At 39.0% G+C, this 288,358-nt stretch overlaps 1 protein-coding gene across 1 annotated transcript; it reads right to left on the bottom strand.

The window, feature by feature from the left end:
• Positions 1-67,599: 67,599 nt before the first annotated feature.
• On the bottom strand, positions 67,600-211,519 carry TDRD15 (tudor domain containing 15). Its single transcript, XM_061210861.1, is given in 5 exon segments — positions 67,600-67,719; positions 70,250-70,497; positions 205,276-209,887; positions 209,889-210,433; positions 210,436-211,519. Coding segments are annotated over 5 exon segments (6,609 nt in total).
• Positions 211,520-288,358: the final 76,839 nt, after the last annotated feature.

Below are 288,358 nucleotides of genomic sequence, written 5' to 3'. Positions count from 1 at the left end.
TCATTGCTGCATGCGGGCTTTCTCCAGTTGCTGCGAGCCGGGGCTACTCTTCGTGGTGGTGTGTGGGCTTCTCATTGCAGTGGCTTCTCTTGTTGCGGAGCGCAGGCTCTAGGTGCACGGGCTTCAGTAGTTGTGGCACGCGGGCTCAGTAGTTGTGGCTCGTGGGTTCTAGAGTGCAGGCTCAGTAGTGGCACATGGGCTTAGTTGCTCCATGGCATGTGGGATCTTCCCGGACCAGGGCTCGAACCTGTGTCCCCTGCATTGGCAGACGGATTCTTAACCACTGCGCCACCAGGGAAGTCCTGTTAACACCTTTATGTTGTACATTCCATGCACCCCATCAGCTAGATTTTGTTTTCAGATCAAGAATCAAGTGTTAATGTTTGCATGTTAATAAAAAAGAATTGCATTTGCTTAGCACTTTAGCTTTCACAATGCACTATGGCATACATCCCCTCATTGGATCCCCACAGTGAGTACAGTTAACACCTGTAGATACAATACAATGGCCACAGTATATAACCAAGCTATACTTTCAAAAGTATTCATCTTATTCCATCGCTTATCGTCATGAGTAATTTGAACAGTCATGAACAAAGTAATGTTACTAACAAACATTACTAATTAACAAATGGGCTGGTTATTAACTAATAAATGCAGATGATTCAGCCAATACCTAATTTGGCCCATGAAGTTAGCATTCATCCAGATTTTAGAAGGAAACAAATAATAAAAGGGTGTGGTAGAGAACACTTGGTGGAAGGATACTGCTAAATTGCCATGTGACCTGCACTTGTTAGAGGAAAAATTCTGGTGAGCTGCAGAGTGGAGCACTGTCTTCTACTTTCTATGTTATCAAGTCCGCTCATTGACCCAGTATCTGCTACCAACTACTGAAATCAGCATAGACTTTTCAATAAAGGCAATATTGTCATTCCAAAGCAGAGATGCTAACTCTTCTGGGGAATAGGCCCCTTTACAATGTCAAAAATGTCACTGAATTTTTATATTCGTTGATTTATGCATTCTGTTTTAAAAGATTCTATGAATTGCACAATTCTTTTAAAATAATTTGGATTTTAGTAATCACAAATTTATCAACATTCATTTCAAAAATCATAGTATAGTCAGCTCTCCATATCTGCGGGTTCTGCATCCACAGATTCAACCAACTGTGGATAGGAAGGGCTGACTGTACCATCATTTTTTATATAAGGGACTTACGCATCTGCAGATTTTGATATCTGTGGGAGTCCTGGAACCAATGTTCTGCAGATACTGAGGGATGACTATATGTGGATATAAAAGAGAATTTTTTCCCATCTATAGAAAATGCCAGAAGGGCATATGGATTTACAGACTCTTTGCTAAATTTTCCATGTCCTTCTGGGGCCCTCAGCACACTCATTGGAAACCAGTGCTCCAAAGCAAATTACCCTGACCTGAGGTTACTAAAAGGGAATGATTGGAAATACATTTTTAAAGCCACTTAGAAGTGTTTACATCAAAGGCCATTCAAAATGGGTTAACCCCGGATTTGAAAGAATTGTTTGTCGGGGATCAAGAACTGGTTTTAAGACTGAAACAGAGTAGGGATAGATGGGCGATTCTCTCTGCAAGTAGGTATAAAGAGTTACATAGCTGAGACATCTGTACTAAGTACAAATCTTATTTAGCGTGTTATGAATGGTAATGAAAAAAGAAATTCAGTGAGACCCTCACTATTTCAATTGACTATAACTTTTTGGTATTAAAGCTAAATTGACAGAAAGTATTTGGAGGCTTCAGGAGTAGACAGTGTGTGGACAGATAAATTCAGTGTGAAAAGTATTATGTAATACAGCAGGAGAAATTATCCTAATTTGTCTTAAAGAGTGATGAACTCTGAAACATCAACTATGTTATGTCTCATAACAAGAACCAGAGAGTTTCCAAAGAGCATTTCCTAAAATTCATTAGCCTACAGACAGCTCCAGGAAAAATGGTTGATTAAATATTGGGCACTGTCATAAAAGGGCCTGGATTCAAAACAGAATATAGATACCTACCAAATCTGATGTGTCCAAGGCATTCACACCTAGATACTGTTGGTGTTTGCTGTCACCACATCCAAAAACTAAAAATTCTAGAACTACAGGTCAGAGAAAGGAGCCTAAAAGTTTCAGTTAGCCAAAAAAAATGGATATATATGCTAGTCCCTTCCCTCACTGGTATAATACATTCACATGGTTTCATTATCATATTAATATGTATGAAATAAAGATCCAAACAAGGATGCATTCATCAAATAGTGGCTGGGCTTTGAAGAAATGATTTGCATTTGGGCATTCCTATTTGTCATACAGGATTGATTTTTATCCCCCTGAGAAGACCAGACTTTTCACCAAACCTCAAATTAAGAAGGTAGATCTCAATTCTCTCCCAGAGAAAGATCTGCATTAGGAAGCTTATTTATAATTCCCCTGAGTCTTAACTTTTTCTTTGATAAACACCCTTCATCACAGGCCATTGTTTGCATGGGAAGTACATTGTGTCTCATGGCAGACAGAGAAAAAGGCCTATTCAGATATGGAAAACAATGTGTATTCAAATTCCCACTGAATATAATCAAGAGGACTTGTTTCATACTACAGAGTGATGATTCTGAAACAATTCTAAGATCTCTGGAGCATCTTCCCAGGCCTTCTCAAGACATGTGTGGTCTTTGGAGAGCTCATTAGATTACCCAACTTGACCTCTCAACTTTCTCAGTGAGTATCGAAGTATAACCCAATATCACTTCACTTTAACAGCTGCTGTTCTCTGACTGGTCCAAGATACTCACTGGGACTTTGACACGTGTGCTAGTGACAAGTTTGGCTGTTCAAATCTCACACTGTGGCAAAAAATACATTAATAGACAAAGAAGTTGGGAGCTGACATCACTCAGCCCCAGTCTGTGTATTTAGAACTATGCCAGGGATTAGAAGGTTGAGAAAGGAAGCAGGGTGCAAGAAGGTAAACACAAGACAATAACACATAAACTCCATGTCTCTATGCCTGTGAGCACAAAGTTCCTCTAACTATAACGTCCTCTTCCCAGATTTCTGGAAATCCTGAGTGTTATCCAGGACTCTAAAAGTCTTCTTACCTAGCTCTCTAAGCATTTTCATCATCATCAACTGTTAGTCACTTGAATGCAAAGTTCAGGGCCAGAGCCCATCAGTGGAGGGGCATGCCATCTAAGCCTTGCTCAAAGAGGGAGTGACTATAAGGACACCACCCAGCAGAAGCAGAGCTCAGGGAGGCCTGGTGGTAGCAGTTCAAGAGGGTGGCTGCAAACAGTTTGATGGGTCTTGTTGAGACCTGTGTTTTCTTTTGGACAGAACTTCCAAGGAGCAAATAAAAGGGAGGGTAACACATTCAACAAGCACACTTGCCCCATGAAGTGATTTCAGGATAATGAAGTCTTGAAGGGAAAAAGAGGTCAATAAAGCATGGCAAGAAATAGCAAAGGATGGGCAAAGTGTACAGTCTCCCCTGTTTTACACTGGTAGTAGTGAAAAGAAGCAGGAATGTGTATTTTTCAGGTTCTCACCCAGCAATAATTGACACTCTCAAATTGAGTAATTAAAGGACAGATTAATAAAGGAACCATCAACAAGAGTGCAGGCAAAGTGTAGGGAAAACACATAGGATGGTGCAGTATACCAGGGCTAATGAGAATGAGTCTTCCCAGTCCAGAAGCTGCAGTCCTAGTCTTAAAGCAGCAAGGGAAAGGAATAGGTTCTGTAACCTGCAGAAAGAGAGGCTATGTGGAAAGAATTGTCAGATACGAGCTGTGACCTTCCCTCCCAAGACCAAAGAATCTAAAATGATGCTACAGGGAAATAACACCCACACCACACACTCTCCTTCCTCAGAGAGCTCATTCCAAGCTGCCCACTAGTTGAACACAACCCAAAGCCAGAGACCATGGGAGTCGGTGGAGGGAATCCATTCAAGCCAGCCTCCAGGAGCACAGAGCAGGAGTGAAGAGAGTACAGAATACATCTCGAGGGTTAAATGAAAGCTATTTGGCCTAGAGATCAGGGAAAGACCATTTGTAAAAAATCCTCAGATAATGATAATCATCATATGGTGACATCATATGGTAATGATAACTTGAGACTTATGCTAAAGCACTGTACATGTATTAGCTCATTGAATCAAAACTTTTTTTTTTGTTAAGCTCAGCTGGCTGAGTTGCCATCTTTTCTCTAGCTGACTGATTCCTTCCCTGAAGTAGCTTAGAGCGGTCAATGCATGGGACCACGAATTTATCAGAGAGAGGAACTGCAGCTACAAATCAGATGTGAGCATCACACATCCAGGAATGCCTGCAGGAAATCAGTCCACAGCAACTATAGTCCAAAGCATCAGTTCTAATGCAGAGAGACAGCTCTATAAGGGAGCAGCAGTTTAAAACCTCCAAACAGCTACTGCCACGGTGAAGAATGTATTTGCTCACTTTGGCATAAGAAAGCTCTTCTAAACTGGTTCTTTGTCACACTCACCACTTTAAACAGTATATTCTGGGCTGCAAAGCCCCAGAGAGCAGTGACAGGTTGGTTGACTATGTTGTGTAGCTTGGGGCCTGTATAGGACACAACAGTAGTGGAGTAGTGTACTGCACTGCACTGTTGGGAAGTTAATCTCAGGACCAGATTGTACGTCCCTAGCAATGGAACCCTGACAATTTATAGTGAGGGCTGGGATGAAGTTCCAGCCTCTTTTCAAATCCTTGCACAGTACCTAGGAAACCTCAAGGAAGGCAAGAATGACAACTTAGACTCACCTCTAGAGCACAATTAGAGACTCGTCTGAGCAAAGCAATAAATTTCACTTTTTATGTAATCTGAAAAGGATGACCTTGTAGTGATGTAAGTGAGATTGTAGAGGAAATCAAAGAAACGGGTCACATGAAATCAAGATGGACTTTTTATCCCCTTATTTCATGAACACTTTTGGGGCTCCTACAATGGGCCAGGAATGATACCTGTTATCATGAACAGAGATATAAAAAATACATCCTATCCGTAGTATAACCTGTGAGATGCAGTTTTCATTTTCCCCCAAAACCCTGGGCCATATTTGCGTTTACGTTCACAATTGTAATGGCCTGCATACTCGCTGAACTACAGAATATCATAAATTTCTTTTCAAATGACAAAGATTATAATTGTTCTCAAAAGCAAATATTCAATTCTGAAATTGGACTTGCTTGATAGTTTAGATGGATTTTTTTCATTGCCTTATGCTTTTGGTTTCCATGAAACACTTTCTTAGTCAATTTCCAGAGATTCCAAGATTTCACCATATTGCCCCCCAAATTACTAACATTTTAATTTTACTTTAATTAACTCTTAGTCCAATGGGATAAAACTGACAGGATCCGAGTTTGCAAACCAGAAGCTGAAAATCTGGTGTACTTGATTAGCAGCTCAAAACAACTGGGGAGACCAAGGTAAATCTCCAAGCAAATATAACCACAGTGGGAGGAGATGTATAAAAACTCTGTCAGTTCTCCTCCCATCATATCCCTACAACACCTCCCCAAGCCATGTCCATCACCATTATATATTTGAAGTGAGCCAGGTCCCCAGAATCTGAAATCAAGAGACTTTCACCTGACAGGGGAGGACATTATGATGTCATCTATCATTCAGAAGACGCTAACATTGTTCTTCAAAAAATGTGAAGTATTAAAAGAACTGACACTCCATCCTCCACTTAGCTTTCAGGACACAACATACTCTCTTTTCTCTTACTTCACTGGTTTATCCCTCTTCATCTCCTTTGCTGGTTCCTCCAATTCTACCTGGAGTCTTAATTCTTTTTTTTTAAATTTTTTTAAATTGAAGTATAGTTGATTCTTAATTGTTAATGCTTGTGTGTCTTAGGGTTCATTCCTTGGTTTTCTCATCTTCTCTCCATATAAGGTAACTCCCTTGATGACCTCATTAGCCTCGTGGCTTTAAACAGCATCTTTATATCAATGACTCCCAAATTTACATCTTCGGCATAGACATTTCTCCTGAACTTCAGACTCATATATCAAACTATCTACTCAATAACTACACTTGAACATCTAATAGACATCTCACATTCCACATGTTGAAAACCAAACTCTTGACCTCCCACCTCTTCCATCATGCTCCACCTGTGGTCTTTCCAGTTGACTCTTCTGGGTGCTCAGACCTAAGAACTTTGAAGTCATCATCATCATCTCATTTTCTCTCAATGTGAATTGTACATTTAACTTTGGCTGTAAAATATATCCAGAATCTGACTACTTCTTACTAACTTCACTGCTACCAAGTGGCCCAAGCCATTATCATTTTTTGCCTAGATTGAGTCACCTCCTAACTGGTCTCCCTCCTTCCTACCTTGCTCCCCTGCTACCTATTCTTCAACCATCAACCAAAGTGATTCTTTTGAAAAGTAACTTGCATCATGTCTTTCCTCTGCTTAAAATCCCTTCGTGGATCCCCATTTTACTTAGCCAAGGCTCTTACAGTGGCTTCCAATACCATATTTAATTTGGCCCTGCATTCATCACCTTTCTGACCTCTTTTTCTCTGCTCTGTCACTCACTCCATTCCAGCTACACTCCTGCTTCAGGTTCTTTCCACTGACTGCTTCCTCTACCTGGAACACTTCCCCCACATATAGCTGCCTAGGTGGCTCCTTAATTTCCTTTAATTTTTTTTTTTTTTCCAAATGCCACTTCTTTATTGAAACCTACCCTGACAACATAATTTAAAATTGAATTCTCTTGCACTCCCCCAGAGATCAGAAATAAGACAAAGATGTTCAATATCACCACTTCTATTCAAAATTGTCCTGCATATTCTAGCAGGAAAACAAAATAAAAGGCATCCATATTGGAGAAGAAAAAGCAAAATTATCTCTACTTCCAGGTGACATGATTTTGTATACAGAAAATCCTAAGTAGTTCACCAAACAATAAAAAATATTTTAGAGCTAAAAAAATGAGGTCAATTTTATTTCTATACTCAAACAATGATGATCCAAAAATGAAATTAAGAAAATAATTCCAATTATAATAGCATGAAAAAGAGTAAAATACTTAGCACTAAATTTGAGTTTAAAAGAAATACAAGACTTGTACACTGAAAACTACAAAATGTCATTGAGAAAATAAAGAAGACCTAAATAAATGGCAAAATATCTCATGTTCCTAGATCGGGAAACTTAATATTGTTAAGGATGGCAATTCTCCCCAAATGAATGTACAGATTGAACTTCATCTCTATCAAAATCCAAGCTGCCTGTTTTGCAAGAACACTCTATGACATAAATCACAGCAAGATCCTTTTTGACCCAGCTCCTAGAGAAATGGAAATAAAAACACAAATAAACAAATGGGACCTAATGAAACTTAAAAGCTTTTGCACAGCAAAGGAAACCATAAACAAGACCAAAAGACAACCCTCAGAATGGGAGAAAATATTTGCAAATGAAGCAACTGACAAAGGATTAATCTCCAAGATTTACAAGCAGCTCATGCAGCTCAATAACAAAAAAACAAACAACCCAATCCAAAAATGGGCAGAAGACCTAAATAGACATTTCTCCAAAGAAGATATACAGATTGCCAACAGACACATGAAAGAATGCTCAACATCATTAATCATTAGAGAAATGCAAATCAAAACTACAATGAGGTATCATCTCACACCGGTCAGAATGGCCATCATCAAAAAATCTAGAAACAATAAATGCTGGAGAGGGTGTGGAGAAAAGGGAACCCTCTTGCACTGTTGGTGGGAATGTAAATTGATACAGCCACTATGGAGAACAGTATGGAGGTTCCTTAAAAAACTAAAAATAGAACTACCATATGACCCAGCAATCCCACTACTGGGCATATACCCTGAGAAAACCATAATTCAGAAAGAGTCATGTACCAAAATATTCATTGCAGCTCTGTTTACAATAGCCAGGACATGGAAGCAACCTAGATGTCCATCATCGGATGAATGGATAAAGAAGATGTGGCACATATATACAATGGAATATTACTCAGCCATAAAAAGAAATGAAATGGAGGTGTTTGTAATGAGGTGGATGGAGTTAGAGTCTGTCATACAGAGTGAAGTAAGTCAGAAAGAGAAAAAGAAATACAGTATGCTAACACATATATATGGAATCTAAGGGAAAAAAAAAAAAAAGGTCATGAAGAACCTAGTGGCAAGACGGGAATAAAGACACAGACCTACTAGAGAATGGACTTGAGGATATGGGGAGGGGGAGGGGTGAGATGTGACAGGGTGAGAGAGTGTCATGGACATATATACACTACCAAATGTAAAATAGATAGCTAGTGGGAAGCAGCCGCATAGGACAGGGAGATCAGCTCGGTGCTGTGTGACCACCTAGAGGGGTGGGATAGGGAGGGTGGGAGGGAGGGAGATGCAAAAGGAAAGAGATATGGGAACATATGTATATGTATAACTGATTCACTTTGTTATAAAGCAGAAACTAACACACCATTGTAAAGCAATTATACTTCAATAAAGATGTTTAAAAAAAAAAAAAAATCCAAGCTGCCTGTTTTGCAGATATTGACAAGCTGATCCTAAAACTCATATGTATATGCAAGGAAACCAGAATAGTCAAAATAATCTAGAAAATAAGAACACTTCCCAATGTCAAAATTTACTGCAAAACTAAGTATCAAAACAGTGTAGTATGGTACAAGGACAGACATATAGTTCAATTAAATGGAACTAAAAGTCTAGAAATAAACCCACATACCTAATGCCATCAGATTTTCAACAAGAGTGGCAAGACAACTAAATGGGGAAATAACAGTCCTTCAACAAGTGGTACTGGGACAACAGGATTCCAAAAGCACAAAAATTTACTCAAAATGAATCAAAGACCTAAATATAAGGGCTAAAACTATAAAACTCTTTGAGGAAAACACAGGTGTAAATATTCATGATCTTGGATTAGAGAATGGTTTCCTAGATATGACACCAAAAACATAAGCAAAGATTAAAGACTTAAATGTAAGGCCAGACACTATAAAACTCTTAGAGGAAAACACAGGCAGAACACTCTATGACATAAATCACAGCAAGATCCTTTTTGACCCACCTCCTAGAGAAATGGAAATAAAAACAAAAATAAACAAATGGGACCTAATGAAACTTAAAAGCTTTTTGCACAGCAAAGGAAACCATAAACAAGATGAAAAGACAACCCTCAGAATGGGAGAAAATATTTGCAAATGAAGCAACTGACAAAGGATTAATCTCCAAAATATACAAGCAGCTCATGCAGCTCAATAACAAAAAAAACAAACAACCCAATCCAAAAATGGGCATATAAGACCTAAATAGACATTTCTCCAAAGAAGATATATAGACTGCCAGCAAACACATGAAAGGATGCTCAACATCACTAATCATTAGAAAAATGCAAATGAAAACCACAATGAGGTATCACCTGACACTGGTCAGAATGGCCATCATCAAAAAATCTACAAACAATAAATGCTGGAGAGGGTGTGGAGAAAAGGGAACCCTCTTGCACTGTTGGTGGGAATGTAAATTGATACAGCCACTATGGAGAACAGTATGGAGGTTCCTTAAAAAACTGAAAATAGAACGACCATATGACCCAGCAATCCCACTACTGGGCATATACCCTGAGAAAACCATAATTCAAAAAGAGTCCTGTACCACAATGTTCATTGCAGCACTATTTACAATAGCCAGGACATGGAAGCAACCTAAGTGTCCATCGACAGATGAACGGATAAAGAAGATGTGGCACATATATACAATGGAATATTACTCAGCCATAAAAAGAAACAAAATTGAGTTATTTGTAGTGAGGTGGATGGACCTAGAGTCTGTCATACAGAGTGAAGCAAGTCAGAAAGAACAAAACAAATACTGTATGCTAACAAATATATATGGAACCTAAAAAAAAAAAAAAGGTTCTAATGAACCTAGGGACAGAACAAGAATAAAGACACAGACGTAGAGAATGGACTTGAGGACAGGGGGAGGGGGAAGGGTAACCTGGGACAAAGTGAGAGTAGCATTGACATATATACACTACCAAATGTAAAACAGATAGCTAGTGGGAAGCAGCGGCATAGCGCAGGGAGATCAGCTCGGTGCTTTGTGACCACCTAGAGGGGTGGGATTGGGAGGGTGGGAGGGAGGGACAAGAGGGAGGGGATATGGGGATATATGTATATATATAGCTGATTGACTTTGTTATACAGCAGAAACTAACACAACATTGTAAAGCAATTATACTCCAATAAAGATGTTAATAAAATAAAATAAAATAAAATGTAAAACAAAGGAAAAAAGCAAAAAAAGAAAAAATAGATAAATCGGACAATAAAATTAGAAAGTTCTGTGTTTCAAAAGACACTACCAAGAAAGTGAAAATATAATCCACAGAGTGGGAAAGAATATTTATGAGCTATATTATAATCTGACAAGAATACATATAGAACATATACGTATAAAATACATAAAGAACTCTTACAAATCAACAGTAGAAACACAAACAGTAAAAGACAACCATATTTTTTAATGGGCAAAGGAGTTGAAAAGACATCTCTCCAAAAAAGATATACAAATGATCAACATGAAAAGATGTTCACCATTATTAGTCCTAAGGGAAACACAAATCACAGCCACAGTTAAGATACCACTAGGATGGCTATAATAAAGAAAGATGGACAACAACAAGCGTGGATGAGAATATGGAGAAACTGAAATACTCATTGCTGCTGGGAATGTAAAATGGTGCAGTCGCTTTGGAAAATAGTTTGAAAGTTCCACAAAAAAGTTAAGCATAGAGTTACCACTGCACCCAGCAATTCCACTCTTAGGTATATACCCAAGAAAATTGAAAATATACGGCCATATAAAAACTCGCACATGAATGTTCATACAGTCTTATCAACAATAGTCAAAAGGTGAACTTCTGTTCAACTCAGTCCATCAGTTGACGAATGGATTAACAAATGTGGTACATAAATTGACTATTACACTGCCATAAAAAGCTACAACATGGAGGAACCTTGAAAGCATTATGATAAGTGAAAGAAGCCAGACACAATTGGCAACATATTGTATGATTCCATTAATATGAAACGTCCAGATTTGGCAAATCCATAGAAACACAGAAAATATAGGAGTGGTTTCAAGGAGCTAGAGGAAAGAGGTGGGGGGAGGTAGGTAGTGACCACTTATGGATACAGGGTTTTTTTGGGGAGATGATAAAAATGTTCTGTAATTAGACAGTGAGAATGAATTATACAGTTTAAAAGGGTAAATTTTATGGCAGGTAAATACCTCAATAAAAAATTATATGATAAAAATATAAAACGCATCAGTGAAAAACTTGATTCCCCCACCTTAGTACATCTACCTATTCCCTTAACCTGCTTATGGTTTTTTGGTATCACATCACCTTCTAACATGTTACATAAATTACTTATTAATTATATTAAAATGTAGCTTTCCCCACAGACACTAGAAAATAAGCTGTATCAAGACAGAAATTTTTGTCTGTTTCTTTCACTGTTGTATATTCAGGTGCCTAGGACAGTGCTTGGAATATAAGAGAGCTTCAGAAATATTTACTGAATGAGTGACTCGGCTGAACTTTGTTAAGTTCTTAAAAAATATACTTGGGCTCACTCAAAAGAAAACTACAGTGATCATGTCCCTTCATAAAAACAAGTTGTTCTCAGCTACAGAAACATGTTAGTTGGGCTCTTAAAGAGTCATTTATTTGTCTGTGCTTTTTTTTTTGGTCCTTGTTTGCTGGGAGTTCTGAGAAATCTAGGACACACTGTCCACTATCCCCTGGCTATGCAAGGCCCAACAAAAAGTTAACCTAATATTTAATCAGCTTTGTGGTCTGCCATATGCTAATTTTTAGGGATGTAGAGATAACTTCCAAACTGGAATTCCAGTGGACATTCCAACTTAAAGCACTAGTCCAAATTGTTTTCTCAGTTTTAAGTTGCTCTCTACTTCCCTCTCCGCCTATCCTATTATTCTATGCCTAGTCCCACTGCTACCTCTTCCAAGAAGCCTTCCCAGCTACTGAAGTCCGCACTGATCTATCTCCCTCTTATCTGATGACTAGGTGGTGTTAATGTGACTTATAGTCCCTGACATCAGTGTGTGTGTGCATGTGCATGCGTGTGTGTGTGTGTGTTAACACCATGGCTCTCTGTTATTTAAAAACACCCTGTAACCAGCAGTGAGCTGGCATGTAGTAGGTCCCTAAATGAGGTGGATGGGTGAAAAGGAAGTTGAAGATGGTGATTTGTAAATTTTGTGTTCAGATAATGTAGGAAATCAGTCTTTTGACAGCAAAAGAAAAGAAAAGGAAGAACTTCATGGTCTGCATAAAAGTGTGACTGTTACAGGTGGCCCAATTCCCAGTTACTTTGTTCCTGACACCAGAGACCTGTTTTTCAATCAAAATTGCAGCAGCTGTGGAGCTGTAAGGCTGGGCTGGCACCTGGGTCAGAGGTTCCCCATTAGTGCTGGCAGATTTTTCATAATCAAGACACTTCTGAAATACTGAACCCTACTCAGTGCCAAAGGTTAACGATTCAGTGTGCAGGGACTGAAGCACAAAGCAGGGCAGCAGACAGCTCAGAGAGAGACGCCACCAGTGGACCCGCTCTGGCTGCTCTCGTTACATCCTTGAATCTATTGGACATTTGCCTTCTTGCCAAGGAGTCATTCAGCAGAGAACATTCATTAAGCAGACTACATTAATCCTGTTTTTCTAACCCTGGTTCATGTTTTTGCATTTGACAGCCAATGTTTTTGAGCAATCCCTCTCTCCACCATTGAGAATGGTTATGCACAAGCAAAAAGAATTGGAGATTGAAGGGGTCACCTGCTGAGTTCAGTGTAGACAGGCAATCTGGATAATTTTGCGTGACAATTACAACTTGCTTTCAGTTGCAAAACATTAGTAATATATGAGAGACTTCTTCATTCCACAGCACTCCCACTAGTGTGGGCTGTTTCAGATCATGAATACTGTGCAAAATAAACTAAAATTAATTTTGATTAAAATTAATTTGCTGACATTTCTTAAGAAAACTGATGATAACCTTTAGTGTCAGAGATGGAGATTATTGTTTTAAACAACCAACTTATTTAGAATTCATTAGACTTTTATATCATACTGATTTTCTTGTTAAAGAAACATTACTGAGGGTCTTTTATAGGTCCACTCCCCAGCTCCTTTTGTATATCTTGCTGTTGTTCCAACTCAACATATTTCAAAGAGGACTGGCCAATTCCCTCCTTCCTTTGCCCCATATCATTCCTGGCCTTCTATATTTTCCCATTTTAATCAATAATTCTTTTAGCTTAAAAACCTCCATTTCCTTCATCCATCATACCAGCTTAGTCTTTTAAGTCTAATCAAAGTCTAGACATTTTTCCTATTGTGTGTATATTAGTCTTGTGTGTATATGCACCCAGAGAGAGGGAGAATGAAAGAGAGAGAGAGAGAGAGAGAGAAAGGGAGAGGAAGAAGGGAGGGCCAGGGGTGGGTGGCGGGGGGGGGGGGGGGGGGGAGACTGATTGAAATCGACTGATTTATTATGAAGAATTAGCTCATGCAATTACAGAGGCTAAGTCCAAATATCTGCAGAGGTGACAACCCAGTTTGAGTCTAAAGGCTGGAAGTAGCCATAGGACCAGGAAAAGCCAATGTCCTAGCTTGAAGTCAGAAGAATTCTCTCTTAGGAAGGGTCAGCCTTTTGTTCCATTCAGGCCTTCAATGGATTGGATGAAGCCCACCCACACTATGGAGGGCAATCTGTTTTATTCAGTCTACCGATTTAAATGTTAATATCATCCAAAAACACCATCACAGAGACACTCAGAATAATGTTTGGCCAAATATCTGGGCACCCTGTGGCCCAGTCAAGTTGATATATAAAATTAACCATCACAGCATGTCTCTAAAGACTGATCTTTCCATCCTGTCATTTTGGCTGCCATCAGAATCTCTCCTACACTATTGTAAGAACTCTGGCTATTCTCCTTGTCTCTAGCCTTCTTTCCTCTCTCTACTCCACACAGCACTTCCAGACTACACCCAGTCAATCCATCTAAGGAACCTTTGCAGGATCCCATGGCCCAACAGATACATCACACTGACCTCAGATGTCCTGCCTCCATCTGGCTTCTTTTCCTCAGTGCCCTCCCTGATTCCAGTCTATCTGTGTTTTTCTTCTTCCCTGAAGTTTTATAACTTCTTGGAACTTTGCTGGGAGTAAGGCCTCCCTTAAATTCCAGTATGACCAACCTGTGCTTTTATCTTTCTAAGATAAAAGCAATTTATACTTATTGCAATTACTATATGCATTTCTACAGATAAAGAATATTTCTCCATTCATTGTATATACTCCTCTGTATATAGTCATACTCATATAGGGAGATAGATAAATAGAAAGTATAGAAACAAACAGAGAACACCCAAGTGAAAACAAGCAAAGAGTATTCCAAGCTTGCTATAGCAAGAGAGTCAGCCACTATCACCTGAATTTCACAGAAACTCAAAGGCAGACAGGGGGGTGTAAAAGCTGTATACTGAAATAAAGGGAAGTCTTAGGCATGCTCTTCTTGGAGGTTGTTGGCATCGGGGAAGCCAGAGGCAGGATAATCAAAAGCAGAGCATCCTATGTGATTGGTTAGGGGAGCATATTTGGCTCTCTCTGGTTGGTCACAAATTGGAAGCAGAGGCAAAAATTAGGGTAGCTTTCAGTTATTGGTTAAATCCTGACTGTTTTGAGCCAATTACTATAGAGGTTACAGTTTGTCTTCCCAGACTGACTGCTACTGTGAGTCAGAGTTCTACTTTTTAGATATAATACTGGTAGTTTGTAAAATTAGTTTCTCAAGATAGAGACAGAGAGAGAGACATTCTCATGAGTTTAAGATGGTATTAGATCAAGACCTAAAATCACCCAATACTGTATTAGACCAGTTCAATGTGAAAAGTCTCCAAGTGAATAAAACACATCCAGAGGACAAGATGTATGCCAGATAATGTTTTTAGCTGATGTTTGGTCTCAATCCCTAATCTATGACTCTGATAAGCTAGAGGAGGATTGTTTCTTCTTACTATTCTGGGGAGGCCTGAGTTGCAGGCCTCTCTGTTTCCCCTAAACCCAAAGGGGATCTTGCCTCATACCACTGTAATACAAGGAGGGGGACCCAATACCCTCCACTCTAGCAGCATCAGGGGAAAGGACTAAGAGAAAAAGAAAGTAGGAGAGAATATTTGCCCCAATGACTGTAGCCTCTGCCCCCTCTTCCATGCCCACTTACTCGGCTCTCCCCACCTCTAAGAAGAGACAAAGGAGGTCAGCCAAACGTAAAAATTACTATTATAATTCTGGCATGACAAAAGGAAGAGAATAGTCACTCCCATCTGAACATGACCTTATAATTATACAAAGTTATTCTACCTGCTAAAATACTACTCAATAAAATATTCCCAGATTTAACTATTATATTCATCATTCTGCCAGAAGGTGTAGGGTAGATTTAAACTTCCTCCCCAGAAGCCAATATTCAGATTACTTTAGTGGTCTTTTCTGTCCTTTATTAACAGCACATACTTTCTCTATCTCATTTTTCTTCAAAAAAGGTGGTTTATTAAGGTTTTACAGAACTACAGTATAGGGCTAAACCAAAATTTATTTTAGCAATCCCTTATTATGGGCATTTATATTGCTTCTAATTTTCACTATAAAAGATGATGCTGTGTTGAGCATCCTTATACAATAATCATTACACAAATCTCTGATTATGTCCTAAAGAAAATTTCCTAGAAGTGAAATTACTTATTGAAAGGTTCTGGACATTTAAAAAATACATATCTTTAAGACTGTTAATACATGTTTCCAAATTGCTCTGCAAAATGATTACATCAGTTGACATCCTCAACAGCAGAGCAGAAGAGAGGTCAATTTACCACGACCTCTCCATAATTTTTCTCTTTGCAAAATAAATAAATGAAAAATACATTGTTCTTAATTTTTTGTTTGATATTTGGTAAAGTTGAACATTTTTCACATTCTTACTGTTCATTTACATTTCTTCTTTTACTAATGGTTCATAAATTTTCTACTAAGGTACTCACCTTTTCCTATTGATTTATAAGAGGACATTTAATTTAATTGAAATGGAATTCATTTGTTAAGGTACATGAGGTAAACATTTAACTTTGTATTTTTCCAAAGTTTAATCAATTGTTCTGATTCTAACTGTTGAATAATTTTCCCCAGGGATGTGAAATATTATCAATATCATATCATTAATTTAAATGTATTCTAAGGAGGTTTTACTTTTGTTTTTGTTTTTTTCATTTGTTTTTCTATTCTGTCATGCATGTCTCTTCTTGAAAGGTTCTCTCTGCACTTTTTTTTTTTGGTTTTGTACATTTTTATAAATGGTAAGGCAAGTCACACATGTCTTTTTTACAATTTTATTAAATAATCTTCCTTACCTGTTCTGCTAGGTAGACTTTAGAATAATCTTATCTATTTTTAAAAAATAAACTTTTGGGAAACTGTATTAGAACTATAAATTAATTTGCAGAAAATTGACATCATTACAGATCAGTCTTTCCTATCTATGAATAAGGCGACTCCATTTATACAAGATACCTTTTATGTTGTTCATTCATGTTTTGTGATTTTCTTATAGATCTGATTTATTAAGATTTCTTTTAATTGCTAATGTGAACATCATCTTCTATTTTCCTAATGTTTGATGTTAAAATATGGGAAAGGTTGTGCTTTTTTAAATTTTTGCTTTATATCTAACCAACTTACTAAGCATTCTTATTATGTAGTTATATATGAGGTTCACTAGACAAAGACTGTATCATCAGAACATAACGATAAATTTGCTAGCCGGTTTCACTAGTTCTGCCTCTAATTTTTTGTCTTGCCTTATTTCATTAAAAATTCCAGAACACATTTTAATGATAGTAAACATGCTTGTCATATTCCTGTTGTAAAAGAAATGCATCTAGTGTTTAATCCTCAGGGATGACAGTAAAGATCGGTTTGCCATAGATTTGCAGAACTTCCCACTGTTCCATATTCATCTCGTCTGTTTAATAATCTCAGGATTGGAAATGTGTAACCAGTAAGCACAGACTGTCCATATAGTTGCTGTAGGAATTTTCCTCTCATATTTTAAGCTTGTTGGTTTATTAACATATATAACCTCTAGTTCACTGGTTCTTTATCCTAGCAGTACATTGGATTCACTGGGGAGCTTTTAAACCTGCTGATCCCTGAGGCCTTTGCCTGACCAATTAATAAACATAAAAATCTCTAGGAGGAGGGGATCCAGATAACCAAGATTTTTTAAAAGCTCTCCAGGTGACTCTAATATGTAGTCAGCATTGCAATCCTCTGGCATTCAATTTCAGACGTAAGTGAGCATAAGAGGCAGCTGGTTAAAAATGCAGATTCCCAAGACCCAACTCCCACCCCCTTCCCAGAGATCCCGACTTGGTATATGTTGGGTGAGGGTCCATTATCTGTATATTTAACAAGTATTTTAAAAAACACTGCTTTCCCGGACTGCAAAATGATTTGATTCTACTTCTAGCCTAAAGGAAAATGTACTCCTAGATAATCTGCAACAGGATTGCAACCCGAGCTCCATACTGTACTCACCTGCAGAGCTTTGAAACCATCCTGCTGCCTGAGCCCCCGCTTCCAGACATCTGCATGTGCCAGCAGATCAAAAACTCCAGCTCCTGAAGTGCACGCTCTTTACCACAACCCCTTCCTTCAACTTGTACTGGTTACAAAGCTCCTCCCTCGGCCCGCTTCTGCGACTGAACCATATAGTAAAATAGGGATTTATATGGTCTGAGCATATGGAGAAAACGAGATACTAATCAGGAGAAATGAACCATTCTTAGTCCTTTAGAAGGCAGTTTTTGCTATGGGCTTTCCATTTGGTGTGGTCTTCTTCCTCATCATGTGCTTCTCCTAACCCTTCCTCGGGGCTACAGGTGTCCGGGCTGTCCTTCCAAGGGCAAAGGCATCAGCTCCAGTTGATGATCTGGATTTCCATTCAGATATATACCTTCTCATAATTAATGCAAATCCATCTTTGATGCCAGCATAGCACTTTTAGGCTACTAGAACTTTTCAACGTTTTCTCTGAATGCACAGATATTTTACTGTGCACCCTGAGGCTGAATCACTGACTTTTGCCCAACACCATCTTAAGGGGAAATCACAATTTATTTCTGTAACCAACATTTATTTAGAGCTACTCTGTGCCAGATACTGTGTTGTTTCATTATAAATGTTATTTCTCACCAAAGAAGTCCTGTATTTTTACGGATGGGTAAATTAGAAACCCAGGACTCGGGCCAAGGTCCTCCTATTTCAGTACAATTGTCACATGCCTCTGTGACTTAGGGTACGGGGTACAAATGGACCAGGGTCCCTCATCCTGTGGTTCAACTGCACATGTAAAATCTTACCTGCCTGCTGCGCTAAATGGAGCGGAGAGGAAACCTATCTGAGCAATTCAGACAAAGTGGAATTTGTTTTTCTGCAAATGATGCAAATCATTAAATTCAACAAATACCCATTAAGCCTCTATTATGTGTAAGGCTTCACAACCCTTTGCAAGTGCCAACTATAAATTAGATTTGGTTTATGTGAAATCCTCCCCTGTTATTTCTAGGCTGCCGTGCCATATTTTCATGTGTGCTCCACTTATTCAATCTTTTAAAAAAGAGATATACATTTCCAACCTGTGTCAAGACTGGACATCCCTGATGAACCAACTGCTATTTCAGGAAGAAAGAATAAGGGCAATGTGCTGGTTTTGTAAAGCAGCCAAAAGCTCCGCAGTGATGATTCTTCAGTGCCTCCCTCATCCTCCTCTAAACTCTCCCAAGCTGGCTGGATCGGGTCCCTCCAGAGCTCTTTGCTATCTGGAAATGCTGATTTCTCATTAGCCCACAGTGGAGTAGCCACAGCCCCAACTGTTCAACTTTAGTGCTCTCCATTCCCAGCTCGATTTAAAGATTTACAAATTCAGAAAACGGCCTCTCCCACCTGTGAGGCCAGTACAGGACCTCCTGGGTCACTGTGTCCTGCCTACCAGACCAAGCCACATAAGCAGCTCCATGAAAAAGGCCCAACCATTGGTCCTGGTCAGCGCTTTCCTTCCAATACGGTAATAAGGAGATTAGGGTTTAATCAGATCTGATCCAAATTCCTCTCTTGATCTCCCTTTTGAATATGCCCCATTGAGACCTTGGTTTTGCCACTTAATATGCAGAAAGACAATAAGGAGCTTAAGATAGACGCATATCTAAGGCCCCTCTGAACTTGGGAAATCAAAATTGCAACATGCCTCCCGACTGACCCTCAGGAGCCTGAGGCATCAGCGGAGCCAGACTGGGGAAGATGATTTGTTTCCTGTCCTCTCACACGCCCTGTGGAGGCTATCAATAACGAGAGCCTGCACTTTGGCCCCCTTCCATGTCCCTGAGATCAGGAAGCCAAACCGGAGAAGGTGCCCAGGACAGTAGATTGACACCTTGATCTCAGCTCATTTTATCCAGGCATCAAGAGCCTCATACATGAAATTTCACTCAGAACAGTCAATTTTCAGGGAAGAAAATAGCAGTCTTTGACACTGCCCATTTATTTACCTAATAGTTATTTCTTGAATGCCTACCTTCTGCCCCACCCTATGCTAAGTCAGACTGCCTTCCTGAATATAGACAGAAACATCAGGGACCAAACGTGCCCACCCAGCACTTCTCATCATAGTGAGTGGTAACTGAATGCAAGGCCATCTGTGTCAGAAGGCATATGAATAGAATCCCAAAATAGGGCTGAAGGAATGTGAGGTGAGAGAGACCTCAATATGCTGGCAGATCAGAAAAAAGCTTGCTAGTAAAGAGGGTATGAACTGGTGGAGAAGGATGGATGGGAGAGCTGAATGCAGAGAATAGAGCCTCTGGATGGTTAATTTGTCCAGCAATATGGCACCCAGATTGAACTACCTGCTGCAAACATCTAAAAAGGTTGACTTTAACTCATTTAACTTCTTGATTAAGCAAGAATAGTCAAAGTAAATAATTCCAAACCAGAGAATAAATGAATAAGAAACCTTTAGATTTAAAATAATCACTGAAGCCAACTTTAGCTTTAAAAGCATTTACCAAACCTGGTAAACATGAATATCAGGTATATCAATACAATGGAATATTATTTGCCCATAAAAAGAAATAAAGTACTGATATATGCTACGATATTGATGGATCTTGAAAACACTACGATAAATGAAAGAAGCTAGTCACAAAAGACAAAATATTGTATAGGTCATTTATATGAAATGTCCAGAATAGGCAAATCCATAGAGACAGAAAATAAATTAGTAGTTGACAGGAGCTGGGGGGTCAGGGGGGGAATTGGGAGTGACTGCTAATGAGTATGGGTCTTTTTTTTAAGAGGGTGAGGGAAATATTCTAAAATTAGATAGTGATGATGGTTGCACAACCCTGTGAATACACTAAAAATCACTGAATTGTCCAGTTTAAATGGGCGAATTGTAGGCTATGCAAATTATATCTCAAAGCTGTTAAAAAAAGAGAAAGCAAAACAGGAGAGGGACATAGGAGTGACTTATGGGATCACTGTTGAGGAAAAAGGTCAAAATATTGATTAACCCTAGACTTCAAGTTACATATGCATATTAAAAACCTCTGGTAATCACTAAAAGAAGAAAAATAGCCTGTATAATTTCTAAAGTAAGACAGAAAATGTAATAACAAAATATAAAATCACTCAAATGTAAGGTAAAAAAGGAGAAAAAGAAATAGAGAATAAAAATAGAAAAATAAGATGCTATAATTAGAAAACACAAAAGTAATATATTGTATATATATGAATATATATGAATAAATACATAGAAATATAGTGTGCATAAATATCAGCAATTATCATAAATATTGATGCATAAACAGTTATAGTTAAAAGATAAATATTGAAGATAAAAATAAATTCAGCTCTATGTTGTTTATAAGAGATAAATCTAAGACATAGAACATAAAAAGATTGAAAGTAAAAGAATGAAAAGATATTCTAGGTAAATAGTAAAGAAGGGAAGCTACTATATCAACATCAGATTAAATTGACTTTAAGGAAAAACATAAGTAGCAAATAAAAAAATAACTAGACATGTTAAGCTTTTCCTAGTTGTCTTTTATAAAGGGTCACTATATAATTTTAAAGTTTCAACTTATCAAAGTCATAATCATTCATAATATGCATGTATCTAATAACATATTGTGACAATATTTAAAGCAAAAAATTGTTATAACTATGGAGGAAAACAGACAAACTACTATGTTAATGGAAAAGATTTTAACATAGCTATCTTAGTAACTGTTAACCCAAGCAGGGGAAAAAAAAAATTAAGAATACCTATTGAAATCACACTATTAACTGCATAACCTAATGGGCATTCATAGAACATTCCACCCAACAATAAGAGGCAACAAAATTATTTCAACCAAAATCGACAATATATTGGACCATAAAGAAAGTCTCAACAAATTTCAAAGGATTTGGTGTTACGGTAAGTTCACTAAGCATAAAGCAGTTAGGCAAGAAATAGTAGCTAAAAGATTAACTAGGAAAAGCTTAACATATTTGGAAATTTAAACATGTTAAGCTTTTCCTAAAGCTTACTCCTAAATAAATCACTCACACATCAAAGAATAAATCATATTATAAATTAGAAAACATCTAGAGTTAAACAATAATGCTATGTGAGAATTCCCTGCATTTTGAAATGCAAGTAACGCAGTACTGATAGTGAAAACTATAACCTCAAATGCTTATGTCTGAAAAAGAAAAAAGGCTGAAAATTATTAAACTAAGCATCTGTCTTAGTTTAAAAAAAAAGAGAGAGAGAAAGAGAAAACAGCAAATTAAACCCAAAGAAAGTAGAAGGGGGAAATAATAAAGACAAGAGAAGTTAATAAAATAGAAAACCAACATACAATAGAGAGGATAAAACAAAAGCCAACAGTTGATTCTTTGCAAAGAGTAATAAAATTAACCTCTAGCAAGGTTGATTAAGATAAAAGGTAGAGAAAATATGAATAAACAAGAATAGGAATGAAAAGGGGGACTTAATTACAGATGCCACAAACATTAATAAGATGAGATCATGAAGAGTTTCGTGCTGATGAATGGGAAATCTTAGATGAAAGTTAAATTTGACTCAACAAAATTAGCAAACACTTTAAAGTGAACAGAAGAGAGCATTCCAAGTAGAGAGCATTATGTGAGAGACGAGCGAATGGTAGGAATCGCAATGACTTTGGGGGGCACACTCACTGACCTGCTCCACAAACATTTACTGGAAAGGAGTCTGTGTTGCACTCTGGGCTAGCTGCTGTGTGGGAGACCTCATGAATTGGCATGAATATTACCCCTAAAGAGCTCACAGCATAGTAGGAGGTTTTAGGGATGTACATACATGTGTAATGGAAGGAAATTAAAGTTCTCTGGAGGTTCACTGAGGAAATTAGTGAAGATGGGACCTAGATTTTGTGTTGGACTGCATTAGGAGGAGGATGAAGAACTGGAGGAGGCTGGAAGGAAGATGAATGTGAGACTGAGGAATTCAGACTTTATTCTGGACCAATAGAAAACACTAAAGTTCTTGAATAAGGGAAAATTATGAATGGGATTTAAGATTTATGAAGCTAATATAAATACACGTGTATGAAGAATGCGATTTTGGAATGTTGCAAGATGAAGCATGGCGACAAGTTCAGAAGATACTGCAGTAGGCAAGATAAGCTGTGATACACTCCTAAATTAGGATGGTGGAGGTAGACACAGAGAGGAAGAACATTATGCAGAAGCACTGATAGGCTTAGTTATTGATTAGATGTTAGGCCTAAGGTAGAGGGGAGACATGGGGCATCCTAAGATGTCCAGCCTGAACAAATAAAAATTAAATAAATTAGTGACCATTCAGTCATTGCTTTGTTTCAAAGACATGGTTGGGAATCAAATAAATAAAATCTTTAATGAGTTCTAATTTCTCAATTCAGGTAGTATGTGTCCTATGAGAGAACAGAAAGGCTAGTTCAGATGTGAAGACTTGGCAATAATGTCAACTGGATCTTGGCTAAGAAATCTTTGAAACTGCTGCCCATCAGCCAACAAGCAGCATGACGGATACACTCAAGGTCAAAGAGAAATGACAATGGACATGGCTTCTTAATGCCTCCCTTTGATCTTCACCAAAGTCTACTGCACAGAGTGTGGGAACCATAGCGTCAGAGACACAGAACTCGGGGGTCACTGCTTTTCATGCTGTTTTAAGCTGTGGACGTTGGGTACACAGGAGTTTCAGCAAGCAAGGGGTCTACCGTATGACCATATATAAAGCTTTGTGCTGTGTATTTACTGCTTCATTGGGCTTAACACAGATGCCAGTGAAACAGACAGAGCTGTGGACTACAATAGCACAGCGAGAGGAAATGGCCAGGAAGAACCTTGCTTGCAGAAAGTGTGATTTCAGCCTTCTTGTTTTTCAGATGGGGAAACTGAGATCCCAAAAGGGAGTATCTCACCCAAAGCCTGTAGCTTTGGAGGCATGAATGACAGCCAGGCCATCCCCTACCAGTTGAGCTCTCTCCACACCGCATGCTGCCTCCCGTCTGGTAAAGATTCTCCTTGGAGCATCATGAATTGATGCGGGACCTGGGAGACAATGCTCTTGATGTAACCTTTCTAACTAGGTTGCGCGGGGGTGATTCTGATACCCCTTCCAATCCCTTCTCTGGGTCCCAGGGTGGACTTCATTTTTTACAGCTCTGAGAATCAGAATCATGGACATTTGCCTTGTGGTAGAATGGCCCCAGATGGCAGAGCAGTCAATCCTTTGAGTGAAGAACAAGGCAAGAGTCACTAAAAGGCCCATGAAGGCTCCTGGAGAAACAATCAATACGCATCTTCTGTGCATGTAATTTTCACTTATGTAATGCACTAAAAACTGCAAGCACCTTGGGAACAGGTACTATGTCTTAATGTCTCTATGGGCCTGACACAGAAGAAGTAAGCAGCAGATGTTCAATTAACTTAATTCTTAATTGATATTCTCTAGGAATGCAGCATTCCACATAAGTTTACCATCATAAAGTAAAATTGCACCTCCATTTTGTAACTACTTTAAATGGAAAATTTTTCACAATGTGTGACACCCTCACTTCCTTCTCTACTAAAATAATCCAACCTTTCTTTGATGATCTGTAATCACCAAATTGAGTATTTTTTTAATGAGCCCCGTTATAATGTAGGAGGAAGACTGAAAGGTTTCAGACTGTTTGTTTATGCAATAAATAGCCACAGACTGCTGCTCTTTTTGGGTTTTATGTCTACATTTGATGATCCCTGTTTCTCTTTGCAATATGGCTTTCAGCTGTCACTTCTTGGTGCTCTCTTCTTCCTTACCCAAGCATCCCAGAGACGCCAAGCCCCAGAAACTGGAAGGAACATCTCACCTGCATATTGTAAGAGACAGTGGAATTCTCCAAAAGATAGAATAACTAGGACCATCTGTATGGGTCAGAGTAGGGTTACACCCTATTACAGGTAGTTGTGCCTCGGGGCCAGAGTGGCCCAATGCAGCAGGAGGCCAACAGAACACAATGGGGAAGTTGAACTTAGCACAGAGACATTCTCCCTGGAGAACACAGAACCATGGGTTTTTTGTTTGGTTTTTGTCGGCGTTTTTGTGCTTTTTTTTTTTGTTGTTGTTGTTTCATTTTTTTTCAAGGTACCGAACTGCATTGTTTCCTTACACTTGAGAGACACAGGCCAGACAAGCATTGTTTTCTTCCAGTGCAGCCAGTATTCTCCTTCCATACACTGTCATATTAACCCTGCCATGTTGTAGCTTGATACTATGGCAGTAGATCAACAGTCTGTGTACCTCACTCATCCAGAACACAATTTTTTTAAAAGAAGCAGAAAGCTGTCTGTAGCCCGGATTTGGAAAGACCTAGGATTCGTTTCACTGTTTTCAGCCAGAAAACTATATATAATAAGACATCCATTTGCCATAGATATTTATTAAGCTCCTACTATGCATCAGGTGCAGCACTGTGTACAAAGATGCTGCCATCTAAGAGGCAAAACACGCAGAGTTGGCCAGTAAGTGTTGTGCTTCCAGGTGCCATAGGCTGAGGGAATTGGATGTGATTTTTTTTTTTAATCCATTTGGTTTGAATTATGCCAGCTCTTCCTTCTTTCCTATTCCACATTCTAGTGGCACAAAGAAGATGATTCTTCTCCCTGAGGTTAAAAAGAATAACTGAGCAGAGGGCTATGAGGAGACCTCACAGAAGGAAAATTCAGAAGGAATAGACAACGGAGTAAGCATTCTGCGAGCGGCACTGGGACCAGGGCAGTAGGCAGATTCTCAGAAAGAGGCAGGCATTTGAAGATAGGAGAAGCTTGGGCTGAGGAGCTCAGAGACAGGCAGCAAGAAGACAAAGTATACTTTTGGGTAGTTTGAATCACTTCTATAGAGAATTAGCTGCCAGGACTTATTTTCAAACTTAATCATGTTCATCTTTGTTGTCTGACTTCATCTGGCATGCAGAAAGCTGGATAAGGAAATTGCACGGCATGCCACCATCACCCTGTAGAAATAATACATTCTCTGCAGACAGGGACAATGTCGTATTTATTTTTACATCCTCTAAACATCTGGCATAGGACCTTCTTGGCACTGAATAGATGCTTACTAGGTGTTTTTTGTTTTATTTTTTCAGTTATATCTATATGCATATAAATATATAAGCAATATTGCAAAATACCTGTAACATTTTACAATATTCAAAGAGCTCTCCCACCCATTAGCTTGTTTGACTCCTGCAACATTACAAGGGTAACTGGTTTTGTGACCTGGCAGCAAGCAAGCCAAAAGTAACTTTATTCTGTCTCAATGCCATCCCTTTAAACCTAACACTGTAGAATCAATCTTCTCTGTCGCTGGATAAAACCCCAGAGAGTTCCTGTAGCTTTTCCTGCTACTTCAAGATTTTGAAAGCCCCAGTCCAGTCTAATATTAAAGTTTCAAATCCTCATTCAATGTCAAATTTCTCCCCTCCCTGAGCTTGGGTTTGTGCCAGGCTCAAAAACCTACATCAGGGAGTTGGAGGAGCACGGACAATTCAGCTCTGGTTTTGCTTTGCCTCCTCCTGCACTGACCATTTTTGGCCTCTCCAAAGTCAGGTAAAGGGAAGGAAGAAAAGATAAGAAGGGCAAGGAAAGGTCTCTCTTGTTAGGCACAGGTGTAATTTGGTGTTATTGCCCCTCCCTGGGTGTGGCAGCTGTCCAAATGTGGACTTGATCCTTTCTTTCCTGTGCCGCTTTTGTGGGCATTTGGAGATTCCCCGCCCTGTCCTCACGCTGTGACTGCAGTTCTCTGGTGCCATCCCCAGACAATCCCCGCCAGGATCCTCCACAGCTTCTACAGCTAATGGTGCACTTTCTGCAGAGCTCATCTCATGCCACAACATGATGCCCTAGTGGCCCTCCCAAAGCTCAGTAGACATACAGCAAGCTTCCTGGATCATTCTCTGAAGCCCCTGCCCACTTGACTTTGAGGAGAGGAGAAGAAATGCATAGCACACTAACAGTCTTTCTCCAAAGAACTCCTCACTTTCCATTTTCTCCTAATTCTTTCATACATATATGCATATATATATCACCTTTGAGGAAGGTGATGACCAAGAGTGACCCACTTATCATGGAGTTGATCTTTGGTGTGGTCTTTCTCTTTAGGGCAGGGGTCCCCAACCCAGTCCGCAGCCTGTTAGGAACAAGGCTGCACAGCAGGAGGTGAGCGGCGGGGACGGGGCGAAGCTTCATCTGCCGCTCCCCATCACTCGCATTACCGCCTGACCCATCCCCATCCCACCCCCCCACCTCACCCCAACCCCGGTCGGTGGAAGAATTTCTTCCACGAAACTGGTCCCTGGTGCCAAAAAGGTTAGGGGCTGCTGTTTTAGGGTATGAGGTCCCCAAATCCAGTCAACAGCAAAAGCCCTATTTTAACAATCTGTTTCAAAAGCTATGCCCGAAAAGGTGAACAGAGTAGATGTTAATTTTCTTACTTCCGTATCACAGGTGAGGGAATTAGGCTCCTGCCTCAGGTCACATGGCCATTCAGAGGCAGTACTGGGACTCAAACTGATGATGGCCTCAAGCACCACACTCCTTCTACTGCCCTGTGCTCTCTCAGCCCCCAGCCTCCCAATGGGGCCCCTGATCATGTTAACTCAGTCAAGCACAAGAGAGGAGAACTTGCCTCGTGATACCCTGCTTAGTCTTCAAACTGGGAATATTGGTTTTCCACAGGGAAACTCTTACAAGCTGAATCTCCTGCTACGACCACTACTACTATGAACAGTGCTAATAATAATAATACAAAACAGCTACATAGCACTTCCTAAGCACTAGTCTAAGCAATTGTCATATATTAATTACCTATATTAATTCATATGATCCCTGCAACTACGCCATGAGGTAGCTACTATATCATCAGATGACATTTTACAGATGAGGAAATAGAGGTACTGAGAGGTTAGGTTGTCCAAGGTCATGCTATTAAGTTAGGGAGGCAGGACTCTAGCCACAATTTCTGATGCAGTAATTCTCACACTTTAGTTTCCGTAAGAATCACCTAGGGAACTTGTTAAAACACACATTCCAAGCCTTCTATTTAGATACTGACTGTGTATCTGGCTTGGACCCTGAATCTGCATTTTAGTGCATTCCCAAGTCATTCAGGTGAAAGCCTGTATACACTAGGCCTGGTGCATCATTTACAAAGGAATAAACATAGAACTGTGAGACATTATGGTAACTCAGCCAAGGATGGACCCTTCTCCAGTTATGTGCCTAAGAGAGTCAGTGTGAAAGGGCAGCTGGAAACTTCCTCAATTTGCTCTCTTCCTCTACATTCATAGTACTGTTTGGTGAATAAGTGTAATGTTTGTTGAATAAATAAACTTGTTCCCAGGATCCTGAAGACTGTGAAAAGAAGTTTACTTTTAATACACTTCAAAAACACATAATCTAAAAAATAGCTCACACTATTGAACAACTTCAGCAAATCCCCTGCACTACCTGCCAAGGTCATAGTTTCAATCTCATCTTCAATTATTGATAGATAGCCTGATAATTTGAGAAGAGAGAAACAGACTTTTTTCAAGCTTTGGAAAAGGAAAGTCCTTTTAATAAGAGATTCCATCCTGATTACATAGTTCTTATCAGGAAATCCCTTGAAAGCTGAATTCCAGAAGGCAACTATTAAAAATGCCATTGAAAAACTGGAAATCATCTGCTTACACAGCTTAGAACAGACCAGGAGGGATTACATATTTGGTGCAGAACAAGAACTAAAAATCATTCTTGTGGCCAGAACTGGACTGAATTTTTGAACTACCTTTGCCTCCACAAGTAAACCTCCTTTCAAATTTAACTAGAAAATGCTACAGCAAGCAGACAAGAAGGAAGGAACCCAGCCATTTTTGACTAAGGTAGTCAGTGTACCATTAGTGACACCACCAGTCAAGATCTCCAACAAGAGTAGATCAAACTGTACTACAAAGGAAAAGGGGGCTCGAGCCCAGGAGCACTTCAATGGGCAGGGCTTGGCCAAAGGACAAGGAAGAGATGTAACAAAGCAGGAGCCCACAGACACTAGACAAGGAGTTAATCCCTTTAATAAAGACTCAGTCATGAAAGTCCCAAGGCTCTAGAAGGACCAAGTCCAGGCTAGGACTCAAGAGTTTGAGCAGGACTCCAAAGCAGGACTCAAGAGTTTGAGCAAGAGAAGCCACATGCTAAATGTACAATTACTTATTCATGATATGGGGACCAAAGATACTGGTAGACTTCTGTCAACAAGATTTCAACTGTAGCTCAGCTCTGGCCATAATACCCTTGAACATGGCCCAAAATTCACCTGATTTAGGACTAATTATTTTTAAAACTTCTTAAGCTCACTCTGAATTAAAATGTTTTATGGAACTCTTCTAAATGCAAGACCAACCATGGAAAATCAACAAAGATCTGCCTGTGCTCCTCCATCTTCCCACCTTCTGCCATCACTTTACCAAGTGTTGGACTTTAACTCCCTTCATAAGTACTTCTGACTACATGATGGGTGCACACACTTCCAGGTTTTCAAGCTGACCTTGGAGAAGTTACTGTCTCATTGGAGCATACAACAGACACTGACAGAACAAGTGTCGGCGAAGCAGAGAAAGAACCTTGTTACTTTCTCTTATCTACCTGCACTGTCACTCAACCACTGAAACAGGGGAAAGGGGCCCCAGCAGAACCTGTTAGTGATAGAGTCATGCTGGTTCTACCTGGTGTTTTGGGATTTCTGGGTGATCGAAAATTGATGAATGATTTGTCTACTATCTTTTCCAAGCACTGAGATTAAGCTACAAATCAGGACTTATTATAATCTCTTATTTCTCACTATGAAATACATAAACTGTTATTTTAATATCTTGCTAAGAACCATTTCAGCTAAATATGAATATTGATTTTATCTAGGATTAATAAAGTGAATATTTTAAACTATCCTGTCAGGAAAAATTTTGTCTTTGGGGCACTAAAACAAAGCAGTCAGGTTCTGGATCTTTTCTGTTGTTGGATCAACAGCTCAGTGAAAGGAAACTCTATACAAATATATATGCATTAATATTTTCTTTCTACTGAAATATATATTTATCATATATGTATTCATCAGCTTTCATGCATGCTGTCAGACATGGAAAATTATCTTTTTTGTTTACTAACTCCTTCATGGGAAAGAGGTCCCTCATGTGTTAAACAAAAGGGAGCTTTATTATTTATGAGATTGAAAAATAAAGGTTGCCATGGCTTTAAGATCTAGTGATTGGTAATCAGTTTTTATAAATGACCATGAATCACTTTTGTGCTGGCTGGGCTTTGTTTGGAATGTGAGATGGCTGTTCTGCCTTACAAGAATGGAATTATTAATGTACCCTCCCTGGAGGGTTTCAATTTCACCCGTACAAGTAGCTGTATATCTACCAAGTGTATGTTCGGTGTGCCTATCTATGAAATTTAAAATTATATGCTTTGTGTAAAACAGAATATATAATAGACTCTGAAATTGAATAAAACTTATTGGACTCATTTTTTATCCTTTGTGACATTTTTCTAGTAAGAGAGTTCAGACAAAAGCCATTGCCACCAAGGAGCCAGGAATGCAAAGTCTTGTCCAATTTAAATAATCACTCCTTTCTGTCATGTTTTACAAAGAAATGTATTCAAACATGCTCTTTGAGCATTTCTATGTTCTCGTCTTAGCTTTTACAAATATGGGCAGGCAAAGACACCCCACCCCCATTTGTGTGTTTTTGTTACTTGAAAAAAAAAATAAGCTTGGCAAGTGTCTCATTATAATAATGAGAGGGCTTTCTTCTATGATAAATAGGACAGAGGCCTGGCTCACACATTTAGCTCAGAACTTCACATTCCTCCTCTTTTCATCAAACAAGGTAAGAAGTAAAGTCCAAGATAATAAGAAGTTCATGGCAAATCTGATGATGTCACTTGCCTTGTTAAAACCCTTTGCTGGTTGCCCATATCCATATGGCCAAAACTTCTTAGTATGGCTAACAAAGGCTTTTCATGACTTAACTCCTTGATGACCTCTCCAATTTCATCTCCCAACTCCCTTTTTCCAACTCCTTCTCTGGTTCTCCAGGCATTCATATGAACTCCCTTCAGTTCTGGGAATGCAGAATTCTCAATATTTCTCTTCCTTTCCCTGCCTCCCCCTTCCTCCCCCTCTTCCCCTCTCCCTCTGTCTCTCTGTCTCTCTCTCTCTGATATAAGATTACATAAACCCATGAGTAGTGGGGCTGGCTGAAGCCCTGCAGGCAGACAGGGTATACCTAAACAAGTTATATGTGCCTATTCCTGTGAAAGTGAACTAGCCTCTTAGAATGAAAGGGGCGCAATGTTGTCATATTGATCAAATGGCCACTTGATATTTTCAAGGAACAGTGCTCATTTGGATGCTCACTCAGCATTGGTCTCTGTTGCTGGCAGGACGGACAGCTGGCAGCAGCAACAGACAGATCAGTCTTGGAAAATCTGAACTCATGCTGTTGAACCCATGCGTATGCGCCATCAGAGCGGCTACTCTGTTCATGTGTCTACCATGCCAATATTCAGGTGGCTGATGACAGAAGCTGGCCGACATCAACTGGATCAGTAATTTTGCCCACTTGGTTGTTTAGTGTCTCTTCTGTGGTGCATGCTCTCTGGTGGGCATTAATGTGCAGTATAAAAATCTCCACACATCATGACAACTCCCATTTGTCTATCTATATGCCATTAACCCAGACTTCTTTGTTCCTAACCTTTCCATCTGTTTCTATTCACCACTGCCCAGTTATAGTTTGTTATAAAATAGTATGAAAAATCTAAAAAAAGATATTTTATAAAAAGTGACAGATCCTCAATTAAGCAAACAATTATCATTAGAATAATAAACTTTCCCAACAGTATCAAAAATCAGTTGATCCAAAATTTGAAAAATTCAAGTACTTTTCATTAGCTTTAGATAGGCCATGCAATATTAAGAGATACTGCCCAATCAATACTTCAGTGTATTTTCTCTCAATTCTCCTTCTAAATTTATAAACACATATCAATTTGCAACCTAAAATATCAGACTCATGGCATAGATATTTCTAAATGTTTTACATCTCTCAAAGAAAGTTTTTATCTAGACATGAAAAATTAGTTTCTAAGACTATGAATGGCGCTCCAACTATATTAAGTCAAAATTGGATTTACTAGAATTTGGAAACAAGACACTGATATTTCCCTGTAGATTTATCCCACTGTATGACACATATTGGAGATATCTGTGTTTAGTTTTCTGAAACAAACTCTATGAAAAGTACCACTAACACAGTTGTTAAAATTATGCACCATATATATATATATATATATATATATATACAAAAATCAATACCAGTTTATCAAACTTTTGAAAAAAATATACAATAAATTTAATGATCTTATTCTCATTGGTTAAGTCATGGAAGAATTGTACAAAGATTTCCAGAACTATAACTTCCAATACTAATAAACTATAAACCCCTTGAGACAAAAGGCATGCTTGCCAAATATTCAATAATCAAAGGCAAAAATTAGCAGTGAAACTTACACTTTCTCATTGATATGGTACTGCATATGAATAAACTAACTTTGAAGCTCCGAGGAAAAGAAAAGTTTATTTGTGACCTAGCTGGACTTGTATGCAAATTTATGTTGAAACTGAAAATTTTTGTAATATAAATCAATAAAAATGATTTTACATATTTTTCCAACATTAACCAATACTGAAATTTTAATTGTAATTGACAGTGTATGTAAATTGTTTGCAAAACTATAAAAAACTTTGAAGAACACTTTTTGATAGTAATAAATTTATAGTTGCTTTTCAATTTGTGTACTATACTTTTGAATTAAGTTTTAATAATAATGAGTTGACAAAATAATTTACTTCATTTTAAGAATCGTAGTTTTGAAACTGATACACATTTGCTTCAAAGTCAATTCTTTAAAAATGATAAACCGGTTTTGTCGATGTGGATAAAGGTATTAAAGGAAAATTACTCTTTTTGATAGTTGATTCAGTTATTGGCCAACTTTTAAGGATGTTTAGAAGAACTTATGCATGTGAATCTGCGTTTTCAACTATAAATTTTATGTTAAGTATATCCCATGAAAATTTAACATCTGAATTGAGATATGCTGTGAGTACAGAACACATCAGAAGTACAGAAAACTTCTTACAAATAAATCTCACTAATAATTTTTATACTGATTACATGACGGAATGATAATATTTTGGAAATCTTGGGTTAAATAAAATATATTATTAAAATTAATTCACCTGTTTCCTTTTTTTTTTTAATTAATTTATTTAATTTATTTATTTTTGGCTGCGTTGGGTCCTCGTTGCTGCGTGCGGGCTCTCTCTAGTTGCAGCGAGCGGGGGCTACTCCCCATTGCGGTGCGCGGGCCTCTCATTGTGGTGGCCTCTCTCGTTGCGGCGCACGGGCTCCAGGCGCGCGGGCTTCAGTAGTTGTGGCTCGCAGGCTCTAGAGCACAGGCTCAGTAGTTGTGGTGCATGCGCTTAGCTGCTCTGAGGCACGTGGGATCTTCCCGGACCAGGGCTCGAACCCGTGTCCCCTGCATTGGCAGGCGGATTCTCAACCACTGTGCCACCAGGGAAGCCCCCACCTGTTTCCTTTTTACCTTTTTACTGTGGCTATTAGAAAATTTAAATTAAATGTGTGACTCACATTTTATTTATATTGGATAGCACTGGTCTAGAGCTCCTCAGCCTATATTGTGATAAAGAGCAGGAAAAGTTGGCACAGCCCTGGAGCAAAATTATAAATGCATGCAGCTATCCCTTCCCTATCATGCGAATGTGAGCTGTTTCTAAACCTTCTTAGTGATAGTGATAGAAGAGAGCCAGTCACCAAATCAACAGCTGCATACCAAGAACCTAAGTCTATATTAATCTGCTCTAGCAAAGATAACACATCTGGGAAGGCAGCTGTGATTGTGGCTACTGCTTTGTTGAGCTTGCAGTAATCCACCATCATTCTCCAAGCTCCATACAGTTTTTGCAGCTAGACTCATGAACTAAATGGAAATACAATGAGGACCACCACCTGCACCCCTTGGATGCTTTAAGTATGACAGTAATCTCAACCATCCCCTCTAGAATGTAATATTGGGTTTGATTCACTATCTTGGCTACAGGGGCATAGTGGGGTGAGGGGTAGGTCAGAGGTTTTCTCTATGGTAGCTTTGACCCCACAGACTAATGACTCAACATGCTGGCTACACCAACTGCCAACTATGTCAAAACAACTGTATATTCGAGGATGGGAAAATGAACACCAGACCTTGTATAGGACCCCACAGGCCCCTCTTCTAACAGGAGGACCATATAATTTGGGTCTCTGGGAATCAATATCAATTCAAATCCTGTGCCCAACAGTACTTGGAATGTCTTGGTATTCCTCTTTCCCCAGAGCATAGTTACCCATGTAAATGACCTTAGATCTCTTTGGAGAAGGACTGGGGAAACAGTTACTGTATATGTATGTCATGGGGCTACATGGTCCTTCTTCCTAGAGACTTAACCACATCTTCAGGCAATAATCATGGTTCTGGGTGGACTTTAACATAACAGACCTGCCATGTTTGGGCACTTAACAGTCTTTGAAGTTCAGCCACTATCACTGTTAAGTCCTAGCTCAGTTCTTGGTTTTGAAAATAAGAGCTTCTCTGTATGCAATCAAAGATGCCCTCTGGCTTTCATACTTGGCTTTATATTGCCTTTACTCACCTTCAGCAGATCATTATCTTTCTGTAAAGCATCAGTGATATTTGACAATAGCCATCTAATCCTATCACCCTAATAGAGACTATTTATACATCTCATACATTGATCTCAAAAGCCTGTTATATCTTGCATGCTAGTACATTCCCTTCCACCAGTTCACCATCTCATTTCAACACTAGTGAAAATTTTAACAAGTGGAGTGATACCTTTGGCCAAGGGCTATCTGTGCACTTGTGACTGGGTCTTTATTGCAGCCTGGTAGCTAGTGATCTAAAACTTCATCTTATCATCTGCTTTCCTGGATCACTCCCAGTACCAACATTCATAGGTTGGATTCTTTGGAGCAGATGCCAAGATGGAGAGATGGAGTTTTGGGTGGAAATTTTTGCTTCCTACAGGAGGTGGAAATGGAGCTGGTCCTTAGAATGTAGGACTGAGACAGTAGAGAGAGATACAGAGACTATTCCATGGATATCTTTTAATAGAGTAGGGACAAAATCAATGCTTTGAGAAGACTGGCATTTGAGATCAGGATAGATTTGCAGGTGAGGAAAAGGAATTAGGGACTGGTCACATGGCAGTGGAATCAAAAGAGAAAGAGTGGAAGGAGCAAAACAAAGAATTGTAAAAAAAGAATTGGTGTGACCTAGAAACAGTTTGAATGACATAGAGAAAGATTTGGGACCTGGATGTCCAGGATGATAATAGCACCCCTGAAAGAGAATAAGAATTTGGGAAGACAGATAATGAGTTGAGATTCCAAATGAGTTTGATGAGAAGACAATAACTGTACATTCCAGGAAAGGTGTTCTGTAGGTATGCCTCTGGTAGTAAGAGTCTGGATTCTGGGTCAGAGAAAGGAATGGGCTATATAGGTTTGGAAATAAATAGTGAAAGCCTGAAAGACAAACCTTTGAAAGAACTTACAAGCTTGAGAGTTAAGGTTTGGGGAACACTCACTCAGGGACCAGAGGAGGAAAACAGAAGGAGCTACCGAGACAGGGGGAACCTAAGCAGTGCCTGGAGGGTGCCATGTGAGGAGGGTTTCATACAGATAGCTCACCAGTGAGACAAACCTACTACAACTCCCATGAGCCAATCTGCACAAGTACTACACTGATACTTAAGTTTTCCCAATTATTTTTTTAATGTTTTTTCATTCATTATTTATGATGAATGTTGCCAGATCTTTGATTCTATCTTCCCTCAAGGTTAGAGCTTATTCCTTTAAATACATGAAAAGAGAAAATGTGTCTTTGCTGAGGAAGTCTCTGAAAAAGATTTGGAGATAGAAATCTTTTCAGGGTGAGTTTTCCTGGCGACTGCAACATCATATCTAGACCTATCATCATTATGCACCAATTAGAGGGGTCAGTAATACAGCCAACAGCTTGTGCCCAGGACACAGATCTAGAGGTGCTCTATGGGTTGCGTCTTGATCTTTGATAAGGCCAGCTGGCAGCACCACAAAGCCATGGCTCCAGCTCTAAATATACAAAGTCCACTTAGGGAAACTGGTAGCCTCTTATTTTCACATTTAATAAAAGTATGCATAGCTAATCCTCTCTAAAAGTTTGAGCAACCCTCTTCTTCTAGCAGTTTTAGAAACCTTACAGTCATCAAACCCCACATTCCTCATATCCCAGTTAACTTTAGTTACCCAGCCTGCAGCTCCTCCTTTCTTTCCTAAATCTGTGTTCTCCAGAACCCCAATCCACGTCCACATGGTCTAGGTCTTTTCAACAACAGCTCCTTTCACCTTCTGGCCTTATGGAAAATGTGGCTTTCTCCTGAGGAATCACTCCAATTTGAGACAAATCATTCTTGCACATGCTCTGCTAGCTGCTCAATTCTATTTCTGGACCATTTCTCCACCGTTTTCTCGCAAAAGCCCTCTGCTCCTTCTAGGTTCATGTCATTCTGTTTAAGGACCATTTTCTGCCCCTCATCATCATCTCTCCACTCCCATATCATGTCTTAGTCAACAGAGACTGTAGCAGCTGGCCCTCAAGTTCTCTTCTCTACCTAGAACTCTCCCAGGCCCAGGTGGATGGCCTTCCAACCGTGCACTCACTCAGCACATGTCCCCTCCACTGGGCTCCTTCTCCTCCATTTCTCTTCCCCACATCATGGACAATTTATTATTGCCAAGAATACGGCAGCACAGAGAATGTCGAGCTCTTGGGTAAGGCTGGGACTTCCACTTCACCCCTGTGGGGTAGAAGATCTCACTAGCACAGCTACAAATGGAAAGTCAGTATCCCATCTTTATCATTCCCTAGAAGTGAGAGTCTACAGAGCTGACCCCTCAAGTTCTCCTATAGTTCAACAACTCGGGGAAACTGCCAGCTGCATTCATAATTGGATTACCCCAAACAGCCCAAATGTGTTTTTCCTACATTTTACTGAATTTACACTCACATTTGATTTCCCCAAAACAAAGATGACTTGGAATCCTAAAAAGGATCCATTTTCTGAGCAAATATCTGAAAAACCTGTCAGTAGTATGATACATTTTAGAATCTCCAAAGCAGCTAAGCCCTCAGTATAACGCTGTTCTATATCAGATTTGTAGTTTCTAGACTTTATTTGGCAAAAGGATCTGTGTCTTTGCCAAATCATTTAGCAAGTGTTCACAGCACTTCAATCTGTCATGGGTTATGTTTAATAAGGCGTGTGCTTCCACAGCTACCCCCTCTAGGCTGAATGGAGCTTGTCACCTGCTCGGTGGTTGCCATCACTCTTTTCCAATGAAAGAGATATGTGTGTATAATGAAGGGGGAGATAGGAAGTGTTCTGCATCAGCAGTGAGTTCCTGCTTCTTTTGGGGGAATTCCAAAGAGGACAATCCAAAAACTTGGTTGAATGGTGTAGAAAATGGACCATACCCCAAATGCTCTGAGAGTTCTTCCTTATTTGCAAGCCCAGTGAAAATTAAAGAGCCAAGAGCTCAGAGATGTTCAAGAGATCATTTGGTTCAGCCTGAAGCATCCAAACAAATAAAACTTTATTTCAGCTTTATAGGTGCAGTGCAGGTAAAGAGAGGATAGGTGTATTGCTCAGAGTCAGACAGCAAATCAACAAAATGTTTGAGTCTAGAAACCAAGCCTCTTACCTGCAAATGGTCTTTGCCAGAGCTCTCAAACTTCTCCAACTAAATCTCTTTAATTACAGAAGAAGGTATACACGTACCCCAAGGGAAGAGGTTATAACCCATGCAGGTGACTTCAAGCATGGAATTTCCTTGAACTTACATGTAGGAATTTTTTTTTAATTTTTGTGAATTTTATATTCTACTCAGTGAAGTGTCTGTTTGAATTAATATAAAATCATTTTTGCTTCAAAAAGATGCCATGTTTGTTCTGTATTTTTGCGTATCTTCAGGGCAATGGGCACCCAAGTTCAAGAAACATGCCCTGCTTCATGAAAATACAGTTGTTGGTTCTCTGGCTACCTTTACTCCATCCTAGCAGAGTCTTGTTATACATATGCCATTTTCCCACCCAAGCCATCTAAACCCATCTCCCAAGATGCATTCATGGTGTGACAGACAAAAAAAAAGCCACTCTTTTCACATAGTTCTTGCTTTTTAAGCTCAGTCCTCCAATCTGTAAGGTTCTCTAGGTCTAGGCCATGATACCTCTGGCCTGCAGATGAGGATACTGAAAGAGTCACTATTCCTTTCAAATTCTATCCAAATAAATTGGCTCTTCACCTTCCAAATTTGTATATACTAAGTACAGTAGCATGGAAGGCTCATGGTAACTCTATGAGTTGTGAGAAACATAGAATCAAGGGGGTTATTAGGGATTCTGGTTCCATTTGCTAACTCTGAGTCTATTCTGCTGGAAAAAGCAACATTCTACAGTAGGAATCAAATTCTTTCTTCCAATATCAATTCATCTGTTTTTTAAAATGTATTTTTAATACAAATTATACCCAGACATCTAGAAGAATTACTTAGGTGCAAAATATTGGATAGAAGAAAAATGCATACTGATAAGTTAAGCCATGAATGCCACGTGCATACCTTATGTTCAGCCCCAAGAATTGTTTTTGAATGTTATGGTATTGTACAGACACCACATACCCACCCCTGTAAAATCAGGAGTTCTTCCTGCCCTGGAGCATTCCAGGACACAGCACCTGTAATGGTTAATTTTATGTGGCAACTTAGACTGAGTCAGAGGGTGCCCAGATATTTGGTTAAACATTACTTCTAGGTGTGTCTATGAGGGTGTTTCTGGGTAAGATTAACATTTGAATGAGTAGACTGAGTAAAGCAGATTGCCCTTCCCAATGTGGTAGACTTCATCTAAACTGTCGAAGGCCTGAATGCAATAAAAAGACGGAGTAAGAAAGAATTCTCTCCCTCTGCCTGACTGTCTTCAAGCTGGGACATCAGTCTCCTGCCTTCAAACTCGGACTCAGACTTGGACTGGAACTTACACCATTGGCTCTCCTAGGTCTCCAACCTGTCAACTGCAGATCCTGGGACTTCTCAGCCTCCATAATCATGTTAGCCAATTCAATATATATACAATAAATATATATATATTTATTATACATACACCTTTATATATATTTATATATATACTATATATCCTATATCATTTCTATGTATATACACACACATATGTATATACATATATACACATCTATGATGAGATACAGATATAGATACAGATACAGATATATAGATATATAGATGTAGACACAGATCATTGGTTCTGTTTCTCTTGAAAACCCTGAGGAACAGAGCTCCCCACTGTTGCCATTAGATCTGGAGCTGCCCAGAAATGACTTGTGGCTACTGATTACATCACTGTCATTTTCCCAGTTGCAATTATATAGTAAATGTCTTTTTTCTCTCGTTTTGAAATGTTTCCTTTAAAATGGCAGCATTTTCTTGGTCTGTGCTGTCTCTTAGGACTATCGAGTAACTGAGTTTTATGGTATGTCTATTACTAATATACTTGGATCCCACAGAGGAATTTATGTGTGTTTCTTAAGTTTAATAAAATATTATACATATGCATTTTTATGTTTTTGGCAAGATTTCCATCACATTGGCTTGGTGCAGTTTATACATTTTTTATTTTCCATTTTAATATAGGCTTTACTCCTTGGGATTTCTATTAGTAATGCTGGAGGACTTGGAAAAGGCTTTTAGAAGTAAAAGTTGTTATTTAAACCCTTCCACAATGCATAAGTAAATGCACGGCAGTGAAGGATGATACAGTACGTTTAATAGATGAGGCCAATTACTGTGGCAACTTTAAGGAAAAGACCTGGCATTCTAACCCTGGCACTGGGGCCTTAGAAGGTCAGCTAGTTACCCATCATTCCACATTTATATCAATGCCCAGGAGGCCACATGATCTAATAAAGGAGGCAATGACTACTGGGCTATCTCTCTAAAGGGACCCATTCCAACATTAAGAATAAAAGGATGCCCCCAAATAACTTGGGGAGTCAGCAAAACTCTTGCAGATTACAAAGGGGCCACCAATGTCACCAAGCATACCCTATGAGCAGCAGCTGTTTGATCGCTGAGGAAAGGGTCTTTGTCTAGGATTCCTGACACCAGTCTGCCTTCCCCTTACCCCATCTAGGAGACCTTCCTGCTTCCATAAGCCCAGTGCACACCTCTGCTGGCACTACAACTGCCCCCCACCCCCCAGCAAAGCTAATGCAGCAGGCTAGGCCCACGTCCCAAAATAGCAGCTCCCTCTTTTTTTTGTATTCCTTATCAAAACCCCAGAAGGAAACTATCACTTGAGAAAAATCCTTCACCCTCTGCCCCATGTAGTCTATGACGATGAAAACTTTACTGTGGTTCTGCTGAGAGGGCTCTCCTGGATGCCAATCCCTAAGCCCATATCAGATTCCATACTTATTAAGTACCCACAGGACCAGGCCCTGTGCCGTGTGTCAGGGATACACAGGGTAATAAGACAGTCCCTGCCTTGGAAAGGAAATTGGACATAAGCATCTCATTTCAATGCAATGTCATGGGTGCTAGAAGGCATATGGTGCTGAGGGTCACTAATTCAGCCTAGAATTCAAAAATGACTTTTGGGACAGCAGAAAACCTGAACTGTATCTAGAAGGAAGTTGGAAATGTTGAGACAAATGGAAAGCTTCCTTAACTCTCTCACATAGTACCATCTCCAACTTGTAATTTGCTTTTCCAAAAATAGCCCAATGATGTAAAATCCAGGTCCCAAAGCCACAGGGCACAGCATGCTAGCTCCTGGAATCCTCAGTGGTGAGGACCACTCCAGGATACAACCCATGAAATCACCTGCTTGATGAAGTTTACACCCACACTGTCCTCCCCTGCTCTCCATCCACGTGTCCCCAAGACTCAGCCTCCGGCACCTCATAAGGGCACTGTGTTCCCTCAACCCCCCAAGTGATAAAGCTTAAAAATGGCTTCTTCTTCTGTGGATGAGGCAGGGATATTGGGCAAACATCTAGTCACCTCAGAGGTATTTCTAGAAAGACAAAATAAATAATGCTCAAGTACCCTGATTGTTAGGGGGATATTTTCCACTCTTTAGGGAATGGTTACAGCATCCAATTTAGATTTTCAATCCCACAGCCTTCCCTGCGTGGGAAGACAGAGAAAGAGCCTCAATTTCCAGGTTTATAAGTGTCGAAAATGGGATATTCTCACTAAAATTGTGGTGCACATTTGTGTTCATTAAATGTGATTGCTGCAATAATGATATACACCTAAAACTCCTTTAACCATTTAAGAGAAAACAGGCTCCAAGAAAACCCCACAGCACAGTATTAAGACCCAGGGTTGTTTTTTTTTCCCTTTTCCTTTTTAGCAAACCAATTACAGTGCTGGAGTGGGTGAAATACCCCAAGGAATAGTCTATAAGATCATATAATAATCGGGCCAATTTATAGTGGGTAACTGAGAAATGCTTGAAATTGTCATTTCTCCTGGTTAGGGCTGAATAGGAAAGAATATGATTAATAAATAGCTTAAGCAGCAAACAGAAGGTCCTTACAATGTATGAATGCTCTGGGGAGATGAGGTATTGAGAAAATCATTACAATCAAGTACAGGCAGGCATTAAGCTTAAAGAGGCTGAAACAACTTCTCAAAACATCACATTAGGGGGATATTTGGGCTGGAATTGCTTATTAAGATTTTCTTTAAGTGGCCATTCAATTATAAGGTCAAACTTTAGATATGTAAAGGTGAACTGAAATCAAGGAGGATTTTTCAGGGTGTTTAAAAATCCAAGGTCCCAGAGACAGGACCAGATGATAGCCTCTCTTCCCAGCTTCCGTCTAGAAGACAGTGCTGGACATCATCTCAGTAGCCTGTTGACATACTCCCTACTCTGTGGGAAGAATGGGAATCATCTGAGTGATGGTGGACACAGCCAAAGTGTCCCATTATCTAACCTGGACATAACCTCAGGCTCCCAGGAGCCTGCTTTTATACAAGCTGTTCCAGGAAACACACCCCAGTTTGGGTGTGTTGTATGGATGGATGGATGGATGGATGGATGGATGCCATTCTTGAAGCAGGAGAGTAAAAGTTTTAAAGGGGCAGACCTCTGGCATTTAAAACTAGGCTCTTCCAATGGCTCTGGCTAAACTGTGAAGTTTAAGAATAAGTTTATCTGGCATTCCCTTCAGTCACTCTCTCCACCTCTGTTTCTTCCTCAATCTCTGTAGGGAACATCAATCGATTTTAATGACCAGGCATCCTTTCCCCCTTCTCCTGGAAACCGCTCCTCTTACTTTGGAGGACGCCTTTCCCCTACTTCAGACCACAGTGTTTCCCCCGCTCCCCACCTACAGGAAAGTCTGACAATACAGGTGTCACCCAATGTGATACCCCATCCCTCTAGTCACAGTGATAGGCTCAGGGATGATGTCATAACCCAAGTCACATCCATCAAAAGCTTTCCTTCGGGTTTTATATTTGAGTGCCTCTTACCAAATGAGTTATCCGTGCAAAGCTGGAATGATGGCAGCCTGCAGTTGGCTACGGTCTTGCTCCCTCCCCACACTGCTACATTGCAGAAGCCTGTCTGCAGTGTAAGAGAGAGACCTGAATGTTAACCCATCCTCCCTGTCTCCTTTTCTTATCCTGTGCTTCTTTCCCTCAGAGCTTTGCCCCTCAGATCACTGGCAGATGATGTCCACCAGGTTTATCGAATTATTTATAAGAATGCTAATTGCCCCATCTAGATGGGCCCACACTAAAAAGAAGTATATCAAAGAAAAGTGAAAATGGTAGAGAGATTAGAAACCACATAATTTGGGAAATAATCCCAGGTATGGAGGATGCCTACTCTCAGGAAGAGAAGACTCGGCAAAACATGAAGGTTGACAATGAATATGCTCAGTTCTGTCGTGTTCTAGTAGGTTCAGAAAATAGAATAAAATTCAATGTATGCAAAGTACAAAGATGTAGATTTTTTAACAGTGTAAGTAGAGACAGATTATCCTAATGTAGTTCTAATTGTTTAGAACTACATTTAAAGTTCTTCCTTTAAAGATAGTAAGTTCCCTGTTGATGGACATTTTCAAGCATATGCTGGGCATTAGCAAGGATATTCTTGGAGAGATTTTCATATTTAGGTATAAGAAGAAATCACTGGTCATAGATTCTAAAATTTTAGGAAGAATCAAAGTAATAGCTCTAAACATGGGGTTACCTGACAAGCAAATTTTACAAATGTCTCCAACGCTTGCTGGTGGAAGCAGAGAACAACAATGGGCATCCATTTCTCACAAGGAGCATTTTGGACTAGATTCTAGCAGCTCCTTGTAGCCTCTCCATGTGCTGTAGGTATAGCTGGAGATGTCAGACATGCTGGGTGAGCAGCTCAGGATGAAGCAGAGAGATATAGAGTAACTACAGATCAGGTCCTGAAAGTAACCCTGGATCAGAGCCATGAAAGGTCTTATGAACAAATAACCAGGACAACCAACAACACAGTATGATGTTAGGGACCCTAAAAGGCCTGCGTTCTCCTGAAACTACTGCTCCACTCATTACTGATTCCTGACATTTTAATATTGAGGTTGACCTTTTATCACAAAGCTTTGATCACTGTTTGGGCAGGGAGGGAGATAGCCTGCAATGGAATCACAAACACCTCAGTAGAAATGAAGAACTACAGAGCACAAGAACCGAATGGGAGAATGGGAGTAGCATCTCTTCCTCTCCATCCCATTGCTCTAGCTCAGGCCTCAGTGTCTCTTTTTTTTTTTTTTACCATAAAATGTTTTAATAGCATTCAGAAGGTTGAAATTTTATAGAGTATTTCTCTGATCACAAAGGAATTAAATTAGAAACCAATAAACAATGAGACATCTAGGGGAAAAAACAAATAATCAGAAATTAAATAATATACTTTTATATAACCCATGGGTCAAAGAAAAAAATCACAAGAGAAATAAGAAACTATTTTGAACTGACTGCTAATGAAAACACAACATATCAAAATTTGTACTATGCAGATAAAACAGTGTTTAGAGGGAAATGTACCACTTTAAATGCCTATATTATAAAAGAATCAGTTATCTAGGTTTCCACATTAAGAAGCTAGAAAAAGAAGTAAATAGAAGAAATTCAACCCTAAGTAAACAGAAGATAAAATAATAATTAAGGGCAGAATTCAATGAAATTGAAAGAGATAAAGGAGAAAGTAAAGACAAAAGTCTGTTCTTTGGAAAGATTAATAAAGTTGATAAACCCCTAGCTAGACTTATCAAGAAGAAAGAGAAAGTACAAAATACCAGTATCAGGAATGAAATGGGTGGTATCACTACAGATCCTACAGACTTTAAAAGAATAATGAGAAAATATTGTGAACAAATTTTAAAAATGAAATAATATCAATCTTAAACACTCTTTTGGAAAATAGAAGAGGAGGGAGCACTTCTGTATCATTCAGGGTCCAATCAGGAGACAGAAACTACATGGTGATTCAAATGGTAATTTGAAGTTTAATATAAAGAAGTATTAACAGGAGATTGGGGAAAAAAGGGGAAATTGTCTAGTAAGAGTGAAAGAGAACCCTAAAGAATACTGGAATAGCAAACATAATGAGTAGCCGCTATTCCTAGGGGCTGAGCTAGGGCAATCATAAATACCCCCCTCCCTGGGCTGAGATCCAGACTTCACTGAAGAGGACACGGCATGGCACGTTGGATGGTGGAGAGGGCTAAGGTGCCTGAGGTACCATGTGACTTGATGGAAACCTGTCCTCTGAGACGCAGAGGGAAGTCATCCACAGGGGGCCTCAGCGTCTCTTAATGACCTTTCTGCATCAGCTTCCTAATTCCTCAGACTCTTGCTTTCAATTCCATCCTCCACATTGCAGCCAGAGTGAGTGACCTTTCAAAAATGAAGACCTGACCATATTACACAGCACCACTTAAAACCCTCCAATATCTCCTCATTAACTTCAGAACAAAGTCTATGATCTTTAGCACCACCTAGCAGGTCCCCAATAATTCAGTCATAATTCTGTATCCTCAATTCTATCCACTCCTGCCTCCCACTTATTTCAAGGAAATTCTCCATATATTCCTTATTATTTCTCATCTCCTTGCCTTGGGTTAAGTTGTTGCTTCTATCCAAAACATCTTTCTAATCTTATTTGTATAAAGAATTCTTATTCACTCTTCAAGTTCAGCTCAGACATCACACTTGTAGACTCTTTTTGGTTCCTTGCTTCCCCCAACCCTCCAACCAAAAGCCAGGTGGCATCACCAAGAGGATAAAAGTAGCATGGATCCAGAAGCAGAGTGGAAGAATGGTAGGAAAGGTATGGAAAATTATTGTGTGGTCTCATGCACATGCTGGGGCCTGTTTGTTTAACCCTTTCAGATCACATAGCCACAATCTAAGCCAGTTGGTACCAGGCCCTCTCAGAGCCCATGTTGCAATTTGAGAGCCCTTATAAATGTATTCTTTTAGGAGACAGAATCTCATCTGAGATTCTAGAAGCTACCTTGTTCTCCAGGGTGCCTAGCTTTTGCAGAAGACTAAGAGCCACCCCAACACGATGACAGAAACTCTGCTACCACAGACTGATGAGCAGCCACTGAGGGAGCTACTGCTCTAAGAACGAAGGCCAGAGCACACAGAACGCACACGCTTTGGCAGAGCCCATCCTGCCCTGATGACTCCAGCAAAGTACAGCAATGCCCTGAGTAGGACAGACCCAGTGGAGAAATGCACCACAGGTTGGTCCTTATCTGCATCAGTCTTGAATTGACAGCATAACTAGTGGATTACAGAAGTCAACAAATCAAAAAATAGAATAAATAAAAGCATTTTTTACTCATGCCATAAGAGTTATTGAGCATTCATTTTGTGTTTAGAGCTGGGGGCTAAAGGCTGGGGTAAGGAGCTTACTGCAAGCTTACTGTACCCAACACTGTCCCAGCCCCTTAGGAGCCAACACCAGAAATGGAGGTGATGCTGTATTTGCAGTTTTCACTTGAGTCCACACGGCCAGGGATCAGTGAGACTCAAAACAGTCATAAGAACAAGCCCATGTCCTTAACCAGGGCTCTTCTTGGGTTTATGGGTGCTGGCTTCACCTGTAAAGCAGAATGATTAAGGAGGGGCCCACTGTTGCCCAGCAACTTCTCCAGAGTTACCAGAATAGAAAAATGAGGTTCTGGCAAGAGATACTGGGGCCACAGGAGCATAAAACAGAAGACAAAAAAAGCAAAATTACTAAAGTGAAATCTGAAGATTAATTATTTTGTTTTATAGAGAAAAATGCATTGATATCAGATTTTTGAAAATGAGAATCCATTGCATGCCAGCATCAACAGATGCTGATGTTGACCCAGGTATTGAATATGGATTTATTATTGAGGCATTTTTATTATGCTTTAACTGTATATATTTTAGGACAAGCTTTCTTTTAAATTCAATAAATGTAATCCTTAAAAATGAAAGACCTTTCATAAAATGAACTCAGGTTAAACCAGGTTCTTAGAGTCATTACAATCACTGTCATAAGGATGAATTAAGAAGGTTGTTCTGGTCTCCAGTTTAATAACACTTTTGACTGCCTCGTAAATTGTGTGATATATGATAATTTGGCAACCAGTATTTGATTGGCTTGCTCCTCCAACCCTTCTTCATAAATTAATGTCATGATGAACACAGAAATGTTCTTTCCTACTTTCTCTGGGTCCTTTTTAAATAGCTATTAACCCTTGCTTGCCACCAAGACAGTATTAATTTAACAAAAACCAACCAAAAACTATGGCAATTAAGACTGAAGAATATCTCTAATAATCTGTGTGACTGGTTGCAAGCATTTAAGATTGGAAATACCTGCTTTCTTTTCAAATAAGCAAAAGGACAATTTTTTAGTATGCCTTCCATGCACTGGGCTCCATGGAGGATCATAATTACTTGAAGGCCCAAACACCATGCAGGAAAGAATTCCATGGACATCTAGGCTTTAATGGATACATTCTAATCAGTACAGTGAGGGAGACAGGCTACTAAAGCAGAAATTCTAACACTTTGCTGTGAAGGGGGAGCAGAGAGAGTTAAAGAGGACCTTGAAGAGCACCAAGTCCAGTCTTTGTGAGGTCAGAGAAAGTTTCTCAGAAGTTTTATCTAAACCGAGTTACGGCAGAGGAGTGATCAGGCAAAAATGTACGCACTGGGGAAGGGGCAGATGCAGTGCCCACAATACGTGGGAATGAGCATTGCTTATCTAAATAACTGAATGGGGGGGCTTCCCTGGTGGCGCAGTGGTTGAGAATCTGCCTGCCAATGCAGGGGACAGGGGTTCGAGCCCTGGTCTGGGAAGATCCCCCATGCCGCGGAGCAACTGGGCCCGTGAGCCACAATTACTGAGCCTGCGCGTCTGGAGCCTGTGCTCCGCAACAAGAGAGGCCGAGATAGTGAGAGGCCCGCGCACCGCGATGAAGAGTGGCCCCCGCTTGCCGCAACTAGAGGAAGCCCTCGCACAGAAACGAAGACCCAACACAGCCAAAAATAAAGAAAGAAAGAAAGAAAGAAAAGTGATGTGCTTAAATAAATACACTTAAAAAAAAAAAAAAATAACTGAATGGGGTTTAGAATAGCCAAAGCGTAAAGGGTAAGAGGGAGAAACTGTGAAAGATATGGCTAGAGAGGTATAAAAGAGTCACCCAAAGAAAAGGCATGTAAACCACTTGTTTAGATTTTATCCTAAAGGCAATTTCTGAGCTTGAGAGTTTTCTGAGCAGGAGACTGACATGTCAGATTTGCAATTTTTGCATTGCTCCCTCTGATTCTAGTAGTGAGGATCAATTTAGATGAGGCAAACCTGGAAGTCTGGAGGTCAGTCAGAAGGAAGGCTGCCATGGTAATCTGGGTGGCAAATGATGGTCACCTGGACTTGGGACATTACAACAGAAATGGAGGCCAAGTATTAGATTTGAGAAGTATTCAAGCAATAGACACAAAAGGATTAAATGACTGGATGTAACAAATGATGGAGCAAAAGGGGTCTGGAATTCCCAATGGGAGATATTTAGTAGGCAGCAGGATATATGGATCCAAAGCACATGAAGATCTGGGCTTCTGGAACAACTTTCTTTTCATAAGCACATAGTCTATAAGAAGGTAGGTGCACTAAGGCAGTGTGCAATCAGGGCCTTAAAGCATAGAATAGAACTGTCATGTCAAAAAAAGAGAAAGTTCACATTCAGTTGTGGGATCAGGAATGGCTTCACAGAGGTAATATTTCATTTAAGATCTTTAAAGGTGGGTGGGATTTTAAGAAAAAGTGGACTGTTTGAATCTGGGGGCACCTGATTGAAAGCACAGAGTGAGAAAAATTGATAACACTACAGGGAATTATTAATATTTACATTTGGCTAAGGTTTAAGGTCTGTTTATGGGTAAATAGTAGGTAAGGTAGCTAGAAAGAGGAATTGACTGAAAGGCAGGAAGGCTAGACTATATTCTGTAAGTGATATAGATTCTTCAGAGGTGTTTGAAGTACAGAATGACAGTCTTTATGAATTTCACAGACCACATCTCATCTTGCCGAGCCTTTATGACGAAAGTAGGATTAGAGAGGTACCAGAACAAGAAGGAAACATTTTAAACTCAGACAGCTCTGGGTTTGGTACTCAGCTCCTAGCTTGGGTACTCAGAAGTGATGAGTCCTGCTGAGTTTGTTCCTCTCTCCTTGGGTACAGAGTGAGCAGTATGATACCCACTTCTCATGGTTGCTATGAACTTAAAGATCATAGATTTAAGGTACCCAGTACATAGGAGTCAATTACCATATGAGGAACTGCTGTTGGTGATGGTTTAGATAGTTGTAGCTGTGTTTGCAAGGCTGGCCCCTCAGAAGCAGGACATAATAACACCAGCAACCATTTCAGCTGGAGAAGGGGTATTCCCAGCTGGAGAGGAACCATATTCCTTCTCAAAACAAACATGACTATTTCCTGCTGGAAAAGAACTGGGAGGGAGAGAGGCAATGGCTCCTCAGCTCATCCCTATGTGTGTCCACATGTACCTGTACAACAACAGCAATGCCTACAAATCAGTGTCTGGTGCCCCGCCATCAAAGTAACTTCCAAAGACACAGCTTCCAGAGTAACCCGAATCTGAATTTGAGGACAGGGCCCAGAAGTACGTACTTAATAATATACTTGAACTTCTCCTCCCCAATGCGTGATTTCAAAAAATTCAACATGTGAGACCCAGGCAGCAAGCATTAGCCACACATCAGATTCTTTCTACCCTGCCAGCAAGGGGTGAATAAGTCAAGACTTATCAAGTACACCCATGACAGAGAAGACCTGGCACAATAGGGATTTATGCATGGCATTTTATTTCTTAGAGGCCAATAACAGACTATGCTTCTTGAGATCTTTAGAAAGAAGGCTTCTACTCAGGTTTTGGCCTACATGTGAGGATGGTATACAGTAGAATAGGATATTCCAACAAGAAGAACTACATCTTCAGAATAGACAGGGGAAGGAAAAGGCAACCACAGCATTACACATTAACTGTCAGGGTGTGCAAAGGGTCTGAGATGTTACCCTATCTGCAAGCTAACAATTTAACTTGCCACAATTTCATGAATGCTTTCTTGAGTCAGAGACAAAAGACTCTGTTACTCACAACAAAAGCAGTAGCCAGAGGGTGAGCATGGATCACAGAGCCTCAGTTCCCTCAGGGGCAGCACAGGTGGACCTAGACGGATGCACAGGAAGTGGGTTGCATTACAAGAGAGGAATACTGAGCCGGAAGAACCCATCTCTTTATAGAAACGTGTAAGAAAACCTGCTCTCTATCTTGGAGGAGACATTACCTCGTCCCTCAAGGTTACATGCTGCAAACAAACCTTGAAAAATGGCCCAGATAAAGAATGTTCAAGACCTCGCAATCTTGGCACACCCGGCAAGATGTATAGGAGCAGAAGAGACCCATAAATGAGTGTCTCCCCACACTAAACCTTATGCTACTGGGGCCGGCCTCTAGCTGTATAATTCAGCATCCCAATGCATTCTCTCTGCTTTGAGACAGGAGTTTTGTTCTAAAGACTAAGTGTGTGTGGGGGGTGGGGGGATATGGGCGGTGCTTAAGGCTCCCTAGGACGATGCCCCCATAAAGGTGGCTTTATTTAATCAGTCTCCTTAATGACTCCTTAGTGACTAGGACATGATAACCAAGGGTCAAACCTACACACACATACAGACACAGACACAGACACAGACACAGACACAGACACACACACACACACACACACACACACACGGTGTAGGGGAAGGGGGAGAAAAAGAGAGAAAAATGATTTAGCTCCCTTTCTAAACTGTCCCTGGCTCTATAATTCTGAAATCAGAATATTCCAGCCCTGGGGAAGAAACTTCTGTTAATTCTCGAGTTCACAATCTGCCACATAAATCAAAGTAATACGGTAAGCTGTGATAAGCACGGTGACACATGTGGAGTTCGATTAAGTCTTTTGTTCTCCCTGGGGAAAGGAAGAAAGGCTTCTTTCCATGATATAGCAATATCAAATTATCTGCTATTTTTTTTAATATTGGACATCTTAAAGTCATATCTGGGGTTGTTTTGTGAAAAGTGAACTGATGAATAATTTAGAATGGTATCTTAGCACCTCTCCCTGCATATAAAAAATGTAATCTGACTTAATTGTATGTTGCCATGATAACATTAAGAAAGTCCCCAAGGGGTAACTGGGACATGCCCAGCTTAATGAAAAGTCAAAGGACATTACTTAAATTTATATGAACTCTGTTTTCATGCTTGCACTGCATGTTTTTCAGGATGTGGTGCTGGCCTCCCTTCTCCTGAGAGCTTGGAGTGCACAGCAGTGTCTGTGGTGGCTCGCCTTTCCTTAAAGAGCTAATTAACTGCTTATCATGATTTTCTCATTTGGAAATCAAGAGGCTTATGGAAATCCTTTGGAACCACGAGCTGGAGTTCATGCAACTTCATTACTCATTGAAGTTGGAACTCTTGATTGTGACAGTTTTTGTGTTGTGTTTTTTTCCTGGTGCATCCATAACACTGAAAACCGTCCCAGGCATTGAAACTGTGTGCCTGCATAACAACAAAGTAAGTGCCTGGAGAGAAAAACATGCAGTAGAAGCAAGAATTTCCAAGGCAAAATATGTCTCTATTTATATGAAGACAAACTCCACTCAGGGCTGGCCAGAGCATAGAAGAATTAGGTCACCACTTACATGGCAGAGAACTAGATGCTGTAAAACTAATCAGAGTCAACAACCTAGACAAGAATTGGGGACTAGGAAGGGTCAGATGGTTCACATCATCAGGGTTCAATGAATGAAGAAAAGACTGAGGCTGAGCATTCAGAATCCCAGGAGAAAGATAGATGATCAGAAAGAACTCAAACAATAAAAAACCCACAGGCATGGACAGCTCTGGGTCCACTCACAGCTCTGAAAGCAGCCTTTTAATTTGTGTGGCTTCTACTTCCTGGCCACAAAAGGATACCTTCCGTATCCCTCCTTCCTTTCTCAAAGGCTAACCCTGTGCTTTGCACAAATGTTGGCATTTATTGAACATTAAACTTGAGGCCTATTCAACCTCCCTTTGATGCTGCACCTTCAGTCTCCCCTCCCACCCCAGACATCTAGACTCCACATTCTTGTTTTGCCGCCGGTCTGACCATAGCCTTTTTCTCACACTGTTCCCTCCCCATCTAATCCCTCTCCTATCTCTACTCTCTCCTCATCTCTGCCCATCTAGATATATCTGTTCTTCAAGGCACAGCTCAAATGCCAGTTCCTCTAAGACGTTTTCCTCAATCTTTGCCTGCCTATTTCTTCGCCAGAATTCCTTATTCCTTCATCTGTGTTCTCATGAGTTTTGGTTATTATTTGTAGTATAATACATATTACACTTGTCACTATCTATAGGCATGTGTACATTACTCTCTAGGTCACTAGTTTAAGTTATTTCTTGAGGACAGTATCCATGTCTTTTTTGGTTCTGTATATACGTGCCTAAGCACAGTGGTTTAAATTTAACACATGCTTCATAAATGTGAGCTAAATATTAAGTTGAATTTAAGCGAACACTGACCATCTTGGAATGGCGGGATCATTCTAAATTTCCCAGAAGACTATGGTATGAGAATCCACAAGAAAAGTTGTGCCCTGCAGGCTGGGAGCTCACTGGGGTTCCTGAAAGAGCTGAGGACACCTCCAAAGTAGACCCACTATCCTGTGGGCTACACTGTGAAGACTGTGTTACATGCAATGCAGGAGGAAGGAATTACATATAACGTATGAGAAACTCAAGTACCAGGCTCCAAAGGCACAGGTCTGCAGACTCAAAGCCAGCTCTGTCACTGGCTGCAGCTCATCACCTGGGACTTCACAGTGGGCACGGAGCAGTCCATTATGGTGATATGCAGTGACACATCCAACCCAAAGTAAATGCTCTTTTTGCTTCTTAAATGTCACAATGTTTATTTCACTTGAGCTGCCTCTTTGTGAGTTGGGGCACTTAAATCTCTCAACCTTTCCAGGTGGCAGTCACAGTAAATCCCTGCTTAGAGTCTCCTCAAGTGACAGAGGTGTCTTGGATTGGATAGATGAAAAGACACAACACTCCGACAGGTGGGATCATGACATCCAATTGGTCAAAAGATCCATAGCTCCCCCAAATCCAGGCTTTCCTTGAGATGCAGGTCTGCTTGGTTCATTGACCTTCTTTAGTCATCCTTATAATGATGGTACTCTTTGAGGAAGAAGATGGCATGGCAGACTCTGAGGAAGATAAGGGCATATGGAGTCTTGTACACTGATTTGAGAATCTTTGACACAAATGGTGATGAAATTCAGGCAATGCGAAGATTCAGATAAATTCAAAGTGGATTCAATTCAATTTGAAGAGTAGAAGCTATTGGCGAGCCCAGTTAAGACAGAGGAAAGTTCAGTTGGGTATGGAAGTGGGGAAGAAGGGATGTATGTAGGTTGTGGCTGGAAAATCCTAATTCAGGTTCAAGGTTTTAGGTTTGTCTAGTGATAGTGAAAATTTGGATACTGTGGTACCTATGGGTAGATTTTAGGGACTGGAAACAAAAGAAACCATTCTGACACCGGGATACCAAATAGCTGTCGAAACCAAAGAGGAGATAAAGAGCAAGGACAAAAAAATTGATTCAGAAGATGAATTAATAGTTGAAGAAGTGGCAATCAGTTTGGGGGGCAGTAGAGGAGAGAGGTGTGGTTGTAGAAATAAAGGGGTAAACAGAAAGCATGAATAAGGAGGTACAGAAAAGAGTAAAGACGCATTGGTCTGTTAGGGACACTGCCACCCTGTTCAATTGCAAATATCCTCGAGAAAAGGTCATGCTTTTAAATGATGTCAGTCATTTACCTTCACGAGGAAGGCTTTCATATTGACTTTTGACAGCAAGACTGGGTAGAATATTGATAAACAGGGGCTGGGGATGGACTCTAAAAATCTGAGGTAAAAAAAGGAGAGCTGGGGTGAGGAGGTAGGCTAGAAAGAACCTGAATTCACACCTTTCACCAGGGTATGTAAAGAAGGGAGATGGGACTGAGCAGACAGGATATATCTGAAGGTCATGACCCACGATGGAATGAACAGGGAGACAGGCATCTTCCTTGGGTCTCTTTGTATTATGTAACACTTACAGAGGAATGGAGAATTGGTTTCCTGAACTCAGCATGTCACCTAGGAGTCAAGTGGTGCCTACAGATGCCTCATGACAGAGGCAGAGCCTGAAGCAAAAGGCACAGCATAAAATGTAAGATGACTCACTTTGTTGTTGGAGCTCCACCAGTTTTAGGACATGACCAAAAGCCGAGAACCACTGCTATATTCTGACCAGTGACAGAGTGCTTCTCTATTACTGGGTTAGTCGCCTCAAGGAAAGATCCAGAATGGTGGTCCAGCCATTGGGCACCACTGTCCCTCCAATAACATTTGAATCATGACAAACCTTTTGAAAAACCTGTGGGCCCTTTAGGGACAGTCCATCTTCCTCAGACGACTCCAGACAGCAGGATGCCTCATAGCCCCCTGTCGGCTGCTGCCGCCCATGCCCAGGCTGTCTGACAGGCTACCCAGACCCAAACAAGGGCAAACCCTAACTTGGAGCCTCATTCTGACTTGTGGTCTATTGTCTCTCTCAGAGTTAACGCAGCTCAGGAATTCCCCACCTTAAACACTGACTTCTGACTTGTTTTCCTCAAATACTAGTAAATTTCTTCCCGATGGTGATCCTTTTGCACAAGTGACTGGTCTGAGATGACATAACTCTCCAGCCATCCCCTCTGGTTTCACGTGGAACCAGCAACAGAGAGAACTGGGGACAGGCGGGACCCTGTGGAAACTCCAAGCTGGGGACCTGGGCTTTTATCGGCTCTCACTGATCAGTTAAAGCCTTTTGTTCCTTCTTTCATCCATTTCTATCCACCTCTGGCTGATTTCTCCAGAGGCACTTCTCTGAGGCTTTACAAAGCAGAGTGGCTGCTCATGTTGCTCATGGTGCTCTCCTACATGTTGGGAGACATTCTCAGCGGTGTTGTCATCAATTCAAAGGTATTTGGCAGCACGTTTCTGAAAAAGCCATTTGCCTTTTCTCCCATTCTGCCAGAGTTCTCCCTCTGCTTCTGAACTTTCTTTCCTACTAATATGGGTCTCATTATTGAGTCAAAAGCCACAATGTGCCTCTTCTCTTAGATAAGAGGGGCAGAGAGAAGAGTGCAGCAAATTGAAATTTCTAAATGGTTTGAGTTCAGGGCATGACCTAATTTCTCCTCAAGGCCTCACTGTTTTCAAAGTAGACCCCTATTGGGACTTCCCTGGTGGTCCAGTGGTTAAGACTTTGCCTTCCAATGCAGGGGCTGCGGTTTCGATCCCTGGTCGGGGAGCTAAGATCCCACATGCCTTGCAGCCAAAAAAGCAAAACAGAAAACAGAAGCAATATTGTAACAAATTCAATAAAGACTTTAAAAATGGTCCACATCAAAAAAAAAAAAAAATCTTAAAAAAACCCCACAAAAAACAAAGTAGACCCCTATTTAGTAACATAAAACATTGAATAATCAGGTACCTTTGGATAGGCAAATGGGGATCTTGTGGGTTCCTGGCAGGCAATGATGAAAAATAAATAGCCCTCTCTGGTGGCGGGTACAAAAGTTTCATTTCTACCAGCACCAGAAATGGGACATGAATGCAAGTGCTGAGTATTGAAGACAGCAAAGCTGAGTGATTTGGGTGACAAATAATAATGGTGATAAAATCTAATAATATTACTATGTGCTTTACTTATATAATTCTCATACAACAATTCCATAAATAGATATATTAATTTACCAGATGAGGAAACAGGCCCAGGGGATTAAGTATCTTTTGCAAATTTGCACAGCAGCCCAAGAGGCCATTCTATGTTGGAATCCACAGCTCTTGGTGTCCAGAGCCAGCCCCCTCCTCCCACGACACCATCCTGTTTCTTATTTGGTATCCCTTGACCAACAATCAAATCCTCCAGCCAAACAGCCCCCAGCAATGTCTCAGTCTCTTGGCAGGTCAATGTAGGTTGCTCTTTGGAAGAGCAGAGTATTTTTGAAGCCAAGTGTATATGACCATTCATAGGTTTTTGTGTTTGAAAAATCCTGACAGCATCACTGGTTTGACTACAAATTCAACTTGTGTACTAAGTAAGGGCCAGAAACAGGGTCTTTTGCCCAGGAAATGTTTAACGATGGAGTCAAATCCCTGTTTCAATAACTTCTAGGATATCTCTGAATACAGAAGCAACCAAATGACCTCTTAGAGAAATGTCTGTCGTCAGTGCTTGCCAACCGAATGAAGCTGGAGTTCAGTGGAGGCTTATACGGAACGCAGCAGAGCACAGGTGAAAGAGCACCTGCTTTATGGTGAAGCAGATGCACACAGGAATGAATCTTGGCTCCCCCACTGATGAGTTGCATGGAGTTAGTTATGTCACTTAAACTCCTCTGCACCTCAGTTTCCTTATCTATAGAATGATGATAATATCTTCCTTTCAGGGTGATCCTAAGGATTAAGTAAGTTAACTTGTATAATATACTGGCACATATAGGCCTCGATAAATGTTAACACCCTTTACTACTGTTCCCTTTTCAAAATAAATTTAAAGAAAATGATTAGTTTTTTTTACCGCATTAATATAATACTAATATTAAAGTTCACTTCAAATAACTTGTGTTTGATTCAATCTAATAGGCTAAAGCAAAATGATGATCCACCAAATTTTTTAAATGGACGGTGTTTTTACAGTATTTGTCAGATGTCATTTACACAGGAGCTGCCACATGAAGCTGTCCTCTTCCAGGCCTGCAGGTAGAATGACAACTCAGAGGCCCCAGGAGTCAAACCTTCCTCAATAACTAGAAGGTTAGAGCTTTGAGGATGGTCTGGATAGAGCCTCCAGGCAGCACTTTGTGTATATTTGTTTCAGGCACAAGAATTGGGTTCAGCGTGTTACCCATGATGGCATGATGTCATTTTTAACTTTGATCAAACAGCTGGCTGACTCAGTGACAAAAATCTATGATTAAAGGATGGATAAATGAAGCTGTCAGAGCATTGATAGTATAACTCTGTTTGCAAACAGCTGAACTGTAGGTTTAGCCTTTGTTACCTTTTCAAGCACTTCTGCTCATTGTATTTTGGAGAACTCTGTCATGAATTCCAACAAATACATGTCTCTCCATGGATTCCCAGACAGAGCTGGGGAAGAGAGAAGATAAGGAGGAGGTTTTCTTTTTGGAGTAAACGCTGGTCTTTTGGGATTATTTGTTTCACTTAATCAAATAATAGTCTACTATCTTTCTTTTATTTCCTGTACTTTTCCCATAAAGGAAATGGGTCAAATTGCATTTTACTTTCGAATACTCATCAATAATCATATTTTCTTTTAATAGTTCTTGTTTCTTTTCAGTTCCCGTTTGTCATCTTCTACCACTTCTCACCTCAAAAATCTAGTGCTGAACCATGATATCTGTGATTTACCTTTAAATTTAGTTCCAGAAATAATATGAATGCATACATTTTTCCCTAAAGGGTGTATTTATTTCTTGATCTCAATATAATTTGATTGGCTTTGGTTACAGTTGTAAGAAGAACATTTCAAAGAGAGACAATCAGATCAGACAGAGAATGTGTTAATATAATCAGGGCTTCTAAGCAAAAGCAATTTGGACAGATCAGAAATTGTATCTTTGTGTGGATACTGCCCAAGTTGTCAAGCCCTCTTCCCATGGTGACAGCAGCTACCTCAAACTTCTGGGATGCCCTGTCTTCTCATCACATTATGGAAAGCCAGCCTGGAGCTATATTTGGACCTTTCTGTCAAAGACTAAGAAACAGGAAGTAAAGCTCCCTACTTGAAGTTTCCAGTAGCTGTTGCTGATGCCTCTAGATGGTACCGCATAAGTTCCATGCGGAAGTTGAGGTATAAAGAGGAAAAGTAACTTAACCTACTCTTCTGAAGAAGGGGTCTCCGTTCTCCTTCATATGAAATCTGGCAATGTTTCCGTGACCAATTTTGTCTCAATTTGGAAAACCTAGCAGCAACAAACAAAATTTTTACATTAGCTTGGAAGTTACCAGTGAGTAAATCTATCAGAGCAGACTGGGAGCCCAGCTCACACCTGAGGAAGATGTGGGAAGGCAGATACATTTAGCCTTTACCTCTCTCTCTACACAGCCATTAGGGACCCTTGTGAGAAACTAGCCACCAGCCCAGGGAGAAAGGGCAGAGCAGTGTTGAGTGAGCAAAGCAGATATTTAGTGCTTATTGATAATATCCAACTCTGGCATCTGCGGAGAGCATGGCCGGTGGGGGCATCTCCTAGGAAACCATCAGATAACACTGGAAGAGACAGGTTTTAACATAAAAAGAGCTTCAGGGGAAACAATGCATGTTAGCTAGAAATGAGCCATATTTCATAATGCCACAGTCACTTCTTGTACAACAACTAGGCCTGCACTGCTCATGTGGATATATCAAGGTTCAGAGCAGGGAATCCTGTGCTCCCGACTCTCTGGAGGTCAGCATCTCACCTACGAGGTAGGAGAAGCAGAGCCTAACTTGACAGAGTGCTAACAATCCACCTTCCCAGGAAGCCCCAGGCACTGGAGGGATCAGCAGTGATCATGTGAACTGCAGAGAAAGCAGGATGCTGGGGTGGAGGATGGCTAGGCTCCTGACCTGCAGAGTGACCTGCATGGAGGCATATGTGGTTGACAGGATGGCAAACAGAACCCACAAGCCCTCAAACCTTTCTCTTTCTCCCCTTCCCATGACTTCATCTTTCCCCTCCCTCTCCTCCTTCACACACACACACACACACACACACACACACACACACACTCCTTTCAAAAGCTTGCTCCCCTCTTTCCTTTTTAAAAACCACTTCCAAGATTCATTGGGAGGTTAGCTTAAAAAAAGTCAGATGCTTTTAGGACAATCCTTCCTTCACTCATCTGAGTATTTGGTCATGAAGGCATGTGTGTAAGTGACTACTGTTTGCTAAGTAACTTTCTGGGATGAAGCAGAGGCCAGGTGAGTATCTCCTGTCCAGTGCCAAGCCACACACTGATGCCAGCTGAGCCAGACAGAGGACCTGGAAATGTTGGTCCTCGCACTGATGACTGTTCAAACTCTTGGTTGCCAAGCAACAGGTGGTGCTAGAGCAACAATAAACATACTTCATAATAATCTTCTGAATCTTGTCATTTAGCCATTTAAAAAAATTCTTCCTTGGAGAACTGCAGAATTAAGAGGATGTATATTGTTTCCACACTGCAGTTGTTTCCTGGCTGAATGTGTTGTTCCTGCCTGGTTAGGGACGTGTTTCTATCCAAATGCTTCTCTTGCCTAGAAGTTTCCCACTGAGATTGTCAGGATATATACTAAAATTATTTCAGGTAGTATGCACTGGTTACTGAAGACATTAAGCTTTCACAGAACCAACCAACCCACACAGGTGCTTTGATTCAGAGTTTCAGCTCTGATCTGATGAAGAAATCTTCCTGAAACTTATTCGAACCCCTTTCAAGACAGACATGGTTTGCTAAATTAAGCAATAGTGTAAACAAAATCGCCAGAGAATTAAAAGGACAAATCACTGTCATATACATTAAAAAGAAGGTAAAAAAATGTTACCTTTATGAAGAAAGAGGTTAGCGCCATAGACTACTATTCTGGTGGGAGGGGTTTCATAGTATTCACATTCATTTATTACAGGAGTGCAAAAAGCATTTTATGATCAGACAAATCTAGCCCAATCCTAGACCAGTCACTTAAAGTCTGCAAGTTGAGCTTCACCTTAATCCATTAATTCAAAAAAGAAAACTATCCTGAAAGCTATCATACCCAACTGTTGTAAGATTAAATGAGTTAAGTAATGAATCGTGCAAATTCCAGTCCTGGCTCATAATAGGTGCTTAATAAGTACTCCCTCCACTGACTTGCCTTCTACTGAACAGAAATGTCATCGGCCCGTTTCAGTTACAGTAGCTCTGACTGCTTAAGCAGCCTGGTGCTGCACTAAAACAGAGCTCTAATTCAGCCTCCTCACAAATGTAAACTGACCGCTCCCATTAGCACACATTAGTAGTGCTCCTGGTACTAACAGTGAAAGATGCACATACTACATTTTTACAAACTCCTTAAAAGCCTCTCCTCTCTCTCAATCTGTACTGGCTACTCTGACTTGAGGGCCCTCCCCTCACTCACTCTTCTCTTTCTCACTGCCCCTGCTTGTCCACTGTCTCTTTTATTCTGTGTCCACCTTCAGCCCTCACCCTGGACACGCTGACCTCCCCCTCCCCTCCTCCTGCTAAATTTAGAGGCTGAGCTGTCTCCCTGGTGTGAGAGGTTGGAGAGCGGTGGCAGCGGGCTAGAGAGCCGGTCTTGAGTTGGCTGTCGGCAGTGAGGGAAGGAAAAATGTCAGGGAGACCTACTCCCCGCAGCCCTCCCCCAGTCCCAGCATTCACTCCTCCGCAGCCTCTCTTGACAGGCAGGGTAAAAGGAGAAGGGCACCAAGGGCCTTTGAAGTCTGGCTGCCTGTCACCGGAGCTCAAAGAGACCAAGGGCTTGTCAGAGCACAAGTCACTGGGGCTCTCTCCCTTTCCCAAATTCATTCAGTTGGCTCCGGAAGGAAAGCGGCCGTGATATGCCCAGAACTGAGTCAAAAGCACAACTTAGTGGTACAGTGCTGCAGCATCTAAAATCTTTTCTGAGCACCTGCACCCAGGCATGGTAGGAGAACTTTGTTCACTCCTCCAAGAGTAGCAGCCCCTAGGCAATGGATCCAGAGGTGGGAATCCAAAGATTCTTTCTACCTGACCCTGCCCTTGGCCTCACATGCTGGTCAACATCAAGAATCCTGTCACCAGAACTTTCTCTCTTTATTTGGGTTTTATTTCTTTCCACCCCCCCCAACTCTACCTGAAAACCAGCCCGAGTCATTTACAAGAATCGATGAATCTCTGGGCTTTTTTGAGAGTATGTTTGGAAAAGGAAAAGCACAAATCCTCCGAAAGTGGGTGCCAGGAGCATTGGACGTGTAGCTAGAAAAGAGAGACAAGAGACCCCAAAAACAAATGCCTTAGCTCACCATATAGCCCATTGTTCACCTTATAGCACTGTTCTGTTTCTAAAGTTTTAATTGAACTAATGTTTATTTAGTCCCTGCTGTGTGCCCAGCCTTGCACAGGTGCATTCACCCATGTTCTGTCTTATAATCCCCTCACCAAAGAGGAGCCAGACAGGACAGCCCACACACTCACTGCCCAGGCCTTGATATGTCCAGGATCCTCTCAAAGGACACATGGAGGAGCAGAGAGCAGAGGAAGGGATCAGGAATAATCTCATCCGCAGGGCTGGAATGGCACCCAGAAAGGCTGGAAAGGAGAGTGTTGAGGGACAAAACCAGCATTTACTTCAGAAGTTTTGAAGATTATGATTGAAAGGATTTGCTAAGGTCAAGCACCATTAGGGAAAACTTGATGTTCCTTTTCACAAAGACAGTTTTTGGGTTAGGATGGCAGCATGCTGGGCAGTATAGATGACACTGCATTAGAACTCAGAAGTCCAGATTCTGGTGCCAGTCCTGTCCCCAATCAGCTGGGTGATTCTGAATAGGTCACATGACCACTTTGAGCATTAGTTTCTAGATCTGTCTGTATAAACACAGGAGGATAACAGTCACCTGGTCCCCCTCACAGGTGTGGTGTGAGAAGCAAGGTCACTGTTGGACAGGGAAGTGCTTTGTAACGCAATGTAGGAGTTTTGGTCATGCAGCTGGTATCAACACTGAGAACAGAAGAAAGCACAGAAGATGTGGGAGGACAAGTAATCCCTTAAGCTATATGTTGAGACACAAAGTGAAGTTGAGGTGCTTTGACGGCTATAATATGACTCTTCACATTTCACAGGAAATGGCTGGATGTGGGGTGACTTGATCACATCCCTGACTACCATTCTATGTCATTTTGTTACAATTAAACCCAGCAGTAGTGCTGGGGTGAGGAGAATTTGTCTGTCCAGTGTCCAGCTCTTATAAAGAAATAGAATATATACAGGAGAGTCTAAATGCCTGTGAAATGCTGGGATGGACAGGTGTTTTATCACCATGTCTAATAATAATACATTTCAACATCCTATGGCCCCAAATCTGAGCCTCTTTCTCATTCAGTCATTACCTTTACTAATTTGACCTCAGATGACCTGTGCAGGGATGTCACTCTAATAAGATTAAACAAGGAGATATAAAACGGTTAAGTGTTTATGGTGAGATGCTGAGGGTGCTGCCCCAGATCCAGACTCCCTGATCACTCCAGAACTGACACCCTTCCCAGTAAAGGTGATTGGGTACATACAGGAAATGATTCAACTTGATCAGCAATTCCATAACGTGTCCAAGTACCAAGAAACTTCAGAATTTGGGGGTACTCCCTAGGGGAAAAAAACCTGCATTCAGCTTATGTCACTCTGTTATAAATTACAAGCAGTTTCAGTAGCAAAGTAATTCTCTTCAGACAAAAGAGTCACTGCTAGCTGAGGACCACACACTGAAGAGGATCTTTAAGTGTGACTGAAGATCAATTATCTATCTGCTCCTGGCTTGGCTGGTGCTATGGGGAGACTGGGTGCCATGCCCCCTAATCGCAGGCCTCACCTCCAGCAAGTGAGCCAGGATCTGGACTGCAAGATGGGGAAGACACGAACGAGTAACTTTGTCATTTCATCTGACAGCGTGGCCTCAGTACTTGGTCTTTCCACAGCATATTTTATTTACAGCCCAGTGTTAACTCACTTGTGAAAGCCAGAGCCAGTGAAGAAGCAGCTCTTACATGGGAGAATCCTTCATTAGTTCAGCGAATGGGTATTGACCATCCGTAAGTTTCAGGAGCTGTGGCAGGCCCTGGGTTAAAGGGAGAGGTGAGTACAACCTCCCCGGTGTGTTACCCACCGACACGTACGTGTAATGCAGTAACCAGGTCTGACACCAGAAAAAGAGAAAGAGAGGAGAAAAGAGTGCGCTGAGGTGACCGTGGGCAGCGGACACCAGGGACACTGACTGCAGGCCAGCTCTTTTGGCCTGGCGCTGTCACCCTTGTCGGTCGGTCGGTCAGGGGAGGAGGTGACTCTCCTCTCCCAAGGGAGCCGCTGTTAGGACTGCAGGGATCGGCACCCACCAGGGCTCGTGGAAACACAAGCTGACTTTATGTCCTCATGTAGAGCGATGGAAATGAATATTTAAAGGTATGGGATCATAACACTGGAGGATATGAGAAAACAGCCGCCGTGGAGGCCTGGCAGCAACATACTGCTCCGTAACATGCACGTTTATGGCTCCCCAACTGCTTTTGGCTCATCCACAGAAATGCCACACCTGAAAACTGGCATCGTGCCCTTCACCCTGGGAGTTTCAAAGTCACAAAGAGCAGTTCTTTTGACTGAAGAACCCAGTAGAGCAAAGGCACATCTACCACCCCCTGGACCCGAGTGAGCCCCAGAGCCAGCCCTGCTCATCCTGCCTGTGTTCGTGGCTCCGTGCATATGAATGTCGGTGCCCAGGATGGTGAGACAGGACAGGCAGGAAGCAGACTTTGTGGCAAGTCAAAGTACTGGTCAAAGGGAAACTGATTTGATTTTACGATTTATTGTCCTGTTTAAATGATCTTCTCATTAAGGTTAGTTAAGAAAATATTTTCAACTATAGGTGCACAAGAAGTAGCTCAGTGTTTTCTTCTAGATTTATATGTAGCTAATCTCCCAGCTACGTTGTTTTGTATGTTTTAATACAGATCCATACATGCATGGGTCTTGTGCACACAGACACACACATGCACACATACATGCACATTTCTTCCCAAAACACTGGCACATGCCACATTTATTTCCATAGATATGTTAAAATAAAGTTTTAGTTTCATCCTAACTTCTCCCGTGCTGCCTGGATCATTACATCCCTGACATTTCAATATGATAAAACTCGGAGAATGAAAACCCTCGGTCTACTTCAGCATTGCCAGGGCCACGGTTTTATCAGGAATATCAGTGATACCCACTGTGCCAGCAGCAGTGGCCGCAGGACTCCCTCTGGGCACAGACCCCATGGAGCTGAGTCAAAAGGACACCAGCAGTCTGAATTTAGACCAAAGTGACCAAGGTATAAAAATTCCAGAGGTACAGGCTGAAGCTGAGAACTTCATTTCCAGGAAACATCATTTCCTCTCTGGAGCAATCAGGCTGAGAATACAGCTCCTGGAACAGGAAGACCATTCTCCTAAAGTGCAAAGGACCTATGTTAAAGCCCTTGCAGAACACAGGATTCCCAGAGGGGAAATGTGGGCCCTGTGTGCCTCCAGGTGAGAGAAACAAGGATGCCCAAAGGCACGGATAAAAGGGCACTGAGAGTGTTATGGACTACATGTTTGTGTCCCTCCAAAATCCATATGTTGAAGCCCTAATCTTCAATGAGATGACAGTCCAAGATGGGGTCTTTGGGAGGTAATTAGGTCATGAGGGTAGAGATCACTCGATGGGATTAGTGTCCTTATAAGATACACAAGAGAGCCAGCTAACTCTCCATCTTTCCACTATAGGAGGACACAGCAAGAAGACTTCAGTCTGCAAACTATGAAAAGTGCCCTCATCAGGAACTGAAATGGCTGACACCTTGATCTTAGACTTTCAAAACTATGAGAAAATAAATTTCTGTTGTTTAAATATGTATAAAATGGATAACTAATAAGAACCTGCTGTATAAAAAAATAAGTAAAATAAAATTCAAAAAAAAAAAATTTCTGTTGTTTAAGCCACCCTGTCATGGTATTTTGTATGGCAACCAGGGCTAAGACAAAAAGGGAAGGCCAAAGCTGCCAGCCCCAAAATTCTGCTCAGGGTACCGTGAACACCAGTGGCTGCTAATTTCAAGCTGCCTGGTGGAGAGAGAGGAAATCCCTCTAAAGTAGGTTCTGTGTCTTTTGTTTAATTCAGACAAGGTGGGTTGGGACCTGCTGAGTACTCAGACTCATTCTCCGCTCTCTGAACTCCAGAACCCTGCATTCCATCAGGCCAGACACCCTGACTACAAGATTAAAGAAGAACACAGAGAGATGTTAAAGTTCTCAAATGCGTGGTCTGAGCGGAAAATTGAGACCGTCTTCAAAAATGCCAATTCTAGCCTACATGCACATTGCTCTTAACTCTACGTGAGTTCTCAGAATAAAATTATTTCAGCAGAATAAAAGTGAGTGCAATTTCCCCCCACTCTTGAGTTCTCTGTCCTTTCCCATCAGGATGCCACAGCCCACAACTGACTCTGCAGACAGGATCACAAGACCACAGTGTCACCAGCAGCTGTGGCGAGTTCTAGGCAGAGTCAGCCTTCTCCTTAAAGGTTGCAAATTTCCTAAATCATACGAGACTCTGCTCTAATAGTAGTAGTAGTCATAGTAATAATAATAATAACAATAAAAATCATCATTAGCCCTGGCCAGAGAAAGATTCTTGAGAACAGACACTGGGTCTTTTTCTTCACTGTATCCTTGACAGAGCCCAAAATACTGTTCAACAAGAATATAAATGCATAAAGTGCTAAATGAAGGAATATATAGGTAAATGCAAGAATTCCTAATTTCCCATCTTTCAGGGTCACCAGAAAGACCATATCTCTTAGCAGGTCCCTTCTCTTAGTAGTGCTGTGAAGCCCAGGAAAAACGGGCAGCCAAGTACCCCCGGGGCTGCTCCTCACTGCTCGGTCCACAGATGCTCTGAGCTCCTTCCTGCTGACTTTTCCCTTTGGGGCCCCTCCCTGGGCTTCCTGCTTTGCTTCTCCCACATGTGGGCACCCTCTCTCCTGTCACTCCCCATACCAAGGCTGACACTCCGCTCTAGAATTTCAGAACTCAGTGCATTCTGAGGAGGTGCCAGTGCTGAAAAGGAAAGCCTCAAAGTTGAATATCAGAACCCACAGCTTCTAGTGCCTGTCAACAATGCAAGTCCGTGGTGGAAGGCAGATTCCTGTTTAGGCAACAAAGACCCTCACAAACAAGTCACACATACACCCACACACTCCACTGGATGCTGGGGACACTTCCAGATGGCAGTTCTCTGAGGTTCTCTCCTTGCTCTCCAAATCAGGAGTCCCACATCCTGCTTTCCTCAACTCCGCTGGTCCAAACAAGCTAGTTCTCCCGCAGCTCTTGCCCTGACCGTAGCCAGGGTACAGCCCTTACATCATCAAGCAGAGCAGCTACAGGGCCTCCTTTGTCACCCTCTTCCTCCCAGGTCGGGCCCTGGCCTTGCTTTTGCGTCACCAAAGAACTCACTAAAATGTTCCCCAGGCCACAGAACACGGTTCCTTCAAAGACAGATTCTGCAGCCATTCCTAGATTACAGATTAGTTGTGCCTATGCATACTTTTTAGCCACATAATTGTCGGGGATCTGCCCCGTGAGGTGGGAGAAGAAACCTTGAAGGGCCTCCAGCCCCGGTGGCCGGGGCCCCCCACTAAGCACTGTCGGGCCTGGCCTGAGTGAGTGCTCCTTGCCACCCACCACCCCTTAGCGTCCCTTGTCCTTTCTCTGCCCTGCTCTGTGGAGAGGACTGAGGAGGAGGACTGTCAGAGCAGACAGGGCCAGGCAGCAGGAAGGCAGCAGCAAACTCTTTCTACCACTGACATCTTAATAATCACCAAGTTTTCAAAGAAACTTCCAACCACAGGGAAACTTCCAGTGAAATGCATTTACCTCTCAGGTCTTCTCCACATGTACTTTATGACAGCATCATGAGTCTCCTGCTTTGGGTTGAAATCTTGTCAGCTTGTAAGAGCAAAGCAGGATGGAAATGAGTTAGTGTTGAGAAAAAAATGTCAGTCAGACTCCTAATTGCCTCAGAAGCTGCTAAGGAGGTGCAGGGTCCCCAGCCTGCTCTTGTGCTGCCCACGGTGGGCCCACTGACCTCTCGGAATGGCTGAGGCAGTGGCCTCTGTGGCCAGAGGTGACAGGCTGCACAAGGGAAGTGAGCAGGTGGCTGGCAGCACTGAGCCCCTGCACTAGGCCCACCCCCCTCTGCGGCCCGCCCAGGGCCAGGCGTGTTCTCTGTAGGGGAGCCCCATCAGCTCCCTCTTTCAGGGAGAGGTCTGATGTCATTTATACCCTCACATCCTCTCGCCTAGGGGACCTGCTTTCTCAGCTTGAACTCTCACTGGCAGCAGCAAGAAGATGGGAGAGGGATTTGAGAGAGAGACAGAGAACCACTCTTTCCCACCACTGAAACTCTTCTTCACTGCAGCCTCCCTCTCCCAAGTATCCTATCTCTGCCTTCCACACAAAATATTGACTGTTTATTAAAGCTCTGCTCACACTTCTCCTTACCCAGAAAATTATCCTTGATTTTTCCAGCCAACCAAAATTTCTCCCTTCCCTGAACTGAATCCTGTTACTCAGATTCAGCCTCAGATTCTGGGCCTGGGAAGGCCTCTGGCTTCACCTCACAGTGTAACTGAGCACAGGACTAACTGCTCATACACATCAGGCAGGGTGTGTAATCCAGACCCACAAAGTACAGAAAGATTTGAAATATCATTCCTTTATCTTAGAAAGACCACCCCACATGGAGAAAGACGTCCTCCGACCAAGGTAAAAACCCAAAGCCTTGCTCCAGCTGCTGATGGAGGCCGGTGGCCTGTCAGCGCTGGTTATGACAACCCCGCTTCCTGACCTGCTCTTGTTCTTAAAGTTCACAGCTTTTCTGGAAGCCACAGGGGACAGGACCACGGTATTTGTCAAGAAAATCACATCTGTACCAAGGGGCTGAAAGAAGGCTGAGCAAAATGTGCCACCATGCAGTACCAGACGCTCCAGAATGACAACTCTCAAGGCTTCTCCGCCCATCACTGAAGTGACCCTAACACTCCGAGGAGGGCCTGGGAGTCACTGTAGGGCCAGAGGTTGGGCTGTGGGTGGAAGAGCTGAGGAGACGGAGATTTTAGTTGAACCTGGGCCTCTAGGAGTAACGGAAAATGGGAAGCTACACAGGAAAAGGCGCTGGTCCTGAGAATCAAGAAACCTGGGTTCTAGTCACAACTTGGATATATACTGTAGGACCTCCAACAAGTCAATGAACATCCCAGAGCCTCTGTTTTCTCAGTTTTATTGTTAAATGAGGTAACAGCTGGACACTCCTGAGCTTTAACATATAATGAGAAAAGAGAACACTGTCCAGACTTGGGGTTAGGAGTGGGGGTGCTATGATGAATCTGAAGGCCATGAGCCAGAGCCAGAAAGCACCACGGAGGAGGAAAGGCCAGGAATGATCTTGCCTTAAGAAGTGAGAGATGAAGGAGGGGATCTGGCAGGACAACCGCAAAGGCAGAAGCAGAGGAAGCTTTCTTCTGCAGTAGCTATGTGGTGCTGGATCTGGGGAGGGACATGAAGGCAGGAATATACATTGGGGTTCTTCACATGAACATGAGAGTTACAGCTGGGAGAAGAGAGCAGTAACTGAGGTGGGGAGTAAGTGTAGAAAAGCAAAGAGGACCCTGAAGATCACCACGTGGTACTGAAGCTGGCTGGAGCAACTGTGTACATCTTCCCAACTCTGCTCAGTGACTTCGTGTTGAAAAGTAGTTTAAAATTGGGGGATTGGGGGGTGGGCACAGCATATATACTGCAGAAAACTGCAAACTGACTGGAGCTTGTTTTCCAAGAGCTGGTTGTTAGACATTTACCACTGACCAAAGGCATCTAATTTTAAGGAAGGAGATGAAAGGCCAGTAAAAGCACAAAACAGCTTCAGAGATGTAGGAGCAGAACCAGAAGGGAACAGTGCCCTGAGTCCAAGGCAGGAGAGAGGGCCCAGAGGAAAGGGTCTTCATAGGCACGGGGCCAGTCCAGCTGAGCCACCCACACTCTGGTTAGTGTGCCCTGAGACTTTGGTCACGTGCTGCTGGCCCCATGCTGCAGGGGAGGCGACCCTGGTGTGGGCTTCTGTGCCTGCACCACCTGGGCAGGAATCACCCATGGCCTCATCAGGCTAGTGACAGCTCAGACTTTTTCCTGACATTTCCTCTATACCCTTGGCACTTCAGGAAAATGAAGGCATCATCAGGAAGCTATTTTCACAATATATGAATCCTCCTCTGACAGACAACATTTAGCCAGAAATGGTAAAAAAACTTCATCCTTCCTAAAGTGTAGACATGAGAGCAACATGGAGAATTAACAGCCTCATTTCATAGCCAGATTGCACTCAGACCCCGCCCATGCACCCACCACTCCAGACTCATGACTCTCCTGGTTCTGGGAGCTTCTTGACTGTTCCCTGATGGCGGGGCCCATTCTCTGCAGAATGCTGGCAGGCAGCAGTTACATTATGTATCTGCTCAGTGCTCAGGCAAGAAACCATTATGTTCACGGATCATTATTGACATCCTGACATTTGTCACTTTCTTTCATAGCAGTTAAATCTTGCTTTATCTGTAAATGTCACCATGTCATTTATTCATGAAAGGGGTCACATTCCCGAAATAGCATACTTCAGTTTAAAAGGGGAGCTTGCCTTTCTTCCCAGTAGGTAATCCTCAAACAAACTTTACTGCTGATAAGTGCTTTTTTATTGGAGTTTCTTGGCCTTAAATGACATCCTCAAATGTAGAATGCAGTTCTGTGTTTGTGGAAATAAAATCTGAATGTTGAACAAGAGAGAAGATTGCTGAGATTAGGAAAAAAATGAAGGTTTTCTGTTGCTACCATATGTAGTAAGTTGGATGTAAACAGATTTGAATTTATTGAGAGTAAGCCATGATTTTAATAAGACTGTTATGCTTCTGGAAACACGCCTCTGGCCTTTTTGAATCATTTATGCCTCAGATACCTCAATGAGATCAGGGGCTTTTTAACCTTCTTAGGGTGATCCCTTAGCTGGGGACACTGGAGGGGAGAGCTCAGCACATGTGATGTGCTCATTCCTCCTGCCCCCAGATTCCAAGGACACTGGCTGGAGAGATGATTAACTCATCTCCAGAACTTATGTTGGCAGGAAGAAATGTCTCTTTCTTTTACAAAGCTTGTTCAAAATTCACTTTAAATTAGGGAAACTATATAATTTATCGTCCAAACCCAGACACTCTTCTGAGAGGGAGAAGAAGCACTAAAAATAATTAACAGGTATTAATTGATCTACAACAACCGTGAAATCAGACAAAACAGGACATATGGCCAACCAAACTTTAAGGCTTCATCAACTGTCTTGTTGAAGAGGTTTACATCCACCACCTGCTAATTAACTATTACCCAGGAAAAGCTGTTCTCTCCGTGCATGGGGTCCTGCAGATATCTGCTTCTAATTCATTTTTCTAACCCAGTGGTTCTAAAAGTGTGGTCCACGAATGGAAATGGCCTGAAGAAGTTGTTCAAAATGCGGGTGCCTAGTCTCAACTTCACAGCTACTAAATCAGAATCTCCAAGGATGCGCATCACACACGTGGATTTTAACAACACCTCTCAGGTACTGGAGGTGTAACACACACTGAACTTGGAGAGCCAACTGCTCTGAACCAAATCTTTTGTTCTGCCTACCTACCTCTGTGTTCTGGTCACACTGTGGTAATAGGAAGTGGGTGGGTAAATTCTGCTCTTTTTGCCTAGAAAAGTAACTTGCAGATGGGGTGGGAGCTGAAAATAGATTCTCCATTGTGCACAAATACGGAGGCTGTGGCACTTCCCGCGTAATGTCATTAAACATGAATCTACTCTCCCGCGCAGTCATGTGTGTAACCATCTCACACCGACTAGGTGCAGACGACACGCACAAATACTGTCGCAGAGCAGCTGGAAGATAAGAAAGTAGTTAGAGACATCAAGGTCATCAAATAAGGTGATCGAATGCAATTAAAACTGCTCACCGCTAGAAGAGAAAAGGGCCAGGGAGGAAGATTTCCCCAGGCGCTAATGAGATCCTTTTCAAGTGTGATAGAGACTATAGCAACAAGTGTCACAGACCACAGCTGAACCTGAGTTCCTGTCTGTAAGCCCAGGCCAGGGTCATGGTCAGATGGCTATCACTGCCTCAGATAACATCCTCATTAGTTCACTACAGTCATTACTGCTGTGGCAACAGTAGGATGCCTTCATCCTGCTGATGGCCCCTGAGAGAGACCAGGTGGGTGGCTGGCAAATCAAAGCAGCAAGGCAGACAAAGAATTAGAGCACAGACTATTCATGGGTGCTTTCATGTGCATTTTCTCATAGCAGGTGAGTCATCTGTGGGGCTGAGCCTAGAGCCCACATATGACCCACAGTCCCAGGTGCAGCCTCTACCTGTCCTCTCTGCCCCCTGGAGAAGCACCTGGCACCTGGAGCTACAGAGAACACGTGTTAGGGCAACATCTTCCACGGTGTCTTGGACTCTCATAAAGCTGAAACCCTCCCACCACAAAGGGGCATGGGGATTGGCCATCCTGCTGGGCTCCAGCCTAGGCTAGTAGCCATCATTGACCAGTGGTGAGAGCCCAAGGAAGAAACTGTCATAGGCCCAGGAGATGCTGACTGAGTGCCTACTCTGAGTCCATCTTAAAATTGGTGAAATCTCAGAACCTTTCCATTTATAATTCTGTACCCCATCAACTGAGGTCCCTTGTCTGACCTTCAAATGTCTCTGTTCTCAATCTCCCATTCTCATTTAACTGCACAAATTCACCCTCAGTTTCTCTCCATCTACCCAGAGACTGGCTTTTCACTGAGTCTTAAGGTAAGGAGAAACAGTTCTAGTTAAAGTTCCAGACCAGTTTCAAAGCATAATAGGCCAGATCTACCCAGCACCCCAGAACTCTCCTTGTGGGTTCCTACCAACTCACCTACTCTCAGCCACCTCAAGAGCCCTGCCCTGACCTGGGTACTGAGTGGGAGGGGAGTCAGGACACAGTTCCTGGTCTAGTGGAGGTTCCAGCCTAGCTGAGAAGACAGAAGAGATGCCTGTGGGGTTAAGAAGGGAGCAGACCTACACGTCAGACCACCTGACACCAGTTCTTCTCAGCTCCGGGCCTCTTACCCTCTTAAGGACTATGTGGTTTATTTGGAGAAATGCCCTTACCTCCCTGAGCCCTAGTTTTTCGTTTGTTTGTCTTTTTTTCTGCTGCACTGTGAGGCATGTGGGATCTTATTTCCCTGACCAGGGATCGGACCTGCACCCCCTGCGTTGGAAGCGCGGAGTCTTAACCACTGGACCGCCAGGGAAGTCCCTTAGTTTCCTAATAGATGGAGAGAATTTTGATCCATCAGATTCACTGTAAAATTGAGTGAGAAGATGTATGTCAAGCCCTTCGCATAAGGACACCCAGTAGGGATACTTTAATTCCCTTCCTTCTTGAATCAAAGTTAAATGTAAGTGTGGTCATCGGCTCCCAACTGGGAGTAGGACTTTACCAACTGCAAACAGGCTCACCCGCTGACTTGTCCAGCGCCCGTGAGAGAGCAGATTAACCTGCAAATGCCTCAGGTTCCTCATCTGTGAACAGTAACTGCTGTCCCTCTAGCTACCCAGCTCCAGTCATCATGGAAAGAAAAGCACAAGGCATGGTTTAGAATGTCTGGGAGCTGGCTGGGAGACAGTTTTCAGAGAGGTGCAGGGTGGGGTTCTATTATGACCACTGGGATTGAAAAGACAGCTCTATTTTCTACTCTTTCTGTTAAATTGAACTTCAGCCCTGGAAATTAATATCCCCACTGCATTTTAGTGAGGTGGCTCTATTTTTACAAGCGCCGCAGAATCAAGCCCTGATCTGTTATGCTGTGACCTTTCTCTGGGCTCTGCGTCAGGGAATCATAATTCAGGGCCAGCCTCGGCTTTGGAAACATCCATAGGCCTTTTATGACCAGAGTGCTATTGAATATTCTATAAAATCTCCTTGGAAAACTGGCCCACATTTCTTTATAATCTCCCCAGACTGTTTCTGAAGTCCCTCTATAGATTTTTTACTCTAAAAATCCATAGTGTTTCTTAATAAGGATCTGGGCCTCTCATAAAGGGTTGTGGAGAGGATAAGGCTGGATTGGGTCCCCAGGGGAGGCCAAGGTGGAGCCACAGAAGCTATTCTGTTACTGTTAAGCCCCTGGATGAGGATTCTGAGCTTAAGAGCCTGTCAGCAGGATACAGCCATTTCCAGTAGATGGAGATGAAGGAAAGAATTGGGACGCTGAGTCATATCCACCCCCTCACTCCACTGGATTCCATGTTCTCCTAAGCTTAAGGAGGAGCGGTTGTATACAGGGCTCAAAGCCCCTACACCTTCTCAGATACCCTCAACTGTCTCTTTCTTTCTCTTGGTTGAACCCCACCTGTGCCAAGTTGTCCCCTCACTTTCGCATCTGTATTAAGTACGATGTCATGGGGCATGGGATCTGGCTTTCTGAGCATCTTCTAGGGGCTAGATGACACAACCTAAAAGTGCAATTTGGTCAACTCCCTCTGGATGTAACCTTGACCAAAGAGAAATAAAAAAGGAAGGAAACTGGGCACACAAATGCCCTCTTTTCTCCTCAATGTTAATTGCTTCAAAGTGTGTTTTTTTCCCTTGCAAACCTTCTCAAGAAGTCCAGGGTGCCAAGGAAACATGCCTGTGAGGACCCAAAGCAGCTTTAACACGCTTATCATAAGCTTCCCGCCAGCACAGTGACACACGGCATGGCACTGCTTTGCATCTCTCCTTGCCTCACTTCCCCCTTTCTGCCTGCACTCTCATCACCTTCGGCTTGCACCTCCCAAACAAAGTGTTAGTACTTTATTTTTATTTATTTATTTTTGTTTGGTGTTGTTTTTTTTTTTAACATCTTTATTGGAGTATAATTGCTTTACAATGGTGTGTTAGTTTCTGCTTTATAACAAAGTGAATCAGCTATACATATACATATAGCCCCATATCTCCACCCTCTTGCATCTCCCTCCCACCCTCCCTATCCCACCCCTCTAGGTGGTCACAAACCACTGAGCTGATCTCCCTGTGCTATGCGGCTGCTTCCCACTAGCTATCTATTTTCCATTTGGTAGTATATATAAGTCCATGCCAGTCTCTCACAAAGTGTTAGTACTTTAATTCTTCCACAAGGAGCTGGGCTAAAGTACATGTGGCCTTGCCAAATGTGAAGGTCAAGTAAGTTGTGATAGGCCCCATCAGAGCCAGAATGTGACCCTGGGGGACAGAACTTCTATATGACTTATCTCTGTACCACATTACATTGCCTTTGCTTAGCACAGGATTTGGCACATGGCAGGTATTCCACAAGTAGCTGAAATATATTGCACTGAATTAAGTATATTAGAACCAGAAATAAACCTGAACCCCCTCCCCCCCCCAAAAATGTTTTCTACTTAGAGGAATGAGTTATGAGATTCTGAGCTGCTACCAGCACTGGCTGTTAGGGTAACTGCACTTCTAAGAACCCCTGGAAAGGGTCAAGCATCATATACTCACCTGGATTAGTCAGGGTTTTCAAGAGAAACAGAACCAAGAGGAACTCAGAGCAAGAGAGAAGAGAGGAGAGAGAGACAGAGAGAGAGAGAGAGAGAGAAAGAGAGAGAGAGAGAGATTGATTTACTCTGAGGAACTGCGTCTCATGATTATGGAGGCTGAGAAGTCCTACAGTCTGCTGTCTGCAAGCTGGAGACCCAGGAAAGCCAGTGGTGTAATTCAGTCTGAGTCTGCATGTCTGAGAACCAGGGGAGCTGATGGCATAAATCCCAGTCTGAGGGTAGGAGAAGACCGATGTCCCGGTTCATGCAGTCAGGGAAGAAGGGGGATGAATCCTCCCTTCCTCTACATTGTCTTTTGCTGACTCAGTGACATTCTAAAAAATCCACTCCACTTGGAGAGTAGATGGAAACCCAGAGACATTAAAAAGGCCTCTGGATCTAAAAACAGCCATCAAAAAGCCTGACTCTAAAGAAGAGGTAGTACCACCTTCACGTAATTCCCTGTGGACTAAAAAGTAGGTTTTAAAATAAAGACGCCTCAGTCAGTTTTCCTGATCCCAGGGTTAAAGAGGGCAGTGACAAGGGGTATCACTAAAAGGAACAGCATTTAGAAATTAGAGCCAACAGGGACAGTTTAGGATAGAAACTGACTGGTACAGCTTCGTACCAAAATGTGTCACTATATTACACCCCTAGTTGATAATTGAGAGGTATGGAGGGACCAAGCCACTTAACAGCTTCATTTTACAGATAGGAAAACTGAGGCTCAGGGAAGCTGGAAAACTAGGGATAGAGCCAAAGTGTTCTCATTCAAAGCCCACCATGCCTACTTCTTCCCCAAGATGAGTCACCCAAGCTGAAATGGTGACTGCTGCCTTAAGGAAGAAGGGCAGGGAGCAATCTATCTCTTCCAAAGAGTTTCAGAAAGCATGTGCATCTAACCAAGGAGACTTCTGAGGTCTGGGAAACACTTTTGTAGGGCGGCTCCTTCCCCAAGGACACAAGACAAGCAGGGGTGCTGGTGCCTGTAGGAGAGGGGGCAGAACTCCAGCTGTGCGAAAGGCAGATAGCCGCCCCAGCACTGTGAGTCAACTCGGCCTGAAGCAGCAGATCTGTCTGCCTAAGATCTGGCCTCCGTCTCTGCAGACCTAAAGAACTGAAAGTCGCGTATGGCCAGAGGCAGGGAAATCACCCAGCAAGCCTTGGGCATGCTACCGGATTTGGGAAGCTTCTCTGTTGAATTTTAATGAAGTAATTAAGAGCTAGATAATAGAGATGGGGCTCTGCAGAGCAACACTCCTGGACCTAACCTCTTTGATGCATTCTTGCATCAGGAAGCAACTCTATCACTAAACAGCTTCATTAATATTCCAGCCAGTTCTCTGGCTCTTAAAGTGATCTACGCCAAAGTTTGTTAGTCTTTTAAATTACCTGATGAAGTCCCTTGAAAAAAAAAAAAAAAAGAATGAATGCATTCTGGGGAAAGAACAACATCACAGGGGGTGCTAGAAGAAGCAGATTCATTGGGCTTGTTCAAATTTCCTTTTCAAAAACTAGTCTGGGTTATAAAGAATGGGACCACTTCATTCAGACTGATGGGGAACATGGACTAGGGCATGGCAGCCAGAAGAGAAAGAAGCCTGTCTTCACCTGGGACGCCTCTTTAAGTGTCGGCCACTTGACAGATACCTTGACTATTGGACAACACAGCTGTTAACTCCTTGACCCAAAATAAAGATAAAGAAGCTGAATGCTTAGTCTCTATGTGGCCCACAGAGCTCTCCGTCACCCAGGGTGAGGGAACAGAGAAAAGCTGGGTCTCCTTTGGCTCACCTCGTGTGTTCTCCCCTCCCCCCTTTGCCTTCCTGTTCCTCAAGGCCCATGTAAAACCTCACCTCCTTGAGAGTCCCTTGCTGTATAATCCTAGAAGCTTAGAGTTGGGACCTCAGAGTTCAATTTACCCCAATCCCTTTCCTGTATTACCACATTAAAGAATCCCTGATAAGGAGGAGCCAGCTTCTATTTGAATGCTTCCAAAGACAAGGAGCTTACTATTCCACAAGTTCAGTGCCAGGCATTTCTTGCTATAAAAAACATACTTCCACTGGGAAGAATTCTCTGTCCTGACTACTTCAATGAATTAGAAATACTTGTCTTGTGTGGCTAAAAGGAGGCAGCAAGAGGGGACTTATGATGACTGTACAATTCTGTATCTTGACTGTGGTGATGGTTACATGAAGCTATGCCATGGACCCCCCCCCCACACACACACACACACAAACAGGTGCACGTAAAACTGGTGAAATCTGAACCAGCTCTTTAGATTGTACCAGTGTCAATTTCCTGATATTGAACCACAGTTATGCAGGATGCCAACTCTTGGGGAGGCTGGGTGAAGAGTACACAAGACCTCCCTATACATTTCTTTCCAACCTCCTGCGAATCTATGGTTATTTCAAAATAAGAAGTTTTTAAAAACTTCTTGAAAGATTACTGTCTGCCACGCACTGCTTAAATACTTTTTTGTATTAATGCTCAGGTATTTGTTTTAGGTATCAACTCACTTAAATCTGACAACTGCCATGGAGAAAAGGTAGGTGGTGACAGTGGGATTAGAACCCAGGCTGTCGGGTACCAGAGCATTCCTGCTTGACCACTACTTTGCCTCATGATGCTACATGCGGCAAGGTGAAGTAAACTGCATCAGCCTCAATACACTATATTAATCTCTATAGTTGCTCTATTAACAGCTAACATTTATACAGAATTTTGTCCCTCAGAGGGCTTTCACATGCTATATCTAATTTGATCTTCCCAGAAACCCTGTGAGATAAGCTATTCTTTCCTAAAATTCCCAGATGAGAACACTGAGCTTCCAGCCTTCAGACCCTAAATCTAAGGCTCCTACTCCCTTATGTTCCCACTCTTCCACTGTTCTCCTGAACTATCAGAAGGTAACACAGTTGCTTTTAAATGCTAACCCTTCATTAATTCTAGTCAGTCTTTACCTGGAAACAATGACCTAAATGTCCAATTCCTCCGAGGGGCTGGCCAGAGGAAGAGGATAGGGTGATGGCATCTAGGCATCAGGACTGGCTGCTTAATGAAGTAGAAGGATGCAGTCTTCAGGTCTCCTCTCCCAGAGAAGACCCAGGGCATCCTCTTACCTTCCAATAGCAGTGTCAGCACAACCAGACACTCTTTAACACATGTATACCCTGAGATCCCCCTAGTAATTTTAAATAGAACCAGCCTGTGCAAGCCATTGTCTGCCTGTCTCATTCCAAACACAGAAGAAAAAAAACTGAAGTCACAGAAGCAGATGAGCAAGTCTCATCCTAATACAGGAGGATTTAGAGAATCTATATAGAGGGGCTAGGGTGGAGGGGTAGGGGGAGCACATAGAACTTTCCATCCAGAAAGACTGACAGGGGGACCTTCAAGATGGCAGAGTTGTAAGACATGGAGATCACCTTCCTACTCACAAATACATCAGAAATACATCTACATGTGGAACAACTCCTACAGAACACCTACTGAACGCTGGCAGAAGAACTCAGACTTCCCAAAAGGCAAGAAACTCCCCATGTACCTGGGTAGGGCAAAAGAAAAAAGAAAAAACAGAGACAAAAGAATAGGGACGGGACCTGCACCTCTGGGAGGGAGCTGTGAAGGAGGAAAAGTTTCCACACACTAGGAAGCCCCTTCACTGGTGGAGACCGGGGGTGGGCTGGGGGGAAGCTACAGAGCCACGGAGGAGAGCGCAGCAACAGGGGTGCGGAGGGCAAAACGTAGAGATTCCTACACAGAGGATCACTGCCGACCAGCACTCACCAGCCCAAGAGACTTGTCTGCTCACCCGCTGGGGCGGGCGGGGCGTGGGAGCTGAGGCTCCGGCTTCGGAGGTCACACCCGAGGGAGAGGACTGGGGTTGGCTGCGTGAACACAGCCTGAAGGGGCTAGTGCACCACAGCTAGCCGGGAGGGAGTCTGGGAAAATGTCTGGAACTACCTAAGAGGCAAGAGACCATTGTTTCGGGGTGTGTGAGGAGAAGGGGTTCAGAGCACCGCCTTAACGAGCTCCAGAGACGGGCACGAGCTGCACTGATAACCAGAGACGGGCATGAGTTGCTAAGGCTGCTGCTGCCGCAACCAAGAATCCTGTGTGCAAGCACAGGTCACTATCCACACCTCCCCTCCCGGGAGCCTGTGCAGCCCGCCACTGCCAGGGTCCTGTGATCCAGGGACAACTTCCCCGGGAGAACGCACGGCGAGCCTCAGGCTGGTGCAACGTCATGCTGGCCTCTGACGCCGCAGGCTCGCCCCACATCCGTACCCCTCCCTCCCCGAGGCCTGAGTGAGCCAGAGCCCCCGAATCCGCTGCTCCTTTAACCCTGTCCTGTCTGAGCAAAGAACAGACGCCCTCAGGTGACCTACATGCAGAGGCGGGGCCAAATCCAAAGCTGAACCCCAGGAGCTGTGCGAACAAAAAAGAGAAAGGGAAATCTCTCTCAGCAGCCTCAGGAGCAGCGGATTAAATCTCCACAATCAACTTGATGTACCCTGCATCTGTGGAATACCTGAATAGACAACGAATCATCCCAAAATTGAGGCGGTGGACTTTAGGAGCAACTGTAGACTTGAGGTTTGCTTTCTGCATCTAATTTGTTTCTGGTTTTATATTTATCTTACTTTAGTATTTAGAGCTTATTATCATTGGTAGATTTGTTTATTGATTTGGTTGCTCTCTTCCTTTTTTTGAAACATATATATATATATTTTTTTTTTCTTTTTCTCTTTTTGTGAGTGTGTATGTGTATGCTTCTTTGTGTGATTTTGCCTGTATGGGTTGGCTTTTACCATTTATCCTAGGGTTCTGTTTGTCCATTTTTTTTTTTTTTTTAGTATAGTTTTTAGAGCTTGTTATCATTGGTGGATTTGTTATTGGTTTGGTTGCTCTCTTCTTTATTACTTTTTAACACTTTTTATTTTAATAATATATTTCTTTATTTTTTATTTTAATAACTTTATTTTATTTTACTTTTTATTTTTATTTATTTATTTTTTTTCTCCCTTTTCTTCTGAGCCTTGTGGCTGACAGGGTCTTGGTGCTCTGGCCGGGTGTCAGGCCTGTGCCTCTGGGGTGGGAGAGCCAAGTTCAGGACATTGGACCAGCAGAGACCTCCTGGCCCCACATAATATCAATCAGCAAGAGCTCTCCCAGAGATCTTCATCCCAACGTTAAGACCCAGCTCCACTCAACGACCAGCAAGCTCCAGTGCTGGACACCCAAAGCCAAACAACTAGCAAGACAGGAACACAGCTCCATCCATTAGCAGAGAGGCTGCCTAAAATCATAATAAGTTCACAGACACCCCAAAACACCCCACCAGACGCAGTGCTGCCCACCAGAAAGACAAGATCCAGTCTCATCCACCAGAACACAGGCACCAGTCCCCTCCACCAGGAAGCCTACACAACCCACTGAACCCACCTTACCCACTGGGGGCAGACACCAAAAACAACGGGAACTACGAACCTGAAGCCTGCAAAAAGGAGACCCCAAACACAGTAAGTTAAACAAAATGAGAAGACAGAGAAATATGCAGCAGATGAAGGAGCAAGGCAAAAACCCACTGGACCAAACAAATGAAGAGGAAATAAGCAGTCTACCTGAAAATGAATTCAGAGTAATGATAGTAAAGATGATCCAAAATCCTGGAAATAGAATGGAGAGAATACAAAAAACGTTTAACAAGGACCTAGAATAAATAAAGAGCAAACAAACAACGATGAACAACACAATAAATGAAATTAAAAATTCTCTAGAAGGAATCAATAGCAGAATAACTGAGGCAGAAGAACGGATAAGTGACCTGGAAGATAAAATAGTGGCAATAACTATCACAGAGCAAAATAAAGAAAAAAGAATGAAAAGAATTGAGGACAGTCTCAGAGATCTCTGGGACAATATTAAATGCACCAACATTCGAATTATAGGGGTCCCAGAAGAAGAAGAGAAAAAGGGACTGAGAAAATATTTGAAGAGATTATAGTTGAAAACTCCCCTAATATGGGAAAGGAAATAGTCAATCAAGTCCAAGAAGAAGATATAACAATTGTAAATATTTACGTACCCAACATAGGAGCACCTCAATACATAAGGCAAATGCTAACAGCCATAAAGGGGGAAATAAACAGTAACACAATAATAGTAGGGGACTTTAACACCTCACAATCACCAATGGACAGATAATCCCAAATGAAAATAAATAAGGAAACAAGCTTTAAATGATACATTAAACAAGATGGACTTAATTGATATTTATAGGACATTCCATCCAAAAACAACAGAATACACTTTCTTCTCAAGTGCTCATGGAACATTCTCCAGGATAGATCATATCTTGGGTTACAAATGAAGCCTCGGTAAATCTAAGAAAATTGAAATTGCATCAAGTATCTTTTCCGACCACAATGCTATGAAACTAGATATCAATTACAGGAAAAAATCTGTAAAAAATAGAAACACATGGACGCTAAACAATACGCTGCTAAATAACCAAGAGATCACTGAAGATATCAAAGAGGCAATCAAAAAATACCTAGAAACAAATGACAATGAAAACACGACGACCCACACCTATGGGATGCAGCAAAAGCAGTTCTAAGAGGGAAGTTTATAGCAATACAATCCTACCTCAAGAAACAAGAAAAATCTCAAATAAACAACCTAACCTTATTCCTAAAGCAATTAGAGAGAGAAGAAGAAAAAAAAAAAAACCCCAAAGTTAGCAGAAGGAAAGAAATCATAAAGATCAGATAAGAAATAAATGAAAAAGAAATGAAGAAAACAATAGCAAAGATCAATAAAACTAAAAGCTGGTTCCTTGAAAAGATACACAAAATTGATAAACCATTAGCCAGACTCATCAAGTAAAAAAGGGAGAAGACTCAAATCAATAGAATTAGAAATGAAAAAGAAGTAACAAATGACACTGCAGAAATACAAAAGATCATGAGAGACTTCTACTAGCAACTATATGCCAATAAAATGGACAACCTGGAAGAAATGGACAAATTCTTAGAAAAGCACAACCTTCCGAGACTGAACCAGGAGGAAACAGAAAATATAAACAGACCAATTGCAAGCACTGAAATTGAGACTGTGATAAAAAATCTTCCAATAAACAAAAGCCCAGGACCAGATGGCTTCACAGGTGAATTCTATCAAACATTTAGAGAAGCGCTAACACCTATCCTTCTCAAACTCTTCCAAAATATTGCAGAGGGAGGAACACTCCCAAACTCATTCTACAAGGCCACCATCACCCTGATACCAAAACCAGACAAAGATGTCACAAAAAAAGAAAACTACAGGCCAATATCACTGATGAACATAGATGCAAAAATCCTCAACAAAATACTAGCAAACATAATCCAACAGCACATTAAAAGGATAATACACCATGATCAAGTGGGGTTTATCCCAGGAATGCAAGGGTTCTTCAATATATGCAAATCAATCAATGTGATAAACCATATTAACAAATTAAAGAATAAAAACCATATGATCATCTCAGTAGCTGCAGAAAAAGCTTTTGACAAAATTCAACACCCATTTATGATAAAAACTCTCCAGAAAGTAGGCATAGAGGGAACTTACCTCAACATAATAAAGGCCATATATGACAAACTCACAGACGACATTGTTCTCAAAGGTGAAAAACTGGGACCATTTCCACTAAGGACAGAAACAAGACAAGGTTGCCGACTCTCACCACTATTATTCAACATAGTTTTGGAAGTTTTAGCCACAGCAATCAGAGAAGAAGAAGAAATAAAAGGAATCCAAATCAGAAAAGAAGAATTAAAAATGTCACTGTTTTCAGATAACATGATACTATACATAGAGAATCCTAAAGATGCTACCAGAAAACTACTAGAGCTAATCAATGAATTTCATAAAGTAGCAGGATACAAAATTAATGCACAGAAATCTCCTACGGGACTTCCCTGGTGGCACAGAGGTTAAGAATCTGCCTGCCAATGCAAGGGACACGGGTTCGAGCCCTGGTTCGGGAAGATCCCACATGCCGTGGAGCAACTAAGCCCGTGTGCCACAACTACAGAGCCTGTGCTCTAGAGCCCATGAGCCACAACTACTGAGCCCACATTCCACAACTAGTGAAGCCCGTGCCCCTAGAGCCCGTGCTCCACCACAAGAGAAGCCACTGCAATGAGAAGCCCACGCACCACAACGAAGAGTAGCCCCCACTCACCACAACTAGAGAAAGCCCGCGCACAGCAACGAAGACCCAACGCAGACAAAAATAAATTAATTAATTAATTTTAGAAAAATAATAATTACCTTAAAAAAAAAAAAGAATCTCTTGCATTCCTGTACACTAATGATGAAAAATCTGAAGGAGAAATTAAGGAAACACTCCCATTTACCACTGCAATGAAAATAATAAAATACCTAGGAATAAACCTACCTAAGGAGACAAATGACCTGTATGCAGAAAACTATCTGACATTGATGAAAAAAATTAAAGATGATACAAACAGATGGAGAGATATACCATGTTCTTGGATTGGAAGAATCAACATTGTGAAAATGACTATACTACCCAAAGCAGTCTACAGATTCACTGCAATCCCTATCAAACTACCAATGCATTTTTCACAGAACTAGAACAAAAAATTTCACAATTTGTATGGAAACACAAAAGACCCCGAATAGCCAAAGCAATCTTGAGAAAAAAAACGGAGCTGGAGGAATCAGACTCCCTGACTTCAGACTATACTACAAAGCTACAGTAATCAAGACAATATGGTACTGGCACAAAAACTGAAATATGGAACAGGATAGAAAGCCCAGAGATAAACCCACACACATATGTTCACCTTATCTTTGATAAAGGAGGCAAGAATATACAATGGAGAAAAGACAGCCTCTTCAATAAGTGGTGCTGGGAAAACTGGACAGCTACATGTAAAAGAATGAAATTAGAACACTCCCTAACACCATATACAAAAATAAACTCAAAATGGATTGAACATGTAAATGTAAGGCCAGACATTATAAAACTCTTAGAGGAAAACATAGGCAGAACACTCTATGACATATATCACAGCAAGACACTTTTTGGCCCACCTCCTAGAGAAATCAAAATAAAAACAAAAATAAACAAATGGGACCTAATGAAACTTAAAAGCTTTTGCACAGCAAAGGAAACCATAAACAAGATGAAAAGACAACCTTCAGAATAGGAGAAAATATTTGCAAATGAAACAATGGACAAAGGATTAATCTCCAAAATATACAAGCAGCTCATGCAGCTCAATATCCAAAAAATAAATAACCCAATCCAAAAATGGGCAGAAGACCTAAACAGATATTTCTCCAAAGAAGATATACAGATTGCCAAGAAACACATGAAAGGATGCTCAACATCACTAATCATTAGAGAAATGCAAATCAAAACTACAATGAGGTACCACCTCACACCAGTCAGAATGGCCATCATCAAAAAATCTACAAACAATAAATGCTGGAGAGGGTGTGGAGAAAAGGGAACCCTCTTGCACTGTTGGTGGGAACATAAATTGATACAGCCACTATGGAGAACAGTAAGGAACCTCCGTTCCTTAAAAAACTAAAACTAGAACTACCATATGACTCAGCAATTCCACTACTGGGCATATACCCTGAGAAAACCATAATTCAAAGAGTCATGTACCACAATGTTCATTGCAGCTCTATGTACAATAGCCAGGACATGGAAGCAACCTAGGTGTCCACTGACATGTGAATGGATAAAGAAGATGTGGCACATATATACAATGGAATATTACTCAGCCATAAAAAGAAACAAAATTGAGTTATTTGTAGTGAGGTGGATGTACCTAGAGTCTGTCATACAGAGTGAAGTAAGTCAGAAAGAGAAAAACAAATATCGTATGCTGACACATATATATGGAATCTAAAAAAAAAAAAAAAAAGGTTCTGAAGAACCTAGGGGCAGGACTGGAATAAAGATGCAGATTTAGAGAATGGACTTGAGGACACACAGAGAGGGAAGGGTAAGCTGGGGCGAAGTGAGAGAGTAGCATGGACAATATATACACTACCAAATGTAAAATAGATAGCTAGTGGGAAGCAGTCGCATAGCACTGGGAGATCAGCTCGGTGCTTTGTGCCCACCTAGAGTGGCAGAAGAGGGAGGGTGGGAGGGAGACGCAAGAGGGAGGGGATATGGGGATATATGTATACGTACAGCTGATTGACTTTGTTATACAGAAGAAAGTAACACACAATTGTAAAGCAATTATACTCCAATAAAGATGTTAAAAAAAAAAAAAAAAGACTGACAGCTTAATACAGTTTTTGGTATTTTATCACTGGTGATTCATTTCTTTGCCTAGAGAAGTCATTTGCAACTCCTCGAATTCCCTTTAAAAATACAAATATCTCTGTGAAGGATTATTTCTCATGTCTATATGGAATCAGGTTAGTGGGAACCAGCTGACAGCCAGCCTTTGCCGGGATAAAACATCATAGTAGTGCCTGACTGATTGATTGATTGATTGATTTGGCGAGGGGAGATAGGGAGAGAGCTCAGAAAAAGGAGGGAGCAGGGCATTTAATTACACAGTCAAGAGTTGTTTCTAGAAGGGGAAATATTATAGATTCAATGTTTGTGTCCCCCCAGAATTCAAATGTTGAAAAAACCCTCATCTCCAATTTTATTGTATCTGCAGGTGGAGTCTTTGGTATGCATGTAATTAGGTCATGAGGATGGAACCCCTGATGGAATTAGTGCCCTTATTAGAAGACACAGGAGAGAGCTCTCTCTCCCTCTCTCTCTCCCTCTCTCTCTCTCTCTCTCTCTCTCTCTCTGCTCTTAGCCATGTGAGGACATCAAGAAGACATTCATCTGCAAATCTGGAAGAGAGTTCTCACCAAAATCCGACCATGTTGGCACCCTGATCTCAGATTTTCCAGGCTCCAGAACTGTGAGAAAATAATTCCTGTTGTTTAAGCTACCCTGTTTATGATATTCTACTATAGCAGCTGGGACTAACTGAGACAGAACACAATACATTTCTAAGTGTATTCTCTAGCAACCTTCAGAGAACAAAAGTTACCAACATTCTTCAAAGCCTCAGGGCATTTCTAAAATTTCTGTTGGATTTGGCCTTGCCCTGGATGGCCTAGGTCTGCACTTCTCATGGCCTTTTCTCTGATTTGCATCTTGGATGCTCCTCCAGAAAGCCTTGTTTTCAGAAATAAGCCCTCCCTAGCCTGGCTATGCTTCAATTCATTCCAATAAGATCTAACATGTATTTATCAACTCTCTACTCTGAAGAGGGCACCAAGTAAGGATTGGGAGCGGAAAGGGGACAAACCATGCCCAACCTGTGTTCTCTACAGTCTCCTCCAGGAGAAAAGATAATTGAGCATTCTAGTTCAGAAAAGTCTGAGTCTTTCTTCAAGGGACTTAAATCAACCAGTCTGTAGCCATCAGATTCTCCTGCTGATCATTTCTTTACTAAAGAATCCATGTGTCAGTGCATTAATCAGCTATTGTTTCAAAACAATGCTGCATGACAATCTTCAAATCTCATTGGCTTATAACAACAAACATTAATTTTTCTCCTTCACTGGTTTGCGGGTAGGCTGGGATTCAACTGATCTCAACTAGGCTCTGCTAGACTTGGATCTGGACTAAGGATAGAGTTCAGGTATGTTCCATGTATTTCATCATTCTCTATGAACCAGAGCTATCCAGAACATGTTATTCCATGGCAGGTACCAGAAATACAGGAGGCCAAGCCAAAAACCCAAGCACATTCATAGCCTCTGCTCACATCATATATACTAGTTCTACTGGTTAAAGCCGTGCTTAATGTCAATGGGGCACATATTCCTACTCTAATGGGAGGTACACCGAAGTCATTATAGAGGAGGAGAAAAGAGTTAAGATCAATACTCCATCTACAAGTCAGTAATAACTAATTTACTGTTTGTGACAACTTCCCAAAACCTCAGATGCCCCTGACAGAGCAGGGCCTCCAGGGCCCAAGACATGAGACAGAATCAACTGGCCCATCAGTTACACTTCCCTTCCATTATGGCCTAGCACAACGACTGCCCATTGTAACCAGGAAGCAGCTGGAGACACGAAGGGAAACATCCTTCATTGTGTCTCCCTGGCTTTGTTCCAGTTCCCAGTAGAATACAAACCAGAATCCCAGGCAGCCTTAGCACTGGACAAAGGTGAATTATCTCTGTAGCAAGTCTGGAAACCAGAGAGAACAGAGTAATAGGGTCAAATATCATGGGGCCAGACCTCCTTGTCAACCACCACCACTATCCTCAGAGGTTGTGGTGTCCTGGCCCTCAGGAGCAGCTGTGGTCACCAGTCTTCACGATCAAAGCCTTATATTAATAACTGCCATTTTCAGAGGAGCTTACTACATGCCAGGCACTATGTGCAAGCTTTTGTTTTGACATACTCTTCTGAAGACCCTGTGGGATGGGTATTAATCACCCCTCTTTACAGATGAGGTTCAAAAAGGTAAGATAATTTTCTCAAGGCTACATAGCACAAGGCCTGACATGGCAGAAGCATAAAGATAAATGAGACCGAGGCCATGTGGCTGGACCCCAGCTCTTCTGTTAAACAACATCCAAGGGATTATTTCTAATTCTAGGGTCTCAGTTCTACCATCTGTAAGTTACCACCATGAAACTGTAAGAGGGATACAGTGAATCGGGGAAGAGCTTTGTACAGAACTCTGTGTCCCTAGGAGAACACACAGGAGTCTTTCGCCTATGACTTCAAATCCTACCTTATCTCTGATGGTCTATCTTCAGAACAGCATCTCTGAGCTACAGCAGAGCTCAGTGGCAAGAAGTCTAGGGAGAAAAGCCTGGAGCAGAAGGGGAGAAATGCTCTCTTGGGTCTGACTGTAAGTTTCCTATCCTTAGTGGCTCAGTGTGGCTTCCCCAGACTCCTTCCCACCAGGCTGTTCTATGGCAGTCTGTTCTAGGAGGAAGAAGACTGCCCACCCTCTGCTGACTGATTTGTAAGAGTGCCTCTGGCCCACGTGTGAGTAATGCAGCAGGAGTTGCCTCAGTCACACTGCCACTGAGGGAGAAATACACTGCCACTTTTCTCAGTTATACCAGACAGAGCTCCCCAGCCAGGTTGTCCCTGCCCCTCAGAGCTCAGGGAGCCAACTCCTGTAAGAATAGGGGACTTAGAAGAGACAAGGGTTTGAATGGCTAGACCAGATAGAGCCCTGATCCTCTCTAAGGGCCTCCCTGCCAGTCCTGTTGGATTACTCAGAGGGAGGCCCCACATCCATCACATTCGGAATCCCTGTCTTCCTTTGGTAGACAACCTCCAAGGGTACCTGAAGCAATAAAGCTATCATGAAACCACTCTCTCTGCCCTCTGATGTTAATCCTGCTGATACCACGTTTTTAGCCAATGCTGGAGAATGGAGCTGGTAGTTGATGAAAGTGAGAGGACAAGTCTTCCTGAGAAGGACCCAGAAGGTCCTCAGTAGACAAGGAGAACAAAAAGGTGAGCCAGATCCCAGGCCAGGTCAGGCCTGTATCCAGAGAATGGCTCCCTTCTCTGAGCTCATTCCGTATTCTGTGCACCATGTAGTAGGACAGACACGTGTAAGAGGAAGGAAGGGAGCTATGGGCGCATCTAGGAGGCGTCCTCCTTGGTAAAGGGCTGCAACCACAGCTGCCAGCATCCATGTAATTGAGGAAGATATTGGGGGCAGCCTAGGCTCCTGTGCAACTCCTCCTTCAGTGTACTTTCTGTGATAAAATGGGATTTAGGCCAGAGAGAGCCCCAGAAGTTTCCTTCTTCACCAAGTCCTCATAATAGGTTATTTGACTTTGGAAAACAAACAAAAAAAGAGATGAAAACACTTGACCCAAACTTTCTGGAACAGTGAACAGTTCTTTCTGTCAGCACTCTGGCTGATATTCTTCTTAATGAGTTTGAAAAAAAGGCATTTTGGCGGTCTTTTTCATGCCTTCTGCTTCTTCAGCTCCAGGAGGCCTCGGCTGGTGAAGTGTCCTGCCTGGGGTTCGCGCAGCTCCCACACTCTCCACAGCACAGCTCATGTCACACCATATTGTTATCGCCCCTTGTTTCCTCCCCCTCAAGGAAAGAACGTTTTCAGTTTTGTATATTCGGGCCGATGAGAGTTCATTAGGTTTACTGAATAATAAATACATAAAGTTCCACTTTCTCTGATGCTCCTACATGTCTCCCTACCCTACTACATGCCTCAGAGATCTCCTCCTCTTCTTTGCATTTTGGGGCCCAGAAGATATGTAGCCTGGCATTGGGCTCAGATTTAGTCCTCCCAGATGAAGGGTTCAGCAACTCAAAGGCAGGGGGCATACTGGACAAGTCTCTGTACCCCAAACCCCAGCACCTCCAACAAAACAGGACTCAAAGCATGTGCTCAGACAGCCTTGCCTCACTGATGTGCAGCTGGTGGTGACATCATGGCTGCATGCACACCAGTTCTCCAGCTCACCTGAGAATATTGAGCACCAAGGTCAGGATCACAAATACTGTCTCCTGCTCTGAATCAAAGCAACACAAGTTCCCTACAAATGCTCTAATCCTACCTTTTCCATCTCTTTGCAGGTGACTCCAGGGGAAGGCCAGAGTGCCCCTCATGCAGGGAGAGCAGGGAGGAGGATTGGTGAGTGTTCATGGTAGAGTCAATCCCTGCTCTCCAGGGAAGGAAGCCGCGGTGCCTAGGAAACCAGTGAGCTCAGCATGGACCATGAGGCTCAGCATCTGGACTACGAGGCACAGCTGCCTCCACTCTACCCCACCCCCACCTCCCAGATCACGCAGTACCTTGAGCTGCTGGCCTCACTGACATCTCCCCAGAATGCACTAAGGCCCAGAGGGAACTGGAGGGAAAGAGGAGATAAGAAGTTCCTCATGCTATTATCTAACTAACATTCTAAGGGTCCTAATGTCAGGAATCCATAAAAGTACCTACCCTTGCACACACAAGGCTTCCTCTTTTTGGAATCAATTCATCAGCAGGCGTTCTCTGTCAACTAAATGAAGCAGATGGAGCCCTTTGAGCCACAGTCCCAGCCTTCACAAAGTGCCCTATTTGGATGGGGAGGCAAGACTCAGAAGCAGCTAAGAACCGTACTGTGGACGAATAGACTGTACACGTAACACAGGCCTTCAGAGCAGCAGGAATTCACATGAAGGAGAGAGCTCACCTGCGACTATAAGTTCCTAAAGGTGACAAAGGCTGAGCTGGCTCCCAAATGAGAGAGACATCAATTTAAGCAGAGAGAAGGCTCAGAGAATTTTAAGTTGAAACACCACATAAGCATGGATTTCATGGTAAGATATGCAAACTGTAAATTTTCAGCAATGGCAGAATGGGCCATTCAATCCCATTGTATAAAATGATGCTGTCTCCTTAGGCTTGATATTAGTTTAAAATAAAATAAAACCATTTCCCGCTTGATTACAGTTAGAATCAGAGAAGGATTTTCAGTCTGACCCTCAGTAGTGTTTAAAATAGTGGAAAAGAGCAGATAAGGCATTGAATAAAATAAATGTTTCCAATCTCAATCCAGTTACTGCTGAATGCTGCAGCGGATTGGAAAGGTAGGTCGCCTCCGGCATTCTCAGCCATAAGAAATGTAACGATAGATGAAAATGGATAAAATCAAGATGCTCTGATAGAACAGGGAGGCTTCAGTATCTCAGAAAATTAGGATCCTTGTAACCAATTTTACAATGGCTGGATTATAGCTAAATAGGATTTTAAGTCTATTGTAAATGAAAGAAAATCTAATTTAACTGGGCCACATCATTTTTACTGAAATGCTCATTTCCTTGCCGGGCACCAGTGACTTGGTTTGTGATAGCTGTTTGCAAGGTGCTCAAGTCTGACCAATCTCAAATTGGCCTTTTCCAGTCTTAAGGTTGAGCCAGGAATCCACGTGTTCAGGATGGGGTGGGCAATTAAGGGAAACAAAGTTTTACCTACTTTGCTCCAGGGCCTCATCACTATGTGCCCAAGGTCATCTGGCCACTTTTAAGAACCACCTCTCTTTACCAACGTTAGCCTGACCAGAGCTGCAGGATAGTATGCCAAACACCTGATTTTAACAATTTCCCCTCTTTGCTTTTTTAATTATCCCTGTCTATGTTCTAAGCAAAGTAAAAAACATCCCCCAAAATATCCAAAGGCGTTGTTTTCATATACGCAAAAGCCAAGAGACAGAAAAGGACAGGCCAGCATGGCAGACAGTGAGCAGTGAGCATGGCTGGCGCACAAGATACCAGATGAAAAGCAATAGCATGTGTGTATATTACTGAAGTGTCCCCAACATTTCAATTCTTGAGTCATTCTTTCCTTTAATATTCAAATAAAATCATTAGAGTCCCTGTTTTGTTTCCTGAACGTACAATTCCCTGGGAATGGAAACACATGGTTGCTGTTTGTCCCCAAGGCAACTGCAAACCATGATTGACAATAGATTGTAGTACTTAACGAACTTTCCTGAACACTTGAGGATGTCAGAATAAATTACAACACTGAAAAAGAAAACTTAAAACTTAACTTACTTAAAACTTAAGTACTCCTAAAACCTACTAGCTATAACACATTCCAAACCTTTACTGACTCTTTCCCTCCTTGGCCCTGGCCCTGTTAGTGCGGTCTACCCTTGCTCATAGCAGTTCCTTCCACTGACTTGTCTGCGCCAATTTCCTGGGCCCCCAGTGCCTGACCCCCAAACCATCTAATAATGATAATCATGTTCATAACTATAGCTAATTTTTACTGAGCACTTCCATATGACACTGTTTTAGGCCCTTTATCTGCATTAATTCATTCAATTCTCCTAATAGCCTTATGAGACGGGTTATATTATATTCATATTTTATAGATAAGGAAGCTAAAGCACACATAGATTACTTATCCAAAGTTTAGAGAACTGGTACATGGTGGAGGTTATAATTCCAACCCAGAAGTCTGACTCTAGAGAGAATGATCTGAACTTTCACATACTGCATATCCAAAGAATAACCTCTATACCCAAGGAAGACCTGGTTCATCTGAATATACAAGGCAGTTCAGTGAGCACCCTGTGATGGTCAGCCTTATGTGTCAACTTAGCTAGGCTATGGTGGCCAGTTGTTTGGGTAAACAGCAGTCTAGACGTCTCTGTAAAGACACTATTTTAGATATAGACTGTAAGAAAATCATTAAATCAGTGAATGAATAAATAATAAGTAAATAACTAAATAACAAGTAAATAATTAAATTGGTAAAATCAATAAATAACTAACTCAGTAGACTTTGAGTAAATGAAGCACCAAACTGCCCTTTATAACATGGGGGGGCCTCATCTAAGCACAGAAGGCCTTAAGAACAAAGACTGAGGTTCCCTGAAATAGAAGAAATTCTACCCAAAACTGCAACACAGACTGCATCACATACTTAAAATTTGCTGAGAAAGTAGATCCTAAGTATTCTCACCACGGAGAAAGAAAAAAAAAGGGGGTATCCATTGAGGTGACGGATGTGTTAAGTTGATCGTGATATTTCACAATGTATACATATGTCAAATCATCACATTGTACATTTTAAATGTCACAATTTGTCAATTATACCTCAGTAAAGCTGGAAAAAGTAAATATAGGTGTGTGTGTGTGTGTGTGAGAGAGAAAGAGAAAATTTTTTTAAAAAGAGGACTGCAACATAGAAACCCTGCCTGAGTTTCCAGCCTGCTATCCTGTGGAATTAGGACTCAAGACTTGCAACATCAACTCTTAGCTGAATTTCCAGCCCACCAACCTGCCCCACAAATTTCAGACTTGCCAGCCTCTACAATTGAATGAGTCAATTCCTAGGCGGCTAGGCGTAGATCTATAGCTTCTAATTGGCTTAGGTCTTTCAAGACTAAAATCTTGCTTCTATGGGATGCCAATCCAAGCATAATTTTCACATTTGATTGTACTGAAAGAAACCCTCCCCAGACAGGATAGAGGCAGGAATAAAAGGGGTGAGGGAGAAATGAAGCCCAACCTTCCACACCCTTCCCCAGTGGAACTTTCACCCAGGGGAAGATGACCCATACTCCTTCCATCCAGAGAGAATCCTGGGCAACACTGATTCACAAATGAGGCAACCTCTGTTACCTCCAGAGTGGTTTTCTCAAGGCATATCCAGCTCACACAGTGCCCACTGTGAGGACCTGTTACTTGCTTCTCTATTTTGAACACTGCTATGACCTACCTGAATGTTTGTGTCCCCCCCAAATTCATATGTTGAAACCCTAACCCCCTAAGGTGATGGTAATAGTAGGTGAGACCTTTGAGAGGTGATTAGGTCCTAAGAGTGGAGCCCTTATGAATGAGATTAGCACTCTTATGAGAGATCCCACAGAGCTCCCTAGCCCCTTCCCCCATGTGAGGATACAATGAGAAGCCTGTGACCCCAAAAAGGGCTTTCACAAAACTCTGCTAGCACCCTGTTCTCGGATTTCTACTTCCAGAATTGTGAGAGATTTCTGTTGTTTATAAGCCACCCAGTCTGTGGTATTTTGTCATAACGGCCCAAAGACAGTCACCAAGATCTCCTTATGCTTGGTGGCAATCACCACATCCTGCCCAATGCCATTAGCCACATCATTCAGCTTAGAGTCTGAGGCATGGGAACTGACATCTGCTGAGTAGAGTCCAGTGGCCTACCCATAAGGGGTTAAATATGCCACTCACATTTGGAAAAACCTATGTCTCCACTCCCAGATTTTGTTAGTCCCTCACCTTTTTCCAGCTCACTCTCCAATTCCCACTCTCAGCCATCAAGGACAAAGACATACACCCCCTCCCCCACTCTCTGAATACACTCCCACTCACTCATTCCGCTCCAGCCCACTGGCCTTGCTGGTGTTCTTCAAAGAGCCAAGAAAGCTGCTTTCTGCCTGAGGACCTTTGTGGTCACTTGTTTCCTCCACCCAGAATGATTTTCTCAGGGTGTTTCATGCCACACTTCCTTTTGCTAAAACTTCAGCCCAATTGTCACCTTCTAAGATAGGCCTTCCCTATCTAAAAGAACATCTCCCCCTATTCTCTTAGCCTGCTTTTGTTTTCTTTACAGCACTTTGACTAGGGAAAACTGAAATAGAATGCGTGTTTGTATATAAATATATATGTATATGTGTATGTTTTATTGTCCACAGAACCCCACTAGGATGAAAGCTTCAGGAGACCAGCAGCTCATTGTCTCTTCTGCTCTCTTTTTCCTCCAAATCTAAAAAAGGGCTTGCCATATAGTAGTATATTCAGTTAAATACCTTAAATAATACATTTTATATGATTTAATTAAAGGGTTCAGCTTTTTTCCCTTCCAAATAAGTGAACCAGTATTCCTATTATTTGCTACAAAATGAACCATCACTTACCTATTGGTTTTGTACTGCTGACTTTGTCATATGCCAAGTTCCCATATTTAAGGTACTAGATTTTGAAAAGGTAGGTTGAAATTATCACTGGAAATATAAATAATCTGAATAAAAATCTTTAAATCTAGTACCTTAACAATTAAGGTACTTTCTGAGGTGTATTTTTTAAAAGTTCCCTATGTGATTCCCATGTGTCCTCTTACCTCTACCCCACATGAAGAACTATTGCTCTAGCTATTTAGCACCTCATGTAGGCTCAGTACTGGAAGATAAAGAAATGGTGTAAGGCATAGATTTTGCCCTTGAATCACTTACTGTCTCAGTGGGGAGACAAAACATGTACTGGAGACCATCAGAATATTAAGTACTAAATTTTCCAGGAAATTATACACATGGAAGAGTATTAAGATAAACGTGGTAGGAGACAATCAGAAACAAAGAATAGCTTGGTCGTGTGTGAAGGATTCATTGTGACTATTAGACCTGATTTTTATAGTAGACAATAAATAAATGGAATTCTGCCCTGTCCCTTTGGGAAGAAGGTTTAAACTGGCAGTTTCCTCCACTTACCACACAGTTTTTTGGGTTTTTTTTTTTCTAGTTAGGTATCTGCAAGTGAAAAATGAACCACATTGATGGGACAAGCAAAAATTATGTAAGAGCTTCTAATTACTCATTTACTTAAAATTAAATGGCTATGACACAACTGCCTGAAGTGAAGCACGTGGTGGATCTGGTACTCAATCCATCCCACATGTGTGTGCCTATGTGTGTGTGCACGAGCCTGTATGTGTTTTATCTTCTTAAAATATATTACAATGAAGCACCAGACTCCCCCCTCCCCAGGCTGGCCATGCAAACTCTGTCCCAAACAGAAGCTCTGAATAGTGTAGTGGTTCTTTTCCAGGTGCTTTAGGTGATTTCTGTTTTAAAATCATGCAGCATTTCTGGCAGCAGAGACTTTCAAAAAACTTAGCACTATATTTGTACCCACCCCCGTCCCTCAGCAACTGTATGAGATCCTTGAATTTGCATTTTTGTATTAGACTCATTTCTGGTTCCATGTCTTTCTTCTTTTTTCTCCTTTAAAAATATATTACCTACTTTAAGTCCATACTGCAACAAGGCAGGAGCAAATAAATATATATTAATTTCTAGCATCTTCCAAGTGGTTCTGTGTGTGGGCTCGGGAACAGCAGCAGCAGCATCACCTGAGGACTTGCTAAAATTGCAAAAACTCAAGCTCCACCTCAGACATACTGAATTAGCAACTCTGAAAACAGGGCTCAATAATCTATATTATAATTAGGCTTTCCATTGATTCTGATGCAAGCTAAATGTGAGAGCCACTGTCCTAAAAGATGATAAACTTACCAGTGCTGCTGGAGTCATGAGAGAGGATCTGAAAATGAGAGTACCCAGGGCTTAAAGGGTGGGTTAACCTTGGATTAGAAGATTTGGTCATCTGAACACTTCTGAAAATTTCACCCTACCACGTGACTTCCAATGATTATACTGCAAACCATTCCCCAGATATCCCTCAAGCTCTGTTGAAATGTCAGCTTTTAACTGAGGCCATTGGTGTAAGTTATTTTCACTGAGAACAACTTCGACAACATTTCCAGAACTGCAGCAAAGCGTCCAAGTTTTCCATGGTTAATAGATAGAAAACCTGACAATCTAGATGAGCAGTTTTCAATCTTATCAGACCTAATGCCCCTTTTACTATCCTGAAATGAAATTCAAAGACAATATACCTCTCCTGTGCACAATTTTAAAATAATAAAGTGTCTTATTGGTAATATAAAAGAGAAATAAAAAGAAAGCAGTTTATAATAAAATAACATGTATTTTAGTAAGTGAATGCTTGGGCATGCTTACCACAAAATACAAAAAACATTCAGATGGTTGTCCCATGAATGAAACCTCTACAAATACAAATCTGTGCAGGAGTACTATATTGACAATTCAATTATTATAAGCAGCACAGCTGTCAGTGATGGGATTTTCCAAAATGGTGAACCAACAACTCGGTAAAATTCCAAACAAAAAAGAATACAATTTTTTCTCAATTTACACAGTGGTTACATCCCTGGAGAATTCAGTACAGAGAAAAATGGTACAAAAATAAACTTTGTTTTTATACAAAGAGTGGAGTTTGCTTCTAGGCTCAAATGATTATGAACATGTCTTCCATTTACCTGAATATCTGGTGGATTACTCAAAACTCACATAAGACAGAGGATTATTCATTGTGAAGGACTGTACTACATATTGCAGGACATCTAGTATAACTGGTTCATGTCTAGAAAGCGTCAGTGATTCTGCCCAATCATTATGATAACCAAAAGTGCCCCCCATTAATTTCCGAAACACCCCTTAGCAGGTAGTAATGCAACCACTGATCTAGACAAAAATCTGTCTGAATATTCATTCACCTAGCACTTACTCAACAAATTACATAGTTAATGTGTTTCCAGCATGGTGCCTGCTAAGTGATAGGACTACATAGCTTACATTCTATTAGGAGACATGGAGTATATACAATCATCAAGAGACCACAAGGCAGTGCATAATCAATGTTATACTTAAAAGAGGTATAAAAAGCTGCAGGAGCTAATGGAATGAGCACATCACTTCTGTGGGGAATCAAGGAAGACATCACAAAAAAAATACGCTTTGATTGGACATTGAAGAATGAGCAGATATAATAAGCAAACAGAGGCAGTGAAGGGCATTCTAGGAAGAGATGATGGTTTGAGAAAAAATATTTGAAGCATGTGTGGGAAAAATTCAATCAGAATCTCAGATTTCTCAAGCAAGGACTCTGTTGTTTCTGACTTCCTGTTGAAGGTTCCTTAAAGTCCTATGGCCTTCTCTTTTCTTATTGACAAAGAGGCATCATAAACCTACCTATCTTTCAGACCCCAGTGATGTATATTTCTCGGGTTCCATATACCCCCTTTCATGTTCCTCTGCCCAAAGAAGGCTTAACAGAACAATCATGTTTTCAGGTACCTTCTAGTGACACATAAATTTCAAGTACCCCAAGGATGCAGACCTTGCATCCCAGAGGCCACCTAGCCCCTACAGGAATATGTGTGTTGGGGATCATTTCTTCACATTTTCCCTATCACTTCAATTCGTTGAAATCTTACATATCCTGTATGATACCTTTTCCTTTAAGCATCCTATGCCTCTAAGGGAATGTAACTCTCCTTACTCTAATCTTCCATAGCCCCCTGCTTGCTCTTCACATTCTGTACCACACACTTGGTTATCTGTGTGAAGGGCTTACTCCCTACTCTCTCCTTATAGGGAGACCCAAAAGAACAGAGCCCATGTGTAATCATGTCTAAGTTGACACATTTGTATTCTCACTTATGTGAGTTTTAACAAGTAGTGTCAGGGCTCTATCTTAGACCACAGCAAACTGGCATGAAAGACTCTACTTATCACAGGAAGCCAGATGAACTTTACAGTATCCAATAAAGGAAGAAGCCAGGAGAGTTTCTGAACCCAAGGGAATCACAAGTGGGGTTGGTAGCATGGGTTCGAGAACCAGAATTCTGTCAATCTACTCAGGAGCAAAGCTAGCCCATCCCTGTAAGAAACTGCTGCTCAGATAAATTTTCCACTTTCCTATGGGCCAAAAGAATAGGTCTGTCATTTTCCAGGGTTTCTAAAGCAACTTTTAATTTTTTTTAAAGGACAGGGGAGCCAAAAAATGAGGTGATACCAGAAGTGGGAATTTAAGGGCTCATCTGAACATACAAACCCAAAAGGGCCACTAGGCAATCAGTGTGTTCAGGGAAATGCCACCTGACTCTGGTCCACTCTGTGAAAGGAGGGCATGTGTCTAAACCAGGGTGGCCAAAGATAAGCAGTAGGCTGAACTCATAAGCCACTGTTGTGAATCTTTTTATTATGAACCTTTAGGATGCCTCAAATACACTGAAGGACTCCATAGGTGCTACTGCTGGTGAACTGACCAGCCTCTTCCAGCTAAAAGCTCATCTTACTAAATCAAACTGACCACATATAAGATGTCAAGCTCTTCAGGGTAAGACATCATGCCCTAGTCATCTTTGTGACTCTCCATATCTGGCCCTAAAGAAATGCTCACCAAAATGATTGCTGAGAACCGACAAAGCAAATTTCTCAATGCAACAACAAGCTGCACTAAGATTCTATAAATCTTCGTGGCAAATATATGCAGAAGAGGGTTGTGACCTTAAAATAATTTTTATGGATTATTTTTATGGTTTTATGATTTAATTTTTTCAAATGAGAATATACCCCCCTTTTTAACTAAAGCAATGGATATTTTTTATTTTAATAAATCCAAAAGATACTGATATATATAGAGAAGGAAATACAAATCCCCAGAAATCCCATACCTCAGATATAATGATCATTAACACTTTTATGCTACTTCTATGCATTACTATGTATCTATATATTTTTTCATACCTATACATATATACTTTACAAATGGAGTCATTCTCTACATTCTATAAAACTGACTTTCTTAATATAACAATATATTACAGGCATGTTTCCATGTAGTTACACAAATAATTAACTTATTTTGGGACAGTTTCACAGAATTTCATTGTATGGATATAACACAATTCATTTAACCAATCCCTGTGGATAGATGTTTAGGTAATTTTCACTTTTAGTTAGTATAAGTATTGCTGCAAATGAAGTCTTTTGCATAAATCTCTGCACACTTGTGCAGTTATTTCTTTAGGATTCATTTCCAGAAATAGATTGCTGGGTAAAAAGTTATGGACATTTTAAATATTATTGCACAGTGCCAAATTGCCCTCCAAAAACTGTACAATTTATATTTTCACAAGAAAAGCTGAGATGCCTACTTGCTTATAACTTTACCAACAGTGGATATTATCAAGCCTTTAAATCTTTATTAATGAAAGAAAAAAGTTATATCTCGTTGTTTTAAAGTACATCTTTGATTATGGAGCTTTTTATTTTTTCATTTGTTTATTGGCTTTTTGTACTATAGTAAATTACGTTTACATGTACTTTGCCCATTTTTTCTCAAATTGTTCATCTTCTTTCTATTGATTTATAAGAATTCTTTACACATTTAAAATACTAACTCATTGCATGCCATATTAACTCCATGGTGTTCCCACTCCTTCCTTGCATGTAGCAAATATTGGTTGATTGAATGAATGAATGTTACAATGTGTCAGACAGAAATTCTAAACCTCATGAAGTCAAATTTGTGTTTTCCTTTGTAGTTTCTGGCCCTGGCGCCTTTTCCACTGACTAGAAGGAAATTTTCTCTTAATAATATATTATATTAAAAATATATATTTAATCTTTAATTCAGCTGGGCTTTCTTATGTGTAAAATATAAGACAGAGATCCAACTTAAATTTCTTGCTAATACATACAGGCCGATTGCTCCAGGATCTTTGACTGAATAATCAAGATTTTCTCCATTGATTAGAAGTGCTGACTCCATCATACATAAAATTCTAACATAAACTAGACTCTGCTTATGAATTTTCTCTTCTCTTCCATTTATCTACCTATTTCTTTGCCAGTACCACATTATTCCCATTACATTTACCTCATAGCATACTTTGATATCTATTAATAGTAGGGCATATCCCCCCAGTCTTTTCCCCCCAATTTCCTGACCATCATTATTTACTTTTTTTCTTCCCGATGAAAGCATGAATCAGTTTGTCAATATTTTCAAATTTGCAATTTGGATTGAATTCAGCATTAAATTTATGGACTATTTTGGCCAAAACTGACATTTTACAGTAGTCTTCTACTGTAGAGCATACATAAATCAAAAAGCAACTCCCAAAATTACTTTATACAGCTCTGAGTGTATTCTTCATTTTAAAGCTAATTACAATAGACTCTAATTACTATTATCACTAAATTATTACATTCATTTGATACCAAAGATTGAATATTAATTATAAAATAAATTAATTCTGCATTGACATTTGTTTCAAGTTATTGGATGACAGCTTTGTTAAAATATGACATCTGGTTGAAGACAAATCCTCTAATAATTAAAATATTTGTGATCCCCATAGTAGATAGACTTCTTCCCCACCAAAGTGGGGTCATGATGGGATCTACACTTTCAAGTACAGATGATCGTAGTAATGGTGATGATAGTTAATATTATAGAGTTCTTGCAGATTTACAGGAGGCAAAAGTTAGAGTGTTATCTGATTAGCTCGCTCAGTCTTTCTAGAAAAAATGAGGCTTATAGGAAATGTTGCCAATATCTAGGGGAACAATGTTGGGGTTTTTGGCATTTCTATATGGTCCAAAGTGAGACCCACCCTGAAATCCTTTTATTCCTCTCCTGTCTAATAAGCATCCAGATATTGAGAAAAATGAAAGTCTCTAAAATATAAATTGAAACCTACCACATAAAAATCTGTACCCTATGTAGTTAAAAATCCTACTGGAGAGACAAGTCTTGGGCACTAGAATTGAGAGACTTGTGACATTTCTCACTTTAAGATTCTGCTGAATTATCCAATAACCTCTCCATTGCCAGTTTTTTATCTGCAACAAACAGGGGAAAGTATATGACCAAGTGACAAGTTTTATGGCACAGTCTTCAAGCTCTGCATAGCTTTAGGAAAGGATAAGTAGGGGCACAGACATGCAAAGTTCTAGCAGCAAAAATAAATAAGGTAAACATGTGATAAGTGGCTTATGGTTGGGGAGTAATGGAAGGTAAAAATTAATATGCAGGATGATGTCAGATCATAGATGAAACTGAATCTCAGTCAAAAAAATAAGGGAGGAAACAGTCTCTCAAGCAAAGAAATAATAGGACTCCATATAAGAGCTCCCTGACATGAGACAAGAGTCAAATGGAATTAAAGTATAAATGTTGAGAAACACTACTAAATAGATACAACCATTCATTCATTTACTCAAGAAATAGTTATTGCAAGAGAATTCAGCGATGACCAAACTTGGCACAGAACTTTCATGAGGTAGGAGGAGAGTCAGGGTAATAGGTACTATATAGGCAAATACACAATATAGTATTATGTTGTGTTAAGTGCTATGAGGAACGAGCAGGATAAAGAGATAGAAAATGGAAAGAAGGTGCTATTTTGGACAAGGTAGTCCTGGATGGGCCCTCAGATAAGATGGCATTTGAACAAATTTAATGACATGAGAGAGTGAGCCACATGAATATTTGGAGGAAGAACATTCCAGGTAGAGGGAACAGTAAGGACAAAGGCCCCAAGACAGGAGCATGTGCAGCATCTGGTGTGGTTGCTGGCAGTGTAAAGTGAATAGAATGGCAGGAAATGAGGCTAGTGATCTGTTATGGACCAGAGTACGTAAGTCTGTATAAGTCTTGGTAAGGATTTGAAAGTGATGAGAATACCCTGGAGGCTTTTGAGCAAGAGAACGACATGATCTGATTATGTTTCTTAAAAAACTACTCTGGCTGCTGTGTGGAAGGAGGGAAGCAGAGTGGAGAAAGGGAGGCCAGTTAGAAGTCTAGCCAAGGAGAAAAACCAGCTAAGACTAAGATGGTAGCCGTGGAAGTAAGAAGAAGTGAGATTTGGTATCTATGTTAAAGTTACAACCAACAGTATTTGCTGATGATCAGGATGTTTCAAAGGCTTGGCCTGAGCAGTTGAGTAAATGGCCAAAATCTTCATGTCATTCCTTACCTCTCTGTGGCTCTTCAAATCCTCTAATCTGACCCCATTTTCTACTCCTCCTCAACTCCCTTACACTGGGCCCTCTGTAACTCGTGGTCTATCATCAAATTTCTGGTATCTTCAACCCTTTCAGTGAACGTTCCCTATGTCTTCTTTTTTACGTTTTTAAACCACTCTATTGAGGTATGATTATCATGCAAAAAGCTGCATGTATTTAATGTATACAACTTGATGAGTCTGGAGATCAGTATAGATTGTACTGATGGTTTCATGAGTGTACATTTATGACCAAACCCTATGCCTCCTTGTTCTGTCTTACCCTGGAAGGGAACATTGTTCCCCTGCAGCCTGCTTACATGACGATTTACTTTCTCATAACTTTCACACTTCTGAGCCTAGAAGTAATAGGTATCCTACATTCCTCATTGCTATTTCTCACTAATTAAAAATATGAGAAATTCAGTAATGGTGCCACTAGAGAACCAATAAAAGTCCACTTCTTGCTTGTAAAATTCTTGTTGAGGTTAGGTATCATCTTTACATCAGGATTGACAGGCAAGATTGAAACTGATCCAAAAATTTAGGAACACAATATCTGGTTTGAGTTTTCACTTTCTCTTGTGAAGAAGGTTTCATGCACCAGCACAGATCTCAGAGCACACACTGCATCCCTAAAACGCAGGGATGCAGACTCCAAAGCCTAGGCGTTCACCCGTGGGGAATGGCTGTCAGGGGAAGATACAGATGTTGAGATCCTAATCATGAGATTTTTCTCAGTAGAGTTTCCTCATTGTGGCAGATCATCCCTGCTATGTAAAATATTTGTGTGTATGTAGGCATGTCTTTTTTGCATGTCCACACATAAGCAATGGGTATTTCTCCAAAGGGAATAAATCCCTTGGGACCTTTCACTGTGAGACTCTACACAGTCAAGAAGATTCTGCACTTGAGAAGTGAGGAAGTTGAGGGCTCCCCTGACACATGGCTCATCCTTCAGAAAGCTGTGTGGCATATACAAGGCCTGACCCTATGAGGAGTCAGCGGAAAAGCTGAGGCTTCCCACCATCTTCTCAGCTCCTCACTCTCCTGAATATCTCCTACCACTAACAGCACACTTCACGTGGTTAATTAAAGGACAATCCATGCCTCTTAAGTATTCCCACAGTAACCTTTACTTAGCCGTGTCATGGCACTCAATTTCATGCTCCTGTTTTTGTGACTGTCTCACAAACCATGAATTTCAAGCACCAGGGCCTCTCACAGAGGTGGCAAGGATGCATGAAAAGAAAGCATGATTAGTTATATGGAAATGCTTAGTAAAATGCAGACTGCCAAGAGGCTGTATTTTCAGACATTCTAGCCATAGCTTTCTATACTGAAAAACTGTCCTTCCTGGGAAGTTTCCATGACGTTTTCTTACTTTTCTTCTTTATAAAAGCTTATATTTCTCATTCTCTAAGATTTATGCCACACTTAATAGTAAGTCAATGGAAAAATTTACTATGAGATGTAAATAACTTGAAAATGAGAATTTTTTTACCCTTTTGTATCAGTTACGGTTCTGAAGTCTGATATCTGTAGGACTGTGAGGGTAGAAATTCAGACAGGATTTCCACGTTACAGTCTTGAGGCAGAATTTCTTCTTTGAGAAATTTTACTTTTTGCTTTTAAGGCCTTCGATTAATTGAATAAGGCTCACCCACATCATTGAGGGCAATCTCCTTTACTTCAAGTCCATTGATTGTAGATGTTGGGCACACCTACCTAATACCTTCAGAGCAACATCTAAACTTATTAAACCGAACAACTGGGCGCCACAGCCTACCAAAATTGACACATAAAATTTAACCATCACGCCTTCATTCTGGGAATGGCACAGACCTTTTGCTCTCACCATAATCAAATAGAAGACAAATTATATGAGAAAGCCGGTTTCAGATTTTGGGTGGGAACAGAAATCGACAAGCTGATTCTTAAATTTACATCAAAATACAAAGAACATAGAATAACCAGAACAATTTTCAAAAGAACAAAGTTGGAAGATGACACAACCTTGTATCAAGACATCACAAAATTACAAGAATTGAGATACTGTCGTAGTGGCATAAGGATGGACATACAGATCTTAGAATAGAATACAGAGTCCAGACATACAGTCACACATATATGCTCAATTGCTTTTTGCCAAAGGTACCAAGGTAATTCAATCTGAAAGGACAATCATTTCCTCAAATGGTGCTGGAAAAATTGCATATTCATTTGGAACAAACAGGAGCCTTGACTCTTCCCTCACCACATACACAATAAATAACTTGAAATGGAAAACTTACTGAAGAAAATATAGTAAAAAAAAATACTCATAATGCCAGGGTAGGAAACAATTCCTTAGAATCAGCGATACTACTCTATATCTAAGAGTAGTAGATACAGAGCATCTACATGTACAATGTAGAATGATGGGGACATGTCATTATACATTTGTCCAAACCCATAGAATGTACAATACCAAGGGTGAACCCTAATGTAAACTATGGACTTTGGGTAATTCTGATGTGTCATAGCAGGTTCATCAATTGTAACAAATGTACCACTCTGGTAGGAGATGTTGATAATGGAGGAATTCATGCATGAGTAGGGGCAAGGGGTATAGGAGAAGTCTCTGTACCTTCCTCTCAATTTCATCATGGACTTAAATCTGCTCTTAAAGAAATAAAGTCTAGGGAACAACTCCTACAGGACACCTACTGTACGCTGGCAGAAGACCTCAGATCTCCCAAAAGGCAAGAAACTCCCCACGTACCTGGGTAGGGCAAAAGAAAAAAAAAGAAAAAACAGAGACAAAAGGATAGGGACGGGACCTGCACCAGTGGGAGGGAGCTGTGAAGGAGGAAAGGTTTCCACACACTAGGAAGGCCCTTCGCGGGCGGAGACTGCGGGTGGCGGAGGGGGGAAGCTTCGGAGCCACCGAGGAGAGCGCAGCAACAGGGGTGCAGGGGGCAAAGCAGAGAGATTCCCGCACAGAGGATCGGTGCCGACCAACACTCACCAGCCCGAGAGGCTTGTCTGCTCAACCGCCGGGGCGGGCGGGGGCTGGGAGCTGAGGCTCCGGCTTCGGTCGGATTGCAGGGAGAGGACTGGGGTTGGCGGCGTGAACACAGCCTGAAGGGGGCTAGTGCACCACAACTAGCCGGGAGGGAGTCCGGAAAAGTCTGGAGCTGCAGAAGAGGCAAGAGACTTTTTCTTGCCTCTTTGTTTCCTGGTGCGCGAGGAGACGGGATTCAGAGCGCCGCTTAAAGGAGCTCCAGAGACGGGCGCAAGCCGCAGCGATCAGCGCGGACCCCAGAGACGAGCATGAAACGCTAAGGCTGCTGCTGCCGCCACCAAGAAGCCTGTGTGCAAGCACAGGTCACTATCCACACCGCCCCTCCCAGGAGCCTGTGCAGCCTGCCACGGCCAGGCTCCCGTGATCCAGGGGCAACTTCCCCGGGAGAACGCATGGCGCGCCTCAGGCTGGTGCAACGTCACGCTGGCCTCTGCCGCCACAGGCTCTTCCCGCATCCGCACCCCTCCCTCCCCCCGGCCTGAGTGAGCCAGAGCCCCGAGTCCGCTGCTCCTTTAACCCCATCCTCTCTGAGCGAAGAACAGACGCCCTCAGGCGACCTACACGCAGAGGCAGGGCCAAATCCAAAGCTGAACCCCGGGAGCTGCGCGAAAAAAGAAGAAAAAGGGAAATCACTCCCAGCAGCCTCGGGAGCAGCGGATTAAATCTCCACAATAAACCTGATGTACCCTGCATCTGTGGAATACCTGAATAGAAAACGAATCATCCCAAATTGAGGAGGTGGACTTTGGGAGCAACGATATATATATATTTTTCCCTTTTGTCTGTATAGCTTTGCTTTTACCACTTGTCCTAGGGTTCAGTCTGTCCGAGTTTTTTTTGTTGTTTTTTTTTTTACTTAAAAAAATTATTTTTTCTTAATAATTATTTTTTATTTTTTATTTTAATAACTTTATTTTATTTTACTTTATTTTATTGTATCTTCTTCTTTCTTGCTTTCCTTTTTTCTCTCTTTATTCTGAGCCATGTGGAGGACAGGCTCTTGGTGCTCCAGCCAGGCGTCAGGGCTGTGCCACTGAGGTGGGAGAGCCAAGTTCAGGACCCTGGTCCACAAGAGACCTCCCAGCTCCACGTAATATCAAATGGTGAAAATCTCCCAGAGATCTTCATCTCAACGCCAAAATCCAGCTCCACTCAATGACCAGCAAGCTATGCCAAACAACTAGCAAGACAGGAACACAACCCCACCCATTAGCAGAGAGGCTGCCTAAAATCATAATAAGGCCACAGACACCCCAAAACACACCACAGACGTGGACCTGCCCACCAGAAAGACAAGCTCCAGCCTCATCCACCAGAACACAGGCACCAGTCCCCTCCACCAGGAAGCCTACACAACCCACTGAACCAACATTAGCCACTGGGGATAGACACCAAAATCAACGGAAACTACGAACCTGCAGCCTGCAAAAAGGAGACCCCAAACACAGTAAGTTAAGCAAAATGAGAAGACACAGAAACATACAGCAGATGAAGGAGCAAGGCAAAAACCCACCAGATCTAACAAATGAAGAGGAAATAGGCAGTCTACCTGAAAAAGAATTCAGAATAATGATAGTAAAGATGACCCAAAACCTTGGAAATAGAATGGAGAAAATACAAGAGACGTTTAACAAGGACCTAGAAGAACTAAAGAGCAAACAAACAATGATGAACAACACAATACATGAAATTAAAAATTCTCTAGAAGGGATCAATAGCAAAATAACTGAGGCAGAAAAACGGATAAGTGACCTGGAAGATAAAATAGTGGAAATAACTACTGCAGAGCAGAATAAAGAAAAGGAATGAAAAGAATCGAGGATGGTCTCAGAGACCTCTGGGACAACATTAAACAAACCAACATTCGAATTATAGGGGTCCCAGAGAAGAAGAGAAAAAGAAAGGGACTGAGAAAATATTTGAAGAGATTATACTTGAAAACTTCCCTAATATGAGAAAGGAAATAGTTAATCAAGTCCAGGAAACACAGAGTCCCATACAGGATAAATCCATGGAGAAACACGCCAAGACACATATTAATCAAACTATCAAAAATTAAATACAAAGAACAAATATTAAAAGCAGCAAGGGAAAAACAACAAATAACACATAAGGGAATCCGCATAAGGTTAACAGCTGATCTTTCAGCAGAAACTCTGCAAGCCAGAAGGGAGTGGCAGGACATATTTAAAGTGATGAAGGAGAAAAACCTACAACCAAGATTACTCTACGCAGCAAGGATCTCATTCAGATTTGATGCAGAAATTAAAAGCTTTAAAGACAAGCAAAAGCTAAGAGAATTCAGCACCACCAAACCAGCTTTACAACAAATGCTAAAGGAACTTCTCTAGGCAGGAAACACAAGAGAAGGAAAAGACCTACAATAATAAACTCAAAACCATTAAGAAAATGGTAATAGGAACATACATATCGATAATTACCTTAAATGTAAATGTATTAAATGCTCCAACGAAAAGACATAGACTGGCTGAACGGATACAAAAACAAGACCCGTATATATGCTGTCTACAAGAGGCCCACTTCAGACCTAGGGACACATACAGACTGAAAGTGAGGGGATGGAAAAAGGTATTCCATGCAAATGGTAATCAAAAGAAAGCTGGAGTAGCAATTCTCATATCAGACAAAATAGACTTTAAAACAAAGACTATTACAAGAGACAAAGAAGGACACTACATAATGATCAAGGGATCAATCCAAGAAGAAGATATAACAATTGTAAATATTTATGCACCCAACATCGGAGCACCTCAATACATAAGGAAAATACTAACAGCCATAAAAGGGGAAATCGACAGTAACACAATCCTAGTAGGTGACTTTAACACCCCACTTTCACCAACGGACAGATCATCCAAAAATGAAAATAAATAAGGAAACACAAGCTTTAAATGATACATTAAACAAGATGGACTTAATTGATATTTATAGGACATTCCATCAAAACACAACAGAATACACATTCTTCTCAAGTGCTCATGGAACGTTCTCCAGGATGGATCATATCTTGGGTCACAAATCAAGCCTTGGTAAATTTAAGAAAACTGAAATCATATCAATGATCTTTTCCGACCACAACGCTATGAGACTAGATATCAATTACAGGAAAAAATCTGTAAGAAATACAAACACATGGAGGCTAAAAAACACACTACTTAATAACCAAGAGATCACTAAAGAAATCAAACAGGAATTCAAAATATACCTAGAAACAAATGACAATGAAAACACAATGACGCAAAACCTATGGGATGCAACAAAAGCAGTTCTAAGAGGGAAGTTTATAGCTATACAAGCCTACTTTAAGAAACAAGAAACATCTCAAATAAACAACCAAACCTTACACCTAAAGCAATCAGAGAAAGAAGAACAAAAAAACCCCAAAGTTAGCAGAAGGAAAGAAATCATAAAGATCAGATCAGAAATAAATGAAAAAGAAATGAAGGAAATGATAGCAAAGATCAATAAAGCTAAAAGCAGGTTCTTTGAGAAGATAAACAAAATTGATAAACCATTAGCCAGACTTACCAAGAAAAAAAGGGAGAAGACTCAAATCAATAAAATTAGAAATGAAAAAGGAAAAGTAACAACTGACACTGCAGGAATACAAAGGATCATGAGAGATTACTATAAGCAACTGTACGCCAATCAAATGGACAACCTGGAAGAAAAGGACAAATTCTTACAAATGCACAACCTTCCTAGACTGAACCAGGAAGAAACAGAAAATGTAAACGGACCAATCACAAGCACTGAAATTGAGACTGTGATTAAAAATCTTCCAACAAATAAAAGCCCAGGACCAGATGGCTTCACAGGTGAATTCTATCAAACATTTAGAGAAGAACTAACACCTAACCTTCTCAAACTCTTCCAAAATGTAGCAGAGGGAAGAACACTTCCAAACTCATTTTACGAGGCCACCATCACCCTGATACCAAAACCAGACAAAGATGTCACAAAAAAAGAAAACTACAGGCCAATATCACTGATGAACATAGGTGCAAAAATCCGCAACAAAATACTAGCAAACAAAATCCAACAGCACATTAAAAGGATCATACACTATGATCAAGTGGGGTTTATCCCAGGAATGCAAGGATTCCTCAATATACGCAAATCAATCAGTGTGATACACCATATTAACAAATTGAAGGAGAAAAACCATATGATCATCTCAATAGATGCAGAGAAAGCTTTCGACAAAATTCAACACCCTTTTATGAGAGAAACCCTACAGAAAGTAGGCATATAGGGAACTTTCCTCAACATAATAAAGGCCATATATGACAAACCCACAGCCAACATCGTCCTCAATGGTGAAAAACTGAAACCATTTCCACTAAGATCAGGAACAAGACAAGGTTGTCCACTCTCACCACTATTATTCAACATAGTTTAGGAAGTTTTAGCCACAACAATCAGAGAAGAAAAAGAAATAAAAGGAATCCAAATTGGAAAAGAAGAAGTAAAGCTATCACTGTTTGCAGATGACATGATACTATACACTGAGAATCCTAAAGATGCTACCAGAAAACTACTAGAACATATCAATGAATTTGGTAAAGTAGCAGGATACAAAATTAATGCACAGAAATCTCTCACATTCCTATATACTAATGATGAAAAATCTGGAAGTGAAATTAGGAAAACACTCCCATTTACCATTGCAACAAAAAGAATAAAATATCTAGGAATAAACCTACCTAAGGAGACAAAAGACCTGTATGCAGAAAATTGTAAGACACTGAGGACAGAAATTAAAGATGATACAAATAGATGGAGAGATATACCATGTTCTTGGATTGGAAGAATCAACATTGTGAAAATGACTCTACTACCCAAAGCAATCCACAGATTCAATGCAATCCCTATCAAACTACCAATGGCATTTTTCACAGAACTAGAACAAAAAATTTCACAATTTGTATGGAAACACAAAAGACCCCAAATAGCCAAAGCAATCTTGAGAAAGAAAAATGGAGCTGGAGGAATCAGGCTCCCTGACTTCAGACTATACTACAAAGCTACAGTAATCAAGACAGTATGGTACTGGCACAAAAACAGAAATATAGATCAATGGAACAGGATAGAAAGACCAGAGATAAATCCACACACATATGGTCCCCTTATCCTTGATACAGGAGGCAAGAATATACAGTGGAGAAAAGACAGCCTCTTCAATAAGTGGTGTTGGGAAAACTGGACAGCTACATGTAAAAGAATGAAATTAGAACACTCCCTAACACCATACACAAAAATAAACTCAAAATGGATTAAAGACCTAAATATAAGGCCATACACCATCAAACTCTTAGAGGAAAACATAGGCAGAACACTCTATGATATAAATCACAGCAAGATCCTTTTTGATCCACCTCCTAGAGAAACGGAAATAAAAACAAAAATAAACAAATGGGACCTAATGAAACTTAAAAGCTTTTGCACAGCAAAGGAAACCATAAACAAGACCAAAAGACAACCCTCAGAATGGGAGAAAATATTTGCAAATGAAGCAACTGACAAAGGATTAATCTCCAAAACATACAAGCAACTCATGCAGCTTAATATCAAAAGAACAAACAACCCAATCCAAAAATGGGCAGAAGACCTAAATAGACCTTACTCCAAAGAAAATATACAGATTGCCAACAAACACATGAAAGAATGCTTAACAACATTAATCATTAGAGGAATGCAAATCAAAACTACAATGAGATATCATCTGACGCCGGTCAGAATGGCCATCATCAAAAAATCTACAAACAATAAATGCTGGAGAGGGTGTGGAGAAAAGGGAACCTTCTTGCACTGTTGGTGGGAATGTAAATTGATACAGCCACTATGGAGAACAGTATGGAGGTTCCTTAAAAAACTAAAAATAGAACTACCATATGACCCAGCAATCCCACTCCTGGGCATATACCAAAATGTTCATTGCAGCTCTATTTACAATAGCCAGGACATGGAAGCAACCTAAGTCTCCATCAACAGATGAATGGATAAAGAAAATGTGGCACATATATACAATGGAATATTACTCAGCCATAAAAAGGAACGAAACTGAGTTATTTGTAGTGAGGTGGATGGACCTAGAGACTGTCATACAGAGTGAAGTAAGTCAGAAAGAGAAAAACAAATACCATATGCTAACACATATATATGGAATCTAAAAAAAGAAAAAAGAAAAGTCAGAAAAACCTAGGGGCAAGATGGGAAGAAACATGCAGACCTACTAGAGAATGTGCTTGAGGATATGGGGAGGGGGAAGGGTACGCTGGGACAAAGTGAGAGAGTGGCATGGACATGTATACAGTACCAAATGTAAAACAGATAGCTAGTGGGAAGCAGCCGCATAGCACAGGGAGATCAGCTCGGTGCTTTGTGACCAGCTAGAAAGGTGGGATAGGGAGGGTGGGATAGGGAGGGAGACGCAAGAGGGATGAGATATGGGGACACATGTATATGTATAACTGATTCACTTTGTTATAAAGCATAAACTAACACACCATTGTAAAGCAATTATACTCTAATAAAGATGTTAAAAAAAAAAAAGAAAGAATGTGTATAAAAAATATTCCCTAGATAGGTATGCCAAAGTCTCAGACGTAAAAGAAAAAATGATTAACTGGATTTCATAAACTGTTTTAAGATCTGATCTTTGAAAGACACCATCAAAAAAAGCAAATTATTGCATAAATGATACCCAGAATATATTTTTAAAGATACTATAATTCAAGAACAAAAAGACAAACTACCCAATGTTTAAAAATGGGCAAACATTGGGAGAGACACTTAACAAAACAAGAAATATGAATGGTGGATAAGCACATGAAAAGATATTCAATGTGACTAGTAATAAGAAAAATACAAATTAAAACTATGACTAGATACTACCACACACTCACTGGAATCGTGAAAATTAAAACAGTAACAGAAATATTGGTGAGGATGCGGGGCAAATGAAACTCTCATGCATTACCGGTGGGAGTTTAAATAGTAAAACCATGTTGGAAAACAGTTTGGCAGTTTCTTAAAAAGTTAAACATCTACCCTATGACCCAGAAATTTCACTCCATGGATTAACTCATGAGAAATGAAAATATATCCACATAAAGACTTATACAAGAATATTCTTAGTAACTTTATTTTTAATAGTCAAAAACTGGAAATAATCTAAATGTCCATCAATAGGAGAATGAGTAAATTGTTGTATATTTATACCATGCAGTACTTCTCAGTAATCAAAAGGAAAAACCCACTGTTATCTGCAACAACTTGGATGAATCTCATAGAAGCTATAATGACCAAAAAAACTAGATTTCTAAAAAACCATATTGAATTATTTCTTTTACATGAATATTAGGAGCACATTATACTAATCTGTGGTGATAGGCGAATAGTGGCTGCCTTTGGATGGGAAAGAATTATTTAGAAAGAAGCATGAGGGAACTCTCTGGGATGTGGGTAATATCCTAATTGACATATGTGTTACAGGCACGTATACATTTGTCAGAACTCAACAAACTGCACCCTTAAAATAGGTTTGTTTTATTGCATATAAAGCATACCTAAATAAAAAAACAAATGCACTCCTTTATACCAGCAACAATTAGAATGTGTAATTTTTACATATGTGTGAATATGTCTGGACTAGGTATTCTATTCTATAGATCTGTATGTCCATCATTTTGCCATTTATAATTTAAAAAAATGTAAGAGGCATAGTCATACACAATTTTCTCCAAATTAATCTATAAATAATATCAACAAAGTATCTTACACAACTTGACAAGCTAATATTAAAATCTATATTGAAGAACAAAAGGCCAAAAATTGTCATGACAATTGTAAGTAAAAAGACCAAATAGATAAATGTGTTCTGACAGATGTGAAGACTGACTCTAAAGCTACAGTAAATGAGACAATGTGATACTGGCATGGGAATAAGCAAACAAACTGAGGAAAAGTATAAAAAACTTAGAAATAGACTCACAAGTATATGCAAATGTACACAGAACAGAGAGGTAACATTAAAATCTACAGATAGACTAGTCAATATATCGTTAGAAAAACTGTTTATATGGGAAAAAAATTAAAGTGCCACTTTGTGTACACACACACACACACACACACACACACTCCCCCCCATATATAAGATATATAGGTATATGTATACATATATATATATAAAAGATAACAGCAGAACTTTAAACAGAATGTGAAAACTTTTAAATGAATAGATGCATCCATACCTTTATGGTCTTGACATGGGAAAGAATTTCTTTAAGAACAACCCCACCCCCAGGCCCTGGAAACCACCGTTCTACTCTCTGCTTTTATGAATTTGACTTTTTTAGATTCACTTATAAGTGAGATCATGAAGTATTTGTCTTTCTGTGTCTGGCTTATTTCATTCAATAAAATGTCCTTCAGGTCCATCCACATTGTTGCAAATGACAGGACTTCCTTCCTTAGGACTCTCTGAGAGTGATAGATAAATTAATTAGCTTAATTGTGGTCATCATTTCGCAGTGTGTGCGTGTGTGTACATACATATATATATATAAAAAACATCAGGTTGTACACCTTAAATATATGCAATTTTTATTTATCAAGTATACCTCAATAAAGTTGGAGAAAAATAAAGGACCCACTTTTAAGATGGCTCACTCACAGGGCTGGCAAGTTGGTGTTAACTGTTAACTGAGAGCTCAGCCAGAGCTGTGGGCCAGGGGCCTTGGTTTTTCACCTCGTGAGCCTCTCCACAGCCTGCTTGTACTTCTTCACAGCACGATGGCTGGGTTCCAAGAAAAAGCATCTCAAGATAGCCTGGCAAAAGTGAATGCCATTTTCTGTGACTTGGCTTTTGAAGTCATATAACATCATTTCTGCCAAGCTCTATTGTAAAGATAGTCACAAAGTCCTTCACAATTTCAGGTGCAAGAGACATAGATCCCATCTCTAGAGAAGGAAGTAGCAAAGTTTTAGAAGAGCATGCTGTATAGGAGATACCATTGTGACTATCTTTGGAAAATACAATGTGTCACAATTAAATCAATCAGATTTAATTTAACTTGATTAAATTAAAAGCAAACACTTCACAGAAATTAAAATAGGTTACAGACTAAAGATTCCAACACATGCTACTGTAAAATATATATCCACAGCATATAAAGAGCTCATAAAATCAATATTAAAAACGCAAAACAACCCAGTGGGGAAAAAATGGTAGAAAATGCAAATAGAAACAGATTTGCTTCAGAACAGGAAATCTAAACACTAATAAAAATACGAGAATGTGTTCAACCTCAATAATAGTGAACTGGAAAATGTAAATTACAGCAATGAGAAACCATTTACAATACATCAGATTGGCAAAACTCCTGAAGTCGTCAGTCAATGTCAAGTGTTGGCAATAAACTGAAGCAACTAGAAATCTCATATACTACTGGTCAGAGTTTCAGTGATTAACTATTTTGAGTGCTAGGCAATATCTGGAAAAGCTGATGGTGTTCATGACCTATGATTCAATTTCCACTTCCAGGATTATACATTAGAGAAATAGTCACTTATATGTACTAGGAGATGAGTTTACAAAAGAATGTTTATTGGAATATTATTTGTAGAGTGGTGAAAAATTAAAAACCATGCAAATGTGCATCAATAAGAAAATGGTCATATCAATTGTGGCATATTTACATAATGGAGTATTAGTTAAAATAAATGAACTAGCTCTACAATAGTAAAATATCAAAATACATGCAAGAATATAATGGAGAGCAAAAATACAAGTTCACAGAAAGGTATGTCAATATGATGCCATTTATATAAAGTTTTAAGACATTAAAAACAAGTCTATGTATTATTTATAGTTATACACCTATGTTAAAAAGTATGACTCATGAATGGTCATATTAAACACAAAATTCAGAATAGTGATTACTACAGGAAGAGGAGGAAGAGAGGATGTAGAATGGGATTAGGTTGTGTGCGCAGTAATCTTCGACTTTATGCTAAATGTTTTGTTACTTTAAAATCAAAGGCAAAGATAGCAAATATTTAATACTGGCCAATGTGTGTTTATTATCCTCAAGCATACAATTTTGTATGCTTGAAATGTATCTTAATAAAGTCCCATGTTTCTGTACCAGGGCTAGATAGAATGAACCTTAGAGCTAATTGAATTCAGCAATCATTTTCTACCATGAGCCAAAACTCATTCTGCAGTTGTAGAAACTTGTGTCTAGAAGGAAGACTAGACTTCCTTAAAGCCACACAGTGAGTTATTAGTATAAATGGACTAAGGACAGTCTCGTGATAAGCCCTTTTCCTCTACACCTTACTCTTCAGGAAGATTTTAAAGTGTGCTCTTGGCTGCAACTGCCTGACCCAGAGAGGAGTGATAGGTGTGACAATTCCTTCCAAGGCAAATCAGACAGATGAGAAAAGGGTAACTAGATGGGCTTTCACACCTAGGCAGGAGGGTGGATTATAAATCCAGGTATAACACTGCCTAAGACCCCACTATTAAAGAATCATTCTTTCAACTTCAGCATTGCCTTCTCCATTGAACCCTGTTAGAAGAGAAAAATACCTACAGGAGATATGAGGCCTTCAATCCTCTGAGTGAGTTTGGATTGGTCTAGAATTGGCAACTTCCAGGGGAAAAGTGTGCGGGATGTGGAACCTCCATAGAGTTACCTGGCATTGTGCTAGAGCCCATTCATTTTACCTAAGCTCAAACTACCTAGAGACCTCCCTCTAAACCTAGCGAAAACGGTCAACCATCCTACAGTCCAGGAGTTTGATCAGAAAGTAGACAGGAACTAGCTTATATTTCCTCAAAAATATTTAAAAATTTGAAGTCTTATAAAATAATTTAAGTAGCCTAATACTCATCAACTTTAACATATTCTCCACAACTGCTTCTACGAAATGTTTCCTTCTAATTTTTTTAGCTTAATGAAGTTTTTAGTCTTATCGTAAGCAACAGCATTTATAATGAAAAATAGACTCCTTGGGTAAAACAACAAAATCTTTCTCATAATATTAGAAGAAAAAGGCAAACAAATTGTTTAGATCATCCTCCCAGTTTTCTGATCAAAAGCTGTCTAAAACCCTGGCTTGGATCCTGGGTGTTTGAAGGACAGTACCATCCCTACAAACATCTATTATATAACGGCCACATATTCTACAAGGATGTTGCTTCACAAAACGGGAAGGTAGGCTGAAATCCCCACTCTGACACAAATCACTAAGTGACCTTTCATAAGTAGGGGTAGCCCTCCTGAGCCCTTCTCTTCATTTGTCAAACTGGCATTATAATACTGACATACACTCCACAAGGCTTTCAACGTTTACATATGGGAAACGGTTTTGAAATACAACTGTCTCTGATTGCAAGTGCCTGAGAGATAGCAAGGATTCTACATTAGCGTGTGTATACTCCACATGTAACCGGGTCAGTCAAGAAGGAAAGTGAGAAAGGGAGGAAGGGAGAGAAACCAGAACTTGGAGGCTATTCAGATCTTTCCTCAGTGACCAAGGTACCTTCCTCATACTCCATCTCATTTCCTACTCTATCCTCCATTCATCAGCTTACTCTACCCCATCCTTTATATATGGATCAAGAGAGGGTACCGGTTACTATACAAGCAAGGGTTTCCATTGTCACTGGCCCAATTCCCCCACCCCCTTTATTTATTTCTCATGCTACTTCATTCTCCTAAAAGCTCTAGGATTTAATTGTTGCATCACATAACACCTTTCCCCCTCTTTTTATTCTCAATGTACATCACAGTAAACAAAAGGCAGGTTCTTCATTTTTAGGTGGAAACTGAACTCAGATACATTTATTTTTATTTTAAAAGCATTATAAGAATGCTTCAGCAGATCTTACAACTCCTTCCCAATCCAGCTATGTTCAAAACTGGAATATACTTTCCTGAATTTTCTTAATCTGCATTCCAGATTAATTAATATTCTGTGCCTTCGTCCCAACTGTTGTTTCACTGATGCCTGCAATAAACCTGAGATAGACTTTTTTTTAAATGAGGCACCATTCACTTATGAGGTTTTCCCTGGGGACAAAGAACATTATCAACCTTTGCACTACATTCTCCCACTGTCCAGAAAGAGATCCTGACCTTACCTATATGTGGACAGTGGCTCCCATCTCCTACCCCACATCACTGTGCATTTTTCTATTTAAAAAAAGTGATCTGGGGGCTTCCCTGGTGGCCCAGTGGTTAAGAATCCGCCTGCCAATGCAGGGGACACGGGCTCGAGCCCTGGTCTGGGAAGATCCCACATGCCGCGGAGCAACTAAGCTCATGCGCCACAACTTCTGAGCCTGTGCTCTAGAGCCTGCAAGCCACAACTACTGAGCCCGTGCACCACAACTACTGAGGCCCATGCACCTAGAGCCCGTGCTCCGCAATAAGAGAAGCCACCGCAATGAGAAGCCCGCACACCGTAACAAAGAGTAGCCCCCACTCGCTGCTGCTAGAGAAAGCCCGCGTGCCGCAACAAAGACCGAATGCAGTCAAAAATAAATTAATAAAATAAATAAATTTTGTTTAAAATTATTAAAAAAAAATTATTTTTAAGTGATCTGAATTTCTGGTCAGATTCTCATGAACACTCTGCAAACTCTTCCTATGATATTTGACCGTTATATTGGGAAGTCAGGCTCTGGGCATATTTTAATCAGTTAAGGTAAATTGGCAGGTAATCTGATGCTTAACCACTTGTTAAATTTATAACATCGTTTCTTTGAAATCAGTCTTCAGTTTAAATAAGTCACTTGTTCTTGATCTTTTGAATTCTCTTTAATACAAAATTCAGACTGATCTGCAAGAAATCTCAAGACTGAAGTACAGCAACAGTGAGATAGATGTTGCACTTTATGTGATATAACAATTATTTTTATCATTACCACCTATATTTCACTAAGGGAATATAAGAAATAGGAGACAATTACTGTTAAGTGGGGAGTTTTTCTTATTTTCTACAAGGCTGAATCTTCTTCCCGTTACAGCCTCCAAATAGAAGCAAATGACCATATGCCTGATTTTACAAGGTGTTAGGCTCAGGGCTACCTAAAAGAGCTTCAGTAAATGTCTGTTGACCTCGCACAGTGTGCCAGTCAGTGTGCTCAGCGGCAGTAAGGTGGGGAAGAAGGTACAGTCTCTGGGCTTGAGCATCTTACAGTCTGATGGGGGAATGCAGTCATGTGACCAATTATAATTCTGTGTAGTAAATGCTATTAAAAAGGAAAACAGAGGGCTTCCCTGGTGGCGCAGTGGTTGAGAATCTGCCTGCCAATGCAGGGGACACGGGTTTGAGCCCTGGTCTGGGAAGATCCCACATGCCGCGGAGCAACTAGGCCCGTGAGCCACAACTACTGAGCCTGCGCGTCTGGACCCTGTGCTCCGCAACAAGAGAGGCCGCGACAGTGAGAGGTCCGCGCACCGCGATGAAGAGTGGCCCCCACTCGCCGCAACTAGAGAGAGCCCTCGCACAGAAACGAAGACCCAACACCGCCAAAATTAAATAAATAAATAAATAAAGTGTAAAATTTAAAAAAAAAAAAAAAAAAGGAAAACAGGACATAGAGAAGGGACCATAACCCATATTGGTCATGAGGTCAGAAAATACAAGTACCTGGTCTGCAGAAAGAGGGAAAAGATAAAGGTAACAGGGTGAGTGAGGAGGCCAGACACTGAGGGCCTTATAGGTTATATTAAGAAGCTGGGCCTTTACCTTGAAAGCAATGTAAAGTTATTACAGAATTTTTAATATACAGGGGGTGGGCATAATCAGATTTTTGAAAGTATGTTCTGTTTTGCAGCATGGAGATGGATTGAAAGAAGAAACAGTTTGGAGACATGAAAAATTAGTCCAAGAGATTGTAGCAGCCTTACCTGGGGATTGGCAGGAGTGAGAGAGAGAGAGAGAGGGAACTGAATTTGAAAAATTATTTGGGAGTAGAATCAACAGGATGTGGTAATTTACTGGATGTAGGAGGGAGGGAAAAGAAGGATTTAAAAATGATGCAGGCATAGAAGTAGGGAAGAATATGTTTTATTTGAAATGCCTATGGAACATCCCAATGAAGATCCACAATAAGTTGGTAAATATACATAACTGAAGCCATGGGGAGAAACTGGGTCTGGAGGTATAGTTTTGAACACTCTCACTTATAGGTGGTAACTGAAATGAATGAGATTGCCGGTAGATAGTGGAGGGTATGCAGAGTGAGAAGAGAATAAGGTCCAGACAAAACAATGAGAAGCATCTGTGTTGAAGGCATCCAATGAGGAAAAACTGTTTGCAAATAAACTAAAAGGGACTGGCTAGACAGGAAGAAGGAAAATAGTGAGCTTGGGTCCACTTAGAACCCCTTAACCATGGCAATATAAAACATATTCACAGAGGTAGGAAAATCGTTTAGATATGAATGGACAGCCAGCTAGGTAGCCAGAAAAAAACCTGAGAAGAGTGTCCTCTGCCAATGGTTGTGCATCACAAGTAATCAAGTTTCAGAAAAGCAGAATTCCCAAATATCAAAATTAATGCACCTACAATTAATAAGTATTCCTGCTCACATCTAACAATCCACCCACCAGCTCTGTGAGAGGAGATATACTTGGGACCAGGGAGATCTGAGTTAAAATCCTGTGCCTGTCAGTGACAAGGGATGTAATCTTGGGACATTGAACTGAACTCAGACTTTGCTCATCTGCAAAATAAATATAATACCTCCACCTCACAGGATTATTGCAAGGATTACACATATAAAGAGCTTAGCACTGTGTTTAGTACACAGCAATGATTAGCAAATGCCTATTGAATCCGAATGAATTATTTTACAGGAGTCCCTACCCTCCAGGGACTTAAAATTCTTACACAGGGAGAGATCACTAAACTACCTAACGGCAGGCTTGACTTCTCTCCAATTTAACCTCTGATTCCATTCAAAAACTGTCATCAACTATAAAAACAGGAAAAACAGGAGGCTAAGAGTAAGGAAACAAGTCTTTCTAAAATATGGTCCAGCATTAGACCACCTACTGTCCTGGTTCTAAGTATGTAAGCCCAAAGGCAATCCATAGCAATGCTCACTGTGTGCAGAGCCTACTGCCAGACCCAGGATAGGGAAGAAAGGCAAAGGAAGAAAAGAGAAAAACTGACACAGCACTAGTAACTTTGTGTCTGGTTGCAGAAAAAGTGATAACTACCAAGAAAAGTGCCTTCACATCATCACATATCACATGCAAATTACTAAAAATAGAGTAGTTGAGTTTCCTGGAAAGAAAGCAATAAAAGGATGTGTACATTTATCTAATCCTATTTCACTCATTCTCTTCTCCCCAGATTTATTAGAATCAGGTAGCCTAGAGTTCCAATCTGAGTTCAGCCACTCTCCAGCCATGACTTTGGGCATATTACTTAATATTTCTAAGGCTGGGTTTCCTCAACTATAAAAAGAAGATAAAAATGAATTATATAGCATACATAAAATAATATACACTAAATACTAAGCACAATACTTGGACATATTTAGCACTAAAATTATTTATTAGTAGTTCATTAACATTAATTATGGCAGCTATATGAATATAGCAATTTTGCCCCTTTGACAATATTCACCTTCCCCTCTGCACCATCAACAACCATTTCCCCTACATGCTCTACTTCGAACAGTTCTCAGTAAAACTCACACAGCTGCTATCAGCCGAACTGGCTATGTCCTGCACTACAGGCAGAGTCCTTTTCTGCTCAGAGAGTCACAAAAGACCAAAGGCTACTATGGCCTATTAGAAGCAGCACCAGCCTGGGTGACAGTCCCAATTCTGTCACTTAGGAATCCTGTAACCTCACACAAGTCACTTAACTCCTGTGAGTTTGTTTCCACATGTGTACAGCAGGAACTATACACCTACCTCCACAGGACTGTTAAGAGAATTACATGACAATATTTATGTAAAGGTGCTTTGGAAGCTGTAAAGCCTTCTATGAATGAGGAAATTAGTATTACCCAGGTGCAGAGTGGTTGCTCTTTTTTGTTTTCATCACACTATCTCAGATCACACTATTAGAAAACCCAACAGATCGCACTGGCACTTAAAGCATAAAAGTTGTCTTCTTTGAGCACTTAGTATGGATAAGGGTTACCGATTGTTCGTACGGAACACTTCTGGATTAGAGTGCTTTTTATCTTTTGTTTTACTTTATTTCTTTAAACTTTTATATTGAAATAATTATAGACTCACAAGAAGTTGTAAAATTCATACAGAGAGGAGGTCTCTCTACCCACCATCCCTCTCCCCCTAGTGGTGACACCTTACATAATGATAGTGAATTATCAAAACCAGGAAAATGGAGATTAAAGCTTTAAAAAAAGAAAAAAAAAAGCTGATATTGTAAAACAGTAAGATGAAAACATCTTTAAGTGGATAAAACCAATATCCTAGCAATCATAAACGAAAAAGATCAAAAAATTTAACTACATAGAAATATTTAAAAATTCAACATTTTTTTTAAGGAACCTCCATACTGTTCTCCATAGTGGCTGTATCAATTTACATTCCCACCAACAGTGCAAGAGGGTTCCCTTTTCTCCACATCCTCTCCAGCATTTACTGTTTGTAGATTTTTTGATGATGGCCATTCTGACCAGTGTCAGGTGATACCTCACTGTAGTTTTGATTTGCATTTCTCTAATGATTAATGATGTTGAGCATCCTTTCATGTGTTTGCTGGCAATCTGTATATCTTCTTTGGAGAAAGGTCTATTTAGGTCTTCTGCCCATTTTTGGATTGGGTTGTTTGTTTTTTTGATATTGAGCTGCATGAGTTGCTTGTAAATTTTGGAGATTAATCCTCTATCAGTTGCTTCACTTGCAAATATTTTCTCCCATTCTGAGGATTGTCTTTTTGTCTTGTTTATGGTTTCCTTTGCTGTGCAAACGTTTTAAGTTTCATTAGGTCCAATTTGTTTATTTTTGTTTTTATTTCCATTTCTCTAGGAGGTGGGTCAAAAAGGATCTTGCTGTGATTTATGTCATAGACTGTTCTGCCTATGTTTTCCTCTAAGAGTTTTATAGTGTCCAACCTTACATTTAGGTCTTTAATCCATTTTGACTTTATTTTTGTGTATGGTGTTAGGGAGTGTTCTCATTTCATTCTTTTACATGTAGCTGTCCAGTTTTCCAAGCACTACTTATTGAAGAGACTGTCTTTTCCCCATTGTATACTCTTGCCTCCTTTGTCATAAATTAGGTGACCATAGGTGCATGTGTCTATCTCTAGATTTTCTATCCTGTTCCACCGATCTATATTTCTGTTTTTGTGCCAGTATCATACTGTTTTGATTACTGTAGATTTGTAGTATAGTCTGAAATACAGGAGCCTGATTCCTCCAGCTCCATTTTTCTTTCTCAAGATTGCTTTGGCTATTTGGGGTCTTTTAAAAGACTGGATATATGTATATGTATAACTGATTCACTTTGCTGTACACCTGAAACTAACACAAGATTGTAAATCAACTATACTCCAATAAAAATTTTAAAAATTTTCAACATGGAAAAATATAAACAAAATAATAAGAAAATAGCAAATTGAAAACAAATATTTGCAACATATATAGCAAAGTAATAATTTCCATAAAATAGAAAATAAATAATATTTCCTCCAAAATCTACTTATAAAAAACTAAATCTTCAATAGAAAAATAGGCAAGTCCATAAACAGATTTCATAGAAAAAAATGGATAATGGATGCTTAAGAAGACATTCAACTTCAGCTATAATTAAATAAATGATAGTTAAAATAAGAATTTTTCAATAAATAATTTTGGAAAAGATCAAAAAGCTTTACGGGAAATGAATTTTGCAAGTTTAAGGGAAACATGCTCTCATACACTGTTAGCAGGGGAGAAAATTGGTGCAACCTCTTTGGAGGGCAATCTACAGCTGAGTCCAAAGGTTTTCTCTCCATCTATGTGTTCAACACTTCCATAGTTCCCAGAAAAATTCTGACTTGAGATTTAATAAATATACACATACATACATACATACATACATGGTAGTTAAGTAGTTGAAACCATCTCCCCATCCGCCACCCCAAAATATAGCTAGACAGTGGTAAAATGTTTTCCATTAGTGACAATTAATAATAATTAACATCTATATAGCAATTTACCATTTATGAAACACTTTCTTATATTACTTTAACATTAACCCTCACAATATGCTATGAAATTGGTATCTTCATCCCCATTTTCCAGATTGATAAACTAAGATTCAGAAAGTTAAGTAATTTTCTCAGGCTTATGCAGCTAGTAAGTGGTGGACTTGGGCATCAACTAGGTATGTCTTACTTCAAATCCCATGTTCTTTCTTTGACACCTGCATTTGTATATCTCCCCGTTCTGCTTTAATTTTTTACAATATGCATCTATTAATTTTTTAATTTTGAAAAAGAAACTAATAAAACAAAACTGTTTTAAAGAAAACAAGTAGGCAGTAAGAACAAGGAGAAATCATTCAATCTGGGTATTAGCAAATGCTATGCCTAGAAAAATAATTTCTTCTTAATCAAGAATGAGTGTACAAAACAAAATACAACCACATAATGTATACAAAAAGATATCGCAAAGTAAAAGAAGAATGCTATATTCAAGAAGAAGAGAAATAGTACAGTTTTAAAAAGTGTTACTGGAGGGGGAAAAAAAAGAGTAAGTATAAGGAGGCCATAGACAGAGACCTAAGTGGAGTGGTAGTTCCAGATCAGGCAATCTCCGCAGATGGGCAGCAGCCTGGGCCAAGTGAGAGAAGCTTGTCAGGGCTTAACTACAACATGTACCATGTGAAGTCATGCAGAAAACAGCAATGATGGATTATTGATCGCCTTATGACAGCCCTCAGGAACCCTGCAGATACCATGGGGACATGGGGCTGAGGTCCAACAGTTCACAGGTAGAACACTGTGAGCCAGGCACTAGATCGGGTGGTGGGAACATCTTCAGAAAGTACCACTCTACAATATCCCTAGGAAGTCAAGAGTGTCCCTGGGTTCTCTGGGTCCTACCAACTTTGTGAGGCTTTGCTAATTCAACAATAACATTTCATAACTAACAAATGAGAACATTTTCCCATGTACTTTCCACTTGAAGTTGTTGAACCATATAGCTAGTGGAGGCAGAGAAATAACTTTATAAATTGGAATGAGTTATTTAAATATCTGGGATGTTTAGGGGGTTTCCCGCCAAATTATTATGATAGCAATTTTTTCCACACCATTGTTTCTTATGTAAACCTATTAGTTTTCACTATAGAGCAATGAAATTTTTTGTTTTATTATTTTAAGTTCGGACAAAATAAACCCAGCATCAGTCTTAGTCCAACTGTGCTAGAGATACTTAAAATATATATATATATACATACACACACCTGCTCAATTTCACTAGCATGTCTTGTTTCATCTAAAGTTACAAAAATGATTACCTTTTATAAGTAGCAACTTCTAATGTGTGTGTAGAAAGCACATGTCCTGCTTTTGGGCAGATTCATTCTAAATTAAGAAGTTTGAAATCATCTTTCTTTTCCTATATACAAATAAACAAAAAGAATGTGAAGACTATTAGACATATGTTTTAATTTTCTGTTCAAATCACATGTACTATCTAAGCAATTCAGTCTAATAGTACATGTATCTGTTTTGTTAGATTAGTTAACACATACTTTGTGTAGAATAAAATGTAATAACCATAGAGTCTTCTTTAGTTAAATATGACAGTATAAATATATTTGTTGTTATTACAGCATTCATTATCCTGAACACAGGATAGCAAAAATATTCTTTGGTTAAACCTAAATAATAATGAATTGGAGGTGGCTCATACCCAATAACTTCACAGGTATATGAATTAGAATTTTAATGCATTTATTAAATAAATAAATAGCTATTGAACACCTAAACCTGCAATTTCTTAGAGCAACCTCTCTAAGCTGTTCAGCCTTCTGCTTTAAACCAATACTATACAGCAAACCATGTAAGAAGCAATAGAGAATTAACTTGAGATTATCAGCCTAAAGATACAGCCTTCACAGTGTGGAATGCTTTGTGAAAAGAATATCACTGCTGGAGAATAAAATGCTAACACATTTTCTAGGATTTCACCAGGTATCTACATCTGTAGATCTGTATGCATGTGCCAGGTTTTTGTTTGGTGTTTGCCTGAGCTGCTTAAGGCTTCTGTCCAGTGAAGGGACAATCCTGCCTAATTACTATACTCCATTTGTCCTACACCTAAGAATACATAGTTTCCTTCTTTATTAGCCTCTCCCAGCAAAACAGAACCATGACACAGAATCTGAACTCAACCCAATTAGGAACTTTCAAGTCAGGATAAAAGGCAGAAGCTCCACGCATACCGCATACAACCTGCATTCCAGAAATAGATTTGAAACATCCAGGTGGGGTAGAGCCAGCAAGTTCACTTTCCTGTCACCAAGTCTCCACTAATAGGAGAAAGGATGCTTTTGCATCACCTAGGAATATCTCCTATCTGCCAAAAGGAAACTGCATTTCCCTCGAGGAAGCCAACCCTTCCAATCTCAAAGGTTTAACGGGTATTCACTACTAATCTTCTCACTGGCACAGCACATATAAGGGAGCAAGTGAGCAACCCACTCAGTTCTACTGAATGGATTATTCGTCCTTGTGTTTCCTTTCTAGTCTCCTTACACTCTACTCTCAATACGGAAGCCAGAGTAAACCCTTAACAAAATGTCAGATCATATCAGTCCTCTCTCAAAGCCCTGCCTTGGCTTCCCATTCCACTGCAAGCAACAATGGCTTACAAGGCCTTTGTGATCTGGCCCCCCATGATCTCTAACATCTCCTCTCACTTCACTAACTGTTCCAAGAGTGCTGGCATCCTTGCTTTTCTTCAAATAGAAGAGGCCACTCAAAAGCCCATGCAGGGAGACCTTCAAGATGGTGGAGGAAGAAGAAGTAGAGATCACCTCCCTCCCCACAAATACATCAGAAATACATCTACATGTGGAACAACTCCTACAGAACACCTACTGAACGCTGGCAGAAGAATTCAGACTTCCCAAAAGGCAAGAAACTCCCCATGTACCTGGGTAGGGCAAAAAAAAAAGAAAAAACACAGAAAAAAGAATAGAGACGGGACCTGCACCTCTGGGAGGGAACTGTGAAAGCGGAAAAGTTTCCACACACTAGGAAGCCCCTTCACTGGCGGAGACAGGGGGTGGCGGAGGGGGGAAGATCGGAGCCACGGAGGAGAGCACAGCAACAGGGATGCGGAGGGCAAAGCGGAGAGATTCCCGCACAGAGGACCACTGCCGACCAGCACTCACCAGCCCGAGACGCTTGTCTGCTCACCCGCTGGGAGGGGTTGGGGCTGGGAGCTGAGGCTCAGGCTTCAGAGGTCAGATCCCAGGGAGAGGACTGGGGTTGGCTGCGAGAACACAGCCTGAAGGTAGGCAGTGCGCCACAGCTAACAGGAGGGAGTCCGGGAAAAAGTCTGGACCTGCCTAAAAGGCAGAGACCATTTTTTCAGGGTAGAGAGGAGAGGGGATTCAGAGTATGGCCTAAACGAGCTCCAGAGACGGGCACAAGCCACGGCTATCAGCGTGGACACCAGAGATGGGCATGAAATGCTAAGGCTGCTGCTGCCGCCACCAAGAAGCCTGTGTGCAAGCACAGGTCACTATCCACACCTCCCCTCCTGGGAGCCTGTGCAGCCCGCCACTGCCAGGGTCCCGTGATCCAGGGACAACTTCCCAGGGAGAAGACACGGCATGCCTCAGGCTGGCCCCACATTCAGTACCCCTCCCTCCCCCGGCCTGAGTGAGCTAGAGCTCCCTAATCAGCTACTCCTTTAACCCCGTCCTCTCTGGGGAGGGGAACAGATGCCCTCAGGTGACCTATACACAGAGGTGGGGCAAAATCCAAAGCTGAACCCCAGGAGCTGTGTGAACAAAAAAGAGAAAGGGAAATCTCTCCCAGCAGCCTCAGGAGCAGCAGATTAAATCTCCACAATCAACTTGATGTACCCTGCACCTGTGGAATACCTGAACAGACAACAAATCATCCCAAAATTGAGGCAGTGGACTTTGGCAGCAACTGCAGAGTTGGGGTTTGCTTTCTGCATCTAATTTGTTTCTGGTTTTATGTTTATCTTAGTTTAGTATTTAGAGCTTATTATCATTGGTAGATTTGTTTATTCATTTGGTTGTTCTCTTTCTCTTTTATTAATATATTTTTTTTCCTTTTTCTTTTTTTGTGAGTGTGTATGTGTATGCTTCTTTGTGTGATTCTGTCTGTATAGGTTTGCTTTTACCATTTGTCCTAGCATTCTGTTTTTAGTTTTTTTTAATTATTTTTTAATTTTTTAAAAATTTCTTTTATTTTAATTATTTTATTTTATTTTTCCTATCTTTCTTTTTTTCTCCCTTTTCTTCTGAGCCATGTGGCTGACAGGATTTTGGTGCTCCGGCCGGGTGTCAGGCCTGTGCCTCTGAGGTGGGAGAGCCGAGTTCAGGACATTGGTCCACCGGAGACCTCCTGGCCCCACGTAATATCAAAAAGCGAAAGCTCTCCCAGAGATCTCCATCTCAATGCTAAGACCCAGCTCCACTCAACAACCAGCAAGCTACAGTGTTGGACACCCTAAGCCAAACAACTAGCAAGACGAACGCAACCCCACCCATTAGCAGAGAGGCTGCCTAAAATCATAATAAGTTCACAGACACCCCAAAACACACCTCCGGATGCAGTCCTGCCCACCAGAAACACAAGATCCAGCCTCATCCACTAGAACACAGACACCAGGCCCCTCCACCAGGAAGTCTACACAACCCACTGAACGCACCTTAGCCACTGGGGACAGACACCAAAAACAACGGGAACTACGAACCTGTAGCCTGCGAAAAGGAGACCCCAAACACAGTAAGTTAAGCAAAATGAGAAGACACAGAAACACACAGCAGATAAAGGAGCAAGGTAAAAACCCATCAGACTAAACGAATTAATAGGAAATAGGCAGTCTACCTGAAAAAGAATTCAGAATAATGATAGTAAAGATGATCCAAAACCTTGGAAATAGAATGGAGAAAATACAAGAAACGTTTAACAAGGACCTAGAAGAACTAAAGAGCATACAAACAATGATGAACAACACAATAAATGAAATTAAAAATTCTCTAGAAGGAATCAACAACAGAATAACTGAGGCATAACGGATAAGTGACCTGGAAGATAAAATAGTGGAAATAACTACCACAGAGCAGAATAAAGAAAGAAGAATGAAAAGAATTGAGGACAGTCTCAGAGACACCTGGGACAACATTAATCACACCAACATTTGAATTATAGGTATCCCAGAAGAAAAAGGGAAAAAGAAAGGGACTGAGAAAATATTTGAAGAGATTATACTTGAAAACTTTCCTAACATGGGAAAGGAAACAGTCAATCAAGTCCAGGAAGTACAGAGAGTCCCATACAGGATAAATCCAAGGAGAAACACACCAAGACACATATTAATCAAACTATCAAAAATTAAATACAAAGAACAAATATTAAAAGCAGCAAGGGAAAAACAACAAATAACATATAAGGGAATCCCCATAAGGTTAACAGCTGATCTTTCAGCAGAAACTCCACAAGCCAGAAGGGAGTGGCAGGACATATTTAAAGTGATGAAAGGGAAAAAGCTGCAACCAAGATTACTCTGTCCAGCAAGGATCTCATTCAGATTCGACAGAGAAATTAAAACCTTTACAGACAAGCAAAAGCTAAGAGAATTCAGTACCACCAAACCAGCTTTACAACAAATGCTAAAGGAACTTCTCTAGGCAGGAAACACAAGAGAAGGAAAAGACCTACAATAACAAACCCAAAACCACTGAGAAAATGGTAATAGAAACATACATATCGATAATTACCTGAAATGTAAATGTATTAAATGCTCCAACGAAAAGACATAGACTAGCTGAATGGATACAAAAACAAGACCTGTATATATGCTGTCTACAAGAGACCAACTTCAGACCTAGGGAAACATACAGACTGAAGTGAGGAGACAGAAAAAAATATTCCATGCAAATGGAAATCAAAAGAAAGCTGAAGTAGCAATTCTCATATCAGACAAAATAGACTGTAAAATAAAGACTATTACAAGAGACAAAGAAGGACACTAAACAATGATCAAGGGATAAATCCAAGAAGAAGACATAACAATTGTAAATATTTATGCACCCAACATAGGAGCACCTCAATACATAAGGCAAATGCTAACAGCTATAAAAGGGGAAATTGACAGTAACACAATCAGAGTGGGGGACTTTAACACCACACTTTCACCAATGGACAGATCACTGCAAATGAAAATAAATAAGGAAACACAAGCTTTAAATGATACATTAACCAAGATGGACTTAATTGATATTTATAGGACATTCCATCCAAAAACAACAGAATACACTTTCTTCTCAAGTGCTCATGGAACATTCTCCAGGATAGATCATATCTTGGGCCACAAATGAAGCCTTAGTAAATTTAAGAAATTTCAAATCATATCAAGTATCTTTTCCGACCACAACTCTGTGAGACTAAATATCAATTACAGGAAAAAAATCTGTAAAAAATGCAAACACATGGAGGCTAAACAATACACTACTTAATAACCAAGCAATCACTGAAGAAATCAAAGAGAAAATCAAAAAATATGTAGAAACAAAAGACAATGAAAACACGATGACCCAAAACCTACAGGATGCAGCAAAAGCAGTTCTATGAGAAAGTTTACAGCAATACAATGCTACGTCAAGAAACACGAAACATCTCAAATAAACAACCTAACCTTATACCTAAAGCAATTAGAGAAAGAAGAACGAAAAAAACCCCAAAGTTAGCGGAAGGAAAGAAATTATAAAGATCAGATCAGAAATAAATGAAAATGAAATGAAGGAAACAATAGCAAAGATCAATAAAACTAAAAGCTGGTTCTTTGAGAAGATAAACAAAACTGATAAACCATTAGGCAGACTCATCAAGAAAAAAAGGGAGAAGACTCAAATCAATAGAATTAGAAATGAAAAAGGAGAAGTAACCACTGACACTGCAGAAATACAAACGATCATGAGAGATTACTACAAGCAACTCTATGCCAATAAAATGGACAACCTGGAAGAAATGGACACATTCTTAGAAATGCACAACCTTCCGAGAATGAACCAGGAAGAAATAGAAAATATGAACAGACCAATCACAAGCACTGAAATTGAAACTGTGATTAAAAACCTTCCAACAAACAAAAGCCCAGGACCAGATGGCTTCACAGGCAAATTCTATCAAACATTTAGAGAAGAGCTAACACCTAACCTTCTGCAACTCTTCCAAAATATAGCAGAGGGAGGAACACTCCCAAACTCATTCTACGAGGCCACCATCACCCTGATACCAAAACCAGACAAAGATGTCACAAAAAAAGAAAACTACACGTCAATATCACTGATGAACATAGGTGCAAAAATCCTCAACAAAATACTAGCAAACAGAATCCAACAGCACATTAAAAGGATCATACACCATGACCAAGTGGGATTTATCCCAGGAATGCAAGGATTCTTCAACGTACGCAAATCAATCAATGTGATAAACCATTTTAACAAACTGAAGGAGAAAAACCATATGATCACCTCAATAGATGCAGAAAAAGCTTTTGACAAAATTCCACACCCATTTATGATAAAAACCCTCCAGAAAGTAGGCATAGAGGGAACTTTCCTCAACATAATAAAGGCCATATATGACAAACCCACAGCCAACATTGTTCTCAATGGTGAAAAACTAAAACCATTTCCTCTAAGATCAGGAACAAGACAAGGTTGTCCACTCTCACCACTATTATTCAACATGGCTTTGGAAGTTTTAGCACAGCGATCAGAGAAGAAAAAGAAATAAAAGGAATCCAAATCAGAAAAGAAGAAGTAAAGCTGTCACTGTTTGCAGATGACATGATACCATATATAGAGAATCCTAAAGATGCTACCAGAAAACTACTAGAACATATCAATGAATTTGGTAAAGTAGCAGGATGCAAAATTAATGCACAGTTATCTCTTGCATTCCTACACACTAATGATGAAAAATCTGAAAGAGAAATTAAAGAAACACTCCCATTTACCACCGCAACAAAAAGAACAAAATACCTAGGAATAAACCTATCTAAGGAGACAAAAGACCTGTATACAGAAAACTCTAAAACACTGATGAAAGAAATAAAAGATGATACAAACAGATGGAGAGATATACCATGTTTTTGGATTGGAAGAATCACATTGTGAAAATGACTATAATACCCAAAGCAATCTACAGATTCAATGCAATCCCTATCAAACTTCCAATGGCGTTTTTCACAGAAGTAGAACAAAAAATTTCACAATTTGTATGGAAACACAAAAGACCCCGAATAGCCAAAGTAATCTTGAGAAAGAAAAACGGAGCTGGAGGAATCAGGCTCCCTGACTTCAGACTATACTACAAAGCTAAAGTAATCAAGACAGTATGGTACTGGCACAGAAACAGAAACATAGGTCAGTGAAACAAGATAGAAAGCCCAGAGATAAACCCATGCATATATGGTCAACTTATTTTTGATAAAGGAGGCAAGAATATACAATTGAGAAAAGACAGCTTATTCAATAAGTGGTACCGGGAAAACTGGCCAGCTACATGTAAAACAATGAAATTAGAACACTCCCTAACACCATACACAAAAATAAACTCAAAATGGATTAAAGACCTAAATATAAGGCCAGACATTATAAAACTCTTAGAGGAAAACATAGGCAGAACACTCTATGACATAAATCACAGCAAGATCCTTTTTGACCCACCTCCTAGAGAAGTGGAAATAAAAACAAACAAATTGGACTTAATGAAACTTAAAAGCTTTTGCACAGAAAAGGAAACCACTAACAAGATGAAAAGACAACCCTCAGAATGGGAGAAAATATTTATAAATGAAGTAACTGACAAAGGATTAATCTCCAAAATTTACAAGCAGCTCATGCAGCTCAATACCAAAAAAACAAACAACCCAATCCAAAAATGGGCAGAAGACCTAACTAGACATTTCTCCAAAGAAGATATACAGATTGCCAACAAACACAGGAAAGGATACTCAACATCACTAATCATCAGAGAAATGCAAATCAAAACTACAATGAGGTATCACCTCACATCAGTCAGAATGGCCATCATCAAAAAATCTACAAACAATAAATGCTGGAGAGGGTGTGGAGAAAAGGGAACCCTCTTGCATTGTTGGTGGGAATGTAAATTGATACAGCTACTATGGAGAACAGTATGGAGGTTCCTTAAAAAACTAAAAATAGAACTACCATACGACCCAGCCCACTACTGGGCATATACCCTGAGAAAACCGTAATTCAAAAAGAGTCATGTACCACAATGTTCATTGCAGCTCTATTTACAATAGCAAGGACATGGAAGCAAACTAAGTGTCCATCAACAGATGAATGGATAGAGAAGATGTGGCACATATATACAATGGAATATTACTCAGCCATAAAAAGAAACGAAATTGAGTGATTTGTAGTGAGGTGGATAAACCTAGAGTCTGTCATACAGAGTGAAGTACATCAGAAAGAAAAACAAATGCCGTATGCTAACACATATATATGGAATCTAAAAAAAAAGGTTCTGAAGAACCTAGGGGCAGGACAGGAATAAAGATACAAACATAGAGAATGGACTTGAGGACACAGGGAGGGGGAAGGGTAAGCTGGGGCAAAGTGAGAGAGTGGCATGGACATATATACACTATCAAATGTAAGATATATAGCTAGTGGGAAGCAGCCACATAGCACAGAGAGATCAGCTTGGTGCTTTGTGACCACCTAGAGGGGTGGGATAGGGAGGATGGGAGGGAGACGCAAGAGGGAGGGTATATGGGGATATATGTATATGTATAGCTGATTCACTTTGTTTTAAAGCAGAAACTAACACACCATTGTAAAGCAATTATACTCCAATAAAGATGTTAAAAAAAAAAAAAGCCCATGCAGGTGTTTATACTTGCTGGTCCCTCTATATATACTCCTCTGCTCTAGACACTCACCTTGACTAACTCACAGACCTCTTTCAGGTGTTTGCTCAAATATGACCTTCCCAATGAGCATGTCCCTCCCAACACACAAACCCTATCCCTCTTTCCTGCTTTATTTTCCCCCATATAATTTATTATCTTCCAAAACAGCAAATATATTACTCTTAATTTGTTTATTGTCTGCCTTCCCTTACTATAATATAAGCTCCATCAGAGCAGGGATTTTTGTCTGTCTATATACTGTTACACCTTCAGCCCCTAACTTATGTATCAATGAATACTCATTAAAAGTAAAAATTAAATGCCTATTAGGCACAAAAAATTCATGTGCACAATAGTGTTACCACTGTATAGACTATGTGATTTCAGTACTAAAGCAACAATTGACAGTCTCTTGGAGCAACAAAGTACCATAGATTAGGGGCCTCCTCTGAAAAACAGAGATTCCTCATTTATTACCTTCACAAGAATTAAAACCAATATTCTTTTGATTCATTCTACTTGCACACTCTACTCCAGACTACAGCCACTGTCACCTAGTTTTTGTTGTTGGGTTTTGTTGTTATTCCGTTAAAAAAAAAAAAAAGAGTATTTGAAACTGGTTCTTCTATATCTTGATTTCAGATTATCTCCACCATCCCCTATTAATTCCTGAACACAAATTACCTAATCTGGGTCCACCAACTTTCCATATGTTAAAGAAAAATGTAGGCATTGGACCCAAAAGGAAAATCAAGCCCATTTCTCATTCTGATACTATTTGAGAAAACCCCAGTTCCCTAGTCTAAAACAAGTTGTTCTCAGTTTCCATCCTATGTTTTTACAAAGCTATTAGGAATTTTGTTTCTAGATTTTTCTTAGGATTTCTTTATCACTGAAACAAGTAATAGACAATTTAAAAATCAACCATAATATAAGGCTGCCTCGTTTTCCCCTCAAAAATCTTGCAACAGAGACCATACTCACTAATATTTTTCCAGTCCCTACCTACAGAGTATTGTTTTCTTGAGGAAAAATACCATCTTAGACACAAGAGAGAGTATGGCCCAGATACATTCCATTTCAACCCCTAACGATAATATAATCAGGCACTATACACATACATATGTTACTATTTATTATAATAATATAATAATTATTACTGTTATAATCCTACAGTATAAGTTGGAACATTTTCACAAGGAAAGCTGAGCTTTCAGACAGGCACCGTTCCTCATGGTTCCTACTAAGATCCAAATCTAGACCTGCAGACATGCCTACGTTCTTCCCATCTTACTGTGCTGCCTCTGCACCAGGGCCGAGTCCAGTCCTGAAAGAACCTCCTTAACTGAAACTTTTGGCCTCATACTCCCTCAGGTTATGAAGGAAGTGAATCATTAGTACTTGGCAACATTTACCAACTCCTAGTGAACAGATTATATAACACTCTCTGCATGTAATCACTTACTAAGCAGCTAAATTACTATTTTAATCTAATGTAAAAACAGCTCTGAAGTTGTTAGTGTTAATGAGAAATCGTCATATCCATATTAGTGACTCCCACATAAATAATTGATACTCCATTCATCTTGTAGCTTATAGGATAATGTTTACTGGAACTTAGTTTAATTTTATTACATAACTTGGAAGACATAGATACTTAAGGGATTTAAATCATGTATTTAAATTAGAGAAGAGCAAATCATATTTTATAGTATCAGAATCCAATGGATAGCAGATCTACTCCAACTTTCTCTACTCTAGCCTAAGTTTAGCTCCACATGAGATGAGTTATTAAGATTCAAAAGTAACAATTGAATAGTTCTAAGTTTAAAAGAAACAACATCAGAGCACAGGAAAAAGTATAAAAATATACTTCTAGATTAAGACCAAAAAGTTAAAACGTAAGTCAGATAGCAGCACTTAATTCATCTACTCTTCATCGACTTACCAAAATGCACAAGAAATACCAGAATGAGAAAGGAAGTTGCAAAAGCATTGGAAATTGGTAATATTGACTAAAAAAAATTTTTAATTCCAGAAGGTCAAAACTAAAGGGTAAAACCAAGTAATGGTAGATTTCCACCCAAGCCATTGCTTACCTCAACCTCAGTGTCAGAGGTGGGAGGGACAGAAAAAAATATATGAAGAAATAATAGACAGAGACTTCCCAAATAATGAAAACTATATATTACAGATCTAAGTACTCCAATTAACTCCAAGCACACAAAAAAGAAGAAAACTACACCATAATACATTATAATCAAATTGTTCTAAATCAGTGATAAAGAGTAAATCTTAAATATAGCCAGGAATGTAGGGGAAGATACACTAAATAGAAACGATTATCATGGTGATGGCAGATTTCTCACTGGAAACACTGCAAATGTGAAACAGTGGAGCAACATGTTTTAAGTACTAAAAGAAAAAACAACTGTCAACCTAGAATTCAATATCCAGAAAAAGTATCTTTCAAATACAAAGGTGAAATGAATAATTTTTCAATAATACAAAAGCTTAAAGAATTCATCACCACCAGATTCACACAACAAGAAATGTTAAAGGAAGAAGACAGAAGAAGAGGCATTTTTTTCAAGCAGGAGAAAAATGATAATAGACAAAAATATGGATTTACACTGGAAATGGTAACTACATGAATAAATATATAAGATTTCTCTTGTGATTTGCATCTTCTTAAAATATAATTATTTAAACAAAAATAATAGTGCAAATGTGGTGTTTATAACATGTATATAAGTAAAATGTTGAAAACAATGCTAAAGAAGTGGAAGTATACAATTTCAAGATTCTTATACCTTATGTGAAGTTACCACATCTCACTTGAAAGTAAACTGATAAGTTTAAATATATAATTATAGACCTTAAATAAACCACTAAATTAACAAAACTAAGAGTTATACCTAATAAGTCAACAAAGGAAATAAAATGGAATCAATCCTAAAAGAAGGCAGAAAGAGAGAAAAAAGGGAACAAAGAACAGATGGGATAGATAGAGGACAGCTAACTTAAACCTAACCACATCAACAACCACATTAAATGTAAATGGTCTGATAATCCCAATTAAAAAACAGAGATGGTCAGACTATGTAACAAAGCAACACAACTACATGCTGCCTACAACAATGCATTTTAAACATAAAGGCACAAATAAGTTAACATTAAAAGGCTGGAAAAGCATATACCAAGATAACACTAATGAAAAGAAAGAAAAAGTATATTACAGAGAAAAAAAAAATTTTTTTTAATTATCCAGTCTTTTTTAGATTCTTTTCCCATATAGGTCATTACAGAGTATTGAGTAGAGTTCCCAGTGCTTTATAGTAAGTTCTTATTAGTTATCTATTTTATATATAGTAGTGTGTATATGTCAATCCCAAGAGAAAAAATTATTAACAAGGATAAAAAAACAATTTCATAATTATAAAGGGGTCAATTCATCAAAAGGACATAACAGTACTACATGGTTCTGTACCTAATACAGAGCTTCAAAATGAATGAAGCAAAAACTGATAGAATTGCAAGGAGAAAAAGACCAATCTACAATTATAACTAGAGATTTTCATATGTTCTCTCAAAAGCTGAAAGAAAAGTAAATAGAAAAACATAAAGGATATAAAAGACTTGAACAACACAAGCAACTTGACCTAATTAACATTTTATAGAACATTCCACCCAACATTAGCAGAACACATAGTCTTTTCAAGTGCACCCAGAATATTTACCCATATTCTGGGCCACAAATTCAGTCCCAATAACTATAAAACAGTTCAAGTCATAATTACACACTTCTATCAAGGATCTTCAAGGTTTTCTGATTAGTTCATTCTATAATATTGGTGGGGACAATTCATTAAATCGCTACCCACAACAACATACAGATCATACTCATTTTTGCTTCCACAATTATTTTCATACTGAGCATTTCCTTCCCTTACCTCAACACCATCTAAATCTATCCACCCAGCTCAAACCCGTATTCATCCTAAGCTCTTCCCTGAGCATCTATTAATTTTAAATTACCCTTATATACAGAATTATACTGTTAACCTTTCAATTTTGATGATTCTTCTGTATCATTCTTTAAGCCATGAAGCGAGATTTTAAGTTCACTGAGAGTAGAGATTATGCTTGATCATTTTACTATGATCTATAAAGTATCTTACATGCAGTGTACATTACTAATCAGAAGGATCTCGTTTTCCCCCTTCAGACCACATAAAGAAAGGAAGCCAAAGTCATAGTAGAAACCTGTCAAAAAAGAATCTAACAAAGGAGATTCTAGCACAACAGGATACCTTGCCTTATAAAATGGCATTATAATGAGAAAAAAACTACATGCAAATAAACATTGATGAGTGGCAGGGTTACACTTGGTTTAGTTAACTCCACCTTAGTGGAAAGTTTGGGTATGACTGAAAGGGAAAAAAAAATAAGACCAAAGAGTACAAGGTTTTGAGTTATACATAAAAGGACTACCTTGGGCTTGAGCACTTGAGAGGATTTCAAATATTAATGACCTCTTGCTTCTCGAGTCATCAGGTTAATGAAGGTAAAAAAACAATGAAATTTCATATCCCTGTCGTCTCACTTGCTATAAACACGTATATATCACTGAAGGAAATGAACCCTGAGTTAGGGAAAGGAGACCGCTCACTCTTGCGATGCCTGTAGGGGTAAGCCTGCTCTCAAGCTGTTAAGATTGTTTACCCATACAATAACACCTAACAGGTTTGCACCTTCTTAGAGAGGGAAGTAGAATAGGAAGCCAACAACTGAATTGATTGGGGGCTGACTACACTCTTTGGGTTGAATCACTTATTAATTTCCTGTTAGTCTCAAGTCTCCTCTGTTTACTCATGCTTCCTCATTCTGCCTCTTTCTTCCCCGCTCCTTCCTCTTAAGCCCCTGTCTTGTTCCACTCATCACTGGATTAAAGTACTAGAAGAAACAAAAACACTAGAAAATCTACCAACAGTACAGATTCTCATAGAGGAAAAAGTGAAAGAAACATCTTCCACATCTTTAGAATGATTCTGGGCCAAAGCTGTTTTTCACAGGTAATTTAACGGGTAGTCACTATATTTCATGCAGCATTCTAGCATACAGTAAAATGAAGCTAGTATTGATATCTTCAATGAACACTGACTCTTGTATTCATTTTTTTTTTTTTTAAACTTTGGGTTTATTTATTTATTTATGGCTGTGTTGGGTCTTCGTTTCTGTGCGAGGGCTTTCTCTAGTTGCGGCAAGTGGGAGCCACTCTTCATCGCGGTGCGCGGGCCTCTCATTATCGTGGTCTCTCTTGTTGCGGAGCACAGGCTCCAAACGCGCAGGCTCAGTAATTGTGGCTCACGGGTCTAGCTGCTCCGCGGCATGTGGGATCTTCCCAGACCAGGGCTCGAACCCGTGTCCCCTGCACTGGCAGGCAGATTCTCAACCACTGCGCCACCAGGGAAGCCCCTGTATTCATTTTTTGATGGCTAACAATTCTGTTGGTGCCATTTTCCTTCCAGAAAAGAAAAATAAGGGAAAACAGTATTTCAAGAATAAACGTTTTTATATACACTATCAAATGTAAAATGGAAGGCTACTGGGAAGCTGCTACATAGCACGGGAGATCAGCTCGATGCTTTGTGACGACCTAGAGGGGTCGTGGGGTAGGGAAGGTGGGAGGGAGGCTCAAGAGGGAGGGGATATAGGGATATATGTATACATATAGCTGATTCACTTTGTTGTACAGCAAAAACTAACACAACATTGTAAAGCAATTATACTCCAATAAAGATATTTAAAAAAAAAAAAGAATAAATGTTTTATGCTTTCCTTCCCAGAAACTGTGACATACAGTATATGCATATCAGAACAACTACATGATCACAGTGGTGTCCACAAAGCATGTACAAGTGGCTCCTGGAGATTTTTTTTTTTTTTTTCCAGCAGTTGAAAGGTATGTCACAAGCAATATGTAAGTGATTTTCTATTACATTTGAGAAATCTTGAGGATAAAGCTATGTGTTCAATGATTTTTTTGAATACATATTTGTTTTTCATCTACTACATAGAAGAGAATGTGCTAATCACTGGAAGGGACAATTTTAAAAAAACTTAGAATGATGTGGGTGATCAACTCCTCCCAGTTTACCCAAGTCTTTCCCATTTTAGCACTGAAAGTTTCACATATTGGAAATCCCCACAGGCCTGAGAAAACTGGATGGTTGGTCACAGGGGCACTTTATTGGTTGGAGTTGTGACTGATAATTGTAACTATGGGCCAAACTGAAAACTTACCTTTTAGACTTTAGTGTCAGGTCTACAGTCAGAATATATTTGCATGACCTGGAATAGCACATTATTGTAAACTAAGTGTAGAATCTGACATTGAACTATACCTAAGCCTCAATATAAGGAGTTAACATTCCACACTGTCTCAGACAAATGTCTCAGAATTCCAAATTCTCTACATGCAATGCCAAGTAAGTCTGACTCTGTTTTTGTTTTAAATAAAAAGTTGAAGCTTAATTTTTCTTGATAGTTAATACTTTAATCCCATTTAAAATATAAAAACTTAAGACTGATGAATTGTTATATTATGACTATAAATAAGTATGCGTTGTATTCTTTCCTCAGAGAATCTCTTGGCACTATTTAAAGGAAAGTTATCTACTGCAAAAGGTTAATCAACTCAAACTCAACAAAAGGTCTGACTTTAACTGAAAGTCCAAATGTCAAAATCTGATACAGGCTTTAAACAGAGCAAAACAAATTTAACATGTGTGATGCTACAACATCTCTTGTGTAAATTGGCATCCCTCAAATCCTTACCAGGATGACAGTACATATTTTGGGAGAATGAGAGCAGACCCTTGCTAAAATGACAATACACATTTTGATGATAATTTCTAACATGTACATGAGGAATACTTGTCTATAGTTTTATTATCTTGTAGTGTCTTTGTCTGGTTTTAACATCAGGGTAATGTTAGCCTCTAAAAACTGAGTAGAGAACCTCTTCTATTTTCTGTGACGAAATTTAGTAGAATTGGTATGTTTCCACCTTAAGTGTCAGTAGAATTTACCAGTGAAATTGTCTGTATGTGCAGTTTTCATTATTCAAATGTTTTTAACTATGAATTCACTTTCTTTGATGGATAAACTGCTCAGATTATCTATTTCTTCCGGAAGGTATTTCTGTAGTTTGTGTCTTTCAGGGAATTTGTCATTTTTTCCCTAAATTGTCAAATTTATAGGCATAAAGTTGTTCATAATATTCCCTTATTTTCTTTTCAATATTTCAAAGATCTGTACTGGTATTCTTTTAAAATTCATGATAGAAGTAAAAGTACCTTCTCTATTTTCTTTTTTAATCACTCTTTTTTACTGATCTTTCCAAAGACAAAGGTTTATTTTTATTGATTTTCTCCGTTGTCTTTCTAATTCCAATTTCATTTATTTTTGATCTTATATTATTTTCGTACTTCTACTTGCTTTGGGTTCTATCTACTCCTTTTTGTTCTTAAGGTATATCTTAAGTCATCAGTTTGAGACCCTTACTCTTTTCTAATATAAATATTTAATGGTATAGATTTTTATCTAAGAACTGATTTAGTTGTATCCTACAAATATGTGGTACTTTTGTTTTTATTTTAGTGAATATAATTTTAAATATTCCATGTAATTTCCTTTTTGACCTCTGGATTGTATTGTTTAATTTTGTAAATTTGAGGGATTTTTATAGATGTCTTTCTATTATTAATTTCTAGTTCAATTTCATTGTAGTCAGAGAACAAACTTAGTATGATTTTAATTCTTCTAAATAAGAGGTTTGTTCTATGGCCCAGTATCTAGTCTGTCTTGGTGAATATCTCATGTGCACTCAAGAAAAATATATATTCTGCTGTTGTTGGATGAAGTATTCTGTAAATCTTAACTAGGTCAAGTTGGTTGATTTTATTCTCAAGTCTTCTATAACCTTACTAATATTTAGGGTGCTGAAATACCCTATTATAATTGTGGATTTATTTTTCTTTTGTAGTTCTGTGGAATTTTTTTTTTTTGCTTAATTTATTATGAAGCTCTCTTATTAAGGACATAAACATTTAGAGATGTAGAGAGAAGATCAGTAGCATTTGGAAGACTTGAACAACAGGGCCAACCAACTTGATCTAGTTGACATTTATAGAATGAAGCCACCCACCATTTACACTTCTAGTCAACAAAGTAATAATACGTAAAAGGAGACACATACAAAAATATTTATTGCAGCACTGATTATTACAGCAAAAATAAGTAAGAACTGTCCAGAAGTACAGATTCAGATATATAAACTGTTATTTATTCATATGATGAATACTATGAAGTAACTGAAATGAATAAATCATATCTTCATGTATCAAGTTGGTTAAATGTCAGAAATAAAATGTTGAACATAAGAAGCAAGTTGTAAAATGATACATACTATGTGATGGAGTTCAGCTTTACAGAATCTATCAAATTAATTTACTTTCTTAACAAAAGGGAAGCACACAATGTAATCATATCAATATATACCAAAAAGATATCTGATAAAAACCAGATAGTTTTTCCTAATAAAAATACTGTGTGAAAGAGGACTATGAGGGTTTCCCTGGTGGCACAGTGGTTAAGAATCCGCCTGCCAATGCAGGGGACACGGGTTCAATCCCTGGCCCTGGAAGATCCCACATGCCGCGGAGCAACTAAGCCCATGTGCCACAATTACTGAGCCTGTGCTCTAGAGCCTGCGAGCCACAACTACTGAGCCCACATGCCACAGCTACTGAAGCCCATGTGCCTAGAGCCCGTGCTCCACAACAAGAGAAGCCACGACAATGAGAAGCCCACGCAGCACAACAAAGAGTTGCCCCCACTCGCTGCAACTAGAGAAAGCCCGCGCACAAGAATGAAGACCCAACACAGCCAAAAATAAAAACAAATAAATAAATAAATTTATATATAAAAAAAAAGAAATGTCAGGTTAATAAAGCCAGTAGCCTTCACATCTATTACAACTTTTATTTATATATAATTTATGTCAGGGAAAGTATTTACAGAGTTTGTGTCCTGTTGTTTCCCTTTACCAGCTACCAGCATCATGATCATTTATGGGGATAAGCTCCAACCTTTATCAGGAGATCCAGGAAATCACTATCAGGCTATGCCTGGAGGAACTGCGAAGATGATCAGCAGGACAGAGAGTAACTACTGATGTCTCACTCATTGGTCGGGATAACGCTACTGAAAGTCCAGACGGAAAAGAAGCACATGCTGCAGGAATCACCAGTATTGATAAAGTCATGAAGCATTGTTTATAAGAAACGATCTCAAAAATGACTTTACAACTAGTCCCTCAAAGACTACATAACATCAAAGGCAAGAATGAATAACAGAAACTAAAAAGGGTAAAACTTTTTATGATGCTACTGTAAAACAAATCAAGCATATTCATACTAATTTCAAAAACTATCATTTCTTTCTTGGTAAAAACAAATCCATACAGCATTGTGGGTCTGCTGGACTACCATAAGGATGACATGATCTCATGTATGAATTTATTTAAAGGGGATTTTAAAAGGGGATTTTAATCAATTTAATCATTTGTCACTTATTATAACCGGCTGCTGCTTTATTTCATCACCAAGACATTAGGACTTTGACAAACCAGACTGATGTTTTCTAGAGCTCTCATTTATTCATTCCTTGATTTATTTGGTATAGGGTCATTGTTTTAAAAGAATGTAGGCTGTCTTAAATTAAGCATATTTGAAATAAGATAAACAAACTCATTTATAACCTAGCAAAAGTGCTGTAGCCCAGCACCTGAACATGACTGGGAGCCTCCAGCAACAAGGCAGAACTGCAAATAAAGATGAAGTTACCACAGAATCTTCAGAAAGGTTATGCTTCTCTTTTACTGCATATTAAGTTGACCAGTCACTTCTGTGCCCCCATATGAAACAAGAGGATTCATAATGGCAATGTTGATAGCATTTTGAAATTTTAAAGGATTATAGGAGCACCTAAATACCAACTCTGGCACACATAACCTAAAATACTCAAGAAAAATCACTATTCAAATTGTGACCCCTGCATAGCTCTGTCTTCCTCAGCAGTGTCCTGCTTGCAGAAATGAAGTTTCCATATCCCCAATCATAAAGACTCCACAGAATATGATTCTCTGGTTAAAGTCTGCAGATTAATCACTGTGAAAGCAGCTAGACCTCTCCCCTTCCCCATGAAAAAGTAAGCCATAGGGAGAGCAACTCTTCACATACCTTTGTAGCCGCCAAATATTAAGAAATGGATGTGACAGTATTTCCAATGTGCTTTGAAAGATCATTTTAATTATAAGTGTGCATGTGTATTGTTTCTCATCGTGCATACTCTTAAACACCACAATGGAAAAAATAAACTAAACTCAATCATGACTATGCCATGAAAAAAAGGAAGTGTGCTCTGCAGATACGTGCACAAATTTCTACAGATTCTAGGCACACATGGTGCACAGCTGTTGACTGAATCTGGCCCTTGGGGGGGCAGGATAAAAGAAAACACAATTAGAGGTGAAATAAGCAGGTGTTTTCCTTTGTTTGTTTGCTTTCATTACTTGAGTGGGAAGAGCAAGATAACTTTCTATATGGCAAAGCACACAGAAATATTTCAAACTCTTCATCTCATTGCTTTGCTTCTTGATGGCAAAGAGACAGTGTTCCCTCTGGAAATGAATTCACCTCCATGCCCATGGAGTACAAGAATGAAAAAGAAAATTTCTTTGTTGGTGTGAGCTAAAATTAAAATACATTTGTGACACTAAATCCTACTCTGCCCTAACTCCTTAAACTTTAAATGGACATTAATGCAGAACTTACTCTAATTTTCTCATCTCCCCTAACAGAAATAAACTTCTTGAGGTCAGCAATGATATTATTCATTTGCATCCCAAACACAGACCTTGCATAAATATTTATGGGATGGTTTGCATCCAGCAGACACACCAAAGTATCTGCAGAATGAATCAATTCTGAGTCCCTGAGGGAAATGCTATGAGAACAGATCTTTTTTGGAATCATGATATTTGAGACAAGTGTAGTCTATTTATCCAGGTAACAAATTTCACTTGCTGGCAGTAATTTAATGCAAGGAAACAAAGTAGACGCTTCAAGTAAAATCCTCATGTTTCCAAAGCAGAGGTAACAGAATGAGGATTTTTCTTTTCTTTTCCCTCCAACCCATTCCTATTATATTACTATTATATCAGTTATATAGTTTTAAAGCACTGGAAATCCTAAAAAAAACACACATAAAATGAAGCTGTACTACTACATGTGTGCATATAGATACACATATACATATACACATATATACACTTTGTGTGTGTGTGTGTGTGTGTGTGTACTGATTTTAGCTTAAAGAGTATCAGTATGATGTTGGCCATAATGTCTGTGAAATTTTTAGGCAGAAGGAGTTATATGAAAAAAAATTCGATGCCTGAGTTCTAATGAGGCAGCCAGTATTGGATTAAGTGCATGCAAGGGCATCAAAAATGTTTTTAAATGAATCTTTTAAATGAATAAACATATGTATGTGTGTGTGAATGGAGCACACTGGAGTAGTCACCATTAGGAGAATAAAAATAATTAGACACCTTTACTATTCTCACTCTTCAGTATTTTTTAATAATGACATAAAACCATCCATGTACTACTATCCCTTTTAGCATTTATGGCCTCTAAAGTCTTAATGTGGCCCTAGGGACAGACCATTTTTAACCAGCATGGTGACAGTGTCCAAGTGAGAGAATCCCAAGGGAAAAAAATATTTTAGGGACAAAATTACGGACAATAAATCTAATCCCCACCACACCATACCCAAGATCTTTCAAGTTTTTTGGGTTTTTTTTCCCTTAAATTCTGAGTCTTGTTTTATTAAGAATGGTGTCTCTACCTTTAAAAACCTTTATTAGGTAAAAATCATGAAAGAACATTTGGGTTTTATATATTTTAAAGAGAAATTTGTAAAAAAAAAAAAAACCACATGAAGTATTTTTATAGGACTTTACATATCTACAGAGAAAAAAATGATAATTTTATAAGCCATGTTCTAACACAGAATATATTTGCGTTCACAACTTCACAAAAATCTTCAAACCTAAATAAGTTCTTAATATTAAAACTTCATATATTTATATTTTATCCAAAATTTGCTTTAAAAAATCCATTTCTCCCCACATCTCTCAAGTTGAGTGCCATTCTACACCTCTGATCCTAAAAATCCTGTCACAGTAGCCTTTGAACCACAAAGCTCAAAATGAAAGAACACCTAACATTTGTACTACCAGCACCTTAACTTCAGAGTGTAATTTTCAACAGCCTTGTATTGTCCTTGAGTATAGGAAAATTATTCTTAGTCACTCTACCAGAGAGTGGATGGAATTCACCTAAGAGCCAACCACGTATATTTAACTCTAAAGAGCCTCTCTCTTCTAACGCATCTTTGAGTAAGAAAAGGGGGGAAAGGACATCTAAATGCTCTTAGATTTGAGTCACAGCCATGGTTATACTAGAAAGGCTAATTTACTAATTTTCAAATTAAAAGATAACTGCCATAAAGTTTTGTCTTGGGCAAAGTTCAGAATTATTTTATTAAGGAGCTTCACTAGGTTGGTGGCTTGGATAAATTACGGTGATGTAGATCTCCCTTTTGTTGCACTTAATCTGCAGTATCTTCCCCCATTGGGTAATTGTAGGTTTGCTATTAGAGGTGCAAACCTCTTAATCTTCCTCAGTATGATAACTACAGTCACACTGTCCTAAGGACAATTGTGAAAACACTCAAGGCAAAAAGCAGAAGCACATGATGAATGAACATTGGGTGCTGATAGCGCTGTGACATGGGGCATTGTTCTGATTTACTTCAGCAAATCTTTAGAGCTTTAAGTGATTTCAACAGAGACTTTAATCTCTTGCTGCAATTAGTGCTCTCCACAGACTTGACATATTATCTAACCATTACATCTCTGGCCTTAACAAGTCTCACTGCCCTTTTACTAATTTGATAAAAGGCCTCCTTGTTTCCAGAGTTGGTGATTTCCACCCCCAATATATATTCTGGCAACATTAAAACACATATAAAATGGCCACTTAAAGCTTACAATATGTATGATATAAATCCTTTGTTCTCAGAATTCTTTATACTCAGCAGTTCTTGAATATACTCAATGTTGAGAAGTGCACACAAACAAGTAAGGGTGGAAAGTCAAAAAGTGATTTTCTCCTTCATTATGTTCAGGTTTTTACACTAGCTAAGAACACCATAATTACTTCTTGAAAAACTATTCGTTCCTTTCCACAAAAGATCTTGCAGACACTTCCAAGTTGGTTCCTATCTTTCTATGGCTGTTGTCTTTTCCCAAAATAATTTCTTAGAAGACTAATGAATTTAAACTCAATAGAAGAAAACAGAAGACATATCAAACCAGCTGCCTAGTTTATTCTTCACAGCTGACATAAGAAAGGAGAGAAGCGAAAATATGTAGACATATAAAAAACATAACTAGATTTTCTTAGCAGCAGCTATAGGAGTCTAAAAAGGGATATGGTTCAAGTATTTGCTAGAATATAGTCTAGACTTATCAGTGAATTACTATAAGCACAGATAAACAGGTCAGCATTGAATTCCTTTTTTTTTTTTTACTTTATGCCTTTAATTATGCTGTTCTTTCTACTTTGAATGCTCATTCTTCCTTACTCTGTAAAAATTCTCCTAAGCCTTCAAGGTCATTTCAAATGCCACTCATCAGTGAAACTATACCCACAAATACCAAGGCCAAGTAAATTACTCCCTCGTTAGTACTCTAAAAGAACTTTTTATACAGTTCATTATAATTTATCATCCAAACCCTCCATTTACACACCTCCCCATCACCATCACCGGTGTTATAAAACACAGCGTTACATACGGCAGATGCACATTTATAGCAAACTAAATTGTCAGTAAGCCTATAAGATCTCTTATACAGAAACAATCAGAAGTCAAATGGCTGAGCAAAACTTATTATATCCTTTCAATGGAGTATTATGCAGCCATTAAAAAACATGTTCACCAAAAGTGGGGGAAATATTCTGATATAGTGTCAGGTAAAAAAATAAAGCAGAAAATTGTACAGAATTTTGATTTCAGCTATGTATAAAATATATATTTGGAAACAAATTCTGGAAGGAAATACGCTAAAGTATTAACCATAGCCTTCAAGATCATAAAATGATCAAATATATTTAACTCCTCTTTGAAATTGAAATGACTAAACGTAAACAGAGATTCCCCCATTTCAGTCCTGAAGGAGGGAGGGGAGTACATCCACATGTCAGAAATTTCTGTAAAACATACCACAAGAGAGAGCAAACTAAGGAAAAGGCAAATTCTAAATTATTATAAGTAAAGAAAATTCCTAACTTGGAAGTAAGTGGATGGCACTAATATCTCAAGCGAAACCTCCTCTAACAAAACCTGGGGTTTGGCAACCGTAGGTGAGAATGAACTGTGAAGTAACATGTAGGGAGCAAATTCTGCCAGTGGCTCCAAGGAAAGGCACCTACAGGGTATTTGCATGCACTTGGAAGTGGCCCTTGATACACCCAGCCTACCCTTATAAGAGCCAAGAGTGAAACGAGAGAAGCTCCAAGGGAACAAAATTTAAAGAGGCACCCATTCTCAGGGTCCTAGAACCCTGCTAGGCTACTCACTTGCCTCACACCAATCTGCAAGGGTCTAACTAGTTGGGTTGCATTAATAAATAAAATAAAAACAAACACTCTGAAAAGATGCCCATCAACATAATGGGTAAGATATTGCCAAGAAGCCACGCCTCTAATCTAAATAAAATAATAAAATAAAAACAGACCTCTAATCTAAATAAAAATAATATAAATCTAATATTTTCATTCTCACTTATAAGGAATTATGTGACTTCCAATATTAGAAAAATATACACTTCTCCCACCCCAAATGCAACAATTAGTAAGAGGATGAAGAATCAGTAATTTTTAAAAAATGGACTCATATGAGATAATTATATAGTCTGAAAGAAAATGACCAATTTAAAGGTATTAAAACAAATACAATTTTATCTATCAGATTTACAGCATAAATTAAGACATTAAATCGTAACAGTATTCTCATGCAAATTTGAAGATATTGCATCTATAAAGAAAATAATAGAGATAGATATTAAAACATACTATAAATTTGCAACAATTAAGAAGTATGATACTGGCACCAGAATAAACAGATAATGGAAATAAACACAAAAAATCCTAGAAATAACACCAAATATATTAAGAAATGATTGATTTCACTAAACTGATATTAAGAATTTGTATACAACTTTAAAACTTCAACTGTAAACAAAGTTAAAATGTAATCAAATGTAAACAAAGCTAAACAGCGAGAGAAACTAAGAAAACAAATTTTCTACATGAGAAAGTAAATATCCTTACAACATAGAGAGCTCCTAAAAAACAGAAAGCAAACATTCCAATAGGAAAAATATATAACTCAACAAATATATATTGAACACTGTATTAGTTTGCTAGGGATGCTAACAAGGTAACACAGAGTGGGTGGCTTTAACAACAGAAATTTATTTTCTCACAATTCTAGAGGTTAGAAGTCCAAAATCAAGGTTTCAGCAGAGTTGGTTTCTTCTGAGGTCTCCCTCCTTGACTTGTAGATAAATGGCTGTCTTTTCCCTGTGTCTTCACATAGACTTCCATCTATTTATGTCTGTGTCCAAATTCCCTCTTCTTATAAGGATACTAGTCATCTTGGATTTAGGACCCACCCTAATGACCTCATTTTAACCTCATTACCTCCTCTGAGACCCTCCTTCCAAACACAGTCACATTCTAATGTACTGGGGACTTCAGCATATGACTCAGGGGGGAGGGGGAGGGAGCGGGAGGGAAAGGAGGGAAGTTTGTAACAAGTACAGGTATTCCCCACCTTTTGAAAGTATGCTCTATGCCACTTCGCTTTTACAAAAGACCTGCATTAGCACCCGTTTTTGCTAACCAAAAGAAATTCCAAGAGGATTTTCGATTTCATAAAAAAAAAAGGTGAAAAGTGAAAATAGCCTTCAGCGTTTGTTTTGCAAAGAACTTTTATAGAGGCAGTGCACATCTGGAGTAACAAGAGTAGCACCACCAAGCTCCTTCCATGGAAGTATACTCACCATCTCAGCATCAAGCCACCATAGCTTTGAGCTGTGTCTGTGAGCATCTGTGCTTTACCTCAATTCATTTTGTGCATCCATTAGCAAGATATGTCCTAAGGTAACTTCTTCACTTGATGCCATTTTGGCTTACAAAATATTTCATAGGAATGCTCTACTCTTGGAGAGTGGGGAATACCTGCTCAAATACCTACTATTTGCCAGGCATTATTCTAGATACATCGATGTACAAAACACACAACTATCCTTGCCTTATAGACTTGACATTCCATAGAGATGTCCATGAGAGGTGGACAGTAAACAGTAAACATGATAAACAAAATTATATCAGAAGGTGATGAGCATTATGGAAAAAACTAAAAACAGAGTAGTTTAAGGAGAATCAAAAATACATGGTGGGGGGGGTTGCAGTTTTAAAATAGGATAGTCAAGGTATGCCTCACTGAGTAGATGGCATTTTAACAATGATGGGCAAAAGAAATGAATGGTACATCACACATACTTTAAAGAATTTGAAATGCTCAATAAACAAAGGAAAAATGTTCAACTGCAACAAAGCATCATTTGTCATCTAATGAACTGACAGAAAAAGGTGTTAAAAATACCACCAAATGTTGGCATGGTGCAGGTAAGGTTTAATGGGAGTATAAATTGGTACAACCACAAAAGAGTAGAGAAATTAAAGGAGAAAACATATAGAGAAAAAGCCCCCTGCATTATATCATAATCAAAGCTGAACTTCAGATGGATCAAAGATCTAAATGTGAAGGGCAAAAATAAAAATGTAAAACATAAAAACTATAATAGAAGAAAATGTTAATATCTATGTGAACTAATAAAGATTCCTTAAGATTCAAAAAGCACAAATCATACATTTAAGAAAAAAAACTAAAAATAGAACTACCATATGACCTACCAATCCCACTACTGGGCATATACCCTGAGAAAACCATAATTCAAAAAGTCACATGTACCCCAATGTTCATTGCAGCACTATTTACAACATCCAGGACTTGGAAACAACCTAAATGTCCATCAACAGATGAATGGATAAAGAAGATGTGATACATATATATAATGGAATATCACTCAGCCATAAAAAGGAAAGAAATTTGGTCATTTGTAGAGATGTGAATGGACCTAGAATCTGTCATACAGAGTGGAGTAAATCAGAGAGAGAAAAACAAATATCATATATTAATGCATATATGTGGAACCTAGAAAAATGGTACAGATGAACCTATTCGCAGGGCAGGAACAGAGGTGCAGACGTAGAGAACAGACGTGCAGACACAGGTGGGGCAGGGGAGGGCGGGATGAATTGGGAGATTAGGTTTGACATAAATACACTACCATGTGTAAAACAGATAGCTAGTGGGAAGGTGCTGTATAGCACAGGGAGCTCAGCTCAGTGCTCTGTGACAACCTAGATGGGTGGGATGGGGGTGGGGAGGGAGGTCCAAGAGGGAGGGGATATATGTATACATATAGCTGATTCACTTCATTGTACAGCAGAAACTAACACAAAACTGTAAAGCAATTATACTCCAATAAAAAAAATCAAAAAAAAATGATGGATTAGACTCTACTCAACAAAGAACGTCATGGACAACATTAACTGAGTGGGAGGAAATAACTGTAACTTCTAAAACCAATAATGAATTAATATCTAGGAATATGTATACATCAAGAAGGAAGGAAAAGGAAAACTTATAGAAGGGCAAAGAATAATAAAGAATTCCCTGAAAACAAAGCCAGAATGGCTAATAAATAAATGAACAGATGCTTAAACTAGTAACCAGAGAAGTGCAGATTCCAACAATGAAATACCAATTTATACAATCAGATTTACAAAAATTTCAAAGAAGGCAAATACGAAGTATTGGCAAAGCTATTAGACGAAATAGAGGCCTCATGAACCACTGATAGGTGTTACCCAAAAATAGTCTGGCAGTATCTATTTGCCCTATGACCTAACAATTGCATGTCTGACTACATATCACAGATTAATTCTTGCTCACAGAGTTCCATGAAGGGACATATATACATGGTTCTTCACTGCAGTGTACTTCAGAGAGCAGAAAAATGGAGGCTGAGTGTCTACTAGCAGGGAAGTGAAGGAGTGAAATGTGGTGATGTATAAAATAAAATACTATCCAGTAGTTAGAATTAGATGTTCTACAAGTAGCTATGCCAAACTAGATGTACATCTAGCAACATGCATCCATCACAAAGGCATTGTCATGAGTAAAAAAAGGTGTCTAGAGTACACTATTATTTATGTAAATTAAACATACATACACCTATGATGTCACTAGAAATATACAAGGAAATACAGGTATTTGAGGACATATTTCAAATATATAAGGATGGATACCTATCAGGAGAAAGTAACAATAAGGAAAGCAAAAAGAGAAAAAAACAGAAAATCAAAGAAGAAAAGGTAAGACATGGATTGATAATAATATACTATGAACTGAGAAGTAATATAAATTCAATTCTTTCTACCTGATAGCCACAAAAGAGAGGAAAAGTGAAAACTATCCTCATATGAAATTTCTGTAATTAATTTAATCTCAATAAGGATTCCAATTTTTTGAAGTTGAATCAAATTTTAAATTTAATCTGGAAACATAAATAGTAAGAATAAGCATTAAAATCTTCCAATAAAAGATAATATTTATACTACCAGTCATTAAAACAAACAAAATAAACAAATCTACACTAATTAACATAAGATAGTATGGGTTGCAAGATAGAAATATAGTCAAGGAAACGAAGTTCAGAAGTGAGCCAAAGATTATATTAGATTTCAAGGTATGTAGGAGTCAGCCATGCTTCTGCCAAAGACCAGGTCCTTTATCTATTCTCTTCCATTTCATCCAATGACTTGGAAAGAAGTCCATGATACAATAAGTCAAAAAAAAAAAAAATTAAGTTGCAGATCAACTCAAATGAATAGTTTGATTTATGTTTATAATAATTTTTAACATTAAAAATAACCTAGAATGAACCTCAGATTTCATCCAAATCCAGTTATTTTGAAATGGCTGTCATTAAAATCATTCCATGTGGCTTACTTAAATATTTATTCCTTTAAAATTTCACACAGTCTAAAGAAAGACTGACAGCCAGAGGCTATCAATTTTAGCTGTTGAATACTTGTCCAGTGTGGAATCCTCCAAACCCTCCCCACCCATTTTCCCAGTACTCTGTGTACCTTCCATTCATATGTGATTTTCATCTAACTGTACTAGCTGAGCCCCTTCTAACCCTCAAAAACCAAAACAAACAAGCAAACAAAACTGTTCACAATGTGACTATCTTAAATGAAGTTGAAATGTCAGAAAATTTTTGGTATAATATACCAAGGAAGGAATCCAAAAACTTGGGGAGATAGGAATACTGTAGTTCATGATAAATGATCTACTCTCCCATCCTTCTATGCCCCTCAGAAAACCTACAAGATATTCACTTAATCAAAGAATTTAGAAATAAAAATGTTGAGGGGAATGCTAGCATCTTTGAAAAGTGTCATGGTGTCTGTTCTTTGTAGGGCAAAGATACTGGTGATGATGCTCACAAGTGACATAGGTACCATGACTGCTATGGAATGATCAGTTCTCCGGATGGTATAAGCCTAGGAGCCACACTTAACCACCCAAAGAAAAGAGAACATAGTTATAGTCAGGATGTTCTGAGTGGTAGTGACCTTTGATACTAAAAAATTGATGAGAGGACTGAGATGAATGGGCAGCCTTCTAAGACTCAACATGATTTGTATAACTCAAAAACCTCTGAGTCCGGTGAACATACATGACATGAGCCACCAAAACAGAGTAACAGCCCTTCACATAATACTTAATTCTGAGTTAGTTCAGAGACCCTGAGCCCCTTAAGTGAAGGGACGGTTAGCTATCTCAAGTACGTTCCATAAATCCTCCTAATTTTCCCCAAGGGGACGGAATGTGAGGCATTGTGGGTATAGAAATACCTAGATCTTTGGAGGATTATTGCACATTAGCTTTGAGTTAATGTTAAACCCTATGAATCTAGAAAGACACTGTGGTCATCTAGTCAAAGACGAATGGAGTTCAGCCTTAAATCAGTCTTTCAGACAGCTCAGTGTGACAATGGACTCATCCTATGGTCATTTCCCCAGATCCTTAGCATACAGTTGAAACAGATACACTAGAAAATAGAAGAATCCTCACATTAACTCAAGTTTACTTCTTTTATGGTAGGAAGGACCAAGTGGAAGGCTCTGGAGTGCCATCTCTCTACCTAAATAATACATTTATAGTAACACCAGATATCTCTGGAGAATCATAGAGATTAGTGCTACCACCAAATTTTTGAAAGCTGCTGAGGTAAGGATTCCTAACACATCCCTGTTTAACTCCAAGATATGTCTTAAAGAAGGATAGCCTAATCAAGTAATTATGCCAATTGAAGCTGCTGGTCCAGATGTGCCCACTTCACTAAAGTAAATCAATCCAACTCCTAGCACCTGGCATGCAGCTACTGCTCTGGTGAATTATTTTTCTACCATCCAATAGACAAAGAATACTCAAAGCAGCTTGTTCTCACTTAGCAATGACAGAAGTAACTTTCACTATTTTGCCTCAAAGTAGACCAACTCTCAGGCTCTATAAAACAAATTAATCCATATAGATCTTGATGGTTTCCCTATTCCACAGAGCATGATGCTGGTGCAGTATACTAAGAGAATCACATTGATAGAATATAGAGAGTAGAAAGCATCAGGTAAACTAGATACCTTGATAAGACACTTGCGTGGCAAGAAACCTGAGATAAATTCCATGAAAATACAGAGACCTGAATCTCACTGAAGATTCTGAACTCCAGTGATCTGAGGCATGTTAGGACATTCCCTTCGAAGGGCAAATTTCCATACCTTTTGTCTCCATGCCAAGAAATAAATGTACATTGCTTGGAGGGCTTCCATGGATTCTGGAGACAACACACATTGTATGCCACATTGCCACCTCCTTCTTAACCAGCATCTATGGCTTCATGGAGAGTTCCCAGTGACCAGCTGACTGAGGAAGCTCAGATTGCTGCAGCATTACTACGCAACTCAAGAAGCCTTGCAGAGTAAAAGAAGGTTGTAAAATCCCACTAATTGAGAAATTTAAAATGCCCACATGGATGATCAGAATCTCTGAAATAAGATGACTAGAAGATTAGACATTAAGAGTACTGAAAAAAAGGCACAAAGACCTCTCAGAATGAGCAAAGAATGTGAAAATATGTGTCCCAAGCGATGATCACCGGGGAGGGGGTTGGGGGGGCACCTCTTCATAATAATACAGAAAAGATATGGCAATCTGTGAATGTCAATTTCCTTTCTCAGACAGTCCAGTGCTTGCTTAATAAACTTATGAACAAAATGGCCACAATGGCAAAAACAGAGATTTGCAATGTTTCAATTTCACCTCACCTAGGATGATCTCACTGCTGAGAAATTTGCAAGCAACAGAAAACTGACACCAAATTTCCAAGAAGGGACCATATCCCAGGTGGGACCACATGGTGGCAAGCTAATTACACTGAAATATCCCATCATGGAAGACCAGTAATTTGTCTTTACCAAAAAAACATGCCCTCTGGATTTGGATTTATTTTCACTGTTTGCTGCTCTTCTGCCATCAACTCTATCATCTGTGAATTTACCAAATATGTCATTTACTGTCGCAATATCCCACACACCTTGTTTCTAACAACTCCTTTTAAAAGTGAAAGAAATAAGAATAGTTGCTGTTGTTCATGGGATTTGCTGGTCTTAAAAGGTACCTCATCACTTAAATGCAACTGCTCATAAAAATAGTAAATTCATTTATTAAAGACCCACTTTTCATTCCAGCAAAAGGCAATACCTTGTGATGCAGTCTGAGTGGATGTAGCATAGGCTCTGGAAGGATTATGATATAATTAGGAGTAGCTGAAGGAGAAGACCATTCAGTTGGAGCTGTGGCCTTTGGTAGAGACACACAGCCAGCTCGTGGCAAGATGGTAGTGAAGGAAGAGGGCAAATAAATATGCCAATCTCACTCTTCTCACCTTTTAATCTCCTACGAATGCATCCCACTAACCAAACCTAAACAAAAGCCAGAGGGTAAGACAGCCTATTGACACAGTCCATAAAGGTCATCCTCTGGGAAACAGAGCAGGTTGAAGAATAGTGGAGAATAAATTTAGAGGGAAAAACAGAAAATATCTACCACACTCTAACAGTGATATCCTCTTTTATTACTCACTCAGTTCATTTCCAGGTTTGAATGGCAATAGTTATTAGGGTTAAGATGTCAAAATTTATAATATTATTTGATAATGCCACAAAGATATAGCATTGCCTAGGTAAGAGCCACAGAATGGTTTTGAAGAGTGAACAAGAGCATTTAGGGCTGAGGAATACTTTGGATCTTCCACTCCTATTCACTCTGTGTCTCTAGGAATGTCCTCCCAGTTAACAACCCCTACATCCTCATAGTTTCGAGCATAAAAATGCAAGAATTTCAAAATCAGATTACTTTTCTAAAGTCTGTAGGCACTCAAGCAAAAGAAAAAACAAACTTTAAATCACCCTTGATTCTTCTTTACCTCTCACATCCAATCCATCATCAAGTCTTGGTGGCTCAACTTCCAAAATACATCCCACATACATATACTTTTTTCTGGTATTTAGCACTACCCTGTAATCTAAGCTATCATCATTGCTCACGTAATCTTTTAAATAAGGAAAAAAAGTAAAAATGTTCTTTGACTTTCTATTTGATAAATTATTGCTCTGATTTTCCTAATAGCAATCACCATTATCCAGAATCAAGTTTGCTCTTTCACTGTTTACTTCTTACTGTTTATCTTCCTCGTAAGTCAGTAAGTTCCATGAGCGTTAAGAGTTGACCTTTTTACTTATACTTTCCAGGACCTAGGATGGTACCGGACAAAGAGTAGGTGTTAAAAATTTTTTCATTAATGAATAAATGAATTCTAAAGCACTCTTCAATATTAGATTTACTAATAGAGTATCACTATACTTCTGTTACTATTGTATACATTGTTTTGCATGTGTTTGGTATAGGTATTTTTGACAGGAGGGTGCAAGAAAGAACTAATTCTTCATTTTGGTAAATCCTACAAGGTTATGAATTGACTTTATTGGTGTGATTTGCATATAATTTTCAAGAGAGAAATAAGTTCTGTTAAATATTATCCATAATGTAATATAAAGGTGACAAACTATCTACATTTTAAAAGGTTAAAATGATAATACCCTCTTCGGTTTGTCATTTTGCCCAACAGGCTATTTTGGTTTTGAGCATGAATTTTAAAAATCAAACTAAAGTTAACTAAAATCTTTAGTATGGCATGGCAGGAAATAAATGATTCTACATGTTTCTACAAAAACAAAATTGAAGGGTTGAACAAAAAATTTACTAATTGCTCTTATTTTGGCACTGAAAACCCTGGGAAATAAGAGAGGATTGCACAACTCAAGGAACTCAAAAATCTATGCAAGGTGAAAAATCAATAAAGTTAAATACAACGTAAGTGATACGGTATATACTAGTAGTACAAACAAAAAGCATGAACGCAAAGGAGGGGGCTATCTGATTTTTGTTCAGAAAAATTAAGAAAGGCTCCAAAAGTTACACCTGAGCTGAGCCATCAGTCTAAAATATAGGCAGGGACAGGTAGACCCCATCATGCTAAACAGTTTGGATTTTACCCTGCACTGAATGCAGTCTTTGATAGATATGGGCAGACATGGTCATCTTTGTTTTTGTTTTAGGTACATTAGCCTGACAGGATTACAGAAGGCCAATGGGACAGAGGAGAGAGCAGAGGCAGAGAGTTCAGTTAAAAGGTGACTGCCATTTGCAGGGAGTAAAAGGAAACTAGAACAAAGTTCACCAACCTCTCCGTGAGGTGACAGTGAAACAAAAAGCAAACTTTTCCTCTAATGTTCAGGTCAAACAGCATACAGGCCATGAAATATTTTTCTTCTCCTAGCATTGTCATAAAACGACTTTCATAGATGAAACCTAGTGAACAAATATGGAAAAGTTATTTTACGTTTCCCTTCTGGGATCTTTTGTCTTTTAGTTATGAGGAAATCATATTCTCTAAGAAGTTCATGGAAAACATATTTATTGCTTGAGTTATCTCATATGTGGCACATGCAGTCTCCAAATTGCATGGCACTATGGAAAGATGATACCAAAAATAAAGGGATAAAGTGATAAAACGAACTAACTTCTAACTAGCTAACTTCTCCATTTATTTAGGAAAGAACAAGCAGAATCCAATTTGCCTGGCCAGTTAGAAAATTCCTCAGACCATCCTGCCGCTGACAAATCTCTGGAAGCCTCCTACTTTGTGACCTTCACTGCTGCTCTACCCTGCTGTATCAAGAAAGCACACTTCAGTTACACCTACTTCTATTTTATCATGAGTCATTTTCCCTTTTATACTCTTCCCTGACTGCCCTTTTTCCTACTGATACGAATCCCTTCACTCCTAAAATCTAATCAACTCAGCATAACTCACACATTTTAACTTTTTTCAACAGCCTGTGCTCCTCCAACCTTACTTAACAGAATTAGCCAAGTACCCTGATCTTTGTTTGGATCTTTGATCTTTGAATGAATCATATTCTAATGCTTCCTTTTTACTACAACTTGCTAACCACACCAAACCATCCTGAATATAGGTAAGACTATATCTAAAGAGTAAACTTTGTTAGAAATATACAAAATAGGAGAGAAAAAGGCATTTTTTATTTTTATGATTACTTCTTCGATAGTCAGCCTATCATAAAAAGTCAGTACTGGGTCTCCATCTGGTGGCCAAAATTTCTACTTGTAAATTCTAAAGGACCTCATTATTTTTTGGTCCATCACCCTGAGAGTGAATCACAAAAGATAAAAAACATGCTGCATTATCCTAAAAAGAATGCATATTCATTTAATTAACTCAGAAAATTTTAAGTTTGATAATGCATAAATTAAAGTCATACTTACAGAAATTCCAATGTTTAGAGCCAAACCTCATGCAAGAAAAACAAAAAAGCAAATATGTTCTGAATTGAGCACAAAGAGAAATTCTGTCACAGTCAGAAATTGAATTTATATAATCATAATTCAGCAAATATTTATTGAGCACATATTATATGTGAACAAATGCCCTCAGTGCAGGGGCTATAGTGAACAAGATAAGCAAATTTCTTCCCTTCAAAGAGCTTACATTCTAGCGAAGGGAAATAAAAATAAATACACACCATAGTATCAGTTGTAACCAATGTAAGGAAGTAAAATAAAGTAGAAAAATAGGATAGGGAGTTACAGAGGTGAAAATATACTTACTTTATGAAGAATGGTCAGGATTGGCCTCTATAATAAGACAATATTTAAATAAGAGACTTGAATAAAGTGAGAAATTTATGCATTCCTAAGGAAAAACATTTTAGGCTAGTACATATAAAGGACCTTTAAACATGTTTAAAGATCAGTAAGTGGAACAATGTGGCTGGAGAATACTAAGTGACAGGAAAAGTAAAAGATGAGGTAAGAGAAGTAGCAATGGGTCAAATCCTGCAGGACCTTACAGCCACTCAAGGACTCTGAATTTTAATCTAAATGTGGAAGAAAACCACTGGCGGTTTTGTACAGAATCACATTTGGGTTTTAATAGGCTCACTCAGCTATGTGAAGAACAGACTGGGTATATATTCGGGGGAGGGAAAAAGGGGCAGCACTGAGAAGTCTGCTGCAGGGAAGAAATGGTGGTGGCTTACACTCTGATGATAGCAATGCAAGGGGTAAAAAGTCATAGAGATTATGTTTTAAAGGCGGTGCCAATAGGAATGTTTGTGGGATATGAGAGAAAAAGAGCAACCGAGGATAACATCGAGGGTTTTGTCATGACAACCAGGTGAACAGGAAACCAATTCCTAAGATGAAGAACACTGGGGAAAGAGTAAATTTGGGTAGGAAAAATAAGAATTTAATTTTAGACAAGTTAAATCTGAATTGGCTACTATTAGGCATCCAGCTGAAAACTTCAAGGATATACAGGTCTGCAATTCCAGTGAAATGTAAGAAATGAAGATATAAACTCCAAACAAGTGTTCTGTAACTTGTACTGTTGATCAACAAGAAAATGTGGATGGTTCACTCAATACAATCTACCAAAATGAGTTGAACACGTGTTAAATTGATGGCAGAATAATTCAGAACGTGAAGGCAAATTTTACAATCGATTAGTTTCAAAGCTCCAAGGTGCTGACCATAACATCCCAGGCAATATGATGTACAAAGAAAATAAAAATTTGTCACTTCACAGACACTTTCACTTCTGGTAGAGTGACAAGACAAAGAATTTAACAGGAAACAAGCAATATGCGAGAATGAACAGGGTAGCAGGGGAAAACCGGAAGAGGGAAGAGAATCAGTGAAAATAACCAGAAAGTATGTAAAGTGACAAAGGCCAGAAGGACAATGGTGATGACATGACCAGAAAGCTAAAGTATAAAACAAAACTTGCGATTTTCCCCAAAACTATATTTAATAATTTCATTTGTAGGAAAATTATTCCAAATATTAAATGTTAACACATCATTGACCGGAGACATATTAATATGTTTTTTGTTACTTGAACGTTACTGACTGGAGACATATCAATACATTTTTAGAGAGTGATACAATTAACATCACCATCAGAAGCTGTTAGAGCTTAAAATTGATCAAGGGTTCATTATACAACTTATGATTGTTATCATTCACATTTTGCTCCGTTAGGTTTTTGTTCCAATCTTGTGTATGTTATAAAGGTAAAATTTTCAAAAATGACGCAATGCGAAATGTTGAATGAAGAAGAGTTTTTTTGGTGAATTTTATGCAGATACTTTCTCTGATTGTCCAAGCGACATATATACTAGTGTCTCAGAAGATGATATTTCTTCATAATATAGTTCTGATTCAGACGATGTGAATATTAGACCAACAAAAAGACAAAAAAACCTCAGTGATTGATTCTGATATGGAAAGTGAAAATGAAACTCACGGTGCTAGAGAATGCTCCTTCGCTTCTACAGAAGAGTGTATTGAAGACATTTCATGAAAATCAGAAGACTTTACAGGTGTGGCAGGTATAACTATTAAATGTAATAACCCGCAAAGTGTTAGTGAAATAACAGAATTAATCTTTGGCCAGCCAAAATAAAATCGCCAGCCACAGGTGTTTGTTTCTGCAAATATCCCCTGGTCAATGAGTTAATATCTCAATTATGTAAAGTAGTCAAGAAAAACATCTTCCAGATAAGTGAATTTTTAAATGACTTGAGACTGGTGTTTCTGAACTTGGTCACATTTGTTGTCCTAGTTGGCTGCTATCACACTCATGACAAACTTATGTACTGATAAAATATTAGCAGTTAATGCATGATAAAAGCTATACTCTATACTGAAAATTTAAGCACACTGTGTGATGATTTTTTCTTTGGAGTTAAGGTAGGTCTGTTTGCCAACAAAGAAAGATACAGATATTGTGGCTAATTCCTGGTACAGAGTATATGTTTAAGTCAACACATACTGGTTGAATGTTTACTATACACTTAACGCTGTATTAAGTATTAAAAATTCAGGTGACAGTTTTTTTTTCTGGGTGCCAGAGCTCTTCATTTTTTTTTATTGGAGTATAATTGCTTTACAATGTTGTGTTAGTTTCCACTGTACAACGAAGTGAATCAGCTATATGTATACATATATCCTCTCTTGGACCTCCCTCCCACCACCCCCCATCCCACCCATCTAAGTCATCACAGAGCACCGAGCTGAGCTCCCTGTGCTATATAGCAGGTTCCCACTAGCTATCTATTTTACACATGGTAGTGTATATATGTCAATCCTAATCTCCCAGTTCATCCCACCTTCCCCTTCCCCCCGACGCCGTGTCCACCCGTCCGTTCTCTACATCTGCATCTCTATTCCTGCCCTGCAAATAGGTTCATCTGTATCATTTTTCTAGATTCCACAGATATGTGTTAATCAAAACTACAATGAAGTATCACCTCATACCAGTCAGAATGGCCATCATCAAAAAATCTACAAACAACAAATGCTGGAGGGGGTGTGGAGAAAAGGGAACCCTCTTGAACTGTTGGTGGGAATGTAAATAGATACAGCCACGATGGAGAACAGTATGGAGGTTGCTTAAAAAACTAAAAATAGAACTACTGCATGACCCAGCAATCCCACTACTGGGCATATACCCTGAGAAAACCATAATTCAAAAAGACACATGTACCCCAATGTTCATTGCAGCACTATTTACAATAGCCAGGACTTGGAAACAACCTAAATGTCCGTCAACAGATGAATGGATAAAAAAAATGTGGTACATATATACAATGAAATATCACTCAGCCATAAAAAGGAAAGAAATTTGGTTATTTGTAGAGATGTGGATGGACCTAGAATCTGTCAAACAGAGTGAAGTAAGTCAGAAAGTAGTGATAGTTTTTAATTTTTTAATTAATTAATTTATTTTTGGCAGCGTGGGGTCTTCATTGCTGCACGCAGGCTTTCTCTAGTTGCGTTGAGCAGGGGCTACTCTTCATTGGGGTGCATGGGCTCCTCTTGTTGTGGAGCACAGGCTCTACACGTGAGGGCTTCAGTAGTTGTAGCTCACGGGCTCTAGAGCGCAGGCTCAGTAGTTGTGGCACACGGGCTTAGTTGCTGCGCGGCATGTGGGATCTTCCCAGACCAGGGATCGAACGCATTTCCCCTGCATTGGCAGGTGGATTCTTAACCACTGTGCCACCAGGGAAGCCATGATACTTTTTAAGTATTAAGGGCTGAGATGATAGTATCTATCCTCAAGAAATAAACACATAATCAGATATATCAACAAATAAATTAAATTGCAGTCTGAGATCTGGGGTGGGGTGGATGTAGGACTTTAATTAACAAATGTTTTTTGAATAAACAGTTAATTTTTTAAAAGATTCTTAGTCCTTAATAAGGAATAAAGCCTCTTCCTTCAGTTTACAGTGATATTCACAAGTGTACAGGAGGAGGATTTTTAAATAAGTGTGCAGATAATTTCCAGCATGGGATTGAGGAACCTTATCATGATGGGTTTAGTCTGCAGGACAAAGATACAGCAATCAGGCAATCTGATAGTTTTTCTTCACCTTCCTGATTCAAACAGTTCAGAAATATTTGCATGAAGGCTTACTGATCCAAAGTCTCCAAAATAAAACTTTTATTTCTTTTGTGCCTTCCCAAAAGGTGCAAGTTACCTCATTTCCCAACAAAAATCTAAAATGGGATATAAGGAATAATATGTAAACAAAATGACTTTGAGGTATCCCTGCAAATATCCATCACTATGCTCTCCATATAAAAAAGTAATGCTTTTTTTTTATGTTTAAAAGCAAAAATTAGGAAGTCAAATAATGTCAGGGGCTATCAAGGATATGGAGGAAAGGAAACCTGACAGTATAAACTGGCGCAGCCATCTGGAGAGCAATCTGGCACTGCTTTCTGAAATTAACCATGCCCATACTTCATGATCCTGCAATTCCATTTATGTGTGTATCCACTAGACAATCTTAAGTAAAAAAACTAAAGGAGACACATATGATAAAATTCTTCAGCATAAACCATAAAACAAAATATACTTGTTAAACAAAATTTATTAAATTTTGTACAATGTAGGACACCATCCAAAAAGAAGATATTTGCAAGTGCCCCAAAATGACAAAGAATATCTAGAGCTGCACTACCCAATGCATGAGCCACTATCCACATGTGACTAATTAATTAATTAAAATTAAGAAGTCAATTCTTCAATCACAGTAGTCAATAGCTGCATGTGGCTAGTGGTCCCTGTACTGGACATCACAAAGTAAAATTTCCATCATCATAGAAAGTTCTATTGGATATTTCTGATCCAGAATATACAAGGAACTCATGCAAACCAATAAGGGGCAGCAGGAAGCCCAATAGTAAAATAGGACAAGGATATATACAACAAGCATAAAACGTATGCTCAAAAGTAGTAATAAGAGAAATAAAAATGAAAACATTACATCACTATTATACCATTAATACTAACCAAATGAAAGTTAGTCAATGTCAAGTATTGGTGGGAATGTTAAGGCACAATAATGATAATTTACTGCTGCTGGGTGTGTAGACTGGTGCAGCCATTCTGGAAAGCAATCTAACACTTCTCGGTGAGATTAAATACAAGTATTCTCTTTTTCAGAAATTTCATTCATTGACATATATTAAAAATTATCACAAAGACCACCCCTGGAACATATAAGAGAACATTCATTGAAGCACTGTGGAAAACGGAGGGAAAAAAAAGGGGCAGATGAGGAAAAGGAGATGGAGGAATAGAGACAGAAACAGGAAAAGAGATGAAGACAAGTAAAGAAACGGAAATGGTAAAAGATGAAGACAGGTGTGACAGAGCAAAAGGAATAAAAGAGAATATCAAAAATAATAAATAGCAAGCAGGTTTTAAAGAGAAGAGATATAATGGGTAAAAGAAATATTTAAAGATATAGTGACTGAGAATTTATTAAAAGTGACCCCAAAAAATTCTAGCTAAAGATTCAAAAAGTGGCACAAATCCCAAACAGGGTAATTACAAGCGACAAACAAAAATGTTCCAGGTACATCACAGATTTTCTTAAAAAAACAAACAAACACCATATATATATATATATATATATATAAAAGCAGCCAAGGGAAAACCAGTAATACTTAGAACAGACTTAAAAAGATTAAAGTCGAAGATGGCAGTGTGGGAAGATACAGAGTTCACATCTCCCCACAACTAGGGTGCCTCCAGGACAGTGGTGGGGGACCTCGACATCCAAGGAGACAGGAGGGAACCCCCAAGTGAACTGGTAGGATGTGGAGGGACTGAGGGGGGAGGAGAAGTGGAGGCTGGACAGGACCGGTGCCCCTGAGGGGTGGCTGAGAGTGGGGAGGGGTTCCCACGCCTGCAGCGACCCTCAGGGGTTTGGATCAGGGGGGAGCGCGCCCAGCGTATCCCCTCCCCAGTCAGCCAGGGAAGTCTGCCCAGCTCTCAGGCCAGGTCCTACGCCCACAGAGGCCTCCCCTGGGCCACACCGGTCCAGGGGCGTAGGACCGACACCAGGGGAAGAAAAGGAGAAGCAGGCAGGAGAGGACCTCCAGGAGAGGAGAAGCAGGAGAGGAACGGAGGGTGTTGGCCCCAACCACTAGAGCCCAGGGAAACCTACTGAGCTCCCAGGCTGGTCCCCCACCTTCCAAAGCCCCCTCCAGGCTGCATGGGTCCTGGGGGCATAGGAGGGAGGTGGGCGGGGGGGGGACAGGAAAGGCAGGTGGGAGGGGCCCTCCAGGACCAGAGGAGCGGGAGAGGAAGGGAGGGTGTTAGCCCCACCCACTGGAACCCCAGAAACCTACTGATCTCCCAGGCTGACCCCCACCCTCTAAGACCAGAGGCGAGAGACACGCCTGGACCCCTTCTGTTCTGTTGAGCCTAAGCCCCACCCCACACACCCTCCAGGGCCTTTTCCAGCCCTGTGGGTCCTAAGAATAGGCCCCGCCCACTGCTCAAACCCCACCCCTCGTTAAGCCCCGCCCACCACAGCCAAGGCCTTTTCCACCTTATTTTTTGTTTGTTTTCTCCTCCTCTTTTTTGCTATTATGGTTCTGTTTTACCTTCAAGGTGTTGCCTCATCTACATTTTTATATACTTTCTAACATATCTGTTACTTTCCTAGTCTAATTTTATTTTTTACTTTTTGTTTTCCGTTTTGTTTTGTTTTTTTTTTTTGGCCACCCCACACAACTTGTGGCATCTGGGTTCTCGAGCTGGAAGTGGGGCCAAAGCTCCTGCAGTGGGAACTCTGAGTCCAAACCACTGGACTAATAGAGATCCTCAGACCCTGGGGAATATTTTATAAGTGAGGTCTCCCAGAGGTCCTCATCTCGGCACCAAGACCCAGCTCTACGCAACAGCCTACAAACTCCAATGTTAGAAGCCTCAGGCCAAGAAACCAGTAAGACAGGAATACCATCCCACTCATCAAAAAAAAAAATGAAACGGCAAAAAAATATGTAACAGATGAAGCAGCAAGGTAAAAACCTACACGCCCAAATAAATGAGGAGAAAATAGGCAATCTACCTGAAAACGAATTCAGAGTAATGACAGTAAAGATGAGCCAGAATCTCAGAAAACAGAATGGAGGCACGGATTGAGAAAAGACAAGAAATATTTAACAAAGATCTAGAAGAACTAAAGAACACACAAACAGAGATGAATAACACAATAACTAAAACGAAAAACACACTAGAAGGAATCAATAACAGAATAACAGAGGCAGAAGAATGAATAAGTGAGCTGGAAGACAAAATGGTGGAAATAACTGACGAGGAGCAGAATAAAGAAAAAAGAATGAAAAGAATCGAAGACAATCTCAGAGACCTCTGGGACAATATTAAACACACCAACATTCGAATTACAGGGATCCCAGAAGAAGAAGAGAAAAAGAAAGGGTCTGAGAAAATATTTGAAGAGATTATAGTCAAAAACTTCCCTAATATGGGAAAAGAAATAGTCACCCAAGTCCAGGAAGCACAGAGAATCCCATACAGGATAAACCCTAGGAGAAACACACCAAGATACATATTAATCAAACTAACAAAAATTAAATTCAAAGAAAAAATATTAAAAGGAGCAAGGGAAAAACAGAATATAACATACAAAGGAATCCCATAAGGTTATAAGCTGATTTTTCAGTGGAAACTCTACAGGCAAGAAGGGAGTGGCAGAATATACCTAAAGTGATGAAAGAAAAAAATCTACAACCAAGGGGCTTCCCTGGTGGTGCAGTGGTTGAGAATCTGCCTGCCAATGCAGGGGACACGGGTTTGAGCCCTGGTCTGGGAGGATCCCACATGCCGCCGGGCAACTAGACCCATGAGCCACAACTACTGAGCCTGCGCGTCTGGAGCTTGTGCTCCGCAACAAGAGAGGCCGCGACAGTGAGAGGCCCGCGCACTGCGATGAAGAGTGGCCCCTGCTCGCCACAACTAGAGAAGGCCCTCGCACAGAAACGAAGACCCAACACAGCCAAAAATAAATTAATTAATTAATTAAAAAAAAAAAAAATCTACAACCAAGATTACTCTACCCAGCAAGGATCTCATTCAGATTTGACAGAGAAATCAAAAGCTTTTCAGACAAGCAAAAGCTAAAAGAATTCAGCACCACCAAACCAGCTTTACAACAAATGCTAAAGAAACTTCTCTAGGCAGGAAACACAAGAGAAGAAAAAGACCTACAATAACAAACCTAAAACAATTAAGAAAATGGTAATAGGAACATACATATCAATAATAACCTTGAACATAAATGGATTAAATGCCCCAAACAAAAGACACAGACTGGCTGAAGGAATACAAAAACAAGACCCACATATATGTTGCCTACAAGAGACCCACTTCAGACCTAGGCACACATACAGAATGAAAGTGAAGGGATGGAAAAAGATATTCCATGCAAATGGAAATCAAAAGAAAGCTGGAGAAGCAATACGTGTATCAGATAAAATAGACTTTAAAATAAAGACAAGACATAAGGAAGGGCACTACATAATGATCAAAGGATCAATCCAAGAAGAAGATATAACAATTATAAATGTTTATGCACCCAACATAGGAGTACCTCAATACATAAGGTAAATGCTAACAACCATGAAAGGGGAAATCGACAGTAATACAATAACAGTAGGGGACTTTAACACCCAACTTACACCAATGGACAGGTCATCCAAACAGAAAATAAGGAAACAGAAACTTTAAATGACACAAGAGACCAGATAGATTTAATTGATATTTAAAGAACATTCCACCCGAAAGTGGCAGAATACACTTTCCTCTCAAGAGCGCACAGAACATTCTCCAGGATAGATCACATCTTGGGTCACAAATCAAGCCTCGGAAAATTTATGAAAACTGAAATCGTATCAAGCATTTTTTCTGACCACAACGCTATGAGACTGGAAATCAATTACAGGAAAAATACTGTAAAAAACACAAATACATGGAGGCTAAACACTGCACTACCATATAACCAAGAGATCACTGAAGAAATCAAAGACGAAATTAAAAAATACATAGAAACAAATAACAACGAAAACACGACAACCCAAAACCTATGGGATGCAGAAAAGCAGTGCTAAGAGGCAAGTTTATAGCAATTCAATCTCATCTCAAGAAACAAGGAAAATCTCAAATAAAAAATCTAACCCTACACCTAAAGCAGCTAGAGAAAGAAGAACCAAGAAAACCCTAAGTCAGTAAAAGGAAAGAAATCACAAAGATCAGAGCAGAAACAGATGAAATAGAAATGAAGAAAATAGCAAAGATCGATAAAACTAAAAGCTGGTTCTTTGAGAAGATAAACAAAATTGATAAACCCTTAGCCAGATTCATCAAGGAAAAAAGGTAGAGGATGCAAATCAATAAAATTAGAAATGAAAAAAGGAGAAATCACAACTGACACCACAGAAATACAAAGGATTATAAGAGACTACTACGAACAACTATATGCCAATAAGATGGACAACCACAAAGAAATGGACAAATTCTTGGAAAGGTACAATTTTCCAAGACTGAACCAGGAAAAATTAGAAAATATAAACACACCTATCACAAGTAATGAAATTGAAACTTTAATTTAAAATCTTCCAACAAACAGAAGTCCAGGACCAGATGGCTTCACAGGCGAATTCTACCAAACATTTAGAGAAGAGCTAACACCAATCCTTCTCAAACTCTTCCAAAAAACCGCAGAGGGAGGAACACTCCCAAATTCATTCTACGAAGCCACCATCACCCTGATACCAAAACCAGACAAAGATATCACACAAAAAAAGAAATTATAGACCAATATCACTGATGAACATAGATGCAAAAATCCTGAACAAAATACAAGCAAACAGAATCCAACAATACAGTAAAAGGATCATACACCATGATCAAGTGGGATTTATCCCAGGAATGCAAGGATTCGTCAACATAGGTAAATCAATGTGATACACCATATTAACAAATTAAGGAATAAAAACCATATGATCATCTCAATAGATGCAGAAGAAGCTTTTGACAAAATTCAACACTCATTTATGATAAAAACTCTCCAGAAAATGGGCACAGAGGGAACCTACCTCAACATAATAAAGGCCATATATGACAAACCCACAGCAAACATCATACTCAATGGTGTAAAACTGAAAGCATATCCACTAAGATCAGGAACAAGACAAGGATGTCCACTCTCGCCACTCTTATTCAACATAGTTTTGGAAGTCCTAACCACAGCAATCAGAGAAGAAAAAGTAATAAAAGGAATACAAATTGAAAAAGAAGTAAAACTGTCACTGTTTGCAGATGACATGATACTACACATAGATAATCCTAAAGATGCCACCAGAAAACGTCTGGAGCTAATCAATGAATTTGGTAAAACTGCAGGATACAAAATTAACGCACAGAAATCTATTGCATTCCTATACACTAACAAAGAAAGATCAGAAAGAGAAATTAAGGAAACAATCCCATTCACCACTGCAACAAAGAATAAAATACCTAAGAATAAACCTACCTAAGGAGGTAAAAGACCTGTACTCAGAAAACTATAAGACACTGGTGAAAGAAATCAAATATGACACAAAAAGATGGAGAGATATACCATGTTCTTGGATTGGAAGAATCAGTATTGTGAAAATGACTATACTACCCAAAGCAATCTACAGATTCAATGCAATCCCTACCAAACTATCAATGGCATTCTTCACAGAATTAGAACAAAAAATTTTACAATTCATATGGAAACACAAAAGACCCTGAATAGCCAAAGCAATCTTGAGAAAGAAAAACGCAGCTGGAGGAATCAGGATCCCCGACTTCAAACTATACTGCAAAGCTACAGTAATCAAGACAGAATGGTACTGGCACAAAAAGAGAAATATAGATCAATGGTACAGGATAGAAAACCCAGAGATAAACCCACACACATATGGTCATCTAATTTACAACAAAGGAGGCAAGAACATATAATGGAGAAAAGACACCCTCTTCAATAGTGGTGCTGGGAAAAGTGGCCCGCTACATGTAAAAGAATGAAATTAGAACACCACCTAACACCATACACAAAAATAAACTCCAAATGGATTAAAGACCTAAATGTAAGACCAGACACTATAAAAATCTTAGAGGAAAACAGAGGAAAAAAACACTCTTTGACATAAACCACAGAAAGATTTTATTGGACCCACCTCCTAGAGTAATGAAAATAAAGACAAAAATAAACAAATGGGACCTAATGAAATTTTAAAACTTTTGCACAGCAAAGGAAACCATAAACAAGATGAAAAGACAACCCTCGGAATGGGAGAAAATATTTGCAAATGAAACAATGGACAAAGAATTAATCTCCAAACTATACAAACAGCTCATGGAGCTCAATAACAAAAAACCAAATAATCGAATTAAAATTGTGCAGAAGACCAAAATATACATTTCACCAAAGACATACAGATGGCCAAAAAGCACATGAAAAGATGCTCAACATCACTAATTATTAGAGAAATGCAAATCAAAACTACAATGAGATATCACCTCACACTGGTCAGAATGGCCATTATTCAAAAAATCAAGAAACAATAAATGCTGGAAAGGGTGTGGTGACAAGGGAACCCTCCTGCACTGTTGGTGGGAATGTAAGTTGATACAGCCACTATGGAGAACAGTATGGAGGTTCCTTAAAAAACTAAAATTAGAACTACCATATAAGCCAGCAATCCCACTACTGGGCATATACCCTGAGAAAACCATAATTCAAAAAGAGACATGTACCACAATGTTCATTGCAGCACTATGTACAATAGCCAGGACATGGAAGCAACCTAAATGTCCATCAACAGATGAATGGACAAAGAAGATGTGGCACATATATACAATGGAATATTACTCAACCATAAAAAGAAACGAAACCGAGTTATCTGTAGTGAGGTGGACAGACCTAGAGGCTGTCATACAGAGTGAAGTAAGTCAGAAAGAGAAAAACAAATACCATATGCTAACGCATATATACGGAATCTAAAAAAAAAAAAAAAAAAAAAAAATGGTACTGATGAACCTAGTGGCAGGGCAGGAATCAAGATGTAGCCATAGAGAATGGATTTGAGGGGTGGGGAGGGGGAAGCTGGGGATAAGTGAAAGTAGCATCAACATATATACACTACCAAATGTAATACAGTTAGCTAGTGGGAAGCAGCCGCATAGCACAAGGAGATGAGCTCGGTGCTTTGCGAAGATCCCGAGGGATGGGATAGGGAAGGTGGGAGGGAGGCTCAAGAGGTAGGGGATATGGGGATATAGGTGTGCATATGGCTGATTCACTTTGTTGTACAACAGAAACTAACACAGTATTGTGAAACAATTATACTCCAATAAAGATCTATTAAAAAAAAAAGATGAAAGTCTCAAGATAACAAAAAGACATCTTTAAAAGTCTGAAAGAAAATAAGTATTCTAGAATCCTAAAATGCTATTAAAGTTCTACGCAGAAAATAACTATTCTAAAATTCTATATCCAATAAAAATTCCCTTAGAAATTGAAGGCAAAATATATTTCAGGCAAAAATGAGAGAAGTCCTCATCATAAGGCATGTATTAAAGGAAACATCAACAAGTTCTTCAGAAAGTAAAAAGATCCCAGAAGGAAAATGAAAATACAGGAAGAAATGAAGACCAAGTGAAATGGTAGATATGTAAATACATATAAAATTGTTTAATACTATCAAAATAATATTTCATGAGATTAAAATGTATGACAGCAAAAACAAAAAGTAAAGGTGGTAAGTGGCATTAAGACGTTCTAAGATACTATCATTGTCTAGGAAATAGAAACAATAATTTAGACTCTACTAAATCAAGGATGCACATGTTAACCTCTGGATAACCATTAAAGAAATTCTGAAATAATGTATAACTGAAGCTAATAGAAAAGGAAAAAAAAATCTGTTTAAGAATCACACCGCTCAGAGATGAGACAAATAACCCTTGGCTGAATTGTATTTCCTTCCAATCTGTCTGTACACTTGCGTTTTTACTAAATTAGAACTTACTAAATATACATTTAAATTTTTTGCATTAAAAAAATAAAGCTAATAGAAAAATCTAATGAAAATAAAGGATTTTTTATTAAAAAGAAAACAAGAAAAAAATAGACAAAAAATAAATGGTAAGACAGTATATACAAACCAAATACATCCTTAACTACATAAATGTCAATGGAATAAATACTCCATTTAAAAGAAAAATATAGTCAGACTGGAGGAAAATAACTAAACTGTGTACGACATACACACCTTAAATAGAACGACAAAGTAAGTTTGAAAGTACAAGAAGAGAAAAAGCATAACATGGAAAATCATCCAAACACTAACCCAACAAAAGCCAAAAACTGGTGTAGCTATAATAACATCAGACAAAGATGGCATTAAGGCAAGAAGCACTATTAGAGGTCAAAAGAAGTCTTTTATAATGACCAAAGGATGAAACCACCAGGTAGGTAAAATAATTCAAATGTACATGCACCTCATTTTATATCTTTAAACTATACAAATCATAACAGTAACTAAAAGAGAAACAGACAAATCCACTATCAAAGTGAGAGACTATAATATATCCCTCTCACTAATATAAAAATCTGAAGAAAATTAGTAAGGATGTAGAACACTCAGCACAATTAACAAAAATGACCTAAATGACACATGTGGAACACAGCATCCAACAATCATTTAGTGCATAGTATTTTCAAGTACACATAAAGATTAACAAAATTGATTACATGTGGCTTGAAAGACTAAATTATTCAAGTATATTCTCTGACCATTATAAAATTAAGATAGAAAGAAACTAACTTGAAAATACCCAAATGTTTGGAAATGAATACACTTCTAAACATTCCATTGTTCAAAAAGAAACGGAAATTAGAAAACATTCTAAGCCGAATACTGAAAATTTAACATACCTCAAGAAGTTAGAAAAAGATAGAAAATTAAACCCAAAGAAATTAAAACTAAGGAATAAAGAACAGAATTTAATAAAAATAAATGTACTCATCCAGCACCCAAATCTTGGTATCTAATACAGCATTCTCAAATAAAAGAAACCAGGGCACTATGGAGACATGGCTGATTCTAGGGCTGGGACAGGGGTTTCGTTCAAAAACAAAACAATGAGATTATATCAAAGGAACAGAGTCAACTGAAAGAGCTCCTAATGGCCAAAGCTGGAACAATTTGAGCAATGAAGCTATTGGATTATAATCGAAAGTATGAAATAAATACACATGAGTCCATACTGATATAAACGATCAAATAAATAATTAAATGGGGGTGAGTACGCAAATATCTTGTACAGAAGAATCCCAACTAATTTATGTAGATACTCCCTCCACAGAGAGGTAGTGACAAAAACCTAACTTTAAAATGTTCAGGGAAATGCAAAACCAGAGAACAGCTAAGATAATCTTAAAGAATAAAAAGGCTAGTGGATTTATACCTGGCAGATCATGACTTAGTGTAAAATTAAGTATGGTATTGACTTGTTGTATAGTACTGTCCAATGAAAGAAACAAAGTCCAGAATACCCTAGCATAGATAAACATTTTTATGGCCAAGGGGATATGTCAGTGCAGTGCAGCAAGTATGGCCTTTTTCAATAAATGCTACTGGGCCAACCAGATATCTATATGTAAAAAAAATGAATACTCACTCATTTCTCATAACTTATATAAAATTTAATTTTAAGCGCATTATAGACAGAACTTGAAAGCAAATAAAATTATTCTAGGAAACTTTTTTCATGAGCTTGGGACATGTAAAGATTTCTTCAACAGGACAGAAAAATGTACTAAACAAAAAAGAAAATAAATGTATAAATTGAACTAATTAAGAGTTTCTGTTAATCAAAAAACTAAACTACCACAAAGAGTAAAAAAGCCACTAAGTGGAAAAGATATTTGCAACAAACGGCCTGTATTCAGAAATTATATATAAACATATATATATTATATGCCATCAATTTCTCTCTGAAATATATATCCAACTGAACTGTATGCACAAAAGCATCAGAGTAATACACAAGAAGGATCACAGCAGCATTATTCCATACAGCCATAGACTGAAAACAATCCAAATAGCCATCAACAGAAAAGTCACAGAGTCACACAATGGAATACCATACTGCAAAAAGAATGAACTGCTGCACATCTTAACGTGGATAAAACTCACAAACAAAATGTTAAGCAAAAGATACTGAAAATAAAAATATACATATTATATGAACATATTTATATTAAGGTCAATGACCAACTAACCGAAGTATAATGTTTAGGGACCCAGCTGAGGAGGTAAAAATACAGAACACAGCAAGAAGGTGATTATCATAGATATCAGGATAGTGATATGATACTGCAGACTTAGTAATTAAGAAGGCATAAGAATTGTTCTGACTGGTTGATGGGTCTGTTCCCTTTGTGATAATTAATACTGTACTTGACTGTGCATGTTATCTGTCAATTTTTAAAAGTTAAATTAAAATAATTAAATGCTAAGTGAGAAAAGCAAAATGCAGAAAATTGTATGATCTTATTTTTCTAAAACATAACAAAAATGTATCCATTGTATTTATACGCTATCATTAAATTCCATTTAAGCTGGATTAAGGCTTAAATGTTAACACTCAGAAAATGAAAACTTTGCAAAATAAAAAGGGGGAAGGAACCTGGAAGAATACAATCCACATGTAAGGGAGACTTTCTTAACTACATCTGGGAAACTCAATCTCAAAAACAAAAGATAAACACATTCAATTGTATGAAGAGTTAAAACTGTGTTATATCTTTTTCCATACAAAATATCTGTAAATTGGATGATAAACAAAGTGTTAACATGATATACAAACTACAAAAGTTAAAATTAGAAATTTCATAGAAGAATAAATTCAGAGTCAACACATATAAAGTTGTTAAATTCTCTAGTAATAAGGAAATTCAAATTAAAATAATAAATCACTTTATACCCCTCATACAGGCAAACATGTTTAAAATGCTATAAAATCTACTAATGGTAATGTAGGGAAAAGGTATTCTCATAAATCATTCACTCATATTTCAGCTGTTTTTGAAAGCAATATGGTAACAACTATTAAAATTAAAGATACCTTCTTTTAATTAGCAATCTCACTGCTAAAAAGCTATCTCGGAGAAACAAAGTTACCCCTATGTAAGGATATACACTCACAGATGTGTATTAGAGCTGTATTCAAGGTAGCAAAAACTGCAAAGATAAATGTCTATCAATAAAGTTGCTGAAAACAGAATTAAAATATATCCATATTTTAAAAAATTATGAGTACATTTTAAAAAATAAAAGTAGTCGGTTACTTATCTTAGATTTCTATGAGAAATGCTAAGTGAGAAAAGCAAAATGCAGAAAACTGTATGATCATTTTTTCTAAAACATAACAAAAATGTGTACATTGTATTTATATGCTAACATCATTAAATTCACTCATGCACTGAATTTTATGCACATGGAGAAAATTTGGCTGTTATGACCTACCTGAGGGCAGGGATGGAAGAATTATATAAACAGAAATTATATGAATAGAACAGAGAAAAGAGGAAGGGAGGGGAATCCAAGCAAATGAAGGAAAAGAAAAAGTGCAGGAAACAACTATACTTAAAAATGAATGACATGATTATATTTATTCACTTATGTTAAATTATATATAAGGTACATGTATAACATCACACATCCTCAAAAAATGCTACCCTTACTTTAGGCACCTGAAATATCTTTTTCCTTAAAAAAGAAAAAAAAAGGCTTTAAAATTAAGAGAAGACAATCACAGAAAAATGAACAGAAATAAAGAAAACTAAAAGAAATTTAAACTATATAGGACTGAATGCCACTAGATGTCAGTAAAACCCTCCAAAAAAATTATAGAAACATTTTTCTTAACTGCTAAACATTTTTCTTTACCTCAAAATAAATATTCAAATTAGATGTAGAGATTACAAGGAATGAAGTTCCTTAATAGACAAACTATAACCCATATAATAAAGGGGTTGATATTGATATATAATTCCCTATTTCCTAAGTCATCCGAAACATTTTCATTTTTAAAAATTCATGAATTATGCCCTCTGATAAGATGACAAAATTTAATATTTAATCAATATGCATTTATCTCATATCTATTATGTGTAAAATACGGAGGCAAATTGAAAGAATCATTATATTTATTCAATTTTTAGTCAAGTAGAACTACAAATTAAATAGAATGTTTACAAATAAACCAGTACAGACTAATGTACAATGGCACAAGAACTATCTAGAATTCAGACATAGTCACGTGACTTATTAACCCAAAACCAAATAAATGAATAAGTAAGCCATTAGGCAGCTAAAATGTGTGTCATAAACATTTTCACTGAAACTCATACTTTATACATTACTGAGCATCTTTACCACATCTATACACACCAAAAAAAGGTCTAATGATTCTTATAATGTGTTTACGTTATCCAGTTGTTCTAGTTACTACCTCAGAGCTTCTAGTTACCACGTCAGAGCTTAATGTATAAAACAACCATTTTATCAAGTTCGTGCATCCTGCAGCTTAGAACTTTGGACATGATGGAGTTGGCTTGTCTCTGCACAATGCCCACGACCTCAGCAAGGACAACTCAAATGGCTGGGTTCTGGAACTGTTGACAGGAATCCTTATACATGGTTTCTCCATGTGGCTTGGGTTTCCTCCCCAGCCTGGATGCTGAAAGTTGGATTTCTTTTTTTTTTTTTTTTTTTTTAATTTTTGGCTGCATTGGGTCCTCATTGCAGTGCGCAGGCCTCTCATTGCGGCGGCCTCTCCCGTTGCAGAGCACGGGCTCCAGGCGCGTGGGCTTCAGTAGTTGTGGCACGCGGGCTTAGTAGTTGTGGCTTGCGGGCTCTAGAGCGCAGGCCCAGCAGCCGTGGCTCACGGGCCCAGCTGCTCCGCGGCATGCGGGATCCTCCCGGACCAGGGCTCGAACCCGTGTCTCCTGCATTGGCAGGCGGACTCCCAAGCACTGTGCCACTGGGGAAGCCCAAAGTTGGATTTCTTTCATGATGGTCCAGGCAACCACATTCAACTGTTTCAGAAAATAAGGTGAAAGCTGCATCACTGTTTATGACCCAGCCTTGTAAGGCCACATTGCATCACTTCTACCCTATGTTTTGATCAAAGCATTCACAAGCCTGTCCAGATCCAAGTGGTGAAGAATAGCAAGGTCACACTGGATAAAAGCATGTGAGATGGGAAATATTACTGTGACAATCTCAGGATAATACAATGTAACACAGTCCTCACTCTGGCCACAACAATTCACAGCATTCCCATATGCAGAATACACTATGCCCTTCCCCAAGACCTCCAAAATCTCAATCTATTATGGCATCAGGACAGTCTTGAACCTCCAGGTCCAAGGGTAGATTAGGCTCCCAAGAGGAAGTTCCTCAAGTACAGCTCCTCTTGATCTGAAGACCAATGAAACAAAGTGGCATGTTACCCCACACATACTTAACATACAATTGTGGACAAGCATAGAATAACTTCTGTAGGCACTCTCATTCAAAAGAAGGAGACCAGCAGGAATACAGTGATTGCTTGGAAATGTCTTTAGCCTAGCTGGATTCCTCAAGCTCATTAGGTACACTTTCAGCTTTCCATACTGTGGCAGTTAACAATTTTGCTAAATTTTCTTTAACTGACAAATATTTCCAGTCTCCTTTCCTCCAGCTTCCAACATTTTCCTCAACTTCCTCAAAGCCCTCACTGACAGCGTCCTTGAGGCTTGGTCAGGTTTCCTCTCTTCAAGGCCCTTTGGTTTCTACCCACTGCTCAGTCCAAAAGTTATGGCAGCCTCTCACTTCTGGTACCAAAACCTGTTCCAGTTATGATTTCAACTTACTCCAAAGCTTAGTGATAAAAATAATGGTATTATTATGCTCACAGATTCTGTGAGGCAGAAATTCAGACAGGATAGAGCACTGCTTCACAATGCCTGGGCCTTATACAAAGGTGATATTAAAATGGTCATTAATCTGAAACTACCAAAAAAGTGCCTAAACATTTCTTCTCCATGTGGCTTGGGTTTCCTTACAGCATGGCAACATCAGCGTAACTAGCCTTCTTACATGGCACCTCAGCATTAAGCACAAGTATTCCAGTGCACAAGTTAGAGGCACACAGCCTTCAGGACCAAGCCTCGGAAGTTACACAGCATCACTTCTCTACACTCTTTGAAGAAGAGAATAAGGACAGGAGACAGCACTGTGGTCATTTTTGGAAAATAAAATCCTCTAATTTATCAAGAAATAAATGGTGAAGAAGACCAAAGTACTATTGTCAACTACGCATAATGACGGAAGAACTAATGTCTGCAACACATATCTTTCCTGCCTCTCAAAACCCTATTAAAATAACAGAGAATAAATAAAAAAATAAATCCAAAGAGCAGAAAAATATCAGCAATGGAAAGAGAAAACCAGTTGATACCTATTCCAATGGTCTGATCTGGGCAGATTTTGCTAGGAGATGACTATGGAGATAAAGACATACTGTCTCATCCCTAGTTACAGTTTGTCTGCCATCTCCACCCAACTTTCCCTTTCTCTCTTTCCTCTTCTAGAAAGATAATAACTTTAGCCCAACTGCTCTGAAAACAGAATCATGGTAGAGGATGAGAGCCAATCATTTAATATCTGAAATAGCATCTCCAAGTGCATACCTTACAGTGAGGTTTTATTTTTATGAAGGAGGAGGTGAGTGGATAAGGAATAACTAAACACATACATACATACATAAAAAAGAAAAGAAACAGGATTTACTGAGATTCTGTATAGAAGAAATTAGACCAATGACCCCAAGCCCAACCCCAAATGCCTAGGTGATTATCTCTCCACTACTCAACAGAAGGTACGTTTATTCTCTAAAGCAGCAGTTCTCAAACTGTGGTCTGGGTACTACTAATGGGTCCCTGAAACCCTTTCTTACCTTACCAGTCGCTAAGGTAAGAACTATTTTCATAATAATACTAAGATGTGATTTGCCTTTTCCATTCTCATTCTCTCATGAGTACAGAATGGAATTTTGCAAGAACTACATGACATGTGATACAGAAACAGACTGAATGCAGAAGCAAATAGGGAAACCCAGCTATCCTCCACAAAGGCAGGCATTAAATTTACAAAAATTTAAAACAATGCCAATTCTTCTATTTTGTTTCAGAAATATTTTCATAGAATTATGTTAGTCTTAAAATTACAATATAAAATTAAAATATAATTAGATTATTGTATTATAATGAATATTTTAAATCTTCAATTTTTTTTAACATAGTGAATTTTGATAGATATAATCCACATAAACAAAAGCTCTTTGGGATCCGCAATAGTTTTTAAGATTATAAAGGGAACTTGAGAACAAAAGTTTCCAATCCACTGCTCTAGAGAAATTATACCAGAAATAAGAGAGGCTCCTAATTTGGTAATGCCAAGCGCAACAGAAGGCCTGGGTAACATACTGTGCTCAAAATTTGGAGACAAAATGAAATTCTGTACATGGAATCCATCGACCTGTTTCCTAATTTAGCTCCCAGATTGACAGCCTGGCATATATCCACCAAGCAGTAGATGAGAGGATTGTTAGCAGGGAAAACAGACCAAAGAGAAACCAACATAACAAAATGCTTTGCTCCTGTCAGATCATCCCTCAGCCCTTGAATGGAGAAGTTCCACTCATTGTTTTAAGTCCCTTCATTAATCAACATGAGCGGACAAAAAAAAAAAAAAAAAAAAAAGATATTTGAGGAAAATCTCAGAACAAAACCAACAGTGCAAAGGGCAAAATAAAACTTAACATTTTTGCATCACTGAAACAAAACATAGATCTATAAAAAGTAACCATAGCGAGATGAAAGATCCTTTCTCAGATGAGTAGGTGGCTCTCCTAAGTCAAAGGGATCTTGTGAACCATCATGTATTCTGATGTATACAGAATCTAAGTATGAAGCGTGTCCTGGTTGACAGAGAAAAGAAAAAAGCCTTTCATATGTGTGCCTTTACTTTCTTTTTCCTACCATACTGTATTTTTAACCTTTATTGAAGTATTTTATGAGTATACAAGAGTCTTTTGAACACATTCAATTATCTCAGCCTGTGTAATTGCTGCAATGTGTTAGGTCAAGTAGCTGAGAGTGCTTCTAACAGCTTGCTCAATAGGTCGAGTAAAATGTGGACTCAATGGTGTTCTACATTGAAAACGAGATGTCCAAAATTCTATTTGTATAATATAGAACAAAGATTCTCAAATAGTGGCCCCCAGACCAGCAGCACCAGCATTACCTAGGGACTGCTTAAAATTAAAATTCTCAGGCCTCCTCCAGAAGGAGGAGAAACTCTGGCAGTGGGACCCAGAAATCTGTGTTTTAACAAATCCTCCAGGAGATATGATATGTAAAAGTTTGAAAACCCCTGATATAGAAGAAATCCAAAGCCATGGGGATATAACAATCACGTGTATTTATTATGTGACCTGTTCACTGATTCCCTAGTCCCCAAGGAACATCCAAAGAACATTCTCTTCACAGCTGAATTAAGAAATACACTGGGGGCTTCCCTGGTGGCGCAGTGGTTGAGAATCTGCCTGCCAATGCAGGGGACACGGGTTCGAGCCCTGGTCTGGGAAGATCCCACATGCCGCGGAGCAACTAGGCCCGTGAACCACAACTACTGAGCCTGCGCGTCTGGAGCCTGTGCTCCGCAACAAGAGAGGCCGCGATAGTGAGAGGCCCGCGCACCGTGATGAAGAGTGGCCCCCACTTGCCACAACTAGAGAAAGCCCTCGCAAAAAAAAAAAAAAAAAGAAAAAAGAAATACACTGGAGCAAAGACTCCGTAGTGACTTAATAGCATGCCAGGAATTAAAGTGAAATGTGCTGTCTTTATTCTGGGCTCACTATAATCATTAAGAATAATGTGGGGACTTCCCTGGTGGTCCAGTGGTAAAGAATCCGCCTTCTAATGCAGGGGACGCAGGTTTGATCCCTGGTCAGGGAACTAAGATCCCACATGGCACAGGGCAACTAAGCCTGCACACCACAACTGCTGAGCTCATGCCTCAACGAGAGAGCCTGTGTGCTGCAAACTAATAAGCCCACATGCTCTGGACCCCGTGTGCCACAACTACAGAGCCCACGCACCCTGGAGCCCGCACCACCACTAGAGAGAAAACCTGCACGCCACAACTAGAGAGAGAAAACCTGCATGCCACAACGAAAAGATCCTGCATGCCGCAACTAAGACCGGACGCAGCCAAAAATATGAAGAAAATAAATAAATAAATATAAAAGAAAAAAGAATGATAGGGATTTCTTGGGGAGAGGTAGCTAAGATGGCAGAGTAGAACACTGAAGTCACCTCCTCCCATAGACACACCAAAATTACAACCACTTACAGGAGCAACCATCTATGATATCAACCTGAAGACTAGCAGAGAATATTTTCAACAACTATAGATATATAGACAGAAACTCAACGACACAGGTAGGAGGAGTGGAAACATGGTATAGTGAGGACCCATACCCCCACATCAGCAACCCACAAACAAGAGGAATATTACAATCACAGAGATCTCCTCCTTGAGGAGTGAGGTATCTGAGCTCCACATTGGGCTCCCCAGCCTAAGGGTACTGCACAGGGAAAATGAGGCCCCAGAACACCTGGCTTTGAAAACCAGCAGGGTTTTTGTTTGGAGAGCCAGAGAGCTATAGGAAACAGAGACTTGATGCTTAAAGGTCACATGCAAAATCTCACACGCTCTGTATCCCAGCACATTGGCAGTGATCTGAAAGGACCCACTTGCTAATCTTGGAGTCTCCCAGAGAGATAGGAGGCAACAAGGAACTCCCCCTGGGGACACAGATGCTGGCAGCAGCCATTTGGAGACCTTGTTCTACCACGAGGACACTGGTGCTAGCAAGCACCATTTTGGATCCTCCCTCTAGTCTATAAGTGTTGGTGGCTTACCTGCCCACCAGCAGGCTAGCACAAAACCTGAGCTCCCACAGGTCCCATAGCCAGCTACTTCAGGAGCCAGCCCCAGGTACCGACAGGCAGGCACCAGCCCCCAAACTCCAGTCAACACAAAGTCCTGCAAGGATTAAGGCTTGCCCTAGCTCCAAGCTGCCCCAGGCCACACAGACAGTGTAGGATCATGAACCACCCTCCTGTGGACCAGCACTAGCCCCAAGCCCCCTTGGGCCACATAGCCAACCACACAGGAAGCCTACCCCATCCTCCAGCAGGCCTAGAGCCACCTGATACACAGCCTTGCAGCCCACTGGGCCAGGGGACACCACCACCTACCATTGTGCCCACAGTAGTTGGCCCTGCCACAACAGAAGGGCCCATGCAGCACACACAGGGGGCACTCTTAGAGCATATGGCTCTGGTGACCAGAGGGGAACATGCTGCTGGGTCCCATAGCACATCTGCTACATCAGACTACTTCTCCAAGATCAGGAAACATAACCAACCTACCAGACATATAAACACAGAAGACTGAGCTGTCCAATAGTAAAACAAAAAACAAGGGAATTCCAGTCTTGGCTGTGAGAGTACTTGGAATTAGACTTACCCTCCTATTAGAAACAACTGGACACAAAACCTAGAGAGAATATATAAAACTGTTTGCAAGCACCCATGAAGGGCTGTAATCCATGAGAAAGGGGACACACATGAAAGAATCCCTACATTCACCCAAGTTCTCTCCCTAGGAAAATTACATGGACCACAGTTCAAGAAATGTAGGCCAAGCACAGAACAGTAATTTTGCTGAATTAAGGATGCGGAAATCAAAGTTCAAGTTGCTGTGTGGTAGCTGGAATTTGGATGTCATAGTGAGGGCCAGAAAGAGTGAACCCCATTGGCTTGCATGGTAATTCCCCAGGTCCTTAGCCAAATCCTAAGATGCATATTTACAGGGCAAGACTCTAGTTGGTGTGGTTGTGTTAAGAGGTTGAAATTGAGAAGAAATTCTGGAGGCAACAGAGTGCTTAAAAGATTTTGCATTTCAGGCCAAACTAGAGTATAAGCACCCTGTAAAACAACCTGGGCATTCAGCAGTTGAGACCCAAGAAAGCTTATGCCACAGAAGTGGGGACCATGAATAAAGAGGAAAAACAAAACTGAATTAGATCTGTCCTTAAACTAAATCTTGATAGGATCCAAGTGATCCATTAGCAATTTATGTACCTACCAGAACAAAAACTTCCTCGGTGGAAGTAGAGAGTAACTCGTAATCTATCAATTCAAATATTCTTAGTACGGATGCTCTCCCTATTTGTTCAACAGACTGATAATACTGGAATCTACAGAATTTGAACCTTTACATCTTATGTGAAGAAGTGTTTCAAACATTTCTGGACAAATCTTATTTTGTATTTCTGGAAGAATGTAACTCTTTTAGACCACTTAACATCAATGGTCCCAAGTTGAATATTCTTGAGAAATTTGTTTCTTATTATGCCATTTGACACTTCAAATCAGTGATCATCTTCCTATGATATTTAAAACAACTACATTAAGGTTGTGAAAGAAACTGCTTTCTTGCTTTTTGGAGTCTAGTTCATATATGTGTAATTACTTGAATATTGTTTGAGATCACTAACATGGCAGGGTAGTTCCCATTCATTTAGATGATCCAATATAATCTCATTCAGGAAGCTTGAAACATTAATGGTTTAGTCTTGGGAATTTTTAACAGTTTACTGTCATCGTCTGACAAAATCAACAGCTAGCATAACTTCTGAAGCTGTGGTTTCAGTCTGTGTGAGTTCATACTGCATGTTTATTTTGGACAGTCTTCTGTTAAGCATGGTGTTTGTACTGGTTTAAATAAAATGTTAACATAAAAAAAAAAAAAACTCTTACGAAAAAAACAACATAACCCCAAAGCTACTACAATATACATCCACATCATCCACAATGTAATTTAAAAAATTAAAGGAGGACTTCCCTGGTGGCGCAGTGGTTAAGAATCCGCCTGCCAATGCAGAGTACACGGGTTCGAGCCCTGGTCCAGGAAGATCCCACATGCCGCGGAGCAACTAAGCCTATGTGCCACAACTACTGAGCCTGCTGTGCTCTAGAGCCCGCGAGCCACAACTACTGAAGCCCACATGCCTAGAGCTCGTGCTTGGCAACAAGGGAAGCCACCGCAATGAGAAGCCTGTGCACTGCAACAAAGTGTAGCCCCCGCTCGCCTCAACTAAAGAAAGCCTGTGCACAGCAACAAAGACCCAATGCAGCCAAAAATAGATAAATAAATTTATTTAAAAAAATTAAAGCAAGAAAAAGTGATCAATAAGCAAGAGAAAATAATCAGTTAAATCAGGCATCTATTCATGATAAAACTCTCAATAAACTCAGAACAGAAAGGACTTTCTCAACCTGATTAAGAGTTAAGATACCTATGACAAATATCATACATAATGGTGAAAAGCCAGAAAACCTTTTCTCTAATATAGACTACAAAACATGGATGCCTGCTCTCACAACTTCTTTTCAACAATATATTGAAAGTTCTATCTACTGTAATCTGATAAGAAAAATAAAAACAAGCATCAAAACTGGAAAGGGAAGATTAAATTTTTAATTTATTTGCAAATGACACTATCCTGTATGCAGAAAATCCAAAGGAACACACACATGCACCCATAAACACATGTACAAAATAGAACAAATGAACAAATACAGAAAGGTCACCAGACACAAGATCTTAATTAAAAATCAACTGTATTCCTATAGATGAACAATGAACAACTGGAAAAATGAAATAAAAACTTTAGGATCAAAAGAAGAAAATATTTAGAAAGAAAAGAAGTTCAAGACTTGTGCACTAAAAATTACAAACACTGTTGAGGGAAATTAAATAACAAATGGAGAAATATTCCCTGTTCACAAATTGGAAGACTCAATACTGTTAAGATAGCAACTCTCTCCAAATTAGTCTACAGATTCAACCAACTGCTATAAAAGTTCTAGCTGGCTGTTTTGTGGAAATTTACCAGATGATCCTCAAATTCATATGGAAATGTAATGGAGCCAAAGGAGCCAAAAAGGACTTACCTTTCTGATTTCAAAAATACTCCAAAACTATAATAATCAAAGCAGTGAGGTACTGGCATGAGACTAGTCATATATATAAAGGAATAGAATTAAGAGTCCACAAATAAATCCTTACATTTTTGGTTAATTGATTCTGACAAAGGTTCCATGACAACTCAGTGAACAAAGAATAGTCTTTTTTTAAAGATTTTCTTTTTTGATGTGGACCATTTTTAAAGTCTTTATTGAATTTGTTACAATATTGCTTCTGTTTTATGTTTTGGTTTTTTTGTCGGCGAGGCATGTGGGAACTTATTTCCCTGACCAGGGACTGAACCCACATCCCCAGCCTTGGAAGGCGAAGTCATAACCACTGGACCACCAGGGAAGTCGCAGAGTAGTCTTTTTTTTTTTTTTTTTTAAATAAACGATGTTGTAAAAACTGGATATCCACCTGCAAAAGGGTGAAGTTAGACCCCACCTCACACCATATATAAAATTAACTCAAATTAGATCAAAGGCCTAAATATAAGAGCTAAAATTATAACTCTTAGAAAAACCCATGTAAATCTTCACCATCTTGGATTAGACAATGATTTGTTATATATGACACTGAAAGCAAAAGTGACAATAGAAAAAACAGGTACACTGAACTCTACCAAAATTAAAAACACTTATGCTTCAAAAGCGCATCAATCAAGAAAGTGAAAAAATAACCTACAGAAAGGGGAAAAATATCTGTAAACCATATAAAGGATATGGGCCTTGTAACCAGAATATATAAAGAACTCTTGTTACTCAACAAGACAAAAATATTTTAATGGTGAAAAAATTTGGACATATTTATTCAAAAAAGATATACAAAATGACTAATAACCACATGACAAAATGCTCAATATCATTAGTCATTAGTGAAATGCAAATTAAAACCAGAAAATAACATTTCACATATACTAATGTAGCAAGAATAAAAATGACAGGTAATAAATATTGACAAGGATACAGAGAACCAGGTACACACACATGACCAGGAGAAATGTAAAAATGGTACAGTCACTTTGGAAAACAGTTGACTCTTTAAATGTTAAACATGAATTTACCATAGGATCCAATAATTCTACTCAGGTACATATCCAAGAGAAATGAACATATATATTCACATAAATGCTTGCATACATCTTTTTAGCAGCATTAATCATAATAGTTGAAACTTAGAAAGAGCCAAAACTTAGTATATTCACACAATGAAATACAGGGATTAACAATAAATGTGCAGCAGGAATGATACTGGATGATAGTCCACAATTTTTTAAATTACCAAAAAAAATCATTGAATTGCACACCTGAAAAGGATACATGATATGAAAACATGCCTCTGTTTTTTAAAATAGCAAAATATGAAAATCAAAGACAAAAACTAAAAAAATTCACTATTAGAGCCAAATTAACATAAATTAAAAGATATTAGAAAATAACTTCAAAAATGAAAACACTTCAAAATTTACAGGCTGCAGCTGAAGAATGCTTAAAAACAAGTTTGTTATGGAAATGATTAATACTATAAAAAGAGTTTTAATATAATCTAAGTGTACTTCCCTGGTGGTGCAGTGGTTAAGAATCCACCTGCTAATGCAGGGGACACAGGTTTGAGCCCTGGTCTGGGAAGATCCCACATGCTGTGGAGCAACTAAGCCCATGCACCACAACTACTGAGCCTGCAAGCCACAACTACTGAAGCCCGCATACCTAGAGCCCATGCTCCACAACAAGAAAAGCCACCAAGATGAAAAGCCCACACACTGCAACGAAGAGTAGCCCCTGCTCCCTGCAAGTAGAGAAAGCCCACACGCAGCAACGAAGACCCAACACGACCAAAAATAAATTAATAAATTAATAAAAAATAAAATAAAATAAAATAATCTAAGTCTCCACCTCATGAAGCTAGAAAAGAAAAGCAAATCAAACACAGACTGGACAGCTACATGTAAAAGAATGAAATTAGAACACTCCCTAACACCATACACAAAAATAAACTCAAAATGGATTAAAGACCTAAATGTAAGGCCAGACACTATCAAACTCTTAGAGGAAAACATAGGCAGAACACTCTATGACATAAATCACAGCAAGATCCTTTTTGACCCACCTCCTAATGAAAATAAAAACAAAAATAAACAAATGGGACCTAATGAAACTTAAAAGCTTTTGCACAGCAAAGGAAACCATAAACAAGATGAAAAGACAACCCTCAGGATGGGAGAAAATATTTGCAAATGAAGCAACTGACAAAGGATTAATCTCCAAAATTTACAAGCAGCTCATGCAGCTCAATATCAAAAAAACAAACAACCCAATCCAAAAATGGGCAGAAGACCTAAATAGACCTTTCTCCAAAGAAGATATACAGATTGCCAACAAACACAGGAAAGGATACTCAACATCATCAATCATTAGAGAAATGCAAATCAAAACTACAATGAGGTATCACCTCACACCAGTCAGAATGGCCATCATCAAAAAATCTACAAACAATAAATGCTGGAGAGGGTGTGGAGAAAAGGGAACCCTCTTGCACTGTTGGTGGGAATGTAAATTGATACAGCCACTATGGAGAACAGTATGGAGGTTCCTTAAAAAACTAAAAATAGAACTACCATACGACCCAGCAATCCCACTACTGGGCATATACCCTGAGAAAACCATAATTCAAAAGAGTCATGTACCAAAATGTTCATTGCAGCTCTATTTACAATAGCCAGGACATGGAAGCAACCTAAGTGTCCAGCAACAGGTGAATGGATAAAGAAGATGTGGCACATAAATACAATGGAATATTACTCAGCCATAAAAAGAAATGAAATTGAGTTATCTGTAGTGAGGTGGATAGACCTAGAGTCTGTCATACAGAGTGAAGTAAGTCAGAGAAAAACAAATACCGTATGCTAACACATATATATGGAATCTTAAAAAAAAAAAATGCTCATGAAGAACCTAAGGGCAAGATGGGAATAAAGACGCAGACCTACTAGAGAATGGACTTGAGGATACGAGGATGGGGAAGGGTAAGCTGGGACAAAGTGAGAGAGTGGCATGGACATATATACACTACCAAACGTAAAATAGATAGCTAGTGGGAAGCAACCGCATGACACAGGGAGATCAGCTCGGTGCTTTGTGACCACCTAGAAGGGTGGGATAGGGAGGGTGGGAGGAAGGGAGACGCAAGAGGGAAGAGATACGGGGATATATGTATATGTATAACTGATTCACTTTGTTATAAAGCAGAAACTAACACACCATTGTAAAGCAATTATACTCTAATACAGATGTTAAAAACAAAAATCAAACAGAGTTAAGAGAGGAAAAAGAAAAATCAAAGCAGAAACAGTGAAATAGAAAAAAAAAAAGAAACAATGAAACTTCTTTGAAAAGATCAATAATGATAAATCATTAGCATGACCAAGACAAAAAAAATGAGAGAGAGGATTCTCAGAAGATGGTGTAGTAGGAAGCACCAGGACTCCATCTCCCCACATGAACAACAACTGCACTGGCCAAATCTGTCTGATGTAATTATTTTGGAACCCTAAAGGATATTGAATGCTTTCAACAGCCAAGCAAAGGTTTGGATGGTGAACTGCGGTTAAGTGCAGTCAATTTCAGCTCTTAGCACAGAAGTTCTCCCCATTCTCCACATCCCAGCCCCTGGCAGACAGCCCTACAATGTTTCCTAGAGCAAAGCAGCTTGCAGGAACCAGGGTAGGCAATATGAGGGATCTGTGCTCTGATCACTAATTGCTGTTTCTAATCATGGAGGTGCAGACACAGAAGTAAGAAGCCTCTATTGCAAGGGCCTCCCCATTCAGCTGAAACAACTTCCAGATTTAAAGGGCCAGAACCTTTCTATTTTCCTTTATTTCCCCCTTCACTTTCCTCTTTTTCTCCTTTTGGGAGCCAGGCATTTAAGGACTAGGACAGCCAAAAGCAACTGCATATACAGGGGAGTTTAAAAAGTCACCGCACAAGCCCAGGGAAGGGCTCGGGCTCAGAAAAGACCTGAGAGACCTTACGTCGATCCCCCACACAGAGACAGCCCACCACCACAAGAAGCAAACCCTGGGCAAGGGGGAGAATCTGATTTCCAGATTTACCATATTAAAGGATTCAAATGTCCAGTTTCCAACAAAAAACCACAAAGCATACAAAGAAACAAGAAAGCATGGCCCATTCAAAGAAAAATCAAAAGAAACCACCCCTGAGACAGATGAGAAAGACCAGGTGGTGGGCCCAATAAACAGACTTTAAAACAACTGTCTTAAAGATGCTAAAAGAACTAAAGAAAAACGTGGAAAAAGTCAAGAAAATGTATGAACAAAATGGCAATAAGTAGATAGAAAACATTATAACACACCAAAAATAAATTCTGGAGCCGAAAAGTACAATAACTGAAATGAAAAATTCACTAGAGGGATTCAAAAGCACATTTGAGCAGGCAGAAGAATCAGTTAACTTGAATACAGGACAACTGAAATAATCAAGTCTAGGAAACAAAGAAAAAAGACTAACAAAAGTAAACAGAGCATTAGGAACCTACGGAACATCATCAAGACCATGAACATACACATTGTGGAAGTCCCAAAGGAGAAAAGAAGATATATTATTTGAAAAAATAATGGTCAAAACTTCCCAAATTTGATGGAAAATATGAATATAAACATCTAAGAAGCTTAACAGTCTAAGTCTTCGATAAACTCAAAGAGACCCACACTGCAGCACGTTGTAATCAAACTGTCAAAAGCCAGAGACAAGGAGAGAATCCTGAAAGCAGCAAGAGACAAGCAACTCATCACATACTAGGGATATTCAATAAGATTTATCAGCAGATTCCTTATCAGAAACTTTGGAGGCCAGAAGGCAGTGGGCTGACATATTCACAGAGCTGAAAGAAAAAAAAACAAAAACTGTCAACAAGAATCTTGGGACTTCCCTGGTGGCACAGTGTTTAAAAATCTGCCTGCCAATGCAGCGGACATGGTTTTGATCCCTGGTCCGGGAAGATCCCACATGCCGCAAAGCAACTAAGCCCACGTGCCACAACTACTGAAGCCCGCATGCCCTAGAGCCTGCACACCACAATTACTGAGCCCATGTACCACAACTACTGAAGCCCAAGCGCTCTAGGGCCCACGTGCCACAGTTACTGAGCCCACGTGCTGCAACTACTGGAGCCTGTGCACCTAGAGCCCGTGCTCCGCAACAAGAGAAGCCACTGCAATGGGAAGCCTGCGCACCACAACAAAGAGTAGCCCCCACGCGTTGCAACTACAGAAAGCCCATACACAGCAACAAAGACCTAATGCAGCCAAAAAATAAATAAATAAAATTTTTTAAAAAAGAAAGAAGAATCTTATATCTGGCAAAACTGTCCTTCAAAAGTGAGGGAGAGGGACTTCCCTGGCAGTCCAGTGGTTAGGACTCTGCACTTCCATTGCTGAGGGTGCAGGTTCGATCCCTGATCGGGGAACTGGGATCCCACGTGCCACGTGGTGTGGCCAAAAAAAAAAAAAGTGAGGGAGAAATTAAGACATTCCCAGATAAACAAAAACTGAGAACTGAGGGAGTCTATTACTACTAAACCTGTCTTGCAAGTAATGCTAAAGGGAGTCCTTCAAGTTGAAATGAAAGAACATTAGACAATAACTCAGAGCCATATGAAAAAATTAAAATCTTGGTAACAGTAAATACTTGAGAAATTATAAGCTAGTATTATTGTAACTTTGGTTTCTAACTTTGTCTTTTGTTTTCTACATGATTTAAGAGACTAATGCATTATAAAAAAACAATTATTAGTCTAAAAGCTAGTACTATGGTAAGTTTGGTTTGTAAATCCATTTTTTTTTCTACATGATTTAAAGACTGATACATAAAAACTCAATTATTAGTCCATGTTTTTGGACATACAATGTATAGGGATGAAATTTTGTGACATCAATAACTGAAAGCTATAAGAGTGGGATTTTTTATGTGTTACTGAAGTTAAGCTGGCATAAATTCAAATTTGAGTTTTATAACTCTAGGACGTTAATGTAACCCCCATGGTAACCAAAGAAAAGAGCTATAGAATATACACAAAATGAGAAAAGTGTTTCACTACAAAAAAATCATTTAAACACAAAACACAACAAAAGTAATGCAGGAAATAATACAGGAAAAAGTTACAAGGCATATAGAAAACAAAAAGCAAAATGACAGAAGCTCCTCCTTACAAGTAATTAAGTGTAAATGGATTAAACTCTCCAATCAAAAGACAGAAATTGGAAGACTAGATTTAAAAACATGATGCAACTATAAGCTGTCTATAAAAGACTCACTTTCGATCCAAAGATTACTCAGCCTTAAAAATGACAGAAATTCTGACATGATACAACATGAATGAACCTTGAAGAATTATGCTAAGTGAAATAAGCCAGTCACAAAAGGATAAATACTATATAATCCCACTCATGTGCAGTACCTAGAGTAGTCAAATTCATAGAAGTAGAATGTTAAATGGTGGTTTTCCAGGGGCTGGAGGAGGGTAGGATGGGGAGTGTAGTGTTTAATGGGTATAGAGTTTCAGTTGCGCAAGATGAAAAGAGTTCTGGAAATGAATGGTGGTGATGGTAGCACAATAATGTAAACATACGTAATACCACTGAACTGTACACTTAAAAACAGTTTAGATGGTAAACGTTATGTGCATTATACCACAATTTTTAAAAACTGAAGAAAAAGAAGCAAATTACCAAAATAAGGAATGAAACTGGAAATATATAACTACTGACACTACAAAATTAAAAGGACTGTAAGGGAGATTATGAATAACTTTATGTAAACAAGTTAGACAACTTGGGTGAAATGAACAAATTCCTAGAATGACACAAACAACCAATACTGACTCAGGAAAAAAATATAAAATCTGAACATATCTATAACAAGCAAAAAAACTGAAGTAGTAATTAACAATCTTCTCACAAAGAAATGCCCACGCTCAGAGAGCTTTACTAGTGAATTCTGACAAATTTTAAAAGAAGAAATAATACCAATCATACATAAAATTTTTCATACAATAGAGGAGATATTTCCCAAGTCATTCTGTTTCCCTGATACCATATCCAGACTAGACAACACAAGAAAACAAAACCTACACACCAATACTTGTCATTAACAAAATTCCTTTAAAAAAAATGCCAGAACCAAATGCAACAAGACATTAAAAGGTTTACACAACACATCCCAAGTATGTAAGTTTGATTTAAAACACAAGAAGTCACATGGGCTTTCTTTGTTTTCATGGGTAGGTTTCCTATGACCACTTGACATAGGACTTAAAAAAAAAAAAATCAAGCCCAACCCATAAATTGGCCAATTCAATATGTTATTGTAAACCAACGTGAACTACTGCCAAACCACATTCCCACTGAGGGGCATTTCTTCCTGGTGAGAAGAAATTCTACTTCTGGGTAGAGTCTACATCCTTTTCGAATGGAAATGGAAAAAACCTTAAGTATGTATGTATAGAAGACTTCCATACAGTAGTAACTGGCTAAGTGAGTTGATCAAAGCTGAGAAGGAACAAGTCTGGAAGATGAAGACAAGAAAATGTGGATAAGAGGCATTTGGACAGGCTAGTAGTAATGGCCATGTGAATCCGGGTATGTGACTGGGTGACTCATGCTCATCATAAGGCATCCACCACAAAAGATATACTCGGCAAACAGGTGAAGAGAATTATCCACCCAGTGGTGTCATACCACCTCTGTTCTCAGCCACTCTAGTTTACAGTCAATGACCCAGCAATTCCAGCAATGTAACCCACACCACACCAAACAGAAATGTACATATATGTTCATGATATAACACAGTGCTTCAAAAAAGTATTTGCAATAGTTGAAAACTGGAAAAATGTCATCAAAAGTAGAATGAATAAATCCCAATATTTTATAATGAAATATTATTTAGAAATGAAAATGAATGAACCACATACTACAAAGCTACAGTAATCAAAACAGCATGGTAATGGCACAAAAACAAGACACACAGATCAATGGAACAGAATGGAGAGCTCAGAAATAAACCAACACACTTATGGTCAATTAATCTACGACAAAGAATGCAAGAACATACAATGGAGAAAAGACAGCCTCTCTTGAATAAGCAGGAAAATTGGGCAGCTACATGTAAAAGAATGAAATTAGAACATTTTCTCACACCATATACAAAAATAAACCCAAACTGATTGAAGACCTAAATGTAAGAACTGAAACCATAAAACTCCTGGAAGAGAACGTAAGCAGGACACTCTGACATAAACTGTAACACTATTTTTTTTTATCTGACTCCTAAAGCAAAGGAAACAAAAGCAAAAATTAATAAATGGGACCTAATTAAATGTAAAAGCTTTTGCACAGTAAAGGAAACCATCAACAAAAAGACAACCTATAGAATGGGAGAAAATATTTGCAAATGATATGACTAATAAGGGGTTAACACCCAAAATAAATAAACAGCCCACACAACATCAAAAAAGAAAAAACAAACAAACAACATGATTAAAAAATGGGCAGAAGACCTGAAGAGACATTTTTTCCCAAAGATATACAGATGGCCAACAGTTACATGAAAAAATGCTCAACATCGCTAATCAGAGAAATGCAAATCAAAACCACAGTGAGATATCACCCCACACCTGTCAAAAAGGCTATCATCACAACTACAAACAACAAATGTTGGTGAGGATGTAGAGAAAAAGGAACCCTAGTGCACTGCTGGTGGGAATGTAAATTGGCACAACCTCTATGGAGGGTGCTCCAAAAAACTAAAAACAGAATTACCAAATGATCCAGCAATTCCACTGCTAGGTATATATCTGAAGAAAAAGAAAACACTAATTCGAAAAGATACATGCACCCCAATATTCACAGCAGCATTATTTAAAACAGCCAAGATAAGGAAGCAGCCCAAGTGTCCACCAACAGAAGAATAAAGAAAAAGTGGTATATATACTCAATGGAATATTACTCAGCCATTAAAAAGATTTATATTCTGTCACTTGCAACAACATGGATGGACCTAGAAGAGATTATGCTTAGTGAAATAAGTCCGAGAAAGACAAACACTTTATCACATATATGTGGAATCTAAAAAATGATACAAATGAATGTATATAACGAAACAGAAACAGACTCACAGATATAGAGAACTAGTGGTTACCAGTGGGGAGAGGGAAGTGGGGGCAAGATAGGGGTAAAGGATCAAGAGGTACAAATTACTATGTATAAAATAAATAAAATACAAGTATGGAAATATAGCCATTATTTTGAAATAACTTTAAATAGAATATAATCTATAAAAATACTGAATCACTACACTGCACACATAAAACTAATATTGTAAATCAACTATACTTCAATAAAAATTGTTCTAAAAAATAAATTTAAAAAAGAAAATAAATGAACCACGGCTATACATGAAATGGATGAATCTCATATATTTAAAAAACTGCAAAAAACAAACTGCAGATAGAAAAGCATACCATGAGTTCCATACATAACCATTAAAAGAAAAGAAAGCAACATTACCTCTCTGTTGTTGGCAAAATTAGGTGGTAAAACTTTTTAAAACAAAAAAAGTAAGAAGGGAAATACCACAATAGTCAAAATAGTAGTTCACTTGGAGAAGGCATAAATATCGAAAAGGAAAGGGAAAGAGCTTCTAGAGCCTTGGCCATGTTCTAGTCTTGAACTGTGTAGTGGTTACATGAGTGTTCAACAAGAAGTAAACCCTCCAGCTGCATAATTTTGTTCTGTGCACTTTTCTTTTCGCTACATTTAAAAATAATAAAGGTTTAAAATGCATTATACACCAATAACTAATCATGACATGCAAAGAATGCTCTGGGCTAAGGATGCTCTTTTCCCTTTCCTAGGTCTTTTTTTTTTTTTAAACACCTTGAGGTTTGATATTTTATTTAATTTTGAAATCCTTGCAACAGATATCAGAACTATTCATTACATTTCTCTTTTCTTCTTTTAATAGTTTCAAAGGATAGCTTACTGAATTCATAAGCTATACATACTCTTCATACATGTAATTTTTAAGCAGTTTAAGATTTCACTTGTCATAAAATTCACCTTTTTAAAGTGTACAAGTCCATGGGTTTTAGTATATTCAGAGTTGTGCAACCGCTGTCACCAATGAACTTCAGAACGTTTTTCATCACCCCAAAGAGAAACTCCATACCCATCAGCAGTCACTTCCTTCCTCCCCTCTCCTCAGGCCTTGGCAGTCAAAACAAAAGTAGTTGTGTTTGTAGTGAGTCAACTTTACTCGATAATTTCCTTTCTTGTACATTTCCCTAAGTTCCCTGGCATACTATACCACATCTTTCAAGAATCAGGCTCACAGGTTATATTTTTGTAAATCTTTTAACTGGTTCCTCGATCCTAGGCAGTTAGGCACACTGTCATCTGTGGATCTAAAACACCTCTTACGCATCTTTACTGCATACTACATACCGGTGTTTATTATAATTGTTTATTAATTTGTTTCTACCACTGTAATGGAAATATCTTAAGAACCAGAATTTGACTTATTTTTGTCTCTCCTATATCTAATATAATGACTTTCAAAACTTATGATGAATGAAATGATGATGATTTAGTAATGAGAAGATATTCAGAGATCACTACATTCAAGGACATAGATAAATAAATATGTTGTGCTATACAAAAGCATTATGTTAATAGCTTTAGTCAGCAACTGATCACTTTATGATGACTAAAAATTTACTTAAAGATTACACTAAGATGTTAATGTATCATAGCCAAAGGGGAATAACTACTAGAATCTTAAATATACGTAGGTTATATTATGATATCCATACTAAGAAAAATTATACTAAAAGTCAAATAGAGAAAAAAATACAATGCTGGAGACTTCTGAAAATAGGTAAAAATTATATTCAAAGCAGAAACCAAAAATATTTTAAAAAGAGATCTGTAATTTTTAAAAATTCAGCATTCCCCTTAAAAGTGAAAAGGATTAAGAATATTAAAAAAAAAAAACTGTATTTTAAGATGACAAAAGTGCTTTAAACATAAGAAATAAACTATAATGTGCTTAATTTGAGTAAGAACTATCTTTGTAAATAAAATTTTTAAATGAATTAACTTTTTCACCACAATATGCACATGGCATGATTTTGTTAAAACACATATACACACATATACTGTTTAACTTAGGGAAGTATCACAAATTATTTTACAGTGAAAAATTTTTAACTCAAAACATTTGATACACAAAACAAAAATAATTTTCTTTGGGAGTACACAAACAAAATTCATCAATAATATAAGGTTTTTAAAATATTAGAGTTCAATACTCATTAAAATCAGAAAAAGGTATAAAGTTAATACACACAAATGAAAAAGTAAAAACAAGACACTGACATTTAAACAACTCAGCATCTCATACAGAAGAATTTAGAATCAAAGTGATCATACCAGGAAAATAAAAATGGCTAAATAATTTGTATTTATAACAATTTTGGATCTGGGTTTTTTCAGATCAATATGTACCCTTCAAAACACATGATGTGAATACCTTAAAAAACAATCATAATTTTAATAAGTAATCAAACTTTCCATTTTTATAAGCCATTTTTACATGAGTTTGAAAAATATCACTCTAGTGTATATGAGTAAAGCAAAATTAGAAAGAAATAAAAATAGGTAAAATTTAATAATCATAGACTTTGAATATTTTACTCTAAGACATTAAATGTTCTAATGCTCCCCAAATTTTTCACCAATACTCTGTTACCAACACCTATAAATAACATATTCTACTCACGTAAATTAATACAAGTGTTTTAGAGTGGAAAAAAAGCATTATTCTAATATTGACTATTATTAGCTGTAAAACATGAAACTTAATTCTAAGAAAATATAAATCCTAAGATAAATATGCTATCTTTTGTTTTTATTTAAAAGTACTCTGAATGAGACTATACTATTACTATATATCCTCCATGCTGTAATGTTGCTGTATAATAAAATAGTTTAATATAGGGGGAAAAAAATGTACCTTCAAAACAAAAAAAATTAGTTTTAAATTAAGCACTACTTATCTTTTTTTTGGCCATGCTGCATGGCTTAGCACTATTTATCGTAAAAGAAGGAAACCTGATTTTAATCATCTCTTCAGCTACTTTCTGTATTGGGCTTCTGTCCAAATAGAAAAAAAGAATCAATTAGGAATTAAATGAAAGGTAGACTTGAAAAAATATTTTCTACAGTATTTATTAATTTAAATGCTGTAACTAAATTTGTGAAGTTTGTCTATTTCTGGTCAATACCAAACAAAATATTATACATCAAGACATAATCAAAGTTAAAAGAACTCTAAAAAACTAAAGGGGTATGCAGCCCTTCGTGATTAAATTAGTACCAAAAACATTCATTATTCCTACTTCGTCTTACTTTGGCATCCAAATTCCATTTTTTAAAGTAACCAAGTCATTAACTTTGGTATATCTTATGGTACCAAAACAACAACAACAACAACAAAAGCAACCCAGTGATACAGCCATAGAAGTTATGTAGGGTCAATTATTTTTCCAATTGAAACATTTTTCTACACTGTAGAAAACAACCTTCAAGATCTGGTAAGGTTTTGGGAAAGGCGACACAAAAGTATTCAAAGAAATTAGATTACAATGAGTAAATGTTAAACTCTCTGTTCTAAAATAATCACAAACTAGATATTAACTCGTAATGTAAAAAATATATACATAATGTCTGCCTGCCTTGAATAAACTTTAACTTTCAGGATACCAGATTTAAACTCAAATATATTCATAAACAGTATTTCTGGAAATTATTTCCTAGCCTCAAAAAATAACATCAACACACATTCAACACTCAATATACGTGTACAAATCATACTTTACTGTCCCTAGGCAGCTTCGGAAATTTACGTTTTCCCCAAAATTCTTTAAATCACTAGATCTCTAGTTTTTCAAAACTATTTGACTTACACTGACTCTTAAACACACTTGTATAATTTTAAGGTTCTATCTTTGCACCAAAACAACACTGAATTTGCTCAATAAACATTTACTTGCAAAATAAATTCCAATCCACAGGTAAATGCTCTGACAATATCTATCCCCCCACCACTAAATAGGGATGTTCTTTAATGCCACAAATATCCACAAGTAATAAACCAAAAACATAAAAACATAAAACCAAATTAAAAATAGATATAAAATAAAAGAAAAAAATACCACAGTATGAGCTAAAAAGATGGAAGGATGGGATTAACTCTGAACTCTCTTCTTTACCCTTTTGATAAATATCAGTCCTGTAAGCACCTATATTTCTCAGGGAATATGGTTATACAACATTAACTCTACATATTACCCATGACTGCAATTAGGACGCTACAAAGTAGCAACTGAAATAAAGGTTTTTGTCAAAAAAGACAACTGAAAAATATTGAAGGTAATGTTAAAATGATGTTGTCTAATGACTGTGAAAGCACACGTAAAGAATTATTTATCAAATAAAATGTTTTTAAGATACTTTAGGGGTGAACCACATTTCCTTAGTATTTTTGAAATCAAATCACAATCCTTGGTGACAAAAATTGTCTCTAACATTCTAAACACTGTCTCCTGAGAAAACAATCTGAACAACCTGGATTCTTTTAACACGCTTTAATATTATAAATTGTTCTATACTTACCACTTCTATAATATATCTGGAGCATATAAAGACAGTAATTACTGTGTGTCCTATGTATCATTTGCTGCCAAATTGATGCATAAACAAACAATCTGAACTTTCCTCTCCCTTTACGGAAACAGCAAGCAAAAAATGAGTATATTGTAATACAATTTTCAAAGCATTATGGGTTTTACTGATAGTTACTCAAGATTTTGAAAATTCCTACCATAAACAGAATTTTTACTTAACAATTCCTAAAAGTGCCAATATAAAAAATAAAGGTAAGAAATACAGCATAAACCAGTTATACATATATAAAAACATATACATATAACAACTTAAAATAGCTTTGCTTAAACGATTATAATCACTATGAAACAAATACATGTAGCCTATTCTAGTCTTTACTTAGAACAATAATTATCTGTTAATCACAAATCCTACCTTCAAAACAAATCTAACCATTAGTCTACCAATTACACTGCAAGTATGGTATGCACATGTATGTATACAGTCCTAAATATTCCTTACAGAGCATCAGAATTTTTTGAAGTTACTATTTCACAAAATATTTTCAAAACAAGTACACTAGCTTTATTATGATGATTACTGGCATTTCTAACAGTAAGCATTTACTATGTACCAGGTACTAGTGAAAATGCTTTATGTGTTTTATTTAATCCTCCACCAGACAATGGAGTAGTTATGATGATGATCTCCATTTTACAGATGAAGAAACTGAGGAACATATCAGTTAAAGAGCTTAGCTACATTTTCACTTAATAAGGGATGAAGCAGGAACACAAACTCAGGAAGTAGGGCTCTCAATGCCCATACTTTTCATCACCATGCTAGATCTAATGCAACTGATTTATGAATATGTACCACTTACTAGTGGAGTATTTTCAAAATTCACTCTGTCATACTTGTCAGCCACTCCCCTTTGGATGTCTAGATACGATCTCAAATGTAAAATGTCAGACAAAACTCTTCTCTAGAACTGGGTTGCCATTCCAGATATATTTCAAAGATGTCTTCCAGTTAAATAAAAAACTGTAGAAGGTATACTCAACAGTGAAAAGCTGAAAGCATTTCCTCTAAGATCAGAAACAAGACAAGAATGTCTACTCTCACCACTTTTATTCAACATAGTTTTGGAAGTCCTAGCCACGGCAATCAGAGAAAAAAAAGAAATAAAAGGAATCCAAATTGGAAAAGAAAAAGTAAAACTGTCACTGTTTGCAGATGACATGATACTATACATAGAAACTCCTAAAGATGCTACCAGAACACTACTAGAGCTCATCAATGAATTCAGTGAAGTTGCAGGATACAAAATTAATATACAGAAATCTGCTGCATTTCTATACACTAACAACAGCAGATCAGAAAGAAATTAAAGAAACAATTCCATTTACCATCGCATCAAAAACAACAAAATACCTAGGAATAAACCTACCTAATGACACAAAAGACCTGAACTCCAAAAACTATAACATGCTGATGAAAGAAATTTAAGATGACACAAACAGATGGAAAGATATACCATGTTCTTGGATTGGAAGAATCAATATTGTCAAAATGACTATACGACCCAAGGCAATCTACAGATTCAATGCAATCCCTATCAAATCACCAATGGCAGTTTTCACAGAACTAGAACAAGAAAATCTTAACATTTGTATGGAGACACAAAAGACCCCAAATAACCAAAGCAATTTTGAGAAAGAAAAACAGAACTGGAGGAATCAGGCTCCCTGACTTCAGACTATACTACAAAACTACAGTCATCAAAACAGTACTGTACTGGCACAAAAACAGACATAAAGATCACTGGAACAAGACAGAAAACCCAGAAATAAACTCACACACCTATGGCTAATTAATTTATAACAAAGGAAGCAAGACTATAAAATGGAGGAAAGACAGTCTCTTCAATAAATGGTGCTGGGAAAACTGGACAGCTACATGTAAAAAATGAAATTAGAACATTCTTTAATACCACTCACAAAAATAAACTCAAAATGGATTAGAGACCTAAGTGTAAGACCAGATACCATAAAACTCTGAGGAGAACAAACACAGGCAGAATACTCTCTGACGTGAATCACAGCAATATCTTTTTCAAGCCGTCTCCTAGACTAATGGAAATAGAAACAAGAATAAAACAAATGGGACCTAATTAAACTCAAAAGCTTCTGTACATCAAAGGACACCACAAACAAAATGAAAAGACACCCACAGAATGGGAGAAAATGCAAACCAGTGACCGACAAGGGATTAGTCTCCAAAATTTACAAACAGCTCATGTGGCTCAATATCAAAAAAAAAAAAAAAAAAAAACCACGCAATCAAAAACTAGGCAGGAGACCTAAATAGACATTTCTCCAAAGAAGACATACAGATTGGCCAAGAGGCACATGAAAAGATGCTCAACATCACTAATTATTAGAGAAATGCAAATCAAAACTACGAGATATCACCTCACACCAGTTAGAATGGCCATAATCAAAAAAATCTACAAACAATAAATGCTGGATAGAGTGTGCAGAAAAGACAACCCTCCTAGACTGCTGGTGGGAATGTAAATTGGTACAGCCACTATGGAGACCAGTATGGAGGTTCCTTAAAAAACTAAAAATAGAGCTCCCATATGATCCAGCAATCCCACTCCTGGGCATATATCTGGAGAAAAACATGGTTCAAAAGGATACATGCACCCCAATGTTCACTGCAGTGCTGTTTACAATAGCCAAGACATGGAAGCAACCTAAACGTCCAGATAAATGGATAAAGAAGATGTAGTCGTGTATACATGGAATATTACTCAGCCATTAAAAAGAATGAAATAATGCCATTTGCAGCAACATGGATGGACCTGAAGATTATCATACTAAGTGAAGCAAGTCAGAGAAAGATAAATATAATATTGCTTATATGCAGAATCTACAAACACCGATACAAATGAACTTATGTACAAAATAGAAACAGACTCACAGACTTGGAGAACAAACTTATGGTTACCAGGGGGGAAGGTGGGGAGGAGAGATAGACTGGGAGTTTGGGATTGACATGGACACACTGCTATATCCACCAAGGACCTACTGTATAGCACAGGGAACTCTGCTCAATATTCTGTAATAACTTAAATGGGAAAAGAATGTGAAGAACAGATACATGTATATGCATAAGTGAATCACTTTGCTGTATACCTGAAACATTACATTGCAAATCAACTATATTTCAATAAAAATTTTTTTTGAAAAGGAAAAAAAAAAAAAAAGGTAGCACATAAATACCAAGCACTACCTCATTACCAAAGAGTAACTAGATATTTTTTGCTTTTTTAAAGGGTTGTTACAGTCTCTAGTTCCCCTGATGATCTACTCAGGAATTCCAGACAAGAATAAACAAGCAAGTAACCAACCAACCACAACAATAAAACAAAAACAAAAAACCCTGCAAAAACATCCTGGAAAAAGCCTAGTAACTTTTATTTTGGAGAAAATAGTCGGTAAATAAAAACAATTACCTTGACGAAAAGACAACCCTCAGAATGGGAGAAAATATTTGCAAATGAAGCAACTGACAAAGGATTAATCTCCAAAATTTACAAGCAGCTCAATATCAAAAAAAAAACAACCCAATGCAAAAATGGGCAGAAGACCTAAATAGACAGTTCTCCAAAGATATACAGATTGCCAACAAACACAGGAAAGGATACTCAACATCACTAATCATTAGAGAAATGAAAATCAAAACTACAATGAGGTATCACCTCACACCAGTCAGACTGGCCATCATCAAAAAATCTACAAACAATAAATGCTGGAGAGGGTGTGGAGAAAAGGGAACCCTCTTGCACTGTTGGTGGGAATGTAAATTGATACAGCCACTATGGAGAACAGTATGGAGGTTCCTTAAAAAACTAAAAATAGAATTACCATATGACCCAGCAATCTCACTACCGGGCATATACCCTGAAAAAACCATAATTCAGAAAGAGTCATGTACCACAATGTTCACTGCAGCTCTATTTACAATAGCCAGGACATGGAAGCAACCTAAGTGTCCATCGACAGATGAATGGATAAAGAAGATGTGGCACATCTATACAAGGGAATATTACTCAGCCATAAAAATAAATGAAATTGAGTTATTTGGATGGACCTAGAGTCTGTCGTACAGAGTGAAGTCAAAAAGAGAAAAACAAATACTGTACGCTAACACATATAAACGGAATCTAAAAAAAAAAAAGTTCTGATGAACCTAGGAGCAGGACAGGAATAAAGACACAGACGTAGAGAATGGACTTGAGGACAGGGGAAGGGGAAGGGGAAGGGGAAGCTGGGACGAAGTGAGAGAGTGGCATGGACATATACACACTACCAAATGTAAAATAGCTAGCTAGTGGGAAGCAGCTGCATAGCACAGGGAGATCAGCTCGGTGCTTTGTGACCACCTAGCGGGGTGGGATAGGGAGCATGGCAGGAAGACGCAAGAGGAAGGAGATATGGGGATATATGTATATGTATAGCTGATTCACTTTGGTATAAAGCAGAAACACACCACTGTAAAAGCAACTATACTCCAATAAAGACGTTAAAAAAAATTACCTCGAATATTTAAATACTGATATAGTAGGCTAAATCTATGAGAAATTTAAGCCAATTTTCTAAATATAAGAGGCAGCAACTTCTATAACTAAAATAATGCTGCTAGGCCATTTCTAACACAACGTCTTTTACTCTGAATTAAGTTTAGCAGAGGATTACTGTGACTCATTATGTATAGTCTGGATTCCAAATACAGAAAGGGACAGATTCTAAAAGTTTCCCCACATAAAATCCAGAATTACTATTTTCACCCACGAAATAATTCAGGAAGTTATCCATAATACTTTCTAGAATAGTGGTTCTCAACCTTGGCTCTACACTAGAATCACCTGGGGAGCTTTAAAATCCTAATGGCAAGGCCATAGCCTGACCAATTAAAACAATCTCTAAAAGTGAGACCCAGGCATCAGAGTTTTAAAAAACGTCCTTTCTTAATGCCAAAGCAAAGCCTAGGTTGAAAACCACTGCTGTTAGAGCCCCTCTGGTAACATTTTTAATAGGCGAGAGAGTTTCTCAAGTATAATATTTATTGATTATCTTCAAACAAGAACTACTAAAACCATTTTCCTCTAGACTCAGAGAGCCCGCAGGCAATAACAGCAGCAAACAGCAGTGGTTACTACTGCCCTTGGACAAGTAATACAGGTGGAAGGAGCTCGGATGGTACTCAAGGCAAATAAATCAGTGTATGTTGTTTTCTTATTTTGTTTTGTTTTAAAACTACAATTATAGCAAATTTATCAGTCTATTCTTAGTCCATAAAACCATATTTCTTTTATTTGTCTCACTGAAGTTATGATTTTTCCTTAAATGGGACTTCAAATGTTTTAAGAAGTATAATTTGTTTGATTCTCTGACTCCTTTTATAACTGTTACTTTCACACTTTAATTCACTTTTTGATTCACTGTGTGCTAAGGAATGCAGGAAGTGAGATAGAAATGGGGACCAGAAGTGGGATCTTAAAGAATTTGATAGGAAAAACAAAGAAGGCAGAAACATACACAGGTAAAGGAACAATAAAAGATATGTAAGTGCCAAAATGTATGGACTGATCGTCCATAGTTTTATAGAAAAACTCTTCCTCAAATAAACTATTTTTTTTAAGTATAAATAATGAATAAAAGTAGACTTTGGAGTTGGAGAAATCTGAGTTTAAATTTTCAGTTCCTTACTTACCAGCTTTATATGCACGGGAAATTTACTTAATTTCCCTGAGCCTTATCCATAAAATAGTGATAATAACTTTGGGGGAGAGGGGTACTTCTTCCCATTCCCGATCTTCCTTCCATGTGGAAGTATTCATGATTGAGGCACACTCCTAGCATAACAATTCTCTGGTCTCTTTCCTCCCTTATACACAAGTAGTAGAGGCAATCTGACTGGTCCATTTACAATGAGAAAGATCTATGTTGGATTAGCCTCTTCCTCCTCCCTCTCTCCCTTTATAGAGATAACTACCTCAAGCTGTAAGGTTTACAAGGGTAAGCCCCCATATGGAGAAACTCTCCTCTGTGCCTATGTGGGTAAGTCTAGTTTATTGATTCAATATTGGTAAACCCATTTGCCCATGGATATAAGCCACATTCATCAATTTTTTTTTTTTTTAATAAATGTGGTACGTTGCTCATCAATTGTCTTTCTCCTTGTCTCTCTGTAAAGTGGTTTTGAATTCAGGCAAAGAAGTAGGATACTAGTTATTAGACTACATTTTAAACCTTAATATCAACCTACTTTATAGAATTGTGGTAAGCTTTAAATGAGCTAATACACACAAATCACCACACAGTACTTGGAACACAGTAAATAAGCACTCTACCACAACTGCTACTATGATAAAAGAGTGATTCAAAAATAAGAAAAAAGGGCCAATTTTAAAGCATTGATCAATTCACTATAAAACATCTAATATGAATTCAAATGAAATCCTCTTTCTAAAATACATCAATAAAAACAAGACACCTCCATTCATTCACAGAATGTAACCGGCTATGATACTAGTTATAATATGGAATAATATACCAATTTACAGGCAGAACAAACATTCATTAAGCAGAGAACATTCTTTATAGCCTACAAAATCCTAACTAATCCATACAGAAAATGAAATACAATGTGCGTAAGCCAAATCGACAATACTCTAGCATGTAAAATATTAAAATTTTAACAGTATTTTAGAATAAATTTGATGTCTAAAAATTTTCAGATGAAATATGCTGGAGTCAGCTTATTCTGTAAGTTTAACTGCATTATCATTATGCTGAGAATCACACTCAAAAAACCTGAAGATATATTTAATCTGATAAGAAACATAATAGAAAATTGATTCTTCAAAATGAGCCCAGGAAGCTCTCTAATAGTAGCAAGATCAACCTGAGATCTATGGACCTTCAGGAGTTTTGTGAAACCCCTGAAATTTGTAAAATGTCATGCATGTGTGCACGCATATGTGGTTCAAACCCTCTACTTTCATTACATTCTCAAAGGTCACCATTCAAAAAAGGTAAAAATAGCGAAGCATCATTTTATAATTCAAGTGATCACTTCTCGTTATCCATTTATTCAAAATTTTTAGTAAAATCTTGCAGGATATTTTCAACTTGAATAATTTTAGTAAATAACAAACTTTTAAAGAATCAAAAATCTACAAAAGCTACAGAAAATCTTTTTTTTTAAATGGCTACTTACCTTTCAAATGTTCTGATATAATTTTTTTATTAACATGCAATGCTTTTTCTGCTGTTCTCAAGTCCATTGTATTAGTTTCCTGTACTCCACTTGGTAGTTTTTCAGAAATGTTTTCAATGCAATTGGTGTTATCATTCAAACCATTAGGTAGTTCCCAAAACGAAGCTGCTGCACATGTATCAAATGCAGTGGTATTTCGGGGATTATGTTTTCCACTACCAACCTTCTTCCTCAGTGCTAAATTTCTAGAATGTAATCTTTTACTAATATGGCTTTTCTTTAAGAGGTTCTTACAGACATCTTTCCTCTTTATAGTTTTCTGCCTTTTCAGCTTTTGCTTCTCAGTGCACATACAATTCATACTTTCTCTTTTGTAATAACTTTGATCTAAAAATTGGCAAACAGGTTTACTCTTTGATTTATATTGGATTTTAGTAGATCCAGTAGCAGTAACTGCATTGAGATGATCTAAATCTTTAGAATAAATTGCAAGACCAGAGGCAACTAACATATCTGCCAAATTATTTTTCTCATGAATGATATCTACCTTCAGTTTTGTTTCAAAACTGTATTCCCTAAACTGAAAAACTAAGCCTGGTTTACTCAGGAAATCTTGAAAAAAACTTCTGGCTTCTTCATTCCAATGTTTCCCTTTAGCAGGTAAGATACCATATAAGATGCAAGGATAACTTAGCCTCGGCAAATTCAGAAGTTCCTCAGGAACAACTTTAAGATTTTTTATATCTGAATAAGGTGTGTAAACAGAAAATCCATAGTCAATCAATACAAGAAGTAAAGACTGATCAGAGACTTCAAAAATTTCTACCCTATTCCACTGATCTTCCAATTCATATTTGAACAAACAACTAGAACCTGGAATTACGTGCTCTTGAGGCACTGTTTCTAAGTCTTCTAGTAGATCAGAAAGCAACATAAAGAGAGATTTCATTGTGTCAAAGAAATCTTCTAACTGAACACAGAAGTCTGATGGATCAGAAACAGCAGTGGCAATACCAGAATATTGCCTACCATTTTGGAGTTCTGCCCAAGTAAATGATCTTATTGTACATGATGATACAGGAATCTTAGATTCAACGTTGAAAATAACTTCTGAAGATCTAAATTTGTTTTCTTCAACATGAACTGTATTTAAATTTAAATATTCCAAAAGTAACAGGCCCTCTATCAAAATTTCTACTTCCCAGGTAGAGTCTAAATATTTCAGAAAAAGGATGTTTATTTCCAAATGAGCAACTAAGCACACAATGGACTCAAATGGCATGTTCCTAAAATTTTCAAACCAAATCCATTTACAAGGCACAGCTTGTCTTGGAATATTTCTGATTTCATTAGTAAGCACCTTGGTATTACATAAGGGCACTACTTCATACCTACCATGATCTACTAAAAAAACAAGCACTTTCTCATCAACACACTTTTTTTCTACTTTTGATCGATACCACTTCAAAGTTTTTTTAGATTTTACCAAGCATTCTAAGCCTTTTTCAATATTTTCCATTGATAAAAAAGAGGATTTTTTTACTTCTTTAGTAATTAATACTGTTAAATCTGATAAAATCTTTTTATTTTTAGATAACTTCACATAAGATATCCCACATTTTGCAACATAAAGTATTTCAGCCTTTTCAAGTTGTCCAGGTTTTAACTCTTCAAAAGGAATATTAACCAGCTGTTGGTAGGATGGTTGAAGGATCACAGAACCTTCATACTCATTTGATAGTCCTTCCTTCATTTCTTTATCAATAGGGCTCAACTTTTGAGAGACAACCTTAGGCATCTGCAATACTGTTTTCTGTAGTTTTGAACATGCTGTCCATTTCAGTAGTTCATTAATGACACATTTTTCATCACAAATTATATTTACTTCCCATTTCTGTTCATACTCTTTCAAAAGCTCCCAAGAAGCTGTTTTATTACTTACTCTTGAAGCAAAATAAAACACAGTTTTGCTGTACCATATTTCATCAGGCTCATTCCACTTTACTCCACTAAGGAAAGAATGAACTCCTAGCTGAGGAATAGTTAAGAATTCCTTCTTAATTTCATAAATTTTTGATGTGTTTACTACTGCGGTGTTACCATAGTCAATAAATTCCACTTCAAAAGAATTTCCTGGCAAAATTTTCTTAATAATTGCTCTGTAAATGGCATTGTCACCAGAGTATTCTGCAACTACAAGATCTCCCACCACAGGTTTGACTGATTTTCTCTCTTTCACTATACTGGCTCTTCTTGCATTTAGACCATCCGCTAGGCTCATGATTACATTTTCAGTCTCAGCAAGCTGAATATGGAAACTTGCTCGATTACTTATATTAGAAACATATCCTTTAACTTTGGCATTCAAGTAAATTTTGGGTTAATGAAGGTCTTTAATCTGTGGTCTAGCATGATTATACGTGTTTTGTGAGGCTGCCTGATTTAATTCTCTGATAAAAGACTGTGATACAACCCTTACTGATTTCTGGTCCACATCACTTTCATCAATAACATATGCAGACCCAGGGGCAATTTTTACACCTTTATTTTTAAGTCCATCATTCAAAGACTTCTTCACCTTGTTTTCTGACACAGGTTCAACTTTATAACAAACTGATGGTTTCAAAAGCCTGCCATATATACTTTTGGGATTCATTAACTGATCTATTTTGCTTTCAGAATATGTTATTAGACTAGTTTTACTTATTGTACTATGGTGATAATTGTTTTCTATTTTGCCTTTCAAGGAAACAGCAAGTTTCTTATTTGTTTTAGGATGCTTTTCCACACATTGTGCTTGGTCACAATGTTTTTCTCCATAAGCATGAATCAACATTTTAATTTTCTGATTTATATGTTGATATCCATCATATAAGTCTACACCAAGCTGGTCATCTGGCTCCTTGGACAATATGATTGCCCTTAATGGTTTTCCCAAAAAATTATCTTCAAACCAGCTATTGATTTCTTCTGGAATATCTACATCTCTAAGATCTGACAAAAAACATTTAATAGCTTGCATAAGTGTAAACAGCAACTCTGGAAACTCATCTGAAACATCCCTCAACATACTTTCTTCTACTAATTGTTTATTTCCAAAGTCCACAAAAGATACCAGGAAGTCAGATAATGAACCTGTCGGCATCGCTGAAGCTCTATAAGAGAGACCATCCTCTACATACTTAGATATGCACAATCTCATTTTACTAAAATCAGATTTGCGGCACTGATTGAGGTTACTAATCTCTGTGATCTTTGTTTCTATCATCTCTAGGTCTTTATTATTTCTACTAAGTTGGCAATAAAACTTTTTGGGACTATATATGTGAGATATATATATTTCTTCCTCACTTCCAATTTTTATATTGAAGGAAGAATAACTGTAAAGACTAACTGAAGATGGAAATGGCTTTGATACTGTACTATACTGTGCAGAGCCATGATTATTAAGACATTCTCTTGCACTAGCAAATGGAGATTGTAAATCCACCAAATTACATAAACAGTTTGGATATATAAGAACTAAGGCATAGATGACACAAGTCAATAACCCTCTAAATGAAGAAATAAAATTCCCAAGGTCTCTGCATGCTTCTCTCGTCCAATTGAATACTTTACAACTAATGGGTTCAACTAAATGGTTAAGACTACATCTGAAGGCCTGACCTTCTAAAAAAAGGAAACATGGTTTAATAGCACAAAGATCTTTAATTAAAACTCTTTCCTGGTAACCATAATCAACAAGTACCACATCAAGTTCTTTTTTTGATACTTGAGTCAAAATAGCAGCTCTATACCACTTCCCATCTTTAGAATACTTAGCAACACAAGCAATCTGCCCAATCTGATAAGGATCAGAATGAACACTATAATAATCCTTAAGTTGTTCCATTAGTAAGTTTAATTCTTCTAACTTACATTGCAGCTGGCATGAGAAGTCACCTGGGCCATAATAATAAGAACACTTAACTTCAAGGACTGTTCCTGGTTTAAACACACATTCTTTATAAGGCCATGGTGGCTCACGTCTCACAGACAAGGTGAAAGGGTTTTTTAAATCTAGGAAGTTAACAGCTGGGGACTTTAACAAAGAAAAATTACTTCCTTTTAGCTTATCTGAATGGTACTTTTTAGGTTTAGGTCCTTCAAGAAGGGTAGATATGACTTTCTTAATATTTACTTTGTTTTTAGATTTTAAATTTAACACTGAATATTCACTTACAGATTTTGGACAACATTCTGGTTCTACTTCCCAATATTCTGCATATCCAGCTTGTAACATAAGAGAGACAACATCAATAGTTTCTGAGGCTTCAATATTCTGAATATTTACAGTATACTTCTCATCTTTTTTTGCTATAACTTGAAGCAAAATTGCTTTGTTCAAGACAATTTTTTAAAAATAATCAGCTGCTGCCTTCACCCATAAATCTTCAACGGGAAATATATATGCAAGTGAACAGCACATGGCTAAGGCAGGCAACTCACAAAACTCTGGAAGCAAAATTTTTACATCAAAAAATGGTATGGAATCAGTATTTCCGTAATCCAAAAAATAAACATTAATTTTATAACCATTAATTTCAGTAATGACAGCTCTATAAAAACGTTGTGTCTTTGCTGTATCTAGCACAACAAAATAATCCAGGTCCTGGATTTCTTAGAATCAGTTCATCATTTTCACACAAATCATAAAATTTGTTTATATTTTTCATTATATCTTGAAATTCATTCTGATGTTCATTAGTACGTACCCAGAAATTTGATGGGTTTAACACATATGCTACAAGAGCTATGTAGACAGCTTCTATCTCCATTTCTACAGTTTTAATAGGAAAGTCTACTTTCAAAGTGTCTTTTTTATTTAGAGAATCTATCGACCATTCAGTATTTGCAATAAAACTCTCAACTGCAAAGCCGTTTACATCTGAGGCACTAGTCTCCCTCAACATATTAGAGATTTTTGAATCAGACACTGGACAAAGTACTTGTGTGCCTACAGTCTTTAGCAGACACTTAGGAGTAATTGTAGACTCTTGAGTTTGTAATGTTACATAATACAAATGCTCATCCTTACTGAACCAATCAAGGTGTGCATATACTATTTGTCCTAACAAGGCTTGTTTAAATACACTTAGTTGAAATTTTCTTGCATCTCTGGACTGTGTAAATATGTCAGAGAACATGGAAATGAAAATAATGGTTCTAAAATAAAATCCTGTTTAAGTTTCTCTACGTGAATTGAGGGTATAGTCTCACTACTGCCATAATCCATAAACCAAATTTTCACTTGATTATTAGGCAAAAGCTGCTGAAGAATTCCTCTATGCCACTGTCCATTTCTCCTTTTGGCAACACAAAGTACTCCAAAATTATCACATGTGGGACTACCTTCTTGACTGACAATATCATAATGCAAAGTCAAACACACTGTCAAGTTTTCTAACTCTGGAATCCATTTAATTAGTTGGCAATAAAATTTACTTGGGCTCACGGCAGATGATACTTTTACACTTTCAATACTGCCTACTGACAAAGATGGTTGCAAATTATCCAGAACATGTTGAATATCAAGTAAAGTATCATTATTACTTAATGATAATTCAGGTCTTTTATGTTGTAATGAATCTGGCATTTGTTTGGGGAATTCTTTTACCATTTCCACAACAAGACAAAATGAATCTCCACCAATAAGTCTCCCTAATTGTAATTCAAGAACCTGGGATACAATTTTTGGCACTTCAAGAATCATCATCTGAAGAGGCAAAATAGCTTGCACACAACCTTTCACTTGTAGTCCTATCAATGACTTGAAGTAATTCAAAGCCTTAGGAGACCATTTTTCCCCAGTTGGTAATATGTTGGCAAAAATGCCAAACATTACCCGTGGTGCTAGATCAAATAAGTTGCCACAGGCTGAAGCAACCTGCGTACTGTCAACTCTCAGTTCTTCTCCGCGATCTATGAGGAGCACAGTATACAGATCATTTTTCTTTTCCACAACTCTTCCTCTCTGCCATTCTCCTGATATTCTTTCTTCTACCAAACAAAATTCATCAATGTCCACATTATTTTTTACTTTTGGAATATGCTGTATTTCCCTCTGCAATATGTGGTAGTCAAACTCACACTCACTATTATTTCTGCCTTGAAATTTCACCAGAACGTCCTTGGGAAAACATTCTATGTGTGATACTGTCAGATCCACATCTAAAAATGTTGGTAACAGAGATGTAGAATCCATTTTCTAAAAAAAGTACCTATTAGCTTCTGGACAGACAGCTGTCAAAATTAAATGAAATTAGCCTTATATGTATGTAAACACACATCTTAAAAACAATTCTATGCCTGCATTTACCAAACTGAACATGTTGGCAAAAGTTATATACACTGGACAAGATGAAGAGAAACAAAATGCATTTAACAGTTCACTGCCTTCCACACTTTCAAAAAATTCCATTGAAACAACCAAGAGAACATAAAAAATAGAATATATATAATCACTGGAAAACAGAAAAAAAGCAATATTTTTCAGAGACTAACAAATTTCTACTAGATATTGGACTGATATGGTATAATAAAAGGAAGCCAAATAAAAACTACTGGAAAACTCCTCCCCCTCCTGTAAGAAATCTACTTTCCCTCATTCAGACCTCTTCCAACAACCCATAATTCAAGGGGGTGAGTGCTAGAAGCAAGGGTGGATGGTGAACCAACAGGGGACACACTGTTCACACTCCCCACTCTGTGTCAATTAGCAATATTTGGGACCCTATCAGCATCATTATACAACACCAGGATTCTTCTCTGAGGGAAACTGGCTGAGTCCTGGACACCAGTAAGGAAAGACAGGCATGGAAAGACCCTGAGGCAGGTTAAGTACATCCAAGCCTTGTCACTGACACGGGTACCCACAAAAAGTGTGGAGGGAGGGGGAGAGGAAAAGAAATGTTTAGCACAGAGGCAAAGCTCTCTACAATAACTATGGCTCCAGCTAGTTTTCTCTAGATTGCTGGGATTCTAAAAACTGTAATGCAAATATTCAAGAAGTATAAAATAGCCCCCAAATTCAGGTAAGAACCAACATCTATAGTGATAGGACACAGCCCAACTCCCTCTTGACTTTGAGTTAATAGTTGACAATTTCTTTCTATGAGGATGAGAGAGAGAAAGTACTAGAACTAAACAAATGAGGGAACCACTTAAAAGAAACCAAGGAAATGCTCCCCTCAGGAATAAATGTATTGAAGGAAACAGCAAAAAAAATTGTTTTTCAAAAGTCTGATTCCTGTTTTTAAAAAGCCCAAAAGAGAATAATGCATTTTTATATGCCTAAGTAGTCATTAAGATGCAACAACTGGGCTTCCCTGGTGGCGCAGTGGTTGAGAATCTGCCTGCCAATGCAGGGGACACGGGTTCGAGCCCTGGTCTGGGAAGATCCCACATGCCGTGGAGCAACTGGGCCCGTGAGCCACAACTACTGAGCCTGCGCGTCTGGAGCCTGTGCTCCGCAACAACAGAGGCCGCGATAGTGAGAGGCCCGTGCACCGCGATGAAGAGTGGCCCCCGCTCGCTGCAACTAGAGAAAGCCCTCGCACAGAAACAAAGACCCAACACAGCAAAAATAAATAAATAAATAAATTTATTTTAAAAAAAAAAGATGCAACAACTGAAATTAGGAAAAACTACACACACGTAAGATTCAAAACTGCAAAGGGGAAAGCCAACACAAAATAAACAGAAATAGACTACAAGAATATTTTGAGAGAATACTCAAAAACTCAGAAAAAAAGGATAAAAAGATAGAAGAGAAGCATGAAGGACAGGAATATAAAACCTTATCAAAGTATAAATGTTGTTATCTCAGAGATAAAATAACAGAACAGAAGCCGTTTCTAAGACTTAAGACCCAAGTCCACAAAGTGAAACAGGTCACTGGAAAGCTACAGGAAGAGGTACGATTTAGAGTTTTCTGGGTACTGAGTATCGTTTTTATTTCCTCCTAGATAATTAATTTGGTGTGATAATCAGCATGGTTTGATCTATACAGATTCCAGACAATACTCACTTGACCCTGGAGTCCTTAAGAATAAAAATCAATGAGCAATACACTAAAGACTCAAATCAGAATAAGCCGCCATTATTTAAAGTCACAGGCCTCTACTCAATTCCCAGACTTTAGTCAGTTTATAGACCTATAATACCTTAGACGAAGGGAAGACCAAGTACTATTAAGAAAGGATCCTGTGCTTGAATATACTTGAATATACTAAGAACATTCTTCCTGGCATTTCCCCAAAGGGTCTTGTGACTATTCACCTGAGTAAACAGGAAAAAAAAAATACATAAGTCTTTCAGGAACAACACACTCTTTAGGTATAAAAAGCAAATGTAGCCAAAAGGACTCCTTTATTAAATGAATAGGGTATTAACCAAATAAGCCAAAGAAAGCCCAAAGGAATACGCATGGTCAGGTTACTCAAACTACCAGAAGCCTGCTCCTCCACACTGCTATCCCTCCCTCAAACAATATAAATGGCCTCATGGGGAGTTTCACAGAGGAAGGCGGTAAAAAAATCTGAGCCTGATTTGCACATGCTCTGGAAATCTGGAAGTTAGTGGCATTAACTTCCAGAAATAGACTGCTGAAGCACTGCATCCCAGGAAATATTCACAGTTGACAGGACTACCAATACATCTATTTTGCCTGAAAAAGACTGTTTCAGTTAAGAACTTATGCATATTAGTAGGCAATAGCTAATAGTTTCTGCAGGATGATTAGTAATTCTGAAGGAGCAAGACTGGAGAATTTGTTAACAAAACAAGTCTGAAGAAGAGGCATGTGGATTAGCCTCTCAGAATTGGCACATAAAGAAAATTTGTAGGTCTCATGTGATGCACACCACAGGGCTCACTATGGAAAAGATTCTTAATCAGGTAGACAGAATAACCTATCCTGTGAATGTCAATCAGCTTTCTTCACCTGCCTCTCCAATGCTTGCTCAATAGAATCATGAAGAAGGTTCCCTGAGTCATGGATAAAGCTCCTACCCTTGTGTATCTGAAGATCAAACTATAACAACTCAGAGAAAATTAGGGGAAAAAAAATAAACAGGAAATTTAAAACCAAACCAATTATTTTATACAAGGGACAATTATTTAATGATATAACTTAAATAAAGACGTTCTAGAGCCAAACTCTATTCAATATTATATTCCTTAGAATATTAACATATTCACAGAAAGTACTTACTCTGTGTACACAAGAGTAGGACATCAGGAAACTTGAGTTTTACTTGAGTCTCAATTAATAGTATGAAATTTGGGGAACTGTTTTTTCTTAGAATCAGATTCTAAATCTGTAAAATGACAGGGTTGAATTAAATTAGGGTTTTTCTAACCTTTTTTTTTTTTTTTTGCAATAGGAGAAATCCTTCTTAATCTAACATATGGTGCAAAAAGTTAACAGAAAACATAAAACATCTATAAACTAGATTCACAAGTGGTGTTCTAATAATTTCATAAATTTATACAATTTAATTACAAAGCCAGTAAATGAGAATAATAAAACCATTCTGATGAACACAGTCTTAAAGCAGCTCCATCATATAATCTGCCTTAATATTGTGTCTGATAACAGTATTGGGAAAAAAATCAGGCTCAGACATACATAATAGTTCCACAATTATACATGATCAGATACAGATAAGTTCAAATAAAGATACACTAGAGCCACAACTTAACAAATTAATCTGATGGCACTAATTAGTGCTCATCGCTGCTTTTAAGTTTAGTATATCATATTTAAATGTTTTATTTCTTCTTAAAAAAGCATACTATTTTAAAAAGTTAAATTCAAAATTCACAAACTCATGAATTAAATTTACGTCAAAAATCCACAGCATCACAGTTCCCCTAAGGTTTGCAAAAATACAATCTATAAACACTATTAAAATTGATATGGAAAGCCCTTCCTATACTAAAATTCCCTGATTCTATAGAATACATATTATAGACGATGTCACTCTTACTGTTTTGGGATTTGTTTTCTATGAATTCACATCTAGTAAGTCTAGACTGGTGGGGGGGAGGGGAGGCGTCCAAGAGAAATATAGTTGAGCCATATAAGTAATTTAAAATTTTTAATTTGTAAATTTTCTAAAAGGAATTTGGATTTCTTTCCTTATATTAAGAGCTCCTTATAATGCTTTACATTTTTAAAAAAGTTTCCAGTACATTAGTTTAACTGATCTTTTCAATAAGATTTTCATTTTTCAGATCAAAAAAGTCAAGATAAAGGAAATTTAGGAGTCTGAATTTATGTTTTCTGATTCAGTCCAGTTCTCCATGTACATTACTCCCACTGTTTCACACTGCTCTTTCAACTAACCCATGTAACCATGGACAAGAAATAAAAGGTAAAAGATACAAATCCTAAACCAAAAATACAAACAAAACAGGTAAAGCACCCTTACGGGATAGAACGAGCTTATTCTTCCCTTTTCAAAATTTAAGATAATTCTGGTCAAACTCTGACTAGTATCGTGGCAAGGTTACCATGTTCCAAAAGACTGGCTCAAGTTAAGCATCTGTGCCTTGGTTTTCCTCCTCCTATCTTCTCCATACATTCTAAATGGTTTCTAGATTCAGGTCTTTGATATTCTATCCTGAATATTGATATTCAGGATATTGATGCAGGAGAAATAAAACAGCATAGAGAACTTTTTAAATTATGTATTTCAAAATCAGGGCTTCAATTTTTTTTTTAACATTCTTTATTGAAGTAGTTCCTTAACCAGGGACAATGTTGTCCCACAGGGAATATTTGGCAATGTCTGGAGATATATTTCCTTGTCATAACTGGGCCTGGGTCAGAGCAGGCGTTCCCACTGGCATATAGTAGGTATATGCCAGAGATGCTGCTAAATATCCTACAATGCACAGAAGAACCTCCCACAAAAAACAATTATCCACACCAAAATGACAATAGTGCAGAGGTTGAGAAAATGCTTTACCAAAAGCAAAAACAAATCCCAAGCAGATAAAGAACTGATTTTTTAAAACCATCTAAGAGAATTAGTAGAAAATAATCTAATCTTACATTAAAGCTTTCTTCAAGAGACAAAATCTAGAGGCTACAAAAAAAAATTAAAATTTTAAAAAATCACAGACAAAAAAAAAATGAAGGGATAACAAAGTTGACATCAATTAAAAGTCAATATAATCTACCACATAAAAAAGATTTGCTCAGGCCAAATATCTTCAATCACCCTTGACTCCACTTCTTTGCATCCCACACACAATCCATCAGGAAATCCTATTAGGTTCATCTTCACAGCATAGAAAAATTCTGACACTTTCTTCCATGTCTGCTGTTACAACCCTGGCCCAAACTACCTTCCTGTCATCTGTAATACCGCATTCCTAACTTGTCTTCCTGCTTCTATCCTTAACCCCACCCTACCCCCATTCATGACTATTCTCAACATTGTAACTAGAATGATCTTTTTTAAAATATAAGACCACAACATGCACTGCTGGGCTCAAGAAATTCGGTAGCTCCTAAAAACTAAAACCATCACAATGGCTTATGAAGTCCTCTCCTCATGAGATCTAACTGCTATCACCACCACCAGGACCTCCCACGTTTTCTCTTACCTTATTCCTATTACACTCATCACACTGCAGCTACAGTACCTTGCCATTCCTTGAACTTCTTGCCTCCGGGTTCTGAGCCTCTTGTTCCCAAAGCACAGCTTGCTCCCTCACCTCCTTCAAGTTTTTGGTCAGAAATGTTTCCTTCCAGGTGAAGCATTCCCTGACCACTATTTAAAACAGCAAGCTTCCTCTAATTTAGTTGTCTCTAGCCACCCCCCAACCCCTCTTTCTCTAGCACCAAAAAAAGTTCCATTAAACCAGTGGTTCTCAAATATTTGGCCTCAGGACCCTTTTATACATCTAAAGTTAACGAGGACCCTGTTATGGACTGAGGTTGTGTGTCCTCTCTCCCCAAATTCATATGTTGAAACTCTATCTCCCAATGTGAGGGGATAAGATGATGTCATGAGGATTGAGCCTTCAGGAATGTAATTAGTGTCCTTCACTAATTAGTGATTAGTGATAAGAGTCACAAGAGCTTGCTTCTCTCTGCTCTCTGCTGTGTGAGCATACAATGAAAACACAGGCATCTATAAACTAGGAAGCAGGCTCTCACCAGACATCAGATCTGCTAGCTCCTTGATGTTGGACTTCCCAGCCTGCAGAACTGTGAGAAACAGATTTCTCTTGTTCATAGGCCATTCAGTTTAAGGTATTTTGTTACAGCAGCCCCAGCTAGGACATAACCCAAAGAGCATTTATCTGGCTTCTGTCAACATTCACCACATTAGAAATAATAGAAAATTTTAAAATATTTAGAAACTCACTTTCAAATAACAATAAACCCATTAAATGTTAATATTTTCATGAAAGATTATTTTTCAGAACCAAAAAAATTTAACGAGTAATATGGCTTTACAATTTTTGAAAATCTCAATGTCTGCTTAATAGAAAGTAGCTGTATTCTCACAGCTGCTTCTGCATTCAGTATGTTGTAATAGGTTGTTCTGGGTAAAGTGTGTGAATAAAAGCTGGCCACACACAGATAATGTATTGGGTTGGCCAAAAAGTTTGTTCGGGTTTTCATCTTACAGAAAAACCCGAACAAACTTTCTGGCCAACTCAAAGAAGGGAGGAACGCTTTAATAGCTTTTTCATATAACTGAGGATAGTCTTTTTTTGATTTTCACAAAAACTCTATGAGTGGTCATTTCTTAAAAATTATTTACAACATGGAATATTAAACCATATAAATAAACTTTTTGTACTGTTACCTTAAAATCCCTTAGTCTATCATGCATTTTGAATGGAATTTTTAAACATCAATGATTTTAAAAGATACTACATTGATTCATTTGAAAATACTGGTTCAGTTATACAGAACTTCCATATACTGCATAGCACATTACCCAACATCTCAAATCAAATTAATATCACCACCAACCTCATTAGAAAACTCAAATACTGGGAAGTCATCAAAGCTTGCAGTGACAGGCACAAGTTTTCCACCTTTCCAATTTGGGCTTTAAAGCTTGAATTTTATCATTGACAAACACCATCAGTTGTTTTCCTTTAAGTGTCAAGCTCACTTTACTCATTTTCAAGAAAATGTCTGCAAAATACCCAAATCTGAATAACCAGTTTGTTCCTGAAGTAAAAATGGAACCATACGACTGTATGCCACAAATGGAAACTAATCAGCAATAAAAAGGAACAAAGTATTGATACACACCACAACACAGATGGATCTCAAAAATAATTATTCTGAGTGAAAGAAAGCTAAGGGAATATACACTGTATTCCATTTATGTAAAATTTCTAGAAAATGCAAACTAATCTATAGTGAGGGGGGCAGAAGAAACTCTTGGGGGTGATGGATATATTTATTATCCCAATTATAATAGTTTCATGGGCATATATACATTTGCCAAATGTCAGATTGTACACTTCACGTGCAGTTTGTTGTACCTCACTTATACTTCAGTAAAGCTGAACACAACCTAAAGTTTATTAATGATGGAAGAGTAAAATAAATTTTACTCACACACACAACCTAAAGTTTATTAATGGTGGAAGAGTAAAATAAATTACGGAGCATCTCTTATTCTTTTGGTTACTACTGAAAAGCGGTAAATTACATCTATTTTTATTGGCTCTGATGAACAGGTCTTAGGAATCCTGTTAAGTTGGGGGGGAGGGCCTCAGAGTAAGGTATAGAAAATAAAAATGATATCCTACATATGTACAGGAATATCTGTCTCTCTGCAAACAGATGAAGGGATGAAGGATAAATCAGGAGCTGGAATTGGCAAAACGGGGGTGGGGGGAATGAACTTTACCTTCTGTTTAGCTGCTATACTGCAAAGGGCTGGCACGTTTTTCCCTAAATTCTAAATGGTAGAAAGTTATTCTTGAATGTTAATTCTTGAATTAAAGTATTACAACAATCAAGTGACTCAGCAAAACTCAGTTTCTTCAGAAGAGCACCTCCACACTCTGACTTGATGCCTTTTGACCTCCACAGTAAAAGCGCCCGAACAACACTATCAGCCATCACTGAGCCGACCCTGCGGGATACACCCTCTCTGAAAATGGCATTTTTCAGGTCAACGATACCCGGCGCCCACGGGGAGCCGAGTAACGAACGCCGATATGAGGCAGGGAGGTCCCGGAGCTGACGGGATCCCACCACAGACCGAGGGCTGAGGGCCGGCCCCGCTCCTGAGACCAAAGCCACGACGGTTCAAGGAACAAAGGCGCAGAGGGGCTGCAAAGCGGACACCATCGAAAACAATACTGCCTACAGCAGGCTGACCATTAAAAAGTAGAGCGTGGACTTACAGAGAGACCTCAGCGCAGTTCAGGCGGTTCTGTCCGCAGCTCCAGAAAGACGGCCACGGCCCAAGATGGCGGCACATTTGAAGCCTGTTCTCGGCCCTCGTTCGCCGCGGGGCGCATGCGCAGGGCGTGAAGGCCGCGGGCGCAGCGGCAGGCTCGCAGCTGCGCGTAGTTCCGCCAGCCCGAGGACAAGGGCTGCCTGGGTCCCGGGCAGCGCGGTGCCCAATCTGAGCTTCTAGCTCCAGGTGGGCACCCTCAGAGCCTGGTCTCTCACGGCCCGGCTAAGGCCTGGGTTAGAGCCTTGTGGAAGGTCTCTGGGCGGGGCTAGGGGGGGTGTAAAGGCTCTAGATTGCCGCGTGGATGTGGCACGGGGCGGGGCGGTCACCCCACTTCTCTGTGCAAAGACTGCAGAGCGCGCAGACAGACCTCCGCAGTGGCTGCTCAAGAAAGAAGCCCAGGAGCCCCCAGTGAATTTACGGACTGGTGAAAGTAACGGCCATTTATTGAGCACCTGTGAATCAGGTATTTATGTATGTTATTGCGTTTAGTTCTATTTCTCTATTTTGTAGAAACTGGAATTGGATCTATGAAATAGATAGTAGTCACTTATGATGTTAACTTCCTGATCCCAAAGGGTGTTTGGAGGTTATGTAGGAAAAAGCCCTTGCTTGTAGGAAATAGATACTGAAGTACTGGGAGTGATTGGGTATGATGTCAGCAGGTTACTTTCAAATTTGGGGGGTTTGGGGGGGAGGGGTATGTTCTTTCTACTCTTGTATCTTTCCTGTATGTTTGAAGTTATATCAAAAGAAAAAGAAAAATTAATTTAAAAAATTACACTAACCTCCTAAAAAGAGCTGTGCTACAGTCACTGTTTTTCTGTATTCGGTAGCAATTTATATTACAAAGTAATTAACAGTTCCTTGAAAAAAAGAACAGCCACGAAGTCATCTAGGTGTGGGTGTTTTGGGGAAGACAAAACTCTGACTCCCATATAAATTCTTTCATGCCCACAGGTCTAGTGACGTTTTCTATTCCTCGAATGAATTTTGTCATCTTATTTTCTCTATGAGTGCATCCATTTCCCCTAGGTTTTCAACTTTATTAATGTATGGTTTTAATAATACAAGCATATTATTTTAAAATCTGTGCCTGACCATTTCCTCCTTTATTCTGTACTTTGTTCATTTATGTCTTCTCAATTTTTTCTTGACAAATCTTATTAATCTTTTCGATTGGTTTTTCTTGTTCTAATTGTTGTTCTCTTTTGTATTTCTTTTCTTATTTGTATTCTTTCCTTTTTAAAAAACATATTTTGAGTTTGTCCTACTAATTTTCAACTTCTTCTGTTGAGTGTTGACTGTCTTTATTTTTAACCTCTCCTTTCCTAAAAAGTGCAAGCTATTAATTTTCCTGTACTGCTTTAGATGTATCCTTTAGGTTTTTGTGGCATACTTTCATTATCATTCAGTTTTAAATTTTTCTGATTCCTATTGAGATTTCTTTTGTAGTCTATGGGTCAAAGACAATTTTTCTTAATTTCCAGATATGTGGAAGCTTTTTGATATTCATCTATAACTTACTTGCATTAACCGCATTATGGTCAGAGAACGTGGTCTGTATAATACCAATCACTTAAAATTTCTTCAGATTTCCTTCATACCCTAGTATCCGATCATTTTGTAAACATTAGATCAAGTAGTTAATTGTGTTCAAGTGTTCTATATCCTTACTGATGTTTTTGTCAGCTGTATCAGGTACAGAAACTGATTTCTGTCAGCTTCTGTTAAGGCTGCCAATTTTCCCTTTCTATATTTGGAATCCATTTTTATAAAGCATGTAAAGGTTTAAAATTTCTTCCTGATGATTTTCTCATTTTAACAATTTGTAATCGCCTTTTTCAAGTCCAGAAAATTTTTGCCTTGAAGTCTGTTTTTCCTGATATTGATTTAGCCATGCCAACTTTCATTTAGTTGGTATTTGCCTTGGCTTATCTTTTTCTATGTTTCACCTAGGAACCTCTGTGTCCTTATGTTTTAAGTGTGTCTCTTGTAAACAACATGTAGCTCAAGGTTTGCTCGCTTGCTTTTTGTGTATTTATTTGATGTTTATTTACTCAGCATTAGAAGCTTTTTTTGGTTCATTGACATTGTGCTTTCTGGTATTTTGTGCTTATTTCTACCACTTTAAGTGTTAAGCTTTTGTTGCGTTTTCTAGGTTTCTCCATTGACGCTTTCTTTGAGGTTGAATTTTTACTGAAACTATCCTTCCCTGCCTCACCCCCACTTCCATGTGCCATTTTCTTCTCTACTACATGGGAAGTTACTCACTCCGGTACTGTCTTTTGGTGGTCACCCTACAATTTATAACGCATATTTAATTGAACAAATTCTGAAGTTAATAAATACCTTTACCCTCTTCATGAACAATATAAGGACCTTGGGACATTTTAACTTCAATTATCACCTTACCCTTTCTAACTTATATGATTTTTCCCGAGATCTGCTGGGAGGAGTTTCTGTGAACATCTGATAGACCATCTGCTCCCTGTACTTAATTTACTCCTACTCACCCTTCATTTCTCAGCTTAAATGACACCTCCTCTGAGAAGACTTCCCTAGGCTCTGGGTGAGCAGTCATCAAACTGGATTACCATATACTTAGAAATGCCCAAAGACTTCCCAAGGGGGCACAGGCATAATAGCTTTAAAGGAGTTAATTTCCAGAGCCTCACCTTTTATGTGCACTCTTTCCTAATATTGAGAACCAAGCCACCCACAAGCCGAAGTAGGTGATTGGTTCTCCTTTTCTCCTTACCTTTCACTATTGCCCTGTTCCCACTTTGTAAAATAAAAGTATGTCTCTAGTACCTCTATTTATTATTATGCTTTCCCCTGGAGTGTAAATTCCTCTAGAAGACCAAACAAATAGGCAGCAGTTCAAAATATTAGCATCAGTGAAACTTCCCTGTGTGTCTTTCCCTATATTATTCATATTTCTCTGACAGGCAAAGCATTAAAAATGGAGTATTTTGGTGCATGTTGGGTTGTTAATAGACATAATGTAGAGTCAAACCGGTAAGGTTGCCACATTTAGCAAGTAAAAATACAGAAACCCAGTTAAATTTGAATTTCAGATAACAAAAAAATGTTTTAAGACAGGATGCCTCAGATATACTAAAACACTGAAAAATTATTAGTTTCTGAAATTCAAACATAGCTGGGCATTCTGTGTTTTATCTGGCAACCCTAACAAAGTTAAGAACAGATTTCTTTTTTTTTTTCCATCTCTTTGATGTTTTTAAAAAATACAATGTTCCGAAGAGAAAGTTCTGTTAGATCAAACCCCAAAATGTAGGTAAGGCATTTTAAAGCAGAAGTACTTCATTTCATCCAGGCTACAAACTCACAGCAAGGGTCCTTTCCTTATTTACCAATCTATTTTCGAATTAGAATTCAGAAATAAGATGATCATCATAGAGATGCTTAACTAAAATGCTGATTTGAAATGAAAGTCAGAATTGATCTGAAAGAAAACAAGTTAGATTTGGCTAAATGATTTGAAAATGAGAACTCACTTTGGCAATTAGGTTACATGCAGAAACTTTTAGAAATTAGGTTACATGCAGAAACTTTTTAGAAATTGAATTCACCAAATCTTCAACTCCAGGATTTATTGCTACCAGTGTCTTTATGTAAAAGTTGACTGATCTGTACGCTTAAGACAAGTATACTTTATGTTATACCTCAATGAAAAAAGAGAAAAACAAGCTTTGAAAAAAAATTGTGGAAATTAACAATATTTTTTCTGAGTATATCTGCTAAGTCAGTCACATCTAAGTGAAAGAATAACACATGTAATTTGGTCATTTTTGATAAGGCCTTTTTATGAAACTTCCCAGAAACTAAGAAAGATGATTCAAGTCAAGTAGTCTCTAATTTTAGCACTAAAAAAAAAAAAAAAAAATGAAGATTGAAGAATCTAGTCAAGTCCTCAATCAATCATTCAGTCATTAGAGACATGGGAGCATTAATGGTATGACAGCAAAAAAGTTGAAGAACCACTGAACTACTAAATTATATTTTCTCACAGCAACCTGGACTTTTTCCCTTACTAATTATAATCTGTAAATACATATTTATTGGTATGACTACTGATGTCTGTTTCTCCTACAACATCAAGTCTCATAGAAATAATACTGAATGTATTGTTTTTCCTCAGTGAATCTTTAAGTGAAAGGTTGAATGAACAAATACATTACTGTGCAGGTGGTATTTGCAGTCCTGGGAGTAGATGAGATTACCTGGAACACGTAAGCAGAGCAGAAAATGGAACTCTGGAAAACAGCAGTGGATTAACAGCTCCTATTAGGGCCACAACTGTGTCATTTGTTGTTGCACCTCTTTCCCTTTTCCTTTCCTCTTTTGTCCTTAATAGGGAGCACAGTGTTTTGGACATAGGAAGCAAACAAAAGTAAGAATAACCCAGCTTCACCAAACCAGTCTAAGATCCAGAGTCCATAGCTACTATTAAGAGTGTTCTTTAACTGTGTGTTCTTTAAGTGTTCTGTGAACTGGGCAAGCCTCTTAAATGTTTGTGCCTCATTGCCTTCACCATCTTGTAGGAAAAGCAGATATAAAATCTATAAAATATAGTCGTTTCCATCACCCCCTTCATGGAAGCTCCACGTGATCCCTCCTCAGAACACGCCATTTGAACGTTAATTTTCTTTTGTTATCATTAAGTTTAGTAAATCATCTCTGAGTGTATCATGCATGTCATGCCATGTGCTATACTGTAGGTAAGAATATTTTTCCCCTAGTTTTTCCAGTATCCTAAAGTCAGGTCCATTTTTTCTGTGTTTCTGCCACCCACTTTCTAGAACTTCAGCATTAAATAAATTAACTCTGACGACTTGTTCAGATAGTCTCCTTTCAGGTTAACTAGGTTCTCTGTCATGCTGGTTTGTTAGGTGCCACCAGGAGGCAGCACAGACTTGTTTGTGATCTCACTCCCGGTGCCTGTACAGCTGCAGTCGTTCTGTCGGTTCCTAAGGTAAGATATCTTTTCTACTTAAGATGCAATTAAACCTGACCTCTTTTTTTTTTTTTCAAATACACAGTGTTAGTGAGGACGTCGGGGAGCAGGTACTGTCATAGACTTGTGGTAGAAGTGTTAACTGGAGCAATTCAAAAACTACATATCCAAAGACTTAAAAGTGTTTATATCCTTTGCCCTGGCATTCCCCTTTCCCAGAACCACTCTCCCACCCCTAGTCATGTCCCTTAAAGAAATTATTGTGGCTGTGAGCAAAAATCTAGCTACAGGGACATTCCATACAGCTTTGCTCATAATAATGTGAACTAGAAGCAATGTAAAGGTTCAACAATAAGGAATTCAGATCATACAGCGGATTACTTTGTGGCTGTTAAACACGATATTGTTGAAATGTTTTCCCAAATACACTAGACAATTTTAAGTACTAAATAGAAGAGCACCATTTGCTTCCATTTCCTTATATCTGCTCTCAGGTCCCAGAAACACCATCCTGGTTCAGCGTGGCATCCTCCTGGACAACTAAGACTAAGGCTAAGACTTCCCACATAAGCCCACACTCTTCTTTTCCCCAACCTCCTTCGGAGCTCCCTGTCCTGTTCCTTCTCCAAAACCCAGGCTTCATCCTGCCATCACAGCCCTAGCTTCCTTTCCTTTCCACCCAGCCCTTTGCCATTTGCCAACACAGCTCTCCTTCATCCTGGCATCCAGCTCCATCCTCATAGCCTTCAAGTCCCTTTTCATCATATTTCCTGAAAACTCCAATTCTTTTTCTCCTCCTAAACTCCAGGAGGTGACACTGAATTAAGCCTTTAAGGATGAGGAGGAGTTGGCCAGGCAGAGACAGAGGACATGGTGGCATGTCAGGATAATATAGACCAAGGCAAAGAAGAGAAAAATAACATGAAATGCACAGAGAACTCAAATCAGTGATACGTGGTGGTAAATTGAGAAGCTTGCTCAGAGATACAGCCTAAGGGCAGCAGGGACCTGATTACAGAGGACAGAGCATGATGTTTTATAGAGAGTGAACTTCATCCTAGAACGGATGGATGAGCCAATTAAGTTTAAGGAGTGATGAAATCAAATCACAGAGTTTTATGGAAAAAATGGATTTGTGGGGAGAGAGGTTTTTGCAGTAACAGATGTGAGGCATGATAAGGGCTTGAGCCAGAGTGGAGGTAGGAAACAGAAGATGGATCAGATTCAAGATTATTTAGAACATAAGATTAACAGGACCTTGTGACTGTGGCCTATAGACCTAAGGTAAGTTAGATAAGGACCAGAATCACATCTATCTTACAGTGTATTGCACACAGGTACTCGATAGTTTTTAATGGAGGATTAATGTGTGAGTGAGCTAAGATGACATTACTGTATATGTAGCAAACTCACTTCTAAGACACCATCAATTTTAAGACACACTATTGAGTTCATTGATTTTCTGAGGGTGGGTAGGTACCAAAAGGGTTAAAATGCAAAATGACTGCAGATCTTACAACTGAATGGAGGAGTTTATTTCCCTTCCCTTTAAATTTGGGCTGGCCTTATGGTTTGATTTACTTTAACCAACAGAATTTGTGATCAGAAGAATGAGAAGGAAACGAATCTCTTCTAATTAAGCAATTAGCGTAAATTTAAATAATTGCTGATGCTTGCTATATCTGTGAAGTAATTGAAGATTCCTCAAAATAAAAGTGGAAACTAAACAAATTTAATGATTCTGTAGAATTAAAACTGTTGGCAGTGTAAACATAAAAGAAGAGGGGCATAAGTAAGAATGAAATTAAAATCTATTGAAAGAATTATCTTTTTTAAATTTTAATCTTTTTAAATTTTTTATACATTTTTAAAGATTATTTTCCATTTACAGTTATTATATAATATTGGCTCAATTCCCCATGTTGTACAATACGTGGTTGAGCCTGTCTTACACCCAATATTTAGTACTTCCCACTCTCTCACCCCTATATTATCCCTCCCCCCAACCCCCCACACTGGTAACCACTAGTTTGTTCTCTATATCTGTGAGTCTACTTCTCTTTTGTAATATTCACTAGTTTGTTGTATTTTTTAGAATCCACATGTGGTATCATTCAGTATTTGTCTTTCTGTCTGACTTATTTCACTTATCATAATGCCCTCCAAAGTCCATCCATGTGGCTACAAATGGCAAAATTTCATTCTTTTTTATGTCTGAGTAGTATTCCATTATATACATTACATCTTCTTTATCTGTTACTCTGTTGATGGACACTTCAGTTGCTTCCATACCTTAGTAATTGTAAATAGTGCTGCTGTGAACATTGGGGTGCATGTATCTTTTTGAATTACTAGTGTTTTTGTTTTTTTCAGATATACACCTAAGAATGGAATTGCTGGGTCATATGGTAGTTCTAATTTTAGTTTTTGGAAAAATCTCCCTATTGTTTTTTACAGTGGCTGCACTAATTTACATCCCCACCAACAGTGTAAGAGAGTTCCGTTTTCTCCATTGCCTCACCAACATTTGTTATTGGTGTTCTTTTTGATGATAGCTATTCTGACAGGTCTGAGGTGATAAAGATGCTCAGCTAGTGATGTTGAGCATCTTTTCATGTGCTTGTTGGCCATCTGCACTTCCTCTTTGGAAAAATGTCTATTCAGTTCTTCTACCCATTTTTTGGTTGGGTGGTTTGGTTTGTTGTTTTTTTTTTTTTGATTTTGAGTTGTATGAGCTGTTTGTATATGTTGGATATTAACCCCTTATCAGTCACATCATTTGCAAATATCTTCTCCCATTCAGTAGGTTGTCTTTTTGTTTTGTTAATGGTTTCCTTAGCTGTGCAAAAACTTTTAAGTTTAATTAGGTCCCATTTGTTTATTTTTGCTTTTATTTCCTTTGCTTTAGGAGACAGATCCAAAAAAGTATTGCTGTGATTTTTGTCAGAGTGTTCTATGTTTTCCTCTGGGAGTTTTATAGTATCCAGTCTTACATTTAGGTCTTTAATCCATTTTGAGTGTATTTTTGTATATGGTGTTAGAGAATGTTCTAATTTCACTCTTTTACAAGTAGCTGTCCAGTTTTCCCAGCACCACTTATTCAAAAGACTGTCTTTTCTCCATTGTATATTCTTGCCTCCTTTGTTGTAGATTAATTGACCATAAGTGTGTGGGTTTATTTCTGGGATTTCTGTTCTGTTCCATTGATCTATGTGTCTGTGCCAGTACCACACTGTTTTGATTACTGTAACTTCGTAGTATTGTCTGAAGTCTGTAGATTACCTTGGGTAGTATGGTCATTTTAATAATATTAATTCTTCCAGTCCAAGAGCATAGTACATCTTTGCATCTGTTTGTGTCATCTTCAGTTTCATCAGTGTCTTACAGTTTTCCAAGTATAGGTCTTTTACCTCCTTAGGTAGGTTTATTCATAGGTATTTTATTCTTTTTGATGTGATGGTAAATGGGATTGTTTCCTTAATTTCTCATTCATTTTTAGTGTATAGAAATGCAACAGATTTCTGTATATTAATTTTATATCCAGCAACTTTACCAAATTCATTGATGAGCTCTAGTAGTTTTCTGGTAGCATCTTTAGGATTTTCTATGTATAGTATCATGTCATCTGCAAATAAAATAAAAGATAAATTCCTGTCTTTGAAAAAATGAATATTATGAGCCAACCTCTTGCAGGACTGATCGAGAAAAAAAAAGGAAAGGCAAATATAAAATATTATGGGGAAAAGAGACCTGAACTACAGATAAGGTTGAATGAATGTACTCCTGTCCAGTAGTGAAAATGAATGAACTGAATCTACATATACCTAAAAATCTTGAAAACATAACTTTGAATTAGAATAAGTTTCAAAAGGATATGTACAATGTTGTACATTTGTGTAAATGTTAAACAATCTGTATTCTTTATGCATGCATACATAGAAGAAAATCTGTAACTTAAATTTTATTATTTAATTAAAATTTTTATTTTTAATTCTTATTTAGAATTAGAATTCTCATAAGAATTAGAATGCTAATTTATCAACTTTAAGACACTAGTTTTCCCTGGGAGAAAAGAAGCCTAAAGGAATTGGGTGGGGGGTGGGGGATGGGTGCAAAGGGGATTGTAGCTATATCTTTAATGTTTTATTTCATTTGTGTCCCAGAGAAAATGACAGAGATGGAACTGAAGGCAAAAAAAGAAAAATATTATTATCTTTTAGGTGTTATGGGGAGTACCTGTAGGTGCCTGTTATATTATTTTCTATACTTTTGATATGTTTGAAATGCTTTATAATTTAAAATTATTTTGAGGTTGGATTAAGTCAGTCATGCTGTAAACATCACCCAACAAAGTGTGCTGTATAGTGATCATATTCCTGAATAATCTCACACATGATGTAGCTACCAGATTTACAGACAACAGTCAATACCTATTAGTTGTATCACACAACTTCCTCAAAGGTATTAAACCGAGGATCATGTCAGTGGTTTCTTAGTTACAGTTGTTAACTGATTCCTTGGAGGATGCCAGAGTTAACACTAGTGATCCACTAGATGATTGCAACGTGTTACTAAACAGCTGCTGCTGAACTCAATGTCATGGTTAAATTATTGCTAAGGGTGAGTGCGTGCCCTATGATACTGGCCTTGCAAATGAAGTCAGAGAAATGTCAGTGCTTAGAAAGGAGGATTCAGTGTGATAGAAATCCAGCCAGTAATTAATTACACCATGTCCTTCCCCTACGTTAACACTGATCACTTTGAATCATCATTGCTGGTCTGTATGCTTGGCTCGCCATGGGCACGCAATAAATTGTTGACTGACTGATTAGTCTCCAGGAAATGAAATTCTGTGAATAAAGGGATTGCACCTACTTAGCCCCAGTTCCTAATATGGTGGACCTAGCATGAGGTAGCGCCAGCTAACATTTATTGAATGAGTGAAGATGCTGCTACTTCCATGAAAATTTCCCAGATCTCTCAGGATCTCTTCCTCTCAAATTTGTACCCTCTCAAAATAATTTAACATCTTTTTTTCTTACAGATACTTGTGTTTATGTCTCATTTTCCGCTACTACCTTTTAAGTGTCTTAAGAGCAGGGACTGTTCCCTTTTTGTAATTTATTACAGACTGATGAAAAATGGAAAGGAAAAAATGCCTTAAAGCTAAAATTAATTCATTTTCACACTTTTCTAAGTTCAGAAGAATTATATTGACCTTAAAGTATGCAACTTTAAACCACTTAAAATGAATTTCACTTCCATGTATTTAGTTGCTAGCAAAGGAATGGATAATAATATGCTGTGCCATACTACCTATAGGGCTGGCATGCTTGTTTGCTCAGCTGTTTCTCATCAAACACCAGTGAACGTAGAGAGCTGCCAAACATTTTCTAGGTCATTTGTTCTGTTTGTAAACAGAAAGTGTACAATAATTAACAAGAGGTAATCATTTGCAAACTGGATTTATGCAGAATGAAAGAATTTTTTTTTAAAGAGGAGGGACATTAATGCAGGTCTTGAGTGCTTAATGACCCCATTAATTGAGAAATAGGTAATTGGAGAAATTAAACAGAAGAGGTAATGGCCTTGGAGCCATTACTCAATTCTGGACGTACTGCTAATGTTTACCAGGTGATTTTCCTCTGAATTAAGAGCGCAGAGTCAGTCTGCTTTCACACAATAGTTCTTAATCTTGCCAACCATAAGAATCTCTTGGAAAGCTTTTGAACAACGCAGGTTCCTGGATTCTCTTCAGACTTCCTTAACCAGAATCTTAGGGGTGGGACTCAGGCATATGAATTTTTACAAAGCTGACCAGGTGATTCTTTTGATTTTTTGATAAAAAGCTAGCCAGGTTTAGACATCATTGCTTTAGAACAGGGTTTCTCAACCTTGGAACTTTTGACGTTCTGGGGAAGCTAATCATTGTGGAGGCTGCCCTGCACATCACAGAATGTTCAGCAGCATCCCTGGCCTCTACCCACTAGATACAGCAGCACCCTCCCTTCCCCAAGTTGAAAAAAACAAAATGTCTCCAGACATTGCCAGATTTCTTGAGGGGGGTGGAGGGAGGCGGGGGGGTGGGGGGTTGGGGGGTGGAGGGTGGGATTAAATCACCGCCATTTGAGAACCTCTGCTTTACAGCAATCCTGTCTGATAGAACTTTATGCAATGAGGGAAATGCCCAATACAGTAGCCACGAGTCCCATGCGGCTCTTGAGCCCTTGCAGTGTGGCTAGTACAACTGAGGACCTAAATTTTAAATGTTATTATGTTTTAATTAACTTAATTGCAAAAGCCAATTTAACTAATAACACGTAACTAATGGCCATCATACTTGACAGCACAACTTTATAAGATCCAGATCTGACTCTAGACAGTGAAATCTACACAATTCCTCCTGAAGTACTTCTGAGACATGTCATGTAGAAATAATTTACAAGAATAGAAAATCTACCTACCTTCCTGTCTGAATCAGAAAAAATCTTGGGATGGTAGGACTACTGGAAAGTTTACTTGCAGTTTTGCTTTCTGTGTTGCCTAGGAAATATTTTTTGTTACTACCTTTGATACCCAGATTATTAGAGTTAGAGCAGTCTGGCTGAGGATAGCCCCTTTCAGTCCCAACCTTGATCTCCTTTTATTGCCAGTCCTTAACATTTTCTTAGGAAAAATTCCCATTGTTGTCTGGTTTTCTCAATTCCTAACAGGTTAAACGTAGAGTTACCATATGACCCAGCAATTCTACTCCTAGATATATACCCAAGAGAGGTGAAAACATACGTCCATGCAAACACTTGAACATGAATGTTCATAGCTGCATTTTTTCCAGTTTTATTGAGATATAATTAACATACTGCATTATATAAGTTTAAGGTACACACCTTAATGATTTGACTTACATTGTGAAATGATTACCACAATAATTTAGGTAACATCCATCATCTCATATAGATAACAAAAAAAAAAAGAAAAAGAGAAAAAAAATTTTTTTTCCTTGTGATGAGAACTCTTAGGATTTACTCTCTTAACTTTTATACATACCATGTAGCAGTGTTAACTATAGTCATGTTGAACATTACATCCCTAGTACTTACTTATCTTATAACTGGAAGTTTGTACCTTTTGACCCCCTTTATCCAATCCACCCCACACACACACCTCTGGTAACCACAAATCTGATCTCTTTTTCTATGAGTTTGTTTGTTTGTTTGTTTTAGATTCTACATATAAGTTAGATCGTATGGTATTTGTCTGCCTTATTTCACTTAGCATGATGCCCTCAAGGTCCATCCATGTTGTCACATTGGTAGGATTTCCTCCTTTTTTATGGCTAAATGATATTCCACTGTATGTGTATATGGCACATCTTCTTTATCTAGTCATCTGTTGATAGACACTTACATTGTTTCCATGTCTTAGCTATTGTAAATAATGAGGCATAGTCTCATTATTCATAATAGCCAAAAAGCAGAAATAATACAAATGTCAACCACTGATGAATCAATAAAACAAAGAGTGGTGTTTTCATACAGTGGAATATTTTTTGGCAATAACAAAGAATGAAGCCCTGTTAGATGCCACAACAGGATGAACCTTGAAAACATTATGATAAATGAAAGAAGCCAGTCATGAAATACCATATATTATATGATTCTATTTATATGAAATGTCTATAATAGGCAAATCTATAGCGACAGACAGTAGATTAGTGGTTGCTTAGGCCTGAGAGGGAAATGGGGACATTGGATGGTGATGGCTAATGGATAACAGGGTTTCTCTTTGGTGTGATGAAAATATTCTAAAATTAGATTGTGGTGATGGCTATACAATTATGTGACTGTTCTAAAAGCTGTTGTCTGCTTTAATTGGGTGAATTGTATGGTATGCGAGTTATATCTCAACAGGGCTGTTAAAAACTCTGTCCATTTAATTCACTACATTAGCAGATCTAATGAGAAAAATCTGCATGTTCTATCAATTGGTGCATATTTATCTTAGAACTGGAAGTGGCTTTGGATAATGTTACTGTCTTATTCCAAAATAACCTCTCCACTGGCTACCACCACTCTCATTGCCAAGGTAATTAACGTGACCCTGCATTGTGTCCAAACTCAGGATAAAATCCTTGAGTATGGCCCTTACTGAACAACAAATCATTCCACTCTTAGAGACCCACCATAAGACAGAGAGTGCATCCGGAGGACACCCGTGGCGTAATCCCAGCCTGCAACTGAAAGGGCCCAGCCTTTGTCATTCCTGAGCTCCTTTGGCCTCTCTAGTCCAGAGGAATAATGGACACATGAATATTGCCAGTGAGAAAAGAGAAAAGGATACGAAGTTTCCAATATGCAGCCTAATTTTGTCATGATTCAGGCTGGTCAGACCCTGTCCTGGATGTAAAGTACTAAGCCAGGAATGATAAACAGCTTTGTCAGGCAGTTAGAAGACGACATTCACTTTTAGGGCCTTGAGCTCTCCGGGCAGCCCAGATAGAGCCCATTCTCCAATTTTCAGCTCACCTGACTCAGATAACTTTACAGGAAATGGAAATGTTTCTAGGTATTTAGTTATAAAGAGAGACCTGATACTGAAAATAACTCCTAGGCTTATGCTGCTTGGGCACGGACTATTCAGGAGACCTCCTGGAAGTATGCAGAAGATGGGGAAGGGAAAATAGCAAATATCAAGTGAGATGAAGTCTTGCATAATGTAAACTAAAAAAAATTTTGTCTAAGGCAATTATGCTTTTATCTTCCAGAATAAATAAGGTCACATGAAGTTAAATAGTTTGTCCAAGTGGTTAGGTAGAGATTTGTTAAAAATCATGTAAAGAGAAGTAGGCGCTCAGATTGGAAGACATGAAAGAACAGGATTTTTAAAGAAAAGCACGTAGGGAGGAATGTTAATTCACTAACTCAGTTGACAAGGCTGTGGACCATAGGTTAAAAAGCAGTAGCACTGGCCTATGTCTAAACATTGACACATTTCTGACCTTTCTTCCGTTCACCAAGGGTGCAGATGAATAAATACATACAGCTTTTATGAGAAGGGCTAAGTCCTCTGGCATGGTTCTGGGGAGAGTCTGATTTACTTGGAGGACAAGTGTCATCTTCAAGACAAGACATATCAAATGTACTCTGAATTTCTTATAACTAGACAGAGTGACAGCCTTCCCTGGCCCTTACCATCTGGCTGGATGAGGTGTCCTTCTTCTGTGTTCTGACAGCACCCTGGACCTACCCTTACTATTACACTTGAATTATTTTCTAAGCTTTTTATTTTTTTATCTGCTTTCCCCACTAGACAAGGAACTTCTCAGAAACTAAAACATTGTTGGCCATTGTGTGGTTTTCAGTTTTTGAGAGCCTCTTATCAGAGTTACTAAGGCAGGCATACTTTCCCATCTCTGGTAGTGTTTCAATTTCAGGAGTTCTGTAAGCCAGCTGGCTCCTTCCCAGATTGGGTGATTCAAAGGTTAACACCATACCAGGACTCTGCCGTAAGACCTTTTGGTAAGTCAGATTGTCGTACAATACTGAGTTTCACTAATGTCTGGGCTGGGCTCCGAGATGGATGCCTTTTACAGAATTGCTCACTAGAGTGGGTTTAGTGTCATTGCTTTGGCTTCAAGTCACATGTTTTTCAGATGGCATTGTCACATGGACTTTAGACATCAGAAATGCACTCCCCCCAGTTGGGCTCCCACATGAGCTTTATCTGTTATTTCAGCCATGTTTATTTGAGACGCTTAAGAAACGAATTACTCAGTGACACCCATAGGACCTGAAAGAATTCAAGCACCTCCCTATTGCCTCTCTTCATGGGAGAGGTGGGTGGGGGCAGGGTAATATAGCCATCGAAAATTCTGATTTCTCTCCCAGATATGGACTCAGAAATTTTATTTCCTTCCTTGTATGTTTCAGACCATCAAACCTAATCCCAGATCTTGTCCTCTTTTGTTTGTTTGTTTGCACTCATTCTCTTTCTCTGAATGGAAATCTCACCAAATCTTTGGGTGATGATCTTTTCATTTACACCACTTAAGTAAAAGTTACAATAGACACAGTTTCTCTTTTCTAGGCTGCCTCTGTCAGCGCAGACACTATGTCCCTTTGAATAAAGAACAATAAATAAGTTCATGAGTGCCCCTACGCAGCGTCAGCCTGTGTGAGCCAGTGTTTTATCTCCAGAGTTACAGGAGCTCCTTCTGCCTCTGCTGCTGAGGCTCCTAGGATAAGAGACCGGCAGACAGACACGCAGCATTCTGTATTTCAGGGAAAACACATAGATGGACTTTGGAGTGAAGAAATGGTATTTGTGGAAACCTTTGCCCAGAGTTGTACATCTGTGTGCCACGTGGCAGGGATTTCTCTGACTCTGGAACAGAGAACAAAGAGCATTTTCGTTAGTCACACTGACGAAAACACCAAAGAAGCAGAACTCACAGGTGTGTGAACACCAATAGCGTACTCCCAGTCCCCACCCCTCCTGGAGGACCACCTGTCTTGTCTTCAGCTCCTCAAGTAGAGATTTCTTGAAGCATTCCAGCTCCAAATCTGTTTTTTTTCTTTTAATCTATTTTTGGCTGCGTTAGGTCTTCGTTGCTGCGCCTGGGCTTTCCCTAGTTGCGGCGAGCGGGGGGCTGCTCTTCGTCGCGGTGCGCGGGCTTCTCATCGCGGTGGCTTCTCTCATTGCGGAGCACGGGCTCTAGGCACGCGGGCTTCAGTAATTGTGGCACGCGGGCTCAGTAGTTGTGGCTCGTGGGCTCTAGAACGCACGCTCAGTAGTTGTGGTGCACTGGCTCAGTTGCTCCGCGGCATGTGGGATCTTCCCAGACCAGGGCTCGAACCTGTGTCCCCTGCATTGGCAGGCGGATTCTTACCCACTGCGCCACCAGGGAAGTCCCAAATCTGGGGTTTTAGAACAGTAAAACTATTATAATATCAAAATCATCCTCCAGGCCCTAGTGATCCTTTTTTGTTTTTAAATTTGTTATTTATGGCTGTGTTGGGTCTTCGTTTCTGTGCGAGGGCTTTCTCTAGTTGCAGCAAGTGGGGGCCACTCTTCATCGCGGTGCGCGGGCCTCTCATTATCGCGGCCTCTCTTGTTGCAGAGCACAGGCTCCAGACGCGCATGCTCAGTAATTGTGGCTCACGGGTCTAGCTGCTCCGCGGCATGTGGGATCTTCCCAGACCAGGGCTCGAACCCGTGTCCCCTGCACTGGCAGGCAGATTCTCAACCACTGCGCCACCAGGGAAGCCCCCTAGTGATCCATTTTTAACGATGACGAGCTTAGCGCTTTCATGGAATCATAAAATCTCAAGGTAGCCAAAAACCTGGAAGTCAGTGTTTCCCACCGTGGTGGGGCTGAGGGGGTGCCTGAGATCCAGTGTCACAAAGCCTCTCGGAGGCCCAACAAGCCCCACGACACCTGGAGGGCGTCTTTAAAACACATGGGTTATAAATATAATAAATTTTCTTGGTAGAAAGATTTTAAATTATATAAAAGTATTAAGACATTTTCATAATCCCACAACAGCACATTTTGTTCACCATGCTCTTTTGTGATTAAAGATATAATTGACACGTTAAATCTTACAGAATAAAACAGAAAAATGTGGATTTCTACTTTTGATGTTTAAATCCTGGATTTTGCCACTTATTTCATAAAACATCAAAGCATGCTTGGACAGGGACCTTCTTCGAGATAGGCCGTATATTACAATAGGCTGTAAAAAAATTGCGAAATCAAGCCAGCTCCGTGAGAGTGTGCACAGCATGACATTCTCTGAAGGGCCGAGAAAATCCTGCACTCCTAATTGCCTAAATCCTACTTTCGTCACTTGCCGGGCACAGTCCGTAATCAGTGGAAGGATTCTGGAGGTGTGTGATATTACCCCTGAGTTCTTATCACAGACACTAAAATTCAGATAATTAAATTTGAGAGAAAGCAATCTCGAAGAAGTGAAAACAGAGTGATTGAGGTTTGTGGATTTGTGCTGATCTTGCACTGATTAGAGCTGCCAACAGAAGCCTCCAGCTGCCCTGAAGAGGTAAAGAGGCAGATCTTTGGAGGGCAGTTTCTAATCTTATTTGAAGTGATCTGGGCTTAGAAGGGAGTTCTGCCAAGAATGAGGATCAGCTAAGCGCTAAGCTAAGTTCTCTTGGCCTTAACTCCATGTATTTATTGAGACGATGCCTGCTTTGGAGGGATCTTTAGTTGTTCTGTAAACTCTGCAGATCCAGTGGACCATCTGAAGGCAGGTCTACTTGCAAATAAGCACCCCCTGGGTATGAGATAAATGGGTATACCCTTGCCTTTTTTTTACCTTGCTTTTCATTGCATTCTTCAATTTCCAGCTCTGAAATGTAAAAGAGAAAAAAAGTCAGCACCTGTCCTGGCTTCAGTTTTGTTATCTGAACAATTACAGGGTTGGTTGGATGGGCTCATCACTGAGTACCCTCCCCGGTTCTGCATTCTCTGGTCTGTGGTTCTAAAAACTAAATGTCCTGCACTAGGCAGGAGCAGTGTGATCTCTACTCGGGTCAACAGTGCTGGCCTTTTGGAAAAGCTGGGCTGTTTGCTAAAGCAGTGCTTCAGTGACTGCCCCTCTAAACCCAGTTCTTCGCTTATCAATTACAGTGTAGGAAGTAAGGGCCCCCAGCAAGGGGGCTTCAAAGAATAGGAAAGGAAAGAAAGAGGATGTGGGTGAGAGGCAGTACTTTTGCTTTTTAAAAAAATAATAATTTTCTTCTTATTTTTGTCTTTTTGAGTTTCAAATGCACATTACTTATTAACTGATTACCCCTTTTGTTTGCTTATGGTGCATTACCTTAATTTTTTAGGAAGCATTTTGTTAAATGACTTCTACAATAGTTTTTCCTTAATTTCAACATTCTCCTGAAAGGGTCTTTAAAGTACTTGGAAGGCATGCTACCTTTCAGAAAGCTTCATTGCTTAGCTCTCTAACAACTGTGAGGTGGGAAGTTTTGATTCTTTCTTTTGAATAAAGAGGAAACTAAAACGCGTAGATATTAAGCACATTAGGGAAGCAGAATTAGTCTTGCTTATAGGGTCATTAAAAGTTGTACAATTTACAGTTCTGTCGGAGAGGGAAGGGACTTTTAACCATGAGTAAAATCACATGCATGTCTAAATACCCTACAGACTGCTGCTCTAAGGCAGATAGATGACTGCGGCAGCATCTAGACAAATACCCAGATAATTTTATTTTCCCCACTAGGTATCTTTCTTCTAGGCTTACTGTCTTCAGCCAGCTACCTTGTCCCTTCTTTATGCTTCAGCACTGATGACCCATAAAGGTTGGCAATTGAAGCTGTCCCCTTTCATCTCAGGCCAAAATTGCAACTCCTTCAGATCTCCCTGGGGAGCAAAGTGAAATCAAATCAACAGTGGTGTAGAAAGCTAACTGCCCAAGATGTAGCTTAGGACCCCAGGTGAGTTAGGTCATCTCTGAGCTCTCCCCCGAGGCCTTGGTTAACTCTGAGGGTATGAAATGGAACTGAGTGAGGCCTTCTCCAGAGATCAAAGATGAGGGGGTCAAGAAAAAAAGACCCATTCCCAAAAACCAGAGAACAAATTTCTTGAGTAGTACAAATCCATTCAGTAGAATCTTTGTTATAGAATCAGAGAATGGAAGAAACTCTGTGAAGTCATCCAATTTATCCCCTGCTTTCAAATAATTAACAAGGATTCATTGAATTACTCCCTGCACCTGTAGGCATCTACCGGGATGGAATCCAACCCATAGCACTTTTCAAGACGGGAATTATCTCAAAGTATCCTTTGGTAATCTTTTCCAGTGTCTCACCAGCGTCAGCCACCCAGTTAATATCTAACCTAAATCACTCCTGCTACTTATTTAAGCCTTTATTTTTTTTGATACCTTAGGAGATGTGGGAAAACAGCAAGTATCCTTTCCTGGAAACTTCTCAATGCTGTGATTCAGAGTGAACAGAGCATGCAAGGGAGAATCTCAAAGAACATAGACTGTTTAATTTTCCCAATAAGAAAAGAGTCAGGAGTAAAGTTATGTATTTGACTTTTCCATTTATTAGCTCTGTGGTCTTGGACAAGTAATGTAACACCCTTAAGCTTCAATTTCTTCTTTCATAATAAAAATATAATACTTAAACCAAAGCTTATTATAATGGTTTAAAGGGGTAATATATGCAAAAAAAAATTTTGTCAACTGTGAAGTGTAATACAGATGCCAGATACAGTAAAATTTTTCATTTGTTATGAGGATTAAGTCAGAAGAATGATGGTAAAATAAGTGTTGGGAGGATGTAGAGAAATTGGAACCCTTGTTCATTGCTCATTGGAATGTAAAACAGTGCAGTACTGTGGAAAGTAGTAGAGTGGTTCCTCAAAACACACACACACACACACACACACACACACACAGAAATACCATATGATCCAACAATTCTACTACTGGGTATATACCCCAAAAATTTGAGAAGGATTCAAACAGACATTTTTATACAAGCATTCATAGCAACACTATTCACAATAGCCAAAATGAAGAAACAACCCAAATGTCCATCCATGGATGAATGAATAGGCAAAATGTGGTATATACATACAATGGAATATCATTCAGTCTAAAAAAGAAATGAAGTTCTGACACACACTACAACATGGAAGAACCTTGACAACATGATGCTAAGTGAAATAAGCCAGACACAAAAGAACAAAGATTGTATGATCAATTCCAGTTATATAAGGATAGTCAGACTCATAGAAACAGAAAGTCAAATGGTTATTGCCAGGGGTTAGGGAGGAGGGGAGAAGAGGAAGTTATGGTTTAATGGGTACAGAGTTTCAGTTTGGGATGATGAAAAATTTCTGGAGATGGATGGTGGTGATAGTTGCACAGTAGTGTGAGTGTGCTTAATGCCACAGAACTGTACACTTAAAAATGGTTAAAACAGTGAAGTTTATGTCATGTATATTTTATCACAATGTGAAAAAGAAGATAATGGTCACTACATGGTCCCCACTTGGCAAAGGATATGGGGGATATGAATACAAAAGAAAACATATGGAAGTTACCATTTTGTTAGAAAAACTGGACAATACATAAAACAGTCCAGACTAATAGGCACCACTCTGTGATTCGAAGCGTCTCAAGAGACGCAAGGAGGCAGTAGTGAGCACGCTGGATCGGCGTGACTAGAGAAGGCTGGCTCCATGGATGTGCAGACCTCGACTGGACATAGGCCTTTGAATGAGCACAGTCAAAACTTTATTTCCAGGCTTAGGAAGCATCTTCCCAGCAACTAGCCCTCTTGTCTGCACCTCAGAAAGCAGCCATTTTCCTCCCATTCCAATTTGAACGCCAGGAATCCAGTGCAATAACTGATTCGTTGGCATTTTATATTGTGTAGCGCCTTCATTCCAAGAGACTGCCCAGAGAACTAGAGACAGGCATTCAGCATTATTTTTTTTAATTGAATGATAGTTGATTTACAATATTGTGTTAGTTTCATGTGTACAGCAAAGTGATTCAAAGTTATATATATTTTTTCAGGTTATTTTCCATTATAGGTTATTATAAGATATTAAATATAGTTCCCTGTGCTATATAGCAAATCCTTATTGCTTATATATTTTATGTATAGCAGTTTCTATCTGTTAATCCCATACTTCTGATTTGTCCATCCCTCCTCCCTTTCCCCTTTGATAACCATAAGTTTTCTATGTCTGTGAGTCTGTTTCTGTTTTGTATGTAGATTCATTTTTGTATTAATTTTTAGAGTCCACATATAAGCTATATATATATATATATATATATGTCTTTCTCTGTCTGACTTACTTACTATGATATTCTCTAAGTCCATCCATGTTGCTGCAAATGGCAATATTTCATTCCTTTTATGGCTGAGTAATATTCCATTGTTTATGTATATACCATATCTTCTTAAACCAATCATCTGTTGATGGGCACTTATGTTGTTTCCATGTCTTGGCTATTGTAAATAGTGCTGCTATGAACGTTGGGGTACATGTATCTTTTCGAAGTAGAGTTTTCATCTTTTCCAGATATATGCCCAGGAGTGGGATTGCTGGATCACATGGTAGCTCTATTTTTAGTTTTTTAAGGAAGCTCCATACTGTTCTCCATAGTAGCTGCACCAACTTATAGTTCCTCCAACAGTGTAGGAGGGTTTCCTTTTCTCCACACCTTCTCCAGCATTTATTATTTGTAGACTTTTTGATGATGGCCATTCTGACCAGTGTAAGGTGATACCTCATTGTGGTTTTGATTTGCATTTCTCTAATAATTAGTGATGTTGGGCATCTTTTCATGTGGCTGTTGGCCATCTGTATGTCTTCTTTGGAGAAATGTCTATTTAGGTCCTATATGCCCATTTTTTGATTGGGTTGTTTGTTTTTTGATATTGAGTTATATGAGCTGTTTGTATGTTTTGTATATTAACCCCTCGTTGGTTGCATCGTTTGCAAGCATTTTCTCCCATTCCATAGAATGTATTTTCATTTTTTCGGTAGTTTCCTTTGCTGTGAGAAAGCTCGTAAGTTTGTTTAGGTCCCACTTGTTTGTTTTTGCTTTTGTTTCTTTTGCCTTGAGAGACTGATCTAAGAAAATGTTGGTATGATTTATGTCCGAGAATGTTTTGCCTATATGTTCTCTTCTAGGAGTTTTATGGTGTAATGTCTTATATTTAGGTCTTTAAACCATTTTGAGTTTATTTTTGTGTATGGTGTGAGGGAATGTTCTAATTTCATTGATTTACACGTAGCTGTCCAGCTTTCTCAGCACCACTTGTTGAAGAGACTTTCTTTTCTCTATTGTATATTCTTGCTGCCTTTGTTGAAGATTAACTGACCTTAGGTGTGTGGGTTTATTTCTGGGTTCTCTGTTCTGTTCCATTGATCTATATGTCTGTTTTTGTGCCAGTACCATGCTGTTTTGATTACTGTAGCTTTTAGTGTTGTCTGAAGTACAGATAGGCATTCTTTATTTATTTATTTATTTTTTTATTTATTTATTTTTGCTGTGTTGGGTCTTCGTTTCTGTGCGAGGGCTTTCTCTAGTTGTGGCAAGCGGGGGCCACTCTTCATCATGGTGCGCGGGCCTCTCACTATCGCGGCCTCTCTTGTTGCGGAACACAGGCTCCAAACGTGCAGACTCAGTAATTGTGGCTCACGGGCCCAGTTGCTCCGCAGCATGTGGGATCTTCCCAGACCAGGGCTCGAACCCGTGTCCCCTGCATTGGCAGGCAGATTCTCAACCACTGCGCCACCAGGGAAGCCCCAGATAGGCATTCTTAAATGCCTATTTGAAACTGGAAACTGAGAGGCATGGCATAGAGTAAACCAAAAGGCTGAGTATTGATTGACACATTATCTGGGTTAAGCTGAGGGAATCAGGAGTTAATCATTAATGTCATCAGATACCTACAGTTTAATGCCAGTACAGAGGTACTACATTGTTGCTATAAGTACAATCTTTTCAGTCTACCAGAAAAAAAAAAAAAATTTTTTTTGCTCTGGTTTGGTGATAGCAGAAAGAGGTGATTGTAGTGAATTTTACAGAGAATGGGGGCATCAGGCTGAGTAATGTCATGGAAGGAGCAAGACTTTGGTGTCAGACGGACCTGGATTCGGATCCCAGTTCTGCCACTTACCACCTTGTGAATTTGAAAAGTTATTTCACTTTTCTTAGTTTGTCATATGGAGCATAATAATACCTACATCACTAGGTTTAAGATAAGATTATGACAATTTGTATAATGTCCCTTAAACATAAAGGGCACTCTAATAATGAGAAGAAAATCAGCAGAAAAGTTTTCAGTAGAGATACCTGTGATTGCTTCTAGATTATAATAAAAATAGCTAACTTTCACGGTACTAATATTTTCCCCAGGAATGTTCTAATAACTTTACATTTTGAACTGTTAACCCTTGGGAAAATCCTATCAGGTAGGTAGCATAGTTATCCTCACTTTACATTTGAGGAAGCTGGAGCACAGAGAGGTTAAGATACTTGCCAAATGTCACAGAGCCAATAAAAGTTGGCACCGAAGTCCATGTTCTGAACTGTGATAATATAGACCAGAGGTAATATTAGATAGCCTCCTAATGAATGAATTCACTGTGCATAAAAATATGTAACTTTGGTTTTAATAATAAGATGATTAGGAAAAAACAAAATAAAATGCATCTTTAAATCTCTGTAGCAAATCATATAATGGTTATTTTATGGTCATATTAAGTTTCTATTCAGCAGCTAATTCCAAAGATACAGATAATCAAGAAACATAAATCACCATGTCATATTAATAAGATATGTCTTTCTCACATATGGACACTAAAACATTTAAAGACGGAAGTGTGCCAGTTTTTATTGCTTAAGTTCTCATATTTGTGATAATTTTAGAATTCAAAAGTTTTAATATAGATAAGTTCAATATGTACATTTTTCCAATTAGTATTAAAAAAAAGAAATAGATTATCTCTAAGGATTCAGGTTCCTTTTTATTCACAGTAAGACTAAAATTCTAAAAGATTTACATGGGTAAAATTATACATCAAGAATACCAAACATATTATAGAGGAATGTGGGCTTGCCTTGGTTGCTTACTCACTTACTTGATATAAGTTAGAAAAATTATGGCCCAGAAAACTCCAGAATGGAAAGATGTTTCACTTGTAAGTAATAGAGTAGACCAGTAACCATAGAGGAAGTTAGAACTGTAGTAAAAAACGTATTTCTCAAAAGAGACACCAGGCCCCAGTGACTCATGATACATAAGTTGTTCAAAACCAAAGAAAAAGCTGAAAAGCTTGTCAATTTGTATCTGGTATAAACTCAGTGCCAAAAGTGGACAAAGATAGGATAAAAAAAGAAAACTATAAGCCAATCAAGAATTTGGAGAGTTTTAATGTATCAATTGTAATTTATTACATTTTGAGATTTAAGGATAAGATTTCTGTGATACCCTTGATAGATGTCAGAAATGTTTTAGTAAAATTTAACACCCATTCCTGATTAAAACAAGGAAGTCTCTTGGTAAACTAGGAATGGAAGGAAACTTCCCTAACTGGATACAGCATATCTAGTAGAAACCAAAATCTCCTTAGTTTGGGCAAATACCAAAGAAGCTTATTTCTCACTTAAGTAATAGTCCAAGGTGAGTGTTTCTGGTTAGCAAGCCCTACACACAGTCTTTCAGGTACTCAGAATCCTTGCATCTCGTGGCGCCATCTCCTAGAACCTCATCCTCTATATCCAGCCTCAGAAAGGAGGATGGAGGAGTGCAAGTGAGAGTTTTTCATGGGCCTGGCATGAATACCGTTCACATTACCCTGGGGAGAACTTAGTCCCATGGCTGTACCCAACTGTGAGGGAGGCAGGGAAATGGATTCTAGCTGTGCGCTCAAAGGGAAAACTAGAAAGTGGTTTCTGTGGACAGTTAGTGCTCTCTGCCCCAGTCAGCTCCTCTGGCTACCTGTATCTACATACCCTTCTTCACACTCATCTCCTCCCCAAGAGAGATGACCCCAAATCTTATGCAGTCACTGCATTCATCTCAAAGTTTAAGAACTCTGACTGCTGTGCTCCTCTGGCTCCTGTATCTACATACCCTTCTTCACACTCATCTCCTCCCCAAGAGAGATGACCCCAAATCTTATGCAGTCACTGCATTCATCTCAAAGTTTAAGAACTCTGACTGCTGTGCAGTCTACTCCATCAAATACTTCAAATCAAATATGTAGTTCTTTATGGTTTGGTGACCTATGAACTAAAAAATGTTAACTGCTCCTGCACACCCACACACCAGCACAAGTTAGTGGAGCAGAAAAGGACAACAGCAATAAAAAGTTCCACTTGGAAAGGGGAGAATAGGATACATACCAAATCTCAGACCAAACACAAAATTAAAATCCTGTTGGATCTGTATCTAAACATGAAATATCTAATCACAAAAGACTGAACTATGAAATAGTAAAAGGCACTGTATAGTAAAATAGGTTTTAATTATGGATTAGGAAGACCTCTTGAGCATAACACAACATCCAGAAATCTTAAAGTAGAAAATGGACAGATTTGACCTCCTAAAAATGTAAAATTTCTGTATCTCAGAAGGTACCTTAAAATTAAAAGACGTATGTAACAAATATTTACAACACAGCTGAAAGTTGGTTAATATCTCTAATAATCAATAAGAAAAAGACAAACAACCCAAAGTAAAAATGGAGGCTTTTGCCTTCCAGATGGGAAACTAATTGCACACAGCAATGTTCTCTCCTTCCCCAATCCCATCTATCCTCCTACTCTAAGCCTTGGATTTCTTTTTTGAGTATGGGAATATATACCTTGTTCTGTAAATTCAAAGAGAAAATTTTGGCTAATGAAAATTATGAGAAATTCCTGAGAGTAAAAGAACAAAGGATAAGTTTGAAGAGGGTAATCGCAGCCTGGAATTTGTGCTGGATCCCTTTGGAAAGTACTACCACAGAACATGGGAGAATCACCAGGAATTCCTCCTGCCTACAGGTGGAAGAAGCCAGGAGTAGAGAAGAGTGGTTCAATGCAAATGACAGGAAAATGAGTTGGGGTACCCACAGTGTGTCGTGTGCATCCCACCTTCCTCTCCATCCATTTGGATCTGTCTTTGGGCAGGAGCCATGCTGAAGGAGAGGCAGGGCCTGACAATGCCCAGAGATAATGACTGAGCCCAGAATACCAGCCTCTAAGATATTCCATCCAGAATACATCCCACCTTTTCCCCATTCTCACTGAAAACAGTGGGGAGCACAAACCTCAATAGCTATTTGTCCACCTCCCCCAAGGCTGGCTGAAAGACTAGAAGTATAAAGGATCCAGCATGGGATCCAAACCACAAAGATGAGCCCACAGTCAAAAATCACCAACATCTGGCATGCAGCCACCATGAAAAATAGGTAACAACCCAACAGAATTACAACTATGCAAAAGTTAATAGAGCGATAAGAAAAGGACTTTAAAACAAGTGTGATTAGTGTCTTCAGATATAAGATGATGTCGCAATAATGAATCAGGAACTGTCTGTTATAAAACAAACCAAAGACAAACCTTGGAAGTAAAAAATATAATTATTGAAATTAAAAATGCACTAGATAGAAGAATAGGCATAGCTAAAAAAGAAATTAGATATCTGGAAGACAGCCTAGGGATGAAGTACAAGGCGAGAAAAAGATAAAAACTTAAGACATGGAAGAAAGTTCTGCAAGTCGTAGGATCTACCCAATAGAGAATAATGAGAATAGAAGAGAGGTAAAATCTGAAGAAATAATAGGATGGAATTTCTTATAGTTGAAGAAACATATAAATCTGAGGATTGAAATGGTCCACCAACTACAGAGTAGGATAAACACACAACAAAAATAAAAGGCAATGTACGAAAGTAATGCAAGTTCAGAACTTTCATTAGTCAATATAGTCAATATGCTAAAAGCTTAAGGATAAAGACAAACTGCTGCAGCCTCCAGAGAGGGTGAGAAAAAGACTGTTCAAAGTAATTCTAATCAGATTTGGCGTTAGATGTGTCATCAACAATATTGGATGAAAAAAGACATTGGACTATATTTTTAGTTTGGTAAAGGAAAAGAAGTTCAAATCTAAATTTCTGTGTTCAGCCATGATATCATTGAAATGTGAGAATGAAATAAGATTCTTTCAAATATCCAAGAATTCAAATTTTAACAACCCAGCAGATTCTCTCTGAAAGCTGAAAGAACTACTAGAGAATATACCCCCCAAAAAAGTCAATCCGGAACTTAACAATGAACTGCAATAGTTAGCAAAAAAAGTAATAAAGCCATTCTATAGATATGATTATAAAATTACTTTTAAAAAACAATACTGTGCCAAGATTTCAGATTATGTCAACATGGGATGTGGGAAGATGGAGGCAAGGGTGCTAATGAAGAATTTAGGAAAATAAAAGCATTCTAAGATTCATCAAAAGGAATCAATGGGTAGCGATTAACTTCAGACACTATTAGAAAAATATAAATCTAACCACTTATGATAAAAGCTTAAGTGTAACTACTAGAAAAATAAAAATAGAATATGTATGATTTTCAAACCAGTAAATGAAAAGAGGAACAAAGAAAATTCCACTAATCCATGAAAATGCTGGGAAGAAGAAATGCAAGCATGAGAAAAAGGATGGTAAATTGAAAACACAAAATAAGGCGGCAGGAATAGGTCTAAGTGTATCAAATGTAACAGTAAATATGAATTGCCTATGTTTGTTTCATTAAAGGGAAAATAGTTTGGACTTTTAAGAATCCAGCTATGTGCAGGTTACTAGAGAAAGCCAAAACTGTGATAACTCAAAGTTTGAAAACATATCCCTAGCAAGTACTAACAGAAAGGTGGCAATAGCACCATCAATACCAGACAAGATAGAATTGAAAGTCAAAAACATTAAAAGTTTAATAAAGGACATTTCACATGGTTAAATAATTCACCAAGAAGCAATAATAATCATAAACTTAAATGCCCCTAACATCATTTGGAAATACAAGGAAAATTGATAAAATCACAGATGGAAATTAGAAAATCCACATCATAGAGGTATGTTAAAGTCTCCCACTATGATGGACTATGAATAAAAATATAGAATATTTAAATAATGAAATTAATAAGTTCATGCTAATATATATGAATAGAATTCACATTCAATAGAGAATATGCAACTTGTTCATTTACTCAGTTAACATTTACAAAAATTGGTCCTATAGAATGTCACAAAGAAATTACAGTTAGGGAAAAAAATGAAATATAGAGATAAATAGACCACTTAACCAACCCCAGTATATTAAAGTTTTTTTAAATTTTTTAGAAAGTTAATCCAGGCATCTAGATATTTTAAGTCACTTCTAAATAATTTATTGGTTAAAGAGAATGTGAAAATTGTAGTTTAAAATTATTTATAAATTCATGAAAATGAAAGCACTCCATATCAGAACTTATATGTTTTTTCATGGCTTCAAAAGCATTACACACTAACCTAAGAAGCTAGGAAATAAACAACCCAAACAAGCCCATAGAAAGAAGAAATAAAAATAATTAAAGCAGAAACGGATGAACTAGGAAATAGATAAGTCCATTTCTTCTTCCTCCTACCTCATTTCTCCTGTCTCCTGTAGCAAAATTCTTCAAAATAATTGCTTATTCTCACTGTCTCCAGTCGTTCTCCATTTTAAAAAAAAAAAAAAAGAAGAAAAAAAAAAAAAACCTAATCAGGCTTCTGTCTTCAGCACTTCACCAAAACATATCTTGTAAAGACCACCATGTGTATATTTCAACTCTAATTTTATTTGAACCATCAGTGGATTGATCATGTAACTTATTTTACAATCTTGGACACTTAGTAAAAGAGAGTAAGAGAGCGCTGTTAATTATTACAGCTGAAAATAGGCATAAATTGGGTCATGTGGTCACGCCACCAATCAGCAACATTTAGCCATAGATCAGTGCCTGGCATAGAGTGCATAATACATATATATTGAATGGATGGAGTTTATCAGCCCCACAGAATTTCCCATTTTTTATTTTTGTTGTTAACTGAATAAAATAAAACCTTTGGCAAGATTGACCAAGGAACAAAAAGAGATCACAGGGCTTCCCCGGTGGCGCAGTGGTTGAGAATCTGCCTGCCAATGCAGGGGACACGGGTTCGAGCCCTGGTCTGGGAAGATCCCACATGCCGCAGAGCAACTAGGCCCGTGAGCCACAACTACTGAGCCTGCGCGTCTGGAGCCTGTGCTCCGCAACAAGAGAGGCCGCGATAGTGAGAGGCCCGCGCACCGCAATGAAGAGTGGCCCCCACTTGCCGCAACTAGAGAAAGCCCTCGCACAGAAACGAAGACCCAACACAGCCAAAAATAAATAATAAATAAATAATAAATAAATTAAAAAAAAAAAAGATCACAAAAAAACATGAGGAATGAGTGAAAGGTCATAGACACAAATATGTGAAAGATAAAAGAAAATTATGAGAATACTGTAACAACTTTGTACTAATCCACCTGAAAACATAGATGAAATGGATACATTTCCTACAATACAAATGATTAAAGTTGACCTAAGATGGAGTAGAAAGTCTGAATAAATGAATCAATGTTAAAAAAAAAATTGGGGCTTCCCTGGTGGCACAGTGGTTGAGAATCTGCCTGCCAATGCAGGGGACACGGGTTCGAGCCCTGGTCTTGGAAGATCCCACATGCCACGGAGCAACTAGGCCCGTGAGCCACAGCTACTGAGCCTGCGCTCTAGAGCCCGCAAGCCACAACTACTGAGCCCACGTGCCACAACTACTGAAGCCTGCGCGCCTAGAACCTGTGCTCCACAACAAGAGAAACCACCGCAATGAGAAGCCCACGCACTGCAACGAAGAGTAGCCCCTGCTCGCCGCAACTAGAGAAAGCCCACGCACAGCAACAAAGACCCAATGCAGCCAAAAAAAAAAAAAAAAAAAAAAATTGGAAAAAGCATTTCTCAGCTGTGCTGTGGAGAAATAAGAAAGTGGTCTGGATACCTGCTTGGGCTAGTATAACAGGGCAGGAAGAAACCACTTAGGGGAAAGTGGATTTCAGGGCTGAAAGTCAGAGTTCTGTGCTCCAGCTACCCCATCTGTGTGGAGATTTTGCAAACTTATTTTTTGAAAGAAACTGATAGATTTCATTGTAGATGCATTACTTTTCACCATAGTTCCATTCCTACTCAGAACTACTGAGTCCTCTCCTACTTTGTGGGAAGATTGGACAAAATTATGAAAGAAACCAAGGAGTTAAGCTACGAGTTAGAAGAAAATATATCCTCCCTTCAGCTAGCTACATATTGCAGGGTCCAGGCAAGCACGTAGCCTTATGGCCTAGATTTTTTTTTTGCCCACCATATGAGAAGGATACCATTAGCCCATTTATCTTGTAGATTTGTTTTTGAGGGTGAAAAGAGAATGAACATCTGGTAATGAATAAAGAGGGACATAAGTGGGAGATTTAGCGTTAGTTTGAAGGGTATGTGTGGAACAAAAATGGAAAAACATGAAGACACTCCAGTTATGATGCATTTACAACACTTTTCCATCTCCAGGCCAGCAACCCACTTGTGTCCTGCCATCCTAAATATGCCCTGAGCATGTCTTCTTGTACTTAGGTCCTACACAGAGTGAATGTAGTAGCATCTCCAGCAATTTGTTCAATGTATGCTCAATAAATTATTCTGAAATAAAAGGAAAAGGTTAAGGATAACCTTTAATCATAAAGAAAATACTGAGCTCTGTTCATTATTCTCTGAGGAGGATGTCCTCATTATAGAAAGATTTTCTTTAAAACGATAAAGTGAATAAAAATGTTGGTGTCGAAAAGAATGACTATAGAGAAAGCAGCTCTCTAGGGTAACACCATTGAGAAGAGTAGGAGAGTTTAGAATTTGATATATATTTTCATAAAACTTGGCAATGACTGATTTTATTCCAGTATTTCAAATGGTTTTGGAAAAAGAAATAATAAAGTAATTAAGATTGTAAAAAAGTTAAATTTAGTGATAAACTCCCAACATAAAAGCAATGTGCTGTACAAAAAGTCTTAGAAATAAAAGAAGGTGGAGAGAAGGTAATTCTAATGAAATTTTATCTCTAGGGGCATATATCATCAAACCCCTCCAGCATAAATGCTATTTTATTATATTCTTATGTCTTACTCATTTGTGTGTATTCAGAGTATTTTATTCTAAGATTACATATTTGGCTGAATAAACTTCTTGGTGTCTGTAGATGTTATGTTTTAGTGGAATATTCGTATATAAATGTTTTCAACAAATTACCAAATCAGTGACAATTTCTGGAACATGAAGAGCTGAATTAGTAAATTCATTTGAAGAGAAGAAAAACATTGCATTGCTCTTGAGCTCCTAAGTGTTGAATTTTACTTTTTCTGAGGTGATATAAAAATGTATTTCTAATAGTGAAAATATGTGAACATATGAAAGAATAAAGACTGGTTTATATTGAGTTAGAGAAGATGAGGCTTGGAAGGTAATTTGAAGCCATATGGTATAGGGTCTTGAAAAGTTTGGCTTGGGTGGGACCTCAGAGATCATCTGGTGTTTAATTAACCTGTTAATCTTATTTTCAGAGAAATTAGGTCCCAAGAATCCCTCCAATTTCTTTTTTTTTTTTTCTTATTTATTTTATTTTTGGCTGCATTGGGTCTTCATTGCTGTGCGTGGGTGGAGAGCGGGGGCTACTCTTCATTACGGTGCACGGGCTTCTCACTGCAGTGGCTTCTCTTGTTGCGGAGCACGGGCTCCAGGCTCACGGGCTTCAGTAGTTGTGGTGCGCAGGCTTCAGTAGTTGTGGCATGCAGGCTCAGTGGTTGTGGCTCATGGGCTCTAGAGCACAGGCTCCGTAGTTGTGGCGCACGGGCTCAGTTGCTCCGCGGCATGTGGGATCTTCCTGGACCAGGGCTCGAACCCGTGTCCCCTGCATTGGCAGGCGGATTCTTAACCACTGCGCCACCAGGGAAGCCCTCAAATTTCTTTTTTTAATTAAAGTAATTGATCTTCGATGTTTTGTTAGACTCAGGTATATAGCAAAGTGATTCAGTTGTGTGTGTGTGCGCGTGTGTGTGTATTCTTTTTCAGGTTCTTTTCCATTATAGGTTACTATTGATACATGGTAGTGAATATAGTTCCCTGTGCTATGCAGTAGGTCCTTGTTGTTTATCTATTTTGTATACAGTAGTGTGTATCTGTTAATCCCAAACTCCTAATTTATTCCTCCTCCCCCTTTCCCCTTTGGTAACCAGAAGTTTGTTTTCTATGTCTGTGAGTCTATTTCTGTTTTATAAATAAGTTCATTTGTATAATTTTTAGATTCCATATAAAAGTGATATCATATGATGTTTATCTTTGTCTGTCTTATTTCACTTGGTATGATAATCTCTAGGTCCATTCATGTTGTTGCAGATGGCATTATTTCATTCTTTTTTATGGCTGAGTAATATTCCATTGTATATATATACAGCACATCTTTATCCATTTGTCTGTCAACGGACATTTAGGTTGTTTCCATGTCTTGGCTATTGTAAATAGTGCTGCTATGATGATGGCCATTATGACCGATGTGAGGTGCTACCTCATTGTAGTTTTGATTTGCATTTCTCTAGTAATTAGTGGTGTTGAGCATCTTTTCATGTGTCTGTTCGCCATCTGTGTGTCTTCTTTGGAGACATGTCTACTTAGGGCTTCTGCCCATTTTTTGATTGGGTTGTTTGCTTTTTTTTGATAATGAGCTGTATAAGCTGTTTGTGTATTTTGGAAATTAAGCCCTTGTTGGTGGCATCATTTGCAAATATTTTCTCCCATTCCATAGGTTGTCTTTTCATTTTGTTAATGGTTTCCTTTGCTGTGCAGAAGCTTTAAAGTTTAAATGGGTCCTATTTGTTTATTTTTGCTTTTGTTTCCATTACTCTAAGAGGCAGATACAAGAAAATATTGCTGCGATTTATGTCAAAGAGTGTTCTGCCTACATTTTCCTCTAGGAGTTTTATAGTATTCGGTCTTACATTTAGGTCTTTAATCCATTTTGAGTTTATTTTTGTATGTGGTATTAGAAAATTTTCTAATTTCTTTCTTTTACAGGTAACTGTCCAGTTTTCCCAGCATCACTTATTGGACAGACTGTCTTTTCTCCATTGTGTATTCTAGCCTCCTTTGTCATAAATTAATTGACCATAAGTGTGTGGGTTTATTTCTGGGCTTTCTATCCTGTTCATGGATCTGTGTGAACTGGTTTTGTGCCAGTACCATACTGGTTTGATTACAGTAACTTTATAGTATAGTCTGAAGCCAGAGGGCCTGATTCCTCCAGCTCCATTCTTCTTTCTCAAGATTGTTTTGGGTATTTGAGGTCTTTTGTGTTTCCATACAAATTTTAGAATTTTTTTTTTCTAGTTCTGTGAGAAATGCCATTGGTAAATTGATAGGGATTGCACTGAATCTGTAGATTGCCTTGGGCAGTATGGTCATTTTAACAGTATTGATTGTTCCAATCCAAGAACATGGTATATCTCTCCATCTGTTTGTGTCAACTTCGATTTCTTTCATCAGCATCTTATAGTCTTCAGAGTACAGGTCTTTTGCCTCCTTAGGTAGGTTTATTCCTAGGTATCTTATTCTTTTTTATGTGATGGTAAATGGGATTGTTTCCTTAATTTCTCTTTCTGATACTTCATTGTTAGTGTATAAAACTGCAACAGATTTCTTTACATTAATTATGTATCCTGCTACTTTACCAAATTCACTGATGAGCTCTAGTAGTCTTCTGATGGCATCTTTAGGATTTTCTATATGTAATGATATGTCATCAGCAAATAGTAACAGTTTTACTTCTTCCTTTCCAATTTGGATTCCTTTTATTTTTTTAATTCTCTGATTGCTGTGGCTAGTACTTCCAAAACTATGCTGAATAAAAGTGGTGAGAGTGGGCATCCTTGTCTTGTTCCTGATCTTAGAGGGAATGCTTTCAGCTTTTCACTGTTGAGTATGATGTTAGCTGTGGGTTTGTCATTTATGGCCTTCATTATATTGAGGTATGTTCCCTCTATGCCCACTTTCTGGAGATTTTTTATCATAAATGGATGTTGAATTTTATCAGAAGCTTTTTCTGCATCTATTGAGATGATCATATGGTTTTTATTCTTCAGTTTGTTAACGTGGTCTATCACATTGATTGATTTGTGGATATTGAAAATTATCCCTAGGACAAATCTCACTAGGTCATGGTGTATGATCCTTTTAATGTATTGTTGAAGCTGGCTTACTAGTATTTTGTTGAGGATTTTTGCATCTATGTTCATTGATATTGTGATATTGGCCTGTAATTTTCTTTTTTGTGTGGTATTTTTGTCTGGTTTTGGTATCAGGATGATGGTGACCTCATTGAGTTCAGAAGTGTGCCTTCCCCTGCATTTTTGGAGTAGTTTGAGAAGGATAGGTGTTAACTCACTCCAGTTTCCTATGAACTTTTCCCAGGCACACAAACTAGCATTCATAATGAGGGATTTAGCCGATAGACAGTGGGTAACCATTGGAGATTTTGAGTTGAATCAAAAGAATAGCACAATCATAACTGTTTTGGTGAGATCTCTTATAGTGATTCAGTATCAGTCAGGCTGAGGACACCCTTAAGGACAGTCTTAAGAGATCCTTAGAAGTCTCTTGTAATGTGTTGGATCTGAGGTAATAAAAGTCAAGACAAAAGTGACGTCTAAGGAAATGGGGGTGAAAAGGGACAGAAGTGGAAATATGGCTTGGAGTCTCTTGATTTATGCTGCGGTATCCTTGCCTCTGCTACTGACTGTGGCTTTACTTCCCTCATGTTTCATCATCTGAAAAATGGAGTTGATTAGATGATCACTGATCACTCTGACATCTGTGACTGAAAAGACATCTGGAAGTAGAAGGTGAAGGCTAGAGATACAGTGCAGATCATATGCCTGATCCAGCTATGTAATCTAATTCTCTCTCTTAAGAATCACAGAGATTGGGAATTTGTAGTTGAGTTGTATTAGTGGTAGAATGTTAAACAAAAAGTCTATACATTCTTGCCATTGAGATCCCAAAATTCCTACGGACTAATTATTTAGGTTTGCTCTGTATTCTTCCAGAAAGTTCTCCTTTGTAACTTAAACTAGCCTAACTTGATTGCTTATGCTTTCAAACAGAAGATTTTAACTAAACATTACTTGATAGACTAGACAGTAGAAATTTTCTGGCCGTCTTTGATGAGCATGTTCCATCAGAGAAATGTTGCCCACTGTGCATCTCTCTCTCTCTCTCTCTCTCTCTCTCTCACACACACACCCCCCAGAAAGCTTATAATTAGATTACCAAACTTTTGACTCACTTGTCAGCAAAGCACATTTATCCAGAATAGTGAAAATGTCAGGCAACAAGAAAAGGCAACAAAAGCAAAAATTAAAAAGTGGGACTGCATCAAACTAAAAAGCTTCTTCACAGCAAAGGAAACAGTCAACAAAATGAAAAGGCAACCTCTGAAATGGGAGAAAATATTTTCAAATCATATGTCCCATAAAGGGTTAATATCCAAAATATATAAATAACTCATACAACTCAAAAGCAAAAACAAATGATCTGACTTTAAAATGGGCAGAGGAAGTGAATAGACGTTTCTCCAAAGAAGTTATACAGATGGTCAACAGATACATGAAAAGGTGCTCAACATCTGTAATCAACAGTGAAATGCAAATCAAAACCACAATAAATCATCTCACAATTGTTAGAATGGCTATCCTCATAAAGACAAGAGTTAAGGTTGGTAAGGATGTGTAGAAACGGGAATCCTTGTGCACTCTTGATGGGAATGTAAATTGTGCAGCCACTATGGAAAACAGTATGGGGGTTCTTCACAAATTAGAACTACCATGTGATCCAGCAATCCTACTTCTGGGTATATATCCAAAGAAAATGAAAATAGGATATCAAAGAGATATCTGCAACCCCATGGTCTTTGCAGCATTATTCACAATAGCAAATATATGGAAACAGCCTAAGTGTTCATCAGCAGATGAATGGATAAAGAAAGTGTGGGATATATATATATATATATATATATATATATGAACTGGAATATTATCCCGCCATGAAAAAGGGAAATCCTGCCTTTTGTAGCAACATGAATGGAACTTGAGGGCATAATACTAAGTGAAATAAGTTAGAGAAAGACAAATACTGCATGGTATCACAAGTGGAATCTTTTAAAAAAAGTCAAATTCATAGAAAAAAAAAGTAGAAAAGGGGTTACTAGGGGCTGGGGAGGGTGGGGGGATAAGTAGACATTGGTACAAGGGTACAAACTTTCAGCTATAAAATGAATAAGGATCTAATTAATGTACAACATGGTGACTGTAGTTGACAACACTATACTGTATAATTAAAATTTGCTAAGAGAGTAGAATTTAAATGTTCTCACCAGGTATAGATAGATAGATAGATAGATAGATAGATAGATAGATAGATAGATAGATAGATTTTAACATATAAAAATATATGAGGTGATGGATGTGTTAATTAACTATGTGGAAATCCTTTTACAATATATACCTATATCAAATCATCATGTTGTACACTTTAAATATCTTACAATTTTATTTGTCAGTTATGACTCAAGAAAATCGGAGGAAAAAAAAAAAAAAGGCCAGGTTCAGATACAGGCTTGGCCACTTCCCATTTGTGTAAACTTGATATTTTACCTATCTTAGTGGAAGCTACCCATCCAAGACAGCCTTCAGCATTATGATGATACCCACTGCCTCAGGCTGATACTACTACTTTCCTTACTGGGAAAGCAAGAGGGAAAGGATGATTTGGGGTGGGGTCCTAGCTTCAGCTTTCCTTCAGTTGTATTTTTATTTGTTTTGTGTGTTTTGAGGCCCCTATTTTGTGAGGCTCTAAGTACGCTAAGTTTCTCACCCAGTAGGCAGACTTCAGTCAAAATTTACAGTGTATTAGGGACACATAACTAAATTCCAAAGCAATTTCAGCTCCCCTGATCTCACCTATGAGCTCAGAACCCCCTTAGAATAAGGTAGACAATAAAACAGGGTAAAACTAGAGTCTTCCTCTCTGCAGCTCTCTCCTAAATGTTGTTTTTTCATATCTTTGCTTTCCAAGGCACCGTTACCCATCTGTTCCAGTACCCAGCAACCTTCTGTTTCCCCAAGAATCTTCATGTAGAGTGTATATGTTGATAAGGAAGCATCAAAGCCAATATTTTACCAGTTTTAGAAGCTATCCCCATTTTCAACCATTAGCTCAAAAAAGGAAGTAATGAGATCAAGACCTTAGAGGGAGACAGAGCTGTCAAGGATTTTAAAGGCTTGGTGGTTATTTATCAAGGTTGGTAGGTATATGGGGATTGTTAGTGAGAGAATAAATTGATGCAGCATCCTTGGAGTAGGGGGCAATTTCATAATATCTACCATCACTTAGTAGCTGTGTGATGCTGAGTTTTCTTTTCCTCCCTGGAAAAGTGGAGATACTAATGCCTACCTCCTAGTTTTGTTTCAAAGAGTAAATGTGACACAATGCCTAGCATATAGTTAGTACTTACTAAATATTACCTCCTGTTTTAATCATCTTGGGCTGCCATAACAAAATACCATAGACTGGGTGGCTTAAACAAATTTATTTCTCACAGTTCTGGAGCCTGGAAAGCCCCAGATAAAGGTGCCAGCAAGGTAGCTTCATTATAAGGCCTCTTCTCCTGGCTTGTAGGCAGCCAGCATCTCGCTGTGTGCTCACATGACCTCTTCTTTGTGTGTCCAGGGGAAGGAGGTGCTCTTTGGTATCTCTTCTTATAAGGTCACTAATCCCATCATGGGGGCCCCACCCTCCTGACCTCATCTAACGCTAATTACCTCCAAAAAGCCTCACCTCCAAATACCATTGAATTGGGGTGTTAGGGCTCCAACTTATGAATTTGGAGAGACACAAACATTCAGTCCACAGACCCTCCACATACCTAGGCACAATTTTGAGGAAGGAAAAAATACTCAGACTGTGGTTTCTATTGAAAAAGATGTTAAGAAATCTATTCCAGGATTTCATGTTTAAGCTGAAATTTCATTTTTAACTTGGAGAACATATTTCAGGGTTTTCTTTTTAAGCCCTGAGGCAGGAGCAGGATCATACTACCAAGTACAGAGCAGGTTTTCTATCCCTCTCAGAGGTATGGAAAGGAACCCTTTCCTCACTGATTCATTTCAGAGACAGTAAAGAGTTCAGAAGGGGAAGGGGTGATGGGGACACAAAGCCAAGTGGGCTTTGGCCACAGGATAGTTCCTGCAGTACATAACTAAATATGTCTTGGCTTTCTTGGCAAACTATCCAGGAGGTGGAAATACACCACGATTCTTTTACACATCTGCCTTCATTCTGGTCTGAATTCAGTCACCTTTGGTAATCATGAGAATTTTCTATTAGAATGACTTTCTTTAATACCCAAATTCTAACTTTAAACCTTGTTATGATGAGCAAAAGAAGCCAGACACAAAAGAATACCAACTGTGTTTCCATTAAAATGAAGTTCTAAAATAGACAAACTAATCTGTGATGATAGAAATCAGCACTGTGGTTGCATCAAGTAGGGCAGGAATTGAGTGGGAAGGGTCACCAGGGAACTTTCTAGAGTAATGGAAATATTCTATAGCCTGATAAAGGTGAGGGCTTATGCATTTGTCAAAACTCACCAAACTGTGCATTTAAGATCTGTTCATTTCACTGTAAATAACACCTGTTATAAAAATGAATGTATGCATTTATGCTATTTCATATCAAAATAAACAAAATTATGAAAAATATGTGTGTTTTTCCTTGGAAAGATCTCTCAGAAATCTAGATTCATGTCTGTATATAGTCATAAGTAGCAAGCACAGGAGTATGAATAGGATAGAAGCCATATGCTCCTCAGGAATTCTTCCTAGATTTCTGTAGCCATCCTTAAAGCAGCAGTTCTCACTGGGAAGAGAAGAACAGTGGGAAATAACACCTCCTGATGGTTGTATCGGAACAACCAGGCTGAGTTTTCTAATACAGATATGGGCTGCCTCCCTGCTTCATCCCAGATATTCCCTCAGGATGCTTCCCCACCTTAAGAACCATCCCAGAATGAGCCACTATGATCACAGAGAGCTTTGTAACCCTCAGGTATGTTCAGTGCAAGCTCTTGATTCCCTAAGGTAAGATGGGTTTACCAACCTCTGCCTCACTTTATTACTGTCATCTGCCAACTTCCCAGATACTCCCCTTCGTTAACTGGCAAATACAGGACCTGGATCTTTCTTTCTACCCCAGTTACTGTCATAATTCTGGGTGACATCAAGGTCATGTAGATGAGCCATCCAGAAACGTACACTCGGACTTTCTTAATTCCAGTGGCTTTCACATCCACTCTACTTTAGCCAAGTCACACCTAGAATCTTATCATCACCTGGAACTGCACCACATCCAAAATTCTGATCTGCACTATCCCTCTATGAGTCTTAATGTCTTATCCTTTTATTTCTCTTGTGCCTTCACTCCCACTGTACCTACTTTCAACTTCAGAACGACCTCCAGTTCTTTGACCCCGTAATTTTTTTCCCAGTCTGTGAGGACTCTCTAAGGCTTCCTTGCCAACGTAAACTGTTATAACATGATTGGTTGTCTTAGTTATTTTTTTACCAGTATCTTTGATGTGTTTTTGTTAGTATACTTTCACCACAACAGCACCTGGACAGTAAATCTCCAGCCCAAGATCAGTACAACATTACTGCTTACTATTATCTTTATTCTTGTGCACGCATGACTAGAGAAATCCTACAAATCAACCTGACAACCATTTTTGTAATTTAGCCTCAGTTGGTCCCTTAACACCTATTAACCCTTTCATCTGCCCTTGGTCAGACTGCTCTCCAAGCTCCTGAACAGTTGTCCCGGACCTTCGCCATTCTCCCTCAGATCCCTCCCCCAGGAGATCACCTGAGCACCTATGTCATGGAGAAATTGAAATCATCAAGCATACTCTCTATCATGTCTTGTTTTTATTCAGCAGTTTTAATGTAAATTCTAGCCGATATTCTCATTCATATCATATCTCAAAGTCTAAGAAAACAAGGTCAACCTTAAGTCCACCTTCTGACTTCTTTGACACTTTCTGTGTCAGTCATCTCCTTCTTTTTCCAAATAAACTCTTCCCACTTGCTCCTTCTCTTCAGCCTGTAAACATGCTCATGTTAGGCCCATAATAAATACAAGCCCTCTGGACTGCATGACTCATTCTAACTACTGTTTATCATCACCATCTTATTAAGAGTGTGCTTTCTTAGTATAACAGTGGTTCTAATTGATAAGTCTTATGGGCATTTTTAATCCCAGTTTCAGTGGACTATAGAGAAATTATAACTGATCATCCTAAAAGAAATACTCCAACATCATAAGAACTAATAAACAAGGTCAGCAAGGTTTGCAGGATATGAAGTCAACATGCAAAAATCAATTATCTTAATACCCTAGCAATGAACAATCCAAAAATGAAACTTAGGAAAAACAATTCCAATTATAATAGCATTAAAAGAATAAAATATTCAGGAATAAATGTAACAAAAGTGTAATATTTGTACACCTAAAATCATTGAGAGAAGGAAGACCTACATAAATGGAAAGACATCCCATATTTAAGAACTGGAAGACTTAATATTGTTAAGATAGCAAAACTTTCCAAATTGATCTGAAGATTCAATGCAATTTATTTCAAAATCCGAGGTGGGTTCTTTGCACAAAATGACAAGCTAATTCTAAAATTCATATGGAAATGCAAGGGAACTGGAATAACCAAAACAATCTTGAAAAAGAATAATGGATTTGGAGGACTCACACTTCCCAATTTCAAAACTTACTACAAAGCTACTGTAATCAAGACAGTGTCATACGGTCATAAAAGTAGACATACGGATCGATTGAGAACAGAATTGAAAGTCCAGAAATAAACTCCCACATTTATGGTCAAAGGATTTGTGACGAGGATGCCAAAAGATTCAATGAGGAAAGAAGAGTCTTTTCAACAAATGGTGTTGGTATAACTGCATATCCAAATGTAAAAAATGAAGTTGGATCTTTAGGTTACAGCCCTACATGTAAAACACTCACAATCTTACCCAAAAAAAGTGGGGAAAAAAACCCCCTAACAATCAGTGACTTTTCTTGGACTCATGAAGCTGAGGTAGCAGGGCAAACAACCACCCCAAAATCTGGACAGACAGTAGAGTCAGAGAGTCATTGAGGTCTGCTTACCTGGAGTGGAAATCACTGGAGCCCTACATTGATAGGAACACTTTTGTGGTAATTTTGACAAATTGCTGGAGCTGAGTGTGGACTAGTGTGAGAGTGACAGAGTCCTGGAGTCTGTGACCTTAGGGGTCACTCACGCTTTCATGGGCTTTACCTCCAGGAAACCCACCACGTCCTCACAGTGAAGAACCAAGAAAGATAACCTCATGACTCTGACAGGTGGTGGAGGAGTTTTCTTCTTTTGAAATAAATCTAGATGTTTTCCATAACAAAGCCCTACTCTCCAGGGGCAAGATTTTTCCAGAGCCTTATTCAGCTTGGGAGAAGTACACCGCCCTGCCTCCAGCCCCTAACGGGGTGGGGTCTGTGAAACACTTGTGAAGGTCGCATACCAGGGACCCAAGCACACTAAAACACTGAGATTTAACTATAAAACTGTAGAATGCTTTCCCGCCCAGACACCTCACCAGCACACAAACAGGGCTCTAATATAGCAGTGGATTACAGCTGAAACGGCTGCAAAATACAGACTCTACCTAAGGAGGACTTATTAGGGTATCCCCTGGACAGCAGGGGAGACAAAAACAAAGGCACTATAGAGATTTGAAGCCTCTGGTACCTACAGCTACAGCAAACATTAAACACAGCCCAGCTCATAGTAGACCCGCTTGGCTTCATTTACTTTAGTCATTCATAAATGTACTAACTTATCATAAACTCTTTTACTGGACTTCTGATTGGTTATATAACAAAAGATGACTAACCTCTCTAATACTTTTCATATTATATAAATGTTAGTATTATTGTATCATTTTATTTCTGCCTATTTTGTTGCTCCAATTTCAATTGAAGTCTTTTAAGGACGAAGACTGTGTTTTACTTTTCTGTACCTTCCATGGATAGCTTAACTCAGCGATGCATGAGTGAGTGAGTGAATGAAAGAATGAATGAACCAGAAAGAATGAGTGAATGAAAGAATGAATGCGTGAGTGAGTGAGTGAATGAAAGAATGAATGAACCAGAATGAATGAGTGAATGAAAGAATGAATGCGTGAGTGAGTGAGTGAATGAAAGAATGAATGAACTTAAGATTGTCATTAGATTGACAAGGGAGCCCTTGAAGGAGGTACGGCAGTTCTGGCTGTTATTATTGTTCTGATAGAACTTTCTTGGTCCTGGACATCCTCCTCCAGAGAAAGAGTGTGTACAGTGGAGAATGGTTTAGAATCAGGAAGTCGGGTTTCTAGTCCTGAATGTACCGCTAGGTAGCTGTGTGGCCTTTTTACATTTCTGTAAAATAAACATTCCTTTCAGATCTATCATTCCAAGATTCTTAAAACCACTGGCCCTTATTAAAATGCCGAAAAAACCTACCAAAATAAATTGCAAATTTAGCAAATGAATATTTCTCTTTTTATATCCTATTAATACCTAGGACTTAATGACTGCCTGCTATATTCAGGCGCTGTTTTAAGTGCATCACCTGTATTAACTTATTTATTCCTATGAAATAAAACTATTTCATTTCACTTTCACATATGAGGTATAGAAATGTTGTGTAACTTACATAGCTTGTGGCAGAAACAATTTCAGATCCAGGCAGTCTGGCTCCCATAGCTGTACTCTTGATCTTAATGTTTCTCCCAGGCACCAGGTTAGTACCAGCCTTCCCTTCTGCCCTCAGAACCACTGGCTTCTTCTGTGGTCATATACTTCATTTGAAAGATTAAACTCTTAACTCAATGCAAAGTGATAATTCAGAAAGATGTTGTGAGAGAACAGAATTCCCAGGCGAGCAAAGAGATATTTGCTAATGACTTCATTTGGGACAAGGGATCTTGTTTTATTTGACATTACAGATCCTGTATTGAGAAATCAATGTGTGGATAAGCTTTTGACCTGACTTTTGAACAGAATATCGTTCTTTCCCCCAAACGTTATCAATCATGAGGTTGAAAGGTGAGTCTTGTCATTGCAACATCACCTATTTTTCTCCTACTGAGAGGGTTCCACTTGATTTAATATTAGGAAAGGTTTCTTTCGCATGAACTGGATTTAGGAAGCCACCTTGACGCTGCTTTCTCCCACTGCTCACCTCAGCTCACAAGTATATCAGCTGTAAGAAACATATTGAGATGGTTAGACAGCCTTTTAAAGCCGGATCAGGAAGAATAAGTAAACAAGGGAACTTTCCATCATATGAAATGTGTACTTTGAGTCCAACAAAGTATACAGAGTAGCAAGTAAGATAAAGATGATTCTAGAACTAACAAAGATGTGATCAACATTCAGTGTTGCTGGGCCTTCTTCCTGCAATTCCAGCCACGTTTTCCTCGCATTCTTTTTTCCCATTCCTACCTTCCCTTTTCTCCTCTCAACTCTTTTCTCCCCCATCCTTTCCTATCCAGATACCCCCAGGACTGTTATTGTCACATTTCCTGCTCCTAGGACATTGAGGAAATGAGTTTTATATGAGAACATGTAAAAAATCCTGAATATCCACCTATGTATAGCATATGTTCACACTTTGATTTTTTCATCCATATTCATTCATTCATTCAACAATTATTTAGTGAATGTTCAGTCTTAACAGTTCTTATGCCTCCCCATACACATATGTATATACCTTAGGACAGATGTTATGTTTGTGTTTCCCTAAGGACATTGGATTTTAGCTGGAAAGCCCCAAAGTAGCAGCAAATTGGGGCATATTCTTGATAGTTTACCATTTATCATGGGTTCGGGGTCTGGTGGAAGCTAGGCCTACATATTACAGCCTGAGGAAAACCAGCTGTTTGGGAAAACTAGCAGAAACAAAGACTTTGCTGTCTGTTGCTTTCATTGGCCTTTCTGGAATTTTCTCTTTGAACTCTGGGGAAAGCTCAAGTACAGGTAGGAAACAAACAGTGTCCCTCTCTCATCCCCTCCTACCTGTTCACTGAAAAAGCCCTACAAGCTTGGGAAACTTTTCCAGTGCAACCCATTGGCACATAGAGTATCATAGATATGATACTATCCATGAAATATAATCATACCTTTTACAAGGTATGATTATAAAGCATTATAAAAGATTTTGGCACAAAAATGCCCAGAATACAATGTCAAAACCAGAACATGGCTTTTGACCAACCTGTTTACCATTGAGCACCTCTGGGGCAGCCAGCATGGTGTTAGGTACATTCCTGGTCCTTTGGGCACTTACAACCAAGTTGGGGCGGCTAGACAGGCACAAATCAGATCATGAGTACAACATGATAAAGCGGAAATAGCCCTCGATTTGGAATCTTAAGACTGAACTGTGGCTCTAAATTCCACCACTTGTTAGCTGTGAAACACAGTGAAACCTATTTAAGAAATGTTTGTAAATTATGTATGAATAGAAAATATTTTTATGGTTTTTAGTGAAGAGTGCAAAGCAGAGCAGGGTTCTTTGTCAGGTTTAATGCAATCCCACGAGGTAAGCCAGTGTTTTGCAAACAATAAGTTGGCACCCATGGGTGGATCATAAAATCTGTTTAATGGGTGGTGACCAGTTTTTTTTCTTTTTTTCTTTTTTTTTTTTAATTAAATGGAACAGAATAGAAAAAATCAGAGTATATCACATGTAGTAAGGGTAAGTTTCAGGTAACTTTCGTCTCGTGTGTGTGTGCATGTACTGTGTTAGAATGGGAGAGTGATTTCTTACTCTAGGTCACTTTCAAAAAGTTTGAAAAATGCTGAGGAGACTGCGTGCCCTCTCCACTCGAATGTTTATAAAATTATTTGGACTCAGCCTTGTTTCTTCTTTAATAATTCAATAGTTAGATTCTTAACTCACTCAAGCCAGTATTTCTTGATTTCTACACCTGCTCAGCCCCATGGGGCGGTGCCTACAGACATCTTACTCTCGAGGACCTAATCAGGAAAGGAGAATGACCAAAAGTAACTAGAGAATATTGAGAATACTTAAATGTCACACCAGGTAATAATTACTCTTCAGTAACAGAATGTCACAGGATGGGGGTGGAACTGAGATTTTCGGGAAGAATTTCTGGTAAGTCCATTGAGAGCAAACCCTAGAGACAGGGACTTACAGGGGCGGCACCATGCAAATAGGGTCGACATCTTGGCCAGTCTCCTGTGCCCATGAGCTCCTGCCTGCCTGGCTGACCCCAGCTACCAGCTCTCAGCAAGCAGAGCCTGGCTTTCTCTCCCCTTGCATCATCTTCCCTCAGCCCTAACCCTGGCCAGTCACTATGCACAGCAACTATAGGCCAGGAAAGGCAAGAGACAGGCAGCAGAACAGCCTGTAATCTGAGACTTGCCACATTTGTATTCTTGAGCTACTGCGCTTGAAGTGAACCTTTGCCACCAGGGCGTTCTCACAGAAACTTGATCTCTGCACTGATGAGCTATCAGGTACATCCTGCCCTGCACGACTTGGTGTGGTTCCACCATTAAGGCACCGTTAAGGCACAGCAGGCCTCTGGGACAGTGCCGAAGGCTCAGGATCAGGAGTTAAAGTCGTGTCGCAGGTCACATGGACTTTAGGAAGGTTAGCCTCGAAACATCCCTGGAAGCACAGATTGAGCCCACAGCTTTGGGACTTCCTTCTCTGTCCTCTCTCTCTCTCTCTCCCTCTCTCCCTCTCCCCCCCCCCCCCCCCACACACACACGCAGACACGGCAACACCCTGAGGAAAACCCGATTCTAAGGCTGGAGCATGGACTACATTTGAAGCTATTTGCTGCATTCTTTCCGTAGCACACATTTTCCCTATCAAGACAATTGGTTCTGGGGCTTCCCTGGTGGCGCAGCGGTTGAGAATCTGCCTGCCGATGCAGGGGACACGGGTTCGAGCCCTGGTCTGGGAGGATCCCACATGCCGCGGAGCAACTAGGCCCGTGAGCCACAACTACTGAGCCTGCGCGTCTGGAGCCTGTGCTCCGCAACAAGAGAGGCCGCGATAGTGAGAGGCCTGCGCACCGCGATGAAGAGTGGCCCCCGCTTGCCACAACTAGAGAAAGCCCTTGCACAGAAACGAAGACCCAACGCAGCCAAAAATAAATAAATAAATAAATAAAAATTAAAAAAAAAAAAATCCTAGCCATAAAAAAAAAAAAAAGACAATTGGTTCTGGACCTGTGACTCAGTGCACTCATTGTCTGGCTCCCTCCAGGATTTCTTGATGACACAGGAGCAGTTAACTGTACTATTTATTGAAGGATAGTGTTATTCTAGCATCTAATATCATGGGCCAAAGAACCAAAAACCCGGGTTATCCTAACAGCAGTGACCACACGCTCATGACTTGCCCAGTGTGTTCAGGTTGGGGTCGCTACTGCCGGCATGTGGGTGTCCCCGACACCCGGCACTCACCGTGCTGCCCAGCCTTCTTGAAATCCTCTCTCCTGAACGCCCAGTGGCTGCAGTGGGCTGGGGGTGGGGAGGCGGGGTGGGACTAGACCTCTGGAGATGCTGGCACTAGTGCACCGAGTTTCTCGCAGGTTTCCTACTGGTGCTCTGGAGCTCCCTGTGGCTGAGAGCACCAACTCCAACCCCTGATAAATTGTTCATTCCCAAAGACTCTGAAATCCTACTCCAGGCTGGTCACTGTGCTGGGAAGTTTAAAGATAACAGAGACGGATGAAGTATGAACATGGTTAGTTGTCGCATTAAGCAGCTTAACTAAGGAGTTGTTGGGGGCCATGGATGGATTCCAGGGGCTTCACAATGTCTTGAAGTTCTGTGCAAAACTTGCTGGTCATTTGTAGATATTTATAGTAAGAGGATGCTAGCTCTTATCAGATCATCAAAGGGCAGGGTTCTGTGGCCCCCCAAATTTTTAAGAACGATTAGTTTTCTCAAGTATAATTTTTATATATTCTCATATTAAGAAGAGTAGTTCCATAACCCTGGATGAAAAGGAGAGAAAAGGCCTTTTGAGTAACAGAAGCTGGCTTCTATCTGATTTACTGCCCCAGCATTTACTTAGTAAGTGGTCAGGGTCTTACTGCCTCAGTGGGAATGTGGACCCTTAGAAGATTGGTTAGAAGCGCTTTGACCAAATCTAAAGGCTGACCCTCAACTCCTTAAAATGTAGTGTCGTATGTCACGAATCCCTATACCATTTGTGCAAGCATTTGTTTCTATCCTACTGTAGCAGCATGTTCAAAAGCAAGTAAATTGAAGAGAGTCGATTTGTTATGCAATACAGCCAATCCCACGGTTTCCTTCATCAGCGTGAAGGGTATAGATTACCCCATGGTGGATTCTGTCCCTCTGATTGCTGCTGTTGAAAATATGGAGAGAATAGACTATGTTGACTCTGCTGTATCCAGCTAGGCCATGAAGTTTCTTATTGAGTTGGCTTATTGCAATTCAGAGTCCCATTTGCTAATTGTTATTTGACCACATTGTGTATATATAGTCTGATTTTTTAAATTTTGAATCTAAGCAAATCTAAAATTTATTCTTTGAAATTGGGATGTTTCTCTTCTCTTCTGTTGTGGGAGAGGCATTCCTGTCTTTATTGCTGAAGATCTGAGAAAAAAGTTTACCTGATGTCCTCTAAATGACTAACTTTTACACAATTGTGTAATCTAAATCAAGGTGTTTTTATCAGAAGATTAACTGTGGCCTAATTTCACAGCTTGTAGCTTTCCTGAGTTCAAAGAAGGTTAATCCCATACCTAAACTGGAATTGCTTCTTTCTCTTTGTATGAAGATACCTAATTATTTAAGTATTACATTTCTTACAGATAATTAATATCAGCAAAATTAATTCATTCACTTTTAAAAGCAGTGGTCTGAGAACAAGTGAAAAATTCAGGCTGTAGAAAATGTAAGTTATCCTCTCTTCATTCTTTCCAATAGTCTGTTGATAAATCAATAACTGTTTCTATCATAACTGAGTCATTACTGATGGAATAATGAAAAGTAGGGAAAGTTAACAGTTAACTATACCATGTGACTTTAGTTATGTAATGTTGATTTTAGAGAGTTGCATAAAATAAGCTCTAGTTGGCTGCTGAAATAATAGAAAATAATATCAAGCAGCTTTATGACCAGTAGAAATCTAACATGACAATTTTAAAATATCCATTTAGTTTATGATGCTGTATTTCAAATATACATTTAAATGGTAATAGGAAAGATGATTAAAGTTGGCCCAGTGACATTTTTCAGATAGCTGAGAAATGAGAAATATATTCTTCCCTTCACAGCTTTATGTTTCATTGGTATGAATTGATAGGTTCTTTTGCTGAAGAAGTGAGCCAGTGGTCCATGTACCAGAGCATTTATATTTTCAATTCTAAACCACTTCATTTTTCTAAACCCCAAAGAATTTTACTAGAGTGGAAGTTACATCTCATTACATACAAATCATACAAAAAGAATTAAAAAGTAGGCTCTGTTCTTTTGCTCAGAGTAGAACAGTGTTTTATAAAGTGTAGAGCTAGAAGGAATTTCACATGACACAAAGGAGGAATATTTTCTCACTCTGACCAAACAGATAGTAGAAATTGCTAAAAAAACATCTATTGCACTAAGACAATGTGAGTTGAGTTTTTTCCTTGTTTATTCACTAAATGTTTTGAGGTTTGTGAACTTTTGCAAATGGTTGTGCAATAGAAATTATCTTTCTTAATCTTTTAAAATGCATGCCAGGTAAAAAGGAAACTTCTTGAAACACCAATGTCCTGTTCAAATCCAACTGTGCATCTAGGAAGCATTCCTATTAACAGTGTGCTTTAATTCAAACAAGGATCTTTCCATGAACAATGGAAACTTCATTGGAGGTTTAAAAGTCTCATTTGTCACACTGTATAGGAAACTGAGGCTTGAGAAGGGAACAAGTTGTTAATGATAGATGAGAACTAATAGGTATGAATCTCCATCAGTCAAGACATATGATTAAATATTTGCCACCAAAGGTGATGAAAATCCCCACACTTAAGATACAGAAGGTGAAAAAGATGTGTTCAACAACTTCATTCATTCAACAAACATGTTGTGTTTGAAATGTTTGTGGGATATCCAAGTGGAGATGTTTTGATGTGCCTGGCATTGAGATGACAAAAATGAAAACACAGGACCTCTGCCGTTAAAATGCTCAGAGTAATGAAGAGATGGGCGGACAAATGTTCAGTTACAATACAATCAGATATTACTATAATGGGAATACATACAAAGCACACAGGTAGCATTAAGAGCAGCAACTAAATTTCTTGGGGACATCAGGGAAGGCTGCAGAGAGGACTTTAAGTTTGTTTGTCAAACTAATGGGAGGAGAACATTCCAAGCAGAGAGAGTGGCATCTTCAAGGACTCAGAAAAATGAAAGACCTTGAAATATTCAGGGAACTACATGTTGAATTATGTGGCTGTAACTAGGGTGCAAGAAGGCTATTGCAGTAGTACAGGCAAGACATGTCCAGATCAGTGGCAGCAGAGAATGGCAGCAGAAACAAGTGATGGAGATATTTAGAAAGTAGACTTGCCTAGGTTTTGTGAAGAGGGAGGAGGCTCTAATGACTCCTAGGGTTCTGGTTTGTGCGCACGGAGGACACCGTTTACTAAAATAGGGAATGTACGTGGCGAAGAGATTTAGATTCAAGGATGGGTGAAGTAATGTATTCATTTTTGAATATGTTGTATTTGAGATGCCTGCAGGACATCCAATTGGATGGCAATTATATATGTAGGTGAGGATCCCAAATAAGAAAACTGGGCTGAAAATACAAATGAGAAGCCATCAGCATATAGATAGAGGTTGAAGCCACAGGATAGGTGAGATAGAGAGTAATAAGAACAGAGCCTGAGAGAAGACAGACGCTTAAAGAACAGATAAAGCAATAGTTGGGTTAAGTAGGTTGCAAAGATTATACGCAGGATAGGAGGAGAGCTAGCAGATTGTAATGACACGAAACTCATCAGGAGAGTAGGACTTCAAGAAAGAGGCAACACATATCAATATGGAAAGCTGAAGTTAAGTCAAGCAGAATAATGATTGAAATGCTGACACCGGATGTGTTAAATAAGTTTTGGCACCCTTAATAAAGCAGTTTTCATGGGTTTTAGTGGTGGAGAGGGTCTCCACCAGATTGCGTTGAGCTGAGACGTGAATTGGAAGTGAGAAAATGGAGGCAATGTTTATGTGAACTGCATTTTGGAAAAGCTGTGGGAAAATCAAGGAGGAATAGAGGGCGGTAGTTAGTGATTAAGTATCAAAAACATTTTTTAAGATAGTCGGGATTTGACAAGTTTTATATATGCAAACAACATAGCATGTTTTATATGCAGTTTTAATCATTTTAGATATGCATTCTTGGTTAATTCTCAGAATAATTCTGAGATGATAACAATAATATTTAACATTTATTGAGTGCTTCCTATGTTCCAATGTAGGATATGGACACTTTAGATGTATTACCTCATTTAATCCTCATAACAACTCTTATGAGGTAACTGGTATTATCACCCCCATTTTGCAGATGAGAAAATTGAAGGACAGAGAAGTAATGTATAGCTCCAGGCATACAGTTACAAAACAGCAAAGTCAAAATTGAACCAGAAGTCTAATCCCAAAGTCTGTGAAGTAATAAGATAGTTATTATCATCCTTTTAAAGATGAGAATACTGGGTCTAAGAGGTTAAACAGTTTGCCTACTGTTAGGTCAATCGATGAGTTTCAAAGCAGGATGGGCACAGGATGCCTTATTCCAAAGCTTGGAACAACCATGTTGCTGATGGAGCAGAGTCTAGAGATAAGAGAGAGAGGGCACAACACGTGGAATAATTCTGACCCGGTGCAGCCAAATAAATAAATAAATACTAAAAAAAAAGAAAGAAAAAAGAACCTCGAAAAGCGGAAGAGGATAACAACACAGGTGAAGCAATTAGTTTGTTACCTGCAACCTGTGAACAAATCCAGGAATGTACAAATCACAGGATTGGAAAGAAACTCTTTGAGGCCAACCCTGCTGCTTTCTTAATACACCACAAGCAAAGCCAGACAGGCAAATGTATTGCTTGCCCAGGGAAGAAGGTCAAACACTTCTCTGCAGGCTCTCAAGGCACCAGCATAATATTTACTCCAGCATCCTCTTGGACATTTATCTCAGGGAAATGAAAACTTATGTTCCCCCAAAAACCCATACACAGTGATTATAGCAGTTTTTTTCTTAATAACCAAAAACCTGGAAACCACCCAGATGTCCTGCGAAGGATGAGTGGTTAAACATACTCTGATAAATCTTCACCATGGAATACTACGCAGCCATAAAAAGGAAAAATTATTGATACACACAATTTCTATAGATCTGTAGCTAATCATGAGGAGTGAAAAAAGAAACAATCTCGAAAGTGTGTACACTGTCTAATTCCATTTATATAACATTCTTAAAATGACAAAATTATAGAAATGGAGAACAGATTAGTGGTTGCCAAGGGTTAAGGAGGGGGGGACTGAGCAGGAAGTAGTTGCAGTGATTAAAGGGTGCAAAGGAGTCTGTGAGGGAACAGATTTGTGTCTTGCCTGCGGGGGGTGCTCGCACAAATCTACATACGTAATAAAATTGCACAGAACTATCTGCACACACACCACACACAAATGCATGCAAAACTGGTGAAAGCTGTACATCAGCGGATTGTAGCAATTTTGATTTTCCTGGTTGTGATACTGTGCTATAGTTTTAAAAAATGTTCCTATTGGGGGAATCCAGGTGAAGGGTGTACAAGACCTCTCTGTATTATTTCTTACAACTGCATGTGAATATGCAATTATCTCAAAAATCATTTAAAGCTACGTAAGTAAAAACCTTAGAGATTGCTACATAGGCTGTCTCTTTTTTTACTTGGATCACTCCAGAATAGGTCCTGGGGAAAAACTGTGTGGTACACTAAAATAGGAATATAAAGTTATTTGGACTTTCTTAAAACTAAGACAAATACATGTTGATCCGTGTTTGTTGAATAAATGCAGGATGAATGAATAAAGACAGGACAAGTTTCTTTTTTCATTTCCTGCCAACTTTTTAATAATGTTGGTTTCTAAATCAGTGACTCACCCATACTCTAGACTCAAAGTTCTGTAATCATCTCAACTCCAATGACCTTCACCTATATTCCAGCAACCCACATCCATGGTCACACTCCAAACCGTCTCTCCCTCCAGAACCCCAGAATGATTCTCCTTCTGAAATCTTAAACTCAGAAAGCCAACATCTGACCCTAACTTCCAGTAAGCTCTCTTTTTACCCTCATCAAATCTTCAATCCCTTCACCCCCTTTCTAATCTGTCCATGCTTCACTATCTTTATGCCCTCTCATCTCTAGATTCCAGCTCATAGTGAATCCCTCCAAAGACTACCCTACCCCCCTTGGTTACCTGACTTTTTTGTTCTTCTTCACATCCCTCAGTCAATCCCAAATCCTGGCTTACTCTGGCTGTCCAGTAGCTGTGTTTCAAGGCTGTGTATCTCTGCTGGAGAAAATTCCCACTGAGTTCTCAGGGTCATTTCAAACATTATTTCCAACTTCAATTAGACACTCAACTCTCCTTGAGAGAGAGTTTATCATCCTATTCTCAGTTTCTTTTCCCCACTGAGATATCTATTTTCAACCTTTACCACATCCCCTTCCCCCTCATTTCCCAACTCCTTTGGGAAAATACTCCATCAGTTATTCTCTTTATACCATCGACTTTCTCCTTCGTAACCTCAAAACATATCCATGTTTCCATCTTGCCAAAATAAATTCTTCTCTGTGCTCTTCTCTTCAGATCACCCTTTTTTCCCTATAACCAAACTTTTCAAAAGAGTCTCCTCCTTTTTATCTCCCATTTACTTCCCAACTTGCTGTGATCTGGCTTTAGGCCTCACACTTTTTCCAAAAAACAAGATTTCAAATAATTTCCTAATTTCCACAACCAAGGGACATTTTCCATCCTTTGATCCCATTGGACCTCTCTTTGAAGCACTGGACCCTTCTTAAAATCCTCACTTCTCTTGGCTTCTGTGAGGCCACTTGTCATAACATGGAAGATTAGGAGCTTTCTAGGACCTCAGCCCCAGGATAATGGGGGGGGGGAGGGCATTGAGGAGCCAAGAGTAGGCAGTGCCAGGACTTGAGGAGCTGACAGAGATATAGAGCCAGTCTCCAGAAAGGTCAAGATTGTAATTCACAATGTTAAGTGGTGGTTGTCTGACAAACAGATTTTGTGCCAAGAGTGCTGCTTATTTTAGGTCAAACCATATGAAATTTTCAATATTCAGTTATTTGTGACCTACAAAAATGGCATGTCGTACATGGTTCAAACTAATAGTTAGATGCTAGTGTTTTAATAGGTGCTAGTATTTTATTTCCAGAGAAATTCCATCCTGGTTGAAGCAACAGAAGAGGGCAATATAAGAGGGACTGGCAAGGGCTAGGCCGGGCATCCGCTGTGTAGTTTCCAGTAAGTGGAGATCCAGTGCAAACCGTGGTTTTGGCACACATAATAATTGTAACAATATATAAAGCTAATATTTGTATCATACTGCTGCCTACTTTTGTCAGATGCTGTTTACCTATATTAATACATTTAATCCTTATAACAACAGCAACCTTATAAGGTAGGGCTGTGGTTATCGCCATTTTCATAGTAAGGAAACCAAAGCATAAGAAACTCAAGTGACTTGTTTAAGGTCGTACAACTGATAAAGTGCCAGAGTATGGTTCAAACTGGGCAAAGTAGCCTTGAATGCCACATGCTTAACCACTGTGCTACACTGCTGCTCTGACACAGAGGTGTAGCTTAGGGCATGGGTTCCAGGGGCACAGTGGAACCAGGACAGCAAGACCCACTTCTAACTTGATCGACTAGTGGGGATGAGGCGCCTCCTGGGCAGGTCACATGAGCGCTGGGCCAGATGAAGCAGAGCCTGCACATGAGCCTGCAGTACCCACATTTACCTGCGTAGGGTGTGAGCAGGCAGGGGCAGGCACCAGTGCTCTCTTCTGTGTCTCTTCTTACTCCTCTGAGCTCTTTTTTTGTTTCCTTTTCCCTGTTCATTCTTTAAATGTTCTTGTTTCTGCTGGATCCATATCTATATGTAAAATCCCTCACTGAATCTTCTTTGTTTTATAGGGAGTCTAGAACCTTTAGCCTATCTTACAAAAGCCTTGGCAGTCAACAAATACATGTCAAAAAGCATATATGTAGGTTGAAATGAGTCCCTGTAATGGACATTTTTAAAATGATGTATTAGTGTGGGTTTGAAAAGGTAGTGACTTTCAAAAAATAATTAATGTAAAATTACAGAGGATGAGAGCAGAGGGAATGAATAACCATAGAATAAGATTATTTAGTTAAATTCCTGTGATTTAGGGATGAAGTAAGAAGAAGATCCTTAGAGACTCAGAGACTTGGGCAAGGTCTGAAAGTCCGTTTTTCTTTTCTTTTTTTCTTCATGGCTGTATCTGGGGGAGTCACAGCCTTAAGCAGCTTTGGAACAACCGATTAGATTAGTGGAGAGTTAGATGCATTTTATCCTCTAGTACTAACCTTTCATGAAACTAAAATTTTGGAAAATATCTCTCTACGTAACAGATCACAAAATTACGAATCCCAGGTCTGAATTCTTCAACATAAGAATATCCCTTATCAGACTTCAGTGAGAGGGTTTACTTTCCACCCCTGACTGGAGACCAGAGACCTGGGGAGCCCATCCACTGCCACCCTGTTCAGAAGATTCTAAGGCAACTCAACTTTCAGCCTAACCATGGATATTTTAATTGTGTTACAAACTTTATAATGATACTTACGATGATATTTTTACAAATTGTGTGGGAAAAGAATTACTTGTTTTTCATAAATGTTAAAGCTAGATGAAGGAACTGCCTACCCAAAAATAATTTGAGAGTTTCCAGATTTCTGAGAATCTCCACTAAAAGTATAAAGATACCAAATAAGAAGCTGAAACTCATTTTACAAAATGAGAAGTTAAGTGTTGCTACTTCAAATGAAAAGATAAATCCCACGTAATAAAGAAAATACCATGGACATATTTAGTAAAACATAAATATCACAAAAAAGTCAGTTGGCCATTCAGCTGGCATCCAAAGGAACTCATTGCAAAATTCCTCAGAGGTTTGGATCTTTCATCATAGCACTTTATCTCCCTTAACCACCTCCTGTGACCCCAGCGGTTGCTGCACCTCTTCTAGGGCAATAATATTTGGTCTCATAGTCTGGCTATTCTTGTAGGTCTTACTTCCTCTATAAGAGTGTAAACTAGCAGAAAAACTTTTTATTCATCTTGGGAAAATATCTGAAGTAGATGTTATATGTGCACATCAGTAGATCACAGACAGTTGGGAGAAGAAAGGGAACTGAATGTGAAAGGATATATTGACAGACCAATGACAGTAACTGATATTTATGGACTATTTACCATGCACAAGAACTGTGCCTAGTACCTTATCGGTATTAACTCATTTAATAATCGTAAAACCTTATCAGGTAGGAACAGTCTATTATGTATTATGATCCCCTTTTTACAGATAAGGAAACAGAGGCACAAGAGATTAAATAACATGCCCCCAGTCACATAACCCATAAGGGACAGAGCTGTAGTGTTAAGCCCAGACCTCTGGCTTCAGAATGTGTGCTCTTAACCATTCTGCTAATGCACTTCCTAAAAAGAAGAGATACATGAGCAAAGGAAGCATCGGGTCCCCAGCTCTGAAAAAACTGGTGGGTTTCTGGGTCTGCTGGAATCAGCTTGTTCTACAAGAAAAAGTTGCTCAGTAGATCATCCAATCTGGAAGCCCAGCTTCCTTGTTGTTGGTTATCTAGAACAAAGTCTGGCTAACCAGATGAATTAATTGAACACATAAAGATCTTTATAAAGGGAAGTTACAAATATTTCAGCATGTCATCATGAGCCCATACAAACTGATTTCATACATGATGTAAATACCCAGTTTTCTTAACTAGATCCATATCTTCTTTCTTTCACCACCCAGTATAGGATTGAGAGTGCTGAAAATAATCAATAAATGCTCTTTTGCTGATTAATTGATTTACTGACTGACTGATAGGAGGAAGCCTTATTCTTTTTGTTTTTGAGTCCCAGCTTCATTTATAGTCAGGTGCTTCAACACCCCACTCTCAGCAGCTCATAGAACCAATAAACAAAATCAGCAAGAATACGGAAGAACTCATCAACCAACAGGATCTAATTAACATTTATAGAAAACTACAGCCAACTCAGTAGAATACACATTTTTTCAAATGATCATTGAAACATTCACTGATATAGACCATATTCTGGGACATAAACCTCAACAAATTTAAAATAATTGAAATCCTACAGAGTACATTCTCTGACCGTAAGGAAATCAAATTTCCTTTGGGTTCAGTCAAGCTACTCAACTAAATAATATAATGTTATTTTTGCCTTATTTTTGTCATGTTAACCAAATATGCTATTACTGTGCCTTTCTTCACAGGCTGGTTGATGTTAATGGTGTCAGTTTAAAAATCTCATAAATATTTCTTCCAGCATTTTTTTGAGAAGCCTGGTATTTCACATAAATGAGTCTTTTCTAATTTGTAGATTTTTGCACCTATTTTTTCCTTGCAAGAGACGCTTTTATTTCTCCGTTCTCTACCCAAAGCATTCGCAGTATTAAAGCATTAATCTGCCCTACCTAATCAGACCAAGGTCGCTGGCTGCACTGCTCCTGAGCTAAGGGGATTGCTGGCCCACAGGTATAAGGGACTCCATAGTTCTTTGGGAGTCTGTCTTTAATCCTCTAGAGATTAGTTTATTCTGCTAGGAGAAAAATAGCCCCTAAAGAACAAAAGTCAATAAGCTTTATTACTCTTCTTCTGAATTATTTTGCTGCTGTTGATAGGCTGTCTAAATTTCCCAGACCAATTGTTTTCTGGATTTGTCCTACCCTTGGAATTACCACAGGATTTCCTGGCTGCCCGAAGGTATGTTCTAGAGGCATTATTATCCAGCGATATCCTTCTACTGCAGTAATCACATGGCCAAAAGCCATCTCAGGACTCTGAGGAAGCCATTAACTCAGTGAGGCAGTTCCAAGACCATGTGGACCATAGTCCCTAGTCGGCTACTCAGCTAACAGGGTCTTCTTGAAGCTTTCCAGCGTCCTTCTCAGGAATCACAAGGGGAGTCCATATCACTGTCAATTGTAAGGAAATCATGTACTTTTGTTTACAGAACCCATTCAGACTATTATGGACTCAAGTGTATCCCCCCAAAATTCATATGTTGCTATGAACAAAATTGTGTTCCCCCCAAATTCATATGTTGAAGCCCTAATCCCCATTGTGATAGTATTTGGAAATAGGGCTTTTGGAGGTAATAGGTTTAGACAAGGTCATGAAGGTAGGGCCTTCATGATGGGATTAGTTCCCTTATGAGAAGAGACACCAAAGAGCTACCCCCTTCTCTCTTTCACTCTCGCTCTCGCTCTCGTTGTTTTTCCCTCTCTGTCTCCCCCCCTACCTCCTACTCCCGCTCCCCTGCCATGTGAGGACACAGGGAGTAGGCAGCCATCTGCAATCCAGGAAGAAAGCTCTCACCAGAACCCAACCGTGCGGGCACTCTGATCTCAGACTTCTAGCTTCCAGACTGTGAGAAAATTAATTTCTATTGTTTAAGCACCCCAGTCTATGGTATTTTGCTACAGCAATCTGAGCAGACTAAAGCATACTTTGAAGTCCTAACTTCCAGTATCTCAGAACATGACTGTATTTGGAGATAGGGCTCTTCAAGGGGTTATTAAGTAAAATGAGACCATTAGGGTGAGCCCTAATCCACTAGGACTGGTGTCCTTATAAATAAGAAGAGGAAATAAGGACACAGACAGGCACAGAGGGAAAACCATGTGAAGACACAGGGAAGAGGAGGTGGCTGTCCACAAGCCAAGGAGAGAGGCCTCAAAAGAAACCAACCTTGCCAGCACCTTGATCTTGGACTTCTAGCCTCCAGAGCTGTGAGAAAATTAATTTCTGTTGTTGTAAGTCACCCAGTCTGTGGTACTGTGTTATGGTAGCCCGAGCAAACTAATACACAGGCTATATTGGGAGTCATTACAGCATATTCACTTATATGCCAGCATCTCAGTCCATAAAGTAACTCAAAATATAAATCAATTCAGAGATAATGAGGTACTAAAATGGTGGCGATGATAAAGCACACATGAAAGAGGAGGAAGAATAGGACAGACGACCTTCATAGAGAAAATGGAGATTAGGGCTGAGGTTTGGTGACCAGGGCAGGAGAGAGAGGTCACTGAGGGAGTGAGAGCAGGAGTGAGAAGGAGCAAAGTGAGGTGAGGGGGTGGGAGGAGAAGGAGGTCACATACAGAAGCGCTTCCTCCCCCTCCGTGGGAGGATTTTAGGGAGGGGCGTATTGGGGCGGTGGGGGGGGAAAGCAGGGCAGCTGCTGCTCTGCCCTGAAGGTGGTGGTGTGCTCATCCATGGAGTGGCCTTGGAAGCTGCTTGCGTTATCTGACTCTTCCACCCCTGTACCTCCCTCCTTTCAGGAAGGTTCTAGCTTCTGTGCGCAGTAAGGGTGCACGTAGCTCCTCTGCCCTCTAACAAGGAGACACAGTTCTGTTATTAATGAAGTGAGAATGAAGTAATTATCTGGATAATTCAGACATCCATCACCGTATTCAACTAAGAAGTCCAGGTAAAACAGGTGTTAAGAGTCTAGAGGAGTATATTGATTTGAATTAATTGCCTCAGTTTACCATTTTGTATTGGACTTGTCCAAATTAAGTTACATCGATGGCCTTTAGCTTTGCCTGTGGGTCAGCCAGTGATAGAGAATGCTGTCAGCCAGTGTTCTGCCAGGGGCTCCAGTCCCAAGAGCTGGTCCGGAGTAAGAAGACAGACATATCATTTCATACTGACTCATTCTCAGAGATATTTTCTGGATGTGATAACAGTGTCTCACATTCCAGAGTGTTAATCCATAGGAATAATCGTGCAAGGCCATTCTGTGCAAGATAAGTATGGAAAAAGAACTGAGGTGTCTGAGCCAGCTTCTTGTTTACCTACTTAGTAAAAATGCATGAAGGCATTTAGAAGGGGAAAATTGCAAAAAACAGTATTTACATTAAGAACATATCCAAGGAGCAGCGACCACAGGTGTTTCACCACGTCTTTGCTTCTTCCCTAAGTACATTTCATCAGAAATCAGGATGTTATCAAAGGCAGCCCCTCGGAAATGCCGCCAAGCCCCATCTCCTTCTCTGGCAGTGGTTTGCTACGGTATTTCTATGTTGCCTCTCTGAGTGTCCTCTCTGGGAGCCAGCTAAGGCTCAGAACCCCATGCCTATTTCTCTACCAAATTCCCTAAAAAGTCCTGGGTTCCCTAATCCTCTCATTAAGATTCAGGATGGTGGAGTATGAACTCCTTGGGATATGAAATCAGAACACCTGATTTTGAGTTCTAGCTCAGCTAGTTACATGCCAGGTGATCCCAGAAAGTCACTTAACTCCAAGGAGCCTCAGGTTCCTCACCTGTGATATCTAATATAAAACTCACAGGGTTATTAGAAAGATGAAAAGAAATAATGGATACCAAAGCCTTTAACAAACCTTAAAGCAACATGCAATTGCAGCTCTTGTTAATAAGACACTAGCTTATTTCCCCAGATAAAGGGCAACTTAAGTGTATGTGCCCGGGGTCACTGAGATGAACCTTATGCTGCTCATTTGATCCTCTTATACATTCATAGTTGCCTCTTCTAGGGATCACAAGGAAGACATTGCATAACTTATGTAGACTTTAGCCCTTGCTTCCTTATTTGTAGGAATGAGGGTTAAAAATACCTATTTTGCAGGTTTTATCTTTTGAATATTAAATCAGATAATTTATGAAAGTTAACTGTAACAATGATTAGTACATTTTGAGTTCTTGATAAATGTTAATGTTTTTTAACATTTATAATGATAGGACTGTTGTTCTGTTACCACTCAAGAGGGGACATGACTATCCCCCCTCCTCAGCATCTGGCACACTGTCACAGGTCTAGAAGAGCCCCTGTCTCAGTTTGTTGGTTTGTTTATTTTCCATCCTAACTCCCCATCCCCACCCTCCAACTCCTGATCTTTTCCCCTTCCTCCCCAAAGCAACCATTCCAATGTGTTTGATGTCACTTTATTTTATTTATTTATTTGTTTGTTTGTTTCTAGTTCTTTATATTTCCTTGTAAAACATGTGAGCTGTTTTGGGTGCAGAAAAGCCTCATTTCTCTAACCACTGGATACTTTCTGAAGGAAAAAGGAAGCATGGTTATCAGAGGATCATGGACTTGAAAAGGAGCTTGGGATTTTAGCTTCAGAGACCAAAAACATCATTTTTCCTTCTGAGAAGACAAGGGCTCAGGGCCTGTCCCCTTGGTGACTGTGGCTCTCGGTCACTGGTGACTGGTCACTGCCTGGAAAGCACCAGGGAGGAGCAGCGCCCAATAAGGGACTGATCCACTCATTGAGCAAGAGGACTGATATCATCCTCGTCAGGAACGGGTCACGCCCTGTTAGCAGAGAGGTGGGAGAGGTTACTCAGAGTCAGGTACAGGCTCACAGAACCTAGAAATTTCCAGGAGCAAGGCTTAGAAGGTAACTTCTATATATAAAATTTAACTCTAAATATATCAGAGACATAAATATAGCACCTAATACTATAAACCTCCTTGAAGAAAATATAGAAGTAAATTTTCTTGACCTTGTTTTAGGCAGTGTTTCTTAGATATGACACCAAAAGAACACGTAACAAAAATAAATAAACAAAGCGGACTTTATCAAAGGAGATATGGGGATATATGTATATGTATAGCTGATTCACTTTGTTATAAAGCAGAAACTAACACACCATTGTAAAGCAATTATACTCCAATAAAGATGTTAAAAATAAATAAATAAATAATGAAAAAAATTTTTAAATGTACTTCAAAGGACATCATCAAAAAAGTGAAAAGACAACCCACAGAATGAGAGAAAATATTTGCAAATCCTATATCTAATAAAAGGCTTGTATCTAGAATATGTAAAGAACTCTTACAACTTAATAATAAAAAGTCAAAATAACTCAATTAAAAAGTTTAAAACCCAAAGGATTTGAACAGACATTTCTCCAAAGGAGATATACAAATTTCCAATAAGAGCACAAAAATATGCTCGATATCCTAGCCATCATGGAAGTGCCAATCAAAACCACAGTGAGATACTGCTTCACACCCACTAGGATGGCTGTAATCAAAAAAACATACAGTAACAAGTGTTGGCCAGGATACAGAGAGATTGCACTACTGATGGGAACATAAAATGGTGCAGGCACTTTGGAAAAGTCTGGCTGTTCCTCAAATGATTAAACATAGAATTACCATATGACCCAGCAATTTCACTCTTAGGACATATACTTAGGAGAAATGAAAACATATGTCCACACAAAAACTTGTACACAAATGTTCATAGCAGCATTATTCATAATAGCCACTAAGTGGTAGCAACACAAATGTCCATCAGTTGATGAATAGATAAATAAAATAAACTGGTAAATCCAAACAATGGAATATTATTTGGCAATAAAAAAGAATGAAATGCTACAGCCTGGGTGACCCTTGAAAATGTTATGCTAGGTAAAAAAAACCTGTCACAAAACACCGCACATTGTATGATCCCATTATATGAAATGTCTAGAATAGGCAATTTGTGGCTGCCTAGGGATGAGGGAATGGGGAATTTAGGGGGTGCTGGCTAATTGGCACAGGATTTCTTTTTGAGGTGTTAAAATTTTTCTAAAAATCGGTTGTGGTAATGGTTGTACAATTCTCTGAATACACGAAAAAACATTGAATTATATACTTGAAATGGGTGTATTTTATGGTATGAATTTTATCTCAATAAAGCTGATAAAAAAGAAGTCCTTTTCCAAGGTAGATCTCAAAACAGCTGAAGGTGGCCATTATTTTTTTTTAAATAACTATTAAAAGCTAAGTGCCACTATTAAAAAGAAGACAAAGATACTAAACAGCACGTTTCTACCCACTTTCTGCTTTGAATACCAAGACACCAAACCAGACTGGGTTCTGGGGATGGCCTGACTCCTCCCCGCATGCTAATAGGAAAGAAAGGATGTACAGATGAAAATAACATAAGCTAATCTGGCAGTTATTTGCTCTTGACTTCAAAATACAGATAAAGACAGTATCAGAGAAACTTCCATCCCCAAACTGGCACCTTTCTCAGCTTTCCCTGTGATGGATGGTCTGACCTGGACAGAGGACAGAAATAGAATAAACCTGAGATATGACCACAAGGCATTGCTGTCCATACACAGGATCCATCTGGTCCTCTGCAGATAAACAGGCTGGAGGAGTGTCCCTTTTAAGGACTTTTAATTGCTATGCTGACTAGAGCATCGTGTAATTTCACAAAATTCCACCATTTAGGCAGCTTGCTAATGGGTGCCCAGGTATTCTCAGTCTGATGAGATCCCCGTATTAGGAGATGAGTTGGATGCAGTGACTTTAATGGCCCTTTGAAACCCTGAATCTCTGTGATTCTATGTAATTAGTAACATAACAATGTTTATTCTGAATACAAACCCACAAAAAAACAATTAAGTTTTTCACTTTTAATGAGCAATAGATTATAAGGAAATACACTGATATCAAAGATTCATTTTCAGTAAAGCAATCTCCAAGTGATTTTATGTAGTCAACGTAGATTTAGTGCAATTGGAGTATAATGAATATTCTAAATTATAAACTAGGGGACCCAAGTTCTTGCTCTACATTTGCCCTTGTTTGGGAAAAACAACAAGAACAAAAAAGAACCTCAGGCTGTCGAGACCTCAGTTTCTCTGTCCATAAAGTAAGAATATTGTCTAGAGTCTGCCTCTAAGACCTTCAGTATGGGACTTCCCTGGTAGCACAGTGGTTGAGAATCCGCCTGCCAATGCAGGGGACACAGGTCCGATCCCTGGTCCAGGAAGATCCCACATGCCGCGGAGCAACTAAGCCCGTGCGCCACAACTACTGAGGCTGCACTCTAGAGCTTGTGCTCTGCAACAAGAAAAGCTACCGCAATGAGAAGCCCGTGCACCACAACGAAGAGTAGCCCCTCCGCACTGCAACTAGAGAAAGCCCGCGTGCAGCAACAAAGACCCAACGCAGCCAATTAATTAATTAATTATTTTTAAAAAGACCTTCTGTTTGTCTGACACTCTGGGAATCCCTGTTCCTCCATTTCCCTTCACAGCTCTGGACAAGGAGAATCCAGCCCAATAATCATAGCCTTGTATACTAGCTAGAGTTTCAATGCCATATGTTCCATATTTAATGCCAAATGTCTAATGTGCAGTTTACACAGTAACTCACGGTTAAATCAAAGACTGAATTAGCCAGCAAGCTCTCTGTCCTGAGCACAGCAAAGTGTGCTCCCTGCTGACCCCCATCCTGCTTTTCCCCGGCCTTCTCCATGGACTCAGCTGGCCGGCTGGGTTACAGACTGTCAGGCGCGTCAGACAGTGTCAGCTCCCTGCCGTTGCCCTTTCAGTGGTGCCACTCAGTGCAGTTACCCAAATCCTGCCCACCCAAGATCCACTCAAGTCCCACCTCCTCCAGGACCTCTGAGATCCACGTCGGACCACTGAAGTCTGGCTGTGCAGACCCCACTCTGGACGCTTTATCTTTTCATTTTTTTATTAGCTGTGATGTGTATTCAGGCCCTTCTCCTCACCTGTAAGCTCTCAGAAGACAGAGTGCTCAGAGGCTCCCTAAATACCTGAAGAGAATCAGCAGTCACGTGGGGATGGCGAGGCTTGTCTAGCTAGCCAGCCATCTGTTTATCATCAGCGCCAGTCAGCCCTTCGAGGCTAGTGCATCCTGAGCCTTAGTCCATGAGAAGACAAAGGAAACTTAGAAAATAAAAAATCAGCGAAGAGCAGCCGACCAAAACCAGCAAAAAGTCTTTCAAAGGAAAAGCTAAGGTATACCTAAGGAAGGCCAGGCAAGGATGAAGCCTAAAGTTAGACATGAGGAAGGACTTCCTGAGAGTCCCCAGTATCCCCAGGAGAGCATGACCACTCTGTATTTGGAAATCTGTTTAAAATGGGTGAAGGGTTATATTTCTTGCACAGTATTATGCGTGCAGGTCTTTGAGGTAGGTGGCCTTCTAGAAATCCCTCCTGCTCAATGATTCCAAATCCTTAGCCACAGCTTCTCATCATAGTGAGGTCCGAGCACAGGATAATTTATGTGCTGTTTTCTTTAAGTTCCAAAGTCTTCACAGAATCAAAGTAGTCAGAGCTGCAATGGGTTTAAAAGGTCACCTAGTCCTGTCCACTCATCACACAGGTGAGGGACCACACTCAGAGAGTCTGAGACTGTCCCGTGATCCCGGCTCCGAGATCCTGCCTCTCTCGTGCTGATTCAGATTCACCATGCAGTCTAAATTAAGATATAAGCACATGCAGCGGCACCCGAGAGTAAAACTGAGTTGCAGGTATGAAAAAAAACCTGTCTCACAAGGACCGTCTCACATTATAATCACAGCGTTTACTCCTTTGCTACCATCTGCCTTGCCTAGTGCGAGGTGCTGGTGAGGGAGAGGGAAGAGGAATACAAAGGTGAAAACGACGCACACTTCTCATCCTCCAAGCTTCTCTCTCTGGTTGGCAAGATAACATGTAAACACATGAAAAATTAGATAATATCACCAGAGACAAATATAAGTTCAGGGCAACAGCAGGTCTGTATGAAGGCCCTTCAGGATCACTTGCCCTGTGAAGAAACTGACTGATAAGAGACCAGGGTCAGACGCCATGAGGTCTTACTGGACTGGAGCCAGAGAAAGGTTCCTCGAAGGAGGTGGGGCTGGAGCAGGCCCTGGCAGGGTGGAGGGATGGGACCTTCATGGTCATGGAAGTGATAGCTGCACACACATAGAACCCGACTGCACGCTGAACGGTGCTGACTTCGGACTTTTCTCCCTGGTGAGAACCGCTGCTCAACATTCTGACCTTATCTCTTGGATAGCAGAATAACCAAGTAGGAAAGTTTCTTTTTGCCTCCTCACTGGAGGTTAATCATCCATCAGTAATGTCTTCATCTGGTTGACACTGGGCCCATCCCACCATCTTCCACTTGTACCACTCACCTCAATGCACTATTTTTTCCTTGACATTTATCATTTGTGTATGTGTTTGTATATATGTCTGTGTGCACTTGTTATTAGCATGCACAGACCACACTGGGCATGGCTCCATCTACAATTCTTAAAGTTTACTTTCCAGCTTCTGGGCATCATTTGCAATTGTAATGCTGTCATAGGCAGAAAAGAGATAGGCTGATTAGTCATTGTCAGTACTGGTCCTTATTTGCCAGATGAGGTATTTGAACAGTATAGCTGGGAATAATTTGCATCAGATTGTATTTCCTTGTTTTATGTCACTGTAAAGATTTATTTAGCATCATGGTCACTGTACATAAATATCCTGGAAGCAGTGGGGTATAACTGAATGGCGTAGATTCGTTTGTATTCAGCAAATGTATATCGAACACCTATTTCAGTATATGAACTACACTGAACTCAGGATATTGGGCTGCTGAGGGGCTTTTAATAGTTTCCATAGGTCCCTGAACTTGACCAGGACCCTTCTGGTCACCTGCAAATAAACAGAATGCATAGTTTCACTTCTAGAGACTGTTAACTGGAATACTCGGCATTATCTAATTCCTTGAAATTCCATTAATCAGGTGTTTCTAATGGGTATGCAGAGCTTAGTGATTACTCAGACTGATGGTTCACTTGATGGGACTTTGCATTCACAAACTGTTAAGTCATAGCCACTAGCTGAGATTAATCTTTGTGATATCAGAACGTGTCTCTGCTAGAGTCACTAGTCCGCTTGCTGTAGGAAGGCCTCCATTCACCCGCAGAAAGGACAGTGATTTCAAATCCCCAGAAAAGTTAGGAATCATCAGAGACAAATGGATGTTCTATCTCCCCTATGTGCAGCCCTCAAGGATGCCCTATCTTGTTTCTGCTCTCTTTCCCTAATGCGATTTCCTGTTTCTGTTCTGTTAATCTCTGTCTCTATATCCGTTGTGATTAGCTAGCTCAATAGCTACCCTCCAAATATACTTCCACTCCAACGCACACACATAATAAATGATAATTTATCATTCACTGTCTTTTTTGCCAGGCATCATGCTATCAATGCAATTATTTACATCATTGTTTCACTTAATTCTCACAAAAATTCCTATGAGGAAGGTTGCTGTTTTTAATCCGGTTTTAGGGATGGCTAAACAGAAGCTTAGGAAAGTGAAGTCACCCAAGGTTACAAGCCCCACAAGAAACCCAGCTAGGACACAATCCCAGGTCTTCTTGAGTCTAACACTCATACTGCTTTCCTTTACATCAGCTGACCTCGCTCGACCTGGGTTTTCTCTGTTCAATGAATACCTCATACTAGAAGATTTCCTGACTCCTGACACCATTTGATGTCTCTGTGAAGACAGGTCACTGTCCTTTGAAACTTTGAATGTGTTTAGGAGAGGGAACTGAGAAATGTTCTTCTTAAAGGCAAAGAGATGAAGGGTGATATCTGTGTTCACAAATAATGCTATGTTTTAAAATAGCTTCTGACAAAAGATCTAAGTGGATTTAGTAATGTAAGAAAAGTCTACGCACTAATCCTTACAGTATTTCTGTAAGTGTACCCAAGTCAACTCCACGGTCCAACGCTTCCTCTGTGGTGCTTCTGTACCCGACCTTGTCAGAGGATGAGTACTGCTGGCTGCTACCCAGCACTGGGGTGACTTTTCAGAGGAAATCAGGGGAAGAAAGAGAAGCTAAGCCCGATGCTTCCAAGTCTCCGTTTAGAGATGGTGACAGTCAGCTCAGGGGCGTCTAAGCAACCCACAAGTTTTCCCTGCATCCAAGTTAGCAGATTCATTTTTTGATTCCCAAATCATAAAAATGATGTTCTCTATTTTTTTACATCATAATAATTCAATATTTGTGTACGTTGTGAAATGATCACAATACCAACATCTAACATCTATACATCCCCCCGCACAATTTTTTCTTTTCTTGTGATAAAGACTTTTAAGATCTACTCTCTTAGCAACTTGCAAATACACAGAATAGTGCTATGAACTATGTTCATCATGCTGTACATTACATCCCCAAGTCTTATTTAATGTTCTCTACTGACACTGACTATAGGACAGTGGCTTCATTTGTCATCCAACAGAGAAATCCTGGCCTTGTGCTTATAAATTGAAGTTAACCATCTCGTTTCAGTTTCTTTATACCTAAATATTTTTACCCACATGCATGGGAGCATGACCATTTCCTGATGTACTAGCAGCAGCTCCTCCCGTGGAAAGACAGTCCACATAAAATAGTTCAAATAAAGTGTTCAGAGAAATGGGGTTTGGGGGCAGTTACTTTTTCCAGACCTTTTTGAATTCAGTGGTGTAGGTATGAGCAGCCTTGGGTTGAAACCTCTGTAATATCCACTTTTAACAATATTAATATACCTTGGATGCAAAGCAGCTGATCACTGAAGGGAGTTTAGCTGCCCACAGGGAGTTCCTGGCTAAGGAAAATACATGAATTGAGGAGAAGTGTGGCGACCCAGGTGCCAGGAACAAGGCAAACATCCTCCTGCAAGTCTCTGCTAAGGTAATGAGGAGTTCTTATACACTGTTACTGTCTCAGAACGTGACCCTTCTGACCATCCGTCTCGGCACCAGAAGATTTAAATGACTTCACAAGTAGTTTGTTACATCTGGATACATCTCATAAGTAACAAATTGTAACAACAAATACTGACTTCTGCCTCCGGTGCTTCGTGTCCCCATCAGTCCATAGCCCCTCTTCATTGCTTCAGGGTCCCCCCCTCCCACTCCTCCCTTTGCTCTCCTCCAGCAGTTATACCCCACACAGTTTAGCATTGCTTTCAGCCTACCTTCATTGCTCACCAGCAGTTTCCTGTCTACACACTTTGTCTCCCCAGCCAGATTGGAGGTGCCTTGTGGACATGGCCAGTCCCAGACATTTGTCCATCCCATCACAGCACCATCCCATCATTCACCCTTTATAATCACTTCTGGGTCAGTAAGTCAGTGTTGCCTTGGCAAAAGTTTCCTGTGGGAAATGGACAGTACCTAGAAAAGAAGGGAAGGATTCATGGAGACGTTTCCGGGATGTTTAGGAGGAACATTATGCATCCCCCCACTACTCTACTTCTCCTCGCTGCCCTCCCCCATCCGTGAGGAAACCCAGAAGCAGTTCACGTAGGGAAAAGCCTCCTCTCCTCAATTTCTGAAGAAGAAATTGGGCCGCTGGGAGGAAGATGGGGGAGGCTGGTCTTTTTCCAAAGGCCCCACCTTACTGGGGTTTCTAGAAGATTTAGGCTCCTGGATTTCTGCTTTGACTGAGACATGGTCCCTCAGGTCGAGTGGGGGTCAGTCCCTCACCAGACCTCCCTCCTTCCCCTTGCTGTCTGCTCCCTCCAGATGGGCTGAATCCAGGGCAGGTGACCCAGGGCCACAGGTGCTGATCCGGGTTACAGGCCCCCATGCAAACTCAGAGTCCACTAAAGGGGGAAGGAAGGGGTGGGAAAATGTCTCCACCAAGACGCTGTGAAGGACTGGCTCCCCAGTGGTTACAAAGCG

Source organism: Eubalaena glacialis, chromosome 14 (assembly GCF_028564815.1).
Source record: "Eubalaena glacialis isolate mEubGla1 chromosome 14, mEubGla1.1.hap2.+ XY, whole genome shotgun sequence".
Classification (NCBI taxonomy): Eukaryota; Metazoa; Chordata; class Mammalia; order Artiodactyla; family Balaenidae; genus Eubalaena; species Eubalaena glacialis.
The sequence above is the reverse complement of the archived record's forward strand: the minus strand, read 5'-3'. Positions and strand labels throughout refer to the sequence as shown.